Raw genomic sequence first — 286544 nt, 5'->3', positions numbered from 1 at the left:
ATAATACCTCTCTAGAGATTTTCCAAACTTTTCTTTCTTTTCTCTCTTTCTCCCCCTCTCTCCCCCCCCCTCTCTCTCTCTCTCTCTCTCTCTCTCTCTCTCTCTCTCTCTCTTTCTCTTTTTAAAGCAAAAATAAGATAAAAAATCTCCATCACTACTATTAACATTAAGGACAAAAATCAAGGTGTTTTGAAGGGCCAGAATGTCAGCAGTCCCCTAGGGACAAGGTAATTGATAAAAACGTCAGGGAAATACATGAAAACTTCAGTCTGACCCTTAGCCTCCATTGGACTATAATACTGTATACTCAAGCCCCTAAAAAAGAAAGAAAGAAAGGAAAGAAACAAAAATTCAACAGGGCAGGACATCCACAGCATTCAATCTCAATGGTTAGTAGTCTCCATTATCTGAAAAATTACTCTCTCGTTTAAACTCACGTCTCACCTGGCCTGTGCTAGGCCCATTCTGCTGCTCAGAGGACTTTGGAGTTCCGCTGAAAAGTCAGAAGGATTCTCTCTTTGTTCCTCTTTCTCTCTCCTGCTTCAGGGAAGGGCCCTAGCCCCAGCCCCCACATGGATGAAGCTCGGTGCCCCCACCCCCACTGTGGCATAAGCTTGTCCCTCTGTGGCTGCCATCACAATCTACCTCCCCCCCCCACCCCTTGCCCCCCAACCCCCGTTTAGTTTGTTCTTCCTAACGGTCCTAGGACACTTATCTGCTTCGCCAAGGTCATGCGTACTTAGAAGAAGCCCTCAGTGGATCTTAAATTGGATCCTCGTCCTAATTCTACTAATAGATGGGTCTCTGTAGGAGCTACTGATGAGAGAGAAAAGCAAAAGGAGTGAGAGGCATTTTAGCAGTTGCTTTTCCTTAGGAAAGGCTTACGATCAGCTGACTCCATTCACAGTCTTTACTGGAGCAAGTAGACTCTGTGATGTTTAAGTAGATCAGTGACTACCGGCGGGAGGGAGGCATCACACTCAGCAGACTGCGCTTGAGCGGAAATGAAAGGGGGGTGGAAGGGGCTGATGGAGGGGAGTGTGGGCAGAGTGAGAGGGGAGAGAAGGAAGGAGCATCTGGTCAGCCCCTCCCAACCGCCTCCTCCGAATGGGTGACTTAGAGAGACCGCCCGCCTGAGGCTCTCAGCCTCAGCACGGCTTCTTTGCGGGGGGAGGTGGCTTGGTCAGTGTGGTGGGCGCAGCAGTGTCCTGGCCCCTGTCCAGTAGATGCCAGGAGCACCCCTCTCCCAGGTGGCAACACATTGCCAACAACAAATGCCCCTCGGGGGAGAGGAGAACTCAGATTGCCCCTGGTTGTGAACCATTTGGGACAGTGATAGCAGAAGGGCTTAATGAGATTAGACAGTCTTACTAGCATTTCCCATTGCAGATGTGGCTTGTAGAATATTGTGCTGAAATAAATTCAGGAGTAATTTGGGGTCGGGGTGGGAGGTGGGGTAGGGTGTGTGCGTGTGTCTTTAAATCTCAGATGCAAAGAAGTAGGCTAATTATGCTCCTTGATTTTTAGTATAGCATCATCAGTGCATGCAAGACCCTAATTTATTTTTCCCCCCTTAAATCCTATTCCCCCCGCCCCCCCTTTTCCTCTCCTCCATAAGATAATCACCGCAATATGTTAAATTTATATAGTTGATCTTTAAACAGCAAGGTTTGAACTGCTTGGGTCCACTTCTATGTGGATTTTTTTTTTTTTTCTCAATACATATACAGTCAGCCCTCAGTATCCCCGGGTTTAGTATTTAAAGAGTCAACCAGCAGCAGAATGAAAATAGTATTTTTTGCTTCACGGTTGGGTGTCTGCAAATGCGAAGGGTCAACTGCACGCATCGATCTGCACCATTTTACCCAGGGAACTTGAACTCCTGCAGATTTGGGTGTCTGTAGGGTTCCTGGAAACACCCTCCCAAGAATGGTAAGAGAGGTATCCTCTTGGTATCCTGCTTTGCAGAACTAATGGGCTCGTTCACAGTCCCTGCAACAGACTCTGATAGCTTTTGTCATTCCTACGCTCTCTGCAACACTGGGTCTTATCCAGTGTTCTGGTTTTTGCAATTCTAACAGACAACGTGGAATACTGATGTTTAAACTTACAGTATTTTTGTTGCTAATGGTGTTGAGCTTTTCTCCTTATTCTTGTTTTGATATCTGGCCTTTTACTGAGATTTACTTGTTCATATCCTTTGCTCATTTTCCTATTGGGTACTGCATTATTTTCTTGTTGATTTACATATTTTTTATTTTGTTTTGATTTTTTTGAGGGGGAGAATAGTCTAGATATTAATCTCCTTTGTCTTTATGTTACAGATATCTTCCCTAGTCTGTCTGTTCACTTTTTTCTGGGGTATCCGTTATGAACCCTGAGAAATAAAGAACCTACTAAGAAGGTGTGAAAGAAAAAAGCCATCTGCTAACCTGACAAGCTCAGGGAAGGCCTGCGTGGCAGTCTTGCAAACCCAGAGACCTAAGATAACCACAAAAGATGGTTTGAAAATTAAATATCTAACAGGTTATAGTAGGTAGTCATGTCCCAGATATTTTCCCAGACAAAGACCAACTTTGATCTTTTTACTGAGCCCATTTGCCTTTTTGCCTCTAAGATAACATATCTGTGAGATGTCTGGGTAACTTGTAACTTCCCTTTTTCCGGAGCCCCTGGGGAACAACCAAATGTGGTGGACACCAGGATAGATGCCTCAAATTCCTTCTTTATCATGTTAATTGTTCCTGCACTCACTTGAGTATACATCCATCATTTTACTTTTTATCCAGTCCCAGGAGTTTCCCACCGCTTTGCTTTCTCCCGCCTCCTTACTCCATCACCAATGAATTTCATGTAACTCACCTATGTCCCTCCTTTGATTTCAGTGTATAAACAGAGAAATGTAACCCGCCATTCTTGGGAGCATTATCTCAATCCATTGAGGTTTTGCTTCCCGGCAATTGTCGACAGTTTTGGCTCAAATAAACTCATTAAAAAATTCTTTACAGGTTTCAATGGTTTTTTTTTTTCGTTAACAAAGGGCTCTGGTTACCAACTGATCTCAAATTAAAAATTAAACAAAACAGCCGAAACCGGTGTGGCTCAGTGGATAGAGCACCAGCCTGCGGACTGAAAGGTCCCAGATTCGATTCCGGTCAGGGGCATGTACCCTGGTTGAGGGCACATCCTCAATGGGGGGCGTGCAAGAGGCAGCTGATTGATGACTCTCTCATCGATGTTTCTAACTCTCTATCTCTCTCCCTTCCTCTCTTTTAAAATATATTTTAAAAAAATGAAACAAAACAGACAGACCTAGCAGCTATGTCTACATCGGGGTTCCCAGGCAAAGTGCACTTCAGGGAAAAGCCTGCACCGAACTATTTGCGTTTGCACCGAAAGGCCGGCTTCAACCTGTTTCTGCCATCTGAGCCATTCCTTGTGAAGGAGTTCCTGGAATCCTATGTCAACCAGCAGGACTGAGGTTTTCCCAGTCCAATGGGAGCTGGGCAGCTCTGACCCATTAGATAGCGCCTTTTGGACCCATCCAACCTTGAGGATTTAGAGTCCTCATTTACATGAAGATGGACCAATCAAGGACCAAGGATGGGGACTCCTGTCTCTGTAAGCCAGCTCCCCCTGGCTCAGGGGAGCACACTGTCCTTTTCCCAAAGCCTAAGGGCTGAATTGTTTCCCCAGAAACACCAGCACATGGTGGAACCACACGTCTTCAATTTTGACATAGCGATTTCAAGATTTAGCTTCATGTTCAAAAGCCTGTATCCTCTCATAGGCTGAAAAACTGACTTCCTTCTACATTTTGCTTTATTAGCCTTTTACTTTTTACAGTTAGGTCGTTATGGTGAGTTCCCTTTTGAATATAACGTAAGGCACAGATCCAAACTTATTTTGGGTAAGGTTTAGAATTTTTTTTTGAAAGTTCAGATCTAATCCAAGTGTGAACAAATTCCTGCTTTATTCTGGTTATTCACAGACTTGAATAACTGGAAATCATCTGGGACTGATTTGTTTTGCTTTGTTGGAGAACCATACCGAAGAATTCCTCCTTGGTCTGGCTTCAGAGACAAATGCCTGACAGTTAGCACCTGCATTAGTCTTCTAAGGCGGCCATGGCACAGTAGCACAGTCTGTGCGGCTGCAACAACAGAAATTCATTGTTCCAGAGTTCTGAAGGCAGGAAGTAAGATCAATTTTGTTGGCAAGGCTGGTTTCTTCTGAAGCCTCTCTCCTTATCACACACACAGCTATCTTTTCCTGTGCCTTCTCTGTGTGTCTATGTTCTAATATTCTCTTCTTCTGAGAACACCGGTTATATTGGATTAGGGCTCACCTAGTTGTTATAGGTACCTCTCACAGACATCTTAAAGGAATTACTACCGTGTTTCCCCGAAAACAAGACATCCTCCGAAAATAAGACCTGCTTACAGGTTTCTTCCTGAGTGAAATACAAGGCATCCCCCCCAAAATAGCCCCCCTCCCCCCAGGCTAAACATGAGAGATTTGGTCCACTGATTCTGAAAGAAATGGAGTCACAAGAAATTCACCAGGAAATTCAGGAATTGGATTGTTATGATGTTCCAGAAGATGATGACACGATTGTCATTGAATAAATGAGTAAATTCTTTTTTTAAAAAAAAATATATTTTATTGATTTTTAACAGAGAGAAAGGGAGAGAGATAGAGAGCTAGAAACGTTGATGAGAGAGAAACATCGACCAGCTGCCTCTTGCACACCCCCTACCAGGGATGTGCCCGCAACCAAGGTACATGCCCTTGACCGGAATCGAACCTGGGACCTTTCAGTCTGCAGACCGATGCTCTACCACTGAGCCAAACCAGCTTCGGCTAAATTCTTGATACTGTAGGATTCACAGTTTGTCTGGTTTGTGTTGACAACTACCGTACTACCGTACCATATACAGGTAATAAATTTCCTTTATTTTCATTTAACAATAAATGTGTACCGTATTCTTCTTCATGGAAAAATAAGATATCCCCTGAAAATAAGACCTAGTGCATCTTTGGGAGCAAAAGTTAATATAAGACACTGTCTTATTTTCAGGGAAGGAGGGTAGAGAGCCTCCTGAGTCAGAGGGGGGAGGGCTGTCCGTACCTGGGTTCTTACCTTCTCGTATAAATGGATTTATATGAGAGGTCCTGATTATGTTGTGATTAAAGCCAATTTACTAAAGCCAAGCACATTTATTAAAGAAGCAAGGAGGAAAATATAATGTTCCTCCTTTTAATTTGTGAACCTGTCTTGTATAAACTCTCAGGAAACAATCATTTTATTACTGCCCCTACTACAGAATACCTCCTCTAGAAATCAGGGAAGATTTATATTAAACAGATTCATAGAAAACAGGTATCATTTGAGGGCACCTTAGTTCCATGCCAATACCTTAATTTCAGATGTTATAACGTGTTGTAGTGAAAGCTAAGGCTACAGTTACAAAGAGGCTCAAAAACACAATGGTTGAAATGAATAGACATTTATTTTCCTCTTGCTCCACGTGGACCCTCGGGATCACAGATTCCTTTCATGCTGTTGGGTTATCTCATCTGTGAGCCCCATGCCTGTCAAAGGCATGTCTGTATTCCAGCTTGTAGGAAGGCCAGGAGAACAGAGGACTGCATATCAATGCCGTTAGCCCCACACCAGGAATCCATCACATCCCACTGGTGAGGATGTAGTCCTGGCCACATCTGGGAGGTTGAAGTCTTCTGCTGAGCTGTTGTGCACTCAACTACAATGAAAAAGGGGGAGGACTGGCCTTAGCGGACAGTTAGTGGTCTCCAATGCATAACGGAAGTTCTAGTAACTGATATTGTATGTCTCCTTCCAAAGTGGCAACATGCTTAAGCTTTTGTGGTGTTCCCTTGCCCCTGACCTCCTAGCAACCATGCCTTCCTGTTTCATCTTGGTAACTGGGTCATTGACTGGTGGTAAAAGATAGATCGTAAGACTCCATATTCTTTTTTTTTTTTTTTTTTAAAGAAAATTCTCCCCATCTTGAAAACAAAAACAAAACAAAATGCACACACACTCAGAATAAAGCAGAGGCCGGACAGCCCCCTGGGTCAGGAGGCTCTGTTTACTTCTCTCCTAAATGTCACGTCCTTTGAGGAGAATACTGTTTTGCTTTCAGATCAAAGAAGTATAAAGCTAAGCCTGAGTTCAAGCTTAGCATGCAGCCGGTTTAACATCCAGGTGCAACTGGGTAATCCTGTAGCAGTTTCCAGTTTCATTCGTAGGAGAGCGTTCATGAGTTGACACAAGCTATTGGCAATGGAGGGGGCAAGGACATGCACAGAGGAGCACCACGCATGGCACAGCACACGTTTAATTTCCTGGGGGTGGTGTTTCCTATGGCACTGTAGCATTTCCCCCCCACCCCACCCTTCCTTCCTCAACAGGCCTGCTCTTACCGGGCTGACAGATTCCTTCCTTCCAGGCACCTGCTGGTGAGCGCCGCCGGGCTGTGAGGCGCAGGTGCGCTGGGGTTTCCTTGGGAGATCACAGACTGTGAGGACAGACAGTGGGGAAAAGTGCACAAACATTTGAAAAGACATTGGAGAAGGGATCTTGATCAACAGTGTGAGTCCATGTCCTCATAAGCAAAATGGAGAAGAGGCTTTCCTCTTTTTGGTTGGGAATATGTACCAATATTAGGTTGTGAAAATTGTGCAGGCCCCAGTTCTCTGTCGGCTTCCAATGAGGAGCGGAGGGAGAGGGTACCAGCCTTCTGGCAGCAGTGAGTCCTCACTCAGGAGGATCGCGTTTGCGTCCACGCCCCACTCACCCATACAAAACTCACCCATAGAATGAGATGTTTTATCAAGTCCCGTACAGCGCTGTCCGGTTTCCAGGGGTTCTTTTGGCATATTAGGCAGCCCACTCCCTGGCAGGGGTAAGTAATCAGCAGACTCTCTGGCCCGTACAGTTCCTTTTAAGCTTCAGAATTGTCTGCCAGCAGGTGCTTTTCTTTCTTTTTCCTTTCTTTCTTTCTTTTTTTTATATATATTTTATTGATTTTTTTACAGAGAGGAAGGGAGAGAGATAGAGAGCTAGAAATGTCGATGAGAGAGAAACATCGACCAGCTGCCTCTTGCACACACTCTACCAGGGATGTGCCCGCAACCAATGTACATGCCCTTGACCAGAATCAAACCTGGGACCTTTCAGTCCGCAGACCGACGCTCTATCCACTGAGCCAAACTGGCATTGGCAGCAGGTGCTTTTCAATCACTTGAAAGAGAAGCTTCAAAATTTTCCAACTTGCCTGGTAGCCACATTATCTGTATTTCCTTTTTTATTTCTATCTCCCCAAAGAGGCAAGAGTTTAAATGTACAGGTGAGTAACTATGGAACTAGATCATAGTTTATAAAAGAGGCGGGAGACGATGCTACTTCAGGGCAATGTGACGTAACAGTGTCACTTACAGGTGTAGAAGGGAATGAGAATTCAGCTGGTTCACCCTGCTATTGCCATGTAGGATCGTATGGAACTGAGCATGTTACTGGTTGGCCAGTGTCTGTGGTGCAGAGAAAAGGGGCTGCAAGAACCAGGGCTGTCCCAGCAGAGTGGATCTGGCTCTAGCCATCATCAGAACTCTTGGGCTGAGCCCCAAAGCCTGGGTCCGGAGCAGACGATCAAATTTTTCCTGCTTCCGGAGGGACAGGACTTGAAGTCCAAGGAGTTATACAAAACCTTTTCCCTGGGTAACTTCAAGTTCTAGAGCAGTAATTCTCATACTGCTCTAAACTGTGTTATCCCAAGAGTTTATTGAGGAGGTTGATTCTCAGATTTTACTGCTAGAAATTTTGATTCAGTAGGGCTGGATTGGACCTGCATTTTTAGAAACAAGTTCTTCCTAAGATCCTCTTGCAGAGTAAAGTTTCAGAAATACTGGAGGAAGAGAGAGGAAGAGAGACAGAGAGGAGAGAGAGACACACAGAGGATCACTGATGCTACAATAAATGGTAATAAGTAGACAGAAAGTATGTGAATTCTATATCCTGTCCTTCAATTTATATTTGATACATTGCAGGCCCTAAAGCACTTCCCGGGCTACTGTATCCAGTAGTTTGCTTTCTTCCATTTCTTTTATATATGGTATTAATGTGTTTATTTGTCTCTGCATTTCGGCTGCTTCCCTGTGCTTGTTTCAATGTATTGGGTAGAGCTGCTATGTCTCCTTGAGTTGGTAGAGTGGCCTTGTGAAGGAGGTATCTTTTGGGGCCAGTGGCTCAGCCTTCCCAGTCACCGGAGCTGGGAACTCTAGGTGCACACCTGTGCGGGCTGTGAGCACAGTCTTGTTGTAGTTGAGCCTTGATTGCTGTTGGTGTCACTGGGAGGATTGACCTCCAGGCCAATTGGCTGTGGGGGCCAGCTGAGACTACAGTGTGAGAGCTGCTGTGCAGGAGACACCCCTATGGAGCAGGACTTGCTTCAGTGGGGCATTGGTGCTCACTGAGGCTCTTCCTTGAGTGTTGAATTAATGGAGGTGTAGAGTTGTAATCTGGTGTGGTCTGGCACTGACCACAGGGTACACTGGCTCTTGGGTCTCCAAGGAGGAACAAAGTTAGCCACTGAAAGGGCAGGGCGGGGCGAGGATGAGCTCCCAACTCCGCCCCGTAGGGTGGAGTTATCCCTAGCCCTCAAAACTCCTGGACGGGGAGAAATTCGCTCTCTTCCGCCATGCTGCCGGCATGAGTGGGAGGAGCCCATTGCTAGCATGGTACAGGCTCTTTTGTTTATTGCATCGGACTCGGCTCCCTGGTGGTCCTTGGGGATCACGAAGTCTGGGCATAACAGCCACTGCCTGGGGCCACTGAGCAGGAGCTACAGAGAGATCTGCAGATTCCTCCTCTTTGTATGGGGTTTGGAAGTGCCCAGATGAGGCCCAGCTGGGAAGCAAGGCAGGCTGGTGCTGGTGCTGGGACTTGGGCCTTTTATTGATAGGTTTGTGGCTCCCTGACCCGGTTGTAGCTTGTTTGAGATTTTAGTCTGAGCAAGGACAGGCCATTGATATGCAAAAGTTGCTGCACACAGCTTGGGTGTGGTTGTAAATTGGATGAGGTGGGTCGGCCTATTTGAGCCCTTTCCTGCCCTCTGACCTTATTCATTTACATATTCAGTAGGGGATTTACAACTAGCTGGTACAAATGGCAGATGGACTCTGATATGAAACAGGTACAATTTGAGTCCTATGAATTTGTGGCAGCTCCAAAATTTATACAGGGAGTGGCTCAGGCAGCTGTCTCATGGGGTGGAGCACAGAACGGAGCTGTCTGAACCTGCATTTGCAAAACACTTTACATAAGACAGACAAAGCATCGGTTGTACATAGTATTAAAGAATAAGGGATGGGAGGTGATGGGAATTACACTAATGTCTCTCAAGCAACCTGTTGGCACTGGCATAATCTCAACGTTATGTTTCAAGATGGAGTTGTTGTTTAGTACATTGATGCCCCCTCCTTTTTTTAAAAGCAAAGTCTGATCTCTCTTTGTAGTGTCCCCATCCCCATAGATCGCCTTTCCTCATTCAAGTGTTTGGATAGTGAAGTTCCCTTTACTCATGTTTGTGCTCCCAGCTATACATATCAATTTGTAAAAAGCCAAATGGAGAACAGCTTAGCATCACTGAAATGTCAGGAAAATGCCCAGAAGGCACCAATTCAATACTAGAGTTTCAAATTTTGAGAATAGAATTAGGCCACTAAATCAGTTTTCCTGCCTGTGTCACAGACTATAGGGATATGGCCTAGTTCTTTTTTTTTTTTCTTTTTTTTTTTTTTAAAGGTGCATTTGAACCTCACTCAATATAACTCACAGATCTGTGCTGGGGACCTGTGGGAAACCTTTGGACTTGAAACTAATTGAAATCTGCATCGAAATGGCCTTTTCCTTTCTTTATTTAAATATCTGATTTGCCGTACAACCTTTTTTTCTTGGCTTGCTTGCATTTATTTATTTATTTATTTATTTATTTATTTATTTATTTTTATTTAGCTGCACAAATTGTCTATCCTCCAAGGTTGATAGAGAAGAAAAAACAGGGACTGAATCATGCTGTTTGCTAGATCACAGGTACAACTTTTCCTTTTGTGTTGGAGGAAAGAACACATTTCCTTTGGTCAGGGAGAGAGGAGCTAGTTGTAAACAGAGAGGATTATGATCATGTCGCCAATGCCACAGTGGAAGCAAAAATACCCTTTCTATTTGAAAAGTGAGGAAAGATGAAAACATATGTCTGGGCCCCTCATTGTCATTCATCTCCACCGCATAGATGCTGCCTCTGATTGCGCCTAAATTTGCTCTGGACCTCATTTCTTTTCCAGAGCTTGACGGAGTGTGGCTTTCCAACCGGCTCCTGATTAGCATGCTGCCTGTTCTCTCTGTGTCCTCCGCTGCTCCTGCTGCGGGAGTGATTGTTCTGTGAACATAGGTGGCTTCAGAGATGAAGGGAGCATTGTGAGCAGGAATAAGCCAATGGACTTATCAGGGCCTGCACAAATCATACCCACCTTTTGGAAAAGTATTGTTTTCCTCTGGAAATGTGGTGAAAAATGTGTTTACAAACTATGCCTATGTCCCCTTCACCTCTCCCTCATTTTTTATACTTTTAAAATTTATTATTGCAGCCTGGCAAGTATGGCTCAGTGGTTGGGCATCAACATAGGAACCAGGAGGTCATAGTTTGATTCCTGGTCAGGGCACATTCCCAGGTTGCCAGCTCTATCCCCAGTGGGAGGCGTGCAGAAGGCAGCCAAGCAATGATTCTCTCTCATCATTGATGTATCTACTCTCTTTCCCTTTCCCTTCCTCCCTGAAGTCAATAAAAATAGATTAGAAAACAAACAAACAAACAAAAACAATCCTCTTAAAAATGTATAATTGTATTTTACAGCTGGAAAATGGTAGAGAGGTTAATTTTTAATGTCCTATAGAAAAAAAAAGAAAGAAAAATTTTTGCCATGTAAATTTACTGAGATTACTCTAGCAAATCTAAGAGAAGTCTTAGAGGCCTGCAGATTCATATCTTTCATGGCTATCCCTCTAATTCTTACTTTCATACAAATCTGGGAAACTAATTATGCAACAGGCTTAAGGATTGCAGTTTGTTCAGTGGGGAGCGTTGTAAGAAAAGCATACTACTTAAAAAAATCACTGGTCTCACCGAAACCGGTTTGGCTTAGTGGATAGAGCGTCGGTCTGCGGACTGAAAGGTCCCAGGTTCGATCCCGGTCAAGGGCATGTACAGTGGTTGCGGGCACATCCCCGGTAGCGGGTGTGCAGGAGGCAGCTGGTCGCTGTTTCTTTCTCATCGATGTTTCTAGCTCTCTACCCCCTGCCTTCTTCTCTGTAAGAAATCAATAAAATATATTTTAAAAAAAGAGAAAACAACTTAATCTTATATATATATATATAAAAAAAAAAAATCACTGGTCTACACTGTGCATTTCCATATGATGGGAATGCTGACCTCTAAGGTCCGGATCAGTGTAAGCAGCTCAGCTGAAGAAAATCAGAAAATCTTTCCTTTGATTTACCCTGTAGGACCGAGACACCTGTGAGCCAGGGCTCAAAGGGAAAGGGGCTCTCCCCTCTCTCTCCTGCATGATGCTCTTGGCACCTGGGGTGCAGGGACTCCGCTGCTGCTGACTTTTGATGGGGTTTCTGACCACAGACCTTTGCAGAGGACAGACCACATCTCTGGTGGGCTGCAGTGCAGGTGCCTGTGTGCTGATAGCGGCTTGCTTCCTGACGTGTCTCAGGAATGGGTGTTTCCTCCTGCACCTTGGCTTTACCTGCAGTGGTGCGGCCCAGCAATAGGGCTGTTCCACTCTCATGTGTGAGCAGGAGAGAAACTTCCTTCCCGGGAACAGTTATCTACCAGCACTTTGACATCTCCAACTTGGAACAAGCAAGTAAATATTTATTAGGTAAGGAGCAATCGCAGGTACAGTAATCTGGTGTAGGCCAAACACCATAAAATGGGGAGACAGAGCCATAAACCAGTCACAGGACCTCAGTCATACTTGATTTCCCCATTATTATCATCAGACTGAAAGAAAGGAGGGAAGGAAAGAAAGGAGGGAGGGAGGGAGAGAGGGAGGAAGGCAAGGAGGAATGGAGAGAAGGGAGGGAAGGAAGAAGGGACAGTGGGAGGAAGAAAAGAAAGGAGGGAGGCAGGCTCTTACCTTGAAGTCACTTCAAACTTTGGTCTCTGGATTCTGCTTCTATAAGATGAAGAATGCTGTAGGGGCAAAACTGAAATCCCCCTGAGGTCTGATGCTCCAGACAGAACACTTTGTAATGTTTCCGGGGAGCTAGTTTCTGAAGGCAATTCGTTGGTTTATCAACAAATTCTTTTGACGTGAAGGTTTGAATTGTGTCTTGGCAGGAATTGCTTAAATAATTGACATGAATGAGTTTGGTTGGTTAGAAGAGAGTGCTTTATTTTGGATGATGGAATTACTGCTTGTGTCGATTTCCTGTGGGAATGACTTAAATGTTGGATGTATTTGAATTGCAGTGGTTGAACAAGTGTGCATTTGATATCTGTGAATTTGTTCAGTCTTCCTGATGTTGGAAGTGTCCTGTGTCAATGGGCTGTCATTATCGCACCATCATGATCAGGGCATCCAGTTCGTCCTTATAAAGGTCGCCTGGAGCAGCTGTCGGCCCTGGGGAGCTGTGGGTGCGGGCCTCCTAAGGAATCTTCTGGTGGGAGGCCCTCCGCTATTTGGAAGACCAGCCTTCCCTCAAGCTTGTTAGCCTCAGGAATAATCATATCATTCCACTCTCCCAATTTTCTCCTCCTCAATGTGGCAGGGGCTTCAGTGGAGATGTAAGGGTGGTGGTACAACTAAGCCACTGGCAGCAACCAACACGATGGTATGAGGTATGGCTGGTCACCAAGAACCTGGCAGCAGGGCCAAAGCCAACAGTTGACTCCCACAGATGTAGGTTGGGGCCAACCCACTATACCAATCCACCAGGGTTAAGCTTCACCCTTTCTAGAATTCTTTTCCTGGGCTATGCCATTTTACAATCATCCTACGTAATAAACGGAATATGCTAATTGACCCTTGTGCCATCACAAAGGTGGTGCCACCCACAGTCAATAAAGAGGGAATACTGCCAAAACCGGTTTGGCTCAGTGGATAGAGCATCGGCCTGCGGACTGAAAGGTCCCAGGTTCGATTCTGGTCAAGGGCATGTACCTTGGTTGCGGGCACATCCCCAGTGGGGGGTGTGCAAAAGGCAGCTGGTCGATCTATCTCTCTCACCGATGTTTCTAACTCTCTATCCCTTTCAATTCCTCTCTGTCTAAAATCAATAAAATATATTAAAAAATAAATAAATAAAGAGGGAATATGCTAATAGACTGCTACACCTTCAAAGATAGCTGCAGCCACAGCCACAGTCACAAGAATGTGGTGCATGGTCCCCTTAGTTGTGCCAGGGCAGCAGGCGTGCAGCCAGGCCAGGCCCACCCCACCCCACACACCTGTCTCCACAGTCCCCCAACCCCCTCAGTTCCCCAGCCACCCAGGGCCAGCCTGAGACACAGGCAAGCCTCGGATGGCGGCTGCTCAGCTACCCAGGGCCCCCAAGGCTCAGATGACCAGGGCCAGCCGAGGCTTGCACTGCTGGCAGTGGCAGCAGCAGAGGTGTGTGGGGGCATCCCCTTCCTTTGATCACTGGGTTGCCTCCCACCCCTGAGGGCTCCCAGACTGTGAGAGGGGGTAGACCAGACTGAGGGCCGCCCCCTCCAGTGCATGAATTTTCATGTACCGGGCCTCTAGCATATAATAGCAGCATTTGATGGCTAGAGAACCTTTAGACCAGCGTTTTTCAACCGCTGTTCCGCGGCACACTAGGGTGCCGCGAGATGTTGCCTGGTGTGCCGTAGGTGCAGACAAGACAAGAATTTTATAATTTTTCACTATTTTGTTTACTTAATATTTCATAATAAAGTAATTATAAAATACTTTCTTTGTGTTTATTTGATTCCTATTCAAGAGAATTACTTTATATATAGTCAATATAGGCACAGAGTTAAATTTTTTAACATTTTCTAATGGTGGTGTGCCTCGTGATTTTTTTCATGAAACAAGTGTGCCTTTGCCCAAAAAAGGTTGAAAAACACTGCTTTAGACATACTGGTAGTTATATAATTTAATGATCCACAGCTTTATGCTTTTTTTACGTATAGAAAAGTAGAAGGTTCAAAAGGTTTAAGTTAATTGCTATAGTCCTCTAGCAAGTCACTATAGAAGTCAGAATAGGCTAGCTGGTGTGAAGGTGTAGCGAGTGGAAGCATTTCCTATTGTTGAAGTTTGACCATCTGTGGAAAATAACTTTTAGTGCATAATTTGGAAGGAAGCATAGAGGATCTCTGCTTTCTTTAACCCACTATGAAGGATCCACTGGCAGCAAATAACCCAGCAGAGGGTATTTTGTTTCTTGCTTGCCTTGCTGATAAGAATTTTTTAAGATTATAGACTTGGGATACGCAATAAATGTACACAAAACTCTAATCATCCATAAATGCGGGAGGAGAAGCTTCTCTGTTTCAGGGGTTCTTAAACTTTGTGTCGTGGCAGCTTTGGCTGTCTGTTGAAGCTTGTTACTTGTCCTCAGAATAAAGTTTTTACATGTACAGTATAAAATAGAAAGCATGCAAAGAAAACACAGAGCATCAAATTCAAGTTATCAAAATAATTTAAAAATTGTGATGTAGTAATATGTGTGCACCTTACTTGGACATTAAACGACAGAATCTAATGGCTGGCTGAATAATCACCATCAATCCAAAGTAATGCCATTCAGTGTTTTAGTACATCTGCAAACACTGCAATGAGAACTCAAAGTGTCAGTACATTCTACTGTGAAATAGTTACAGGTATTGCTGATACAACTGTGGTCTGGTACGCACCTGTATATTTGAACGCAAGACGGAATTTCAGTTAGATGGTAGTGAAAATAAATTATGTAATTCTTTTTTCAATTTCAAGTTTATGGATCCTTTGAATTCTATCTCTGCGAGTTCAAGATGAAGAACTCCTCCTTCTCCAAGTCATCTTTTATCACTTGCTTCCCTGAGAGGGTGTTCAAATAAGTTTTCAAAGAGGAGCGAACTGGCGACTTCATTAGAAAAATGAGTGGAGTCAGCAGAAGATTGCAGTGAGAACACAGGCTGGGGGAATTCTAGATCAAATTGTGAAGTGATAACTCTTTTTTCCCCCCTGTCCCATGCATAATTTTTCTCCAAGTCAAGTGTTCAGTGCTTCTGCATGATACGAACAATTGAATTAGATGTAATTGTTAGCGACAATGCATTAACCTTTACATGGATATATGAAAAGCATATTTTTATACACAACCTACAGGGAGATGGCACTATTTAAGCCAAAGGAATTCAGTACCGATGATGGATTTCTGGATTCTTTGACCCTCAGCTGGTGGATAGAGGAGTGTTTTGGGTCCTTCCTGGTACCTTTCAAGCACCTTTAAGTGACTGTGTCTCTTGCAAGTCATAAGCCAATTATAGGTTTTACTTTAGCAAACGGGGGAAGTAGCTCTTTTTCACTTTGCTCTTGGTTCTACTTATCCTGGCAGGAACATTTCCCCAGGGGCAGGAAAATACTCCTTCAAGTTGAACATCTCATTTGCAGCGCTGTCATGTGAGGTGATAGTCATTTGTAGTTTGTACAGGAATGATTTCATTCATATGAGTGAACAGATGGGTTAATAAAGCTGTCTGAAATTGTAACCCGGACCACTGGCTGTTTCAGGGATATCCATCATGGTGTCATGGAGCTGAATGCTGACTATCAATAGACTATTAGATTATAAGCACCTTGAAAACCAGGGTTAAAGCTCCTCTAAGCCAGATCCTTATCAACACAGAGTAGAGAAAGTTTTATTTCAAGGCTTTAAAAGGTAGAGGTGGTGCAGTGTATGTTGCTATCATGTAGCATAGGGTAAACATTTATGCTATGACAAATCTATAATAATAAAAGCATAATATGATCATTAGATTGGGCAGCCGAATGACCTTCTGATGTCATTCCAGACAGCCTTCCAGACGAAGCCGCCATGGCAGGGGCTGGGGCAGAGGCAGTTAGGGGCAATGAAGCAGGCAGGCAAGTGGTTAGGGGTGATGAGGTGTTGCTGGTAACCAAGAACCAACTTTCCTTTTTCCTTCCTTCTTTCCTTCCTTTTTTTTTTTTTTTTTTTTTTTTTTTTTTAAACATTGATGGGGAACACAAAACATTGCTTTTATTTCTTACAAACACAGATTCTTGTTTTCACCAAAAGTCTCTGCTTCTATACTAAGTATTTCTTGGAGTGTGCCTTATATAGGTTACTCACAAAACATTCAACCCAGCAGGGTTCTGCCAAAGCATTAGAAATGTCTATAGCATTTGCTGACCCCTTAGGTGCTGTGAGTTACACACACAAAGAAATGCTCAACGTTTTGCTATTTGAGGAATAAAAAACCCCTGTATACATCTCTGTCTCCAGGGTCCTTTGTGGAAACAAGCCTGCCATCCATCTCTCAGAAGAATTTTGTAGCCTAAGAAGAGCTGCCATCTTGTTATCAATAATTTTCTGCTTCTGTTACCTGCGTGTTAAAAACCTTCCTCTTACTTTGCCCAGAAAGGAGAGCCACATAGGAATTAACTCAGGCAAATTGAGCTCTCAAGCTGCCCTTGTGCGGGAATGTCTGAACATTAGTAGTTCATCTGTATTGCATTTAAGATGGACTCCTCTGCCCAACCAACATGGCTCAGTGGTTGAGCTTCAACCTATGAACCAAGAGGTCACAGTTAGATTCCTGGTCAGGGTACATGCCAAGGTTGCAGGCTAGATCCCTAGTAGGGATCATGCAGGAGGCAGGTGAGCGATGATTCTCTCTCATCATTGTTGTTTCCATCGCTCTCTCCCTCTTCCTTCCTCCCTGAAATCAATGGTATATATATATAAAGATGGATTCTCTTCATTCCCTCACAGTCAATATCCAATTTCTCAGTAAACTCTGCCGACTCTCACTCAGAATATATCCAGGATTTTTTCATCATGCTGGTCCCAATCAGCATGTTCTTCCCTGGGGTTAACTGCGGTCACCTCCTGATGGCTTGTGGGCAGGAACTGCTGATGCTCATTTCTATGCACACTCTTCCCTTCTTTGGCACACCATGCGTCTGTATTTCCAAGGCCGTGCATCTCCGTGGAGCTGTGTGCCGGGTTCTCATCGGGGTGAGAGGGATGATGCTTGTCTCCTCAGTGCAGGAGTGTGCTCCTTTTCTCACTCTTTCTCTTTCCACATTATCCAGTTCAATAGAGAGAGGAATCCGGAGGACCAGGAGAAGAGCCAGTTCACAAGATGGAAGAGGCCTGGTGCCCTGAGTTACCATATGGATCAGAGTCATCACCTTGACCTGTACTGGACTTCACCTGAGTAGGAAATAATCTTGTTGTACAGATAGCCCCATGGCTCAGTGCCTCACCTTCTAGCAACAGCTTTCCTGGCTATGCCATTTAATACTTAACTCTTACCCTTCTTCTCATTTCCCCCCCTAGCATTAATTATCATCTACTATATCTATTGATTAATTTTTTTCCATAAGACCCTCACTCTTATTCTAAACAACTGGTATTTTTTTGTTTTAAATCAAACAGGCAATGGGAATATTATAACTGAACCCTTATTTTTTATTAGCTCTAATAAACTCAAGAGTATTTGTGTATGATCTAATTAAGGAATTGCATATTTTCTCTTCCTGATTTTGTCTTACTATTTGGCTTCATTATCTTTCACTCTAATTTGTTTAAAAATTACTGTTTTATATTTTATTTTTGTTCCACAATTTTTTGATGTGAGGCAAATTATAAAGAATTTATCTTTATATCTCCTAATGCCAGCAAACTTTGGGCACATAGATGTCGTTAAAAAGAAGTTTAAAAAGTCCATTTTTAAAAATTCTACTTTCCATTTATTTTGGAAAATTTACTTTTTTTTACTGTAAAAAGGATTTTTTCAAATGAGTACATGTTCAGTTATGTCAGCATTTGTCAATTTAGTTTGAACATATTTGGAACCTATGCCAGGACAAGGGATGGAGAATTTTAAAGCAAATGCACTCTACAAGGAAGTCATTGTTCTGGGTTCTGGTGTGGGTGATGCTTCTGGCTTCTCGTTAGCCTTGACCCTTCACAGTCTTGTGACTTTCACCTTGGTCTAACAAGACCTCACAGTTTGAGTGCTTCAGTTCCCATCTCTGCAGCTGCAGCATCTGAATGACAGAAAGAACCCATTCCTCCTTTTCACTCCTTAAAACAAGGAGGGGTGGATTAACTCAAGGCTAGATGCAATTTAAGTGATCTGAAGAACTCCTAAATAAAAGTATCAATTCCATGGGCCCGAGTCCTAGGAATTCTTATTCATTATATTTGAACAAACTGTCGTACTTTTTAAAATTATTTTTTATGGCAATAAGTATTTGGGCATGAGACCCAAGTGCTAATTATTATTATTATTATTATTATTATTATTATTATTTTTTTTTACAATAGCTCTCCCTATGATTCTCTTGTGCAGCCCGAGTCGAGATCATTGTCTCACTAAGGTCTCTCCCGGTACTGACATCTGTGACTGGGAAGACAATTTAGGTCTTTCTGACTCTACAGAAAATAAAATCAGAAGCTCTTGTGATTCTATTGATAACCTCTTGGAGGTTATGTTCCATGCTGCCGCTAGATGGCGGAGGTAATTCTTGGGATGAAGGAGGTTCTGGTTCTTTGGGATTTTTGTTTTCCCCGAGCAATATCCTTGAGACAGCCAGGGTAGGAAGCTTTGTGGGGACATGACTCTTAGTTCCTTTCCCTGAGCTGGAGGCGCAGAAGGTGCAGCTGTTTTGCCTGACAAGTTGATAGAGAGAGACTCATTAAAGAAACGTGCTGTTGTCTGCAGGGAGAGAGTGAACCTTTGCATAAATATTAGCTCGCCTTTTTTTCTTTTCTTATTATTTCCAGCAGGTGTGTGTTCCTTCCCTCTTCTCTGTATTTTCCTCTCTCTTTTTCTCAGTCGGTGGCCTCTTTTTTTCTTTCTTTCACCCCTTTTCTTGGTTTCTGCCTCCAATCACAATGTATTATTATCTGGTCATAATAACTAATGCTGGAATACATTTTACTTGCTTCCTTGGTGGTTGATAAGAATTGTAGAAATATAAAAATTACTCAGACACAGCATTCTTAGGAGGATGGACATATTCAGGTTACAATGGTAAATTCTTATTCTGGGGGGTTCTGCGACAGCTGTGGCAGCACCAGTCAAACCCAGTAAGAAGAAAATAATTTTATTGCCATGTCAGGGAAAAACAGTCCAAATGCTCTCCTTTTCACAGTACAATTCGGGTGATGGCCAAAGCTCTGGGTGTACATATACATAAGGGCTTTGCACAATAATCCGGGATGCTTCTCTGCTGCTTTTCATTGGAAGACCTCAAAATGTACTTGTGCTTTATTCTCTACAGCTGCCTTTCCCCCCATAGCCTGTCAAAATGGAGGATGTGTTGTGATTTTTTTTTTTTTTTAAGACGTTGCATTTCTTCCCTGGCTTTGTTCTGTCTCAGCTGCTTGTCATTCAGGGGGATGCCCTGCTCCCGATGCAAGGATATACTACTGTGCTTTCTTCTTCCTGAGTGACATGTACTGAAGGGTCACTGCCTGGAACAGTGGAGCAAAGCCTGGTGTGTGTCGATCCATGAAGATCTCTTGTTGTTTACTCTACTCTGGTTTCCATCTGGCAGCATTAGAACCAATATTTATTTTAAAAAAACACACAAAACAACCAACAGAAAACAATGCAAAAAACAACAACAACAACAACCAAGACAAAGTCTTTCTTTAAATTAATAGTTGTTATTGATTGCTTACTGTATGCCAGGTATGCTTCACACACTTGACCTATATTATATCATTTTGTCCTCATCTCAACATCACAATGTAGGTTCTATTATTATCCCCATTTTACAGACAAGAAAGCCGAGTAAAGGCAGGGTTAAGTAAATTTCTTAGTGGAACACAGGTGATAAATAGCTGAGCAGAGCTCTGAGCTCGGGCAGTCTGACCTCAGAGACCATGCTCTCACAACCCTACATTCAGGTTCTAGAGGACAGACCCTCCAATTGGATACTCTTTAGGAAAGAGTGTCTTCCTTATTTATTATATATGAAAGGCTATATTTCCTTTCACATATGATTGGACAGATGCTCCAAATTCACTTTTTCCTCAATGTGGAGGACTAAGTGCATTCTGGTATACCCATTTCCCATAGGTGAGGCCATTAAGAGGAGAGAAACCTTCTTGATTGTGATTGGCATTGTGCAGTGTGTCTATACAAACCTAATTACATTTATAATGGGAAATGAGCAATTGGGAGGATGATCCTTGTTTGTTTCTTGCTGACTCACTTCTGAATGACCTGAGTGGAGGCAGAAGACAGGGACCCCTACACATAAAACTTTAACAGGTGGATCTGGAGCTCTTCCTCATTAGCCATACACTACCTTCTTTAGGCCAGCGAAGTCTAGAGGAAAGACAGATGCACTCAGCCCGGAGGTGTGTGATAGTGTAATTTATGTCATTTGGGGCATGAAGAGAGCAGATGGTAGTATTCTGAACTAGTTACTTTCATGGGTATATAATAGTTTTGTGAATAGAAGGAAGAAACTCACATAATCATTAGGGCTTTAAAATCTTCTTAATTGACATATGGAGAAAGTGTAGTCACTAAAAAGAGAAAAGGAACACAAACTTTGCTATTGAAGAATGACGATCTTAATAGAAGAATCTGAGTCAGCATCGCTGTGCAGACATCCATGAGAGTGGAGAAAGAGAGACTCAGTATTCCAAGGCTTTCATGATTCCATAAGCAAGGCTTAGAAATAAGCTCACAGCACAGTGTTAGAGAGTTTCCCAACAGGAACCGTCAAACAACGCAGGAGGAGAGTTTGGAGAGACTCACTTTATTCATCGCGCGATGGGCTTAGAGAAAATGAATTCAAATTCTAAGCAAAGTACAAGCAGAGCTTCCCTTTTTATTAAGGAGCCAGCTCTCTGTGCAATTAGTGGTTATCTAGCTGCTGTCCTTGAAAACAAACACAGCAAATTTATGGACATACCTAGTCTTGACCTACAAAGTCAGACAGCTAATTTTATGATCCTCATTTTACAAGCAGGCTAAAGCAAGCTAGAAAGCAAATATTTTAGAATAAGAGGCTATCTAAGAAAACAGCAGAAAATTCCAAACAGCAGGGTTCTTTTTTTTTTTTAACAAAATAAGGGTTTTCCTTCTCAACAGTGTGGGTCAAACTTAACGGGATAAGGATAATATGGTGCACGTATAGAACAATATCAAAAGGCTTTTAGAAGTTATCCTCAGCCACACAGGGTGAGGGCCAACATAAATTCTTTAGTGAGGAAGAAGTGTAGAAAACTCAAGCCTGACTAATGCTTATTTTTGATAATTCTCAACAAATTTATTTACATCAGTATAATTCTTCAGTTAAAGAATTTCTTTAGGTTTCGCTTTCTGTGAAACCTTGAGAAATTGCACCATGAGTTATGCTGTTTCAGATTCACAATCATTTGCCTCCTCACATCTCCTGATGATCTTGGTAGGCAGCTCACATTGAATGTTATCAAAACTGAACTTACCATCTTTCCCCTACATCTTGCATTCCCTCGTAAATCATATTTGAGAGAATGACAAAACCAGCTGCCTAGTTGCAAACAAACCTGAAGTATGAATTGTACCATTTTACACTATTCTCTTTCCACCTCCAATCTACAAGACCCTTTAGTTCCTGTCTCCAAATACTTCTTGAACCTATCTCTCTTTCTTCTTTCACAGTGTTTGTAAATTTAAGATCTTGTCATTTCTCATCTCTATAATTGTCTTTTCATCCCCATTTTGACCACACCCCTGTGTGTCCTCTTTGGTTTAGTAATTTTTCTAAAATGTGTATCTGATCATGTTACTTTTCATTTGCTTAGATTCTTTCAGGAGTTCCATGGAGCTTTCAGGATAAAGAAAACTCTGCCTCAGTACACAAAACCCTTGGGGATTTGAACCACGGCTCTCTCGCTACCTTTGTACCCCCTTCACCCATGGTGTACAGTTCCTTAGATGGATTGCTAAGTCACATCTTTCTATCTTCATACTTGCTGTTTTTATCTAATGATTTCTACTTGTCCCTTGAAACTCAGCTCATGACATCTCTAGAAAGCCTTCCAATGAAACTCTTTAACTTTATAGTTAAGATTTCAGTTTTTCTTTATTTCTCATTTTCGCAATTCCCTCCTTCACCATTTTTTTTTTTTTTTTTTTTTTGGTGTTAGGCTTTTCTTCTTCTATCAGTTGTTTATTAAAATGTCAATTTTATTTCTTCTGTTCTTTTAATCTCTCTCTTTTTTACCGTTAGGCATGTCCATTGACACCACATTTTGGCTTACTCTTTTCTATGCTTCTACTTTATTTCTCTACATATAATATTTTATAGAAGAGGAGATATTTCATTAAGGAATTTTTAGTCTCGCTTTGTTAATGACACTAACCTAAGAAAAAACCTCCTGGTTTGATATTTCACATGCATTGATATTTTCTAATTCCTTTGACTTAGCCTTTTTACTGTAATAATACTATTCCCAGCAGTTAAAGGTTCGGCGGTATCAAAGATAAATATTGTTTATTGGCGCATAATCTTCAAAGAGAGTCTTAAGGTTTCTGAACCAAAGAGCCAGCATAGAAATGGGTCAGAAGTCCAGGGTGTGCTCATGTGTATGACTGATGGTAAGGTAAAGGTTTCTATTTGTCAGTGATAAGACAGGTGGGTGAAGAGAAGCCCCATTCATAAATCTGGTCTGGGTCAGATCCAATTAATAGATATTCAACCCATAGACGTGTGAATTGCAATTGTTAGTGGCCTTGAACTGCCCCACCTTGGGTCCTGGGAAATCAATGTGGCTTTGTTCAGCAGTGTCTGCCAGAAGGGACCATAAATCAGGAGCTTCCATACAAACCTTTTATTGTCAAGGCAGTGGCAAAGAAAAATGATAGCAGTTATTCCACTTACACAGTTTAGTCTTTTTTCTTTCTCATTGATGTTTCTTCCAATTTTCTTTCCTTTTTTTTTTGTACCTCACTAATAGGAGTGTTTTTGTTTGTTTGTTTGTTTGTTTGTTTTTTAATAGAGAAATATGTGGTACAAAACAGCATTTAGTTCTTAGATAAAAATGTTTTAATAATTTTATTTGCAAAAACTCATTCTGGCTCTCCTGTATTTTGAACTGGTCAACCAAGATGTTATTCAAAATGAGAGTTTTGGATTTTGATCATGGAAACTACCTTTTATAATTTCATATCATGATTATATCTCAGACCTGCGACATTATACATGTTACCCATGTTACTGGGTTTGTTCATTTGCCCCTATAAAAAGTGATTAGTGATTGGTAACCTCAGATGGTCATACTATGACAGTTTAATTGCCATTGATGTGACTCTGTGCACTCAGGATGCTCTGACACTTTGATTTGTTGTGATCTGTTGTGGCTTACAAGTGATTGGTCACTAATAATTGTTAAGGTCCCAAAGACTGAGTGATTTTCTGTTTTACAAATTAGGCTGAGTTCACAGTGATTCCTGTGATGTGCTATTAGTGCTATTTACTTTCTGTGGTGGGAGAAATGGAAGTGCTATCGACATTTGTCCTTTTTTTTTTGTTTGTTTGTGTGTTTTTTTAATATATGCATTTTAATTGATTTCAGAGAGGAAGGGAGAGGAATGGAGAGATAGAAACATCAATGATGAGAGAGAATCATTGATTGGCTTCCTCCTGCACACCCTCCTCTGGGGATGGAGCCTGCAACAGGGTCTTGTGCCCTGACTGGGAATTGAACCATGACTTCCCAGTTCATGGGCCCATGTTCAACCACTGAGCCACAGCAACTGGGCTGTCTTGGGTTTTTATGCTAACTGTTAATTAATTACTCACTTTTCTTCCCTTTTCTTAGTAAAATAAACCATAATTTTTAGCTTGGTACATGTGTAGTTAGAATAAAGACACTATTTTTGAGCTGCTCTTGTTGATAGGTGTGGCCATTGAATTCAATTCTGGCCACTGGTATGAAGGAGGAAGTGATACCTGTAATTGATAGGAAAAGAAGAGGATGTACCCTTTTTACTTTTCCCCTTCTTCTGATTGGATTGGGATATGATGGCTTAAGCTCCAGCCACTCTCTCGCACTATGAGACACTCTGGGGAAAGAAGCCACATGGCAGGAGGTGGATCCCTTATTCTGTGGAGCCACCTATAAAACTAACTTTTTGACTTAATGACTGGGAAAGAGAACCATGTTTGTGCCTTGTTTAAACTTCAGCTGTTTCCCCCCCCCCTGAACTTAATTCTACTTTTTAAGTTATGAACTGAAAGTAATTATTCCATTGTTTCAAAATTCTAGACCAAATTTCTGGTTTCTGAACTTTTCTAGGTGGATGACTCATGGGCCCTTCAACTCTAACTTTTGCCAAATATAATTAATAGTTTTTCCTCCAAATTTTCTCCTATTGTATTCTAAACTAAAACCTTGAGAATGCCTTCAATTTCTTTCCTCTCTTACTGTTTATGAGAGAATTCACCACAGTCAAGATTTTCTCCCTGAAGTGGTCTTCAAAATCAGAATACATTCTTGATTGAGTTTCTTGAGCAGTTTCTGTAGAAAATTCAATGTATTAATCAAGTTGTGCCAGGTTGTTTCTTGTGCTTTATATATCTGTCCCAATTTTTTGCACCATTAATTGTTAACTCTGCCTCATCAGGCAGAGTTGCTCTTCAATACTTTAATTCAGTTTGTGGAAACCTGATTGCATTTTGTCCAAGATGTGACCACTGCTTTTGAAATTACAAATAAATTATGGGGAAAGCCCTAAAAAATGTAAATGGTACATGAGTTAAATTATTCCTAATATATTTTATATTATGTCATATCTACATTTAAATCATTGAAGTCTACAAAATTTTCTTTTGTATAAAGTGATGGTTGAATAAATGCTAGTGGTTTTGTTTGGGTCTAATTATGAGTAATCATTTTAGTGGACATTCATCACTATTTGTAATTGCCCAGTATCTTCTAAATGACCTTTCTGTTTATGGAAAAACAAATACATCATAAGTTTTCCCTGCTTTTCATGGATTTTGAACTCAAATTTTTAGCCTTGTTTGCAGCTAGATACAGTATATATCTAGATACAAGTTCTTTATTAATAATATTATTTGTAAGTATTTTCTCCCAGTTTTTGTTCTATCTTTTCCCTTTTTTATCCTTACCTGAGGATATGCTTATTAATTTTAGAGAGGCAAAGGGAAAGATAGGTAGATAAATAGACAGATAGATAGATAGATAGAGAATCACTCTTGTCAGAAAAGATATTGATCAGTTGCTTTCTGTAAGTGTCCCTGACTGAGATCAAATCCAAAACTTGGGTATGTGCCCTGGCTTGTAATCAAACCCACAACCTTTGTGTACCAGACATTGCTTCAATCAACTGCACCACACTGACCAGGACTATCTTTTCACTTTCTTAATGGTACTTCTTTAGTATAAATACTTTTAATTCTTATTACGTCCAACTTATTTAAAAGTTTCATGGATGATGTTTTGGTGTAGCCATGTCTGTTATCATTTTAAGAAATTATTTTTTCTATTTAAACTAGCCAGAGTGGATTTGTTGTTTATAAAAAGGAAATTTGATGGATGTGAAAATAAAGGAAGGAGATCAAAAGAATTATATTTCCATTCCAGACATTTTGAATCCAAAATGGAGGCAAGCTACTCTGGAATCACAAAGTTTTATTTTGGACAGTTATAATTTTTGTTGCTTGCCTTTGCTGCTGTCAACCAGAGGGTGCTATTGGCTCAGTTAACAAGGGACTTTCTTATCTGATGCTTGAAGCATTTTGGTCAAAAACACTCCAGACATTTTAAGTCGCAAACCCATGATTTTGGTCTCTATGGGTCTTATGAGAAGTTAGTGCTCTGTTCCATTGGACATCATTTGGACTGAGAAAAACAATTCTGAGAAATCCAAGTGAATAATTAAATCTCATGAAAAATTAAGGTATTTAAATCACTATTTCTTATGTAAACAACTTAAAGCCACATGGAATCTCAACATCTGAGCAAACGATGGCTATATACAAAGAGAACTGCATTAGAAGATGGGAGACCCAGGTTTCAGTCCTTGTCCTAGGAATACCTAGCTCCGAGATATTAAGCAGCTCACTCTTGTTATCTGAGCCTTTGATTGTCATCTGTAAATTAAGCATGGAACAGATATTGCAGAGTTCCTTAGGCCTTCCTTAGATCTGTCAGCATAGATAACTGTCTGGAAACATTTCTTTCCTACCTCAAATCACCTCTCTTTATTTTAGGACAGAATGAGCTGGATTCTCTCTACTTAATGGGCCAGAGGAGAAGAAAGTTTCTAAAAACCTGAGCTGACTGAGTTCCATTTTTAATTTGACCCAGTGATCCCACTTCTAGGAATATAGCCTAAGAAACATCAATAAGAAAGAATATGTGAAGAGATAGAAACAGCTCAAGTGTCCATCAGTAGATGAGTGGATAAAAAAACAAAACTGTGGTATATTTACCCCATGTAATACTATGCAGCTGTAAAAAATAAGGATCTCTTACCCTTTGAGACGGCATGGAAGGGCCTGGAGAGCATTATGCTAAGTGAAATAAGCCAGTCTGAGAAAGATAAGCATCACATGATCTCACTTATATGTGGAATTTACTGAATAAACTGAGGAACAAAATAGATCCAGAGACATGAAAGCATGGGACAGAATGACAAATCTCAGAGGGAAGGGCAGGAAGGGGACTGGGAAGAGATTAACCAAAGAACTTATATTCATATCTGCATAACCCATGGACACAGACAATAGTGTGATCAAGGCCTGGGGAGGGAAGTGGGGTAGAGAGGTGCAATGAGGGTAAAAAAGAGACATCTGAAATACTTTCAACAATAAAGAAATATATATATATTTCTGAGCTGACTATTGAGTCTCCACATGTTTAAGGAAAGAATGCTCATGTAGGCACATGTGAAGTGCTTGGCATTATTTCCTGCCATGGGTGTGCTTGATTGTGGAGCAGAGGTGGGCAAAGATTGTTGTTCCCTTACCACTGATGTTGACCCTTTGCTCTTTGTCAGAGACATGGACCTCATTGTGCAAAACAAATGTGTGCTCAGTGGAGGGTACCTCAGGCCAAGCGCAAGCGTACACACAACAATGAAGTAAATGAAACTGAATTCTGCAGTGGTCATTACTTTTCGTGAATTCTCTTAAGTTTTGGTACTTGTATTTGGTGAGACACTATAAGCAAAAGTGCCTGTCCCAGCAACTGCCAGAAAGTAGGCACTTCCCCACCACCCTATGCCTCGCCCCTTAATGCACTAGGTATTTACCTTTCAGGAGCCTTTGGAACCTCCATTTGGTTCTCTGTTCACCCAGGGTTCCCATTAAAGTTCGCCTAAGACTTTGATTCTTCTTACACACTTCTGCTTTGACTCAAAATTTACCTACTCTGTATACTTTTTCTTTTTGGACCCGCTAGATAACGAACAAGTAGAACCAAAGGGCAATTTATTTAGAGATGAGGTATTCAATTAATTTAACTCATTTTTTATTGAATGCTTTCCGTCTGATAGGCAATAACTCTAGAGATGAGGATACCTTAGGGAAAATAAAAACGTTTCTGTCTTCAAGGAGCTTACATTCTAAACAGTGAAAAGTAGGGATATGAATCGGTAATGGATATGTTGTTTTTGCTGTCCCCAAATCCATTGAACTATTTCCTTATTTCCTGGTAACTGTGCGCCAATATTTCTATGGGAAACTTGTTATCCTCCTTTGATTGGAGTCCTGGTGAAACTGTCCCTCAAGTAATTCCAATTTTCCTTAGCCAATTGGTGGGCTCATGACCATGCTGGGCCAATCAGATGCATTATTAGATTGAGTAACAAAAGGATTGAACACGATTGGAGTGTATTTGGTACAAAGATGGCACTCTGACAGAGGCCATGGATTCCTGTAAACCTCAAGCTTCACTAAAGAGTAAACCTCAGAACTTCACTAATGCTGCTTGGTTCCTAAGGCCTTATTCTTTGACTGTTCCCTCTGGGCAAAATCTCCTTCATAGCTTCTTAAGTTACTGAGTTCTGTGTTACTTGGAACCCAGAAATCCCAGAAATAACTATATTAAACTGGTTAAGTAGGATGCATCACATTTATAAAAATCTATATTTGGTAGCTTAAACCCAACTCTACATCTCATCCACTGGGTTGGCAGAAAATTTAATATAATTTTATTGGGGCTTTCCTTCTCTGAAGGGATAAAACTAAGGAAACACCTGTTGTCCTTAGTCACTTGTCCACATGGGTCATTGTTGAAATGGCCACTATCCCGCATTTATACTATCCCATACACAAGTGAATCTTTGATATGGCCCCTGAGTTCAGTTTCAGTTACTACAGCTGCACCTGTAAAACTTTGTTCATTTAAGTATATATCATTTCTCTGAAACTTTGTACTCTCTAGCTAATTATTCTGATGCAAAACCTCCCCCAGACAGGTCATTTATCTGAGAGTTTTTGCTATCTTCTAAGAACACGGGGCAAACTATCATGTTCATTCTGCTTTGTCATTCACCTGCCTTCTTTAAATGACCCTGATTTGTGTACTGAACTCTAGGAAATAATTCATTTATTTACCCATTCATTAAGAATGTATTTATTAAGTTATGCCCAGGTCCTATGTCCTATATAAGGCTATGGAATTACAAAGAAGAACTGATTACAGTTTCTATACAGCAATGATTCATAGTCAGGGTGAGAAAGGTTAGTTAGTGAGGTGGTGGCTAAGTAATCAAATAATTCTGGCAATGATGAGTGCCACAAGAGAGGTGTAAAAATTGGCACAATGAAAGCACAGTGGAAGCTCTTGAGTGTTTAAAGATGTCATGTCATGGATGGTTTGCAGGAGGAAAGGATGACTGAGTTAAGTTTGGAGCAAATAGGCATTTGCTTGACGTATTAGGTCTAGTAATAATAATAATTAATGTCGTTTTCTAATACTTTTTAAAATCGAATTTATTTAAACAATACAACAAAATTTAATCAACAATATAGTTGCCGTTGTTTTCTACTACTTGTGCCCAACGCTCAGGAAGCATTTTAATCCCTCTGTTGTAAAATTCTTGTGATTTTGATGCAAAAAATTCGGTCAATGCATTTTTGAGGCATTCTTCATTATTAAATTTTTTTCCAAGAAGAAAGTTTTGCAAAGAATGAAACAGATGATAATTGGAAGGGGCAATATCAGGAGAATATGCAGGTTGAGGGAGAACTTCCCATTCCAACTGGCGCAGTTTTTCAGCAGTGATTCTTGCAGTATGCGGTCGTGCGTTATCGTGGTGAAGAATTACGCCCTTCCGATTAATCAGCGCGGGTTCTTTTTCTCTTAAAGCTTGGGCTAACCTTTCCAATTGGGCACTATACACTGCACTTGTAATGGTTTGGTTAGATGGTAAAAGTTCATAATGAAGAATTCCTTTAAAATTCCACCAAACACACAACATCACTTTTTTTGCATGCAAGTCAGGTTTTGGCGTGGGCTGCGGAGCCTCATTTTTGTCCAACCATTGAGGCCGCCTTTTCAAATTAACATACAGCACCCATTGTTCATCTTCGGTAACAATTTGCTCTAAAAACGGCAAACTGCAAATTGTGACTCTTTGATTACAGTTGTTGTCGGTCAACTCATGAGGAACCCATTTTCCAAACTTTTGGACTTTGCCAAGTGCACGCAATTGATTGGAAATTGTTTTTTGTGAACAATTTAAAGTTGTCGCAAGCTCTTGTTGGGTAATTTGAGGATTTTGCACCAAAAGAGCTTGAAGAGCTTCTTGATCAAAATTGGACACACGGCCTCGACCACTCTTGTCATCTAATGAAAAATTTCCCTCGCGAAATTTCTCAAACCAACGCTGGCATTTTCTGGCGCTAACTGCATCTTGACCAAGAGCACTACAGATGTTTTTTGCAGCCTCACTTGCTTTTCTTCCTAATTGGAACTCGTAAAGCATGCAGTGCCGAATATGCTCTTCATCCGCCACCTTCTTAGCCCTAGTTTTGCAACAAAAACCAAACCAAACACAAACTTTTTCAAGCAAAACTTGTTAATTGCACTTCACACGTTCTGTAGATACCACGTGTTTGAAGGTTATACAATACAAGTCAACACCAAGCAAGATTTTAAACGAATGTTTAAAAACGACATTAATTATTACTAGACCCGATACATACTACACCAAGTAAAATGGAGAGGGGGAGGGAGGGAGGTTGAGATGATTGAGAAAGAGAGAGGGAGATGGAGGAGAATAAGGAGGAGGAGGAGAAAGAAAAAGTGAATGGGTGAGAGAAAGAGTGACTTGCGCTAAAATATTAAAGCAGTTTGATATGATAGATGGGACTGGAGTAAAAAGTTCCTTGGAGCCTGATGGGAAATGAGCAGGGAGCGGCAGGCAGAGGACAAAGCATAGTGGGTAGAGGATGAGTTTTATAATGGGGCTGTTCTATGTGAAAACTCAAGTTCTGCCCCTTTGGTGCTGTCAACTCGGGGATGTTACTTAACCTAGTCTTTTTATCGGTAAAAGGGAGAGGTAGCCATATCTTCATTTGAACGTTATTGTAAAGATTTAATGGATTCATGAATGTAATGTACAGCAGGTCCTCAAATAATGTCTGTTTCATTCAACGCTGCTGGAGTTTGCACATATTACCCATGTCTGCATGGGTTGTCTCAGGGTCCTTCAATTTCCTCCCACATCTCAAAAGTGTGCACTGAGGTGACTGGCATGTCTTAGTCGTACCGTTGTGAGTGAGTCTGGGTGGGTGTGCGTGTCCCCTGCGATAGCAGGGTGTCCTGTCCAGGGTGGGTTCTCTCCTTGTGCCCCGAGCTGCGAGGAGAGGCTCAGGCGACCTGCGACCCTGAACTGGAATAAGCAGGTTGGAAAATAATAACCTTGTTTTTGCTAATCTTCCTAAATATATGTATAGCTCACATTTATTTTGATGTTTAACGTTCAAATTACAAGTATTTTGAGTATTTATTTAGAAGTTTGGTGATGTTTTTGTGACCAGAAATATAACATAGGCACCCAACTCTTGTTTTTTTATCACGTGGCCTGTGGTGAAATTGGTTTAGTTATACATGGTTTCGCTTCAAGGAACAATTTCCAAGAACCTGTCGGTTTCATTGAGTTAGGACTTACCGTACCTAGCACCGGTGTCTGCCAGACAGCAGAATTCAAGAATTTCTCCCTCTTTCCCTACCCCACACACCCTGACATTTATCACAAAAGCCATAAAGCTGAAGGTTACTGATAAAAAGTGCTTGGTGAATGCATGTGGGAAGGAGTGGGAAATTGATTGAAGGCAGAGGATGAAGCTGGATTAAAGAGAGCCTTTGAAGCTGGGGAGAAGCTTTTGTGAGTTAATATCACAAGCTTAAACGTTACTCAATTACAAGCATAGTGTTAAAATGAAAACAGAAACCTATGATACAAATGGCCATAATCCTGTCAGCTAATCAACCAATACTGTGATTTATCTCTGACACCTTTGTTGGGTAAAGAGCAAAATCTTTATCATTTTCAATTTTTACAGATTTGTAGGACTAGTATAGCTGGGATATTTGTATTTAAATTTTTACTTAAAAATAAGCCATGGTATTTCCTTTTAGTTATTTGACAGCCATTTTTAGTTCTTTAGTTCTTATCTTCTTTCTTCCTCTTAGGAAATCATTGCTAATAACTGGATGTGTTTCCCTCCACACCTTTCCTTATGCCCATAAAATATATACCAACAAAAACATGTATACTAAGTATTGTCCGTTTTCCTAAAAACGAAAGAACTTACTTTCTTACATAAAAACGTGTCAGGGAAATCCAGCTAATTGCAGGACTCCCATAAATATGGAACACTATGCACATACTGAAAAACAATCCTATCATTGTGAGATCGCTGAGGGACTTTTGAGATTACCACTAGTGATCCCAAAAGTAGGTTTCCCCAGTGTACTTATCTTCCTAGTGGGCAGAGATTTTGAACAAAGGAGAAGTGTTGAAAACTCTTTTAAAGATTAGTCTGGCAGTAGTGGGAGAAAAGGTCTAGAGGGAGGTCTCTCAGACATCTTCCAGTTCTCAATTTTAATGTTATTTTCTTGGGGAAATGTTCTCTGATAATCCTGACTAGGATAAGTCACCCTCTTATAGTTCTGATAGAATTTTCTATTTTTTTTTAAATATTTACTGGCATAATATTTATAAAGTATTATTTATTAGTAAACCATTATTATTCCTATTTTGTGCTCCTCATGTCTTCATTACCTAATGTAGTGCTTGATAGATATAAAAAGACTAAAAAAAAAAAAATGAATGAATGAGCAGGGGATTGTGGGATTGGAGCGCAGGGCAGTTGTGCAGATATTGAAATTTGATGCAGTGGAGTGGGAGTGAGGGTGACAGTCAGTGCACGGAAGTTGCACTGAGGGCCCAGAGACTGAATCTTTCCTTGTGAATTCATGGCAGTTAAGGTTATATTCCCTAACGCGTTAGGACCGTAAACTGGCCTTCATTGGCCCTTTTGGGAATAATTTGACTCTTGGTAACAGACTCATGGTAACCAAATGTGTCATTTATTGGAAATATGCCAAGATAGCTCAGAGAAGAGAAGGATGAGGCAAACAGTAGTGCCTCGTGAACTTAAGCGGTGGACCTTCCAAAGCCATTTCAGCTGTGTCTACTACATTCCTCTTCCTTTAGTTCCACGTTCATGGGAGTGAGAGAGGCAGATCTCTGTCATTGTATTTATTGTTGATTATAATAGGTCAAGGGAATCTAAAATAAGGTGGTTTGTAGTAGCAATTGAGGGGAAAATGTTGTTATGGGGCAAAGTCCATAGAAACACTGGACAGAATATAGTGGCTAAATCAATATGGACAAGGAGAGCCCTGGCCGGAATGGTTTAGTTGATGGTGTATCATCGCAGGCGGTAAGAGGCCACCTGTTCAATTCCCAGTTAGAGTACATCCCCAGTAAGGGGTGTGCAGGAGGCAGCCAACTGGTGTTTTTTCTCTCTCTCCCCTGTCTCCCTTCCCTTCTCTCTAAAATCAATAAAAACATATTTTAAATCCATAAATATGGGACAGGAGAAAAAAAGGATTAATGAAAGAAAAATGTTAACTTTTACAGCCTGGGATGATGGAGGAAATAATAATACTAAGATAAATTTTGAAATGTATAATGATTTTTTTGTGTGGGGTGAGTGAAAGAGCAGGAATTATTATTTGCTTAGCTTTATACATATTTGAGTTTATTGTGATGGTGAGAAGTCCAAGTTAAGAATTTTAAAGGGATAGTGAATATAGTAGGGGACATATAAAGTTAGGTGCTGGCAGAATAACTCGCCTTGCTTAATTCTGTATATCTCCAACTTTTTAATTTCCTTTAAGCATTGGAACCGTGCCTTAATCATCTTTCATTCTCCCAAGTCTTGCTTAGCACGCGGTAGGTGCCAAAGAAGCCACTGTGACATTCAATTGAAATCTAGAGAGAAAAGAGCAAAGTACTAAGAAATTTCCACTTTCTCCTAGAAAAAGTTCAAAATATTACCTTCATTTTTTTTAAGGCTCTGCTAGAAGTGACCTATTTTAGAGACTCCCTCTTCTGCTAACCAGAGAGTCCATCTGCATCATTCGTGTCCTCCAGTCAAATTTAGGAGATGATTCTTTACGTTCATTCATCCTCTCTTGGATGTTGGGTTTATTGCATTACAGATGTTTATGCCTTAAACATTAGCTTCTTCAGAGAAAACAATGAGACAATTTAGAATTGTTTTTTCTTTGATTCTGACAACAAAGAAAAAAATCTGGAAAAAATAGCGTTCCAGAATATTTTTGCTTATTCTTCACTGCTCAATCAATACTTCCACCGGGCGCAAGGGACAGAATGTCTTCCTTCACTTGGAAGTAGAAATGAGGTTAGACACCCAGTTAATAGGTGACAGATGGTATTGTGGAGACAGATGGGAATGGATAAAATATAGATCTTATTTGATTTCATCTTAACTGCATTTATTCTATCTCTATTTTATTGCCCATTCATTGTTCCATGTCAGTTCAATTCTATTCTATTTCAACTTGAGATATACACACAATATAATGCTAGACATGTTCACTCAAAAGCATTTTTAGATCTTGTCACCAGCTAAATCTTCTCTTTTTATGGATTTCAAGTTTCCTATAATGAATTTTAGTGACTTTAAGTTTCTAACGTTTTAAAACTTGTAGACTGTAAACTTTTTATTGAAATTGTAATTTATTATATTTTGATAAGGGCTACCAATTTATAATAATTTGCATGATAAAAAGGTTGATACTTAAAGCATATTAGTGACTTACATAAAGGCAGAAAGTCACTGATCTAAAAATTGGGCAAAATTGTTAAGTTCTTGTACAAAATAGGTTGTTATATTATTAGTAAAATGCAATTTTTGATGAATGAAGTTATTAACTCTCTAAATGAGTTAGTCTCTTCTGATTTGGAATTATGTCTGTGGCAAATACCAAAAAATTGCTCTTCTAGATGTCATTGATACTTAATAAAGTAATTTACATACTTTTTCTATGCTCAACTATAAAGTAAAATTATCCACCCTTCTCCATCAGATCCTCTTTCATATTTTGCAATAATATCAAAATGATTGAGCAATGGCTACAACTCTGATAACTATTTTGCCTGAGATAGGTACTCATGCTGATTTTACAGAGGAGAAAATCAAGGGGCATAAATGCTAGTTAATTTGAAATTCTAATAAATGGTGGAATTAAGAGTTAAATTCAGATGATTTCACTTCAGAATCTGCATGTTTTGACCACTACTGCCACCCATTTCAGACATAATTGTCTTTGGTACACACCTGAGATATGTAAGGATAAATATGACATTTCCTGAAGCAAATATTTTTTGTTCTGGCCTGCTGTGAGAGGTGTTTAACCACAGGGCAGTCTATTTGTGGCAGCTATCTTTTATTGAGTGATTTGGGTAATGTAAACCCATATTTATAATAACAGTGCTGGGAAGTAGGTACTATATTAGCATTTTCATTCTCCCCATGAGGAAACTGCGGCTGAAGAAGAGGATATAGCTTAACCTAAGGTAGTGGTTGTGAATGTTAATGGTAAAGTCGGAGGTTGGATCAAATTCCAGAATCGTCCTGCACTATCTGCCTACCCCAATCTCCATTAATGATCTAGTTCTGGTGTGAATGTGGCTGAAAGCTACTTCAGAATGAGCTGAGGTGCTTATTACAAAAGGTAGCTCTGCACACCTTCTTCCCCCACCTTCATTCCAAGTGTAATAATTCAGATTCAGTAGAACATGGCCCAAGAATCTGCATTTTAACAATAATTTCTTGCACAATAAGCTTGGAGCACAACTGTTTTATTTACTAACAAGAAAGTGTTTCTGAGCAAGATAATGTTTTTCTAATCTTTAGTTTTAAGGCTTACATATGAGTTTTGAAAAGTAACTTAATATTGTCCTAAAAACTCTTGACATGTCACCAGTTGAATAAAACTACAAGGCTTGAAAACTATTTAGGTCATGACTTAAACTTTCTGGTTTCTAATACAGGAAAAATGATGACAGAAGGAGCAACTCGCATGTAAGTTGGAAGACCATGGCCTAGGGCTTTCATGGTCGGCAAACTGCGGCTCTCGAGCCACATGCAGCTCTTTGGCCCCTTGAGTGTGACTCTTCCACAAAATACCACGGCCTAGGAGAGTCTATTTTGAAGAAGTGGTGTTAGAAGAAGTTTAAGTTTAAAAAATTTGGCTCTCTAAAGAAAATTCAATCATTGTATTGTTGATATTTGGCTCTGTTGACTAATGCATTTGCCGACCACTGCCCTAGGCAATTAATTTTAGCCGCAGTGGGCAAAGATGGGGAAAAAAAGTTGGAGCTCTGCAGAAAAGATAACTCTATGTTCGGTGTGTAATTTTGGACAGAATTCTTGGGCCAGCCCTTAGCTCCAGTGGTTTCTATTTAGCATTGTGTAATGGCCTCTCAATTGTCTAGTGATTTACCAGTTATTTTAGGCTTTCTATTTCTTTGCTACTTATCATTCCATGACTACCGAAAAAGTGAACAATAAAAGTAATCAACTGGGAACATTTTAATGAGGCAATCCAATCCAAAGCTTTGCATTTAAATATTTGTTCAAATTTGAGGAGATTATGCTTCCAAACTCTGTTTTACTTGGCCTAATGCATGAGAAAAGACAAAAAAGATTAGAGAATTTCTGGTAACTTCGAGCTACAGAAAAAAAAGAAAAAGGTTGTTTATGGGAAAGAGTTTATAGCAGAATGCTCTTTGAACAGATGGTTTGCTTAAATTGTTTACACTCCACTACCAAAAAGATTTGAGAGCAAGATTCTAATTTGGCCTTGATAAGAGGTGAAACTCTAGCCATGTTGTACTATGCCCTAAATGTTAAAATTTAAGCACAAATGAATCATTATAACCCTTTTTTTTTTGTTCCTCTGTGCAGTACATGGCTTTCTAGACTGCATTGCTCTTGTGAGATGGAGACCCCGAATATAATTTCCCCCATTTAATGACTGGAAAAATGTACACTCACACATTAATTAGTAGGTCAAGGTCTTTAATCAGTGAGGAGAATGAGGATTCCTAACTGGTTCACTTGATGTTCTCTTCCAAAGATACAAGGGTTTGTTAATTTTGAAAATCCACATTTTCTTGGTAATCTTATTTAGTGAGGTCTCTGGTTAGCACTATAGTTCCATATCACAGTTTTCATTTTGGGTCTCTTAGGTGAAAGGTTAAGCATTTCATTAGTCTCAACTAGATCTCAAAGAACTAGGAGGCATTCTGGAGAATGTGTAATTAATTTTGGAGGGTTATAAGACTGCTCCAAACTTTAAACAAGGCATCAAGGTCTGTATCATTGCCAGACCTAAAGAGAAAAAGGTTAATTGGTGTTTAACCTTAGAGTTATTTGAAAGGGGAATATGTTACTTGGAAAGTGTTAGATGAAAAATTACTCCAAAGAATGTAGAGAGAACCTGGTTAAAAGAACCCCAAATGAATGGCTATCTACCTAGCAGCCCCGAATTCCGAATTACTCTCTTGTTTTGAAATCATCCTACATAAGCCTGAAGTGCTAGCAGATGCAGGTTTTTCTGTCTTTCTACTGTTTCCTATTAGGAATAGGGTGGCTATTAGAAAGGGTGACTTGTGCAGGATCAATAGCTAATAGTTACATCTGGCTTTTTAAAGTGAAGTTTGCTAGGTCAAAAAAGATGAACAGATGCTTTAGGTTTTTATTGAGTGGTATATATTCTGATGCTCAGAATTCTGAATTATTCTATTAAATTAAATTAAGTTTAGTTTGAAATTATTTATTTAGATTTTTTTTTGTTTAAGAGATAGATATTTCTTAAGAAAAACCTGTGTTTATCAGTGAACTTAGTACTAATTAACTGGTTCCTATACATGCTGCCTTATATCTGGTAAACAATTCTACCAACTTGACTATAGGTCTGACTCACAGTTCAAATGGGATTTTTTTTTTTTAGAATATAGTATAGAGCAATAAATATCACACTCTTTGACTAGTTGACTGAATTTTCCAGATTAATAAGGTCTTCAAGAAGATGATCCTGCAAAAACTGATCTGTTATTATCAATGACCAATGAAGATAAGAAAGGTTGGGAGGAGCAGTGCTGAGGAGGAAAGAAAGAAACTTTCAAGTGTGGGATTTTACTGGAGAGTGGCATGGCAACGAGGGACAGAGAACCAGCAGCATTGCCCTGCACTATTCCCAAATCATTGGAATCTTATGGACTTAGAGAATACCCTAATGATTGAAAGGATTTCTGGTTTCCAAAGGCTTAAATTTAGGTAAGAGGATGGAAAACTGAAAACTTCTTATGATCAGAGTGTCTTGAGACTGCAAAAATAACAATAATGGTAAGTAGTGGTTAACACTTCTGTGGTACTTTTTATAGGATAGATATTGTAGATAATATCTAAAAATCAATCATTTAATTCTCACTACATCCCTGTGAGATAGGCAATACCGTTATTCCAGTTATACAGATGGGAAACAAAAGCACAGGGAAAGTAAGTAGGCAATTTTCCCAAATGCACAGATTTAGTAAGTAGCAGAACCAGGTTCTGAACCAGGCAGTCAAGCTCCCGAGTCTGTGTTCTCACTTACAATCCATACAAAGAATGACATTCCTAAGGTACATATCCATTAATGGAAACTGTGCATGTGTACATTCATGGGAACAGCGGTAACAGGCTATCTATCTGGCTTTCCAAAACAATGCAAATTAATCTGTTTTCTTTAAAGGAATCACTTTGTATATTTCCTAGATTTGCAAGCTACGGGCTTCTTGGATGCTCTCCCTGTTTCTGGAAGGCATCTGACAGTGGCCTAGCAAGGGTGATCAATCAAATGATCATTAATAACCCCCATGGGAGCAAGTCCTTTTCAGAGTCATCAAAAATGATCTTTTGTTCCTCCTCCTCTTCAAAGGAAAGCCGTTGGGGAGCAGAGAAGCCGACTGCCACAACTCCCACTGCCGGGCTGGATCAGATGGTTGATCTGTTGAATCAAGCCACTGTCCTCAGCTGTCCTTTGTTGGCTGCCCTTTGATGAGTCCGAGTGTAGTGATAAAGCCATGTTGGATGTTTTGATGAGTTAGCACTTGGCTCCTGCTATCACACAGCTTCTTAAAAGAAGCATTAGAACACCCTGTGGGGACATGAGCAATGTTTCAATGGCAAAAGCGCTGCTTGTGGAGGAGCTGCCTGCAGAGGCGCATGTTGCTTAGGCAACCAGCTAGCCCTGCAGTGACTGATGGATACCCCATTCATTTCAGGTGTTTTCTTTCACTCGTGCTATGAGAGGGATGAAGGGCACCTTTGGAGGAGGAGGGACCTTGCATAATCACTCCATCTTTCTTCTGCTTAATGCAGACTCATTCTGGAAGACAAACGACTGTTCACACTTGCATAAGCTACCAAACCCCATTAATATCTGCTGCTGTGGGTTGGATTTCTACATTTCTAGGATTGTTCCTCTGTGGCTGTTATTGACCTCTGTACAGAGCATTGAGTGCATGCTTTTGTTAGCTTGAAAGTATCTTAGAAAAAATATAGGCAGTAAGTTTCCAAGAAGTCTTATCAGTGGATCTACTTTAAATGGAAGTATATCATTGCTAAGACAATATAGTGGGTTTAAAACTTTATAACTCAGGTGTATAGAAATGATCGTTTATTTTTCTATTACTGAGTCCAACTCAGCAGCTCAAGCTCCTATTTGCTCGGTTGGCTCAGAAATGTTTCTGTTGCCTCTTCAAGTTAGTTTAGTTACTTGTTATTTATTCAGTGAAATTATGAGATTATTGTTCTGGTCCCTTCTTTGATTCTCTCTAGAGATGATGTAAGTTCTTGTGTGACTTAGATTTTTCCTGGCACTGGGAGAGGAATGTCTTGTGTCTTGGGTCTTCTATGGTTCTTGTTGGCTTCCAGTGAGGCCTAGCAGTAAGGCCTACCTCTTGGACCTCATGCGCAGCATCTGCGGTTGATATAGTTGAACCTGGCTAAGCGTCTGGTCTGGAGGTTCAGGCTCTATACCCCATGTTTTCATTCTGCTGCTCTTCAGACCACAGCCCTCTATGCACTTCTCTGGTTTTCCTTAGAAGATGCTCAAGAATGCATGGCTACTTTCTGTGTAGAAAGTGGACTCTGAGGCAATCTAGGAAGATTCCCATGGTTCATCTGTCTAGAGCCTTCCCCAGCCATGGTGGTAGCTCATGTGCCATGTTGCTTTGAGGCCACGCCGAATAAGGATTTCCTAAGAGTTTCTGTGGCTCCCTGGCTATGCTTTGAGAAACAAAGCATTTGTATTCTGCTCTGGGTGTGTTACATGCTTTTCTATTTTGGAGTTTTAATCATAGCGTGGTGGGTGGGTAGGTAGAGAGCAGTTAGGCATCCACCCATGTCAGCATGCTAAGACATGCTCGGCCTCTTAAGACTCTCACCTGGCTCATCTCCTTTCCCCCCTCCCTTTTCCCCTCTCCCACCTCCCATTAAAGGTTCTATCAACTTTTACTGTCGGAAAAACCTTATGTTTTATCTCTGCTCTGAGTTTTATGCTAAAAATATAGTGCTGAGTCATTTAAGCTTTGGCTCATTGAAACTTACTAGTCCATTTCCTCATAATCATACCTGAAAGCCTTGCTTTCCAGAATGTTATCTCAGCTATTGGCTTTAAAAAGTCAGATTCGAATATCAAAGCTGAAGGAAGGCATTTTGGTTCTATGCTGTATATATCCTCTCCTGGAAGGGAGGGATGGGTTGTTTGATCCAGTAGCAGAGTGGGAAATACAGACTCTTGGGAAAGAAAATGCATCAGTTAATAATTCAAAAATATTATCCCAGCCACAACATTTTTCCCTTTTAACTGCACATCCTTGTAAAAAATTCAGGTTCTCCTCTCCTTTTTCTTCTCCATAGCATTGGAAGTTTTTCATTATTGGGTAAGGTCAGATGTAACCGAGCTTAACCCTTGGGCCCCTAAATAAGATTGTTGCCCATAGAGGGGAAGAACTATTGTGATCTTCACTTCTGAGATGAGAAGACTGAATTGAGGAGGTTGTGACTAGGTCCACTCACCTAGAAAGTGACAATGCTGGGGTTCAAACTCAGTTCTGTAACTTCTTATCTAAAATTTCCAAGGTTGACATTACACTGATAATTCCAATGTGAGTTTACTTCAGACTTCTTACACACACATGAAGCTAAATCATCCTGAAAACCCCACATGAAAATTAAGTTCCTACAAAAGGATTTTATGTGAGTGAAATTACAAGTAATTATATATAACCTTTAAATTTGAAAGAAAATCAGTTCACAAGTTTCTAATAATCTCAACATTCTTTTTTCTGAGTAGTTTAAAAAATGCATTCTAACTAAATAGTGCTTAAATATAGTAGTTTTTTTTTTTTACTTTTTTATTTATTATTTTTTAAAAATATAAGCCCAGTGGGTTGGTAATGCAAAATGACTCAACAAGTCTTCACTGGAACCTTAAATACCAATTGCAATATCTATTGTCATAATAACTTTGTGGGGAATAATTTAGTTTTCCTGATAGGTCTCATATCTACTTAGCCATGAAATATTGCGATTTTGCAACAACAAGAATGGATCTTGAGAATATCATGCTAAGCGAAATAAGTCAGGCAGAAAAAGTCAAGAACTATATGATGTCACTCATTTGTGGGATGTAAAACTGAAAGTAACAAATGAACAAACAAGACAAATGAAGACTCATAGACACAGTATGGTGGTTACCAGAGGGAAACAGGGTGGGAAGTGTAGTAGAGGGTAAAGGGGGACAAATACATGGTGAGGCAAGAAGATCTGAATTTGGGTGGGCACATAATATAATATACAGAAGATGTGCCATAGAATTGTACACTTGGAACTTATATAATTAACCAATGCCAACCCCTATAAATCTAATTTTAAGAGTGAATAGTTGAATATAAACTGTGAATAATTTTTTATTACTTCTTAAATTAAAGTTAAATATTACGAGAAAAATAAACACGAAGAGCAAAAAGCTCATGTATTATTAATGGCCTATTTCAGTGTGTGTTTCAAGTGGTAGAAATGTCAGCAGTTGAAAGTCTGTGATAAATTTATGTCATATTCATGAACACACCAGAAACTCAGAAAGATATGAAGCTCACTATTCCCTTCCTTAATGATACTAGATGCATTTTAATAGGAATTTCTTAAACTTGTGTACTTTGAAATGCTGATAAGCTCTGGCGGTGTCTCATATATTATCTGATGATGAATTATCGGTTTTGAATTTCTGTTTCCTCAAAGCATGACCAGGTTCAGTTACAGTGTATTATTACTAAAGGGTTAATTTTCAAGCCAATGAGTGATGAGAATGGCCAGTGATAAGGGAAGGGGGAAAAAAGCAAATATAGTTGATATAATTCTTTCCATGTGAATACTTTTTTCTGTATTTTTCTTTCTTTCTTTCTTGCATTTGCTGTGTATTGTGGAAGGAATGACAATTGCCTAATTTAGTCTGGTCAGAGGAATAGGCATGGGGTTAGTAAAGATTTTATGTGCAGGATGGGGAGCTCACGCTAGCACGGAGCTGTCATCCGCCTCCAGTGGTGGGCCTGCCACATAAATAACATAAACAACACCTGCCAAAGCAGCCCTCTGAAGTATTCAGTAGTGACATGCCCGAGTGTTGAGTGGGTGTTCTGCAGTTACATTCAACTGCTGTTCAATTATAGTCTTAATCAAATATGATGCCCTGATTCCAAGGTGGATATTTTATACCATCAATTTGAAGCAAACCTCCAAATTTCCCTGAAGAGTGTGTCACTTTATATGAAAATTGTGAGACAGCAGTGATTCTTTGAGGATCAGTGGTAATATGATTCATCGGGTCCTGTTGACAGGTTACGTGCTGTGCTTAGTCTGACCTCGCTCAGAGGCTGACACAGTCTGCTCTCCAACAAAACGTGACATTTCCTCTTTCATGCCATCCCCAGTATCACTAATCTTTTCAGGCTGAAGTAGCAGTACCGTGTTAGCGCTATAGACAATGACTCTCACACACACACACACACACACACACACACACACACACACATCTTCTTTGCTCTACACACAAAGAAGATGTGTGTAAACTTAAGTGTTTAACTCTTTCTTAAGTGTATTTCTCTGATAATGAGCAGTGAGTTCTCTTCCTGTAGACTATGACTTTTTTTGATCCTCCTGCCCTGGAGACAGCAGCATTAGTATTATTTTCTCTGCAGTAGCCATTTTTGTTTGTTTGTGGTAGAATTTGAAATAAGAATAGAGATTGTAAAATTATATAATGAAATTATCTTCCAAATTCACAAGGTGCCATTTTACCAATTTGATAATATCCTTTCAGATCCTCCCCCCCCCCCCCCCCCCCCGGTCATTCACAGATAAACGTTTTATGATGTTGGTTTTGTATGTGTGACTTTTATGAATGTTGTACCATATGTATAGTTCTATAAATTGCCTTTCTCAGCAGTATGCCTTAGAGATCTTTCTTAGCTAGGCTTCATCACTATTGAGTAGGGGAATCTTGAGAAGACGAACTTAACTTTTGTGCCTCAGTTTCCTCATGTGTAAAACCAGAACACCAATAGAACCTGCTCAGAGGGTTGTCGGGAGATTCATTATGTGAAAATATGTGAAACGCAGAGCCAATGCCAGAGGGAACTCTGTATCAGTTGTTTGCTTCCTCTTTGTATGTAGATATGTAGTGTAACCCGCTGCGAAATGTTCCACAGAATTGGCAGACCATGTTTTATTTAATTATAGCCACTGATTCCTTCGAAGCAAGGTTTGGAATAACCCTCAGAAAGCTCAGATGTGCAAAGAAAATGTAGCTTATTATTGTTTTAAATAACTGATATGATCTATTTCACCTGCTAAAAAAAAAGTAAACTTTAGTTCAATCTGGTAAACTTTGCCTTGAGTCCAATGCTGCAATCCAAATATCCTTTTTAATAACTCTGCCCTTGCTTGGTTGACTGAGAGAAATGCTCAGTTTTGTTCAAGCTCCATTTATTCAACCTGGCCCTCATCAAGATGGCATGTGGCTGCTTGGCTTACTGATTTGGGGGTGGAGAGGGAAAGGGTGCCAGATTGATGGAGTGTCCTCTGAGCCCTCACTGATGTCTGCAGGGGCCTGAGCTTTGCTCTCTCTGCTGGACCCTGCTGTGGAGTTATGTTCCATCTGTTCTTTGGGGTGATACTGGGTAAGCTACTCATTCCTCGTCTGAAATGATCGGCTTGCAATAGTCCTTTTATCTCCATCCCAGACCTCATAACCCCTCTGGTACTCTCAGAACCTCTGGGTTGCCACAATGAGGACTTGGTCGGTTCTGGGTCTCCAGTTTCTAGACCAGGAATGCCATGATCTCTGTCTCAGGGATGCTGGCCTGCTGCTGTCATTTCCACTCCGGGACTTCTTCACTTCCTTGAAGAGCTGTCCTGGACGGGGGCCCCAGGGGTGGGAATGGGAAAAGGAGATCCGTATTGGTCCCCCTCGTTCCTTTCTTCCTCCCTCCCTCGCAGCCTAGACGTGGCGGGCTTCAGACTATCCACTTCCTCTGTGCCATATCCTCCTGCTACCTTCCACCTCAGTGACTATCAAAGAAAGGGTTGGCCTCTTTGCGATATGAAATAATGCTCTCTAATCTGAGTCCTCTAGGCTAGGATTGATAAATTAATAAGAGCTTACAGATTTTAAAATATCTTTTTCTCCATCGACAAATCTTATTTTACAGTACTATTGTCTTTGCAAAAATACAATTAGAATCCCGTAAAAGAAATATTAACATTTTTCTTTTTCTTTGTATCGCTGCTGGAATCATCTTAAACCACCCCAAAGCAAATGGGATGTGTATGTGGTAAAGAAGGTCGGTAAAGAAATTTCTAAAGAGAAAAGAACATTAATATGTTTCAATATTATTCCCACCGGTTCATTTCTGCTGCAATGAATTATCTATCCAGGTATCTATTCCATTTCGTGCCTGTGTTAGTATTTCTCTAAGTTACACACAGAGAAATGTAATTGCCAGAGGCTATGCACATTTTACATTCTGTATTTCACTCTATAATGACAGACTGTGCTACAAAGTGATGAGACTGATTGGCGCTTACACTGGGAGTGACTGAGAGTAGCCTTTACCCACCAGTGCGAGGCATTTTATATAACCCGCCCTACTGAAGTCTTCTCAAGGATCCTCCACTACAGGGAATCTCACTCTCATTTTATAGAGGAAGGGATGGCGGTTCAAAGAGTTAAAGCAACTCGCTCAAGGCCGCATGGGTAATAAGTGGCTATTTGGGAACCCCTCAAGCAAAGCACAGACACCTATTGTTTTATCCCTTGATTCCAGAAATCTGTCTCTAGTTTGGGTTAATCTTTCTAATCTGGCTACTGTTGTTTTCCTCTTCTCCGAGTAAGTAATCTAGGGGGGAAAAATGGAATAGTGCATCACAACTAATGGACAAATGATGCTATTTCATTAATGAACACAGGTTAAACACCTATTCACCGGTCAAGGGCAAAGAGTTGACCTTCCATCTCTTTGACTCCCAGTCATTAGTCACACAGGCAGAGAACAGAACTCAGCTGGATGAGGGGTGCATCTCCAGGGAGCTTCTTCACTGGGGATGGTGAGGCCCAAGGCACAGCCCCAAGACTCTAATCACCGGGAGAGCGAGCGCTGTGACCAGAGGGACACACACACACACCTTCTGAGTCTGAATCCCCTACTATTAAAAGCATTTTTTATTGAGCCTGACAGAAGTGAATTCCTCAGGTCAGAAAACAGAACTCTTTCAGCTGAGTCGTGATATTTAAAAACTCTCTCTTTTTGAGTCTCTCGCCTGGCCAATCAAACTGTCTCTGCAGAACAAATTGTTGGATAATGAAACGCGTACACTTAGTGGGAGAGGGCTGTCCTATTTACAGCACCCGCTCAGCCGGAGGCACAGCTCGGGCTGTTCCACTTCCCTCTGTAAGTTAAAGCAGTGGCCTCGGCAGGCAGTACACTCTGTACAGCAGCTGCAACTCGTTATCGGCTTTGTCCAGAATTACAAATAGAACAAACAACGTTTTGCAAGGGCTTTCCCCCCTTTAATGTAGAAAAAGGAGGAATGAAGCAATCAGTGAAATGCTGATTGATCAGTTATGCTGACTTGGTGAAGTCCAAGGCCACATTAGTACTATTAACCCCTGGAAAACAACAGCAGAGAGTTCTTGGAACTGTACGGAAAGCAATATTTCTGAGAGGGGCAGTTGTAGATGCTCCCACGGGGGGAAATGGGAAAATAATCTGTGTGTCACTCAGTACAATTTCTCATCCAGATCGCTCTGGAACATTATGACGGTTAATTACTTTTGTAAAGAGGATTCATTCATTTGGCAGATGTCGGTTGACCCGAGTTACCGCAGTTATGTGAAACCCAATGATATGACGCAAATCAATTTTAGTGAATCATCCACTCCTGTGCCTTGACTTTGACTTCACCTACCAATCCTGGGGTGACATTCAGGCCTCTCATTGCCAGGAATTGTGCCACCTCCAAAGTTCAAATATCCTTCTTCCCAGGTACCTCTTTTCTTATTCTTTGACCTTATTTACTCATCTAATCCCACTGTTAACAGTTTTTGAGAATCCTCTCCTATCCAGCTTACAGTCTAGTGTCAACAGTGATAACCATTTCTTTGTGAATACCCTCAACTTCCACACCCCTGTTTCTCTCTAACTTGCCTGGCAAAACTTGAATCTTTGGTAAATGATCCTCCATCTCTATGCCTGCAGCCATGTAGTGAAATGGAGGGAGAAAACCACATACAGGGACATCCTGGTGCCGTTCTTCATGATCGGTGTCCAATGGGAATTGGATAGTACTGGATCACCTGCTATGGTTCTCTAATGAGAACATGTCTTGCTCTTCACAGAAATTATTTTAAACTTCCCTATTCTCAGTCAAAAGCTATATATCCTACTCCCTTATAGAATAGACATCATGCTCTCATCTTCACCATCACCAAATCAACCAACCTTCAGCTCGAGAAGGGATATTTTATGCATCTACACCTACTTGCCTTCTGTTACGATGATGGAAATTTCCCTCCTCCTACCATAAGCCAATCCTCTCCATGTTCTCTAGACTCCATGTTGACCCTCTTTCTCAAAGTCTTCACTTTTTGCTAGACTTTTTGTACTATGTATTACTCCTCTCTTTCAGATAGAATAGTCTCATTGACTGCAAATACTGCATTGGTCACCATCTGTTTTAAAAACAAACAAACAAACAAATAAACGAACAGCAAATAAAACCCTTCCTTGCTTCACAATCCCATCCAGCTTCTATTATTTTACTTACCTGTTTTTCTTCTCATGTTGCCTACACTTTACACCCATTCACTCTTCCTCCACTCCAATCTGACTTGTCCCTTCACCACTTAAATAATATTCAATATATCATCTTCTGTGACTTCTAGTCTTGGCCTGATCCATAAGGGAAGACTTTGGAGCACAAATCATGTGGCAGATTCTTGAAGAAAAGGAGTTTGGTCTTTCATGATCTATGATGGAGCAAGATAGCACGTGTCAACCAGTTTTTGGAAAAGATGTCAGATGTGATTGAATAATAGCCAGCAGTAGATGGGAGATGAGTATGCTGGCCCGGTGAAGGGGATCTGGGCAGGGTACCCCCCAAAAGGTCTAACAGTTAGCTTTTCCATGAATTCCCCACACATTCAATGGATTCTCTCTACAACCATCAGATTGAGTTTTTATAACCTAAGTAAAATGATTTCATTTTCTATGTGCTGGAGACTGAATGTTTATGCCACCCACATGCACGAATTCATCTCTTGAAACTCTAATCTCCAACATGATGGTATTTGGAGAAGAGTTCCTAGAGAGCTAACTAGTTTATGAGGGTGAAACTCTCATGAGAAGATTAGTGCCCTTCTGAGAAGATGCAGAATGGGAGAGAGCTTGCTTACTCTCTTTACAATATGAGGAAACTGGGAAGAGGGCTCTTACCGGAACCCAAGCATGCTGGCACTCTGGTCTCAGAATTTCCAGCCTCCAGAATGTGAGAAATAAACATTTGTTGTTTAAGCCACTCAGCTCACAGTATTTATTTTAGCAGCCCGAGCAGGCTGACATCAGGTTAACATTCTTTGGTGGCTTCCTATTGTAAGATGAATGACAATCTATATCTTAACAATCCCTATAGGGTCTGGATTCTGACTCTCTCACATCTCTCCTGGTCATAATCCTCCCTTGTTCACCATCCTCTTAACACACCCATCAGTCCCCAGAGGGTAACGTTAATTCCCAAATCAAGGCCTTCATGAGTGGTGCTTTCTCTGGCTAGCATGTTCTTTCTCCACATCACCTATTTAATTAATATGTATTATTCATATTTCATTTAAATGCCACTTCTCAGAGAAAAGGTGCTAAGACATTCAATATAATGTTTATTCCTTGTTATTTTCTAGTTAAATACCCAGCCTTTTTCTTCAGAGTTGTAATTATTCATGTAATATAATTTGTAATCATAAGTGGTATAATCATGTAAGCTATCTTAATGCACCAAAAGCCTTGATTCATTTATATTTGTTAAACATCTCCTATGAGGTATCATGAGATTTGGGACATGCCTGTTAGTTTCACCTTGCCTAATGGAATACCTGATGTCTAACAAAAGATATTCAACCTATTGAATGAATAAATAAATGAATAGATATATGATGAAGAAATTAGAGATACAATTCAGGTGGTTAGGAAACCCTTCCCCCCTCCCCCAGTTATCCCTTAATTCTACTAAGGTTATTAATACAGGACTATTTGATGTCTAATCAAATTGGTGTTCTTTGGTGCTGTCTTCTGAGATCATAGCACCTGATAGATGTTATCTCATCAACTCTTATACATCCTGTCATTTATGTGGCAATGACTTGCCCAGTGTTTAGTGAGATTGTGATATAGAAAGGTTAATTGGCTTGGCTAAAGGATAGAACATGTTTATGACAGAGCCAGGGGTAGAATTTACCTCTACTTCTTGACTATTTTAGTATGCTGCACACTTGTTAATAAATAAAATATATCGGGAATAAGTTCACATCAGTAGGCTTGTAAAACTGGAAACTTCCTTCTGTAATTTATTACTGTAAATATTTATCCCCTTTATAGAACACATTTGATGAGATACACCTTTAGGCCAAGTACTCTTTTTCATGATCATTGACCTTTCTCAATTTCCTTATGAGAAAATGATGCAGACAAAGGTGAAACATCTCAGTCACTGTAATAAAATGAATTAATGACAAAGCTTTGTTTTGGGGTTTTGAGTTGAGTTCTATAAACACGCAGTTATGGTTTTTTTTATCCTCATTTGAAGAATGGGTTATACCTTTAATATTAAAAATCCTAACTCTTCTGATTGTTGAGACTTAAACATATGGAAGAAAGATTAATAGGAACCAGGATGCATTGAGTTCTAGAGAGATGTTTTGTAAAATATGTTACTTAACTCTTTATCATTCATACATATTAATATATAAAATATTTTAAAGCCGTAAATTATTTTCAACTGGCTTCAATTAGAGTTTTTCTCAAGCTAGTCTGAGTGTATAAATATTCTTTGAAGTATGAAAATTACATCAGGCTTGAAATATAATTGTAATTCAAATTTGGAGCTTATTTCTGCTGGTTGGTTTGAAGTGTGGGGTGCCACTTTGAAGTGTGATACCTAAGTGTGTCACATTTCACCTTGACATTTATTAAGATATTTAGGACATGTGTTTAGTGAGAAAATAAATTAACTTAGAGTTTTTTTTTAATTGAACTGAAGTGTCTAGTATATTTTCCCCCCACAACGAAGACAGGTGACCTGACGAGGCCTGTAAGCCTATCAGCATGAGACTGTTACCTGTCTCCTGGACTTTGGAGCCATGCATTTTCTTGGCAAAAGATAAGGAAAGTGCCTCACCTTAGGTCTGTAGAAACACGGAGCCCAGGTTCAAGGTAGTGGGGTAGTTATTTTCCCAGACTTAGTGCAGGGTTTGCAAGCCTGAAGAAAAAGATTAACCTCCTTAAAAAAGGACTTTGCTAACTGGGGCCTGGACATGGCAATCCTGTCTCCAGCCATTCTCTGTATAAGCTTTAAAAATCAAAAGTTTGCTTTCTTTGAGTTTGATGTGGCTCATCTTTCCTTAGCTTCTCGCATTCAAGATTTGGAAAAGAAGGAACAGTGGTGAGCTGAGTAATTCACTGGATTCTGATGAGAAATTCTTGAGAAATTTTATTATTCCTGAGTTTGAAGCCCTCATAACTTTAATATAATTTTGGTATGAGCCTCTACTTTTCTCTCTGTAGCTTAATAATTGTATTTGGGTATTCCTATGGGTATGATAGTAGATATAGATTTATAAATTCATGGATGTTTAAGGTTTTATTTCTGTTAAAGCTTGTTGTTTTTTAGATATATGTCATGTGTTTATAGCATTCAATATTAATTTAAATTCATTTAAAAATATTTTAGCATGAATTTTCTTCTGATTTCTATGTGTTTTTCAGAAAATATTTATGTATTTTAAAACAAATTGATGTGAGATTTCATGGTTTATACATTGTCTTTAGAGTAATGCATGCAGTAGACAATTACAATTTTACTCTAGCTAATTTGACCAGTGTTGATCTTGAGACCCATTGGCCAAAATTGGCTGGTGAAAAAGTGTGCTTATTTCTGTAGGTTTGAGAAGTTGTTGAATCTGAAGTGGCTCCTAGGGTGAGGATCCACTCCTTTGGGAGATGAGAGATGCCATGAGGGTGATTTACTTTGCATTAACAGGTGCTCACATTTTATCCTGTGAAAGCTGCCGCAAAGGAATATTGACTTGGCCTATTACGCGTGGGTCTGATGAATCTTGAGTTTCTTAGACCTTCAGTTCTTTATGTTATTATTGAATGGTGAGGGTAGAAAATGTATGCCATTTTTTTTTTAAGACTAAATTTGGAAGATTTTTCAAAAGTGATTTTTTTTGGGGCAAGTCTGTGTTTGAAACTTGTTTCTATTCTAGGATTTAGCTCCATGCGTGGCACGCAAAAGGCCTTCAATAATAACTGAACGAAGGAATTGGACAATTAATTATCAATGAGACATCACAGGTGCTACTATTTCCAACCTGTTGATAGAAAATAGAGACAAAGAAGAAACTAATTTAGGATCATACAACATGAATGAGACATAAAAAGAGTAGCTGTGCAAAAGTGTTTATATTATATTTTTAACTTTGCACTGTAGTCCATATGCAAAATGGAACTATTTAATGATTTTATTCAGTGTATGAAATAAGAATATGCGATCCAACTTAACGGTATGGTGCAAATAAGATGTTCAAAAAGTTCATAAAGATAGTATATTTCACATCGATGGCTGTGAAGAATTAACCGGCTATAGACATTGAGACAATTAACAAATGTTCAGAGTCAAATTTCTTCATAAGGTAAAATAGTGCAGCATTGTACATCAGTTATTTCTCATAGTTTATTTTATCAACTCCATTTTATAAAGACAAACCTTCAGTAGACAGTTGTGTGACCTTTGATCCTGTTGGCAATGTGTCAAGTCATGTGAGATTCATTTGTATGTCTTAAATGTATTGTTTTATAGTTGCACATTACTCATTTGACTTCTTTCTTTTCTTGTTCCGTGTATCTTACCCTAAGTATTTTCTCTGATGAAATAGTGTGGCAGGGTGAGGAAGAGAAGAGAAAAAAAGTAATCAGAATGGAGAGCGCTGATATTTGATTTTAGACAGAGAAAGCTGACGTGTAGTAGAACATTCCAGGAGAGCTAGACTCCATTGTCTGCGAGGAGTCTGGCTTGACCTTTGGTGTTAATTGTTTTTAGATTTTATAGGTCTGTGCCTTGATTTATTATTGTATCATTGTGAAATGACTGTATGTCTTCCCTTCAGGCTTTATGGACTATCTTGAGCTATTATATTCCCTGACCCATGTCCTACATGCTGAACAGAAGATTACTTATAAACCCCCAAAAGTGAAAATAACAGTTAAAAAATGACGGGGCTCAATGGGCAGATATGCTGATTTTTTTTTTTTTTAGTTATGTTTTATTTAAATGTAAACTTTTTTTCTTCTTTTTTTAAAGCACTCCCTCTTTGTTCATTGAAATTTATTTTAGACTCTAAACAGAGTTAGCTGGAAAGACAGTTTACAAAAAGTGCATACAGCCGAAACCAGTTTGGCTCAGTGGATAGAGTGTCGGCCTGCGAACTGAAGGGTCCCAGGCTTGATTCTGGTCAAGGGCATGTACCTTGGTTGAGGGCACATCCCCAGAGGGAGGGTGTGCAGGAGGCAGCTGATCGATGTTTCTCTCTCATCGATGTTTCTAGCTCTCTATCTCCCTTCCTCTCTGTAAAAAAACAATAAAACAATATTAAAAAAGTGCATACGATGCAGGAAATTTAATTTGAAGTTATTAAAAATTTTTATTCTCAGAATTGAGTTCTGTTTTCTCAGATATTTCAATTTATTTTTCAGTATTATCAAGATAAGTATTGTTATACCTTCATAATAATGAAATTTCTTAGTTTTCTTACCCCATGTATTAAAAATAAAAGTAAAATGAGAGCTATATGGTCTAGTGGCTAGCAGCTCTTTTTTTTATTTTAAAATATATTTTATTGATATTTTACAGAGAAGAAGGGAGAGGGATAGAGAGTTAGAAACATCGATGAGAGAGAGTCATTGATCAGCTGCCTCTTGCACACCCCCTACTGGGGATATGCCCGCAACCAAGGTACATGCCCTTGACGGGAATCGAACCCAGGACCTTTCAGTCCCCAAGCCGAAGTTTCAGTCCCCTAGCCAAACCGGTTTCAGCTAGCAGTTCTTTTTGTATACTTTTCACAGATGATCATTAATTACCTCTTATTTGCATGTGAATGGAGAAATTAAACTATACGCCTGAAAGGCCTTAGTTGAAGGTTTTAGTAACTTTCATTAGGTTTTAAGTCTTCAGAACTTATATAAATAGAAAAATAAGAAAAAATGTTCTTAATAAAAGACCTGTGTTTTATTTAAAGGTTTATCACATAATTTATCTAGAGGTCATACAATTTTAATTATTTGTGAATATAGAGAAGTGGATATATTTTTAAGAAAAATCCTTGGTTTGGATTGAAAGAAGCAATATTTTATAACTAACCAGTGTCCCTGAAAACCCTGTAGCTTTCTTTGTATTGTTATAATAGAGAACTATCGATTAATTAATTAAATACTAATTAATCTTGTTAAGTAATGATAGAAAAATGACATGCATGACATTTTAAGTCATGGTCTTTAATAACTTGAAGAATGTGGTCACCATTTTTAGTACAACTATTATTCTAACCTGATAAGTTTTCCATTTTCCAAGTTTCATATTGGTGCACCATTCTGAGTAACATTGTGCTAATAATTCTCCCATTACACAACTTTATTTATTTCATTTGTATTAATTTTTATAATATGTCTGCTCATTCTTTTTTATAAGAGCTTTATTATTACTGTTTAACCTTAACTTTAATCCCAGTTGGTTAACTTTTAAAAGCAAATTTTCAAAAACTTAACACAGTTCTCAACTTTCTAGTATTTAATTCTTTGCTTTTTCAGTTCACAGAGTTTTCAAAAATATTCTCTGAAAATAATCAACTCCCTAGTCCAAGTTGAATTAGCAAAGCATATTACATATTTTCCTCCTCTTATGAGCTGAGGATGATCTTGATGAGGTCAAGAATAGGCTAAAAATAAGTGTCATGAAATAAACAATACCAGAATAAAACATGGAATTCTTTGACACCAAGAGAGTGTCAGGAGTTGAAATCCAAGTTGGCATTTTTGACTGTTTGTTACAAGTTTGTAAAATTCAAAAACCAGGATGTTTTATTTTTTGTGTTCCCTCCCCCCCCTCTTTTTCTTTCTCCCTACCTTGGTCTCCTTTTTTTTCTCTCTAGAGCATTTTGTTTCAAAATTTAAACTCAGTAAAATTTAAAAAGGCACCCTGCCTTTCAGTAACTCAACTCAGAACCCCCCAAATCTGGACAAAGAAAGAGCAATATGGTTCATTCATAGAAACTTGTACTAATGTTTTCGTAAGGATGAAACCTAACACTTTGTGAGGGTAGTGGTCTAATTGCGAGGAGGACTGAATACAGCCTCCTGGACCACGTTCCTCTGAAAAGAGGAGACCACAGAAGAAATCAAATGTAATATAACAAATGTGATATAAAAAGGGGTGGGGTAGGAATGTGCGTGGGTGACTTGTTTTTAATTAAAAAAAAAAAAAAAGTCTACGTCATTCGAATGTAATCTGCTGTCCCTGACTTCATGGAGTCGGTAACTTTAAAACATATTGCACAAGTTGCTTCTCTGTGATCATCAAATATGTTTAATTTAATGAGGGTCCAATATTCTTCTACCACATGACCTGATTATAATAGATAAACCCTCCTCGTGGCCAGAGTTGCTCTTTAGAGTCTTGCAAAATCATCTGTGTTATCTCTTTGCAAAAGTTAAAAAAACAAGCCCTTCAGAGCTGCCTGTTCTGTTGAGCACATCAGAAGGTGGTTTTGTTGCAGTGATGATCATTGGGCAAAAGGCTGATGAATTAAATTCCGAAAGCTTTTCCTTAGAAGTATTTTACTACTTCGAGTGACAAGGGCCTAATGACTTAGTCAGTTCATTTATGAAGCTTATGTTGTGGGTATGGTAAGCCAAAGTTTAAGAAGATTTTTAGGTCAACACTAAGTGGAGAGTAAGATTTATGTAATTGGTAGTTCTTTCGCCAATTGTTCCATCATTTAAAATGTATTTTTATTTGAAATTTAATTATTCAGAGCTTACATTCCTATAGCTGTTTCTACTAAAGGCTCTAGATCTATTATTAAATTATTCAAGAACAATGAGATCACTTTGCCTCATTTAGATGTTTTTTATATCTAGAAAACAAAGGAATTAGAAAAGATCGTTTTAAAGGTTCCTTTCAGCTATCTATATTTTTTTATATTCTTTGTTTGTCTGATGAGAATTTAAGTAGAAAAATTAAAAGTTTCCCAATTTTCTATGAAGCATCTTTTCAGCACAAAACAATTCTGTTTCCTGATTTACATAGACTGACACATAGAAAGTACTCAAAATGAATACTTCCTTAAATGGTTATTATTATTGTTATTTTTAGTAATTATAGATTTTATATATGACCAGCCATGACCATTCCATGGCATTTAATTATTCAGATTCCAGAATAAGTAGCTATAAGCCATATTATATAAGATAGAAAAATATAGAATATCTTTTGTTATTTGGAGTAAATCCAGCTGTCAGTTAGCCAGCTGGAAGTATGGCTCCCAGGCCAATCAGCTCTACCAGGTAGATTAGTAAAAATAATTTATAGCTTTATTCTATGTTATTCTTCATTTCTTATGTTATCTGAATTTAAACATAATAAATCAGAGAAGTTATGGATTCCTTCTTCTCATTATTTGATTTTACTGGTTAAATTTTTCTTATTGCCAGATGATATAATATTTTTTTAGTATTACTACCTCTAGAGTCACATGTTCTTCCTATCAAATGTGATCTTAACCAGCCTTTGACATGCTGGAAAGAACATAGATGTTGGCTAAGAGTTGAGCTCTGATCTTGACTTTGTAAATTATTAGTTGTGTGATCTGGGTCTGGAATTTACCATCGTTATCTGTGCAATAGGGATAGTATTAGTTAGATTCAGTTGAGGGATTCCTTTTAAGATTAGCAGATAAGTCATGCCAAGTGCATAAATCAGTAGGTGGCACTCTGTGGGTGAGCAACATATGTCAAACACCCCAGCTCTTAGGAGGAATCGTATTTATCATCATTGGAGCCATTAACATTTATTTATTTAAATGCCTATTTGCACTAACTGGCATAATAGCAAGTGATGTATTTATTTCTCCACATAGATATATGTTAACATGTTATGGTTTATAAATTTAAAAACTTTTAGCTTCTATTGTAGGGTTTTTCTTAGTTATTACACAAAGATTTCCTCTTTTTCCCAATCCTTTCAGGAAGATTGATTTTAAATTTTAGTCATCTCAGGGTCAAAATTTCCTTTTTAGTATTTTAAGTTATCTAATGTTTCAAATTCTAGTAAAGTTTGTGTTTCTTTTCTTAATTTTCATTCTTAATTTTTTTTTATGTATGGCTACAATGACTATAACTTACTCTGAGTAACTTTGGGCAGCTTGCTACACTGTATGACTACTGCCTATGGGTTTTGGCCTATTTCCATATAGTCCTCCACAACTTGCATTTGAAGCTTGTTTTTTTGTCCTTTTTGGGCTAACTTCCACTTGACCTCACTTTGCTTGCACTTTGTGTTTGACTAGGACTTCAGTTTGCCAAGGTCACTGAATTCTGAACCAACTCTTTAAGGCACTGTCCACTCTGATCTCATCCTAGCCAACAAGCTTGTTTTACTCTCCGGCTACTAGGTCCTCTTGCATTTATATATTCTTTAGCAAAGATGTATGCACCTAGTCATGATCTAGGAAATAAATTCAATGCTCTTGAATAAAGGTCAATTGCATCTAACATTTCCACTTAGTTTAGTAAATGTCTATTTATTAAGGAATAAATTAGTACAAGATTTATTCTTTATAAACACACGTCTTTCTTTAAGGTTTTCAAGTGGCAATCTTATATGTTATAGCTTTTTTTATTTTCCTAGATATAAATTACATGTGCCTTGGATTTTTATGTTTGAAACCATTTTTACTAGGTCTCTTTTCAGTTTTATTTTTCAACTACCTTTGTTTCACTTCAACCACTCTGTACGTCATCAAATGTTAGATTGACAAGCACATTCATGAAAATTGGTTCCTCAATTTCTACCCCTCAAAATATGAGTTGGATCTTAATGAATATGTCTCACTTGATTGGATTTCCAAAGACTTCAGATTATTTTAAAACCACATCATCTAACAGCTTGCTATCTGTCTATTATCATTATTGATGAATCTTCTCCTTGATCAAATTTTATATAAGGAAATTTTCACCAGATTCTCCTAGTTTTTGTGATGGGAGAAAGTATATGCTTTTTATGTGCATACAAATCTACATCCCTTTCCCTTAAAGAGTAGCCTTTTTTTGGGGGGTCCATATCTCATTTAAGACAGTGCTCCTTGTTATATTAAGCTAACACAACTCAGAATTAACCACAATAATCACTTCTACCTTTTATATTCCATTTTCATGCATCTATGCTCAAACACAAAAATAGCTTTCTTTTTTTGAAGGGTTGTTTCACCTTCTTTTACTCAGAATTTATTTGCTTTCCAGATATGCCTTGCTTCTTGCTTTAAATTTCCGTCTTTAATATTTAGCTGGCAGGGTAGACAAAGTGATAACAAAGATGGTTTTCTCAGGATGAGACTTATTCATTGCACTCCAATGTACTGACCCCTGCCCCTTCCCCAAATGTGGGGAACCTGACTGCATAATTTGTGGTAATGTGTGTGGGGGCACCGCTTTAAAATAGTCTTTCATAGAATTATTAATTGACTCTTCTCTTTTCCTATTCCTAAGTATTTTTATTCCATCTTACATTCACCCGGGATAGTTTTATTTCCTTCACTGAAATAAACATCATTGATCAGGCGGGAAGTCCATACAGAGGAATTCATCCACCCCTTCCATCAGAAGCATCTCTTGCACGTTTGCTGTATTGAAGACTTTTTGATAGATGCATCACTAAGAATTGTCTCTGATTTGTCACCTCGCAAGACACACTTCAAGAGGGCAAGTTGGCAGTTTCTGTACCTTTCAAGAAGGAGTAGCTAACACCGTTATTTTCACTTTATTCCAAAACATGAGGCTTTTATTTTCCAGGATGAGCAATTTTTTCCCAATTGGTAGCAGGCCTCTTTTTGCTTATGTCAAAGGATTGTCCAAATGAAGAGGAACAAATACAGGCTGTCAAGCAGGTTGCTTTATGTTTCCTTTTTAGAGGATTATTAACATAAATAGATTAATGGGAACAATATTATGGAAAAAAAAGGAAGAAATAGCATATTAAAAGCTTATGAAAGTATGTGACTTCAATAATAATTTAAAATTTAAATGAAAACAAATTATTGTGTTTTTTTTTGTGTGTGTGTGTTCAAAGAAGCAAATAAAAGATAATACCTAATGGTGAGAATGTATCAGACACTCATATATTATGATTGATATCTACACAAGCCCACTTTTTTGGGAAAGAAATTTGGTAATATTTATCAAATATTGATATGCATCGTACAACAATAGAAACAATGAAATTGAAATATGTTGCAGCCATTTCAATTAAAGTTTTAAAAGAACATGTAATGCCAGGCCAGCATGGCTCTGTGGTTGAGCATTGATCTATGAGGTCACAGTTTGATTCCCAGTCAGGGGACATGCCCAGGTTGTAGGCTCCATCCCAAGTGTGGGGCACGCAGGAGACAGCCAAAGAATGGTTCTGTCTCATCTCCCTCTCCCTTTCTCTCTGAAATAAATAAAAATATATTTAAAAAACAAAAGAACATGTAATAACATTGAACATACTTATAATAGTATTTTAAGAAAGGACAATGAAAGTTAATCACACTTTTCAAAAGTATGACCCATGCATACAAATAAATGCTAAAGAAAAATATACTAACTTAATAGCAAAGGTTATGTTTGAAGGGTGGGCTATTATCTATTTTTATGTATTTTCCAAATTTCTTTAATATCAAATGAAAATTAACACTACTTTGTACTTGATATAGTACCATTTTGAATACTAGATATCACAATAATAAAGTAATCAAATTAATTGCTCTTAGGGCTTTGAAAGGCTGAATGCTTTCAATCCTCTAAAGAAATGATAAATTATGAAGTTAGTAAAGGATAATTCTCTCTCTGCCCCTCCTCTATATATGTATACATATACATATATATGTATAATCTTTCAATGATATACACATAAATACTACATGTATTTATCTCTATATATATTCAAGGAATTTTCCAATTTATGAAAGAAATAGAATATTTTTTAGCATTAAATTAAAAAACTACCAGTATACTATTTGCTCCATCAAAATTGAGAAAAATGATGTTTAGCTTTAATTTAGTTTTAGTTTTCTACATGGGATTGTGTAGAGAAAAGTTGCAATCCTGCAACTATGATAAATGTTAATAGAAAAAAGGGCCTAATTTATATGTACTATTTTGCTTTTTTGAGTGAGAGATTTATAAGATTAGAGAACCTTTAATGGCCTGGCTCTTACAAAATGCATTTCGAATGCCCGGATTTCCTCAGCCCCTGTGTGTGTGTGTGTGGGTGTACAGGCATCACCCTGCCTGATTGTGAGGAGAGGACCATGTAAATACAACCAGAGGGAATAAAACCAATTCAAATTAAAAACACTTTTTAAAGAATGCTTTGAAAAAGTGTCTTTAAACAAAGTGAAATATTTTCACTAGATTTTTCATGTCAGACTTAAATGTCACTACTAATTAACTCCTATCATCTCATCCTTTTGGTCTATCCTAATGCATACTTCCTCACTAATATAAGCATTTGTTTTCCAGTTTGGTTGTAGATTTCAGTCTGTTCCCAACTGTCATATTTAATAAAAGCTCAGACAATAAAAGGAGGAAATATTTTTCTAATTTGGGAAAGGCACATCTCTCTCTCTCTCTCTCTCTATATATATATATTTATATATGATGAGACCAAGGCTTAACCTAGAATTGCACTGAGCCAGTAAATACTGTTTCTAAGTCTTTAATTGTCTAAGTTGTGAGTTTTCTTTCTGACAGTTCCTCCAATTCTTTTTTTTATCATCTCTCTTTCATATAAATAAATTTCACCTTTGTTCAAAGCCCTTCTCTAAGTACCACACTCACTATTTATGGTTTAAGGGCAACCATTTCAAAGCATGCAAAGTCTTCCATGTTGTGATTTCTACTCACTTCCTCACCCCATACCATGCATTTAGGCTTTATTGGACTGTTCCAGAGCTTTTTTAAAATATATGCCATAGGATTTCATGTGTGTATGCTGCTGCTCATGCCATCTCTTCTGTTATTCTTCCCTCTGTCTACTTGGTATACTCTTTCGCATTCTTCAGGACAGCATGATTCAACACAACCCCACACTTAAATTTTACGGCACATGAACAAGGGAGTTTATTTATTTATTTTTTTCATTGTATCTGGACACCCTACCATCACATTACCTATTTTACTCATTACTTATGTACACTAGATTAGACTGTTTTTAGTTTTCTATCACCAGGAGCTGTGATAGAAAGTGCTTTGGATTCAGAGGGTGTTTATTCATGAATGCAACAAGTAAGACAGATGATTGAACTTCAACTTAGTTCTTTTTTTAAAAAAACCCTCCTCCTCCTCTACCCCCTAGTTCTGGCACTCATCCTATGTCAGTAAAAGTTATAATCTCTATATCATTTTATGTTCGTGTTGGGAGGCCCTAGAGGGAGCCTTTATTTCTTGGCCTCCTTTGCAAGGGGTATCAAAGGAGAATGCTGCAGTGTTTCCTGATTTACATAGACACATGACAAGTGAGAGCTTCCCCCCAGCCAATGAGAACCTTTGCCTGCTGGATCAACCATGGGATTGAAGGGCTAAATTATGAATTTCAAAACTCAGTTGAAGCATGAATGTTCAAGTTTTGAGAAATTTATATGTAACATTTTAATAATTAAAAATCCTTTTTTTAAATTAAAATCAGTGTTTGCCATTGTTTCCTACACTTACATATCTGATACTAGAGAGGGATTTAAAGAGGCTGCTTTGCTGCAGTGTTTTACTTACTATTACCCATTGCTTTAAAATTTGGAGCACAGAACTTTATTAACCCAAAAGATCAAAATGAAGCGAAAACAATATATTTTACTCTCTATTTGTGGAGAAAAGTCTATTCTGACATCCTTCTTGGCTTTATGTGATTTCACTGTCTTTTTCCAAGCAGAAAATGGCAAGTCTTCAGGTTTCTTTAGAAATCCAACATTTTTTGAGAGAAATTAGGCATCACATCTAATACAAGTAAAAAGCCTTTGATCCTTGGCATTATTAGAAAGTTGCTACTCTTTAGGGTGAGATGCCTAAGGTTGTCTAGGTCATTCTATTCAGCTGCATAAGCAATTCCTTTGATGGGTGACTGGTTTTCTACAACACTAGCATTATTTCAGCAGGAGAAGGTAGTGTTTGATGTTTTGCAATTCGTATTACATGTCCATAGAACATCTCCGGGCATTACCTTGGGAGGAGGGGTTAAGAGAAGGAGGAGCTGTGGCTGAAGACATTTAATAACAGAATGAATGGAAATTCAAAGATCCCTGTGCAGTCAGCCCTCAGCACCTGACTGTACTCCCCTCTCCCCAGCTTTCTTTCGCATTAATCATAAAATATATGTAATTTCATTTAATTTTAGTCACAAATCAACATCTTCAAAATGACGAGGATTTTGACAGCTTGCAAAGTAGTGAAGACCCTGAAGACTGGTTTTGGCTTTACCAATGTGACTGCAAAACATCAATGGAAATTTTCAAGACCTGGCGTTAGGCTCCTCTCTGTCAAGGTAATATTCTCATATTCATGGCTTCTGATAAAACTCTATGGCATGTAGTTTAGTGTTGAAGCAAATATTTGAATATAGTTCTGAAATGTTAACTTATTAACATTTACTTTACCATAGAACCTACTGATTTACCTGATGCTTATTTTTATCTGCTCTGAGTCAAAATACTGCAATATTCATACACTACAAAAGGAGGGTCACAATTCCTGTTAACATGTAAACTGCCAGTGTTCTGTTTAGAAGGCAAATATTTTAAAAGGTTAGCACTACTGCTCACAGTTTGGGTTCAAACATGGGGTTGCTTTTATTCATGAGCCACATGATGCTGTGTTGAGCCCCTGTTCTATATTGTCTCACTGTAAACTTTTATCTTTCCAAATGTCTTCTTTTCTCTGAAAATGTTTGAAAGGAAAATATCTGATACTTGCAGATCTTCATGTAGACAATGATTTTTCCTTTTTCCTATTAGCCCTTGTTTAGAAGGCCAAATTTATGAGTTTTAGTTTGCAGAGTAAGACAGAGACAATTAGGAGCTGATAATTCTGTTCCTCTGAGTGTATGTATAACTGAAGAGCAGGTCCAGGAAGGGAACATTAAGTGCTCTTCCTTGCCCCAACCCCTGAATTATGAGAGTTCATCAGACTTCTGTTCCTTTCTGTACCTTTGTGAAGACATTCATTACTGGAGAAGTCTGAAGCTACTCCATGGGAACTTTGACAATGCAAATCACCTGTTGTGAATATGAAGCTGGAGTGATCTCAGTAGTTCTTTAGTAGTAAGAGCTATGAAAAGTGAATTAGAAAAAAAACCCGGACAATTTATCTCAGTGAATATAAAATTAGGTTGTAATAGTTTTAAGTATTCTGCTTATACTTTATACATCCACTGGGTTGACTAAAAGTCCTTCAAAAGGTTCTACAGATTCTACTGCTTAGGTTGCTCCAGTCAGGGTTCAATATGGTTGTAACTGAGTGACATCGGTAGGGTTTGGCAATGCCCCTAGATTCTTATGGCCTTCACTGACAGGAATGGGGAAGGGACAGGAGTAAAAGGAAAGGAAAAGAGACAGACAGACAGACAGAAAGAGACAGGCAGTAAGGAGTGAGAGATGGGAGGTGAGAGTGGGAGAAGGCAGACACACACACACACACACACAAACACAGATAAAGTGAGAAAAATAAGTCAAGATCTCAGGATAAAGTAATAAAAAAACTATCATTTTAAATTAAGAAACCCAGGAACAACCATTTTTTAATCCAGATTAATTATAATAAGAGAGCAATAAGGAGAAATGTTCTAAAACATCACCAAAGATACAGTGAGGAGCTATAAACTATGAGAGTATCTGGTTTCAGTTCAGTGTGAGTGATATGTGAAACGTACTCATATATAACTTCAAAGAGAATAAATAGTAATGAGAACAATATTGCCTAGAGTTAGATTGTGGAAGGTATGCTGCTCTCAGATCAATAAACACTGGCCGCTACTGGTTGCCTTTCAATGTCTTTAGAGGTCACTCTCTCCTTGGCAACAGAGAGGGTGGGTTTGATAACAGCAGCGACACATTTGTACTTTTATGTGGCCTTCCCTCTCCCTTGCATAATTGTTTGTGGCTAATATTTATATAACATACCTGCTAATAGACAGATATATTTCACTTATGGGAAGAACAACAAATTTCAAGGTGCCCTACAATTAAAAAGAATTTGATATGGCCCTGGCCAATGTTGCTCAATGATTACAGCATCAGCCTGCTCACTGAATGGCTATGGATTTGATCCCAGTCAAGGGCATGTACCTAGGTTGCAGATTTGATCCCTGACCCCAGATAGGGTGTGTGCAGGAGGCAACCAATTAAAGTGTCTCTTTCACATCAATGTTTCCCTCTCTCTTCCCCCTCTCTCCCTGCCTTCCACTCTAAAAATCAATGGGAAAAAAATATCCTTAGGTGAGATTAAACAAACAAAAAAGAATTTGATATTAAAGATATATATGATCACCACTGTAAAATATTAAAATATGAAGGTTTTAGAAACCATAATCTCTTTCTATAAGTAGTGTAAGATGTTCGGTGCTCATTATTACATTCAGCCAATTGTAGTTGATTTGGATTCTAATCCCTCCTCTGCATTTATCAATGCTCTAAACTTGGTCAAGTTATATATTCTTTTCAAACCTAAATTTTGTCATCAGTGTGTGGAAATGATTCTTTATTCAAAAGATTGTGTGACCTTCACACAAGATCAGTACTTAAAAATATATAAAATACTTTAAAAGCAAAACTGGATAATTGAAAAAATAAATTCTGTTCTATGCCTTTCAGTAGGATTTAGTAGGGAGTTAGATCAGAGTTTTTTTTTTTTTTATGTTATTCATGGGCTATACATCCACAAATGACAAGATATATGTCAATTTCTCAAATACTTATAGTGGTGATTTTTTCACCTTTGCCTTATATTAAACCTATCTTTAGAAAGATATCCTATCTCATAAAAGAGTAATATGCAAATTGACTATCTTTCCAACACACAAGATGGCTGCCCTCATGTGGTCAAAGATGGCTGCCTCCAAGGGGACACAGATGACTGCCACAAGATAGCCAGCAGAAAGGGCAGTTGGGAGGAACAAGGCTGCAGAGGAGAGCAGTTAGGGGTAACGAGGTCGGCAGAGGAGGGAAGTTGGGGGCGACTGGGCCTGCAGGGAAGGGAAGTTTGGTGGGACCCAGGCCTGCAGGGGAGAGCAGTTGGAGGAGAAACATACCTGCAGGGGAGGGCAGTTAGGGGTGACCAGGCCTGCAGGGGAGGGGAGTTAGGAGCAATCAGGCTGGCAGGGGAGTAGTTAGGCATCAATCAGGTTGTTAGGGAAGTGATTAGGGGGTGATCAGACTGGCAGGCAGAAGCAGTTAGGGGCAATCAGGAATGCAAGCAGGCAAGCAGTTGGGAGCCAACAGTCCTGGATTGTGGAAGGGATGTCCGACTGCCCCTTTAGGCTTGATCCTACTGAGATCAGGCCCAAACTGGCAGTTGGACATCCCTGGAGGGATCCCAGATTGGAGAAGGTGCAGACTGGGCTGAGGGACACTCCCCCACCATGCACGAATTTCATGCACTGGGCTTCTAGTTACTTATAATGAATTAGACTCAAAGATTATGAAGCAAATATTTCTTCCAATATGGTGAATTCATTTCCAAAAGACAGGAGGTACGATCTAATATCCTATTTTATTCGCTCATTAATTCATTATTTCACAAGTAAACATGAAACTTTTATCCTGATAGTATATAGATAGAAAAATAAGTGGAAATAAATAGTTAATATAGATAGTCTCTGATTTCATGAAACCTACAAATTTAAAACTCTGAGTTCACAAGTCTTAGAAAGTAGCCAAGAATAAATGGTTTTGTTTTTACTTGCAAATGAATCTGGGAATTTAAGTTATTAAATTAAAAAGATTAAGCTCCATATAAATAGAAAAAGGTCCAATAAATACTGGTTTTAACATTAGTCCACTTATTTTTAAGAATTGTGACTTATGTTACAATTAAGGCAGGAACCTCGTTAGGTCTAAGTATCCTTGTCTCTGGCACTTCAGATACAAATCAGTCACAGGAACCATTTATTTTCTTTGAAAGCTTTTCCTTTTGTAAGATATTATATTCTGATTCTAACACAGAAGTATCTATTTAGCTCAGCCTTGAGAAGCTATTGTAATTTGATTAGAATTGGCAACTACAAAAACTCCTACAATTAGAACCATTTAGTTTTATTGTAGTAGCTTCAAAGACATTCACAGAAAATAGATTTTATTGTTATATTGGAGCTTCTGTACATAGCAGAGGTGGGATACAGGTATGAATATGACACACTTTAAAAAAAATAACTATTATACTTTTACTAAAGATAGGTTTATGACTGGATTTCATCCATGATAACCCAAATTATTGAAATAATAAATTAATGCTCCAATCCCAAGTGAGCTGTTGCAGAATTAATTGGAAGAGATGAGCAACTTTACATATTTTTATTGGACAATATTTCTTTAAATTGGAGGTGGCATCTCTTTTGAATATTTTATTTTATATACTCCACTTTTCATAGCCCTCTTTCTAAAGTATAGACTCATTTGTTTGTCATCAACAGATGTTTTGAACTTCTTGTCACGAAATCTTTGAAAAAGCAATAGCTGACAGAGCTTAGACTAGGGTGCGGGTGTGAGATAGCTACCCTGATTCCCTGAAAATAAGACAGTGTCTTATATTAATTTTTGCTACCAAAGATGCGCTAGGTCTTATTTTCAGGGGATGTCCTTTTTTTCCATGAAGAAGAATACGGTACACATTTATTGTTGAATGAAAATTAAGGAAATTTATTACCTGTATACCGTACGGTAGTACGGTAGTTGTCAACACAAACCAGACAAACCGTGAATCCTACAGTAACAAGAATTTACTCATTTATTCAATGACAATCATGTCATCATCTTCTGGAACATCATCATAACAATCCAATTCCTGAATTTCCTGGTGAATTTCTTGTGACTCCATTTCTTTCAGAATCAGTGGACCAAATCTCTCATGTTTAGACTGAGGGGGGGGGCCTTATTTTCGGGGGGATGCCTTATATTTCACTCAGAAGGAAACCTGTAAGTAGGTCTTATTTTCAGAGGATGTCTTATTTTTGGGGAAACACGGTAGGAGACTCTTGCTACAGGACCAAGGATACCTTTCTTCCATGTTGCATCCGAGGCACCTCACTCACCTCACCCTAGTTCCAGCTGTGGCTCAGAAACTAAGGATTCAGGTGAGGGAAATGCCCAAAGAACTGGCACTAGTCTTGGCCTCATGCTTCCCTCTCTAGCTGATGATGCCTGGAGTTTCTATCTAATCAGGCTTAGCCAGACTTTCTGCTCTTTTAAAGGATAATTTAGAACCCACTTCTGTGGAAATAGAGAACATTCCTCTGCCCTCACATCCTCTTTAGAAGTTCTTAATAGTTCTGGTTTGTGCTAAAGGTGGGAATATAGTAGATATCTCTTAAGCAGTGATCATACCAGCGGTCACTTCAAGGTTGCAGGTGTTTTCTGTTAGGCTGAGCGTGCTCCATGTGACCAGTATTCCTCAGGGTTTCTGCAATGACAGAGGATTGAAGACTGCTACATGGACCAGGGTCACACTTGGTGTTGGACTCTTCAGCCCTGGTGATCTCAAGTTCACACTTGACTTTCTTCATCTGGCCTAAGGAGTTCAACTCATGAAAGTATTTTTGAGTCCCCTCTATTCTTTTTCTTTTATTCCCAATTTGATAAATGCTACACAGTGGTCTTTAAAATTCCATAGAGAGCTTATTGGTTAATGTGAAGCTCTTTCAAATGAATCAATAGGGTTGCTGTATCACTAAGAATTTTACTGAACAAGTTTTTTTATGATGAGGATTAATAGAAGATCATGCACATGTGTCAAACACAAGGCCGGCGGGCCAAATCCGTCCCGCCAGGCCTTGCAATGTGGCCCGCACAGCGCTGTCATCACTGCACTCCGCTGCGTTTCCATCACAATGACAGTTTATGACTGTTCAGTAAAACATTCGGCCCGCGATTTAGGCTGGATTTTAGATTTTGGCCCCTTCTCTGATTGAGTTCGACACCCCTATTTAAAAGTAAAAATTACTAGGTAGCATTGGAGATACCTCTCAGATTCAGAACATTGTACCACATAGCAGATGTTAATAAACCTACAATTTTAAAACATATTTTATAATGGAATTTTCTAAGTGCAATATTTTATTTATAATGGGAAGCATAATTGGAATAAAAATCACTTATAAATCTAACTCATTTGTTTATAAATGCCCAGAACATAGAAGTATTCAAGGAAATCAACCTTGTGTTCTTTTCCCCCAACACTGGCTGAAGTTTAACCAAAGACAGATGACTGAATATTAACTTGGGATGTTGTAAGGCTTAATTGATTACTGCTGTTACAGTATTTTGAAATCCTAAAATGTTGACATTATAACTACAGCCAAGTCTCATTAAATATTCTAGACAGCAAATTGTGCTGCAATTCTGAATTATGAGGATCCATATTTTGAAAGTATAACTTAAAGAATAAAATATAAGCTTTCATGTATCAATCCAGAACATTCCAAGATTTTAGCTTTTTACCATATTACCTATGCAATAAGAAACTGAAATAAATTCTGGCTTTAAGCTTCCTCCTTGCAAATCTTGGCTCAGATTTATTTGATTCTTAAGAGGATGAGTACTGACTTGAATTACTGAGCTCAGAATCATGAGATAAGCCAGAAATCAAACATGTTATACAGCTTTAGGCCTTGGTGAAAATGAAATAAACACATGGGGCTTCTACTTTTTCTGATATGCAGATAATTTACATATGCAAATAATTTACATGACAATCTGACAGTCATAGCATCAGATTCCCAGAGTAGACCATTTTTATTTTCACTCCTAACTGAAGAGGCTTACTGAAGCTATAATGTTTTATATTCAGATCTTTTAATTTTTTATTTTATTATTATTTTTTTTATATTCAGATCTTTTATGAAACTTGCTGCTAAATTAGCCCCAGGCTCAGTCAGAGAGAGACAAGTGTTGTATGCCATATGATTTCACTCCCATGTGGGATCTAATGAAAAAAAAAGAACTAACAAGCGAAATAGTGATAGACTCAGATAGAAAGCAGGCTGACAGCTGTGGTTAGGTGGGGAGGGTTGAAGGGAAGGTAGAGGGATTGAGCAAAAAAGAAAAAGAAAGAAAGAAAGAAAAAACAACTCTCATGGACACTGCAAACAGTGTGGTGATTGCAGGGGGGTAGGAGGTAAGGTGAGGAGAGGGGGGAGTAGAGGAGAGTAAAAGGGGGATAAATGGTGATAGACCATAGACGTGACTTGGGTGGTGGACACATGGTATAGTGCAGAGGCTGAGCTGTGGAATTGTGCAACTGAAACCTGTATGATTCTGTTAACCAGTGTCACCCCAACGAATTCAATGAAAAGAAAATAAATAAATAGATTAGCTCGAGAGGCTTTTTATCCAGAACATTTTACTGGTGAATCTCACACCTGGGAGAAGAAACTATGCTGTACTTCCCATTTCAGAGATGTGTAAGCACCGCAGTCAGCACAGGGACACAAGCAAGTCTGTTTTGTGCAACGACACATGTAGCAAATCTGGTTAGAATTATAATTGGGCCTCCAACATCACATGGATCATTTTAATTTGGCATTTTTGTTACTGTGCTTATAAATCTGAAGCCATAGTTTAACCTGGCTTCAGATTGCTCTAAATCATTTCTCCTGTTGTAATTTTATTGCTTACTCAAAAGCCCATTTATATACTGCACTTTATCTTAATACAAAGTACATTATATTTTTTCCTTTCCCTTTATTGGCTGCATTTTGAGAACACATTGTTTAAATCAAAGAATCAGAAAGAATTCTTGTTTTATATGGCCGTTAGTAATGCTTTAGGTAGGATATTTTAGGGCCATGCCACTTAGAGTTGACACATTTCTTCCACTTCAACCAAAATATTGTCATGTGTTTGGAACAGAATATGCTGTTTTTCAATTTGTTTCTTTCTCACATATTTCTGCAAGTTCCACGTATGCAAAAGCCTAACGTGATAGGTGTTCACCATAAGCAATCTTAGACTGCAAGGAAAATATATTTTTGATTTGTCTCCAGGGTTTTGAACTAAAAGATCCAAAGAAAACTGATTCAAAGTAAAGAATCAATATTCTTGAAGCCAGCTCAGAATGATGCAGGCATGTGGAATGATAAATGAACAAGTGGATGATTCTTAATAACAATACTGAATGCAAAGGATAAGCCTAAGACAATAATAAACACAGGCTGTTTCAGAAACACTTATAGGTTAAATTATAAATTGTGTTTTAATGTTGACTATTACTTCCTAAGACGAAGCCCTCTAAATCAGCTAAGCACAGCACCATGGGCACGTTTTCAAAGCTTTTTGAAAGGGAATTTGGTTGTGTGATCCCTACCAATAGTTGTTGCATTTTCTTTATTCTGGAAAATGCTTTGAAACATCTGCACTTTTAAACCTGATCTCAAACAGAGCATCTATGTAATAAAAGCCTAAGCGACTGTTAACGCTGAATGACCTGAACTGGTTGCTATGATGTGTATTGACCACCAGGGGGCAGGTGCCCAATCTGCCCCCGTGGTGATCAGTGAGCTCCCATAGAGGGAGCACTGCTTAACCAGAAGCTGGGCTTTCAGATCCCCAATATCTGTGTGCTTCAGGCTAAAAGAAATCAAACTATAAGTATAAACTAGTTTTAATGCATTTTCCTTGCTATCCATATTAGTTATAAATCCCTGGGCTTTTTTTTTTTTTTTTTTTTTTTTTTTTTTTTTGTGGGCCGTAGGTATGGAAAGGGCTTGTTTGTATGTTTTGCAATTTAAACATATGGGTGAGAAAAATATAATTCTGAAGAGTTGTAGATGTTAATTGCAGATACAATTTAAACATTGGTTGAAATTTTCAAGGTCAATCAAGAGATTTTCAGAAGGCATAGAGAAATTGTGTGTGTGTGTGTGTGTGTGTGTGTGTGTGTTATTTAATTTGAGATACTTGCATGCTGACTTTGTGGTTCTTAGGCCCCCAGAAGTGAATGTCCACTCTTGAAGACTGACCAACATGAGGGCACCTAAGGACCTTGGGCTATGACTGATGTTTAGGGGCTGTCAAAGTCACCTGAAGTCTGGGATAACTCTTTTTATTTTTATTTTTATTGATTTCAAAGAGAAAGGGAGAGGAAGAGAGAGATAGAAACATCAATGATGAGAGAAAATCATTGATGGTTGCCTCCTGCACCCCTCCGCACCCTCCCTCACCCCTCACCACCACCACCACCACCCCCCACCCCCCCACTGAGACCAAACTCACAACCCAGGCTGACACTCTATCCACGGAGCCCAGCTAGGGCTGGGCTAATTTTCATGTTTTGGGGCTATACAAAGAAAGAAAGCACTCAGGTGTCTGCAGTGCTCTGCATTAGAATCCCCATTAATAGCAGAACTTTATTTCTTGAGACTCTCGAAAGCCTTTGGATTCTTATCCTAAATTTGGATTCTTAGAACCACATGAGATTTAAAAGTTATTTCCAACAGATATTAGGAAAAGTTAGAGAGAGAGAGACTTAATATGTTTGGATTTGAAAAATTTGTAAGATTCACCATTCCTAGAAAAAACATTGAATAAGAAACCTATGTTTCAGAAAATAGTTCAACCAAAAACTAAGACAAGTGAATTAAGAATTTCAAATGTGATTAAAAGTAAAAAAAAATATCAAATATAAAATGAAAAATAAATATTTAATGGCATTAGTATTAAAATAAATAATGGGGAAGGTAGGTATGGAAGAGAGTGTACTTATCTTTCTTTTATAAATTTCCTCTTTCACTGAATTCATTATTTAGTCATTTAGCAGTATTTTGCTAAACAGTTAGTAGATTATTTGACTAAAGTAATTTTACTAAAGTGCAAATAAAGCTCAATTATGATATAATGGCTTTATAAAAAGAAATTGGTGTATCCACTTACATCTCTACTTGGTGAAATATGGAGGAGAAAATACTGTTGAAACAGGTGTTCTTTATTCCTTTACCTAGTCTCCAGGAAATAGATCATGTGGAATTAAATACAGCTATAAATTGCCCATCTCTTCTCATTTTTTTGTGAGCAGAGCCTAAATACAACTGGGAGCAAAGCAGGAGTGTTATTTGCAAGCCAGTCTGAATCTCCCAGAGAAACAAAAGTAGAATTATGTACCATCTTTGCCACCTGACAGCCATTCATTCGTTCAACCAATTAGTATTTGCTAGGTATTTAATACCAATAGGATTTTAGGGGTGATAATCACACCTTCCCTTTAACCTCTAAGTTTAGAATCTATTGAGAAATAAGACATAACATTCAAACAGATAGGAATCAGGTAATCAGATTTATTATTGTTTAAGTTGTTTGGAAAACAAGGCTTTTTAATACGGAATATTAGAAACAGCAACAAAGAAAAAAGCCAGGGTAGCCAGGTGAAAAGAATGGTTCTATAAGTACGTACACACACACACACACACACACACACACACACACACACACATACACACACATATACATACACACACATACACACACATACACACAGATATACACACACACACACACACATACACACACACACATATTTAAATATATTTTATTGATTTTTTACAGAGCGAAGGGAGAGAGATAGAAATATCGATTAGAGAGAAATATTGACCAGCTGCCTCCTGCACACCCCCTACTGGGGATGTGCCCGCAACCAAGGTACATGCTCTTGACCGTGATTGAACCTGGGACCTTTCAGTCCGCAGGCGGACACTCCACACTCCATCCACTGAGCCAAACTGGTTTCTGCAGACTCATATTTTGAAAGGAGCAAAGCTGTTCTTCACATTTAGTGAGAGCAAACCAAAGTGAAATCCTTCTCAATTCTACCAAGATTAAACACCTCTTAGAATCTGTTGCTTGCTTGTATTGCTCAATAATGATGGATTCACAGAAGCAAGCTATACTCAAATTTCTTAATGAGCAAGGTAAATAATACATGTTTATTGAATTAATTTTGGTGATGAAAAAGTTCATAGTTTTTAGTGTACAAAATAACTTTTGATCTCTTTTGAATTAGATTTAGACTTTTCATGTGAATCTATTATGGCAAATACATATGAGAATAATATGAGAAATGTAAAATATTTTTTCTGCAAGATCCATTTGTTTAAATTATTCTAAAACTAAATTGAATAGTACAGGATTTTCTTCCTTTACTCCTATATTTTAGAATGAAATGGTTATGTATTTCAGGCACCGCATAACTCTTTCATAAATAATCCTTTTGTTTTGAATAAGACATCAGGGGATGTATTCGGAGGCAAGGAGTGCTATGAGAAAAGGGTAGACTAGGGCATATTGTCATTTTGAAAAGGGAGGGTCAAGGTAGGTCTCACCAAGAAGATGGATGACATTTGAGCAGGGACTTGAAAGAATCTTTAAATGTAGGACTTCAAACTCAAAATTCGACATGAGTTTTTTCTTAAAATTTTTAATTTTATTACTTAAATCATGGATGGAAAAGAAAGTGTGATTTTTTTTTTAAATTAAAGAGTCATCTCCTGGGGGAGTGATGAAACTTTCTGTGTCTTTGAACATCCGGAGCTTCAGTGTTGTTCTTCCTGAGGTTCCCTCTCTCTTATCACCCAGGTGCATATCCAGCCCTTTTACTACATGGGTGGACTGGGGACATTTATCCGTGTATTTCCAGAGCTTAGCATAGTACGTGGCACATGTTGTGACTTGTATGTCTAAACTGTCTTGTTGGAATATTCATTTAATTAAGCACTCATCATAGAGGTTCTTTATTTTGTAGACCTCATATGTATATAACTTTGTGGTTATTTCTCCTGACATTCCACACGTGTACATACTTCTCTTTATCAGAGTTTCATTTGCATTTTCAGCATTTACAGTACCACAGTGCTCTAGCAGTAGGCACTTAAATTATAATTTAATATTATAGTTTAATTCCTAGGATATGGATCTTTTTTTTTTTTTAAACTAGGACCGAGGCTTCTAAAATACCTTGCGATAATAACAAGGTGATTTCTTTTGGATTTGTTGGAATGAAATAGCATTTGGGGAACTCTTAGCCAACAGAGGGGATTCCAAATAATGGCTCTTTGTTCAGAGTTCCTCATAGCTAAGTCAGTTGGCACTCATCATTTTAACCTCATTGGAGGACAATGGAGTTAAGTGGGATATAAAGGGTACTGTGGGCAATACACAGAAGCCTTGTAACAATATAGTGTGTAGTTGCAAAGGGGATTGGAAGGTCTATAAAAGCTGCCAGAAAGAACAAAAAATATAATTAAAGGAGTAAAAAGACCTATTGAGCACAATCTCAGGGACTATTCCAGGCAACAGTAAATGTCTCCTCAAATATATCTTTAAAAGGTGGAAAGCCAAGTGGAAAACCCATCCCATGGAGAGAGGAAGGAAAATACCAAATTAAATTGTAGGAACAGGTAACGGGAGTTGGATTTGCTTATGTTAATTTTCATCTTTCTTTAAAACAGTTAGGTGGTGGCAAACACATAGGTCAGACAATGTGAAATTCTTAGATGAGAAGAGGATAGAGTAGAAGAAAATATTAAGGAGGTAATATTTTTAGGCAGACGTGGCTCAGAATAGGATGTTTAAACTGGTATATAGAAAACAGCTGGAATTTACACATTTTGTGAACTGAGAGCAGTTCTTTTAGGTTCTATCCAAGTTGTTATTTAAGAAAAGATTTTCCTTTTCCCTTTCATTTTATAAAAGCATGTAGGCTATCCATGATTTCCCTGAGAAGAGGAGAGAATACTTTCAGTAGGAAATATTTTCTGACAGTGAATTTTCATCACTTGGACCAGAGTTTCACCTGGTGAAACTGTTAAAGTTACCTGGGGAATTTTCCCATTAAACATACCCTATTGAGAGCCATCACCATAGACATTTGAAGAGCTTATAATAGTCTTTGGAAATACACTAAGCATTACACTCTTACTTTCTAAAATTATCAACCTCTGTCTTGAATTACAAATAAACAAATAATAGTTGAAACATTAAAATTCTATATAATATAAGGCCCCTTATATTATATAATATTATAATATGCGAATTGGCCAAACTGTAGAATGACGGTTTGCTATGACATGTACTGACCACCAGGGGGCGGATGTTCAATGAAAGAGCTGCTCCTGGTGGTCAGTGCACTCCCCCTGTGGAAGTGCCACTCAGCCAGAAGCTAGGCTCACGGCTGGCGAGCACAGCAGCGGTGGTGGGAGCCTCTCCTGCTTCTGCAGCAGCAACACAGGACCCCTTAGGGTTCCGGACTGCGAGAGGGTGCAGTTCAGGCTGAGGGGGCCTCCCCTCAGTGCACAAATGTCATGCACCAGGCCTCTGGTATGAAATAAGAATATTAGATTAGTAGAAGTGATGCGCAACAGTGATTTCTTGGATTCGGGAGCAGAGATCAGAACTCGTGCCTTAAGCTGATCTCTGCCAGCCAAGTCTTATCGTCATTTATATTACATTAATTATCATGGTTTCCTTTGTGCTAATTCCAAAAGCATTTTTAGTTTAGTGGCTGAGAGGACAAGCCACAACGATTGAAAATAAACTGTCAAGCTTGAAATGTCAAACACTGGCTTTCAGGCTAAAGATAAAACAGAACTCAACTTCAAAGGTAATTTGATATGCTAAGAAAAGGGGAAAAGTTTTTGATGAACTCTATCCATGTCCATACATGCACACATGCACACACACATGCATGTATAAAATGTGCAGCATAGCACTTTTTCAATCTCTCTCAGAAATATAACCTTGAAATGCATGCATTGCATTGAACCTCAGTCTAAATATATACACTGACATGTTGAAAGAAGTATCTTATACATAAAAACTACTAAAATAGTCTTGTGTGTATATAAGTTAACTAGAGGCCCAATGCACAAAATTTGTGCGAGGGGCTTGGCCTTCGCAGTCACAGTGGCTTGCCTCAGCCCTTGCAGCTGTGGCTTTGTCTGGAAGGACATTCGGAAGGTCGGTTGGCTGTCCAGTCTAATTAGCATATTATGCTTTTATTATTATAGATATATATGCACACACACACACACACACACACGAACAATATTTAGACCCTTGATGTATTAGTTTAAAGATGCACACTACTTTACATTGAGGAGCAATCATTCCAATGTTGAAACTTGTGTATTTTGCACATAAAACAGGCATTGTATTTCTACAGAGAAAGTCATTATAGAAAAATAATGTTATTTTTCTTTTTAACACTGAAAAGCAGAGTGCATGTTCTAAAGCTAGAAGATCTTAGAAACAGAAATCTAGAAATAATTTATTGACTTTCTGCTGCATACCATTCTGTGTGTGTGTGTGTGTGTGTGTGTGGTGGGAATGGAGGTTGGTAGCAGGACACAAAAGGATTAGATACTATGGGTCCATTCCTAAGAATATGAGAAAAGAAAAGCAGAGAATGTTTTTATCTTTAATGATCACATTTAATTGTTGCAGGGAGAACAGAACAATAATCTCCTTTACTTCAACTATCTCAACTCATGGCCAGACTTGTTTCATCCATAACCCTGCTTATTCTCCCAATCCCCTTTTAAGCAAATCTCAGATCTCATATTATTTTGTCCTTAATCATGTCTGTACTTCAGTGTATATCTGTAAAACAACAAGGACTCTTAAAAATAACCATAATATCATCATCAATCTTTAAATAAAATACTGAAAATTATTATGCAAATGTTCTCAATTATTAGAGTTTTTTTTTAAATAGTTTATTTCTTTAACCGTGTTCCAATTATTGCGTGCCAAGGAGGTTTTTACAGAGTCTAGATTTTGCATACCGATGTGTGGTTAACATATTTCTCTTTCTTCTGAACTTTATGGGCATTGAGAGTTAGGTTGAAATTGTTTCAACAATAGAATTTAAAGTATGTATGAGGAGTGGATACAGCCTGCTTTTCAGATAAGTTCCTCTAATGGTCCCTCTTGTAAGCCAAGAATTTTATAGAAGCTGTCTCAAAGATTAGTATGGTGAAGTAATCAAATTCAGAATGCCTTGTAACTTAAAGGGAGAATCAGACATGGATAAAATTTAACTCTACTAAAAAGCAAAAGACATATAATTTCAGATGTTCCATGGTGCTTGCTTTTGTATCAGTATTAACAGAGCGTAAAGTTTCAGCTTCTTTATGACCGTAAAGCTGGTGGAGGAGGCAGCCCTTGGGACAACTCCATCAAACACGAGAACTCCTTGGAACACAATTGGGTAGATAACCTTACAGATCCCTTCCAGCTCCAAACCTCAGAATGAGGATGAGCTGTATGGCACAATTTACAATGTTGATGCGAACCTGTGAACTTTCCTTTCAGCAGTACTTGAGCAAAGCGAGGGAATGTTAAGGGGGAAAGGATAGACGCACAGCATTTCAGCTCCGTGGAAGTATTTCTGGATTGACAAACTCTACAAGTAGACTTAGAACAGACAATGCGTTGACACGCCTCAGTTCCTCTTTGAAGCAAAACAAAATAAAACAGCTGCCGGTGACAAGGGCCATGTCTTTGAAGGAAAGTGACAAGTAACAGTAGAGTGACTCTGAATTGAGGTAGTAAGTTTTCATCAAATATATACTGTGCATTTATTTAATCAGTTGGGGTGTATTTTACCTTTGGGTTTTTTTTTGACTAGCTGTGCTTTACATTGTGTGGTCTGCTAAGGATCATGAATCTGTTTCTGCAGGCACAAACAGCACACATTGTCCTGGAAGATGGAACTAAGATGAAGGGATATTCCTTTGGCCATCCGTCCTCTGTCGCTGGTGAAGTGGTCTTTAATACTGGCCTGGGAGGGTGAGTAATGCTTCCACTCCAAGGCTTTATTCTTCCTCTGTATGGAGGAGTAACGGGATGATCTGACTCACGGTGGGGAGTGGAAACCACTACATCATAGAAAGACTTCCTATTGCCCTGTGCCTGTGCGCTACCTACTGCGCCATCCCTGAAAAGAGGCAGCAACGCAGACTCCCCTCTGCTGCTTACATGAAACAGAACTCAGACACTGGTGCTTCCCCGGGGTAGAAAACAGGACAAGATTATTTCCGGAAACAGGGTGCAAGGGCACAGTTTATGTGAGATTGCTCCGTGGCTTCTGCCATGCGAGGGATGGAAACTGGAAGAAAGGTGGAGCAGGACAAAGGATGGAAGCACACTCTAGTGCCGTTCTATTAGCCAAGCTGGGAATCAATGCACATCCAATATGAACGACCCTAAGGAGCTAAGACAGTCCTTGGGTTTTTATACAGTTTTGCACTCTAATAAAAAAGGTGACATAACAGATACATTTATAGCTTTGAAGAGCAGAGGCATAGAGCTGATATTTTCAAAATTTATCAACTGAGACCCAACTTAGCTGTTAAGATCTAAGAGATCGACTGCGAGTTGCTACAGAAATCCTACATCTTTGTTCATCTGAGAGCCACGAGACTGAAGTTATGGCCCCAGTCCTAATGATAACTGATTATGTGATATCGAGAAAATCACTTATCCTCACATATAAGCAGTGAGGAGGCGTATTATACGGTCATTTACAGCTGGGAATTTAAAAAAGTATGAGCTTTTTAAAAAATGACTGGATGGTTTCAGGAGGTTTTCATTAGAGATTCCAAAGACCAAACTATAAAATACTTGATGAATTCCTTAGTGAAATTCAAGTTAGCCTTATCCAAGACAGGGAGACACTGGGTTAACTGATATTGAAGATATTGATTGGCCAAACCTCCATGATGTTATTAACGTACATTTTCTCTAACCTCTTGGCTCTGTGTTTGAAATGAGGAATATTAGATGGTTTTTTAAGTAGTTCCACTGGTGAGAACATTAAATTACAGTGTATAAAACCTGCTTGAAACGTTTTCCTTCACCAGGCAATTATTTAAGCGTTTCGACAGCACTAATTACTAGCCGTGTTAATATACCTGCCAACAAACAACTGTTTAATATAGATCAGCATGATGGAGGGCACCGGAGTTTTCTTCTGTGTGATAGATTATGGGCAATAAATCTTGTCACATCACAGAAGTCAAACAGGACCTGATGGATTAATTTGCTCCCAACACGGCTGTTCGCTAGGACACGCTGTATTTAATTCATTTACTGGAAAATATTGTAAGCACACGCTTAAAGAAAACGGACAGTTCTTTTATGGGAAAAAAAAAAGGGAAGTAAAATTTAATTAAGGATTTCTTTTTATGGAGAATAAGGCATTTGTTAATAAGCTTAATCTATTTGTCATTGAGAAAGGCTGCTTTCATTCACTGAGTGGCTCCCTCGGTGAGGTGGTTGATAATGAAGGGAGTTATTTTGTTTTTCATCTTCGAGAGATGCATTTATGTTGTGTGTAAGCTTTGGTTAAAAAACGATCAAGTGAGAGGCATCTGAGAAGTTAGCTGATGGAGGTGTGGATTAGTGTCACAGCACTCCAGTCTCGTTAGGGATGCTGAGGGGGAAGACTGAGCACTCTGTCCACAGAGGTAGCTCTTGGGGTTAGTCTGGATGGGGGTTGAAGAATTCATGTTGACTCCTGCCCGAGCTGAGCTTTATTGGTTTCAAGGTTGTGGATTCAGTCCCCCTCAGATCCTAAATTCATTTTCAGCAGTAATCTAAGAAAGACTTGGTTTATTTAACTCTTTCTGCAGAAAGTGAAATGTAAGGGGACAAAAACGTTATTGCAACACATTCCAATGCATGGGGTAGCTATTATGCTACTGTAGATAGTTCCTGGCCTTTGTGGGGGTAAGATTTCTCAAATATCTTATATTTTCCTTCTCAAAACTAAAAAAAGGCCCTTTTTTGCCTTCCTTCCTAATTCCACAGTAGTACTTTAAAATAGTTATTTGGATATTTTAATTCAGAAGTCAGAAATGCTTCGGGTCAAATTTTGTGGGATTGATTTTTTTGTTTCTAAGTTAATAATAATTCTCAAACATATACCTTTTCCTTAAACTAAGCTATTTTGAAAATCAACTATGTCAAATCTATATTTCATAGAAATTAACTCTGTGTTTTAAATTCTCAACAAGTGTTCATAAATGTATGCACTCATGCAACCACCACTGACATACTCAGTGTACTCTTCAGTATCCTACAAAGTATTAAAAAAAAATAAAAACCTTTTACTTTTTCACAGTTAATATTTTGATGCAATTTTTAGCCTTCAATAACAAATATCATTTTGGGCTCACTTATGCCTGGTAGAATAAAGACATTTTCAGGATATCTGCAAACTTTAAAGCAGTATGTTTTAAAGTTAAAATGAAGACCCTTGTAGAACTTTAAAAAATTGAGAAATTGAGGGAATGGAAATTATATGAGAGTATGCCTGAGGACTTAAAAGTCACTTTTTATTTTCCTTTCAGTCATATCATGAAATGAATTTCCATATTCTATCATGACATTTCCTTAGGTTTGTTAAAATCTAGAGATAGGTTTGTAGGATTTTGAGTTCTGTAATTTTGAAGGGTTCGGTAATTAAGGCATTGTGGTTCTATACATTTTTTTTTGTTGGCAATTTTTGGCATCTTTACCCAGGTACCCGGAGGCTATTACTGACCCTGCCTACAAGGGACAGATTCTGACCATGGTCAATCCTATTATTGGGAATGGAGGAGCCCCAGACACTGCTGCATTGGATGAAATGGGACTTAACAAATACATGGAGTCTGATGGAATTAAGGTAATACCAGTGATGACTATTTAAAAAAATCACAACGTTAGGTTACTACTGTAAGACACTAGGGAAAATTTCTTCTTCAATACCGCAGTATAGACTGTTAAATTTATATTCTCACCCTCATCCTAGATACATGAGAATAATCTTTAATATATTACTTTGAGTTTTATTTCCCAGGGCACTTCAGATTTGTTCTTTAATGCCTTGGATGCAACTTGACTTCATTTGGAAAAAGTATTGTTATAAGTCCAAATAATAATAATGCTGCAAGAATTGGTGATGAACCACCTTTTAATTGATAAGTCTGTATTAATTATTTGCCTCTTTATCTTGTTCTCTTTAGGAGATGAATAAAGGATAGCTTATATATGCTAGTCTGAAAGTAAACACATTAAAATTTTCTATTAATGGTACATTTTCATCATATCTTACAAATGTGGACCATACAAACAACTAAAAAATTTACTTTCACTCTATTTCTCACAATTATACCCAAAATTCTCATTCACCTTTAAATATAGATTTAAAAATATTTTATCTTTCATGCCCATTAAGTAAGTAATTACTTATTAGATTATTACAAATGCCATTGAGGAAAAATATATATAACATGCCAAGAAGGGAGATCTAGCTTAGTCTCAGGATTTGGCAAAAACAGGTAAAACTGTTCCCTCAAATGATAGATAATTAAGGTAACAATCATATATTTTAAGAAGCAAAGTGTTGGTCATATTTTTTTCTTCATCTTCAAAAATTTAAGTCTCATATCAGTGGATGTAATAAAGCTTAAAAAGATAGCAGACTGACTCTTAAGACATGTCACAAGAGTTGGATCATATTTTTGTGATTATCCAATACTTTGTGATCACCCCCTTTAAATGGCCGCTTGTGTTTCTAGGTCTCAGGTTTGCTGGTGCTGAATTACAGCAATGACTACAACCACTGGCTGGCTACCAAGAGTCTGGGGCAATGGCTACAGGAAGAAAAGGTGAGAAATAGGATAGGGCATCCAACATCACCTATAGATGATTGGTGGGGTCTGTGGTAAGTTGGGACCATGTATCTAATTTAAAAGGGACAAACAGATGAGGCAGATAATGCAGTTTGGAATATTTTTATTTTTATTTCAGAAGCAATTTCTCTTACTACCCAGGCTGAGCTATCTGAACTCATTTTCTTCTAAAGCTGTTCGACCACATATTTTCATTTTACCCACTAGGTGGCAGTCATACACGCTTGGTTGAATTTCTAATCCTGAAAAGGGTTTAGAGAAAATTTTAAAATTTTCTGTTCTCTCAAGCAACCTCTCCCTTCCCTTTTATTCAAGAATCAGATATGCAACTTTTGTCTTGGGTGATAGTACCGGCTCTATCATTAACTAGCTGTCTGGATTTGTACAGGTTATATTATCACACCTTACTATTTTTATTTTTAATTCGTAATGAATATAAACAGATTATCATCGATTCTCTTTGGGTTTATACATTATAATTGTATGGATACAATATAATCTCATTTGAAGTTATAAATAAAAGTTTTATAAACCGTAATTTATATTTTCTTATTTTAATTATTTTCTAATCAACTAAGAGGATTGTCCTGATTTGAATGTCAGACAAAGTTAATGGGCCTGCTATATATTTAGCTTCATATTCAATGTTGCTGTAGCTGCTTTTGGTTGACTTGATGCTGGCCCTGTGATTGACAGAAGATTATCCTACTAAGCTCCACCTCTCCAATAAGTGTCTGCCTCTTGGAGCCAAATGTTGCCTCTGTTTGACAAATACAAAGATCTCCATCCTGGCTTCCTTGTTCTCATTCTTTCTAACTATTAGAAGAGATAAGAAGGTGATATCTCCCAGGTCATTACTATGTTCTTCTCCACCATCTGAACATCATCTCCCAGGTCATTACCATGTTCTTCTCAACACCATCTGAACATCATCTCCCAGGTCATTACTAAATTCTCCTCAACCATCTGAATTCATCTTTGTAATGGTCTTTCAGGAGACCCCCCACCTCCACCTCCACCCAACCTTTAATGTTTCCTTTGTGCTATTTAGGGCACCTGGGATTATAGCTGCTCTGTGTCAGAACTTCTAATTGAAATATAAGCTGCCATCCATGGCTTGTTAGCTTGTTGTATAAATGTGCTTTGACTCTCCTTCCATGATCACAGACAAGTAGAATAACGGAACTATAAGATAAAAACCAATTTATCTCTTTGAGGTAGAGGTGAGAAAATCAAACATCACTAAGATAATTGGTGGGAAAGAAAGACATTACAACTGGTCTTCCTGATTCCTGACTCATTGCTCCTTCGTTATACCACATCTGTTTCTATCCAGCTTAGTCAAAGAATATAAAACAAATGGTGATATTGCCTGATTTATTAAATAGATGGGCAAATTTTACTTGACAAGAATCTTCAGAAAAACGTGTAGAGTGCCCACTATGTGACAGGGACATTTCACTCAAAACATGGATTTGTATATTATTTACAAGTTACTGCTTATGAAGTTCATAAATGTCATTACCTTAATGTGTGTGTGTGTGTGTGTGTGTGTGTGTGAGTGTGTGTGTGTGAGTGTGTGTGTAATATTATTTAAGACCCTGTGCTAGGAGCAACAAAACTGTAGCAGAAGATTGATGTTCAGAATTTCTCATTTTTTATTCTGAGGACATGCCAGGGTATTAAGAATACTGTGCCCAACTAGAATAGCAATTTACCGTGTTCTGACAACACAGTTACCTGGGTCAGAAAAAAAAGGAGTAAGGAAATTATTTACTGCTCAAAAAGATAGATGATGCTAAGTTTGTAACTTGAAAACAATATGCTGGATCTAATTCCCTCCAATTTCATTGTCACTACAATTTCTTTTATAGATCCCTGCAATCTATGGAGTGGATACAAGAATGCTGACTAAAATAATTCGGGATAAGGTATGGTCATCACCTTTAGCCAAATCTTTCTCTCTCTCTCTCTCTCTCTCTCTCTCTCTCTCTCTCTCTCTCTCTCTCTCTCTCTCTTTCTCTCTCTCTCTCTCATATATATATTATACACTTTTTCTCAGTACCTGAGGAACCCTTTTGTATGTAAAAAAAAATCTGGCCTATTTCTGCCATTTGGGTTTCTGTCCTTTTGTTTCCCTACCTCTGATGTAGTTTTTGAGACTGAATACCTGATTGGGAAATTTGTTACTGAAGATTAATTCACTCAACAGCATTTTATTGAGTGCCCCGACAAGTCACGGCCTTTATAATTCATCTCAGGACCAGTGAAACAAATGGAGGTTATGAGGTACACAACAGTCTACCTAAATTAAACACCTCCATGCTGCAAATGCAAACCCAGATTTGTATGGCATCGGTGTTATTTGTTTAGTTCTCTTGGAGAAGTTGTCTGTGAAATCAGTGATTTATATTTCATGAGTGTGTCAGATGAGCCCTGCCTGTGTTAACTTGATTGCATAGTCTTTCTGGAGACTGTACCAATGCCTTAGATGATATAACATGTAGGTTTATCTTTTGCTTTTATGTCTCATTGCTGAAAATCTGACCCCTCCTCTTAGAATATCTCCTCACCCTCAGCTTGCTTCTTCTTGTTATAAGGTGGACACTTTTCTCCCCTGCATGAAACTTTACCTGAAGTTAACTGTGTCCCCCAAATGCCACTAAAGTGGTCTCATTGAATTGTGTTACATAAAAAAAAAACACAAGAAAAATAAAATTGACAATTTAGAAGTGAAAGATTCTTCAAGAAAATCTGTTGCAGATTTCTTGTTAAAATATTATATATTGACACGGGATCTCTGTGAACAGAAAGAATAGCTTTGAAAATAAGAACATGGATACATACTCAGGACCAGAAGGATGAGAGTGGAATTTATGTGACCCTTCTACTCCATCTTTGATTTTTTTTCCCCCTCTACCTTGATTTTCCTGAGAATAGATGTTAGTGTGATTAAATATATCAGTATATTCTTGTGGGTTTTTTGTTTGTTTTTGTTTTAACCCAGCGATATTATGGGCGCAGTAACCAATGATGAGACTACCAGAATGAAAAGGGAAATAAAATTGGGAAATTCAATTTGGGCTATAGAATTCCTATGTTGAATAAAATATAGTGAGCCCCATTAATTTGGAAAACAATTCACAAGACCATACTGTGTCCTGTGTGTTAGTTTAGGATGAACCCTTCTTTTATCAAAGGCAGTTAGGTTTTCAAAATTTGGCTGAAAAGGCTAGCTCAAAAAAAAATTGTAGTATTGCCTACTATATTTAATTTTGAGTTGTGCTGGCACATATTAAAAATGTATACTGTAGCTTTTGGTCTTTTAGGTTGGGAAGTAAGATTGAATTTCATTCAGCATGTTTTAAGAAGGAAGTGATAACTGAAAACCAGATTTCAGTTTTTAAATTAAAGTTTCATAAATATGGCCAAGAGATTCTGTGATTTGGATTCTAAAAGTAAATAAAGTCCATTATGAAAATTAATCACACAATGTGGGAGTGAAAGGTTATTTTTAGTTATTTCCGCTCCCAGCCCCCAGAATTTGAGATAGCACTCTGATTTTAATATTTACACAAATAACTATTATGTCTGAATGGTGTGCTGATACTTTCTACCCTCACACTCCCCAGTGACTTATTCCTTTAAGGAATAAATTTCGAGGGGGAAAATACTTTCCTTTATTTTTTTCAATGCAGTAATTTCTTGGAGAAAGGCAAATCAATGAATTATTTTGACATCCCCCCAATAAAATCTTACTTACTAAACATAATATGCCATTTTTCTTAATAGATCAAATTAGACTTACCAACAAATAAATAAATTTCATGACATAATATTAATGAGAAGAAAACATTTGTCATGTTCAAGCTAGCAAGGCTAATTCATGAAAGCTTCACAGAAGGCTAAACATTTTTTTTTTTTTAGTTCAGGCTCTTTGGAGCACCTAGACATCAGTATGTCTAAAGTAGTGACAATTTTCAATGCTACTTCTCAAAGTTTATGACTTAGATAGCATTTCACATTTTTGTGAATTAATTTTACCTCACAATGTTTTAAATTCCCAATCGTGTCAATTTTCTAAAAATCTTTAGGTTTCTTACTCCCCCCCCCCCCAAAAAAAAAAAAGATTGTTTTGTCCACGTCTTCCATGAAACACCGTTAGGTGCCCTAAATACTGGAAGCTGGAGACCCAAATTCTGATGCCTTTGACTTTGTTTACCCCGGATCATTGTCTCAGCCTAAAATAACTGATTGGACTTCTCAGAGTGGCTTCCAAATGTACTGTGAAAATTGCTTCCTCTCTCCAGGTTGAGATGAAGGTCTGCTGCTTTTGGTTGGGAGTAGTTATAAAGGCATCAAACTCTCAGAGCAGCTGTTTAAGTCCCCGTGAATAGATCCTGTCAGCACCTGCATCACCGCTCCCTCCTAACTGTCTAACTTTTTAATTTGATAGGGCACCACGCTTGGGAAGATTGAATTTGAAGGTCAGTCTGTGAATTTTTCGGACCCAAATAAACAGAATTTGATTGCTGAGGTTTCAACCAAGGTGAGCAATTTTCTTTCAGATTTTGTAGGTCTGTTTTATTTGTTTTAGTTCTTCCTTTCTTATAATATCAAAATTTTCATTTAGCTCAAAATCATCTTTTAGAAGCACTAGAGTTGAGGGAGAAATAGGTCTTAAAGTAATTAATATATATATATATATTCTAAAAACAGTGAGTTTAACGTTAGAAATTGTTTACTATTATTTTTAACTTTCTTTTTTTTTAGTTCCCCAGTTCAAAACTTTAACAATGTCAAATAAAGGAACTGTTGACTTGTCAGAGACAGGCATAGTGCCAACCAGAAGTCAGAGTAATATCCTGACAGAGAGTTGAGAGCGCTTTAAAGAAATCAGATACAATAAACAGAGTCTGGGGTCATTTTGGGTAGGGGAAAGTATTCCTTGAGTCACTGAAGATTTATTGTATTTTAGCTCAATTAAAAAACTAGTGTTCATAGTAATCACTGTGCCACTCTAAAGTCAGATATGTTTAGCGTATATCTATAAGAAGGTATAGAATACACTTTAGAAAGATGTCTGTTGAATGTGATGGAATATTTATTAATGTAGGTATAGGTCTCTTGGGCTATAGGTTCTGTCCTTAGGACAGAGCTAGTAGGACAGGCAAATAGTAATCACCAGGACAGAATTCTGTGGTAAATGCTGTCCTTAGAATGCACACAGTTTGCCACAGGAGCAGGGGCATGCATGGGGCAGCATTGAACTAGATAGCTGGATTAAGGAAGGCTCTGCATAGGAGTTGGATTTGTTCTGAGACATAAAGAGCAGGGAGTTAAATGCATGAACTAGGAGAACTGAGTTTCAGGCTCAGAAAATGGCATGCATTTGAGAGGCATAGAGGTATGCAACAACATGGTACCTTTGAAGAGTTATATGTTGTTTGGTATGGTAAAACCAAAGGGTTCATGTATTTGATTATAGATGAGTGGAGATGGTTAGGTCTAGAGGGTTTCTTGTCATTGATTAAGTCAACAAAACTGGAAACAATTGAGAACTCATTCTCAATGACTAGATAAAAGAGCAATTAACTAGGTTATTGTAGCTAACCAGGACAAAATCCTCAAGAGCCTGGGCTGAGCAATAACAGCAGAAAAAGAGACATTGAGGTGAATTAGACAAATGGGAGAAGGAGGCACTGGGTGTGACTAGATAAAAGATCAGCCTCTTTTAACAGCAATTTCTACTAGTTTGAGCACAGTGATGTTTTCAATAGGAGTTTGAGATATCTGTGGCACTTGCTATGAAATTAAAAAAAAAGTACTTAAAATGCAAAGGGTTGATTGCTACTTTCTGTTTTTACTACATAAAATAGGAGACAAGGCAGAGTTTTCTTTCCTAGGAGTATGAATTTGGTTACCATTGAACTTTAAATGTGGAGATTTTGTACTACTTGAAACCCTTTTGAAGTCATTACTATTGGCTGCTCTACATTGGAAATTATATTCATTATCATAGAGATGGCTCTAAATGTCTCTTCCTTCATCACTGGGACAGCAAAGTGTCTCCCTTTTAAATTTTATTTTAAATAGAATTATTCACCGCAACAATTTATTCCTCTATACATCAAACATACAGTTTCTTGCATAAGATAGCTCATGGTTATCGTGGTCCATTTAAAGAGGCAGTTTTTGTTTTAGAAAAAATACATCCCACATTTTTTTGAATAGTTAATTCTTATCATACAACAAGAACAAATCACAACTCTGTTTGGCTGGTGTGGCTCAGTGGTTGAGCATTGACCTATGAACCAGAAGGTCATGGTATCATTCTTGGTCAGGTTACATGCCTTAGTTGCTGGTTCCATCCCCACCATTGATCTCTCTCTCTCTCTCTCTCTCTCTCTCTCTCTCTCTCTCTCTCTCTCTCTTCTCTTTCTTTTCTTTCCTTTCTGAAATCAATAAAAATATATATTTAAAAAAAACCCATCCAACTCTGTTTCATGGCTGAGGAAACTGAAGGTATCAAGTAAATGAAATTTGCCAAGGTCTTTTTAGAGCTGGCCTAACTTGAACTCCAGTGACTCCTCATGCTTACCTCCTGCTATTTCTGCCTCTCATGTTGGTGTGCTTTGACTGAGATGTTTCCAGAAAGCACCATTTCCAGGATCCTATTACATGAATATAAGAAGCTCTCTCAAGGCTCTTGATGACTTTTGGTTCTTCTTGACCCAAATCTGGCAGGGTCAGGATATGTTTGCATATTCTGCTCTTCTGCCTAGGAACAATCTCTCTCTCTCTCTCTCTCTCTCTCTCTCTCTCTCTCTCTCTCTCTCTCGTCACTGCTTGCCTTCAAGAAGTCAGTTCCTCTGTGAGGCTCCCATGATTTATTCCACCTTTGTATTCCATGTCATTTTATAAATAGCTTTATTTAAAAAACTCACACCACCAGCATCACTCTAATACCAAAACCTGATAAAGACAACTCAATGAAAGAGAATTACAGGCCAATATCCCTCATGAACATAGATGCCAAAATCCTCAACAAAATTCTAGCAAATTGGCTCCAGCAGAGCATCACAAAGATCATACACCATGACCAAGTAGGATTTATTCCAGGAATGCAAGGTTGGTACAATATCCGCAAATCAATAAACGTGATACATCACATAAACAAATTGAAAGATAAAAATTATATAGTCATATCAATTGATGCAGAAAAAGCATTTGATAAAATCCAACACCCTTTCCTGATAAAAACTCTCAACAAGATGGGAGTACAAGGATCATACCTCAACATAATAAAAGCTATATATGATAAACCCACAGCCAACATCATACTCAATGGGCAAAAACTAAAACCATTCCCTCTAAGAACAGGAACAAGACAGGGATGCCCACTCTCACCACTCCTGTTTGACATAGTACTGGAAGTACTAGCCATTGCAATCAGACAAGAGGAGGAAATAAAAGGCATCCAAATTGGAAAAGAAGAAGTAAAGTTATCCTTATTTGCAGACGACATGATATTGTATATAAAAAACCCCAAAAGACTCCATTAAAAAACTAATTGACTTAATAAATGAATTTGGCAATGTAGCAGGATACAAAATTAACGCCAAGAAATCTATGGCATTTCTATACACCAACAGCGAATTTATAGAAACAGAGACTAAAAAAGCAATTTCATTTACCATCGCACCAAAAAAATTAAGATACCTAGGAATAAACTTAACTAAGGAAGTAAAGGACCTATACGCGGAAAACTACATGACACTGAAAAAAGAGATAGAGGAAGATGTAAACAGATGGAAGAACATACCATGTTCATGGATTGGTAGAATCAACATCATTAAAAAATCCATTCTTCCTAAAGCAATCTATAGGTTTAATGCACTCCCTATTAAAATACCAATGGCATATTTCACTGACCTAGAAAGAACTCTCCAAAAGTTCATTTGGAACAATAAAAGACCCCGAATAGCCACAGCAATCCTGAGAAAGAAGAGTAAAGTAGGAGGGATCTCAATACCAGACTTCAAACTGTATTACAAAGCCACTGTTCTCAAAACAGCCTGGTACTGGCACAAAAACAGACATATAGATCATTGGAATCGAATCAAGAACCCAGATATCAATCCAAATCACTATGCTCAATTAATATTTGACAAAGGAGGCACGAATATACAATGGAATCAAGACAGTCTCTTCAATAAATGGTGTTGGGAAAATTGGTCAGATACATGCAAAAGAATGAAACTAGATCACCAACTTACACCATGCACAAAAATAAACTCAAAATGAATACAGGACTTAAACATCAGACGGGAAACCATAAAAATACTAGAAGCATCCACAGGCAACAAAATCTCAAACGTATGCCAAAAGAACTTCTTCACTGATACTGCCCCTAGGGCAATGGAAGCTAAAGAGAAAATAAACAAATGGGACTACATCAAAATAAAAAGCTTTTTTATAGCAAAAGAAACCATCAGCAAAACAACAAGAAAGCCCACTGTGTGGGAGAACATATTTGCAAATGTTACCACTGATAAAGGTTTAATCTCCAATATCTACAAACAGCTTATACAACTAAATAAAGGGAAGATGAATGATCCAATTAAAAAATGGGCAATGGACCTAAATAGAATATTTTCAAAAGAAGACAGAAGACAGAAGACAAAAGGCACATGAAAACATGCTCAAAGTCACTAATTGTTCGAGAGATGCAAATCAAAACAACAATGCGGTACCATCTCACACCTGTCAGAATGGCCAACATCAACAAATCAACAAATGACAAGTGTTGGTGAGGTTGCGGAGAAAAAGGAACCCTCGTGCACTGCTGGTGGGAATGCAGACTGGTGCAACCACTGTGGAGAACAGTGTGGAGTTTCCTCAAAAAACTGAAAATGGAACTCCCATTTGACCCAGTAATCCCACTCCTAGGAATATATCCCAAGAAACTAAAAACACCAATCAGAAAGGATATATGCACCCCTATGTTCATAGCAGCACAATCTACAATAGCTAGAATCTGGAAACAGCCTAGGTGCCCGTCAGCAGATGATTGGATCCAAAAACTATGGTACATCTACACAATGGAATACTATGCTGCCATAAAAAAGAAGGAATTCTCATCATTTGCAGCAACCTGGATAGAACTAGAGAACATTATGCTGAGTGAAATAAGCCAGTCAATAAAAGAGAAATACCACATGGCCTCACTCATTTATGGACATTAAAAAACATTATAAACTGACAAACCAAAAGATAGATAGATATAAAGACAGTAAAGCAACAAGCAGACTGTAAAATTACACCAGGGAGAGTAGGGAGATCTGGGGGAGATAAGAGATCAACCGAAGGACTTGTATACATGCATATAAGTACAACTAATGGACACAAAACTCTGGGGAGGGAGGGTATGTGGGGGGGCAATGTTAAAATATGTACACAGATAATAATTTAATAAATAAAAAAATTAGAAAAATAAAAAAATAAAAAATATTAAAAAATAAAAAAATAAAATAAAAAACACTCACACCACATTGCATTTAGACCCTTACAAGAATTGTCTCTTTCACTTTTCTATGCTTAGCTGTGGGTTTTTAAATTAGATATATACTTGTTTATATCTCTGGAATGTGATCATGCCAGATGAGATATTCACTTATTTTAATTTTAAAATTTGTCCATTCAAATGGGAAGAGGCTATGTTCCTTGTATTTGTGTCTATGCATTTCCATGGGAGTTGATTTAGTTTGAGGTACAGCATGAGAAAGAGCTATTTTTCATTTTAGAATTTTAGAATTGAGAACTATGTTGGACATGTAGTCTATCATTTTTCAAACGTGAGGGATATTGGGCCTGGAGACATTCACCTTAAAAAATTTCTATGGTCAAACAAGGTTGAAAAACGCTGCATAATATATTTCTCCTGGCACATCCTAATGCAAATCCATATAATCACATGTGAAGTCCTGGGTAACTTCTACCATTCTGCAGGGAGAGTATGTGACGTGTTGTGTAGAGACCAGTTAAAAGGAGCCTATGTGTATCTTCATATTAAACAAGGGAGAGAGTGCCATGGTGAAAGCTGGTTCTGCTTAACGCCAGAACCATTAAATGATTTCACTTTACCTGTGGTAAATGTATTTCTGTATCAAATCATATCTGTTCTGTGATTTTTGCCTCGGTGTGGCTGATAACTTCATTCATCATCTTGTACTTGCAATGTGATGTTGCTACAACTAGACGTTAATGCTGTTTTGCTTTTTAGCAGAAGCCTAAGGTTAAGAATAAACCTATACTTTTTCAAATGATCTGATGAGAGAGATTATCTGAACATTTATGGAGCAGTTCAGCAATAATTCCTCCAGATCATAGATGGGCTGGGGTATTTTCTTCTCTAGAATAGTCAACAAGCCCCCCAAAATATAAACTTTTTCTCAAATGTAGTCTAAGAATTATGATTTCACATTCAATAGACTTCATGGAGAGAGACACATTTCAGTGAAAGGAAAAATGCTTTTTCAAATATCCAGATTGTAATTTTAATCTAAGACCTTTTGCAAACTTTGAATTATCCTACATTCAGAATGTGCCAGCGACCTCTCAAAGCTGGTATCACTGTGGACACCCCACCCTCTAGGCTTCTCTCCCTATTTCTATTGTTTTTCCTTTTATGACTGTGGGGCACTACTTCTCTGTTAAAAGCCTGGGAAAATGGATCTGACTCCATGAAGTGCTTAAGACATAGGTAATGATTATGTTATGCTTGGATCCTTTTCTGAAGTCTACCATTTACAGGCAAACGATTGCACAGTAACCCAGCGGGACCTGTGGTCTCCACTAGCCCAGCAATTCTTCAGACTCTCACGTATTGGTCCCACTGCATAAGCCTAGTGCTGTGCCCTTTCCTATCGCCACTTTACTGCAAGTTGAGGATCAAGTGGTATTTAAAGCATGATATGCCTATTACCACACCTGTCTAGTGCTGAATTGGGCAACAATACTTGAAAATTCCATTGCTTCTGTTTGTTAGTGAGGTAAAACATGGGAAAGATGATTGTTAACTATGGAAGCAACCAGTTTCTTAGGGATCATTGTTATTACTGTAATCAAAATTTTATATAACATAGCAAAGTACTTTTTTCTTTATCATAAAAAGGATACACACTGTAGCACTTGCTGTGTCTTTCTTACAAATTGATTAATTGCCAGTCATTCCCAAATACTTAGCAATCAATCTGCCGCCAATCTAAGTGTGAAGCATCCTCAGATATGCTTACGATATTGATGTGTTGCTCATATCTGGAACTTCCCTCTCACTCTTTGGTTTTTAAAATGGCAGGATGTCAAGGTGTTTGGCAAAGGAAACCCCACGAAAGTGGTTGCTGTAGACTGTGGGATAAAGAACAATGTAATCCGCCTCCTTGTAAAGGTAAGTAAATCATTCCATCTCAAGGGTAAGGATTTGTAATATTGATCCTTTAGTGTTAAGCTGATTTCCTCTATCTGTCTCAGAGAAAGCTTGTGCATTTTTTTTCTAGAATGTCAGAAAACTGCGCCTTCTTGTTGCCTTTGATCTACAAAATGATACACTTATCCCTGTTAAAATGAGAGAAGTGGACTATGTTTAAAAAAAAAATCTCAAAGGACACAAAAACAGAGAAGAAAAGGATTACTGCTTTTATCACTTATTAACTGACATTCTGAGACATACCATGTTCACATTCTTAGAGATAAAAACAGCAACAAAAAACTAGACTCAGTTGGAGAACTTCTCTATTGGGCTGTCTTTATTATGCACCACATGTATGCAGAGGTCATGCCCTGATACAGTGCAAACTTCCATGCTGTGTTATATCAACTCTTGGACAACCATTAATGTTGTACCTTAACAATCCTTTAGGAGACTTTAACTGTAATTACAGTGTTTTCTTACGGACTTGTTTTTTGTTGGGATTTCTCCTTCTCCACCTTCTTTTCCTAGTCTCTGTTTCTGCCTCTCTGGGTAAGTCTCTGTCTCTGTTGTGCACACACACACACACGCACACACACACACACACACACACACACACACACACACACACACGCATGCACAGATATAGTTGCATAATATCAAATTAGCTTGAATATAGCAGAATTCTTCAATTCTTTGTTAGAGAATATCAAAGGTGTCCAAATCATGATTTCAAATCCTGGTCAAGTTTAGTAACAAAAATGTGCGTGGACTCTTCAGCAGCAGATGCTGTGGATGGTCTGTCCATAGCTCCCTCTCCTTTCAGCATTTTGCCTGCCTTCCAATTGCAAGTGTCTGCATCTCATTGACCGAGGGCTCTCTTTGGTTGGCCGGAGACCGCTGGCATGCTGAGTGCCATAGAACTAATGACCTTGCTGCAGCCCCAACCAATGGCTAGAGAGGGCCATTGTGTAAACATCCCAGCTTCTTTGCTCCATAGCGGGGCTGTCTTCAAGATGGATAGTCTACCCTGGCGCTCAGAGTCCCTTGGTGGGTCGCAGCTCTGGTTGTCCATATGGTAACTGCTTGAGAATGCATACTTGATTGGAATGCCTCCCGGCGTCATTTTCTAATGGTATTTCTTGGAAACATTTCAAAATAACCTTTTTTTTTTTTTCTTTTCAAATCCTTGCCTCAGGAAATGTGTCTAGGAAACCTTCAAAGATATCTTCTTATTTATATTTATGTAGGAAAGTTCTAACTTTTCAATCAGAATATAAACACAGGTAATAGGAGAAAACCCATGAAAGAAGGCTGATTAAAATTTGATCAGACAAAAAAATACAACATTGAAAAAGGTGGAAGGTGAGCCATCTTAAGTTTTGCAGAAAATCAATTGACCATTTTTTTTTGAACTCTTTATCCCATAATTCTTGGTAGAATAACCTGTATTCCTGTGTGCCCAAACATGAAGCTTTTAGGCTCTATTTTTTCAGGATCACATTTTTAATAGTGTTTTATTCTCCACATTTACATCACACAAAAAACACTGATGTTTTTGTCCGTCTCTGTTAAGCTTTATTTATTTGAATCACATGCTATTTTTTTCTTTCCTTTTAAGGAATGCTTAGTCAAGAGAAGGTCTAGTGAAATCACATTTTGGGGAAAAAAGTTATTAAATTCTGATCATTCTTGTTTTCCCTTTCTAGCGAGGAGCCGAAGTGCATTTAGTTCCCTGGAATCATGATTTCACCAAGATGGAGTACGATGGGCTTTTAATTGCCGGAGGACCTGGAAACCCAGCTCTCGCACAACCACTAATTCAGAATGTGAAAAAGGTGCAGTAAGCCTGGGGGGTAGTGTGTATCTGTGTGCAAAGTGGAGGGAGTCTGGTCTACGACGGCTCTCAGCTGCAATATATCTTATTTATTCAGAAATTTTGTATTACTCCTACTTGTGACCTCAGAGATAATGCAGCACAGATCTGTATTAGGGCAAACCAATGAGGAAAAAGAGCCTTTTTTTAGATAAAGTCATTGGGATTGTGTCCTTGAGTTCAGAGAACTGGAGCCCAATCTCCAAATGTGTCAATCCTTACCAACGTGAAATGACAATTTATGTTCCTCACCATGACCTAGGGAACTATATAACACACTCAAGTTTCTAAAGAAAGACTAAATTAGATTTATTTTAATCTGTAGGTTAAGTACATTTTATTGTGTTCTAATGCTATAAATTTGTCCATCATGTTGATTTATAATCTAACTTTTTATTCAATGATCATTCTCTTTACCTTGTTAATTAAGAGAAAAAAAAGGATGCTTCCTTTTTATTCCTTGAGAGGCACTTTTTGGGGGAACTGTACTTTTGGGTTAATAAAAATTCTTCCTGATTTAGATTTTGGAGAGTGACCGCAAGGAGCCATTGTTTGGAATCAGCACAGGAAATTTAATCATCGGATTAGCTGCTGGTGCCAAGTCCTACAAGATGCCCATGGCTAACCGGTAAGGCAGTTACCCGTTGTGTACCGTTGTGTACCGTTAGACTAGCTGTATATTAGTAGCTAAATCCAAAAGACTTAGAGACCTTCCATGCTACTTTCTTCAGAATAGATAGCTGTATATGGTTCACAGTTGTCCGACTACCTGATACCACTTTCATTGCATGTGTGAAAGTTCCCCCATACTCAATCAAATGGCATTCTAAGGAAACTGTTCTGATTTCAAACTTGATTTCAGAGCACTGATAACATGGTAAGGCTGGGTGACTTAAGAACCAAGAAATCTTCAAGTTCTCTAGGTTTTACTTTCTTACCCCAATAATGTTAACCCATTGAACGTGGAGCTGTCCCTCATGGACCACCTTCCAGAGGAAGTATAATTCAAATTGATTCCAGACTGAATAGTTTCTTTTTATTATCTCCTGTGAACTCTCATCTGCTTTGACAGTTACTGTGGCTCCTTAAAATAAGTCGCTTACATTTGTCAGTCTCTGTTAAGCTGGTAGGCAACTCTTAACTTCATTGTATGAATGCAGTTCTCCCTTTCCTCAAACTGATTACAGAAGTTTAATATATATGATATTTAACACACAACGAAGCTTCTTGAATTAATTTTTGTTGCTAGAATTATTGGGACTAACAATCTGTGATCTTTTCTTAGATCATTGAATCTTTCGAATTTTAATGGTCTTTTCTTGTTTGCTATTTTACAATGAATGTGTTTGTAGTCTCCTCACTTTTCCTTCTCCTTCTTCCTTTCTTTCTCCAGAGGGCAGAATCAGCCTGTTTTGAACGTGACAAATAGACAAGCTTTCATTACCGCTCAGAATCATGGCTATGCCTTGGAAAACACCCTTCCTGCTGGCTGGAAGCCACTTTTTACAAATGTCAATGATCAAACCAATGAGGTAAGTTGGGCATGAGACATGCAGAGCTTTTAATACTCTGTTATACAGATACCTTTCTCTTGTTTATGTGAGTTTTTTGGGGGGAGGGCGGGGGGAGTGTGGGGTGGAACTCTACTTATAGGAGTTCATAGCCCTCTGCTTTTCCAGAAATAATTTTTCTGTCTTATTTTCTCATCAGTTGACTCATTAAGACCCATTCTTTGAGTGGTTAATCAATGACTGTCTTGAACATTCATTGCTAATGGGGCTTTGGTAGAGATCTGTTGAAACCACTCTGGGTGTCTCTGGGATTGAGCACATGAAGTAGCCTTTGAGAAGACCCTGGAGAAGCATTTAGGAGCTGAAGATCAGAAGTGGATTTGGGTGTATTCTGAACAGAGGGGTCTAGAAGGCTATAAACCAAATCTATTGTTTTCATTAAGGGGATCTACATTTGGTTGAATCTTTGTTGGATTATTTTTATTAGCACTGTTAGTTTTTTCTAATGTCTTTAAGCATTTACCTCAGTTTTTTTATTTGGATAATACATAGCCTTGGTTGGCATCCATTGTTTCAGAAGACATTTCTCCCATTTCTCGTTCCTTAGGGGATTATGCATGAAAGCAAACCCTTTTTTGGTGTGCAGTTCCACCCTGAGGTCAGCCCAGGGCCAACGGACACTGAGGTATGTTAGAAAGATGAGGCCTGTTGTAGAATCAAGTCTTAAACTTAGAAATGTATTTATGTGAAAAATAGAGCAACCAAAATAATACCTCAGATGATGTTGTTACAGAACATTCTCAAGAAGGGTGTTGTAATAATATGCTCAATGTATCAAAATTTCCCCATAAAGGAAGTGTCTGTCTTTTTTTTTTTAATTTAAAGTGAGGTATCCCTTAAGAAACCTGATGCAATCCTATTTTTATTTAAATTATCATCATTCTGATATATTTAGTTCTAAAATTTACAATTGTTATTCTATGCAAATGAATTTCCCCTTGCTCTCTTATTCTCATAACTGAAATGAAATTTTAATCCCCCATCTGTGACTTCACAAAATCTCTATGGCAACTGGTTGTGTAGCCATATAGGGAGAATAACCAGCAGCAGGAGAAGGAAGGAGGGCAGGAGTGTAGGGAGAGAAGAGGGCATATACCAACATGCATATGAGTTGGATGGCTTAAGAAAAGAACCATGAAGAATTCTTAGAGATGTTTTGTTTGTAATGCAAACATCTCTACTTTGATTGTGTGAGCTTTTGGTTCAATGTTCAAGGACATCTTTGCAAAACAAGAGCTTGCAGTGATACTCAGAAAAGTCTGGGAAGTGTGGTGTGACTGCATCTCTAACATCCCAAGCCCTCCAATAGTAACGCTGAGGATTCTTCCCTTGTTAGCAGATACTCTCAGAAAAGACATCTAGGCAAAATGAGGGAGAGAATAAAAGTTTTCTGTCTGTAAACTCTACTACCTTATCTAGTCTACTACTGAATTGTGTTTTCAGATTTGTGTCTTTCCCCCACTTGTTTTATTATAGTTAATAAATAATGGCTCTTGATAGCCAAAGTCAATATAGCATTACTTACCCACAATAAAACTCATAAATTAAAGTGACTTAATATGCACACATATTGTCTAATGCATAATACTTATTTAAGAATTTAAAATATAAATATTGCTTATGCTAGTACTTCAAATTAGGAACATTGAAATCAAGATATGTAATATCCAGTGTCACTTAATCCTTATTTTTATCCTGCTAAATAGTTGCAAAATGAATATTTTTGTTGAAATTTCTTATGTCTGTTGCAAAAAGTAAATTTATTGGTAAAGTTTAAGAATAATCTTTAGAGATATTTTTAGAGCTGATAGAAATTTTAAAAATCCAGTTATTTCTTACGTTAGGGAGCATAAGGAATATAGCATAAGTAATTATAGCCAGAATTTTACTTAGAGGAAGAAACTGATTCATCATTAAAAGTTTGCAAACTTGATATTCTCTGAAGGCATTATCTGAAATGTTCATTGTCTGCTGAAAAATTTTTAAATAGGATGTCACGCAAGCAGTTAGAAGTGTTTATTTGATCTAATTTCTATAGTAATAAACATTTAGTTTTGCCAGAATTGGCAAGCAAACAAACAAAAACAAATATTGCATAGAAATACATACCCTAAAACTTATTTATCTAAAGTTCATTTTAAGTTAGAATACTGTTTTTTATCTGCCAACCCTGCGAGTTTTGAAGCTTCTAACTGGTTGGTTACATTTTTTTTTTCTAGTATCTGTTTGATTCATTTTTCTCACTGATAAAGAAGGGGAAAGGAACCACTGTTACATCGGTTCTACCAAAGCCAGCCCTGGTTGCATCTCGGATTGAGGTCAGTATGTGTGGGCTTCTTTTTGGTTTATGTATTTTGGATTTTCTCTACCATGAAATGATATATTTAGGTTAATATGTAAACTTTTCCAATGTTTATGAAAGATGATTTATTTTATTGTAATCTCCCATCATTTTAAGCATTTAACTATTTGGTCTGTTGTTGATTATGTTCTTTGGCATTTTCATGTTTAGAATTAAAGTCACATCTTTTAAAGTTTAATTCTTCTAGGATGTTTGTAATAAAATAACGTAGTAAACAATAGGAGTTAATTTATTTAGAATTGGATACATTTTTCATTACTCAATAAACCTTAGCTTTACATATGCTTGAGACACATAGGTTAGACTACAGAATTGTTATAGGTGATATAATTTTTTCTGTTTTTAAAAGGATTATTACTCAATATCATGACTTGAATATTATTTACCTTTAGAAAGCAAATGGATAAGAATTAATATATTATAAGACTTGAACTCTTATCTGTTCGAACATGTACATTAATATAAGATCACATTAAGATCACACATATTATTTTGCAAAATTTAGAGAGATATATATGTATTTAGATTACAAACAAAAATAATTGATTTATATGTTTACATGAAATAAGTTAAGTTAGATAGTTTAATGATTTCCATGACAAATTTTTATATTTTGAGATGAAAGGATTGGCCATAATCTAGCCTCTCAATGTGGAGTCAAAGTGTGGGTTCTCGGTAGTGAAAGAAGCCACACACCAATAGCATTTTTCTCAGACTATCAACTTGTCCTCAGATGCTTTTCTTTTTTTTAAATGGTGAAAGAAATGTATAATTTGGTATTTCAATAACTTGCATATAGTAGGTGCCCAATAAATATTTGTTGAAGCAACTCAAGTTCCCGAAGCCAATGTCTCCTACAGTAACCAAGAACATCGTTCTCCTCTGAAGGGCTTGGCAGTTGAGGAAGATCCAGAGGCCTTCTTGTTTTTGTGTCAATCCTTTGTTCAGAACAAACCTGTGAAATATTGAATGTAATCCACTTAATTAAATTTGGGGAGATTTTTAACCTAAAAATATACATATATGTATACATATGAGTGCCTATTTCCTAATATTAATAATAAAAAACAATGTTTTGTTTTGTTTTTAAATTGCTTGCAGGTTTCCAAAGTCCTTATCCTAGGATCCGGAGGTCTGTCCATTGGTCAGGCAGGTGAATTTGATTACTCAGGATCGCAAGCTGTAAAAGCCATGAAGGTGAGAGAATATGATCTTTGCAGAATTTATATACACCCTTTAATGAGTCTAATTAGTATTGCATAATTTAGATATATGACACTACCTCTTTTCAAGGTCACTATAATTAATCTCCTTACCTATTCCTTAAACATCTTTTATTAAAGGAAGTTTGATCACAGACAAGATATTTACTTTCTCCAATGTGCACACCTAAACAGTAATTTAGATTGGTCTTTAAAATTATCTACATTATCTCCTATTTACAATTAAAACATAGAAAGCCACACTTATAGATGTTTCTCATTTCTTTTGAGGTAGTGAGCTTTTTGCCTTTTGTGTGAATTTAGACATCCTTGGTAATCTAGAAGTCCTTCAGTGTTCTTTGGATGCCTCAGGCATTTCTGTGGTTGAAATGGGAAGATCCAGTTGGAGAAGCAATGCCTTTTGTTCAACCTCTAGAAGCTACCATCTGTCATTAGGGAACCCAGTTGTCCCACCTGTGTGACTTGGAATGGATGTCCTACCAGGATGGTCTGGTTGCATTTTCAAGTGGAAAAGAGGATTTGATACCCAAGTTGGGAAGAACATCCTCCCTATTTCCTCAAAGTCTCTTGAGATCTTCCCAATTCTTACCTAGTAAATAAAACTAGAAAAATTACACTGTACATGAAAGGTATTTCTATGAAAGAGCTAACTAGGCTTCTTTTTGGTGTCCTTATTTCCCTGGATAGTCCCCATTTGGGTGCTCACCAGGCCATGGGGAGGCACTGTGAGCTCTCTGTGACCCTGCCTTAGGCTTTGCAGTGTGAAGCCATTGGCCAGAGACCTGGCTAGGAGAGAAGGACACAGGAAAGGCAGCAGGAGACTCAGCAACAAGCACAGAGAATAGTTGGATTTTTTTAAATTTACTTTTTATTTTATTTAATATTCTATATACAGAGATTTTCACTTGACAGATGCCTGATAAAAAACATAGCCCCCAATTACCTCAATCTTCTTCCCATTTGTTCTCAATACTCTCCTCCATACACACATGGGTGTTCATACATATGCACACATGTTTTCTATAACTTAAAAATACTTTATTGTATTATGATTCAATTGCTCTTTAGATAGATAGTGGATGTCCAATGGTTTAGATTGATTAGAACACAATCCAAGTGTGTTCTGGATTTAGAACACATTTTACTAGCAAACTTTTTTTTTTAAAGCCTATTTGGTAGTTTTATGAATAATTAATATTTTCATGGCTTATATTTTTTATGTGCTTTAACATCCATAATGTGAAGATATTTAAATAATAGGAATTTTATATATATTGTATTATGATTAATTAGGAAGTTAATAGAGATAAATTTATAAAGCAAATATTTAAAAATAATTAAATTGCTCATGTATTATAGCCAGAACTATATTAGAAAATGATGTAAAATCTATTAAAATTGTTTGAAATTATTCTTAAGTTTTAAAATGAATACCCATCACATGCACATATGGGACTTTTACCATATAATTTTATTTATAAAAATACCTATATTCATCATATTGTCCATTCAGGAAAGTACAAATGTATTTAGGCCTGTTGGTATTTTTCTAAGGTAGCAAGACCTTGTACAACTTCTTTTAATAATCTAATCTCAGTTTAGACCCAGTTACTCATACTCTCACTCATATTTTTAAATGAAATTGCTTATCTGTATGTATCTATTTAATACTTTGCTAATACACCCAATAATCTTTTTAGAGTAATTCCTTAAAATCTTGAGAGATGACTGGTATTGCAGTAGGGCTTAAGACTTGAATCATGAGTTGAATCAAGTTTGAATTCTGGATCTTTCCAGCGATATGATCTTTGGCAAGTTATTTATTGAATCTCATTGTTTTTATCTGGAAGGTGGAAATTTCTCTTGTAGTATTGGTTTAAAAATCAAGTAAGTTAGTAAAAAATACAAGTTTTAAGGCACTATTTGAATTTAAAATAGCATGAGGTATATTTAATTTTTTATTCAGATTTCCCCTCTAGGAAGTGTAGGCCTTTGAAAGATGATTTCTATACTTTCAGCTGAATATTTTGTTGACTTTTTAGAAGCGTTCAAAATTGATATGCTAATAGGTAAAATAAGAACCATCTGGCCATATTTTATAATCATTATTTTTGCTAAGTTTCACACTCATCCTGCTTTATGAAGTTATTATTCTTAGTAGCCTACATGAACAATTATTTTGGTGGTCTCTCCAGATGTCAAGAATGAGATATGCTATGAATACCTTCAGACACACACATACACACACATATATTTTTATTTTATTTTGCCATATGGTCATTTTCTTTTTATATAATATGTATAAACAGTTGTATAATGCTCTTTGTTAAAGCACTACAGAAAGCAAGAAAATATAAAGAAAATAGAAGCCAACAGAAGGCCCTTAGTGCTTCTAGCAAGAAGAAAACACATTACCGTGCATTTTAAATGTGCACCAATGTTCTCTGACAAACATTAGAAAGGGAAGCAGCTTTGATGTTGCCTCCAGTTCCATTTTACAGCTTACTCATTAAAATTTTTGGAATATTATGTTCTTTTAAGGCGATTGAACTGTAAAGTTCAGTAGTACTCAATGTTGATGATAGGGTCTTGGAAGCTGTGGCTTTAAGCAAAACAATGTATAATGGAACCAATTTTGCCATAGGCTAAACTATATAAACAAGAGTTAAGTTCCTATGGAATTTTTCTGGCCACCAAAATGATCACCAAACTTATAAAATATAAGATCCTGAATATTTCTCATATTAAACATTGAAATAAATGTGAGAAATTTAAGAAGATGAATGAAAACAAACAAGAGGACTATTTTCCAATCCTCTGTTCTGTTCAGGGTCTTGGGTGGCTAGAACCTCTCTCAGCAGCTCAGGGTACAGACCGGACCCTCCCCAGAGAGGAGGCCCTTCCATTGAAGGGTGAAGTCACATCCACACACACTCAAACTGGAATCACTTAGACCTGCCAGTTCATCTCACCGCACATGTTTGGGATGTGGGAGGAATCCGGAGCACCTGGAAAAAAACCATGCAGACATGGCAAAACATGCAAAATCTGCAAAGACAGTGGCCCATCCAGGAACTGACCCTCCCTTAATGTTATAACAAAATGATTTGAAAAAAACCAGCTATATTTGTGGATGTCTGGTCAAACTCTATAGAAATAATTTTCAGCTTTGCTTGATAGCTTCAGTGGCAAGAAATGCAGGATGATCTTTATGAGGAGGCAATTCTTTTTGGATAGTTTTTATTTTCACTCAGTTTCTTCCTTCCTTTCACCAAATGTTTGTTTCTCTCTAATTTCCATTCACTCACTCATTCATTCATTCATTTATTCATTCATTCCCTAATCCATTACCTAATCTATTCATTACCTAATAATGCCCTTCATTGAAATATGGCCATTCTCTTCTTTAGACTGTGTATTCAGTAGATTCTGGATCCTTTTATTTCAGGAAGAAAATGTCAGAACTGTCCTGATGAACCCAAACATCGCATCCGTACAGACCAACGAAGTGGGCTTAAAACAAGCAGATAGCGTCTACTTTCTCCCCATCACCCCCCAGTTTGTCACAGAGGTCATCAAGGCGGAACGGCCAGATGGGTTAATTCTGGGCATGGGTGGCCAGACAGCTCTGAACTGTGGTGAGTTCTTTTAAGTTTACTTGCAGAATTTGGGTACATGCACTTATGTGTAATTTTTTTTTCTTGATTTGACCTACCAATTTATAAAGATTTCCTCTAATGTGTGAGGAAGCAGCACATAGCCACCTGAGAATGTCATAGGATGAACAGGACATCAGAGGAACACAAAGAAACCTTTTGCTTTAATGCTCCAGAGTGGCCAAGTAGGTTTCTTGGGTCTCCATCCTCTATCCCAAGATATTGCTGCTCTCTGATACTAGTGATATTCCGAGAACTATTATGAAGGAAAAGTGAGAATTAACATTGATAAGTTCCTTGTATCCTATGTCAGCGAATTCAGGTGTATCTTTATGATAATCTAGATCAGTCTCTCTACCTTCCCTTCATTTATCTGCCGAGTTTAATGCTATGTCCTCTTTAAAATGCTTCAAACGTTTGGAACTAGATTGTGAATGAGGATATCATTAGCTAGTTGGGGTAAGGAGTTGGTGATGTATGACAAATATAAAACACTTAGCTAAGGTTAGCTAGCGAGTTAGTGAAAACAAACAATTTTGGTAATTTTTAATCCATATCCCTGGGCTTATTTAAATCTCATTATAAGGATGGACCTTAGAAGGGAAGGAACTATACTAAAGTCTCAAGGCTCACTATGATTCTGTGATTTTTGTCAATGACAATAATAAAAACCATTTGAAGAAAGTGGTAATATAAGGAACAGTTACATCAGCAAAATATTTTGTTAGAATGTCTTTAGAATTATCAATTCAAATTGTTTTTACCTTAAATACAATTCTATTTTGTATTGTGGTGGCTTCTTTTTTTATTTTATATATATATATATATATATATATATATATATATATATATATATATAAATTGATTTTTTACATAGAGGAAGGGAGAGGGATAGAGAGCTAGAAATATCGATGAGAGAGAAATATCAATCTGCTGCCTCCTGCACACCCCCCACTGGAGATGTGCCCACACCAAGGTACATGCCCTTGACCGGAATTGAACCCGGGACCTTCCAGTCCGCAGGCTGATGCTCTATCCACTGAGCCAAACCGGTTTCAGCTGTGGTGGCTTCTTGAAGTTAATGTCAAGATTTTAAAAAATGGTATTGAAGAAGACAAGAGTTTAAGATGAAATAATAACAGATTGTATTTTATTCTTCTGCAGGAGTGGAACTATTTAAGAGAGGTGTGCTCAAGGAGTATGGCGTGAAGGTCCTGGGGACCTCAGTGGAATCCATCATGGCCACAGAAGATAGACAGCTGTTCTCAGATAAATTAAATGAGATTAATGAAAAGATTGCTCCGAGCTTTGCTGTGGAGTCGGTAAGAAACCTTTGTTCTGGAGTGAATAGACCAATGTCTGTTTTGGTTGTAGGGAGAATGTTTATCATTTCTAGAAAGAAAAGTTACAATTATTATACTTGCATATATGTTCTTCCAGAAATGTATTAGTACCTCAGTGGTATTGTTTAGTTAAAAATATATATTTTTAATTGATTTTAGAGAGACAAGGAGAGGGAGAGAGAGATAGAAACATCAATGATAAAAGAGAATCATTGATTGGCTGTCTCCTGCATACTTACCACCGGGAATTGAGCCTGTGATTCAGGCATGTGCCCTGATGGAAATTGAACCATGACCTTCTGGGTCATAGGTTGATACTCAACCGCTGAGCCATGCAGGTCCAGCAAGATATTGTGCATTAATTGCAACATTCAATGCTCAAATTTTAGAGTTAAGTATTACTATTTTATGAAAAGAGAAGCATAAATCAAGAAAAGTGATTTTATCAATGCCACTGAATCTCAAATCTCCTGAATTAAAACTAAGCACCATACTAACTTGCATTGGCAAAGTAATTTTTACCTTCTTCCCACGATCAGTGACACATCTTGTACTTGCAGATGACCTGCAAATGGAAAATCATTAAATTTAAAATTTCTTATTACAATGGAATAAACATTTTAAAATGAGATTATTAAGATAAAAAAGCCATTGGATCTTATTAGTAAGATTTATGACTGAGAAATCCATGGCTTAGGCGTTGAAAGAGGATAGACTATATTGCATTTCTATGAACCATTTTCCATCAGATCCTGTGTTATATAATGGGCATGGAGAAAAAATCAGCTTTCTATACACCTGTTTTTGCCCCTGACTTTAGCCTAATTTCCACATATAGTCAGTGGAGTGGTGGTGCTGGGTGCAGTTTTTGATACAACTTCCCCATTGAAGAAATAGGCAAGTCCTTAGGGACAAGAGGAGTACAGCTGGACCGACTAAATATGGGTCGTGCATGTTTCAGAGAAGAATGCTGTCAAGTACGTGCTATGTTACAATGCTGTCAATCAGGAATAATCCCAGGACAGCTCTGCTGAGCATTTGGAAAGCTGCTGCCATCCATTCATTCTTTCTTTGCCAGATTTAATTATGTCCTTGCTTCCTCAGGATGAGCAGCAGGCATATGGGAAAGGTGTAATTACATTCCCATTGGTAGTGTAATAATATTCCATGACAGAAAAATATAGCCGTCATGTGTTGTATTTTGTAAGTTATAAAAAAGAATTCCAAGCATTTGGGACTGCTCTCTGACTGAACTTGAAAAATAAAAAAATTTCTCTATATAACATTCCTAATGGCTTATTGCAGTAATATCAAGTTAGTTTCATTAAAAGATGGAGACTTTTAAGCTGAATAAAAAATTCAATATAGTTTCCATTCTCAAATGAATGCTGGATATTTTAGTTTGGGCCATGCTTTATGCTTTTCTTTTATTATTTAACATGCAAAAATAAAACTCACCACAAAGAAATTAAAAAAGGGTCTTTACTGTATACTGAAATAATCCTAGAATTTTACTTAAAAATTGTAAAACACTTGCTTTTTAGAAGGAGATGAGAGAATAATAGAACATTTCCATAGTCATTCCCCTCAAATAAACTGATCTACTGGAATCGCCAGACTCTCTTGAAATGTTTGTTTCTGCTAGTGTGGTCAGCTTTTACACTCTGAGTTCTTGTTCTTGTTGACAGATTGAGGATGCGCTGAAGGCAGCAGACTCCATTGGCTACCCAGTGATGATCCGCTCTGCCTACGCCCTGGGTGGGCTAGGCTCAGGCATCTGTCCTAATAAGGAGACCTTGGTGGACCTCAGCACAAAGGTATGTGTCTTCACTGACCATCTTCACAATCAAGACACTGATGGGACATGCCCTTTCCATTAGAGAAAGTTATGTAGACAAAAATAACCTTTTTCCCCCCTATTAAGTAAATCACTGTTGTGTTCTCTAAAAGTGTCCAAAATACAACTCCCTCAAAAAGGAAATGCAGTATAATTATTTATATTGGAACAGGGTGTTAAGCTAGATAGTCCTAGGTAAACCGGTGATGACTCTACATAAAGGTCAATCTTTATTTTCCTATCTATGGATTTCAGTGTTATCAAGTCAATCCAATTCTACCTTCCTCTGCTTCACAGTCTGTTCCAAAACATCCATAATGCTAAAATATATTTCAGTAGTTAAAAAAAAAACCTACCCTGTTTCTCCGAAAATAAGACAGTATCTTATATTAATTTTTTCTCCCAAAGTTGCGCTAGGTATTATTTTCAGTGGATGTCTTATCTTTCCATGCGCTAGGTCTTATTTTCAGAGGATGTCTTATTTTCGGGGAAACACGGTAGAATATAATGTTCCATTATTTTTTGAAATAATATCACATGAATGACATCCACTAAGTGAAACAACACACATTGACTAGTTTAACTTGACCAAAAACTCTGCTTTTTAATGTATATATAGCATAAACACAAGTCAGCTCTCTGCCAACAAACATAGACATATGGGCATAAGTAAAAGTGAGATTTGAGTGTTTATAATTTATTACTATCAAAATGACTTTAACATATTACTGAATACTTATTTTCTTAAGTATTGGAAGGCAAATCTGGAGAAAATTAATATGTGTCCAAAAAATAAAGTAGAGACGAACAAGAAAACATGCTTTATGAAAGCAGAGTTTTGCCCACATTCTATTCCCAGCAGTTCCTGACAGTCCCAGGGGCTTGTTGAATGCATGTGTGAGCAGCCAAAGGGCCATGTAACTTACATAACAGTCATGCAAGAGAGTCTTTGTGAAGAGAGTTTTGAGGAGAGCTGAGTAAAGAGCCCAAGCACAGCTTTTAGCTTTATCGTTACTTACTTTTAGAGTGAAACAAAATGAGGCCCTTCAATTGTTGATGAAGGGCTCTGAGGAAAAAAGTAAGTAAAATTAAATATACTCAAATAACTATAATGACAAACTTACTTGTCAACAACTTGGATTTAGATTTTCTAAAGTTGCCAAGATGAACCAATAAAAGGGAAACATATCTAATATAAATATTTCTTGTTTCCATTCTGGAGTTCTGAATCATTATTTAAAGAAAAAACATGTTTATGAATATAAATCATATTTTCCTCTCTAGCATATTAGATATCTCCAATGTTCTTAATATTAAAAATCTTATTATTAATGCCAATAGTTAAAATATTTATTTATGCTCTGTTAAAAATATATACTTTTTACAGTACAAAAACCTCTTGAATACTGAATTGTCTAATAATGTTTACTAACGAAGACAATTTTGGACTGGATACTTTTTATTCATATTCATATTACTCTAAAATAATCAGTAGGCTATTGAATGATTTTCTTTGATAAAAACCTTGCTTTTCTCTTGAGAATAACTACTGTTATCATTATATCTTAAAGTACCCCTATTCTCTTGAGGTGATAATTAGCACCATAAGAAACTGCATTAACTCATCTGAGTCGTTAAGTCAAGATTTTGTATAAAATCTGACATTTGAAAGGGGGGGGTGGGGAAAGGGTCGAGGCAACAGGTGAATATGATGTAAATGGTCCGTGTGCCCAAATATTTAGTCTACTTCATTAGCATGCAGAAAGCTTTCCCAATTTCACACGCTTTCCTTCCCAGATTTCTTCTTTTAGCAGGCAATTCTAACAACAAATTAATCATTATTAAATTGTTAGCGCTGGCTACAGAAATTCCTAACCACTTTGAAAACCTCATCATGGGCATCTGTGGGGACAGGGTGTTCCAGCTTCAATTGCACATTCTGGAGCCAATGGTGTTGACTGAGGTCAAAATAATAGTGTGGAGACCCATTATGGACAAACTTACACTGAGTTATTTCATTTTACTGCCTGCTAATAACTTGAAAACAATTTACTTTCCCCCGGTTGCTTTCTCTTCTTTTCATTGCCATCACAAATCAACTGTATTAAGAGACAGAGGACATCTCTGTCTTGGATTTCAGCTACTAAATGTCCTGAGGTCAGAGACAGCCTCTTTTATAATTTGAGTTCAGTTCTACCTACCGCTGGGTACTCAGTAAATATGAAATGATGATTATACTAATTCATTTCTGTTTAATCAGGCATTCATGATATATGACTCAGAGTACTTAAGCACTTAGGCAGTGATTAACCATAATAAGAGTTGCATATGATTCTTCTAATTCCAGAGTTTCACATGCCATCTTGGCTCACTGTTTACAACCATCATCATCGTCTTTCTTCTCTTCATCAACACCAACTAACTTTCATTGTGTATGTCGCTGTACACAGCACCCTGAGCTATTTTGGAAAAAGCCAGAGTCTTTAGATTTATGTTTCTATATTTATTCACACTTATCACATTTTCTGGTTTCACAGAAGCCTAGCTGCCGAAATAATTTCATTTCCCTCTGCCTGATTGCTCAATTATTTTCCCAAATTAGTTTGATTTAATGTCATATCAGCACTTTGACTGGCAAGACTCAATAATGTAAATCAAGCATATTCACTGCAGGATGCTATTCCTAGTACCTCACTGATTTTTTGACACATTATGCCTTCTGGAGAGCAGAGGAGAATGGAGGCTGGGCTAGACACTTTGATGCTGACCAGCATTTAGGCCAGGTCATTGAAAATATTCATGTTTAAACCAGTGCCTTTTCTTACTCTTTGGTACCTTTTGTTACCCATTTGTAGGCCTTTGCTATGACCAACCAGATCCTGGTGGAGAGGTCAGTGACGGGGTGGAAAGAAATAGAATATGAAGTAGTCCGAGACGCTGATGACAATTGTGTCACCGTGTGTAACATGGAGAATGTTGATGCCATGGGCGTTCATACAGGTAGGCAAAGAATCTTTAAAAATTATAGTAGTGCCTTCAGCTCATGTGTTTGATAGCCCATAACAGTCTTTATTAACTTCTTTTTCCCTTGAAATGACCATTTTTAGCTGACAGTCTAGTGATACAAATTTTTATACATATAGTAAAATTGAAAATACTCTCACATTTATTTGATCATCACAAAAATCCTATGAAGTAAGGCAGGAATTATTATCCTGATTTCAATTGAGGAAGGCATCAAATCTAAGCAATATAATGTGAAGGTGGGATCTATAAGACTTGATGTTGAGAAGTAAGTAGTGAATTTAAGAAGACTTAAAGCAGACTGAGGTGTTTGTCCCTAGTGAATGAGAAAATAGCCACAAGTAATAGAAATAGGTTTTCTCAGGAAGTTAACTAGTTAGACTAGAGGGCACAGATATTGACTTAGGATTTAGAAATGCTAAATTTAATGTATGGATGAACATCACAAGAAGAGGGTTAAGAGTATAGGATTAGAGCTCAAGAATGTGATAGAGGTAGAGAATTTGATATCAAGTCATTGAAAGTCTTTGGTATAAAGGTAATAATCAAAGCTGGACGCATTTATTAAGTATTCAAGGATAGAGGTATAAAAAAAGAGAGAATAGGTTCCAGGATGTAACATTTAGATTTTATAGGGCAGAAGGAAGAGGAATGGTTAGTGTGGAATAAAAAGAATAGAGTGAGAGGAAAAAGCAGGGAAGTACAGTATCAAGTAAGCCAACCTAAGAAAATATTTCATAAAAGAGCTTTGGTTTGGGCTGTATAAAATGCTATGAAAGGTTAAAAATGAGCTTTTAAATAGGGCTTTGGATGTTCAAGAGAATAGTTTTGATACAAAATTGGTTATGTGAACCATATTGAATGGAGTTCTATCGCAATGAATGATAAGCAGAACTGGTAAACTTTCAAGGAGTTTAGTCATGTAAAGAATGAGAGATGGTTCTTGTGGTTATCTAGCAATGTTGAGGAAGCCGCTTCCTGTGCTCCTGGAGATCTGGCATGTTTGCAGGCAGAAGGGATGGTGACTACAGGCTAAGAGATTAAAGAAACAAAGGACTCTGATTCAAGAGGAGTGAGAACATGGGAAGGAATGAGACATAGAAACAGGTGGAGTGCCCATCTGAGTGAAGGGGAGTTGATATTTTAGGGAAGGAAGAACTTGAGATAGAGATAATCTGAGATGAAGAGAAGGAACATTGAAAAATTAATGTCAGTTCAGTAAGTAGATGACTGAAGACTTGACAGCTAGATGAGTTTGGGAAAGACGAGGAGGGTTTCTATAATATAAATGTCAGAATAATACAGGCAAAACAAGAATCAGAGAAAATAATGCCTGCTGTGCCTTACATAGAAGATAACTCTTTTCCCAACAAACCCTTAGACTGTTCTGTGCCTTGCATCACACACACAAACTAATGAGTGCTGCTTGGATGTACAGGTGATTCAGTTGTTGTGGCCCCGGCCCAGACACTCTCGAATGCGGAGTTTCAGATGTTGAGACGCACTTCAGTCAATGTCGTTCGCCACTTGGGCATTGTGGGTGAATGCAACATCCAATTTGCCCTTCATCCTACCTCAATGGAGTACTGCATCATTGAAGTGAACGCCAGACTGTCCCGAAGCTCTGCTCTGGCCTCCAAGGCGACTGGGTAAGACCCGAGTGCTGGACTGGGGGTTAGCGGGTGCTTCACAGAGAGAACTGGGAGACTGGCAGCGCCTGAAGTCTGCGCTCTGTTTACAAACTACAGTCCCTATTTCTGCATGCCGGCTCCGAATCACTTAGGACCCTCAGGACACAGTTATTAATGAGCTCGCTGCCAGATTGAGGCAAATGGTACTGCTAGCTGGCTTTGTTTGCTGGCTAATCACAAACTAATCAAAATCTGGGTGGTCAAAACAGGCTGGGGAAAAATCTGCTTCTTAATTACACTTTGCAGATGTTGTTAAAAAGTGCAAATTAATCCTTAATTTTAGTTCTCAATTGGCTTTTTCACATGTAGCAAATGGTGCACAAAAAATACATAGTTCACTTGACTCAAGCATTCAATATATATTATTTTATTTTAGCAAAAATTCCACAGACCAAACAATATATGATTTTTCTATAGGTAAAGGTTGCCACCAAATAAATTTGCCATCCACATAACAATTGCTGACAAGCATTACTGGGGGGGGGGGGGATTAATTAATACCGTTTATTACTATTCATGTTATGCCTTTGGCATTTAAATTATATGGCATGTGATGAATAAAATATTTACCTCTGAATAGAAGGCATGCTGCCCTAGGCCAGAGACAGGACACCCGAGTTCTCATTCTGATTCTTCTACAGACTGTGAGACTTGGAACACATTACTTATTATCTCTCTTAGTCTCCTCATCACAGATGGTGGAATTGTACTAAAGAATTCATAAGTAGTTCCATAGTTCTATGAATTATTTTCTGAAGTATCATTACCACACTGACGCTCCAGACAAAGCTAATCCGGTTTCCAGAGTGATAGTTCTGTTGGAAGCCCAAAGTTCAAAGATAATTTGGAGATAGAGCAAGGACCTAAACTTGCAATGCCTACCTTTTCTGACTATTACATAACCAACAGTATCAACTAACTCTACTGTGTTCTCAGGTGCAGACATGCATATATTTTGGAGATTTTACACAAGTGAGCACCTTATCAAGGCAACTATTTGTTTTAGGTTGAAAAAATGTAGGTTGGGAGTTATAGCACCGCATGTCAGACATAGGGAATGAATTTTTTTGGGACTTCTGCCTCTATATTTTATTGTGACTCACATCCTAAATAATAAAAGGCTTATATGCAAATTGACCAAATGGTGGAATAACCGGTTGCTATGATGTACACTGACTACCAGGGGGCAGATAGTCAATGCACTCCCACAGGGGGAACACTGCTCAACCAGAAGCCAGGCTCACAGCTGGCGAGAGCAGCAGCCTTGGTGGGAGCCTCTCTTACCTTCGCTGCAGCGCTAAGGATGTCTGACTGCAGGCTTAGTCCTAGTCCCTGAGGGCTCCCAGACTGTGAGAGAGTGCAGGCCAGGCTGAGGGACCACACCCCTCAAGTGCACAAATTCCATGCACCAGGCCTTTAGTTATTTTATAAGTGGCTATTCAATGTTCATCCCAAATGGAGAATCATGTGTGCTTTAGATCCTGATGTGGCATAATACCAGAATTTCTAAGAAAGACCAATTTTTGTTTTAGGCTCTTTTTAATACTTATTGCTGAAATAAATAAACAATTGTTTCTTCCTTTATAGATACCCATTGGCATTTATTGCTGCAAAGATTGCCTTAGGAATCCCACTTCCAGAAATCAAGAACGTTGTGTCAGGGAAGACATCAGCCTGCTTTGAACCCAGCCTGGATTACATGGTTACTAAGATTCCTCGCTGGGATCTCGATCGTTTCCATGGAACATCCAGCCGAATTGGTAGCTCCATGAAGAGTGTAGGAGAGGTGAGTCCTTGGTTTATTTCTTTATTTCATCCTTGTTCCCAGTTATTTTGTCTAATTTTTAATAGCATTGAAAGTTCTAAGGTTGCCTGGATTCTGGGTTCATAAATGAAGGATATAGAGGAATTTTATTTCCTCCCAAGTATTTCTCTACCTCTCTATTAAACTGTTAACATTAGGCATTTATTACATGATTATTTAATGGCTTCTAAGAGCATCTAAGCATTCTAGTATTCTAAGAGCATTCAGAAGAAGAGGCCATATGTGTAAGCATAATACATACACATGCATTAAAACATATATTTATACTTATATAACTGAATTTAATGTAATTTATAACTAAATCAACACAGTACTAATATATAAAATATAACATGGTATACAAAAAGACCAATGAATTGTGATTAAGAGTTCAACCTTAGTCCCTGAAAATTGTGGCTATCATCTCTGGATTTTACTTTTTATCTAGAAAAGAATGAAACGAGAGTGGAAGACCTCTCATGATCCTTCTAGCTCTAAAATTCTAAATTGAGATGAGCACAGTAGAGTATTAAGCCCCTTTTATTAAACCAAAATGTTCCAAGCTTTTAGCACCCTTCAATTTTACATAATGTTCTATTTTAAATTCTAACTTAAAGTTAGCTTTTGATTCTTCCTTCTTCAGAGAAGCAGTGCTCCTTGTGCAGGAAGAAACAAAGGAATTCAGATCCCCACCTCTGAGATTCACTCTCCTGCTACTCCCACCAAGGGTTTCTTTCTTTTTGCTTCCAGGAGGCTTGCGATAGTAGAGAGACCATGAGCGTTCGAATCAGACGGACTTGGGTTTTACTCTTGGTGTTGCCACTTACTAGCTAGAGACACTCATGGGAAACACTGAGCCTCAGGTCCCCCATCTGAAAAATGGAAGATGATAATACTTTGTGGGGCTCTTATAAGGTTTTGGCTTAATACACATAGTGTTTAGTAATAATTTTTAAAATAGATTTACAGCACATTTCCAATAAATGTATTGCATCAGTGTTATGGTCATTGTTTATGAGTCGATTTTTTCTTTTTAATACAAGCAGTATGTACAAATCTCAAAATCTATCTCTACCAGCCTGTCTGTTTTACTTTAACTCATCGCTATCTCTGTGTGGTCAATATAGGAGCTCTTAATGTAAGTCTAGATAGCCAAGCCGGTTAGATTACACAGCAAAAAACTACCTGTGAACTAATGTTCTATTTGGCCTTCATTTTCCCATAATACAGGTTATACCATAAACTCAGACGAGTCATTTTAAAAACTCAGACTAGTCATGCCATGAATTACAGGAAATATAGCTTAAACCTATAACTATTATAATGCGGAGGAAAAGAAAGAAAATGACATTTTACTGATCAGTCATATTCACATAAGGAAGGCAGACCTCTTACTATCTTGGGTTCTTACTACATGCAGACACTGGGAGGATAAAGCAGTGAGTTTCCAAGATATTAATGGAAGGTTTTAAAGTAATGACAGATAAGGAGCAACTTGCCCTTTTAAATGAAAATATCTTACTAGTTGTAAAAGACAAGTAGCAGTGTTTCTTCCTTATTGTTGTTTTAAATCTTATTTTTTCTATAATGCTTCAAGCTACACAATAGAATTAGAACTAAATGCCATGATAAGTTCTGTTGGTAGTTTGTTCTGCCAAAAAACACTGTTATTTAGTTTACATTTTGTGTGAAGTGTCCCTTTTCTTAATGTTTAGAGTAAAATTTGTAGGGCAAAGAATATGAGATGATATAATGTTTTTACTTAGGGCTTATTATCTGACCTATTGTCAGTTAATTTTAACCTTTAGTTCATGTAGTTCAACTCAAGTTAGTGTATACTTCCTGAGGTCTTACTACATGCAGACACTGGGAGGATAAAGCTGAGTAAGATAATTACTGTGGCACATTAGAACTAGGTTCTTTATAGGGCCAACACTTAAATTTGTAATACTTAAAAATGTTATTTAATATTTCAAACATATTTTCTCGATTTGATAATACTATGAAACATCTTATATCTGGCAGCCTCTCCCAGGTCTAGCTGAGAAAAATCTGTGAACATATTGTCTAACTCTTCAAATACCACTATGCCTTGCAAATTGCATATTTGAATCACACTAAGCTTTTATCTATTCCCACTCCTGAGAATCTTCCCTTATTTCTAATTAAATTTGAAGCAGTGTGGAAAGGTTATCTGATATGCTTTAGTGATCTTTGAATATGTATCTTGTCACACAATTGACAGGAAGATTTACCAAACTGATAGTCATTGGAATTCAGGTCCATTTGAAGAATCATGGGCATTTACTGAAGGCAGCATTAACACTATTATTATTTTAAATTGGTGACCAAAAATGCATATCAATTTATTATTCTATGGAATGATTCAAAGACAGTGTTTATCCACTGAAAATAACTAGGCAGCCTTCAAAGTCAATTTAAGTTTAGTTCTGACTTGTAACTTGTTCAAACTAAATCACCACATTGTTTTTCTAATTGATTAGTGTACAATCAGCTGTAAAGATTGTGGGAAGACACATTGAATTTGTCATGGGGAATTTAATTCCCACCTACTCTTAAAATCTGAATCTGTCAGTATTTGTTATGACTCTCAAGGTTCTATTAATATTAATGCTTAGCTGTAAGGAAGCCAACCTGTCTTGGATGCTGATTGAAATCTGTTTAGAACAGTTCTATTTATGTATGTCCAAGGAAGGGTCTATATTTTCTGGCCACAGATTCCTTATTTTAATGCTATGGTGAGGAGCAGGTACAGGTGATGTCCTCCTCAAGCTCAGCAAATACAGTGACATTCTCTAAGTGGTAAAAGACTGGCCTAACATTGAAGACTTTGTATCAAAATCATGAAGACAAGGAGAGAAAAAAAAAAAAAATTAAACCTAAAATTGAGTAGTAGTGTTCTGATACTTGTTTTATTCCTAAGTCTTTTCCGAAAAAAGTTCCTTTTCTAGTTCAGTTACAAATTAGGAACAAATACACTCTTTCTTTAAATAAGAGCTCTTAAATGTGTGTTACAGGTCATGGCTATTGGGCGCACCTTTGAGGAGAGTTTCCAGAAGGCTTTACGGATGTGCCACCCCTCCATCGATGGTTTCACCTCCAGGCTCCCGATGAACAAAGACTGGCCATCGAACCTGGATCTCAAAAGAGAGCTGTCCGACCCATCCAGTACCCGCATCTATGCCATTGCCAAGGTAACATATGACAAACGGTCCAGATGCACTATTTTTTTCAGAATATAGGCAGCCTGGATATTAAAGTAAAATCTTAAATTCAGGGACTCAGGGAAAGATTTTAATTGTCTTAAAACTGGAGATTTCATTGGATTTCATCAGATTATTGTATGTTAATTAAAAAATTGTCCTTTTTTATTAGACTTTTTGCCTAGGGTTAAGGACACATTACAGTTTTAAGGGATGATCAGACAGATGAAATGTTTCTCCTTTTTAGTGTATATAATACCAATACTCTTAAGTATTATAGTTTTGATAATATTGGCTTGTCATTTCCTATCACTCTCATAACTTGTTCCTTGAAAATATGTAAAATTATATTTTAGAAAATAAGGTGTATAAAATAGTATCACTTAGTAGGGGTTACTTAAGACTCTAGGATACTATTTCTTTGCTTCTTTTTCTGGGTTTAAAAAACAACAACAGACTGTAAAGAACTTTCATGATTATAAGCTTTTCTCTATGTAATTATTTTATTGGTTTTACTTTTAGGATAAAAAAAGACCCACATTTCTCACTTCCACTCCGTAGTTCCCTTTTATGCAAATTAAATGCCACGTTAATCTCCTTTCATGTTTACTATGCTTAGAGTTTTGAGGTTTGAGCTTATCTGATTTTATAAAAGGTGACTTGGCCAGCTGGGATCTGTCTGGTCAGAAATCCCTACATGGCTTTTTGACATTTAAGGAAGCTTAGGCATTAATCCTCCAATAGTATCAAACCACACTGGAGTTACAAAGCCCCGCTGACCATTTTATGCCTGCATGTGTGCTTGTGGGATGAGTTGATGAAAAATATGAATTTTGTCTTTAAAAAGGGAATGTGTTTTTGTAATTTGTCTCCTTGCAACAGCAAACGCTGTTAGGTGATTCTGAACTCACTGCAACTTTCATGTCTAGATATTGAGAGTCCTGGCATATCATGTATACTCTTCTCACCTTTATGATTTCTGAAGGCAGACTATTTCATTCCCATTCAAATTCTGGGGGATACTAGTATCTTTTGATGAACATTTCTCTATGTTGAATTTCAAGGTAATAGGGAATTAATATCTTTCAGTGGTGGAGGGGTGATAGTAACGATGAGATGTTAACTCTAGAAAGCCATCTCACCTTCTTTATTGGTTTTATTTCAGTCTTTTGTTTAACATGTAATGTATTTATTCATATGTACATGTGTATGTCTCTATACATGGATTTCCCCCTTAAGTCTAGTTATCACGCTTCTGCCATTTTGAGGCAAATGATAAGAAGGAAGTATTTCCAAGTTCCCAGTGAGGCTGTAAAACTCAAGCAAACCTTTTCTTCTTCTTCTAACAGATTTATAAAGGATGAGAATTCAGGGGGAAACGTGCAGAGATTCTTTCTTGCACAGACTGTCCTACGTTTGAGCAAAAAGTGCGGGGTCTGGGGTATAAATTACTGTCTCCCAGAGCGCTGGGAGAAGGAATTGATTTCTATTTGTTAGAGGTCATCATTACTGTTCATTTCCACAGCAACCACGCACTTGGTGATTTTGACAAAGAGTGTAAGGACGGCGGAGGGCTGAAGGGGAGAGAGAATGAAGGGAGTGTGTAAATCTTTGCTGGGTTTCATGATTCTTAGAAAAGGGCAACTTGCTCTGAGGTCTGCCTTTTGCAGCAGTCTTATTTCAGGATGACTGGATCATCACCTATTTTGATTTGGGGAGAACACAGGGCATTATGTTTGGCCTGAGGAGCATTAGTGTCCCCTCAAACTTGTTTGGGGTCATTATGAACTTCATTATGGCCATGCTACACAGCAAAGGCTTGAAGATGAAGTCCTAAGACAGGCGGTATCTTACCCTCTGTTCTAAGCTGCAGGTGTGACTGCGGTTGTCCTTCCTCATGGTGACATGATTACAGCATCCTAGGGCCTCTGTCACACGCAGGGCGATCACTGTTATGTGACTGTATGCAAACTTCCTCTGGTCTGTCAGAGGGGCTCCAACCTCAGGCTCTATCCTCCTTACGGTGTTGATAGCCGACAGCTAATTGTGCTTTAATCGCTTGGAAAATAAGACAGAATAGCAGCTTCTTGGGAGTCTGGCTGTAATTACAGGGAGAATTATACTTATGAAGGGAACATGCCTTTGAGTACTCCCATTAGATGTCATTTTATTCCAATCAACAGAATTATGAACTGTGCTATCTCTTCACACTTAAAATTATGGTTTCTCTGATACTAGAGATAAGTAAAAGTTTTAAGAAATTTAAGTTCCCTGGATTGGAATATTTAACACCAGAGTGCTAGTTACATATATTTGTTAATGGGGTTTAAAAATATAGTGTGTCATTCTAAAGTATTTTGTTTTGAAATACTATCTGATTGTGTTTTATTTGGTATAAGTATATATCTAAAAATAGTGAAAAATAAGAATAGACATCTTTTGAATATGTAACTTCTGGTTTTGAGAATTTATCTTCTCTTCATTTAGTCGCCTTTTCTACTTAACCTAATGACTCATAATTATAATTTTACTTTTGAGAAATTGCTAAAATAAGCTTCAGAGAAAGGCTGAGCTGCCTTTCAGAACCGAAGCTATTGCTGCACTGTTTTTGGAATATATTAAGATTTTGAAAAATGCCTTTCTTAGTGCAAAGTCAAAGTAACTGATTCAAAATAATTTCTTGTTTGAAGTCCTCTGTGAGGGTATAGTCTAGAGAAAAAAAGACCAAGACAGATTTGACCCATATATTTTCACTGACTAGTTTGCATGCATATGGAATGAGGTGATAAAAAGATGCTATTTGCTAAAGGGTAAGCATCCAAAATACAAGTCAAATGATCATTATAACAATTCGAGGTTTTCTTACCAATTTGGCTTAACTGTAGTTTCAAGAGATTTCCTTTAATTCCAAAAAGATGTCCCAAATTTAGGATATAATTGGTAATATAGTCATATTAAGAGCAGGAGGCAGAGCCTGTTAGGGTTTTTTTTCTGAGCACATACCACTCTGATTAACTCAGCACACTCCTTCGATGTCACTGTGAAAATAGTTGGCAGTATCTGTAGGTGTATTGAGAGCAACATCAGTGATATTGTACCAGTTTCATGTTTTATGCCTCAGACTATAGCTTCAGGCTATGACTAACAAGGAGAGGGATGCTGCTCAATGTTTTCAACCAAATAAGACATTTATAAACTGCTTTCCAAAAAACGTATCTCTTCTCCTTTTGGCAGGCTTTGGAAGGCAATATGCCCATTGATGAGGTTGTGAAGCTCACATCCATTGACAAATGGTTTTTGTTCAAGATGCGTGACATTCTAAACATGGAAAAGACGCTAAAAGGGCTCAACAGGTAAGGCAGTGTGGCTCTGGTCACTCCAGATGTCTCCTGGGTAATTTTCAAATGGTCTTCCTCTTACCCTTAAGCATTTGGCCAAGATGGTGGTTCAACACGGTAAATAGTGCCAAGATTGAAAGTCAGTGGCCATAGCCAAAAGAAATGGCAGTTTTAAGATGTTTACTATTAGAAGGTTCCTATTAATATTTGAACCATCTCCTCTTTTCCATGCATGCCATCAAACATAATGATGTTTTTATTAGGTCTTTTGAATTTATGAAAAGCAATGTACACTTATGGTATTATGTGCTATTTAACTACTAAACATTACCTAGTTTAAATTTGAATGATCAATAGAATAATATTCATATTTTCTATACATTTTCTGAATTCCAAGTTTTTCTTTCTTTCTTTTTTTTTTAAAAAGTACGTTTTAATTGGTATTTTTTTAGAGAGAGAGGAAGGAAGAGAGAGAGAGAGAGAAAAACGGATGAAAGATACATCATCAATTGGCTGCCTCTTGCATGCTCCCTTCTGGAGATTGAGCCCACAACCTGGGTGGGTATGAACCCTAGCCAGGAATTGAACTGCAATCTCTTGGTTCCCGAGTCAATGCTCAATATCTGAGCCACACCAGCCAAGCCTATCTCTCTCTTTTAACATCAGCCTACACATTGCTGTAATTGATGAGTAAATGTATTCTGCTTGCATTTTACTGACATTTTTAACAGTGGGACTTCCAGTTCAGTCTGCAAATAAGCCACATTCCAGTCACTGATAACGGACTCTTTACCTCTCACTAATTTACAGTTTTTACCTCCTCCATGGCCAATTACTTTTAAAATTTAATGTTCACAATGTTCAGATAATGTGAGTGCTTTAAAATGTTTTTATTTTATGAGTTAGGCCATTTGTTGGGGCACCTCAAGTTTATAAAATCATGGATAGGTCTTAAAAATGTATTTTTAATGCCTTATTTATTTATTGTTGCTGATTTGTTATTATTTTTTTAAATTTACCTTTATTGATGCAAGTATCACAGATGTTCCATTTTTGGTAAGAGAAGTACTTTTATCAATTTAAGGGACATCATATAATCCTGTTCAGCACTCCCCTTTAAGAGAGCTCTGAACTACCTTGCTATCGGAAAGATGCCTCACCTGCAAGCATATGTTTAGAGAGGGAAACATTTTTCCTGTACAAATTATCCTCCAACGATTAGAGAAAATGTAGGAAAATTCATTGGTAAAAATATGGTTGAGGACAGTGGAGGATCTCAGAGCCTTAATTTTTTCAACTATTTAGCAACCACAACATATACTAGGGTTGTTGTGTTTACTTAAACAAGATGCATACACGCTGAGCACTGAAAACACTTGCTTTTCTTTTTGAGCAAAATGAGGTTCCTTTTCATCTATTCAACAGTTGCCCACAACAAATGCTTGATTTTGGGAACTGGCAATTCCGATCTTGGTTAGAAGTCATTCTTCCCAAATAATAAAATGAACAGTAGAGAGCAAAGAAGTTAAGAACTGAGACTGTACATTCATTTTAGAATTTTGCTGACTTGAAGTTTCCTCTCTGGGTTTATGATGGCAGCAGAACTTCCATGTTGAATTATAGTCAGGTCCACTGTTTTCAGTTTTAAACAACGGATTTCAAATGCCTACAAAACTGTCCCAGTGAAACCACTAGAGGGGGCTAGAAACTTACACTATGCCAGTTGTAGCAGTGGAAGAGACTTGGGTGAAAAATAGCAGATGTTATTGTGATTTAAATTTCCACTTGATAAACATTCTGATTTTTAGACAAATTCAGTGTTTTGATTGAATAGTTTTTGTTACAACCAGAAGGCAGCTTGAGATTCTGGCTAAGCAGAAGTAAGTCTATATTGAGAGTGATTAAGTTCCTTGGAGGATTAGAACAAGTCAAGGTTACAGGTCACTTATAACAGCTTTCTTCTACATCCTGTTACATTTATTTGCTGATAATTTGACATTTTCAGTCATCATTTTCTTGCATAGGCCTATTTGTAAATAAGGGTATTTTCTATTAGTCATAATTTCTTACATTAAGCCCTCTTATATAAAGCTTTCGATAATTTAAAAGATTCCAAAAAGTTATACTTACAATGATCTCAACAGATGATTCATGGTGTCAGTAAACTGAAACCCTGAATTCATTATTATCTGAGAAATACTTCACTGTTTAATTCATTTCTTTCTGGTGTGTCATAGATGCACAAATAGCTTTTTGATAATAATAGCTATTTAGAGGTGTTAGTGAAATAAAAATAGATGGCCGCTGACGCCATCTGTCTTGGTCTTACTGTGGGGGTCTGAAGGTGAAAGCACATTGCAGCTGATGTCATGTGTGTAGAACTTCAGCTTTCTTGCCCTGTTTTGATGAGCTTTGCCATCAGTATCTTCTGCGTATCTGGATTATGACTTCTGCTTTTTCTCAGCAATTATATATCCAGGGAGCCTTAGTCATTAGGCATCTATAGCTCCATCAGTAATAGCTCCCTAGTAAGAGTTGGTGCTCTATGGCTGAATTACATATTGCCAGCTCAGAGAAAAGGTAAGAAGATCACTGTTCTTTTTCATTTGCATTTATTTGAGGTTCACTTTTTTTTAAATTAAATTTTCTTTTTATTTTATTGATCTCAAACAGGAAGAGAGAGGAAGAGAGAGATGAAAACATCAATGATGAGAGAGAATCATAGATCAGCTGCCTACTGGGGACCAAGCCCACAACCTGGGCACATGCCCTGACCTGGAATCGAACTGTGATCTCCTGGTTCATAGGTTGGTGCTCAACCACTGAGCCACCCTAGCCAGGCTGTGGTTCGCTTATTTTTAAGATCTCAACTTCTTCAGTGTTGAAAAGTCTGGCGTTAGGCTTAGGCCTAAAGGGGTAGCTATTATATTTGTATGGTATGCTTTGAGAGATCCCCCAAATTCACTTGCTTCAACTTATCGCTGGTACCAATGTGCCAGGTCTCTTTTGCACTTTTCTTATAGGTTCCTGGAAAAATAGGCCTTGAGGATCTCAACTGGGGGAAAAGGAGAAACTTGAAGAGAGGACACAGTATAGATGCTAGACATGGGGGAAGGTTCACTGGTTCCTTCCCTTTGTGCTGGAAGGAGCCCAGGCTGTGGAGCCAGTCAGCCAGACGGCTGTGCAGTCTTTCCCACAGCGGAATCTCCGGCATGTTAACCTCCCTCACTTCTTCGGCCTCACAGCCTCCCTGCTCCACTTTATAGTTTATGGAGCTTAAACGATATACGTGTAAAGGAAACCTGGCACATAATGAATATCCAAAGAGGTTTTCCCTCTTTCCCCTTGAAAGTGAAAATATACTTATTCTAGTGAAGACTATTTTGTGATTTTGGATATAGGCATTTAAAGATGTTTTTCAGTCACAATTTGCATTTGCTTATCTATATTGCAGTATATCATCCCTTAATTTTCTTTATGATGTGCTGTCACTTATTTTACTACAAGATTATACTTTTTTTTTTTAAAGGAAGCAATGATATCTAGTGATAAAAATGTTATCCTTATAAAAATATCAATAACACTTCATATGCTAATAAACAAAAATTCCCACTCATAGCAGTTAATCATGCTATAATTCCTCTAACATTGAATAAATAGGATGAGGCTATCATTCAATTGATGGCCAGTCTACACTTATATTTACAGACAGTCAGCTGAAATGAGGTCTAGAACTTAACTCCCAAATTTAATATGCCCACATATTTAGTATACAAATGTCCACTGACTAGAATGGGGAAGACAAAACTGATCATAGCAAGGTCAGCATTTTTCCAATGTCTCAAATACAGTTTTCCATGTATTTGAGACATTGGAAAATTACGATCAGAAATCCCTTGCCTTGAAGGGTGTAGGTAAGCATGAATTACAGTGAGGATGAGGAATGAAATACCAGCCTTCTGGGTAATGAGAACTATTAGATGGGTGTTAGGATAATCCACTCAGCCTCCCGGCTCCTAGCGTTTGCTTTCATCAGAACTCCATTTGTCGTCTCTAATCCATGAGCATAGCAATGGCGACCTCAGGAGACTTCCAGAGCAACATCCATTCCTACCGACCTAGTCTGAGATAATCATTATTCAGACAGCTTCAGCAAAACACTTTCTCTTCCCACCCGAGTTCACTGACTTTCTCCTTTTCCTCTTAAATTGTTTATGACTGCCCAGGGGCATGCTAGGAACGTTGACTGTTCCAGGCTATTCCCCAAATTTATAAGCTGGTGTAGTAGCATCAATCGACCTGGAGTGATAATATATTGTATAGCAGATTTCTTTAGGCTTTGAAAAGTTTCTCTTTACTCAGTGTGATGTGAATTGTATCCTGTAGGATTCCAAGGCCTATTACATATATACATTGGGGTTTGGATGTTTCATCTAGTAAGTTAACATTACCAGATCACTTTGACAGGAGTTTAAGAAAAGTTAAGTCTGCAGGCATTTTTAATGGAGTGGCATTTGTATAAAGCTTATCCATTGGCCTTCACTGCTGAGATAGCCAACCTTTAGTATGTCTACTGTCACCATACTTACCCTAAACATAAATGTTTCTCCCACAGAACATTTTCACAGATATTCACTAGAAGGAAAATATGCTTATTTTCCTCTGTGAAAAACTATAAAAACTCACCGATAGTCCTTTCTTCCATTAGGACATTGACAGATTCCACTTTGGTTATGCAGATAAATTTGGTGTGGAGGGAAGAATTGCAAGTACCATAAAACAGATACATATATCAAGTGTCTTCATTTTTTGAGGTTCTCCTGATATAGCTGATTCTCTAAAGTAACAAAATAATGTAATTAGAACTCTGTTAACATACATACTTGAATTTTGATTCACTCAAACAATTCTGAGTGCCTTCCTAGAGTAAAATAATAATCACCAAATTTATTGACTACACATTAGGCACTATTCTAGGCTTATTATTTTATTTAATGCTTACTATTACTTAAGGAATGTAGTAATTATCCTGATTTTATATACAGTAAACTGAGACCCTGAGATATTTAGCAACTTCTTTGATATCACATGCAAATAAATGACTGATATGAGATGAACCCTGAACAGAACTACAGAGCCTAGGATATTGGATATTTAACCCCTATGTGATCTATGCGTATGCATGTGTATGTACACTGAGTGGCCAGATTCTTATGATCTCTGAACACATAATAACCTGGCCACTCAGTGTACTTCTCTTGAGCACCTCATTTATTTGATAGGAAAGATACTATAAATCGTGCACCTGATCAGTTTTTCCCTTTGCACTGGCTGATAGAAAGCTCAGGGCAAATAGGTGGTTGATCTCCAGCAAAAGTCTAGAATACTCTTGGTACCCATTTGAGATACAAATACACTGAGTGGCCAGATTATGTTGATCTCTGAACTAGGCGTTCAGAGATCATCATAATCTGGCCACTCAGTGCATATTCACACATACCTATGTAGGTTTAGTTGTATGGAAAGGCAAATTACAGATACCATCAGAAGAAAATAAGACTACATATAATGGAAACTTTCAGTAGAGTAACAGTAGTAAATGAAGGGATGATAGTCCTATCTCCATGGAACCAGCACATATGACAAGGTTTCAGCTATATTAACAGACAAGCACAGGAACAAGGATCACACAGCTGAACCCCTTTCGTTAGAAGGAAGAAAATAAACTCTAGTAAGGCTTGTTTGTGAGCAGGAGCTATTTCAGGATATTAGATCCCAAACATTTTATGTATAGCAATTTTTGATGGAAAGGCAACCATGATACTTTAAAAAATCAAAACATGAACAGGTGAGAAAAAAAGTGAGAGTGTTCCAATTGCCAGCTTTGAGCATCCATTTATCTTCCGTCTGAAACTCTTTTTTCAGTTTTTTAAAAAAATTTTATTTTGATTTTTGAGGTTATTTAGCTATTTTTGACTGCCATATCCAACTCGAGGATTTTATTATACTCGCTTAAATTATATAATTTTTCTCTTACTGGATCAAACTACCTTGAATTAAGTTTCAAATTCTTCCCAAGTTTAAGTGATTGCTTAAAGAGGATGGCCAGCCTCTGCCCATGCGGTACCGTGTTAAATTACCCGAGGATGGTTTCCGTCATTTGTCACAATCGCCTCTTCCTTTACATGGGCTTCATTTTGGGCAATTTTCTTGGAACGGTCCATTTTGCTTTCTGTATTTTTTGTACAATGCTGCTGTTTCTGTTAGCAACATTGTGGGTTACTCTATTTTATTTTTAAATCTGTTTCATGCATTTTCAATATTTGAAATTAGGGGATGTGATCATTGTGACACAGTTCATCCCATACAAGTATAGGAGGCTGAGCTTTGGATCTATTTCTCTATTTTTGATATTAACTTAATTTACTATGGATAATTGAGCAAATGATCCCAAATTGTTTTTACTCCACTGTTCTGTAGGTTTCATGCGCTTTTTAAAACTACTTTCATTCTGATTGTTAACATCCCTCCCCCTTCGTGGCCACTTACTGCTATATTCACTATAACATAAAAGAGAAGGTGTCCTTTTGAAGGACCTGATTTTCATACGACAGTAACTATGTTCAATGTGATAAACTACGTGCATTGGATAAGTGCTGAGACATCCTAGGTGCGCCTATGGCTCAGAGCAGCTTAGAGCAAGCCTGGAAAGTTCCACTTGGGCATTCAAGTGCTAAATTGAGCTCAGTAAAGTTGGCCATTTCCCTGCAGCCACAGACTTTGGGCAGATGTAATAATGCAAGTGTCACCTTAACTGGAACACTCCCTTTGAATGTCCTCTCCTACACACGTTAGTTTCTATTGACTTTTTATTTAACTTGCTCACGAAGCATGAAAAAAAACAGACAAGAACGTTTTGTACTGATATTTGATTGAAGTTTCGAGAGAAAAAAATGTCACCTAAAAGATGTGAAAACTTAGATATAAGACAGAGAAGAGAAGGCACTTCTTTCTAATGATAATTTATATTTTTTTTGTAGAAAAAAAAAAGAAAAAGAAACAATAGTTTTGAAGTATACTAAATATAGAAGAAATTAAGGAAAGAAATATGTATGTTTTATATATAACATATGATTGCATGTTATAATTTTTAATGATACTTTGCTATGACATGTCACTGTTTTCCCCAATCCAGTTTGTGGACATTCAAATATATACTACACTAGAGGCCTGATGCACAAAGATTTGTGCAAGAATGGGCCTTTCTTCCCCTGACTGCTGGCACCACCTTCACTCCACCAAAGCTGCCTTTCCCCTTCCCACACTCTCCAGAGGCCCTGAGCAGCTAGGGTTGTGTGGATCTCCTGCATCATCACACAAGCGTCCCACCCCCAGCTTCTTTGTGCCTGCATATGCAAATTAGCCCACCATCTTTGTTGGGTTAATTTGCATACGCGCTCCTGATTGGCTGTTGGTTGTTGTGAAGATATGGCCAATTTGCATACTTCTCTTTTATTTGTGTAGATTTGTGGGTATAAGTCATACATATTTCTTTCCTCAATTTCTTCTATATTCAGTACACTTTAAAGCTAAAGTTGTTTATTTTTCAGAGGTAGTGCATGTTTGAATGAGGATTTGTGTGTTCAGGACTGTTGAAATCCAAGGACAGTGTTTTCCCTTCAATATATCCCAATGTCATGGGAGCCAAGGGAAGAGAGACTTTAAAACAAAACAAGTGAAACAGGAAGACACTTTCAACAATATTGCATTGTTTAGGGAGAATAGAAAGGGAGTCGAACCAGTCCTCCAAAGTTGATGATATGGGGTAGGAGTAGTAGCTGGACTATAAGGACCAAATGTGCAACAAGAAAGAGATAAGTAAATGAAAAAAATTCTACTTAGAAAGTGACAAATTGTGTTTGCTCTTCTTTTGTTATATTTCTGCTATGTTTCATAAAAATGAGAATCTTTCCATAAAGAAATGAAGTCTATGAACAGAATCGGGTGGATATTATCTACCTCCTAGAAGCCTGATGCACAAAATTCATGCAAGAGTAGGCCTTCCTTTCCCCGTGGCTGCCGGCACACCGGCTTCCCTCTGGCACCTGGGACTTGGGCTTCCCTTGCAGCTTTGTCCGGAAGGTCATCCAGAAAGATGTCCAGTCTAATTAGCATACAACTTTTATTATAATAGATTTGCTCAATATACATAGCTGGAGCCACACTGTTTCACTTCATTGTTCTGTAATTATTATATGCATGCTAGTGACAGTCTCCAATTAAATTGTAAATTCCATTATGACAAATTCCAATATACTATTATAAGCTTTCCTTAAGAGCTTTTGCTGATATGTGTGTATGCAGAATAGAATTCACCATCCTAAAGTATAGTGTGAGTTCTGAAACAGAGAGGACTGGCTTCCAATTCTTTATTTACCATATATTTTCTTGGAAATTGGCCTTGCATAGAGTAAACACTCAGTAATAATAGTATGATAGCATGCCCATTAAATAAATGAAGAACTATTCCTGGTAGAAATTGAAAATCAGAATTTCTTTGTCATGCCAAAGAAGAAAAATTGAAGTGGAAGAAAATGCATTAAAATCTCTGGTTGATCAAAGGGACTCATAAATTTATTGATTGAAAAATATATAATCCAATATATAAACTCACTCTGTGTTAGAAAAGTTAAAAATTAGCATCTCTAGTTTTTCATTTTTCTAAGTGACTATATACCTAATTATTAGTTGGGAAGGTTCTGAGTAACCTGTTTTCTAATGAAAATGGACTCATTTAATTGTTTTATATTGACAAATAGAGATTACATACACTGTAAGCACTATCATACTTATATGGACATAAAATCTCTATTGCCCTTTGAGAACAACCATCTGTATTATTTTTGATAAAAAATTATCCAAGTTTTCAAAATTGTAACTTTTAGAAAAGTATTTCTGAGAGATAGTCATCAATATTTATAGTTGCAGTGAAGGCTCTGAATTAGCCAGCAATGCCAAAATCTTTATATAGTTATAGTATTTATAACACAGAGATATCTATTTCTCTGGTGACTTTAAGGTAGATTTTTCTGTTATATTAATAACACAGGTAGAACATGATCAATATTCTATTTCTGCGGATGGTAAACCTGAGTCACACTGACGTGTGTGCCATGCCTCATGCCACGCTAGTCAGAGGAAAGCCAGAGATGTAGACGAGGGCTCCTGCCTTTGGTTCTAGTCACTAATTTTCCAAAGCTGCTTTTCAGAGAGATGACTTTTAAATCAGACAGCTGGAGATCACTTCCTCCTTAGCTGTCAAGTGGTGAGCTGTGTGTTTTCCTGCTTGAATTGCTGACCCCATTTAGAGCAGAAGCGTTGTAAGAGATGTGCCCTTCTCTAGAACTCTTGTGGGGAAACACGGGGGCCAGGCAGAGAGGAAGCCCCCGCGGGTCACCTTTGAAAGACTTCAACAGCGTTTCCAAGGGCACGGGGAGCTGGGATAAGGATTCCTTTTGTAAAATTACCATGCTTCTAGTAAAAAGACTCTTCGTACACATGCGTGCATGCACACACATCTATTTTCTCTCCTTTCAATAAAATGCAGATGCCTGACCTCCCATGTTAATGCAGGCGTGTGTAAAAAGCTTCTGAAGCATAGACTAGAAATTAAGTTTAGGCAAAAGAGACTCCAGGAGCTATAACGACAGAAGCTAGATCATCACCAACGGACTCCCAGAATGTGTTCCCTGGCTTGTTCATACCTGTGATGCCCTTATGGGGCATGGAGCCTTCTCACCTGCCCCTGGCAATGCCGTGCGTGGTGTCTGTCCTGAGGAGCATGGGGCAGTGGCTGTGCCTCCCAGCAGAGTAAAGGCTGCTGCACATCCTCTCGGGATCACTTGTGATCGGCAGGGAGTCCAGAGAGGTGGCCCTCACCACCGCAAGGTGTGGAGGCAGGCATGGTTCAGAGCAGAGGGAGGGGACTGAGAGGAGCTGTGGTGCAGGGGCCACGTGTAGGTGACCTACTGGTTCTGTTCTGCTTCGTTCCTGCTATTTCTTCTCTTCTTCCTCCTTCTCCTGTCCTGTGAGGACTGCTCCCCGTCCTCCTCCTCTTCTGGCAGCAAGTACTTATTACCTGCTCGGCGTTGTGCTAAGTAAACTCTCTAAACTTTTATTGTTTCATCCGATGGATTTTTTCTTTCTCAGCATAGATGGAGCCTGACTCTAGAATTGGCCACTGGTATTTGCCTAGCCATGGTTGGAACAGGCAGTTAGGCATTATTTGCTGATGTGAATGTAAAGATGATGGAATATCGGCGTCAAATCGGCCATGTTGACATTGCACATACTGCCTCGTCTCCTACCCTACCTCGTACTCTTTAGCTGATGGACTGATTTAATTGGCCATCCTTTGCTATAGGCAGCTTGGAGAGTGAGCTCCTCAATTTGGTCTTGAATATATATATAATATATATATATATATAGTGATTAGTGTGAAGAACATAAGAATTGTCCCTATCATGGCTATTCATGTGTATTTATATGTCTTCTTCTACAGAAAAACTCTCAGGGGTAAAGAGTTTTGATATCCATGTAGGTAGTAACCCTCATACTAACATAGATCTAATGTGATATGTGCCAGGAATTTAAGTCTGGGAATGTTCCCACATTCTCTTAGAAATGCCTTCTTTCTCCCTCCACTATTTTAGAAAAGGTGTGATATTTCTCATTCAAAGACTAAAACTAATTGATCAAAAATTAATTTTATATGCATGTTATATTTAATCATACATATAACCATCTTGTCATCAATAATATATAAATGGCCTTATCAGGTTGAAAGCAACATCACAATATTTCTGAATTATTGGGATCACTAAAATTGTTTTTTAAAAATTGAAGTTATGTACTTAAAAATATCTACAGTATCTATTTCTCATAAGGCTTTCTTCTTTGTTTTGATTTAGTTGTTGTTAATAGACTTTAAAGTGAAATATAGTTTTAAGTGTGCTGTCCTTGAAAATCAATACTTATAGCATCATTGTGATAGTGCTAAGTGGACCCAGATCCGAACAGATAATTTTCCTGGTGGCAGCCTTCCACATGGACATTGGACACAGATGTTGTTTGTCCTGCACGTGAGAAAAAGAGAGAGGTTTTCTTAATTCCCCCAAAGGCCTTATTGCTTTATAGAATCAGGGCACGGCGCTCTGAAAAAAGTTGAAAGAAAAGAGTAGTATTTATCCAATTGTCTGGCTTTCTAAATGCCATGCTGCTTTGGAAAAAAATATATATATTCTTTGCATTTTTTTTTTAAAGAGGTAACAAGCTGTTTCCTTGAAAGAAAAGACAAGAGACATAACTTCTGCAATGGTTGCATGAGTGTGACTGTGGCATGGTCTTGGACTGTGAGATACCACACGATAATCAGTGAAACCCTGTAAAACTCTGGGGAGAGGCTGGCGGGGGTTCTCAGGGCAGAAAACGTGTGTCTACCTCGGTTCTCTTTCCTTTATCTAGCAGGTGCCATTCCTGAGCATCGGGCCCAGTGTTTGCTCAGCTTCTGCCTTTGGGGGGATTTTTTTTTTTTTAAAGATAATAAAATTGCAAGCCCATCCCGTAATGGCAGGCCAAGTGAAGTGCCCATTTTCACATCGGAGCTGGTGCGCTCTGGAAGGGTGTTTGTTCAGCGTTACTTGTGAGTTGGGGGATCAGATAAAAGCCAGCCAAGTGTGAGAGAGGTCTCTGTGCAGTGTGCCGGCTCCCAGGGTCATTGCGTGCCTCCAGTCTGCTAATGGATTTCCCCAGCTCCTCCACGCCAGGTGAAAATTTCCTCATTAAGCGGAATTTATTCCATTTCCTTTTATCATGTATTATTGAAGACTAAGCGTGAGTGGAGGAAGTTTCAGAGATGACGGGGTAGAATTTTAAACAACAACAACAAAAATCTACATTGGAACTCAGAGAGAGAGAGAGCGAGAGAGCAGAGAAGCTCCTATTGTTTATAAAACCAGAGAACACACTGGAGACTTCCCCCTGTGGAAGCTGAGCTGAGCTGTCGAACCGTTCAAAGATTATGGCCGAATGTGTAAAAGCCTTGATTGTCTGTTTTTAAAATGTTTTTTCTTTCCCCTCTCAAATTTCAGACTGTCATTTGGTGCTGCTGTGTAGAGAGAAACTGGAGATTATGAAAAAGCTAGCATCACAGTTACTTGGTGTTTCTTTGTTTTATTGTTTAGCATGATCAAAGGGTAACCTTTGAGGAGTTTGCCCTTGAACTCTGAAAGCAAGGAAAGCTGGTAGGGGAAAGGAAATTTCGATGTATAGAGGACACAGCTCTGAAATATGGATTTAATGTCTTCATGTTCCAAGAAGCAAAGATAAACAAACACATTTAGTACACACAAATCCCTGTTAAATAACGGAAGGATAATTTATTTGTTACATATATTTTAAAACTGCGCTTTAGTACAATATACTCCCTTCAGCTGATCACATTTCTCACTGGGTATAATGCTCCTTTGATTTACAATGCAATATAAATGGAGCATTCCCTACTGAGGTTTCAGAGTGAGTAACAAATTTAGTGTTTATATTCCGCTTAGTAATTATTCTGTTTCGAGTTTGTTCCAAATTAAGGTTTTCATTTTCCTTTAGAAAAATAGATATATTATAGCCCTGTCCGTAAGTATGCTTCTTCTTAGCTTGCTTTAAACAAATCTTACTCTGATGAAAGTTCTTTTTAGCAGGCAAAATAGAAGGCAGCCCAATCCGGGCAGATAAAGATGAGGATCATGTATCTGAATCTACACATTGTTAAATGAGCTTTTATGTTCACTTAAGATTATTCATCTTGTATTTGACTCTGAAGAGGTTTAACCTTATCTGAATCACTGGCCCACAGCTAATGAATTGTGTCTTCAAACTGTCTCTTCTTTTATTTTATTATAATGGGGCTCAAAATAAAATTTTGTATCCGAACAAGTAGGGAATAAAGCCAATTTTCTTCTGGGTGTAATGATATGCCAGCCAGCCTTGTATTATGCAGAAGCAGCAGAGAGAGCAAATGAGGGACATAGAGAGAGGGGGGTGGGCAACCAGCTCTCTGTCTTGGAGTTAGGGGTGCCCTGCAGAATTAGGTGGGCAGGATCTAACTTGTCTCTGTCCTTGTAATTACCAGAGTAGGTCATAATCAACATCTTTTTTCTCAGTAAGGGGCATTGTAAAGTGCTTTTTGCTATTTCATGGACATGTCTAAAGCATAGACATGAATAACCAGCAAGACCATGAATGAAATACTATAGAACATACGTCACTTTGAACTGCATATGAACATACCTACCCAATATTTGCATTCAGTTTGAGATAGATGAACATGCATATATTCACATGCCATTCCAGTTAATACATGCTCATTTTCAAGATGTTTAAACATGTATCATGCTATTGATCTAATTATTTGAATATTGGACAAAAGTTAAAGCAGTTTCTGGCTCACCAAAAAAATATTTTGAGATTCAGTTTGTGAGCTTAAAACATGCACTTTGCAGGCCTAGCTTGATGCATCTGTTTCTTTTCTTTTCTTTCTTTCTTTTTTTTAAAATATATTTTATTGATTTTTCACAGAGAGGAAGAGAGAGATAGAGAGTTAGAAACATCAATGAGAGAGAATCTTCTATCAGCTGCCTCTTGCACACCCCCTATTGGGATGTGCCCGCAACCAAGGTACATGCCCTTGACCGGAATCGAACCTGGGACCTTTCAGTCTGCAGGCTGACACTCTATCCACTGAGCCAAACCGGTCCTGGCTTGATGCATCTGTTTCAGACTCTCACCTGGTATGATCTGAGGGGGCACCAATGGAGGAGAATTTTCACTCCCATTCTGAAATTCTATTATTCACGATTCATTATTTTGTGTTGCTGTTGCTCTTCTCAGGCATCCTGCTAAATAATTAAAACTCTCTGGGGTGGCTATGCTATGGGGAACAGTAACAACTGAGTTACTCCTAGTGACATATTTTTTTTGTCACCAGAGCTGAGCACAAAATTAATTCACTGTATTTTTATACATCAATCAGCCTTTCTTTTTCTTTAAAAATTTTGTTTTGTTAGTAAGAGTTCAATATTATTTGGTGGGTGGAGAAACACTTTGTATATTTGCTGGAAATATCTTTACATACTCTATTGAACTTGCTTTTAGTGGACAAGAATAAGAGGAATTGTGCATATTTCATCAAAGGAAAACATTACATAGCTGAATGTGGACAGAACAAATGCAAATGTATTGCACTCCTAATAGAAGTGGGAGGAATTTGAATGGTTTCTTGTTTGTTTGATGGTTTAACATAATTATTTATAACTTTCATTTAAAGCAATATAATTATTTTCTTATATGATAGTCCATGAAGGAAAAACAAAAATCACTCAAGGCAAAAAACAAAATAATAACAAAAAAACAACAACACCCAAATCATGACCCAAAGATTAAAGATTAATAAATAATTCTGGTCATCTTTGGACTTGAAAAAGTTGCTTTTAAGCTTGTCCACAGTCAAATTATAGGCTTGATGGTACTTTTTATGTCATGTTTCTTATGTATGTGGTACACTGTTGTTTTGGGGTTAGGCTTAGTTATTTAGGTTAGTGTGGTGGTCAGTATAGTAATATAGTATGGGTTTTGCCTCAGATAGTGTTTGTAATAAAAGAAATGTCTTACTGAAGATCTACTTATTCTTTGTTCAGCTGTTCTTTTACTGCTATCCCACAATGATGGGAAAATGCTCTAGCAAATAGCTAGAAAAAAATCTATAGGTAAGAACTGATGCAATGCTACATGTACTGTGTTTCTCCACTTAACTCAACCTTCATACCTACCGTATTTTTCGGACCATAAGACATTTTCCCCCCCCCAGAAGTGGGGGGGAAAAGTCCCTGCATCTTATGGTCCAAATATAGCCTACACATATACTTTAAAAAAAAAGTTTTTTTACTTGCCCGGCTCTGTGTGGTCTCTGTGTGCTTGCCCGGCTCTAAAATGGTTCTAAATGCTGCTGTTTACTTTACAGGGTTGATTACATGTGTTTATGACTGTGATGTTGGGTTTTAATGCACATAAAATATTTTAGGACACTATTTGTTTCAGAATCTTTTTTTCTTCACTTCCCTTCTTTAAAAACTGGTGCGTGTTATGGTCCGGAGCGTCTTATGGTCCGAAAAATACGGTATGCTTTTCATGTAATTGCAGACAGATCACAGAGAAAATGTGTAGCTTTTCCTCATGCAGGCAAACATTAACAAAAGTTATCATTGAAGATATTTATTGGAAAATAACATTATCCAAATTTCTAATTTAGAAAAGGAGCTTATTTTTCAAGCACTTCCACTTTGAGGCTGAATGCTCACTTGCACATAAACAAATGAGCAATTGGTTTAGGAACATAGTCTTAGCACAGAAAGTGGAAATATACCCTTCTAAAGCAAATATCAACAACAACAAATCCCTTCCTTTGCTTCTGTCTCAACAACATTTTTTGGGGGCAACCCTAAAGCTAACCTCCATAAAGTTGTATGTTTCAAAGACTCTCAGATGCTCAGAAGCCTTTCCAGACTTTGCCAGCAGAATCCGGGCACACTTCCCCTGAGCGCCTCCTATTGTATGTGTTTCTCTCATAGCACCTCTCACAGTACAGCTACATCCGTAGGTATTTGCTTGCCTCCTAATATACTCTGACTTCCTTGAATATAGAGATTCTATACTTTATCTCTCTGCCATTAAAATAGGTAGCACAGAGCCCGACACACAGTACATGTTTACTAAGTGTTAAAGAATGACAGGGAATGTGGCTCTACCTCCATCATCCACAATTTCTTACTTTTTCCAACTGCAAATCTTCCATTTTTTCCTATGCCTATGATCTCTATTGCTGCCTCAAATGATTGCAATGGAGTTGCCCTTGCTTATAGCACATCTGTCAACTCCTTCATCTACAATATATATATAACACTACATTTTCTTTATGGGTCTGCTCTCATCCCTCTACTGCCACAGTCTTTCTCAGCTACAACCACTCACGTTGTTATCTCTTTTTTTCTCACCTCACATTTCATCACATAGCTTATCTCCCCATAAAATGTGTTGAATCAGTCTCGGTCATTCCATTGTGGCAGTTGGGCACCTTGAACTGTGGCTAGGGTGACTGTGGATCTAAATTTCTAATTAAAAAATAATTTAATTAATTGACACAAATTTAAATTTGTATGTGTGACTAGTGGCTACCATATTGGACAGCACAGTTCTACAGCATCTAGCACAGTGCTTGGCACACATAGTAAGTGACTAATAATACTTAAGAAATCAGATTGTGTTCAAGAATTTGGCAGGTAAATATGTTGCTCTGAGAGAATGCTTGTCAGATACCTGTGAAGGTTAAAAATCTAAATGGGAATAGAAAAAGAAGAAAATAAATTCATTGGGAAGGATAAATTGATTTGAGAGACAGAAAGGAATTTAGATGTTATAGAAAAAGTGTATTGAATAGGAAGAGCTGTAGCTGGAAAAGTGTAAACTAATATTGATATCAAACCCCCAAAGAAATAGCTATTAAATATACCAGCTCAATTCTCTTTTCTCCAAACTCAGAATGTGAATTAATTAAAGGGGATTGAAGAATAGAATGAACAAAATACAGTGGGTTTCATTGAACTACATTCTAATAGCAGAATTTCAGTGAACATATTTTATTTATTATTAGATCATCTGATGATACACTATTACATTTTAATTTTAATTAAATGGCTATCAAGCTATCATAACAGAATTTTATTGTACTGACTATTGCTGGTCACAGCTACTTGGTTAAAGATGCTTTTACAGTAGTATTCTATATTTCTGAACATTGGGTCTATGTAAATTATTTTTGTGTACGTTTTGAATTCTAATTACAAGCTGATTTCAATAGCTTATTAGTCTTTTGTATAAAATAAAAAGCCATAGAATCATAGTTATCTTCATTTATTTAACAAGTACTTAGTAAATGTTTGAGGGCCAGACAGCGTGCTAGTCTTTGGAATAATTTGGTAAATAAGTCAAATGTATTTTCTGTCCTTGTGGAACTTGAATCTAGCAGGAAAAAAGTCTGGTTGCTAACAATAAAATAAATAAAGGTAATAGACATTTAAAATACCAGGTGGTGATGACATGTTAAGCAGTGTGCTTCCAAATTCCAACTTGATTCAAAACGTAAGCATCTATTAGGAGCCTAAGAAGGTCATTGTAGATAAGAACAGACTGAGAAGTCTTTGTATTTGAAGCCTGACTTTTGTAGACCTAAAAAAGGTGCTTGGGAGGTGGAGAGAAGTTGGGTAGGTAACAGGAATATCCAAGGCTTTGCAGAAGAGAAACAGCATGGATCCAGTCCACCTCATTGGAAGGGGGTGGGGGGGAGGAGTAAGGAGATAAATCTGGCTTGAGTGGAAAATAATCATAAGGCAAAAAAACCCCAAAAAACCAATAACTTTAACAGAAGAAGATATGTGATATTAGGAAATAAAGGCAGTTTATGGAGTAAATTTCTAGTCAGATACAACGTTGGGATGCCCAGGTAAAGGTGATTCTCAAAGTTCGTACATAGAGACCTGGACCACAGGTCAGACACTGGAGAAGGGGCTGCAGGTTTGGGTGTCATTGACGACTTGTGCTACATGGAGCCATGGCACAGGATACAGTTAGAGGGAGAAAAAGGAGCCAGACTAATGCTGGAGGATAGAGCCTTGGAAATAAATAGTAAATGGTTGTTGGAAATAATAAAGTAGGGTGAGAAGCAACTTACCAGAAGCCAGAGGAAGATACTTTGAGTGGCACATCAAACATGCTGATAGGATAGGAGATGAAAATTGAGGAAGAATTCCTTAATTCAGTAAGGGGGAGGGGGTTCCTGATTATTTTTAAAGAGGAAATTCATTAGGACAGTAAGTGCAGAAACCATTTTTCAGGAAATAAGAAGGTACATATGGTGTGAAAGTAGAAATCCACATATTGAGATCAGCGTTGCAGATAGTAGACTTCATAAAGGCCATAAGTGTTAGTGGGTTATTTGTGTATTTTTAAAAGATAGATTTAAACAAGGTGAATCTAGAAAATAAAGACCTTGAATGCTTTTGAAATGGAATAGTTAACTGCTTCTTACTGTGGTTGTTTGAAACACGAGTCTCTTTCTCATTAAATCCTAGTGAGTCCCTCCCAGCGGAAACCTTGCAAAGGGCAAAGGAGATTGGGTTCTCAGACAAGCAGATCTCCAAATGCCTCAAGCTGACGGAGGCCCAGACCAGGGAGCTGAGGTTAAAGAAAAACATCCACCCTTGGGTTAAACAGGTAAAGTAGTTTCCTTTCTTCTCAGGATTCCCCACGTGAAATGTGGGTACCAACTCAAAGGGACATTGTCAGTAAAAAATGTGGTGGAACTTGAATGTGACTCTGCTTGTCCAATGGCAGCCCAATTTTATCCCGCACAGGATTTAGGTATGCTTAAAAAGGGGAGGGTTAAGGGGTAACTGGGATATAAAGGTAAGAGTGAGCACATGATTTTCTTGGCCTAAATGAGAGGGGAAAAAAAATCAAAATGTCCTCTCCTCTGCTTTTTGACTGAGTGCAAATATATCTGTAGAAAGAGAAATCCGTAATGTAACAGACGGACTTGTAATACCCTAGCATGTTGGCTGAGGCTCTTGAAAAGAATACTTATCTCTCTTGGCACTAACTTTTTACAAGGTAATACTTAATTTTAAGTGCTCCATCATTATGGATCATTTAGTATTCATTGTGATAGGGCTGGGCATAATGAGCTCATCTAGTATTCATGACAATCACATAAGAACTTTCATAGGTGCACCATTGTGATTTTTTTTTTTTTTGGCCTTTACTACACTCTAAGCCATCTCTGGCTTAAAGTACCACCAGCTGGTTTTTGTCCTTTAAAATCACTGACCTTTCCTGTGTGCTCAGGGGGCACATGCATACTCTTAGGTCTCAGGCTTGATGCTGAATATTTTCTACTCAGCAATTATTATCATTTTTCCTTATCACCTGCTTGACACTAGCTTGCCCTCTAAGCTGAGCTTCTGGCCCTTGAGAGCTGAATTACCTCCATTGATTTACTTTTTTTTGTTCAATGAAAACTTGTCTCCTTCCCCCCTCCTTTATAAAATTTGTGTCATCCAGTTGCTCATTGCCATAGGTACCTTGAATCAGATGCATTAATTTGTGAACCAAAGACATCCTTATATATAGGTCATTTTGCTCTGATCTTAGATTTTATTTGCAGCTGCTATAGATCAGTTGGCTGAGTAAGCCTTGGTAACCTGTTGATTATTTGAGCACATTGCTGTGTTCATGAGAAGTACTACCATAATGACTCAGTGATACTCAGGGATATGTATTATTATTATTGCTCAGGTGATAGCTAAATTCTTTCATTGTTTCCCCCTTCCTTACTTTCAGAATTAGAAAACAATTGAATTGTACATCATTTTTCTTGTCTTTATTTTTGGTAGTAAAAGGCATTTAAGGAATATGAATGAAGCACCAAGAAAAAACCACCAGAATATTCTTTTAAAAAAAATTAAATAATCATTTTTTATTGATTTCAGAGAGGAAGGGAGAGGAAGAGAGAGATAGAAACATGAATGATGAGAGGGAATAATTAATCAGCTGTCTCCTGCCTGCCCCCTACTGGGGATGGAGCCCACAACCGGGCATGTGCCCTTGCCTGGAATCAAACCTGGGACCCTCAGTCCTCAGGCTGACACTCTATCCACTGAACCAAACTGGAGAGGGCCCACAATCATTTTTAAAGGAGAAATTATAACAAAGGAAGAGGAAAACTTTATTTATTTATTTACTTATCTGTGTGTTTTCTTTTTCAGATTGATACACTGGCTGCAGAATACCCATCAGTAACAAACTACCTCTATGTTACCTACAATGGTCAGGTATAAACTGCCACACTGCAATATCAGAAAGCTCTAGATTTAGTAAATGGTACACATGGGGGAATACATGTCTTTTGTCTTTGGTTATCTAGTGATAATAAAGACATCATGGGGATCAGATGTGATGATGTCTTTCTGTACTTATCTTTGAGGAACTGTGTTAAGATCATGAGATCAAATAACTTTAAAGATAAGGACAATCGTTACATGAGCCATACAGCTATGCCACGTTCTAATGACTATTTAATTAAAAAATATCAAACTTATTCTTTTTACAAACAAGTAGAGCTTCTTATAGCTTTCTACTTAGAAGTTCCCAGACTCATAGAGGATGCATGTCAGCAAGAGTAAGAATGAGAAAGACGCATTCAAAGGCAGGACACATAGTTTAATTAGAGGGAAAAATAACAATGATTTAAACATCTTCTTTTTTGTCCTTTCAGGAGCATGATATCAAATTTGATGAACATGGACTGATGGTGCTGGGCTGTGGGCCATATCACATTGGTAAAGTGATAACTTATGTTTACATAGGGCTTTACAGGTTATGTAGTACTTTTCACATTTTTTTCCCCTAAAAAGTATGTAAAATAGATGCTATCATAATAAATATTTTGTAAATTAGGAAATTGAGGTTCAGAGAGATGAAGCCCAAATATATCCAACTTTTAAGTGGTACAAGTGGGACTCAAATATGGCATCTACCCAAACTCCTTCTCCTTTCATTTCATCATCATCCCTTTATCACTTTCATCATCATGAACTAAATTGAGTCACTGGGGTTGAAGAACAAATTTCACTTTGAATTTTTCTCTTCTAGCATAATATTTCACAAAGATCTATGCACATTAGCCAGAATTATGTTTGTAGATGCAGTTTCTGACATAACATAATTTCTGTTGACATCAAATGCAAAGAGCTTTTCTTATTGGTGCATAGAGCATTATATGATTTAATTAATACATTCTAACTAGAAATTGTTATATATTCCTCCCAGACACTCATAAGTAAATATTTAATAATGAATCAAGATCTATTACAGTTGCAAAGTATGTATTTAAATAGACAATGATATTTCCTAATAAGTGTATTTAACATTTAGTTTCTGTAAGACATTCTAAAATGGAAATGATAAAATAGATTACTTAAATTTATATAGTCTTAATTTGTTACTTTCAGCATAGTCTATTTTAGCTTTTTCAATTAACTAAGTGCTTTAAATGTTCCAGTTTATCAATTTTTGGCTAAATCATGGAGGACAAGTGTTTATACTTTTACTACTGTAGTTTCTTATGGCCCAAACTCTGTCACCAGGACCCACCCTTTTATTTTTCTAGACCTATCTTCCTTCCTCTTCAAATCTTACCTGATTTATGCAAAAAATTCTGCATTACTCTATGGCCCAGGGAAGACTAGCTGAGATGACAATCAAATCTACATTTAATTGATAGTGAGAATCAACTTGCTACTACATTTGCATAACTTATTCTGACAACAATTTTTAGGAGACAAAGTCTGAATGCCAAGAATGAGTACAAATCCTAGAACTTTCAGTTCTATGGCATCCCAATAGAGGTGATATTTTGAGCCATTTAAGGCCATTATTATACTTCAAATTACTTCTTAGAAGGTCACTCACTCTGCATGGGGTGGCCTTGCCAACCTCAAAAGGATATGCTTGCAAAGGACAGGACTTCTAATCGATTAAGATATGTCAGAGCTACAAGGCACCTCAGGGGGATCCTTGGGTTTAGCCTTCAGCCAGCAGGGCAGGTGGAAGGACTGAAACAAAAACTCAAGTATTCTGATCGCTGACTGAACTACCTTTGTGTACTGAGGACAATACGTTTCCTCTGAGTTTCTTTTCAGTAAATGAGGGCTGTTTTTTGTTATCATTACAATGATCTCCCATTAACTTTGAGGTTCTGTATGCTGCATGTATAGATATGCCCTATTGCAGGACTTAGCATATAAAACAAGCCGACATGTCATTGTTGTTTAACTAGTCGCTGTTTTTCCTGCGATTAAGATAGTACACATAATGGATCTGAAATTTATATTTTGGAGTTTTAAAAAATTGAATTGAAAAAGAGGGAAGGAAGGGGCAAATAAATGAAATGTAGCCAGAAAAAAAAATAATGGAAAGGGCATTAGCTTCCTTAGCTTGAACTGACTGGCAATATAGTATTTGTGCTACTCTTTGTGTTGTAACTTCAAGCGTCTCCTACCTCTTTTCCCAATCTCACCGTCTCTGCAGGCAGCAGTGTGGAATTTGATTGGTGTGCCGTCTCCAGTATCCGCACGCTGCGTCAACTTGGCAAGAAGACTGTGGTGGTGAATTGCAACCCTGAGACCGTGAGCACAGACTTTGATGAGTGTGACAAACTGTACTTTGAAGAGTTGTCTTTGGAGAGAATCCTAGACATCTACCACCAGGAGGTAAAAAAAAGGAAAGAAAAATATATGCAGTGCACACTTTATATATGTGCTCCTGTATATAGATTTATACTGTAATTCCTCTCGGGATTAAAAAGCTGTCAGTGTCTTCTATTGTCTAATTCTGTAGTGAAACTCTAAAAAGAACCACCCCAGCATTAGATTCTCGAGGCCTTCCTTGGCTCAGAATGATTATCTTTCATACAAAACTCACTCCTTCTTTCTAAGCATTCCAGCTATATTAAAAACTCCTCTTGGTAACAAGTGCCAGGCACATATTCACTAGTACAAAGCAACCCCGGTAGATAATTTGCAGAATGATTGAATGGTCATCCAGACATACAACAAGCAACCTCTCTCTAGTTCATGAACTTCATAAGGAAGCACAGTTCCCAGAGGAGAGAAGTTGCTTGTTAACAAAGGACCAGCTAATTCTTTGTGCTGTCAGATGAAGCCATTAGTTTTCCATTTTAGATTGACGAGACCATTCCAAGTGATTTTTTGGGAGCATTTTCCTACAGTTGCTCCTCCACTCCCACTCTAATATTATTGAGTGTATCTTCCCTGTGGGTGCAGATGATCAGTACTTACGTTCTTCTTTTGTCAATGAATGATATGAGTGTAAAGATGTGCTACATGCAGGTACTGTGAAGGTAACACGAGGCTTATGGTTGAAATCCCATTGTAAAGTATAAAGTATAGCGCTGGAACAATGTGATGGTCTTATTAGTGTAAAGAAAAATGGACAGAAAAAATGAACAAATTTAGGATGGATGTACCATCATAGTTGTCTAGTTAGATCTGGTTTACTAACCTTTTAATATAACAAATTTGAACCATTAGGTAGAATATGCACAATGTTTACTTTTCTCTCTGCCACGGTTTTCCTAACGATTCCATAATATTCATTTCAGATGCATAGGTGGGGATCAAAATAACTGCCGTCTACAAATGTTTCTTGAGCACCTTTTAAATGCCAGGTTTAGCAAGACAGAGAGCAATACAGCCTTCCCTTCAAGGCATTAAAATAAAACTGGATTCATGACATAAATATGTGAAAAATTACATAATTATTTAAAAATATTAAGCATTGCAGGCAGTAGCAGCAGGCATTTTACACACATAATTAGTCATTTCCCCAGGAATTCTTTAAGAAAAGATTAGAAGCGTCTGTGACTGCCTTTGGATATAGTTGCATATGGATATTAATGAGTTCCTTTCGCTATAACTGTATTCAGTGTGATAGAAGTAAATAAATTGCCCTTTTTGAAGCTAATTGGCAATTAAAGTGCTACTATATATTATAATGTTATTTTAAATGTTATTTTGGAGAACTTAAGAACAATATTCAATTAATGTATTCTTCAGACTATCCTACGAAATTACACAAATCACACATACGTGTACAAATATGTGTATGTATTTTTCTTTTCATGAGCTGGTTGTGTCTCTCCTCATAGCAGGCTGCACAGTCTCTCATCACAAGTATTTCTCAACCTTCATGAGACTGTCCTTATCTGACCTTGGATGCCCCTAGTGAGGCTGAGGGCATTGAGGCATTCCGTAGTAAATTTGCTGAAAATTGGAAGCACATCTAAACTTATTGAAAAGCACACAGTTGAGTCACTTAGAAGGGCAATGGGCTTTCCCAATGATGTCTAGCTCCCTGAGATGAGAGAAAATATGACGGCTCTCTTGACCCAGGTCTGTTGGTCTAGTTCAGGATCAAAACAGTTTCCATGGCATCAAGGGAGTGCTTCTAAAGAAACACGAAGGAGAAATAAAAAAGGTGACATGCCCTGTGAGTACAGCTGGTTGCTTTGAAGGGAGTCTTGATCAGAGGCTGAGTGAGAAGGGATGCTGGGGATGCTGAAATCGCCTTCCTACTTGCTCTTATTTTTTTAAAAATAGAAAATGTTATAATGATATATTCCTTTGGCGGCAGACATTAGCTTAGTGATAATGGTTTTTCAAAAGTAGGAAGCTAAACCAGGTTAAAAAGATACAAGCACATGTTGGTGAGAGCGATGGGCCTTTGGGAGTCAATGGAATTTGTTTAGGCCAAAGGTTTTGTTATATTTGAATGTTGCCAGTGTAGAGTATGTGAAACAATATCTAAATTGTAGAATATTTTATTTCAGTAACTTACTTGAAACTATTTAGATGTTAAGTGATTATGATGATGATGATCTACTTGTGTGAGATACCGGGCTCTCTAAGCCCCTGAAAGTTCTATACTTGGAGTTGGGGCTATTTTCAAATAGAATTCTTCCAGAAAACTGTCCTATATTAACTTTGTCCTATGAGCATGTTCTTTTCTACTGAATTCCTTCTGCTATGTGACCAAAACTTCACTACACCATCTCACCATTACTCTCAGCCATTCCTGTGGGGAAGATTTGTCTGCCCAGTGATGAGCTGTGTTTCTGGAGGTCAATAATGGGCATAGGGCTTTGCCAGTGAAAGTTTTTCTATCTACCACTTTTCAAAAAGAATGTTTTAGCAGAAGCCGGTTTGGCTCAGTAGTAGAGCGTCGGTCTGTGGACTGAAAGGTCCCAGGTTCGATTCCGGTCAGGGGCATGTGTACATTGGTTGCAGGCACATCCCTGGCAGGGGGTGTGCAAGAGGCAGCTGGTCGATGTTTCTCTCTCATCGACGTTTCTGGCTCTCTATTCCTCTCTCCTCTTCTCTGTAAAAAATATCAATAAAATATATATATATATTTTTAAAAAGAATGTTTTAGAATAGCTCTTCTTATATTCTGTAATATTAACCACCTCTGAAACCAGCTAGAAAAATCATTAGCTTAAAATTCAAAGATTAAACACAGCTGCTTTACAAAGTTTAGAATTGAGTTCAACTAAGAAAGATGGGCAAGTCATGTACCTTTACCAAGCCTCAGTTTCTTTAGACATAAAAGAGTAATGACTGCCTCAGAGAGACACAGTGAAGGTCATACAGAGAGTCTACCGTATGCAGTAACAAGTAGCAGTTTATGTTATTATTGTTTTTGCAACTTGTTAATCTCTTAAAAAATAAAAATCTATTTCATACAGCTATTTTGGAAAAAATGTTGATATATTTATTAAAGAAAGATTTATTTAATCTTTGAATCTTTTAACTCAACTTTAAGCTCCCATTTAGTTCAGTTAACTCCAAATTTTGCTCCCCTAATTTTAGAGATTATTTTGAAGTCATTCACATATGAGACTTTGTATACATTTATTTGAGAAGAATTTATTTTTAAGCTTTTAAAATATTAACACCATTCATAAGCTAAAAATGAGCAAATACAAATATTATTACAAAAAGAATTCTTAACATTTTTGAAAAACTGCATATTGAATATAAAAATGATGATAAAAGTAGCTAAAATACATTTGTAAATATGCAGAACTTTAGATTATGATTTTCAATACAATTTACAATGCGTTTAAGCATTCAATTGTTTGTGTAGGCAGAACTATAATTTCTGAAATTAGCTTCTTTTTTTTAATAGAGTATTTCATAATGATTTCAAATAACGATGAAATGCATTTGGTACATATCTATTACTTCACCAATTCTAATATTTAATTAGTAGGTCATTAAAGTAAACACACATTATGTCAAAATCAATGGCCTGAATATTAATATTATATTTTCTAATATGAATACTAATGTCATTTATACACTTGTATAAAACTTTTTAATGTTTATTTTTATTTAATCTTCCTAGTGACCTTGTGAGGTAGGTAGGTACTATTGTGCTAATTTCACAGATAAAAATTCTGCACCTTCAGGTGAGTTTCACAGAGGTGGGATCCAAGAAGGGAAGTGTCTTCCAACTTCAAATCCAGTTCCCAACAGCCCACACGAGCTCCCCCTCACCACTGGAACACCAGTCTTGAGAAACTCTGAGATTTTGTGTGTGCTTTCTTCTTTTTCAACGTTGAAGTTTTGACTCGTAATAGAGGATTAAGGTTAAAGATTCGGGACTGATTGTAAGGCAAACAGTAAGGAAATAGGATCTAAAAAAATCAGTTAGAGTCCTGCAGACAGGCTCCAAGGTAGCAGGAAAGCAGAGAAGATGCTAAAATAGGAGGTAGGATTTAGACTGCACTTTGGCTTAAGGAGAGTGGGAGTTTAGATAAGAAGAGGAGAAAAAGAGGAAGGAAACAAGAGCAGGGGAAAGTAAGAAGTGCAGGAAGCTATGGCTGGGGGGAGTGAGCCCAGGCTTCTGCCTGGGGCCAGGTGAAGTGATGATCGGTAGTTTGGAAAGTTTTAATTGCTCTGTTGGTAATGAGTTTCCACTTTATCCTTCAGACGATGAGCACCCTTAGAGAACTCTGAGTATAGGAGTAACTTGTAGGATAATTAATCTCAGTGTGAATGGGTGGGCCGGGAGAGAACAGAAGAGGCCAATGTTAGAAAGATGGATCTGAATCCACTTAGGAAGTTACAGCAGCAGCCCAAGAATAAATTGATTTCAGTGTAGAGTATGCGATAAAAATATTTATGCGTTCGATTTTCTTTTTCTAACCGTCACACTTGCAGGTGTAATTGTAAGGAACTCATCTATGGTAGTGATGTGGAGTTGTATGGGACCTTACATGAAAGCGCCTGGCAAGTCAGAATTAAGTCCATCTATCTCTCTGTGGCACAACCTAATATGATCCATTGACAGGAGAAGTGAAACCATCACCGTCATGCCAATCATTTTCCATAAGGAAATGGAGGCAGTTGTTCAGGATGGTGAAGCTGCCTCAGTGGCTGATGTTGCACACGTCTCTTCCAGGCCTGCAGTGGCTGCATCATCTCCGTGGGAGGTCAGATCCCAAACAACCTGGCAGTGCCTCTGTACAAGAACGGCGTGAAGATCATGGGCACCAGCCCGCTGCAGATCGACAGGGCCGAGGACCGCTCCATCTTCTCTGCCGTCCTGGATGAGCTGAAGGTGGCGCAGGCACCCTGGAAAGCTGTGAACACTTTGGTGAGGAGAGAATCCCCTGCCTGTGTTCCATGTTCTCCTTTGAAGAGTCACAACTTGCGTATTAACTACTGTAGGTGTTAACAGTGAATTTAAAGTTGTTGTATTTCCATGATTGCAGTGAAATGTTGGTTATAAATTGGTAGGAGTCTTCTCATAAAGATTCAGACAATGAAGAAAAGTTCAAACTCGTTTTGAATTAGGTGTGTTATGTAGAATTAGGAACTAGGCATTTTATGTATCCTGATGTCCAATTTACATTTTAATGGTGTCTTTTGAGAATGAAAAAAGTTGGGTTGCTACTTACAAAGGATCTGTTCTGCATTTTCATGGACTATTTTAAACTACTTATACATTTTTGTTGTTGTTTTCCTTCCTTAGAATGAGGCACTGGACTTCGCGAAGTCTGTGGGCTACCCCTGCTTGTTGAGACCTTCCTATGTTTTGAGGTAATATATTGTTTTCCAAACAATGATTTAAAAATGAAGGGATAAGCATGCGGTGTGCTAATAGCAATAGGCTCTGATGTCTAGTAATTTGTAAGTCCATCATCAGTCCCAAAACCAGCACAGCTAAATTGAGGACCAATGTCACAGTCCTCCAGTTTGATGCTTTTCCTTCAGGGAGTGGCAACTGGAAGACACTACAGTTCTGTATCTTAGAAGCATGGTTTCCAGCATCTTCTGGCCAAATTATGGGGGGATAATTTTACATTAGAGAAGAGGACAATTAAAGAAAAAACAAACCAAAATAAATTTGAGCTATCTCTCCTCAGCCTCTGTTTTCTATTACCTGGAAATGACAGCTTCTTTTTTATTGTTGTCAGCACCTTCTGATGGTGCCCCTGGTTTGAATTTTTGAGTTTTTGAGCTCACATTTTTTTTAAATAGATGAATTACAATGGTGAGGGAATGGGCAGCGAGGATCTTTTATATTAAAACTTGAAACTAAGACCTATCATCAAAGGAGAAGTTGTGAATTATCACTTCCTCTCTTCAGATGTTACCACATGTAAGGAGCTACTTCAGTGAACAGGGGATAATAAGAGAAACACAATTTGCTGTGCACAATTTGAAAGTGTAAATGGAATTTGAGATGGGATCCTTTAAAATAATGAAAAATTTCAAATGAGGTAGAAAACTTTCTTCTTTATTCAAATGACATTTTGTATAAACCACAGTCCAGTAATACTACTCGTTTGAGATATTACTGTTAGTTTAGTTTAAACACACAAATATTGAAGGGAGGATTCCAGAAAGCAGCTTTGATTATGGTATTTTCTTTCTCATCTTCATATCTTTGTTTTAGTTTCCTATACTGTGAATTATCAGTGTTATAGCCTTAGCATTCCTGTCTTAAATAGATAAAGAAATTGAAAACTCTTTATATAAAATTTTGTAATAGAGTAGAAAAGGTAAAAAAAAATAATAATACTTTTAAACATGGAAGTAGAAAGTAACATTTGTTCCTTATTCCCTCCCCCCCTTAGTCTTCCTTCTTTCCTCGCCTTCCATTCCACTTTGAAAACATCAATATTCAGAGGAAATAGATTTCAGATAGCGTTCTTTCTGAAGTATTTAAAAAGAAGGACACAGTTGAATACCTTTCAGTCACATACTGTACATTATGTTTGCAAATGTTACTAAAAAATAGATTCTTGTGTATCCTGGTTGAGATGGTAGTCTGACCTGTTTAGGCTGGGTAATGAACTCTGAAGAAACAGAGTTAGAGAAACAAGATCCTGAGAGGAATCTGTTAAGGTTCAAGCATTACCTGGAACCAATAGAGTGAAAACAAGTAAATCAGAAAGGACAAACGTTGGAGATGTGTCATCCTAAAGCTGCCATGGTTTTCTTTGGGCAGTATCATAAGTCTAACACCCACTTGTCACACTTCAGTGACTTTTTACTTTGGTCACTTATTCTGTTGATTAAATTGGAGTCAAGTCTCAATTTAGAAAAAGGTATCTTTTTACTTACTCTGGTTTCCTGGACCCTTTCTGAGAAACAATCAAGTCTAGGATGCTCTACTTCCAAACTGGTAAAGAAACTGACCTGTTTCCCCCCACCTCTTTTCCCAGCGGGTCTGCCATGAATGTGGTCTTCACTGAGGATGAGATGAAAAGATTCCTGGAGGAAGCCACTAGAGTCTCTCAGGTAGGGTGCAATTTCCCTCTGTGGATATTTACCTCTTCTGTTAATTGCTACTTTACTTCATGTGTTGTTTTTCTTTGCATACCATGTTGTTAGGACGGTTTTCATTTTTCTTTTACCCACTAGTCTTCTACAGGTAAGGGAATAAAAAAATCAAGTGAATTTACTTTTAGATTTTTAGGGCGAGTTGAAGAAGAGGATACCCAGTGCATAGTTGATCACAATAGAGTTTTGTATGACTTTAGACTCCGGGAGCTGGTTGGATAAACATCCAGTCTGATCATGGGTGAGATGCTGGTTAAGTTCTCCATGGACTCCCCAGCTTAAGGGCTGCCCTAGATGCTCATGAACCCTGATTTTTAATTCTCATCTCTGGAGAGACTTTGCCTTAGTCAGTCTCGAAACTTTAATGGTAAATGCTTTCCCTCACCTGTTGCTTTTTTTTTTCCACGTTGGTATATTCCATTTTAGTTAATAAAAATGTTTGTAGTTTTGTGGTGATTCTACCATCTTCCTACACTAACGCAGCTTTTATTTCTCCTTTGGTGTTACCTCAGTGCAACCCATTTAAGATTTGCCCAGTGGGATTATTGATCTGCAGATCTTGTAATGTAGTGGATGAAAGTGATGTTTCCTTTTAAAAGCTAGTTGTGGATATATATATATACATACATATATATATATATGTATATATATATATATGAGATATATATGTATATATATATATATGAGAGGAGAGAGAGAGAGAGAGAGAGAGAGAGAGAGAGAGAGCGAGCGCACAACTTATAGAAAGGAGTTTGATGCGAGGTGAGTGGAATTTGGAGGGAGCTGAAATCAGAAGCCTTTCAAAGGGGAATAAAGAACATATGTTCCTGCATATATGAAGCTTGACCTTTCTTCTGTGTGAGGGTTTCCGCCCGCCCACCACCACCTTTGGGCAGTGAAGAGAGTGGATAAACATGAAGAGTGATAAGATACAAGAAGCGTAAAGAAAGAAAACCAAGTGGGTTTAAAATTCACTTTTGTGTGACAGTCAGACAACACGAAGGACGGACTCTCCCCGATGGGCCAGTTTTCACTAATGTGCTCAGGAGTGAGACACCGCCCGCTGTTGGATTCTCTGCCAACAGTCCTGTTGTACTCCCCTTTGGAGAAACCAGCAGCTAGGTCAGCCGGTCTCATGTGAGTGAGGAGGCAGGGATCCCCCCCCCCTTTTTTTTTTTGCCTGAACATTGGATCTCATAGGGCTTCTATTTGTTAGACTGTTTAAAAAGTCTAACATATATATTCCTGCTAGCGTATAAATAGAATGCTTACAGGACCAATATGTTAAATAGAAATAACCTGACTGAGTACTTTCCGTTGCAAGTCTCCTGATCAAACTATAGCAGAATCTTGTACACTCAATACTCAATGCAGGGACTTTAGAGTAAACTACCCCCCCCCCTCCAATCAGTCACTCATCTATTTATGAATGTATTCATATTTAGCACCTGCTATGTAATGGTATTGTTCTCAGTAACAGGGGTTATACTCATCAAAAGATAGGTCAGCCTCTGTTCACATGGAGGTCTCTCTTTGCTAGAGACATCAGAAAATTATAATTAAACACAAATATGATGAGCATTACAGTAGAAAAAGATACATGATGCTGAGGTATAGTATATAAGTATTGGGTTCCAGTTCCCGAAGAAGAGATTTTTAGATGGATTTAAACTGGTTGATTCGTAATTAAAAGATTTACATCGTGGGTGTAAGAAGGAAGAAAGAACAGCATTGTAAAGACCTGAAATCTGAGGAAAAGCATGAAGTTTCTAGAAACTGATCAAACGTTTACTCTATGGCTAAGATGCCGAGCATGGCGAAAAAGATAAGTGTAGGAAGACAGAAAGAACCTGAAACAACAATGACATATCATTATTAATAAAATACAGATTTTATTTCATAAGTTACCTGCAACTCTGGAAACAGAAAAGGAACCCCATGATGCCCTCTCTTTAGTGCCCTCTTTTTCCTAACTCACCTAGAAGTCTATATTTGAAATTTCAAACCTCATGTTCGGTTCACTGAGTCCTTAAACTTGGGAAGCAGCCTCTGTCTCGCTGTAAACAGAGAATTGCCTGTTCTTACAAAACAAGTTGGCTCATGTGCTTGTGTAGTGTGCTAGCAGTAAGTTTTTTGCAAGTATTGCCCTGGTATTTGCTGAAGGTACACCGCTTACCTGACAATACACAGATAATTTCAGCTAACAGTTCTGCCCTCCCGTTCTCCCTGGTGACAGGAACACCCAGTGGTGCTGACGAAATTTATTGAGGGGGCCCGGGAAGTTGAAATGGATGCTGTTGGCAAAGAAGGAAGAGTAAGTACTTGATCCCTGTCTCCCCATCCCTGTTTTCCCATCAAATAATATTTTTCTTGGCAGTTTTGAAACATAACACAGATCAGAATTTATGATTTATACAAAACAGGTCTTTAATAATAATGGACAAGCTTCTCAGTCGCAATAATTTTCAAATTCACTGACAGCTCTGTTGGTGTTCATGGGTATCACATTTCCTATGTCTCATACTGTTAGAATTTCTCTTTGATGATATTCAAAATTAATTATCATCTGGTACTCAACATTCTTTTTGAATAGATTTTTTCGCTCTCATTTTCTTTTGTTTGAGTTTCCTTTTATGTTCCAGTGGATATTATAAAAACATCCAATGCTTTTCTTTCAGAAGTTCCTAATTGAATCCTTAGTTTTTCTTCTCTCTGGATTTTCCATCTACCCCCTTTTTAATGAGTTGATAAAGGCAAAACCAAACAGTAGTGTGGATAATGATAATAACATAAAATTGGCTTACATATCACGTCTCATATTGCTAATGCAATGAAAGCATCCAACTTCAGGGAGAAACAAAAATGTGAAGAATGTGTTCCTTCAGTTTGCTAGTTGTGTAGTCAGGAACTTATGATTTATCTGGCAATATAGAAAGTTATGTAATTTAAGAAGTCCATGTCCTTTTATTTCCTTTAAGGAAATATTAAAGATCAGCCTTTGTCTTCTACTGTGCAGAGGCCACAAAACACTATTGAGGATGTCAAATTATTTTTGTCTTCTAAGTTAACAGTTCAAAATGAGGTGTTTTTGTGATTTTTTTTGGAAAAAAAAATCTATACAATAATGATGACTTCTTACCACAGAATCATATAATTTAAATGGAAGCATCCTTAGGAATATTTATTTTAACCCCACAATCTCCAAAGATGAACTTTTTTTTTTTTTTTTTTTTTTTTTACCGCATTCAGGTTATAATGTTTTGTTTTGAGGTCTTTTTTTCTATATCTCACATATTCCTTCTTCAAACTAAGATGTACTTTCCTATAATTTTTCTCCCTGACTTCCTGACCTTCAGAATTATAGAGCATATGTTTAAAAAAAGTCTTTCTACTTTTCTAATAGTTTAAATTTTCTAATAGTTTTAATAATAGTTAACTATTATACTTTTCTAATAGTTTAAATATTTGAGAATGAGTTATGAAATAAGAGGAATGTAGTCGTACCAGTGCAGAAGTGGGGGATATAAGACTGGCTTAGAAAAATTCATATTCTTGTTCAATTTTGTGCTGGTAAAGTTGTTCTGTTGTTCTGATTCGGCTCCAAGTTGCAAGATAAGCTCTTGCCCTAAGCTTTTCTCAGACATGGACCAATCCTCATCATCCTGGCCCACCTCTTTTGGAAAGTTTCCAAGTTATTCAGATTATTTTAACGAGTCACATTCAGAAATGGACGCAGTGCTTAGGATATATAATATTTATAAAGTTCATTTGGTCTATTGCCTCCTCATTTCTGGACACTGTAAAAAATTAAGTGCTTGCTATGCACTAAATATCATGCCAGACACTGAATATGTCTTCTCTTTCATCCTCACAAACATTCTTTGAGACAGACACTGCTGCTATTCCCATCTTATCAGATCTTGCCCAGGTCACAGAACTGTAAATGATAGCAGGACTGAGACTCAGATGTCACTGTGCTTTAAGTCATCTATAAATATGATAAGCAAATTGTAGCTATAGCTTAAGTCTTTTACAGTCACCCAATTATTCTCCGGGAATCTAAGCTTTATCGTTTGCCAAAGACACATATTATTAACATTCCGGTTACAGTGATTGGGGCCATAAATATTAGACTCCGACAGATTAAAGTTCAGAGTCCTGACTTGGCCCCATAGTAGTCACATGTACTTGAAGTATTTTATTCTTATATTACCTTAGTTTACTCACCTATAAAGGGGACAATAATATTGTCCTTTAACTTCCTTCCTCTCTCAAATTTCAGTTTAGAGATCTCTTGATCTTTATACCTGAAGTGTTCTCTCTGGTTCACCTGTTATGACATTTACCTAGCTGGATATTGATCTCTCCCATCTCCTTTTCATTTTCAGTGTCTAAAACCTAACCTGGAAGGAAGAGATAAAGATATCTCTTGTGCCTCCCAAATGCTTTCGTTTCCTATCTGTTCTTAAAACATCAATATGAGCTGGTTTAGTTGTCCTCTTTCCCTATTATTTATACCCATTCCAATCAACGGGAGAGGGAGGTAAGCTCTCCACTACGCTCAGCCTCCCCAGAAGCTATTTGTCATTGCACGGGGAGGCTTGACAAGTCTATGTACGCAGCTCCTTCTCCTCTGCTCGCCAGGGACTTGGCAAAGACACCCGTCAATGCTCCAGGCATCTTTCAGAACCACAGGGGTGGGCAAGGCAGAAGCTTCATTGAAGTAGGTGCCTGACAACTCTTACCAAACTCTTCTCCTGGCCAGGTCATCTCCCATGCCATGTCTGAACACGTGGAGGATGCTGGTGTCCACTCAGGAGACGCGACTCTGATGCTGCCCACGCAAACCATCAGCCAAGGAGCCATTGAAAAGGTCTGGTGTGAATATTTAGCACATATTATTATTTTGTCAAAAGAAGCCTAATGGTGGCTACTACTGTATTATTGTTGTTATTGTTATTATTATTGTTGTTGTTGTTGTTGGAAATGTAGCTGTCTATAAAGAGAAATTAAAGAAATGCAAATTTAAGGATCTGTAACTTTCTTTTTGGGAATTTATCTAAGATCTCTTAACACTTCATTATTGTCCTTTTGATTTAGGTGAAGGATGCTACCCGAAAGATTGCAAAGGCTTTTGCCATCTCTGGCCCATTCAACGTCCAGTTTCTTGTCAAAGGAAATGATGTCTTGGTAAGAAATGCCAAAGCATTTGAGAGGGGAGTACAGCTGTGATAGATGTTCTTGGTTTGTGTCCTTCTAGCAATCTTCCCTGTGGACACAACCACAGAGCAAGAGAGACCACCTGCCACTGTTAGTAACCGGATATAGGATGTTCACAGTGTATAATGCCCGCCTAGTTTGAAAGCACAGGCTCTTGGTGGCATTGATGTGTCAGTCACAGCTTTGGAAAGCACTCTGATCCATTGGAAAGATCACCTACAGTATAGTATATATCAGTGGTCGGCAAACGGCAGCTTGAGAGCCACATGTGGCTCTTTGGCCCCTTGAGTTTTTAGCAAAGGCAAGCTTAGGATTACCCTAATTAAGTTAATAACAATGTACCTACCTATATAGTTTAAGTTTAAAAAATTTGGCTCTCAAAAGAAATTTCAATCGTTGTACTGTTGATATTTGGCTCTGTTGACTAATGAATTTGCCAACCACTGGCATAGATGGATACAGTGACTACCATAAAGTAATTTGAGTATGTATAACAGTCATAAATTACATGCCCTGAAGTGTTGCTTTACTCTTTTCCAAAAAAAAGGAAGCTGTTTTTTATACCATTTACCAAAATATCAAAAATGTTAAATCAACTAGGTTAGTTTTAATCAATGTTGTCTATTTCATTTTATCAAACTGTAACCAATACTGATTCAGCATCTGCTATGCAAAGTCCTATGGTGGTTACAAAAATTTATAAAACACAGTCTCTGCTCCCAAATATCTTTAACTTAAGGAGGGCTAGGAAGAAGATGAATTTGTAGAAAACCAGCCTGGCTGACAAGGCTCAGTGTTTGAGCTGGGAGCTCACGATTTGATTCCTGGTCAGGGCACATGGCCAGGTTGTGGGCTTGATCCTCAGTATAGGGTGAGTAGAAGGCAGCCGGTCAATGATTCTCTCTCATTGTTGATATTTCTCTCTCTCTCTTTCTTCCTCTCTGAAGTCAATAAAAAATATATGTTTTAAAAAAGGAAACCATAATATAAGTTAGAGTACAATTGCTGCTAGAAGGGTGTGCAAAAAGAAAGAACAAATGAAATGGTACTGGCATCATAGAACAGAGAGAGCATATCTACTGGTATGCATGTGTTTGCATGTGCACAAGTGTGCACACACACGTATGAGCATGAACATGTATTTGAGTGTCATTTGTCTTGTTTGGTTTGAAGTGGATTATAAAATATTTCAAGGAAGATTTTGTATTTTGAGTTCTATCTTAAAGAATGGCCAGAAGGAAGTTAGAACATCTAGAAGGAAGTTAGAACATTACCCATAGAACATCTAGGAGAAAATTTGGCACATTTTAGGAGATACTGACTAGTTCAGTGCAGCAAGACCATTTTTTTCTAGGGAAATAGTGCAAGGTAAACTGGAAAGTAAGATTGGGGCCATGAAAGTGGTACAAGCTAAGTCAGAGGGGCATACTGAGACAGGAGGGTAAAAGGCCTTCAAGGACTCCACCTTAATCTGATGGCCAGTGAAAATCCAGACAGCTTTCAGTAGGGATGTGGGATTATCTAAGCTTGCATTGACATCAATCTGTCAGCAATGCAGGGCAATGGAACTTTGGAAAAGGGAAAGAAAGTCAGAGTTAAAGTGATTAATTGAAAGAAAACCAATTAGGAAAGTGAAAGCAGCAGGAGTAAAGGAAGAAGTTGGCAAAACCAGGGCTGGTCCCCAGTCAGGAAGAGTTGGAACCCAATTGGTGGGGAGACTATTACTGTTGTTGCTATTAGCTCTCACTATCCTTTGTCTTCTTTTGAATTTTGTTATCTCTGCAGGTGATTGAGTGTAACCTGAGAGCTTCTCGATCCTTCCCATTTGTTTCCAAGACCCTTGGGGTAGACTTCATTGATGTGGCCACCAAAGTGATGATTGGAGAGAGCATTGATGAAACACCTCTTCCAACATTGGAGCATCCCATCATTCCTTCTGACTATGTTGGAATTAAGGTAACAGTTGAAAAAATGTATTAGTCATTTTTGTAAGTACCAAGGAAATTTAAGGAACAAGTTTTCATCCAAAGAAACAAGTTTTCATCCAAAGTTTTCATGATATTTTATGAACCTTCTCACTAACATGCTGGACCGGAAAGTTAATGATACTTCCTTTGAATATGTAAGGAAGATGCACTATAGCCAACTTTATGTAAACCGCTGTGCATTTCAAAATAATTTAAAAACCATTTAGAACTGAGTCAAAACTGACCAGGTGAGTGAATTATAGACTGTATTTAAGAAGTGATGCATGATAGTGCCAGTTTAGTTGGTAAACAGAAATCATGGATATATAGTGTTAGGATGAGGCTTGAACTGAGCCACATTTGAATTGTGCCAAGATTTCAAGAAGGCAGGAATCTAGTAACATTCTTTCTCCTATAGTGTTGGTTAAATTCTCACCACCTTGGTCACTGTTGCTTAGTTTCTCCTTTCTTTAATGGTACAGTTTTCCCACTTGGAAAGTTGAGATAGTGGTTACTGGTAACAGTGGCACTGTGAGAGTGACGAAGTTGCTAGCACTTTTATGAAGAGTGACCAAGAAAATTTAAGGGTTGTTCACTAATTTCATATATAAGTATGTCTCATGTTTTAAAAATATTTTTTTTATTGATTTCAGAGGGGAAGAGAGAGAATCTTTGATTGGCTACCTCCTGCATTATAGGTAACTCCTGGTTCATAGGTCACTGAGCCACACCCGCTGGGCTAAATGTATATTTCTAGTGATAACTCGTAAGGAAGACATTGTGCTTTGCTAGCTGCCTCCCGGTATCCATGCCCAGAGCATTTATAATTGTGATTTTAACTACTTTAATGAATAGGCATGAGGATTAGTGAGATATTATATAAACATATGTGAATTTTTTTGTGAAGCGCACATTAAATTAATTTTTATTGTGACATATTTATGTGACATGTTTTAGGTGTCTTCCAAAAACTTCTATTTCTACATGTACTAGTGAACTCAACCACTGTGTTACAGTGGAGACTCTGACTTCTGACTTTCACAGTGGAAGCCTTACATTGAAGCTATAAATAACAAATATTTATTAATGTTACTTAACTTAATAATTTAGGATGCCTTGGATTTTATAGTGCACTGAAATAGAATGTCACTTTTTAAGTTGGGGAATGGTAGCATTTTAAACCTGGAGACTATGATAAAACATAAATCATTAAATCATAAAAGCTTTCAAGGCTACACACACACACACACACCGTGTGTTTAAATTATGTTGAGACCAACAAGGTCCTGAAAAATATTTCCCACTGAAGATTCTATATAAATTTTAAATTCATGTTTCTTTATTCATAAACATAGGAATATGTATACACATGAATACATGTATATGAAATAATTTCCCATTAAAATAATACTGATGTGTAGATAAGCATTTTCAAAACGGACTGTACCTTTTAGTTTACTTCTTTCCTAGTTATTATTGTATATGAATCTACTTTTTTCAAAAAATTTATTTATAGTCAATCTTAATATAGCCCTGGATAGGTAGGTAGACATCAGTAGATGAGGGTATTGAAAAGCTGGAGGGCAGGAATGTATGATACATTGACTAAGATGACTCAGTAAAATGACTCCAAGCTAGAATTCCCATGACAACTCAAAGGGTGCCCGAATCTAAGGAGAAATAGTCTAGACTAGATAAATGGATATATGCAAGAAGTAAGAATTCAGTTCTTTGTGAGTTGCGCTGATAAAAATGAATGAAAAGGCAGCACTCCCGTCTATGTTCTAGTTCATATGAAAGTTCTGAGCGAAAGTGTTTCCAGGCAGAATGTTTTTCAAAGCTTTTTAAGAGGTGTCAACAACAGTTTAATATCTCAGAAGTCAGCTTACAGACAGACATTTCTGGCAAGGTGGCTTGTTGCAAGTTCAAATGATCAAAACAAGAAGAAGAATGTTTCAAAAGCCAACCAAGAAAAAAAATGTGTTTGAACTCTGTATTTGGGTAGACCAATGCCCAATAGACTTTGTTTGAAATCACTCCAGTAAGACTCTGTGTAGGCCAGATTAGAGACACTGGCTTAGACTGGTCACAGGGGCCCTATTTACAGAAATAATTTGTGACTATTTAACCCAAGTTTTTGGCTAAGAGCTCAGGAAATTCTTGGAACAGAGTTTTAAAGCCATTTTTCAAGTCAGATGCTTGGACCAAAGAGATTCTTTTTACATGTCTACCATAGCCTAAGAGAATTGTGTGAGAGATGATTCACTGAATATATTTTTTCTCTCTTAGTCCTTTTAAGCATTTCTCACGTGCCTTTTCCTCCCTGTTATTTCTGACAGGCTCCAATGTTTTCCTGGCCCCGGCTGAGGGACGCTGACCCCATTTTGAGATGTGAGATGGCTTCCACTGGAGAGGTAACCAGTAATGATTAACAAACGCTTTCATTAAGTCTGCTTTGAAATATATGGCTTTCTGGTCTGAATATGGTAAAGTAAGTTAATAAACCGTAATAGGGACACAAACTTCTGCTATTAGAATATGTCTGAAAGGGGCTTAAGAATTTTGAGCTAAAGAAAAATCTTTTACTTTTGGGGACCAGATTCTAAAATCAACATGTGAATATAATACATGTATTTCTAATCGGTTTCCACATTACACATTGAGAATAGCTTCCAAACATCTTCTACTTCTTTTCATTTTAAGATTTTCAGGTCTCTCTGAACCCCTACACCGCCTCCCCCCACATTAGATCAGTGGATTTTTACTAACAAAATGTAAAATATTGATAGATATGCATCATCTGAAAGATCATGGTCCTAAATATTGTGCAACATGCAAATATATGCAAAACTTCAGAATGACTTTCAAAGCCACTTTAACCTCTTGGGTCTTACCTAAAAACTATAATGGGAGTGGCCACTGGATGTCCCTCTTCACTTGTGTTGGGACTCTGTCAGCTGAAGGTTTCTTCAAGAATGTGAAATGTGTTTCTTGTAGAGAGCTGTCAGATTCTAGAAAGTTCCCTACATGTCAGTGTCAGGACGTTTTATGAATCACCTAGCCCTTGACAGACTCACCAGATACAACCTTCACATTCTCATCCATGCACATAGGACTGTCAACAGCAGAGTGTGAGGCATCACTGTTTCCTCTTGGTATTGAGGAAAACCTGAAAGGGGAAACGTTTAATTGCAACAAATACGGGATGTTTTATATGGTTGCCTGGTTTTGAGCGAGGTCTGCAATGAGGAGCCATGTGAGACTGGAAGGCAGGCAGTGAGGAATAAATGGCTATCTTGTTTGTATGTAGATTGATGACTGCATTCTCTTAGCTCCTTGGCTGCTTCTTCTAATTTAATAGGTGAGACAACCTAACATTAAAGGAAGGGGCCTCCATTCCATTTCCGGTCACTGAAGGAGGCTCTCTTTGGGTTTATCTTGATCCCATGGTCACTCAGTAGAGGGGCTATTTTCAGCTGGCCCAGAGTTCAGATCAGGGAGAGAATGTTTTCCTTCATGCCATTTGCTCTAGTGTGGCAAACCCATTTTCAGTGCCAAAGTCCGTTCTGCCTCCAGACGTACATTATTGGTGTTGCTGAATTATGGAAATATGAAAAAATTAGAAATTAGGCTCTCCGTTTGTAATATCTGTTTCAAAAATATAAAAAGACAATTCTTCTTCCATTATTAGAGTCATATTTCCAAGTGTCACTAAGTCTGATGTTACAAGATCTATTATATAAGCAAAATTAGAATAATAATTCTAGCTTAGTGCAATGTCAATTATGTTTCAAAAAGACATTTTCAATGTTCAAATGGCTTTATGAGGGGTGGAAGGAACCTTTAGCTCCTGATCTAGGTAAGGTGTTTTATTTTCCTTGTGGTGAGGTAAGGCTATCAGTCCTAATCTTTACTTGAATATCTGACCATTTCATATGTTTTTCTGTAGAAAACTGCTGAAACCTCCTGTGTGCTGTTGTCCTTATATGCACTTATGAGGGGATGGCCCAGATTCTTGCATTAGAATTTGGGTACCATTAACTTAGGTCCCATTTGGCCAGAACTTGACCAAAGAAAATGTTCACTGGGGAGTACTATACAGAGTGGGGCAAAAGTAGGCTTACAGTTGTTCATATGGAAAATAATACAATGGTTAATAAATAATAACGCAAGAATAAGCTCTGTGTTTCATGTACCTGCAACTGTAAATCTACTTCTGTCCCACCCTGCATATTGGTGGTCAACAGAAGGTCAACGTGATTTGAGAACTTTCTTTCATAGCAAAGGAGTCATTTGCTTAAAGAATGAATTTAGCCATCAGTGTTATTTACTATAATGGTGTTTCTGTACCTGTGCCAAATGATGATGTGCATGGCAGAGTCTGCACCCATCCACAAACAAACAAGATGGCCATTTATTCCACATAGACCACTTGTTCTATAGTTATGCTGGCCGGGTGACATAGTTATATTGTGGCACAATTATGGTAGATGAAGCCTCTCTATATCGTAACATTATCTGTTAGTTTGGAATTGTTTTTTTACTTATGGCTGCAGGATTCAGGGCTAGCAGTATGGTATGTATATTCATTTTATGGAAATTATATAAAAAAAAAAAACTCCTTTGAGGTTTTCATGGACTTATTGAATGGCTCAGAAGGCTTTCTCATATGCTGTGTGAAAGGATCCCTGAAGGATTGATCAGCAGTTATACATTTGTGCTACTGACCTGTGAATTCACGCACTGTTGCATAGCATACACAACATACACTGTTATTTAAACATTATGTCAACTTAACATTTGGTAACTCACCGCATTATGGACCAGAAGCTGTGATTTGTATCCAAATAATTCTCAGTAGAATCCAGTTAGGCTGTTCCATGGAGTGCTGTTGGATAGAGAAAGAATTGCTTATTCATTCATTATGCTTAATTAAAAACATAAGATACATCTGCCCTGGCCAGCTTTTTCATCCCTGAATTTAAATTGCACGGGCAATTTAATAAAACCTGGCAAAGGTGTCTGTGAGGAAAGTGCTTTCCATTTGTGGCTGTTTTTCGGTAAAGGTGGTTGACTATTTGCTTCCTTTTATTTTATCTTTTTCATTTATTCTAAACAGGTTGCTTGCTTCGGTGAAGGTATCCACACAGCTTTCCTGAAGGCCATGCTTTCCACAGGGTTTAAGATACCGCAGAAAGGCATCTTGATTGGAATCCAGGTAGGCGGTGTGCGGTTGTGTGCATGCCAGTGGGCACCTGCTGGGAATGTCTGGGGGAGGGGTCCTTAATTATGATATCGAAGAGGGGGGTGAGTTTGAATTCCCTCTAAAGAAAACAGTAACTTATAGAGAGAATGGTCTTTTTTTTTCCTCTATATGTTCCCTGATTTTTTTCCTTTTACGCTGCAGTGGCCAGTACAAATAAGTGGGTAAATAAAAAAAGACAGAGGAAAAAGTCTCCAGGGAAAGGGTGATTGTTCTGAAAGGAATTTAGGGTGTCTTTGAAAGGTATCTCCTTCATTCTTTGGTTATATCTTCTCTGTATGTTTTATTCTTAGTTGTCCTCCTCAACATGGGTGTTCTGAAAGGTTGGGTCTTACCTCTTCTTTCTCTTTCTATGTCTGTGTCTTTGGTCTCTTAACTTTCTTCTTTTCCAGCTCATCTACATCTACAATATCCATTCTCCTATCTAAAGCAATTACTTTTAATCATAATCCTCAGCCACCTAATATTTGCCACAGTCTGGTAGATACCTCTCTCTGGTCTCTCATCCTCGTCTTGACCTCTATTCCCTCCTTTCTTACACTCATTCATTCACATTTCAATTTCCACTAAATGTCAAAAATGCAAAGTTGAAGAAGATGGGAATTTTTTTGAGAAAAAATTTCAGCCCAGCTCTCCATGATTGATTGTAAGTTTTTAAAGGGCAGCAACTTAATGGGCTTAAGAAAATCAGCATTTCACACAGAATACCATGGCAGTTCTTCAAATATTATTATTTGGTAAGCCTTGTAAGTCAAAGCAGGGTGCCATCATTATAAGTGAATAGCTTCATATAATGAAAAGGGCCTTATTGGTTTATTATTCTAGGCCAAGTATCAATCTTAGTGCAAAATGGTAGTCAGGAAACTTCTGTTACCACTGCTTGGAATAATTATTGCAAGAAGGTAAAACCTGTTCTGTTTATAAATTTCCTGAAAGATACTAGATGCTTCCAAAGGGTCATTCACTTTCTTTGGAGAGTAGTAATTCTTGGATCCTTTGCAAACAATAGCTGGTCTTATATATCACCCCTGCTGGACTTTTAATAATCTCAAACCATGCATGGTTACATAAAAATCATTAAAATATAATTAGAACAGGACCAGGTATCCTCAAGCCAGTGGGTGATTATTATACATGCCATCTCGTTAGGGTGTCTTAATATATGCAAATTAGACCCTGGAGACTGGATGGGCAGTGGTGTTGGAGAAGTTTCTGCAAAAAGTAACGGGATTTTTGCTTTATAAAGGTGCCACCAGGGTGAAGGTGAACAGTCAGAGCAGAGACTAACAAGATGACTTGCTATTGCAAATCTTAATGACAGTTTAGAGACACATCACCCCGTAAGAGAGAATCATTCCATTATAAAGGGGTATTAAGTATTATTAAGTTGCAAGCTGAGAGTTTTTGCCCAACTTCCAGTTACGGCTTAAAGTTTAATGTGAGACCTGGGGGCAGTCAGAGGAAGACCATGCCCTTAATCCCCATCTCCTCAACTAATCATCTAGTGGTAACATTTTAAAATACCAGTTTAAAAAGGCAGTGATGTGTAAAATTGTGCCTTGTTTGGTTCCAGGGCTGCAGGGAAATGTGAAGCAAAAATTAATTTGATCCCTATGAAGTATTTGTGTAATGTTGGCATCAGTGACTAGAACTTCTGCTTTTGAGGAGAAAAAAAGCGGCGGGGGCGGGGAGACGGTTGGAGAAAAAGAGTTTCCTTCAACAAGGGATTCTGTCTATTGAGCTTCTACCTTTTCATGTACTCTTTATTTTTTATTTTTTAAATGAAATAAATGTTTCAGTAGCTACATGAGTTATTGCAAAGAACTTTCTCCCTGTGCATGAGTACATACTGTTAGAGATTTAAATATATACGTATTTTAATTACAAAGACACAAAGGAAATATTTGAAGAAATATATAATAAAATATTCGCAGCTGTGCTAAATTTGATCAGCATGACTATAAGCCTTCAGAGATATATAAGAATCCTGACCTGCTTTATATGGGAGGCAAGGAAAACTACCATCACCATCAATTAATGCATAGACTCACCATTATCATGTGACAGACTTTCACTTACAGTGATTTAAAAAATATGGAGTCATAAATTTAACACAACAATATGACAGGATATTTTAGCTAGAGAGTTACTATCCATAAAAGTCACCGGGCATTTCTTGGCTAGAACGGAACCAAATCTAATCAAACTTTTTACCCAAACTTCATAGCAACTGTGCTATATAATCAAAACTTAAAAGGATCTGAAATATAGAAATGAGGGTTAGGGCCAGTAAAAACAAGGGAAGGAATTTAGGTGAGTCACACATGAAGCTCTAAGAAAGAGAGTCCACAACTGCATTTGGGTTTCTTAAGACAATCATTGATTTAGCATGGATGTGGACATCACTCACAGTTAATTCGCTCCATCATTCCTTCATGTATAAATGGGGAGGATGGTCAATATCTACCCTGTTTATCTGAGACAAAGGTCTTCTTTTCTCTTCATCTCCTCACCTGGACCCACCTGTCTGTTATGAGTAGAACAGTTTAATTGAAGATACTTTAATGTATTATCAACATTTTATAATAGGCTATCAGATAAAATCAGGGGGAAAGAGAACTATGGAGAAGAGGTAAGAGGGACTCTGAGCCGGGAAGCATTTTTCTTATTGTTGGTGGTTTAGTATAGATTTTAAATAGTAATTATTACTCGTGAATATCAGCCGCTTCAAAACACTTAGTAAATAGTTTGGGGAGGAGGACATGCATACACTCATTGGAGTTACTGCAGTCTTCTTAACATTTTCTTTTAAATTTTCCTTCTTTCCCCTCTCCCCCCCAACAATCCTTTATACACACAGGCTCTCTGTATCTCTGTGTGTCCAAGGTTAAATCCTCTGAGTCAAATGACCTAGGAAGTTTGAAATATTTATAACATCAACCTGGTGTGACTAGGGCTTTGGAAAATATCAGGATTTAGATTTTGTCAAGGGATCCTTGTCAACTTAACTACTACACACACTGTCTACCGAGAGGCTTTCTATAGGCATGGAAACGCACAACGCAGATTTATATGGGAACAGAATCATCTTGGATTCCCTTGTAGGGTTTCCAGCTTCCTTTCATCCCATCAGGGCTTATTTCTAGTTGCTACGAGCAGGCCATCTGCCTGGTTTTGAAGTTTTCTGGAACACCCTTTAACGAAAAAACGATTCACTCTAGAGGAGATCAAGAGCTCCCGTTGTTTGTTCCCCTCTGATTGGGCCATTCAGCGATGCTTGCCGAGAGGCGAGTGCCATCTGGACAGCTGCACTTCGGCATTGCGCACAAAGCAAGCGTTTTATTTGAAAGAGACGACTCAGAGCGACTTGAATAACCTTTTATCTTCAATACAGAATCATTAGGAGCAGCCGTAGAGTTGTCAGCCCAGACACCCCCGTAGAGTCCACAGGCATCGCACAGTATTAGCTTGGCTTTTCTGTTCCGAGGGCAGAAGTTGGAGTAATAGGGAAATGATAATTAGGGGAAATAGATATAAATGGATAAAGGCTTTTTTTAAATTTTATTTTATAAACATGTTCCAGGCAATAAATCAGCCTGCACTTCTCACCTCTGGTTACAAATGGTTTCTTACCCAGATATTTCCTATCAGCTATTAACTCTGGGGCTGCTCAGATGCAAGCTGACAGCTGTAATTTCTTCTTGTAGAGAGGCTGTTTTATGTGTCACAAGTGTTCAATACACACTGGATAGAACTGTGTAATGTGGCTATGAAAGCCAACACCCCGGACTGGGAGGCAGAGTGGTTTCCTGGCTGGGAGCTGCCAATACTACCATGTAGAGCATTTATCTTTTCCGGGTTCTGACTGGTGTCTGCAGGCCTGAGAGGAACAGCTGACTTATTTGACTTTAAAATGGAGAAGAAACATATTACATCCTAGCTCTCCTCCCTCAGCATTTTTTACTGTGTCTTTGGCCAAGGTTAGAGCACCTTCACCTCAAATGATAAAATGAGAGGAAGATGGCCCTCCTGTCTCCTATTCCCTCCTACTTCTAGACTCCAGTGTGTCTCGGAATCACCAGGAGGGCTCACTGAAATGCAGATTACTGGGATCCATCTATAGATCTGGGGTGGGGCAGAAAGTTTCAGGTTTTAAACAAATTCTCAGGTCAAGCTGATTTCCCAGGGGCCATAGTTTTGGAACCACTGTACTTAAGAAATGGTATTTTAGGAAACTATTTCAACATTATATTAGCACATTGACCACATATTATCAGTGACTTTTTGCTAGAGGAAAATTGGAGAGATTGAGAAGAGTTTGTTTCAGTTCATGGTTAATCTATTAATTAGCAATAGGTGTTTGATGGATGCCTTTATGGTGTGCCTTTCAAAGTACTTTGGTGCTTACTTAAGTCTGTTCTGTGTTACACACATGTGATGTTCCAAAATTCAGAATATTTAGAATATTTCATGTATATGTGCTGTATTTCAAGGAACTTTGAACACGAAGAAAACCTAAAATGCCATCTAATTCAGTCCCTTGCTTTCCGAGCAGAATCAAATGTGAACAAATGAGTCCTATTTTTCGGCTAACCTGTTCTTAAAGTGACTGCCACATAGCTCATTGAATTGCCCTAACACCGAGTTACTCTCTGATTTTATACTTTTTTATTTTATTTTTTATGTCTAGCGATGAGCTTCTTACAGCTAAGCCCGTTTCTTGTTCTTTGGTCCTAAGCAGAAGTGGAAAGCTACTTTTCTGGGCATGGTTACAATTTGTGTTCTAGGCTATCATGAATAACCCTGCGCCTGCCTTAGCTGAGATTCATCCAGTTGCATTTATCTTTTCTATTTGCTGATACTTTCCTGTCATAAAACTGCCTTTCTGGGAGTAAGAGGGCCGGAATCTGAAAGAATTCTGTTTTTGAACACAGTCTTTGGGGTCTTTTCTCAGGATTTAGATCTGTTCTCAGAAAGCCTCTGCCAGTAAATAGGAGGTTTTTGGGCTGGACGTTATCCAAGTTGCGCAAGAATTTTGCCATGTTTTGTTATTATAATTTGTAGTTTCTCTAAAATTCTGAAGTAAAATTATATCCATGATCTTTTCAACCATTACTAATGTAACATAACAATTACTAATATAATAAATAGATTATAAACATTTACCAAAGGAACCAAATTATGCCATCTATGTATAAACTTTTTACAAAGAAAAACAGCCAAAATGCTATCACTTACAGCAGAATAGGAGTTTTAAACTACATATACTGTTGCATGCTTGTTACTGTATACTCATGTTAATGAACTCAAGGTCATGGGCTGATCTTTGGGTAGGCCACTTAGCTTTGCTTTCTTTCCCCTGACCACTGTCTTATAAACACTGGCTTTTGGCCACAGGAATGAGGTATGTTGTGACTGGGCAACTCTGATGCATGAGCGGAAACCCAGGGAAGGCAGGACCTGGAAACTAGTTGGGTCCAGCTGGGGCTCTGAGGTCAATATTTGTATTGATTTCAGAGAAGAAGGGAAAGGGATAGAGAGATGGAAATATCAATGTTGAGAGCGAATCATTGATCGGCTGCCCCCTGCATACCTCCTACTAGGGATCAGGCCCACAACCCAGGCATGTGCCCTTGGCTAGAATCAAACCTGGGACCCTTCAGGCCGTAGGCCAATGCTCTATCCATTGAGCAAAACTGGCTAGGGCAAGTCTTGTTTCTTACTAACTAGATTAAAATCAATATCCAAAAGGCACAGCTTTTTTTGGGAGAGGGCTGTTAAAGTTTGGTTCCCTTTAGAGGACTTACAAGGCCCCCAGGACGTAGGTAGTGTTGCTCTATCTATTTAATAGGTGGGGAGAGGGCATTCTGGGGCGGTTGAGTAAGTTGCTCAGGGTCACAGCGTTTGTCATGGAACTCCAAGAAGTAGGTACAGTACTATTCTCATTACTGTCTTAAAAGTGAAGAAATGAAAGCTCAAAGACTCGAGTTTTCCTAAGCAACGATGAACGGTAAAGCCAGGATTTCAAATGTAGCTTGTGAGTCCAGAGTCCATTCTTTTACTCTTTGCCTTAGAGCGGTGGTTGGCAAACTCATTAGTCAACAGAGCCAAGTATCAACAGTACAACGATTGAAATTTCTTTTGAGAACCCCATGTTTTAAACTTAAACTTCTAACACCACTTCTTCAAAATAAACTCACCCAGGCCGTGGTGTTTTGTGGAAGAGCCACACTTGAAGGGCCAAAGAGCCGCATGTGGCTCGAGAGCCACAGTTTGCCGACCACGGCCTTAGAGTAAATGTAAAAGTGAGTTCCCAATGATTGACTTATTGCAGGGTGCTGTGAATGATGCTAGGACAGGACCTCCATACTGAAGGGCAGGACAAAGTTCGAATTCAAATTCAGCAATTAGAACAGGCAAAACATCCAGCAAAGCAGACTTGGACTTGGCAGTGAGCTCCTAATCCAGGCGTCTTTAAGTCCTCCTTGATCAGAAATAGGATCCATGCAGAACTGGGCTCTATCTGCATCTATAGACAGAGATTACATGGATTAAATAGGGAATATAGGGATTTGAGGGCAAGGTAAAAAGCAAAAAAGCAGAGAATAAGACAATGTGGATAGAATTTTATCCATATTAGAAAAGAGGTAAGCACTGGCACTCGCTATAGGAGGATAAGGGATAAAACTTGTCGTCTTTAAATAGAAAACACCTGGCAACACATGGCATTATCTCTCATGGTAGCATGAGAGAATGCCACATTACATATGACTAAATAAGGAACATGTATATTTAGAAGGTGAATTGTATTAAATTCCTTTAATTTCAGCAATCATTCCGTCCAAGATTCCTTGGTGTGGCTGAACAATTGCACAATGAAGGTTTCAAGGTATGTACCTTTTTTACAAGTTGTTTTCTGTCAGCATTGAACTCTCTCCACAAAAGAAATATTGAAACATCTTAGAGAATCCACATATATTCTAACTTAATAGTTTCATATCTTCAATGGAATCAAATAATTAGAAAGACTAATTTTAACATTTTTAAAAAAATGTATTTTTATTGATTTCAGAGAGGGAGATAGAGAAATATCAATGCTGAGAATGAGTAATTGATTGGCTGTCTCCTATTATATATGCCCCCTACTGGGGATCGAGCCCACAACCCAGGCATATGCCCTGACTGGGAATCAAATCATGACCTCCTGGTTCATAGTTTTAAGTACATTTATCACAAATTTAGAAAGTTTAGCTTACACAGAATTGGGACACAGTTCCAAAACATTTCCATATATTTTCTCTTTTTCATTTATCTGTTCTTATATGTAGTCAGGATTTCCAGCTGCTACGCTTATAGGCAAAACTTCTTGCTATAGTAGTGTCAACAATAAAAATAAAGAAAAAATCCTTCTTTGCTATGAATACACTGACACAAAGCCTGGCTTAGTTATTAAATGTTTTATCATGGCAAATAATGCAGAAATATTTAAAGTGCCCATGACTCTGCATAGCGAGTCTAAATCTGTAGTCATGGCATCGCATTGCTTCTCATATTTGTCAGTTTCTTCTCCTTTATGTTTTAAGTGTCACATGTATCCCAGCAGGCTTCTTTGCTTCCCTTTTGAAAGCCTTCCTTGTGATCCAGTAACTGACTTTTCCATTTCAACCACAGCTCTTTGCCACAGAAGCCACGTCAGACTGGCTCAATGCCAACAATGTCCCTGCCACCCCAGTGGCCTGGCCGTCTCAGGAAGGACAGAATCCCAGCCTCTCTTCCATCAGAAAGTAAGAACTGGGCACAGACAGAGGGTCAACTTTGGGAACCAGTGTGATAGGAATATATCATCTTACCCCCTTGCAAGTCTTCTATAAGTCCTCTTGGGCAACCAATTTCAGATGAGTGAATTTGTGAATGATGGTAAAGTCTCTTCTTGTGAACTCTGCTGATCACTATGAACACATAATGCCATATGTGCACATAGTGATATGAAGCATCTTCAAAATAATTCCCAGTCAGGGTACTTTCCTTGACAGACACTGATGTCTCAGTGATGAGAATCATGGGCATGAAGACTGCAATACAGAACTTTATCTTTGAGGTCAAAACTTATATGATTTATATATGTGTATGTCAAGTACAAGTTTGACCAGCTGTCTTTCACCGAGGTTATGCTTCAATGACTCAGTCAACTACTTGAGCACTTGCCACAGGTAGAAGACTCTGATGAGAGCTATGATAATGTCAATCATTGGATTACTTAGTTTGCTATTCTTTGATCATGTGGGTTACTATGCCTTAGGCTAGATTTCTAAGACATACTATTTTGGCACGCTGTGCGAGCCTTCCAGAACACCATTACATAAACACAGAACTCTGTGGCATAGGGACATATGAGATAATTCTCAGGGATATTACACCTCATTGAATGGCTAAATCATGCCAAATCTAAGCACTATAATATTTGTTAGAGCTCCTAAGAAGGTAGCTATAAATCATCATCAAATTAATAAAAAGGCAATTTTTCAGATCTTAGTAGACTTCCAGTGTTATAAGCCCTCGCTTAGAGCTTTGTAAAACAATAATTAGCATTACTTCATGCCTTTGACATTTAAATGTCTCCTTTGCGTGTAGCAGCCCAGCAAGAGAATGTGAAATGGTTTAACTCAGAATCAGGTGACCTGCATTCTCATACCATCACCTGAGAGGGGGGAGGAAGGGATGCAGGCAGGGAAGTCAAGTTAATCTGGGCGTGGGAATATGGGGTAGGCTGGACTTCAACGCTGGGGAATCATCTTCTTGTAAAATAACTGTCTATCAAATTACCAATTCTTACTATGGATAGATAGCATTTTATTTTTTTATTTAAAAAAATATATTTTATTGATTTTACAGAGAGGAAGGGAAAGAGATAGAGAGCTAGAAACGTCGATGAGAGAGAAACATTGACCAGCTGCCTCTTGCACACCCCCTACCGGGGATGTGGCCGCAACCAACGTACATGCCCCTGCCCTGACCGGAATCGAACCTGGGACCTTTCAGTCTGCAGACCGATGCTCTACCACTGAGCCAAACCGGTTTCGGCATAGATAGCATTTTAAAGAGAAAACCAACCTTTCCATTCATTTTGTTAGACTTTAACCAGAATTCTTTCAAGAGTACAGTAATAAAATTATAACTCCTCAAATAGTGTAATGTGAACATTTACTCTGAGGAGGACAAATGGCAATCAGCTCAGTATGGCGTTGATTCAAATGGCTAAGAGGGTAATTTATGTTAGTATTTTAGAATTAATTATAAAATATATACATGATCACCTGCAAGCTTTTGTTTGTTTTGTTTATCCTTCCAGACTGATTAGAGACGGCAGCATTGACCTGGTGATTAACCTCCCCAACAACAACACTAAGTTTATCCATGATAATTATGTGATTCGGAGGACAGCTGTTGACAGTGGGATCGCTCTCCTCACTAATTTCCAGGTACAGCCTTTTTCTCAACTGGAGGCTGCATGAGGATTTTTATTTTTGTGTCTCCCGTAAGAGTGCTCATCGATCTATGCACATCTCTCTCCCTTACCCTTCTTATAACATTCGCAATGGAGAAGGATTTCTAAATAGAATCTAAAATAATGATGCAATTATGGTAGGTGGCGGCCTCACTGAGACAGCTGGTGATCAAGCAATTGAGATAATCAAAAGCCACGGAGAGCCATGGCCCGCTCATTACCCATACAATTATCCTTTAAACAAAAAGTGTGGTGTGGCCTGGAGTCAAGAGACAAACTTTTATTCCATTGTGTCTAAGTGAAAGGCAGCCCATCAAAGCAACAGGTTAATGATTGAAGATCCAAGATACATGGGAGCACTTGTTCCATTCACAGAAAATGATCGCAGGAGGCATGCTCAGCTCTGTGTGGATGTGACTCCTCAAGTTCTTTATCACAGGGAAAGACTATTCTTCAAGACTCATTATCTTTCTGCCCATCATATCCTCCCCCCCCCCCAGGGTCAGTTTCAATTCCTACTCAGGAGGTGAGGAATGGGGATACATTAGCTCAGGGTGATGTCTGAAATATAGCAGAAAGTCCCCATGACATAAAAGAGAAAAAAAAAATTCTTTATTTCATTTCATGTCCCTTTGAAAATTGAGAGCAGACACTGACTTTCACTTCTGCTTCATTAAACATTCACTTTCATAACTTGTGGGTTGCTAAGACTCCTACGCTTATATTTCCAGGTGACCAAACTGTTCGCCGAAGCCATCCAGAAATCTCGCACTGTGGACTCCAAGAGTCTTTTCCACTACAGGCAGTCCGGTGCTGGCAAAGGGGCATAGAGAGGTGGACACCAGCTCCATCCCCAAGCCAACCGCAGCCACGTGTTATCCTGAGGACCTGATTCCCCACTTCCTTCCCAAACATGAATGTTGATACCAAACCTTATGCCTTAATGTTCTTTCCTGTCACCATTAAATTGTCGTCAGTCACTTTCCAAATGCCTTGCATAGAGTCCTGTCTCAGTAACTTGTTCTCCTAGAGAATGCATCTCTCTGCTGGTGCCTTATTTTCGGCAGCCAAGCTTTCCCTGCGTGCTTCCCTGCAGCTAACATTTTATGGTGCTGATTAATGGTAATCAAGGTAGAAGAAGTGGCTGCTCTGTCTTCTGAACCCTTTCCATGTAAACCTCACAGACACTATTGTCATTCATACACAGCAGCTGCCACCTCAGGACTCTTTCACAAGGCACAGTACTCTGAAGCTTTGTGGAAATAAAGCCCGGATCTAATTTATGAAGCCCTTCATCGTGGTGTTTGTTTATGGCTCCTTTTTAATAATCACTCTATCTGGTTCGCCCAGGAATATCATCCTTCCTCCCCACGGAACCGGATGTGAGAAGTGTGACAGAGGTCTTTAAGCCATAAATTTCTTTAAAAGACACTAGTTTGCAGTTTTGGGTTTTGGAGGATGTCAGCAAAGGGTAGATACCGCTGAGGTGGTTTTATTCCTGTTGTTCTTTGGAATTTTAACCTGAGCCAACTGAAATCTTCAGATTTATGCCATCTCCCTGCCCTCCCCACTTCCTGCCAATTTTGGATACACTTCGTGTTACGTTCATTCCCTTCAGATTATGGATTCTAATGATCTACGGAGGCGCACACGGCCCTGTGAGTCCCACCCATTTTAGGCACAAGGCCCCTTTCCCATCTGCACATGAGAAAAGTCCTCCCTTAAGGCAGCCTTTGTATCTGTAACCTTTTTGTGTTATTACAATGCTTTAATTGTGAACTTTTAAATAAAGTACTGTTAAGAGACAATGACATTGTGCTCTTGCATTTATTTATTTATTTTATGTTGATGTATCTGATGAATCAGGGTTTGAGGCCAAATAATATAACTTTTTCTTTTTTCTGTACAAAGAAATACAGGGTATGAGCAAATTAATATCTATACTAATAAAAGGGTAATATGCTAATTAGACCAGATAAACCAGACATTTTCTAGACAAAGCCACAGTGGCAGGAGCCAACGCAGAGGGGTAGGAGTGATCAGGCAGGCAGGGACGATCAGGCCAGCAGGGGAGAGCAGTTAGCGACAATCAGGCAGACAGGCAGAGTGGTTAGGGGTGATTAGGCAGGCAGGCAGGTGAGCGGTTAGGAGCTAGCAGTTCTGGATTGTGAGACAGATGTGTGATTGCCAGTTTAGGCCCAATAAACCAGCAGTGGGACATCCCCCAAGGGGTCTCGGATTGGAGAGGGTGCAGGCCAGGCTGAGGGACCTCCCCACTTCCTCATACATGCATTTTGTGCACCAGGCCTCTAGTTAAAAATAATGAAGCCTAAGCTGTTGCATTGTTTTTCTTGTTTCCCTCTGGTTTATAAGTCTCATTAAAAATTTTAAAAGGAAGTCTTTTGAGACAGCATGGATAGACCAGGAGAGCATTATGCTAAGGGAAGGAAGCCAGTCAGAGCAAGACAAGTAGCATATGCTCTCACTTAGATGTGGAACCTAATGAGCAAAACAAGCGGACAAACAAAATAGAAACAGAGGCATGGGTGCATGGAACAGACTGACAGATGTCAGAGTGAGGGGCAGGGGGGACTAGATGAAAGAAGGTGAAGGGATCAGCCAAAGAGCATGTATGTATAACCCACAGACTCAGACAACAGTGTGGTGATGACTAGAGGGAAGGAGGACCAGGAGCTGGGTAGAGGCAGGCAAAGAGGATGGAAAATGGGGACAACTATAACAGTGTCAACAATAAAAACAAAGAAAAAATTTTATTATGTGGTTATATACCACCTTTGATCCAGATCCTTTCAGATATGTAGTTACAACCACATGCTGACTAGAGGTTGCTACACATATAATAAACTGTTAAATAACTAGCCTGTCATGGAGAAAAGTACTTGGATCCAAACAGAGGGTGATCCATATTGCCTGGTGGAGACAATACCAATTACCACGGTGATACCACATCCTAGAAATACCACCTACAACGTGACTTTATGCGGGTCCTAAGATAACGATGACATAATAGCTTATATCCCTTCTGTCTCCATCTGAAATCAAGGTTTTACTATGTATTTAATAGAGGCCTACGTGAAGGCTTTTCAAATTCGATTTCTCCTTCTCTCCCCCTTGGTATCACTCTGAGATCTTCATTACTTCTTCCCTGCAATGCCAGAATAATGTATTCCCCGATCACCCATTCCTTTACCTGAAAAAAATATTTAATGCATTTCTGCAATGTTTATTGTGGGCTATACCACAATCCCTCCTACTCCTATTATTCTCAGGCTTTTCTGATAGTATATTACTTGTCACCGTCATAGCACGGCACTACCATAGCATGAGGAAGACCTGCTATTTACCAGGTATGTCTAGCTTAGCATGAAGGAACCCATTTAATCCTCAAACATCCCTCTGAGTAGGTGCTGCCATATTCCATATTATAAATTAAGAAACTGAGGCATACATGACCAAGTCACACAAAATGCAGTCTCACTTTGTATGTCTTATATGCCAATAAAGATAAACATGTAAAAAAATCACTTCTCACAATGAAGAATACTTAACCGGCATGAAAAGACCAGGGGAAGGATTTGTGAAAGGGACTCCTGTGCTGTCTTGAACAGTGTGTCATAGCTCCCTGGGCAGACTAGAGGATAAGGGCAATCAGCTGAGGAAATGAGTAGTTCGGCATGGCTGGATCTCAAGGTATGTGTGGAGAGAAAGTGCTTGGGGCAGGCGTTGAGACGGATCCTTAATTGTGCATGTTTAAACCACATGGAAGTTTTAAGACATCTTTATTTGAAAATAATTTTGGACTTAAAAATGAAAAAATAGCCCTGACTGGTTTGACTCAGAAGATAGAGCATTGAACCTTCGGACTGAAGGTTCGATTCCAGTCAAGGGCATGTATCTTGGTTGCGGGCACATCCCCAGTGGGGGTGGGCAGGAGTTAGCTGATCAATGTTTCTCTCTCATTAATGTTTCTAACTTTCTATCCCTTTCCCTTCCTCTCTGTAAAAAAATCAATAAAATATACATTAAAAAAAATGCAAATATATATAGTACAGCCTTTATATGCAGGCTTACCTATTGGTAACATTTTACTCCATTTATTATTGCTTGTTCTATCTATCATCTATCTCTGCATCTAAACACGCAGAGGAGGAGGAAAAGTAAACTTTGACAAAAAGCAAACAGGCTGCAGGTGAGCAAAGTAGAAGTGCCTCTCATGCTGTGAAACCAACAACTGCTTCCTGGAAAATCCCAAAAGTTTGAAGCAAGACTTAATTTTTGCATTGTGGGGATTTAACAAACGTTTTCAGTTTTTATGTTCATCTGAACAGGCTATTTGCAAAATATAGGAAATAAAATAAGCAGAGTAACAATAATTAATCAAGCAGCATCACACACACACACACACACACACACACACACACACACCCCCAATAAATGAATCCTATATTTTTTTGCTAGAAAAATAAAGGGTGTTTGGAAAACCAAGGACAGTTTTTACTATCTCCATGGTTCTGAACATGGAATTACATTCATGTTTGCTTTTGCTACCTTCCTGTTTTCTAATGCTCAAAACCTTCAGAAGACTTCAACAAGTTGAATGACTTTGCTTGGGTGAGGGAAACGCAGGAAAGTGGAGGCAGGCTTGTATTCCGACTTGGCGGGGCTTTGTCCTCTCAGAACATTTTTATTCTTCCAGATAAACAGGTTAACACGTTTTTAAACGTCTGGATCTGTTATATATCACCAGTGCAGACAACCTCAGGTCTGTGTCTGCAGAGCGGAGGAGAAAATCGAAGTGGCTTTTTCCACGCTGAGAATTTAATAGCAGGCCAGGGGGACCGGCCCCGCCAGGAGGGGGAACAGGAGCCGGGCCAGCCTGTGAACTGGAGAGGAATAAAGAATGATCCATATATAGATCTAGGATTTTACGGCTTCGGGAAGGTAAGTAGACTGTGTTAACTGCACTTCTGTCAAACTTTCCTCTTAAATAGTATTCCCCCTGGAAACTTTTGCAAACAGTACAACTGGAAACTTTGAGAAACAGCTACCACGTTCATTTATCTCAGCAGCTGCAGGTCTTGGAACCTGAGCTTCTATACAGTGTCCACAGCTTGAATAAGGAAAAGGAAAAGGATCTGAGAAACAAAGGGGCTGACTCCAGGGAAGTGCTCTGTAATTGTACCCGGGTATTATTACCATTTGGCTGCGGGGCGGCCCCCTGCAGGCGCAGGTGCCATCAATGCTCACACACCCCCAATCAAACCAACAAAGGCCTGTCGTTACCTATCGCTGGGGCACCCTGAGCTTGGCAAAGACTAGCTGAACGTTATTTCTCCCCTTCTTTCTCTCACGGATCCTTTCACCATCGTTATATAAAAAAAGTTCTATTTTTCTTAATGATATCATCATGCTGTTTTCTAAGAAGATGCTGTGATCCCTGAGTGGGAAGGTCTGGTGGCAGAGGAAGAATGTCTATCCTCCTGCAGAGTGGCTCCCTGGGCTCCGTGAAAAATGGGTGGTAATTGTCCCTACTTCTCCTGCGCATAATGCAGGGTGCGAGGGTTCCAGAAAGAGAGTTTAAGTACCTACAGCTGCTGAGATCCATGTAGTAATGAGAAAAACACACACAAAACCTTCAGCAAGTTAAAATCAGCACCATTTGTGCATGCTTCTTGATGCTCAAAGATCATTTTTGTATCTTTACAACTTTCATTTTTAGAAAGGACTTGTGTCCACAAGAATACTAGTGATGGTTGACCAAGACAAAAATGGGCTTTTCTTATTTCCTCTCCGGAATCTGCGAGCCTCGCTAATTATTTCTCTCAGGTGTGGCCTAGAAGAAACACAAACCACAGGAAGCGCTTTGTTCCTCAGAGGAAAAAGCACCAACCGTCTCACAAAACAGTGTGAGATGTTCGGTCCCCAAATAACAGTTTCCCACGCAAAGCTCAGTGAGGTTTGCATCCATAATGAAGACAAGCAAACAGCAATATGGAGAAAGAAGAAATAAGTAAAAAAAACAAAACAAAACAAAACACAAAACTCAACATGGCTTATTAAAGGAGAGAAATAACTTGAAACATGTATTTTATTGATAAAGATTCATTTGAATATCCAGTGTCCAAATGACTATATATATATATATATTTTTTTTTTTCTTTCTTCTTCTTCTTCTTCTTCTTCTTCTTCTTCTTCTTCTTCTTCTTTTTCTTCTTCTAAATTTTAAGGGCATTGTGAAATGTCTTTTATGGCCTCTCTACCACCTGCTGTCAGGAGACCTAGAAGGATAAAATATGGCAGGATTTTGGGCATGTTAGCATAAGAGAAACATTCTACTAAATGTTTTCCATAATCTTTACACATTTTCACAAAGGATGCTGCAAATGAAATTTATATGGAATAACTTAATTTGACTGTAACGTTTATTTTAATCTCTCCATTCAAGAGGATTTACATATAAATTCTTTTTAAAAATGTTCTCTAATTAAATTGAACACGTAGTGTCGTATCCTTTGCCAGGTCTGACATACTTCCTGTCCCTCTCATAATTAAAATATATAGGGAGCTGCAGGGGAAAATAGGGTGGTTGCAGTTAAAATGTGAGTAGCAGTTTTTAGAGATTTTTAAAACCATGAGGCATAAGTGTTTAATGTAAATGAGGCTCATACTTTATTCATCGTATCAGAATAAGATGAAGCATAGCTGACTTGACTTTCCCAACATTGGGGCCTACAGAGCAAAAAATCACCTTGTGCTAAATCTATCATTCCGTGCCTTGTGGTCCTGTGTGGAGTCCTGTTTGCCTCAGAAGTAATCCACTAACTCCAGTGCCTGGTTCTGTTGAAATCTGTGGGTATGTAGGGCCTTGGGGACTTCTGAATGCAAACAGATGGCACTTTGTAGACGGACTCAGCAGGGAATGGTCCCTGCCGTACCTTGCATGTGTTTTGCTATGCTATCCCCTGCAGAAGACTGGTTTCTAACAGATTTTCTCAGCGATTCATGAAACAACAGGTTCTTGGGTTACTGCAATCATACTAACAATGTCCATATGATGAAGTTTGTTTTAATTGATGATGCTTGTTGTGTTGACCCATGGTGGTTACCCCACTCTATATACTTTAAGATTATTCAACATCTCTTTTTCTCAAACCTAGTGCTGAGAGCCAATCATGAGTTCTGGCACTCATACTGGCATATGAAAGGTTCAGCCATATTTGTTATTGATTTTTGCATTCCTGGAACATCATTAATAGTAGACTAGAGGACCTGTGGTGAAATTCGTGAACTGGAAGGGGTTGTCCCTCAGCCCAGCCTGCAGCCCCTCCAATCTGGGATTCCTCTCACAATTAAGGACTGCTGGCTCCTAACCACTGGCCTACCTGCCTGCCTGATTGCCCCTAACCACTTCTGCCTGCCAGCCTGATCACCCCCTAACTGCTCCCCTGACGGCCTGATTGACCCTTAACTGATCCCCTGCTGGCCTGATCACCCCCCAGCTACCCTCCCCTTCTGACTTGATTTCACCCCCAATTGCCCTGTCCTGCCAGCCAGATGGCCCCCAACTGCCTCCCCTGCCAGCCATCTTGTGACAACATGGAAGATAGCCATCTTGTGACCACATGTGGGTGGCCATCTTGTGATGATGTGAGGGCATGAGAGCGCAAGGGCCACCTAGGCTATTATTAGTAAAGATGTTCAAAACCAATGAATGCACACATTTTTGATTCTAAGAACTGATGGTGGTGAGAAGGGTTTAATCAGAAAGTCTATGTCTCTTTTTTTAGTTACAGGTTTCTATTTCCTCTCTTCATTATCGGGATCTTGATATGGTTTGCACTGGGCCTCCAGTTTCAACTTTGCTTCTCATGTATTCAGGAGGCTGGGATACTGAGACTATTATAAGTCAGTAGAACTATATCTTGGTTATTGTTTCAGTAATCTTATGAATGCTTGTGTATATCTCCTTGTCCATGATATTAAATAAGCATGTATTTATCAACCTCTGAAAGTTATATTTTATCTATTTCTTCATTTATTCTTTCTCTGTTATCCATTATAGTTTCTTCATGGCTACCATTTCTTTTGCTTCTTTTTAATTTCTTATTATAGAATATTTCACACTAAATATGGGAATGCATTTTTGACAGAAAATAGGCAATTTGAGAGAATGCAGTTTTTTGAATACAGTATCTCTGGATCACTTTTTTTTTACTTTTTTTTTTTTTTTACTTTTTTGTGCTTTAAAATATTCACTAATTTCACAAACACTTATTGGATAACTCCTTTAAGTACTAAAATAAGTCAGTTTTGTACTCATGAAACTGACATTTTAGTGAGGAATGCAGATAGTTCTTTAAAATTATGATAATAGAGCTTGATTGATGCTGCAGCAAAGGAAGTTTAGGAGTTACATGAAGACATGCCAGGGCAGATTAGGGCAGGCTTCCATCGGAAGCAAAATCTAAGCTGAAACCCTAGGGATGAATAGAATTTTTTCAGGTGAAGAAGTGGTGTTCTCTGTAATGTGCACACACAGTAGAACAGGGATGCATGAAGACCCCGAGGCAAGGAAAACAAACTATTTGAAGAGTTGAAGGAAGCTGAATGTGACTGGAGCATCAAGCCCGTGGGGTGGATGGCGAGATTAGGGAGATGGCACCCTAAATCATAAGAGCTGTAAGCCATGCTAAGGTGTGTGAACACTTTTTTAAGGATACAAGGAAGCTGTTGAAGTGCTTTAAGGTAGGAGGTGATATAACTAGATTTGCATTTGGGAAAAATTTACTTTGCAGAATGGAGCATGGATTGAATAAACTGGGATTAGAGGCAAAAATAAACTAGTTAGGAGATATTGCAATATTACAATGGTCATGGGGAGGTGGGAAGCGAAGAGGAAGGGAATTAGATCATTAAAGAGAGAATTAGAGAGAATTGTATGATGTTTCTTGGTGCTAGATAACCAAGAAATTAGAGAAGATTTATGATTGAAAATGATAAGTTTTGTTTTAAGCACATGAGTTGCAGGTGCCCATGAGAGGCAGAAAGAAAATGGTATATAGTTAGTGGAGCCAGTCTTCTTGAGTTTGAATCAGGCTCTGACACTCAGTAGCTGTGAGCTTCTAAGTAGATTATTTAAGTTTTTCATGCCTCTGTTTTCTCTGTAAAATGAGAACAAGAATGCCTACTTTTGGGTTGTTGTGAAGGTTAGACAGAGAAAATGTAAATTAGGCTCCTGGAATAGTGCTGGGTACAGAGAGTTAAGCATTAGCTGTTATTGTTGTATTGTTATGATACACCAAATAGAGCTGTCCATAAAGCAGTTGTATATCCATTTTCAAAGACTGGAAAGAGTTCAGTTATCATTAAGTACATGTCTTACTGAATATCTATTCTATTTGGGGGGGAGGGGAAGATGAGCCCTAAAAAAGGACATTCTAACAGTCATCATTGATCTAGTCACAATGTTAAAGTGAAAAATGATACAGTGTTAAAATGTTTAAAGATTTCTTAATAACATATATTTTAGGAAGACAAAATTGCAAATTGTTATTTCTCTTAGTTGATATGTAAAAAATATATTTTACCCACGTTATACTATTTGGGACTAAGATAGCATTATGTTCTGTAACATTGGGTTAACCCAATTTAAAATAACTGATATGTCTATCAGAGATGAAATAAGTAACTGGAAAAAAAACACCTATAAAATTATAATGAGTAATTCAGTTGCAGGAATTTGAATTTCTAGAGTGGACTCAGAGACAGTTTGGCAGACAGTTCTCTGTATGATGGGACTAAACATTTTATTTCTTCATACCATGACATGCTATGATTTTCTGGGCAGTGTTGTCACTTTGATTTGAAGGGTTAGATTATGGTAGGGGTGGTTCCAAATGAGCCCAAATGTAATTTAGATTATTATAGGAAGAAGTGATGGCACATTGTAGTTGGTAGTCAGACAGATATTTATTGGCCCAGGGTTAACTGGCAGGGCCACTATTGTTTTAGGCTGACAAATAATAGTAATGTTATCAATAACGGTGAAGCTATTTTGAGCAGTTACTCTGTATCCTGTGCTATGCTCGCAGTTGAATTATGTGATCTTATGTGAATGCTCACATCATTCTTAACTCACAGATGTGGAGGGAGGTCAGGTGACTGCAGGGTCATACAGAGGTAAAGGGAGGACAACATAAAGAGAAGCAGGAGATTTCAGAGAAGGTGGAGCTTCCGAGGAGACCATAAATAAGAGCAAGGTGGAGATCAAAGGAGTTGAGAGAGGAGGGCAGGAGGAATGGAAGATAAAGGAACAGATAAAGGAAGAGTTGGATGTGGTCTGAATACCTATTTGGTTACAAGAACTGATTTTGGATCCTTGATGAAAACCTGAGCTATAGTCACAAGCTCAAGGAGCTGGTGGCTTTCAGTCCACCCAGACAATGCAGACGTCTGCCAGAATGGCCTCATTCCTGAGTGTGTTGGAGATGCACTCTGAGGGGCCAGTTATAGGGGAGAGTCAGTGCTTATTTAGCTGGATCCCTATGGGGAAGGCAAATTTGCTTATAATTGTGAAATAGCCTTTTTAGGGCCTGGGGACTTTAAGATTCTGTGATGATAGAATCAGAATGACAGCTTTGATTCCCCTGTGACAGAGCCAGATGTCATACCCTGTGTGGTTATCCACTGCTGCATAAAAAACCACCCCAAAGCTTAAAACAGCGATTGTATTATATCCCATAATTATGTTAAACATTTGAGCCAGACTTTGCTGTATAATTCTTCTGTCTTTGTGATACTGGTTGAAGTCCTTTTTTTGTACTTAACTGGTGGATGGGATGGTTTTGAAGGTCCTAGATGACATCACTCCTATGTGTAATGCCTTGGGAAGGATGAGTGGAAGAATGGACTCAGTGGATACTGTTGGCCAGAGTGCCTACATTTGGCCTCCCCAACATGGTGGTGTCAGGGCAGTTAAACATCATAAACAGTAGTTGGCTTTCTCCAGAGTAGCATTTTGAAAGACCTAAGTGGAATTTGCAAATCTTCTTATGACCTATTCTTGGGATTCCCAAGATGTCATTTCCATTTGCATGAAAATTGGTCAAAAAACATCATTAAAGCCAGCTCAGATATGAGGGAAGAACTAAACTCCACCTCTCAATCAGAGGAGTAGCAAAGAATTGGTAGCCCTATCTAAGTAATAATGCTCCCTAACTTTAACTAGGTAACTTGCAAATCATTTCAATCAACCCAGAAGTCTGAGGACCTCTGTGCAGTCACCATCACAGCAGAAAATATGCCATTTACAGTGCAAATCTCATCAGCTCTGTATGAACAACATTTTCTTATTTGAAATAGATCTCCCACAGCACAAAATAATATTTGCTGTTGAATGCTAGGTGGTACTTCAAAGTCAACTGGGGTGAAGATCTGCAATAATAGTAATTTTAACTGATTCAAGAGCAAATAGAAATATTTGCTGGAAACCTATTTGGATGAGGTTTAGGAAAGAGATAGGAAGTTGTGAAGCAGTTGCATAGCTAGAACTACCCTGTTTCCCTGAAAATAAGACAGTGTCTTATATTAATTTTTTGCTCCTAAAGATGCGCTAGGTCTTATTTTCAGGAGATGTCTTATTTTTCATGAAGAAAAATACGGTACACATTTATTGTTAAATGAAAATAAAGGAAATTTATTACCTGTATACAGTATGGTAGTATGGTAGTTGTCAACACAAACCAGACAAACTGTGAATCCTACAGTATCAAGAATTTACTCATTTATTCAATGACAATCATGTCATCATCTTCTGGAACATCATCATAACAATTCAATTCCTGAATTTCCTGGTGAATTTCTTGTGACTCCATTTCTTTCAGAATCAGTGGACCAAATCTCTCATGTTTAGCAACAGCATTCTGAGACAGAGCCTAGGGGGGCCTTATTTTCAGGGGGATGCCTTATATTTCACTCAGAAGGAAACCTGTAAGTAGGTCTTATTTTCGGAGGATGTCTTATTTTTGGGGAAACACGGTAGTGGCAAAAAATACTACTTTGGACATGATCTATCAAAGAGGCCCCTACATATGATATATGCACACATATAAAAATCTTATGATATTGACTGTGGTGCTTTACAAGAGTAAGCACATGCAAAGTTTAAGGAAACAAGAGCACATGTATGTGTGCATCCTTTTCTACCTTCTAGTCAAGTGAGAATACTGGACTAAAGGATTAAAACTGAGTTTCTTGAGTTTAAAGTCTGACTTCATCACTGACATGCTGCATGACTTTGGACAAGTTGTCTAAACTCCTTCAGCTTCTTAATTGGTAAAGAGCAGGCAGTAATATAATAGTACCTAATTTATGAACAGTGGTACAGGTAAGTAAGCTAACCCATGTAGACTGCTATAGAAACGTACCTGGCACATAACAAAAATCAATAAATGTTTGTTCTTATAATTTATTTTTAAGAATAACTGCTGGTTTCTGGGGACCAGGCGTCTTCAAACTACGGCCCGCGGGCCACATGCGGCCCGCAGAGGAGTCTGATCCGGCCCGCCAGGTTTTTTGGGCAGTGAGCGAAGCCGAGGTGTTACAGTAGGAATTAGTAGTTCATATAGTCCGGCCCTCCAGCTCTCTGAGGGACCGTGATCTGGCCCCCACTTTAAAAAGTTTGAGGACGCCTGGTTTAATCCTTTGTGGGTAGAAAGGTCATCAAGTTAATAATGTCCTTGTTAATACGCTTTCAAGGGATGAGGTTCTCGTTCACAAACAACAATTGACCCACTGTTGAATCTGATAAAATCAGAATGAATTTTGAAATCTTTTGCCCTGGTTGCACTCTCAAGTTCAGAGATGCAAAAAACAACAAAAAATAACATCAATAATAACAAAAAGATCAATGTAAAGACAAATATTCAGCTGTTCAGAGATAGAGGAAAATACTTTTAACAGATAATAAAGCTAAAAGGTCTCTAAGGTAATGCCAATTACATAAAGACATCCAAGAGTTTACTTCTCAACTAATATTTTCCAAAATACAGGGAATAAAGTGAAGTCAATGGATGTATTTGATATACCACCACAAAGCAATGTTATACCAAGTCTACTTAACTAAAAATAAAATGACATTTAAAAAAAATCAACTGTTGGAAAAATAGCCTCAACAAATTTAACTCACCAGCTACAATCAAGAAAAAGCCTATTAAGCCTAATTGGTGGGTTCTTCACGTTTAAGAATCCATAATTAAGTTTTATTGTCTTGTAAGTGATTTGGATTAATTACGTCCATAATAGACTGATGCTCATTCCCCACTTTAAGGGACGAGATGGCAGCTTCATGGAACCGAGTCATTTATTGCCATCCTCAAACATTTTGTTTCCTGCCAAGGCAAATCTGCTATAAAGCTCCGGCTCCTCTTAGGATTTCCTGAAAAGTGACAGGTGTTGATACACTGGTATCTTTCTCAACAGATCCGAATGAGCTAAACAAAATGACTTCTCCACCCATTTAGGCAGGAAAATAAATGGGGACACCAGCTAATGAGGGAATGTGGAGTTAGCTGGACGGAAAGCCTTCCAAGCTGTTGGCAGCTGGAATCAAAAAAGGAATCATGCAGACAGTTGCTCATGTTTATTGCTGAACATGAGATTAGAAAGATGCTTCGTCTTCCCCACAGGTGCAAGAACACATAGTTATTAATTACAGAAAAACACATTTATTGACAACCCCAAGCCTACAAAATCTCACACTCAGCAAATGGCTTTCAAAGTTCATCCAAAAAGCACTTTAGAATCAATACAAAAGCATTGCAAAGTTGATGAATTGGTGTCTAGTAAAATTCTGTATCCTGAAAGCATGGCGTAGGCTGTCTCTTAATATTTACGGAGCTGAACATCATCAATACTTTCTTTGTTCTTGTAGTAAACCTATTGTATTAGACAACACATTTCCTAAATTCCCATTGGTGTCATAGGTATGATTCCAGAATATTAGGAACTGGTTTATTTTTTAGAAGTTTTAGAAACAATATTACCCCTTCAGTTTGTTCATTCATTAATTTAATAAAGGTCTATGGAATATTTATTATGTGCCAGGTACTGTTCTAGGTGCTTTGGAGAATGTATATACATATATAGGGATTTAAAGAAATTTATGATATGTATACTATGAAACAGTTAGAGCATACTATAAGACAGCATTTGATTGAATGCTGAATCGTAACCAGCGGAAATTAAGAGCCACTTTAGTTAAAGGATTTGCAGGGGAGAGGAGCCTGGGGTAGGCTTTCTACAGTCATTGAATGGACATACATATTTTATATATTTGTTCTCTTTTATCTGACTTGTCTCATTCTAGAAAGGATTTGAGAAAACGTACAGAAATTCACACAAGGCAACTTGTTAAGATAAAATAAAGAGATGGGTAAAAAATGATACTAGGCAATAATTATAAGAATGTGTTCAGGACTCCAGATGTGCACCTTAAATTTCTGTTTAATTTTTGGAGGTGGATCTTAGATTTGGTTCTATGTTTGTCAGCCTGGGATAGAAGTAAGATAGGATCCAAGTGATATATGATCCCAAATCAAAGCACACAAGTTATTAATTGAAGTTGTATATAAGTATGCAAGATAAATATCCCCTATAAATCCTTTAGAGGAATACTGAGGGATATAGTAAATTAAATCCTCCAAATTTTATTACAATATAAAAGCAAGTTTTTGTGGCTGCTTGTCCCTCAATGTAGGCCACTACTTTGATTATCTATTTATTTAAGAAATATTTAAAATATTTATGGAGCACTTAGTCTATATGGGACACTGTTCTAGATACTGAGATAGATGATGAACGAGGTGGAAAAGGTCTCACAAATGACATACACCACTTGGAATATAAGTGAAACAGACAAATCGCTAAACTAATTTTAAATAGTTATAATATTATGAAAATGATACAACATGTTTAAGTAATGGAGAGTAACTAAGAGACTAAAAAAGGCTTCTTTGAAAAATGATAATTGAGGCACACTTAAGTGATGAGAAGGCCCCCATCATGACACATTGAGGAGAAAGCTATTACAGGCATAGACAACAGTTGCAAGGCCCCAGAGGAAAAACCAGTCTTGGTGAACTGGAGAGTTAACAAAAAATGTGGTCTTGGTGAACCACAGTGAATGAGAGAAGGAGGCATACTAATTTACAGAAAGACATGCAGATTTTATCCTACGGACAATGGGAAATGGGTTATATGATTTGGAATATCTAGAAAAATATATAATTGAAATCATCTTTGACTTTTATTTATCATCAAACAACTGTAAAGAATTGAATATCATATGATTTGAAAATATCTTCTCTGGCAAACATTGTAAGTCAGAAATTCAGTTAAGGTCAGGGTTGTTTCTCATTTTTAATGGCTAACTGAATTTAGGTAGAGTATTTGACAAGCCATATGATTTGAAAACAATTTAGTGTCAGGCCCATTCCAACAAATGAATAAAGGGGCACTCAAGTTTCCAAAATTGTATGTCAGAGAACTCAATACCATGGTTATAATAATTTGAGTCTGAAAAAAATATCAAAGCAGATGCTCCCAATTGTTCTTGGTAGTCATAAATATATCAATAAGGCAACAACAGAATGCCTAATATTAATCAAAGGCAGCTCCTGGTACACCTCCAAGATAAACTGGTTACAAAAATATACCCCTAGGTAACTGAATGAATTGACCTATGATATAAAGTTGTTAACTATAAGCCAATTACATTTTGGAAGTCTGCCAAATGATTATTAAAGCTTTTGAGTAGGTGTTACTAAGCCACACTTTTTGACAGTAATTAGGTGACAGGTTCAGTTATCCACTGAGGCCACTCTTAGTTGATGACAATAAAACCCATGGTCAGCATATACAGACGTTCTTCCTTTCACTCCCCCCCCCCCCACCACCACCACCATCACCACCACCTTTTTGGTCTTAGGATTGTGAAATTTCTCATCGATCAAGTCAACCAATAAGCAAAAATTGCTTCCCATAACCTGGGTTGTCTGGTCTTCTTGATAGAAAGAACTGCCTTGGGAATAAGAGTTAGATAATTATTCCAGGCTAGCTAAAGGTTTTCAGTAAATAAGAAGATTTAAGCAATTGACAGTGTCACCAAACTAGGAGGGAGAAAGTTCAGGACAGGCAACAATACAATTTTATATTATATCCTAAGAACAATGGGAAGTTATCAATCAATAAGGTTGTAGTCAGCTAATGGAAGTTGGTGGGCCAGTGGAAGTGATGGAGCCATGAGCCTCTATCAACTATCAGGCTTGCCTGTGTTTTTTCACATGATGACTGGGCTCCAAAAGCCCCCCAAAAGCAGAAGCCCCAATGTTCATTGGGATTTTAAGCCTCTGCATGTATCATGCTTGCCAGCACCCCATTGGACGTGCCATACTAAGTGATTTCCAAGAGGATAAAGAGGAAGAGATGATTATCTTTATCATTCTGGCTGCAGGATGACACTGGTTTGTACGAATACAAGACTGGACATGATAGTGCCCTTTGGGAGGCCACTGCAGTATTCCAGGTGATAGATAATGTGCTCATTATTGGACTACAGGGAAGCTAGTTCAGTTACTGTACAACAAACCTCATGTATTATTACTCAACTGAGAAAATTTTTGTGGTAGTTACACCATCTAATCTAATTCTATTTTCTTAAAAATCTCTCCTTTTTAGGCCAACTGGTGGATTTTTATTTTGACAAATAAAAACTTCAACTAAGGCAAATGTTAAATCTGTCTTCCATTGATTATGGTCTCATTTGCCTCAGTTTTCCACTTCAGATTCAATTTCAGTGCTTTCTATACATTAGCATGTGCCTAGCTGTGTAGCAAGCACAAGAGATAAAGCCATATAAAAGTTAGACCTTCCTTTGAGAATTCATGATGTTCTAAGCATAGATTTAAAAGGCTATTTTCTTAATATTCACATAAAAAACTTAAAAAATGTGTTAATGCCTCAAATATTAAAAGTTACATCTATAAATCCATAATTAGACTAGAATAAGTCATGTATAGGTCAATAAGTTTCATAAAACACAGTTTGTATAACAAATTAAACTTAGAAATATCTGGTTTTGCTGATATCCTGGTAACATTTTTCCTTAAAAGGGGCAACAAACTACTTTGTAGAGTATACTTAAAGGGTTTAGGGATACTTAAAAAAATAAATTAAAAGAAAAGATCCAGTTTTCCAAAATTCTCCTGTTTATTATCTGTATCAGAATTTGCACTAATTTCTTTTTCTCCTCTCAAACAATGCTGAGGAATGTCATAAGGGTTAAAAAAAATTAGGGTAATATTTTCATGAGGTTGTAGTCTGTGAGCCACACTTCAGCAAGGAAGCATAGGCAGTAATATTAGCAGACAATGTTTTCCAGAAGGTAAGAAAGTTAATTTCCTTATTGCAGCATAAGTACTGGTAGGCATGAAAACTTTTACTGTGTATATCCACCCCCACTCCACACACACACAGAGTGAAATGAAACTTGTGATTTTTAGCTGCATTTGGTAACTTATTCAAAATTACTAAGAATGAAAGATATAGTAAATCTTTTTATGCAAGAACTATTTTTGTAAAAAGCATGTGTGGGTAGCTCTCACTTAAGAGTAAAATATTTTGATAAATGAAAAGTTCAACTAGGACCACTGTGACTAAATTTAAGTCTATATGTTGAGATATAATATGGCACTAATCACATACCTCAGCTGTCAGAATCCTAGGCAGAGCATATTAGTGAAAAAAGAAGTCATAAAAAGAACAAGGAAAAATATTGACAGAGAAAAGATGGTTATAAATGCAACACATTTTCTCTGTAGATTCTAGTGTTCTCACTAAACAAGTCAAGAAAAATTAATTTAAAACCCCTGTAGGAATTTAGAAAGTAAAAAACAAAACACAAAAAACAAACAAACATGAAAAAGACTGACTATACAAATGACAGTTGAGAGAGAGGAGAAATTCCCAATAATTTGTATCTAAGGTCTTTTAATTTTATTGAATTGGAATGCATTCCTAACTTGGAGATGTTAGGAAATCTAAGATCAGATTTGTTTTTCCTATTGATATTCAGCTGGAAGGGTAAGTCATACATTATTTAAATAAAGAATAATAAATGCACTTGAAGGGACTAGATCAAACTCATAGAGATATGTATTATTCTCCCAGAATTTCAGACTCCAAAGGCAAGAAGAAGACCTCAGAGGTCTTGTAGTTCATTTTCCTGTACTCAGAGCACTCCAGAAATATAGCTTTGTTTCTTCTTATTACTCTTGCAGACAGGTAGTCCCTATACTGCTGGTCCAATTTCACCCATTACATTTGGGTTTAATGATTTCTTTACTGTCTTCAACATTCCATGCATTCATAAGTAAATACCAAGTATATGTCAGAAACTATACTGATCACTGAAGAAACCAAGATAAATAAGACGTCTTCTCTCCTCAGGAAAATACAGAGTGCTAATGGAATTAAGTGGGTGCCCAGAGAGTTTGGGCAAGGGCATCTAAACCAGATGTAGAGGGGCTAAAAAGGTGCCCTGGAGCTTAGCCTTGAAGATGAGGTATAAATTAGCTAGGAGAAAGAATAAAAACTGAACATTTCTGAAAGAGGAAGAATCACATGCAACAATGAGAGGATGTCAAGAGCATGATGGGTTTTAGGAGTTCTGTATGCATTGGATAAAGACTATTGCAAGTAGGGAGATGTAGGAATTAAAGCTAGAGCAACACTCCTTAAAATCTCTGTTGAGAAGTATTAGTCCTGCTAGAAGTACAGCAAAAATGTTTCCAAGCTCTGTTCCATTTAAAATAATGAAAAGATCATCCATCCTTATACAAACTATTAATAAAAAAGGTCTTATATAAAAGATCAATAAGAAAACAGAGGACTTGGACAACACCATGGGCCAAATCTATCTAACAGACATTTACAGAACATTCCACTCTACAGCAGCTATATACACATTCTTCTCAAGCATACATGGACTTTCAAGATAGATAACATGCTCGGTCACAAAATAAGACTTAACAAATTTACAAAGATGGAAGTCAGACCAAGTATCTTTTCTGACCAATATGAAATCAAATTAGAAATCAACAGGTTGGCTGGCATTGCTTAGCGGTTGAATGTGGACCTATGAACAAGGAGGTCATGGTCCTTTTTTTCGGTCAGGGCATATGCTGGCATTGCAGACTTGATCCCCAGTCAGGGACTTGGGGAGTCAGCCAATCAATAGTTCTCTCTCATCAATGATGTTTCTCTCTCTCTCTCCCCCTTTCTCTCTGAAATCAATACAAATATTTACAAAAAGGAAGGAAGAAGAGGAGGAGGAGGGGAGGAGGAAGAAAAGGAGGAAGAGGAGAAGAAAAAGGAGAAATCAACAAAAGAAGCAAAACTGGAAAATTCACAAATATGTGGAATTTAAACAAGATGCTTTTGAAGGACTATTGGTTCCAAGCTTTTCTTGGTGAATAGTGTGTTGGCCTGTGGACTGATAGGCACATACCCTGGTTGCAGGCTCAATCCCCAGAAGGGGGTGTGCAGGAGGCAGCCAATCAGTGATTCTCTCTCAACACTGATATTTCTCTCTCTCTCTCTCTCTCTCTCTCTCTCTCCCTCTCTCTCTCTCTCTCTCTCTCTCTCTCCCTCTCTCTCTCTCTCTCTCTCTCTCTCTCTCTCTCTCTCTCTCTCTCTCTCTCTCTCTCTCCTTCTCTGAAATCAATAAAAATATGGATTTTTGAAAAAAAAAAAGAAATAAGAAGGGAAACTAGGAAACACCTTGAGTTGAATGATTTTAAACCAAGGAACAGACATGACCAAATTTTTATTTTGGAACTTTCTCTGGCAGTTCTGGATGCTGCCAGCTTTGCCAGCTTTGGAGACACATTTTATTCTAATGGAGGCAGAGAGACTTGAGGCTACCATAGGGTTTACAGACAGCCGTGCAAGCATGGACTAAAACAGCAGCAATGGAATGGAGAGGAGAGGGTGACAATAAACAAGAGCAATCTTTATATGTATATATAATTGTCTTTTCACAGAGAGGAAGAGAGAGGGATAGAGAGTTAGAAACATCAATGAGAGAGAATCATCGATCAGCTGCCTCTTGCACACCCCCTACTGGGGATGTGCCCACAATCAAGATACATGCCCTTGACCGAAATCGAACCCGGGACCTTTCAGTCTGCAGGCCGACGCTCTATCCACTGAGCCAAACCGGTTTCAGCAACAAGAGCAATCTTGATGTATCATAGTTGGAATCTGATGGGAGTTCCCAATAAAAATAGAGGGTTCTGGAGGCTATTGGACGGTTTGGGTGGGAAGGCCGGTGTGGGAAGAAACACCAGATGCAGAAAGCTTGGAGGAATATTGAGATAACAGTCCAGGCAAGGAATTAAAAACAGAGGAGCTTAACATTTAAAACTGCCTCAGGACCAAGGGTAAAATCTGGAGCTTTAGTTCCTTTCACTACTAGATATTGGTACGATGGAGATATCAAGACTATATGATGCTTCAAGCATGTGGTCTAAGTCAAGCTTTGTCCACAGAAAATGCTCTAAGCTCTGGCTCTCCCCCAAGTGACATAATTGTCTACACACTTGTTTGGCTTCCTACATACCTTCTGCCTCCGTTGGCTATCTATAGGAAGGTCACTAACACTCTGTAAAGGGTCCCCCAAGGACAGCTTACAGTTCCAGGGAATCTCCAATGGCTCTGACAGCTGCTTCCTCAGCTGTTCGCTCTGACACGTCCTGTCTTTAACCCAATTCTTGGTTCCCTTGCCAACCCTTTTAGAATCCTGTCCTTCTCACACTCACGAAGAGTGATGATAATTTTGCTCTCCCTTTGGGCACTCTGTGAAACTATAGTTTCACACTGTGGTCAAGTCCTTGCCGGCATCTAGATATAGCTAGTGTAGAGGGCCACCTGAGAAGGCACATGGGCATCCTTTCAATTGTCAGCTGGGCCCGAGGCACTGGGCTTACACCCCCCCCCACAAGGGGGTTGGGGTGTTTCAGTTTCTGACTCACCTTTGTCCAGGTGTCAGCAGGGGTGGGTCTAGATATGTAAATCCAGTAATGCTAAGGCCTAGTTAAGAATGCAAACAAGCTCCTTTGACCCTATAAATTAGGGGTGTCGAACTCAATCAGAGAAGGGGCCAAAATCTAAAATCCAGCCTAAATCGCGGGCCAAATGGTTTACTGAACAGTCATAACCTGTCATTGTGATGGAAACGCAGCGGAGTGCAGTGATGACAGCGCGGGTGTGGGCCACATTGCAAGGCCTGGCGGGATGGATTTGGCCCACGGGCCTTGTGTTTGACACATGTGCTATAAATAAACCTGCTGCATGGCCAGGTGCTTGCTGCCTCTCCATCAGAGAGGATGCACCCATCTATCACCCAGCTTGACTAATCTATTTCTGCCTCTTGGTCTCTTCTTTTTTCTTTAATTTCTTAATCCTCAGCTCCTCCACTCAGGAACCTATCGTTTTCCATGATGGAGATGGAAAACAGACAAACAACCCCCTGCAAGTTAGGCTGTTCATTAGGTTGATGCTCTGGTAGGATACCCAAAAGTCCTGATTTGCTAGTGTCTTAAGAGTTTCTGAAATGCAGGACTTTCTTTGCTAAGACAAGGAAAGTTCTGGACAAACTATGAAAGAAAAGTTCTGGCCGAAACTGGTTTGGCTCAGTGGATAGAGCGTCAGCCTGCAGACTGAGAAGTCCCAGGTTTGATTCCGGTCAAGGGCATGTACCTTGGTTGCGGGCACATCCCCGGTAGGGGGTGTGCAAGAGGCAGCTGATCGATGATTCTCTCTCATGGATGTTTCTAACTCTCTATCCCTCTCTCTTCCTCTCTGTAAAAAAAATCAATAAAATATATTTAAAAAAAAGAAAGAAAGAAAAGTTCTGGACAAACTATGACAGTTGGTCGCCGTAAGTAGCTTATTCACCACTGTCTTCTGTCAGAACGTCTGCCTGCCACATGGTAGGCCTTAAATAGTTCAAATAAATACTACCTGTACTTAATTGAAAGTCTGTGAACACCAGATATCTATATGCATTATATCACTTTATTTTTATTTGAACCCACCCCTGATTTTAAACTTGTGTTATTTCCAGAATGTCACAATGGCTGTATAATTTCTCCTCACCCACCTGTTTAAGCTTTTGCGTCACTGTTGAGCTTTGGAGCTGTCAGAGAAGGCATCCAGGGGATGGGAAATGTTAATAGAGAACATCACTTTGTAAACTCCCAGTAATAGATACTACCCCTTTTTCTCTAGGGCTCCTTTCCCCAGGGTAGCTTGTTATCTCTAAGAAACATGAATTCATGAGAAAGAGAAAATTCCAAGTTATCAGCATGAGTTAGAAGTCAGACATGTGTAGTTACTTTAATCTCTATGCACATATCATAAAACATATTGCTTAAAAAATCCTGTCTTTATATATTTTTAAAATAATAGTTTTTATAACTGAAATTAAGAGGCTATAAGAATAAAAAAAAATTCTTATACCTTATACCTTATGTATTTTTATTGACCATTTCATGACAATAGTTGACATGACACTTTCAATTCTGGAACAAAAGAACTCTCTAATCACTCCGAATTCTCTTTGTAGTTAATATTTATAATGCACTGTTGAATCATCTTAATAGAATATTAATATCAGATTAGTTACTCATATGGCAGCTATTATTTTAATAATAAACAAATGTAGCTCATAACGGTAAACTGTATTGTGATTAATGAATATGTCACCCTTGCATAGCAGTAACATATTTGCTCTTTTTAAAATCAAATTTGGAAGATGAAAGAAGAAATTATGACAATCATTAGAGATGAAACTGATAATGTAGCTGCTTCTCTTTACTGTTATGAACAGTTTCCTTGATATTAATTATATTTGTAGCCAGAGTTCACAGTGCCCTAAAATATTCACAGGGTCACACATGCATCATTAATTAAATAAGTCAGTGTGAAAAGTTCTCTCTCTTTAAAAAAAGGGGGAGGAGGAGAGGGACAATAAAAATGAAAATAACCAATGCTATACCTGATTTAAAAAAAAAAAAAGCAAAAACACCCACACATTCTTTCAAATTGTCACTCTTTGGTTTCCCTGCTGTATGAAGTATGGGCAACTTTAAAATTCTAGATTAATTGCGTTAGCAGGTAAAACTTTTCAAAAATGTGTCTAATAACATAGTCATATTATCCTGTTCACTAATAAAAAAAATAACCCAATGCAGAAAGTAATAATTGGTTACCAAAATGCATTAAGAAATGGTAAGATATGTACACAGATAAGTTAATAAAAATATATTAAAAAAATAGTTTCATGATTAGTTTTAAAAGAGAGTATTTTATAATACCATGTCAAAACAAAAATGGCTTTGTCACTAGAAATTGAGGTCTTTTGTAGCTTTTGTTTTTGAAGGAAATGAGAAAATCCTTATTTCTATAACTAAGCGTAAGGAAGGATTTGGGCACTATGAGTAATCAACCCAGTGAGTGATAATCGCAAGGGCAACGTGGTGGTTATTGTCCAAAGGAGATGCAAGCCACTCATTTAGCATTCTTATTATCTCTTTCTCTCTCTGCTTTGAAAAAAATAAATCTTTCATTTATTTAGTTTCTAATTATCTGTGACAAAAGAGATTTTATCTTAACTTGTATGCCCCATAAAGTTCAGCATAATAACTCAGACCTTTTTGACACTTATAAATACATATTGATTGCTGGATCTATAATTTTGAAATAACTGTATTAAGAACACTAAAGAATTACTATTGAGACAAGCAAAAGAAATTGATGTGACATATCTCAAAGTAAAAAGATGAATCAATTATGCCTCCAATTTGATAGAAGGAATAATATCCCACTAATTACCAGGATTTAATGATCCATCCTTACCATCAATTTATTGTTGCTGCTGTGAGCAAGGAGCGGGTCTGGTCCCTGATTTGGATGTGGTTGGCTAAACAAAGGCTGTTTACTAGTGCCCAATATGGTTCTGCCTGTTACCTTACTCTACAAGTGTTATTTCTATGTGAAAATCTTTAAGTTGGTCTCACCATATTATGATCATTTAGAAATTATCGGTGATAGTTTATATGAATTTTTTGATGGGGGCTACCACTAAGATGTAAACATTTACTTATGTTACTTAACTTCCACCTGGCTCTAGTTTTAGAATCAAATCATTGCCAGAGGAAGAGTTAGACTCTAACTCTTAGACTCAACCCATAGGTTGAGAACCACTGCTGTAGAGCCCTAAGACCATTTGAAAACATAGATGTTTACATTATGATTTGTTAACAGTAGCGAAATTACAGTTATGAAGTGGCAAGGAAAATAATTTTATGGTGGTGGGGGGGGTGGTCACCACAACACGAGGAACTATATTAAAGGGTCACGGCATTAGAAGGGTTGAGAACCACTGGTGTAGATAAAGGCCTAAGCGACCATTCTACTAGCTATAATGTGCACTGACCACCAGGGGGCAGATGCTGAACACACAGGCATGGAAACATGGAATAGACTGATGGATCTCAGAGGGAAGGGGGAAGGGAAAAGGGTGGGAAGAGATTAACCAAAGATCTAATATGCATACCCTGTTTCCCTGAAAACAAGACAGTGTCTTATATTAATTTTTGCTCCTAAAGATGCACTAGGTCTTATTTTCAGGAGATGTCTTATTATTTCCATGAAGAAGAATACGGTACACATTTATTGTTAAATGAAAATAAAGGAAATTTATTACCTGAATATGGTACGGTAGTACGGTAGTTGTCAACACAAACCAGACAAACTGTGAATCCTACAGTATCAAGAATTTATACTCATTTATTCAATGACAATCATGTCATCATCTTCTGGAACATCATCATAACAATCCAATTCCTGAATTTCCTGGTGAATTTCTTGTGACTCCATTTCTTTCAGAATCAGTGGACCAAATCTCTCATGTTTAGCCTAGGGGGCCCTTATTTTCAGGGGGATGCCTTATATTTCACTCAGAAGGAAATCTGTAAGTAGGTCTTATTTTCGGGGGATGTCTTATTTTTGGGGAAACATGGTAGTACAGGCTCTGTGGGGCCCTGGTGGGATCCTTCAGCCTGGACTGTAGGGATCAGGCTACAACCAGTCTGGTGTAGAGATTCGCGCACTTGCGGGGTCCCTCAGCCTGACCTGTGGGGATTGGGCCAAAGATGGCTCTCTGACATCCCTCTCGCAGGCATCCTCAAACTTTTTAAAGTGGGGGCCAGATCACGGTCCCTCAGAGAGCTGGAGGGCCGGACTATATGAACTACTAATTCCTACTGTAACACCTCGGCTGCACTCACTGCCCAAAAAACCTGGCGGGCCGGATCAGACTCCTCTGCGGGCCGCATGTGGCCCGCGGACCATAGTTTGAAGACCCCTGTAAGGGTCCCGGATTGCAAGAGGGTGCAAGCCAGGCCAAGGGACTCCACCAGTGCACGAATCTGTGCACGGGGCCTCTATTGTTACTTATATTTATTTGCTTTAACCAAGAGTTATGTTTAGGCATCAAAGGATACATTTGAATCTCTTTCCTTAAATATAAATGACTAAACTCTGACTTCTTAAAAAGCACAGATGTGGTGTGGTGAGCTCAAATTACAGGCCCAGTGTTTTCTAGTGGCGAATAAGCCTAATTTTACAGATTGGCTCTCTTCAACTCAAAACACAGCATAGAAGCACATGGTACACCTGAATAGAATCACTAATAATGAAGTAAGCAACCCACTGATTTGAGAGCAGAAGGAACAATATGGATTCTATTTACTAAGCCTCAGAATCTTTTGAGGCAAATCCATATCACTGAGCAATATTGAACCTCTCCATTCCTGCCTGTGTGCTTCTTTATAGAACCATATACTTTATTATTGAAAAAAATATACCTGCAAGGAGACCAAGTAATTAAAGTTCTTTCTCCGTCACACAACTAAAAGGAATGCTCTAGAAATTTTGGGCAAACACAATTTTAGATAAAACCCTACTAGCATTAATATATTAATTCAGTTAGAAAGGTAACTGGTTGCATGGCCAGTTTTTAATGAACAGTTTTATTGAGATATAATTTACTTACCATGCACTCCACTCATTTAAGTGGTATACAATTTAATTGCTTTTAGAATAGTCACAGATTTTTTTTTTTTTTTGCAATCATTGCCACAAAAATTTTTAGAATAGTTTAAAAGCACCAGAGAGAAACCCTGTAACTATTAGCAGTCACTTCCCATTTCTTCCAACCACCCAGGTTTAGGCATCCACCTCACTTTCCATATCTATGGACAAAATGTGCTCTTTTGTGACTAGTTTATTCGTTAGCATAATGTTGTCAAGGTTCATTTATGTGATAGCATGTATCAGTATTTCATTCTCTTCTTATTGCCAAGTAGTATTTCATTATATGAATATACCACATCTCACTCATTTTCTGGTTTATGGACATTTTGGTTGTTTCCACATTTCTGGCTATTATGAATAATGAGCATTTGTGTATATATTTATGTGGAAATATGTTTGCTTGGGAGGAGGGGTATATACTTAGGAGGTGGGCTGTTGGGTCTTATGGTAGCTGTATGCTGAACCCTTTGAGGGATCTCCAGACTCCTTTCCAAAGTAGCTACAACATCTTGCATTTCCACAGACTTTCTATGTGGCTTCCAATGGGTACTTATATGATAGACTCCTCTAGGCTCAATGTGGTGGTTGATAATATTGTTTATATTTTCAGTTGCTTGGTAGGACTGTTTCAGTGAAATCTGTTTCCCCCGCTGTGTACTGCCTCCGAGGATGCAGCCCTCAGCATCACACACTCCCTGGGGTATCAGTGGCTTAGAAGGGCTGTCTTCCTCTTTTCCCAGTCTCTCATGGTATCACACCCAGCTGCCAGCCTCCCCTCTTTGCTGGCTGATTGTTCTATGGCAGTGTTTCCCAAACATCTCTCATGATGAGAATCACCTGGTGGAGTTGTTAAAATACAGATTCCAGAATCCCAACTAAGAAGTGCTAAACTAGAATTTTTGGGATCATATAGGTAAAATTGTATACTTAACTAGTGATCTGTTGTAACTAGTTTACGTATTGAGATATCTGTCTTAAAGCACTAAGTTAAGTATACAATTTTACCTATATGTTCCCAAAAATTCTAGTTTAGCACTTTTTAGTTGGGATTCAGGAATCTGTAGTTTAACAACTCCACCAGGTGATTCTCATCAGGAGAGACGTTTGGGAAACACTGTATGGTTTCACCAATGTCTCACAGCCTAAATCAATTAAACCCCAGTCCCTTCTGGGATAGATTTGAAGCCAGCCTTTGAGGGGTCTTCTCAGCTGTCCTTTTCCCTCATCCTTTCTGTTAAACATTTACCTCGTCTGTGGCTTAGTTTGTTTCACCCATGGAGCTGCCAGCCTCTTTTTAACTGCTCACCACCAAAACTCCCCGCACCACTGCTCCAGAACTGCGAAGGACAGCAACCCACTTCCTTGGAAGTGAGGTTCCCTCTTTACAAGTGGGATATTGTATAAGGCCATTCACTTTTTGGTCTTCTGGGCTTGCCTCTTCAGACTTAGAAACCGCCCAACCTGCAAGCAGGCAGAGACAAGGCAGTTGGGAACCAGTTTTCTTGGTCTGATGCACCAACTGGCGTGAGGACCATGTGGAGGAAGGGAGCAACCCGAGGCCCCTCAGCCACTCTTGCCTGGAATAGAGCTTCTGCAACAGGGAGCGGGTCTAAGCAGTCAGCAGGACATCCCAGGAGGCACCTGGACCATGAAAAGTTGTAGGGAGCTGGAAGGTGAGAAGGACTGTTGGCCTGCCCTACCAGGGGGCGTAGTTAATGCTGGACTGGGAGCTGGAGGCGAGACCCCTGTGTTCTGAGCTGCATCTTCCTGGAATAAAACTATGGTCACTTGGAGCTGGTGGACAGCCAGGTAAAGAGGCTCAATTTCTATTCTTACCGAGATTGCGTGCATTTTTTTTAAAATAAGTATTTTTTCATTAGGTGTATGCTCTTATGACAATATGCTCTTTGTTTTTGTAAATTTTCACCAGTTATGGTTTTTTTTTTTTTTTTTTTTTTTTTACCAGTGATAGGGTCAACAGAACTCTTCATGTTGCCTTTCTAAAAGCATTGCTGGCCATTCCATTCAGAAAAAATGTGTAATCTGTTGAAATGTCTACTTGGTTCAGTAAAGAAAATCCCAACAGCTACGAAAGAATAAGAGCAGATCACCTAGGAAGGAGAAAACACATCAATTGCATGTCACACTTTTGGCAACAGAAACCTGATTGTGAGAAGATAATGGAATATTATAAAAGTATTAAAGGAAAATAAACCAGATTTTTATTGTCTCACAATTTTGGGGGCAGGAGGGCAGATGCACCTTAGCTGGGGTTTCTGCTCAGGCTCTCGCTATCTGCAATCAGGTACTGGCCAAAGTTGCATTTTCGTCAGAGCCTCGACTGAGGACAGTTCTGCTTCTTAACTCCCTCTGGTTGTTAACAGAATTCTTCTTCATGCAGCTGCAGAACCCAGGTCCCTGTTTTGTTGCTCCCTGTGGGCTGGGGGCTGCTCTCAGCTACGAGAGGCTGCCATCCACCTTTCCTTGCTGTGAGCTACCTCCTAGGCTCACAACATGGCAGCTGACTACAAGGCCAGCAGGAGAATTTCTTCCTCCAGTCTTCTAAGTCAGAATCTTATCTACGGTGACACAATCACCAGAGTGGTGTTGTATCACCTTTGCCATCCAAGCCAAGTAACCTAATCAAAGGCACAGAATCCTGTCTGCTTTGCCATATCTCTTTTAGCAGCATTTGTGGGTTCCACTCACACTCAAGGGAAGGGCATGACTCATCTGGGTCACTGTAGGGTTTGTCCACCAAATCTTTCTATACCAAGAAAATTTTATTTAATTTATTTATTTAAAAAATACATTTTATTGATATTTTACAGAGAGGAGGAAGGGAGAGAGATAGAGAGCTAGAAACGTCGAAGAGAGAGAAACATCAACCAGCTGCCTCTTGCACACCCCCTACCGGGGATGTGCCCGCAACCAATGTACATGCCCTTGACCAGAATCGAACCTGGGACCTTTCAGTCTGCAGACTGACGCTCTACCACTGAGCCAAACTGGTTTCGGCTATACCAAGAAATTTTTAAAGGAATATTTAATGAATACCGGTATACAAACTTCTTGTTTAGTTTCAGAATAGCCAAAGGAGGTTTACTAGTTGAACAATCAGTTCACATTGACAAACCAGCCAAACATCCTCCTTCTAAACCTCCCTGGTGCAGAACCTCTTCTCTCAGGACAAAACCCTGACCTTCATGTATTTGCTCGGAAGGTGCTGATGGAAATCACAACATCAAATTACAATGTGCATTATTTATTCCTCATTTCTACTTTACATTCTGTGGCTTCAGCTTCCAAGAAGTAGGTAGGGTACATATTTGCAATCTTGTTGCTCTAAATTAGGGGTGTCGAACTCAATCAGAGAAGGGGCCAAAATCTAAAATCCAGCCTAAATCGCGGGCCGAATGGTTTACTGAACAGTCATAAACTGTCATTGTGATGGAAACGCAGCAGAGTGCAGTGATGACAGCGCGGTGCGGGCCACATTGCAAGGCCTGGCGGGACGGATTTGGCCCGCGGGCCTTGTGTTTGACACATGTGCTCTAAATTGTTCTTTAAAGAGTAAAGGAGGAATTTTGGGAGAGGGATGGTGTAAAAAGGCAGGCCTCGGCTAACCACGAGAAAGAATTGAGGAGTCAGATGCACACATGAGATAAAGAAAAAGAGGAATAACAAGGGATCAAAAGGCAAACTTTGTAATCTTGTTTATAGCTCAGTAGCAAGTCAGAAGAGAAATAAAATCAGCTCAATTGTTTACTCACACACCTTTCTAAAAAAATTTCCAGCAAATCTATCTAATAGGGTAACATGCAAATTGGTTGTGACACGGTCACAGTGAAGACTGATCAGCAGGCTATGTGCTCAGCAGATGCAGGTGGGCAGGGACTTGCTGTGTCGGGGATGTGGGTGGGGACTTGCAGCATTGGGAACCGGATGGCAGCTACCCAGTTGCCCAGGGTGGGCCCCGGGCTCAGGCAAGCCACCTATGGCCACTGCTGCTGCCAGGGTCTGAGTCTCAGGCAATGATGGCTGGGTGAGGCTCAGGAAAGCTGCAGTGACTGTGAAGGTTGAGGCTCAGCCAGCTTTGAAGTTGGCAGTGGCAGCAGCAGAGGCATGATGGGGGTGTTGCCTTCCCCAGATCAGCTGGTCCCCTCCTGGTGCGGGCCTAAGCCTTCAGTAGGACATCCTCTGAGGGCTCCCGGACTGTAAATAGGGGCAGGCTGGGCTGAGGGACCCCCACACCTCCAGTGCATGATTCCAGCTAAACTATTCAGGCAGCCAGTGACTTATTAATGCAACACACACAAAAACACTATTTCTCTGAACAGATTTGTGTGTGTGTGTGTGTGTGTGTGTGTATGTGTGTGTAATTGTTGCCTTTCCATATGGTTTTAATACTTGGTGGACTGCAAGACTATGTAAGCAAGGAGGCTGTAGTTGGCTTTGATTTCCAGGAGCTGATTAATGATGTCTTTCTAAGTGAGCAGAAGTTACCAATAAAATTGACTCTAATGGGTGCTCGGGGTGTTGTTAGTACACAGATGCCGACAATAAGCCAAGAGAGAAACAGCTGATGTACATCTTGAGATCAAGATAAGAGGTGGTGCTTGGAGCTATAGTTTAATAGAAATTACAGACTATTTATAGCACTTACTGTATTTGTGGTGCATTAGTGGAACTGGCAAGAGTGTAGTATGAAGAGAGCCATACATCTAATGCATAAAAGCATGCTGAATACGGGGTGGACAACTGCTAAATCGAGCCAGACTTCTAATGGGTCCATGCAGTCACTGATGTGGGTGAGCCTTACAAAAGCCAAAAATCTGCTCATACCTTTCATCTGTTTAATGTCTTTGCTTATTTATTTATTTTTTTCTTTTAGGATGAATTCCGCAAACTACATGACCTATAAAACTTCCCATTATTTCACTTTCAGCCCATTTCTAAGCCTTTGCTTCAGGTGCCCCAGCCTTCCCCAGGATATTGTTCTTTTCTTTCGAAGTATCTGACGCATTCTGGCTTCCAATTTTTCATACATGCTGCTCCTTCCATCCCACCATTCTCCCTTTCATTTTCCCTTATCGATCCCACTCATTTATCTCTCAGGTTAAATGTTTCTTACTGGAGGATGCTTCCCTTTATCTCCACAGGAAAATCAGCCACCCTGCTATTCACTTAGAACCCTTTAGGCCTCCTGTGGATCATAACACTTATAGACTGTTTGGGATGCATTCATTTTCCACCACCTCTGCTGGATTGAAAGCTCCATGAGGCCATGCGACTGCTGCGTCCTTAGCCTCTAGTTCCGCTTTCAGCACCCAGCAGGCTCCTTTGTATCTGTTACCCAGGTGAAGTGACTAAGAGCAGCCTTTGGAGCCAGAAACAACCAGCCACCGGTTGAAGGTGGAGCATCACCATGGGCAAACTAGCTAATCTCACTCACCCATTTTCCTTCCACGTGAAAAGGAATAATATCTTCCCTGCACAGTTTTCTGAGAATGAAATTAAGTGAAATCATGCATCTCTGTCTGCAGGAGCAGTATAAAAACTATAGTAGACGAAAGACATCATTTGGATGGGACCTTCACATGATATGAAACTCATTATCTCCCTTTATGTTTATTTCTTTTCTTACTGAAAACATTTACATATACCAGAGCAATGAGAAACATAACATATTTCACAATATGCATGCATAATTTAATTCATTTGTGGCAGTTGTGTGTGGTGTCTGGGAGTTTCTTTTTCCCCTCTCTGGGTCCTCGGCCTTTATGTTGGGTAATTGAGGGTCATAAGATCTAAACTATTTTTTTCTACAGTCATTTGTGGATGTTCCTGCCACACATAGTTAGGTCTTTTGTGTTGTTCTTATGTTTTTGTGCCATAGAAACATTCCTTGTCTGCTTGTTTATTCTCTGCCTCTCTTTTAGGAGAGTGACAGTGTTAGACACACAATTTAAAAAGCAAAAGGAAGGTTCAAGAAATTGTAAAAAAAAATACTCTTCAATGAGGAATGTCTAGCATGTTGGGTTGCCACATGGATTTCATTGAGAGTCCACGTGTTTTGCTGACTTAAAATTTTTATCTAAATAATGTTATAGTTAATGAGAGCCAGGATTTATTTAGCCAGGGACTGTTAGTATTTTTATATGTTAATATTTGTAATAATATTTGGGGGCAGGGACTCTTAATATCTTCATTTTAGGAACAAGATACAAAGGAAGTAAAATGACTTGCCGTACTATCATATGGCATGATGGAGCGGGCACACAAATTCTCAACTACTATGCCACTAAGCAAGACACTGAAAGTAAATTTCACATTTCTATCGTAGTTAAAAACAACCTGATAAACATTGTTTTAAAATACAATTTTCCTAAGTCCACTACAAAAGACTGATTTTGTAACCTGGATTGGGGCTTAGAACTCTGTATTTTTAACCCATGATTATAATGAATTAAATACAAGTGTTTTACAGGTCACTTTGAGAAACAGGTCTATATATCCTTAAAGAAAATGCAATTGCACTAACTGGTTTCGATTATGGTCAAGGGCATATGCCAAGGCTGCAGGCTCAGTCCCCTGGGGGGAGGGTGTGTGTGCAGAAGACAGCCAACCGATCAATGATTATCTCTCACCATTGATGTTTCTATCTCTCTCTCTCCCCCTCCCTTTTTCTCTGAAATCAATAAAAATGTATTTAAAAAGGAAAATGTAATTAATCCTTTGAGTTTTATAAGGTAAAATAGAGGATCAAAATGTCACCAAAACCCAGGTTTGGCTGCCTGCCACAACAAAAGCCAACCTTGTGAGACAAGTGCTGGTTAGAAGAAAAGACTTCTATGCAAGCATCATCTGCTGAGAAGATGGGAACTTCTTAACATCTCAGTGCATCAGGGATGTTAACATCTCAGCAGCCGATCTTAACATCTCAGTAGCCAATCTTAACATCTCAGTGCAGGCAGGGGTTTTATAGGGAGGGAGAGGGAAAACACAACAAAACATCAAGGGAAGAGGGTTGAAAAGTTCTCTCAGACAGACTTGCACAGTCCATTCTATTGACCTCAAAACTGGTCTAGCCATAGTCTGGTGTGCATCATCCTACTTTTCATCATCCTGGTTTTGTAGGTGAAGGTCAGCAAATCTCCCAGAGCTGGGATGACTGAAGGTCAGAGTCTGTATCTTCTGAAGTTAGTCCCTAGAATTCTTATATAAACGTACTGTTTATCTACAAGGTACATCTTATTCAGAGTCAGCATTTACAGAAACATTGAAGAATGGTGGGGTGGGTTATAATTTCCCACTGTTACAAAAATTCTATAAATTTTTTTTCTTCTAGGTGCAAAAATCATGTCAGTGTGTAAAACCATTTTTATCTTTATACAATAGAAACCAATATTAACCAGATTAACTGCTACTACTTTCAAAACCTAAGTTTCCAAAATAAATAATATATGTGTGTATGCTGGTGGAAAAAGACTGTCTTCAGATTCTAGGAATCAACACTCTATCTGTAGTAGATTGTGATTTGGGTTCCTCAGGCAAACTTGACCACGTCCATGTGCCCAGTTCACTCCACATAGCTCTCTTTTAGTTTTTCTTCTGTGTTGCAAGCAAGAGAGAACTTGCAAAGAAAATCTAATTAAGTGTATTTGGTTAATTCAGGTGCAGGAAATCCAGGATCTCCTATAAAATAAGCCAATTATCTTGTAATAATTCCTCCTGCTCTGCTTCAGCCTGAGAAAACAGGATGGGTCTCCGGTGACTTGATTATGGTTGACTATGCTGCACCCAGCACATTGTTTCTTGTTTTACCTTTTTTCATACTTCTCAGTAAAAATTCCATCTCCGTCATACAGATATATAGCACCTGCCTTGACTTCAGGCTTTTATTTGCCAGGTTGCCCTTGGTGAATCCATGATCAAATTCTCCAGAGGCCAATCAAACAGGGTAATCAGCCTGCCCAGCCTGAACCAATTAAGTTTAATTAGTTGTGTTTTTTTTTTAATCTCTAAATTTTCTAGCCAGGTAGATTTTATGGTTTTTATTAAACAGTGAATAAGAGTTGAATCTTTGGAATTAGTTGGTCTCTCAGGTGCTTTCTGTTGGCAATAAAACTCCAGGAAATCTTTAAGTCTCCTCAAGGAAGTCAAATTATACTTAAAAAAAAAACAACAGGTTGACTTCTGTTTGGCTCTTTCTTTTAAAGGGAAGTTATTCCTACCTCAGTTTCAACACATATCCATCATATTATTATTATTATTATTATTATTATTATTTTGTTTAAGTCTCAACACTACCCCCATGGGAACTTCTATAAGATTTTCTATTAGTTGGAAGGTCAACTGGATAAGTTTGAATATAGACAGTAAAGTGAGTTTCAAGGAAGTAATGAAGGATCTAGAATTAAAGCAGAGTTAAAGTAAGGCATGAGGTGAATTACATGAAGAATAGGACTCCTCGGAGGTATTTGCTTTGGAGACAATTAAAGAAAATAATTGTTAATAATGGAGGAATATAAGGATTATGAAAGTATATGTTGAGCTACTTTCACATTGGCTATTTTGTGACCCAAAATTTTTATACAGATATTACAAATATTAGGTGCCAGGGCACCTGATGTTTTACTTTCATTTTGTTAATTCAGAGTACAATACTCTGGGGCATTTATTACCTACTTCTAATTGGCAGACAATCATTTAATACCATCAAAGGATACTTTTGATTATCTCTTTCTTTGCCATTCCTCTTTCTTCTCACTTTTCCTATCTTTTGTCCCCTCCTTGTTCCCCCAACTTCTCTTTCTCTTCTCTCTTTTGCTCCCTTCCCTCCTGTCCTTCTTCTTCCCACCCCTTTCTTCCTCACCTACTCTGTATTCTTTGTCCTGCCCTCTTTCCATCCTTCCACTCTTTGCAAGCTTTTCCTGCATTGTAATCACCTGGAGAGTTTGTTCAAACACCAGTGGCTGGCCTGTATCCTGAATGTCTGATTGAGTAGGTCTGGGTAGAGGCCTGGTAATTTGCATTTCTAACAGTTTCTCAGGTGATGCTATTGGGAGCATATAGTGAGAACCACTTCTTTAACTGACACTGACAACCTGGTCTGTTTCCAAAGTTAAACTGGCAAAACTTTAGATCAGTCTTAGGATTTGCTTGTAAAATTGCCTGTAGTGTTCTAGGTAATCTTTATTGTCATTGTGTGTAATGAAAATGGATGTTATAAATACTTACAAATAAATGTGTGATAGCTCTTCTGATGCAATATAATAATATTAATACTATCAATCAGAATTACTTTCAAAGTGGGAAGCACTCAAGCTCCCAAATGGGGTAGTCCCTGAGCTGTGTGTAATGCTGCCGCAGTGAGTTGTAGAGACAAGAAAATTAGAAAAGCATAAAGGATTGCAAAATTTTTCACCTGACTTAAACAACTTCTAATTTTATGTCCAAGGTAATTGCTTTTGGAGTCTGTTTTTCTTTGCCTCTGCTATCTCTTGCACTATTAAACCGTTGCCCCCTGATACATATTAAATGTGATTTAGTTTCCCTATCTTTGGGAAGAGATGCTCAAACTAAAAAGGGCTATTTTTCCGGTTGCTAGGGAAGAACCAGCTGTTGTCAGGTAGCAGGATCACACTGCAGAAGAGGAAGTCAGGGTTAAGGCCAGGGGGACACAGAACGAGGATAGAATGAAATTCCTGAAAACATTTTTCAACCCGAAATTTAAAAATAAAGTACTCAGTGACATATAAATTATTCTTTCATCCTAAAAAGATACTCTCACAAATTCTTTTCTGATGTTCCTTAGATCTCACTGTCAGCTCTTTCCTCCCCACTTCTTCCCCTTCAATCTCTAAATGTTGCAATGAGGTTGCATCCTGAGACCTTTTTCTTAAAACTCATTTTATAGTAAGTGACCTTACAATCTTGTATTTTGAAATAATGTTTATGCTAGTGCATTCCAAATGTATAACTTAAATCCTGACCGATTCTATTAATCCAGAATTTTATATCCAACTGCCGGCATGATATTTGTATTTAAATATTTAATATTTATCTCTAGCATACCACTTTTAAAAGCAATGCCTATCCCCTCCCTCAAAAAACAGTTTCATTCCCAATCTTTTTAATCATTATAAATTGTATTTCCAGAGTTGCTCAGCCAAAAATGTAGGTGCCATTCGAGTTTCATCTCCATTATAGCTCTGACCTATTAACCAATCCTGTTAGCTTCAAAATACTTCTCACTATACTTGTCCAAGCAATACTGCATACTGTAATTGCCAGCTCTGCTACCATTTGTGAAGATAACAGACAACTATTAAAAAAATGCCTTCCAGATAAGGCTGAAGAAAGCTAGAAATTTCCCTCCAGTGATTTATGTTATATTATTAATAATAACCTTCAACTTTATAGTCCCACAGTTAATCTTGTCATCTTTCTATTAAATATCTATGTACCTACCACCTAACCCACGGTGGTCTACTTGTTCTACCTAACATGTTCTCCCAGTTCTTCTTGACTTTCTTCCCATCACTTCCTAAAATTATTCACTCTGATATAAAATTAATTAAGAATTGTGTGATTATTAGTACTAATAGTACAGGGTGGGGAAAAAGTAGCTTCACAGTTGTGAGTATGCAAAAGTTTATTCTTGTGGTATTACTTATTAATTATTGTATTATTTTCTATACAAACAACTGTTATCCTACTTTTGCCCAACCCTCTTGTTTTTATTAAGATGTCTGACTCTGCCTCACTTTTTATTTTCTCCAGCAAACACACACCACTACTTCTCTGTCTCTTCTCTCTTCTCTCTTCTCTCTTCTCTCTTCTCTCTTCTCTCTTCTCCCTTCTCTCTTCTCTCTTCTCTCTCTCTCTCTCTTTCTCTCTCTCTCTCTCTCTCTCTCTCTCTCTCTCTCTCTCTCTCTCACACACACACACACACACACACACACACACACACACACATAATTTCTATAAAACAAGCCCTCTTCCAGGGTAGCTAACTAAATAGATGGCCACTGCTTTTTCTTCCCTTTAACACTGTTCTACCTCCTACTGGCCTTATGGGTAGAATATTAAATTGGTGGTTATTAACCCTTTGAGGACCACTTGAGAATTTTATGGAACCTTTAAGATTCCTATCAATGCACACAGGTTATTAGTATAATATGTGTGTGGCAGGGAGGAGGGGCTAGATTTTTGGACTTCCTGAATCATGTTTGTGGTCCCCAAATTAAGCTCTCTTATCTTAAAGTGCCAATCCAAGTTTGTGTGGGAGCTATTGTCCACTCTCCTGAGACAGAAGGACACACACATTGTGTGCTGAGGGTTTTTGCACACTCTTGGCTTTCTTGGCAGAACAACAGCCTTCACTGCCAATCATGGTGAGCAGGACCAATAACTGGTTAATAATGACTGGTGTGTTTTAGTCTTCTTCCTTGTCCTAAAAATTGTTAGTACACCTATACATGTAAAACAGAGATGCCTGCGAGGGAGGAGAAGAAGCTATGTTCAATAGAGGATCTGATAATTTGATTCTATGACTTTCTTATGATCAACTTTGAGTATTTGATAAAGAAAGATGAAGATTTTCTGCTCAGGTATTTCCCTTCACTTTATGGTGGTTCATATTCTGTCCTTTCTTTTTCAGTTTCTAGGATTCCTCCCGCTCCCTCTTCTCTCCTCTTTCCCTAAGTTCTTTTTGTGCAGCCCAAGGTCTGTTCATCTGCTCCAATCAGATAGAGCAGAGAGAACACATTCCCGAGTCACTTCCTCATCCCTTCTAATAGGATCAGCGAGCACACAGGACAGGTGCCTTCGTGTGCATCCAGTAGGAAAGCAGGCAGATCCCTCCCCGGAGGTCAGGCCAAGCGCTTCCATCCTCTGTATTTGTAGTCACAGTACTTTGTGATCTTCCCTGAGCAAATCCTCCATGAGCATCACAACAAATTGCCTCTGTGCTCTGCCTTTTGACATCTGAACCACTTGACCCTGTGTTGACTTACTCCCCATCCTGTTGATTCATTAATCATTTGCAGTTGGCATTCACAGGACCTGGATGTTGCCTCCTTTCCTTCAGCAGACCCTTGGTTTTGTGTGTGAGAGATCTTTTGTAGTTAGTGTCAAACTGGACATTGAATGATTTATTTTGGTTTGGGGAAAAGATAAAGCTTTGTTTCTCAGCTTTAGCATGATAAAGAAACACTTCCCAGCCTGGTCAGTTAGAGTGGAGGGAGGAGGTACATTCTCTCACTGAGTTTGAAACTTTGCTCTAGGGACCTATTTAAAGGAATGGAACACAGTTACTAGTAACCACTCTTATCAGACATAGTGGATAAGGTAGGAGGCTTTGAAAACAACTGCTGACTTTTTATTTTTAATTTTTAAAGCAGTTGAATCCGTTTCGTGAGCTCGTAAGACATCAATTAGAGAATGGTCAAGGTTTACATTTACTATTCTAATATTTTTGTATGTGGAGCGTGATAGTAAAAGTCCCAGAAAGACTGATTGGAGTACTATGTGATATTTGAAACTGGAAAATTCTTTAATATTTGGAAAATAACAGTTTTTCAAATATTTATCTTTCTTTATTGATTGTCTTTCTAAAGATGACTTTAGCCAAGTAGAATGTGGGATTTGAGATAGTGATGAGATTTTCACTTGAATAGAAAATTCTTCTCACTTTTAAAATGCCTATTGGATTATTTTATTTTATTTCTGGGCTTCTTGGTTTCAAGCATCCATAGCTTGATGTATCAAATGTGAAAAGTAAATTGCTGAGAAAGAAATTACAATTGATTATAAATAAGGTTTTGTAGGATCAGAATGTGTTTTTCCTTACTGATTTTAGTAAATGCAAAATTCAGTTACACTGAATTACTGTTGTAATTATTAATAATAATTGTCAGCATAATTATAAAACCTTTCACCCAGACAATCAAAGCCTTCTTCTCATTTCTCCAATTAATTGGATACAGGGGGAGTTAAATAATTAGTGTAAATCCAGAGAAACAGAGCAGCAAATAAACATGTGGTTATTTATTGACCTTTTGTTTAAAAACATGGTTTTCTGAAGACTCTTTAAACCAATAACATCCAGAAAATTATTTGGGCGTGTGTTTCTTGGAAAAGATAAAGTTGACACAGTGCTTGGATTATATTAATAGCATTAATAGCAACAAATTAGGACATAGCTTTTTATGAAAGGCTGATTTTACATGAGTGAACTTTGAGATACAGCAGTTCTAGTGAATCTGAGTGGATGATGGCATTTTTCTTCTTTCTCCTCTGCCTCCTCTTCTCTTTCCTCCTTTTTAAAAATAAAATCCTCTTTATGCCTATGTTCCTTTGCATATTGATAATCTGGGAAGAGCTGAAGCAAAACTACTGAATGGCCTAACAAAACTATCACAGATCTCTTAATGAGGCTACCTTCTGGGTAAGTAGCCCCAATTTATAGTCCAACCAGATCTGTTTTGTCTACAAAAGTGCAAGAGTTCATAGCTGACTTAACCGCGCTTAATGTGCGTGATATGCTCATTTGGCTTTTGGAATCAGATAAGAGAGTTTTGATGAAAATTTTCTCAGATCCGGCAATCAATCAGTTCACAATACACAAAGAATCCTCTGCATGCCCAGCTCCATCAGTAGCTTTCAAATAAAGATTCATGCTTTCTTGCCTACCATTCTGAAATCCCTTCTCAAAAAATGAAAATCTTTCTTTTAAGTCAGTTTTCTGCCCAGTCTGACCCCAACTCAGTGTCGGTGAATTATAATCTCTTAAAAGCTATATTCAATTTGCCCATTCACACATTTCACTGCAGAATATAAATGTGTTTACTGTAACCAGGGTGCTGCCTCAGACCTCCCTGGAGGTATGAAATAGAGATAGAAGAACTCCCTACCAGACTTTTCGGTGTATTATCTTTCCAAGATCTGAATAATTCTGAATTCTAAGATTTGGCCCAAGAGTTTTAGTTAAGGGACTATGGACCTCTGCTACTACTATTGTAAATCATTTGACAAAAAGTTTTATATTTTTAAAATTTATTTATTTATTTTTTCTTTATTGATTAAGGTATTACATATGTGTCCTTATCCCCCGATTGCCCCTCCCACCCTCCCACTCATGCCCTAACTGCCCCCCCCCCCCATGTCTGTGTCCATTGGTTAGGCTTATATGCATACATACAAGTCCTTTGGTTGATCTTTCCCCTTTACCCCCACCCTCCCCTACCTTCCCTCTGAGGTTTGATGGTCTGAATGATGCTTTTCTGTCTCTGGATCTGCTTTTGTGCATCAGTTTATGTTGTTCATTATATTCCACAAATGAGTGAGATCACGTGATATTTATCTTTCTTTGACTGGTTTATTTTATTTAGCATAATGCTCTCCAGTTCCATCCATGCTGTTGCAAATGGTAAGAATTTCTTCTTTTTTACAGCAGTGTAGTATTCCATTGTGTAGATGTACCATAGTTTTTTAATCCACTCATCTTATGATGGGCACTTAAGCTGTTTCCAAATCTTAGCTATGGTAAATTGTGCTGCTATGAACATAGGGCTGCATATATTCTTTCTGATTGGTGTTTCTGATTTCTTAGAATATATATTTAGAAGTGGGATCACTGGGTCAAATGAGAGTTCCATTTTTAAGTTTTTGAGGAAATATCACACATAAAAATAAACTCAAAATGGAAAAAAGAATTAAATGTAAGCCATGAAACCATAAAAACCATAGAAGAAACCATAGACAGCAAAATCTGACATCTCTTGTAGCAATGTGTTTACTAATACATCTCCTAGGTCAGTTGAAACTAAGGAGAGAAAAATAAATGGGACTACATCAAAATAAAAAGCTTCTTCACAGCAAAAGAAACCAATAAAAAATAACAAGAGAGCCCACTGCATGGGAAAACATATTTGTCAATGATACATCCAATAAGATTAAACAATTTCCAAAATTTATAGGAACTCATTAACGAAAGGAAGAGAATCCAATTTAAAAAATGGGCAAAGGATCTAAATAGACACTTCTCCAAAGTGGACATACAGAAGCCCAAAAGGCATATGAAAGTATGTTCAAAGTCACCGATCATCTGAGAGATGCAAATCAAAACACCAATAAGGTACCACCTCACACCTGTCAGGATGGCTATCATTGACAAATCAACAAATGACAACTGCTGGTGCGGAAGTGGAGAGAAAGACACTTTTCTTCACTGCTGGTGGGAATACAGACTGGTGCAGTCTTTTTCATTTTATACCCTCACCTACTTTCTGTCTTTTCTATATTGTTTTAATGCAAATCCCAGGAACCTTATTATTGGAAAATTAAGGACAAAATGTTCTGCTATCCATTAGTTTTAATAATGATTCTTTGATAGCTGACTCATTATATTGGGTGCTAATGTTAATTTTGTAGCTTTAGCATTGTTTCTACACTTGTTAGTTGGATTCTACTATAAGGAAAAGGTTTGCCTCACCTCACTATGTGAGTTCATTTGTATCAGCAGAGATTCATAGATGCATGTATTAAATAAATCAAATGGAGGTACAATTTACATATATAAATGTATTCATTGTATGGGTGCCATTTAATGAGTTTTGGAAAACATAAATACCCCTGCAAACACCACTGCCATTAAATTATGAAACAGGGCCATCAATCACTCCAAAAAAGTGCCTGTGCCAATGCAATAGGTCCTCCCACCCAACTCCAAGCCTAGGCAAACACTGAACACCTACCTGTAGGTAGAGACGAGAGTTTTGTTTTGTGTCATGCATCTTTCAGGCAGCCTGTTGATTTTTATTTCCACCCATTTTGTTGACTCTTTTGTTACTTTTTATTGCATTTCATATGAACAGACATTCGAATATTCTATTGAAGAACTGTGCTACATTTTACCCATTCATTTGTGCTATTTATTATTTCCTTCCTTGTGGTTTCCCTAGGTTTACTTTATGATTTCTTAGCTTTTAAGTGAGGATGTAATTCATTTAACTAATTTTTCTATTTTAATTATGAGTTTTGGTTTATGAATTTTCATCTGATTGCTGCCTTCAGTGGAGCCCAGAGGTTATGTTACATAGAATTTCTCAAGAGTAATGATAAGAAAGTGTTTATCATTTTGGTTTGTGCTTTGCTTTTTTATATAAGAGTTGTTGAATATGCTTTCTTAAATTTCTATATAGAAAGACCTTTACAATTTTTGTTATTCTTTTCCAGTTTTATTTTGTTTTTAGCAGAGTATTATTTGTAATATTTATACTTTATTTTTTGTGCACTTAATTTGTTCTTTTATTGAAAGCAGTACATTAAAACCTTTAATGATTAATGTATGTTTCATTGTGGCTCCCATAGTTTTAATTATTAACCATGGCTACTATGGTATTTGACTTACAGTCCCAACTGTTTCAACTTTATTGTGAATTGTGATTTTTTGCATTGCACATTGTCTTTTTTATTCAGATAATCTGAAGCTGGTTAAGTTCTCTATTGTCTAGTTTTACTGAAAACATGGCATTTGTGTTATTTTACTTGTTCATTTTATTAGTTGTATAATTTTGGAGGATGCTTGGAAAGATTTAGATTTGGGCAGCCACCATTATCGTGTCTACCTGGAAGTACCTTTACTATATATTGTATTGGATATGATTATGAGGGTGGTGGTGTCATTTTTATTCAAATTTATTTCTAATTGATTGCTACTATATTAACAATCAATATTGAGTATATATTTAATGTCAAATTCTGTATGGTGCTTAGTGTTGAAAGTGTGAAGAGACTGTAACCTGATTAGCATTTGAAAGAATTTGTATTCTAGTGAAGATATACAAAGTAACTTTCATATAATTTCACAATTGCTCTTCTATTATCATTTTTCCACGCTCTATTTAAAGGGGAATGTATGTATCAATATATGACTCATCACCATATTCTTAAGAAATATCCTCTGTTGTCGAATGGGAAACTCAAAAGCTCTTCCGTGTACACCATCTTATAAAATTGTTGGGTAGCAGAGTGTTCAACCACAAAACAAACAAAAAGTACCAGGGAAGGAAGGAGTGCTTACTTTTGTACCTATAATAGGTTGATCATCTATAGACAAGTAATGAGGTAAATGAGATTGAATCACTACTTTTCAAGTACAAATCAATGGAGAAAAACACATACACAAGTCATTGAAAAGCAAGGCAGATTTGTGATAGGTACTGTAATAATGCTATTTTTGAGGCATGGGCAAAAAGACACAGGCAGTGAAATGGTAGGTGTTGGGAGCCATCTGGAGTTTAGAAGCAGGGGAATTTTCAGAAGCCTTGGGCAATTTGTACTTGGGGAAATGTTCATTTCTTTGCATATTGAAACTTCGATTTAGGTAAAGTTAACAGTCATGCCAGTTTCCCTGTGAGGGCAGATTTTCATTTCCAGAGTGAAATGGTAAATTCGGGGAGAGATATAAGCAGGATACAAGAAAGGGCCAGTCAAGCTGACTTCACTAGCCATCCTCTCAGTATTTCTGAGCTAGGAAGTTGGCAGGACTTTGGGCTAGACTGCATCCTGTAATTATTGCACTTGTGAAGTAGCTAAATGAGCTTTTCTTTGCCTTTGTAAAAGGGATGAGGGTCTGTAGAAACCTACAAGCTATAACTTATGTATATGTCAACTCAAGATTTATTTCTAAGTAAAAAAATAGCTGGTTTGCCAGCAATACTTTTAACTATTGAATCTGTTATGATTCTGGATTTAATTAGTTATTCATTGCTTATTTAAAACAGATTGATGATGTTGATTTGAAAACAGTTTGTGATCATAACGGAATTGCTTATATAGGCTGTTTTCTGATATTTTTCTTCTTACACTATGTTCTGCCTGTCAGAGCACTCTGTGTTTGCCTAATTCAAATAAGCCCACCCCAATCTTGTATAAGGTAATCTCGCTCAATTAGTTTGCATAATTTTACAACAGGATTCATATTTATTTTCTGTATTAGTTTTCATAAACTGAATCAGAGTTCACAGTTTTACGTCTAAGCATCTGAGAGGTGTAGCACTCTGTTCCCATTAGTTAAGGAAGGCAGTGCGAGATGAAATGAATTTTAAGGATTGTTTGATCAAGAAATTGCAAGCTAGTGGTGAGAGTAATTATATCCACGTTCCCATCACCTACCCATCTCACTATTGCACACAGCTTTGAATGTTAAATAAATTGTTATTCACATTTTAAAATAATGCAAAATTTGGACTTCAGGCTTTCTTAAAAATCCAAGGTGTCTGGCAATGCTTGGAGTGGTTACCATATGGCAAATCTCAACTATTGATAAAATGCAGAACTCTGTCCCCTTCACGTGGACCACCTTCTCTAGCGCAACAGTCTCTACCTTCTGTGTTTTTTATACTTGTCCACCTCACTGCCAGATTATTGTGGGATTTGAGCTTAAATGAAAGCATATCTGACCCTTGTTTCCATCCAGGTCAGGAATAGTTTTAAGAAGTCATGCCGGTGTTGCTTAGTGGTTTGAGCATTAGGCTGTATATCAAAGGATTGTGGGTTCAATTCCAGATCAAGGGCATTTGTTTGGATTGCTAGTTTGATCCCACATGTGGGAGGCAACAATTGGTGTGTGTGTCTCTCTCACCTTGATGTTCTCTCTCTCTGTCTCTCTCCCAACCCCTCTCTCCCTTGATCCCTCCCTCCTACTCTCTGTAAAAATCAATGAAAAAAATATCATTGGGTGAGGACTAATAAAAAAGAAATAAATTTAAGTGTAGCCATATGTGTTCAAATCTGGGAAATACTAGAAAGCAATGAAAAAATGAGACCCAAAAACCATGCATCTAACACTAGTCACTGTCCTGAAAATTACTCTTTAATATATGAGAAAGATTCTTCATTTTATTTCATAAATATTTAGTATATGTATACAGGTAGGACAAAAGAAGGTTTATAGTGATTCATATAGAAAAGAATAGAATAATAATAATACTCGTGTACTCACAGCTGTAAAACTACTTTTGCTCCACTCTTTATATATGTGTATACACATATATACAGTAAACACTAGAGAAATAATAGAATTTCAAAATGGGTGGAAAACAATCATTAATTTCTTTATGTTTATTTTGAATTTAGATATATATATTCGGATACACTGTAGTTTACATCTTTATCTCATAAACTGGCAATTATGTGTTTGCCAATATATAATTACTTTTGTAGTCAGGAAGCTATGGATGGCATACCTATTAATCTTCACTTGGTGGAGGTAAAGGTCTTACTAGCAACTTAACATGCTCACTTATTTTTCATTGTCACTGTTGTTGGAATTTAATTATGTAATATCTTGATGGAATTCTGGTCAAGAACAGGTACTGACTACAATGTAGTTTCCCGGAGATTTAAGACAGAGTCAAAGGTCCGTGATGGGTTTCCCCCCACAAATTTATAAGTGTAGTAAGGGAAGAAGATTTATGAGCTTAAACTTTCAAGTGAGGACATTTTCCTTTCTATTCTTCTTCCAAGTTTAATGTACAGATCAAAGGTGAAGAAAGCAGGTTGGGAGGAAAACTGTACCACAAGAACCTGATCTTTTAAAAAATTATAACATTCCTCTACTATTTTTCACAAGAGCAAAAAGTAATGTAAACCAAGTTCTGCTCTTCAACTGTGCTGCGTGGAACATAATCTTCAAATTCTCCTGTGGTCCTTATGCCACTCCCCTCTCGCTTCTGCCTCCACCTGCCTCTCACATCAGGTGTACTAGTGACTTGAAAGACTATGTTTTTGTTAGTTTCTTCTTACTAGGATATTATCAGTAAATTTAATTTTTGTAATTATTGCAATGTTAAAAAAAATCCAATATTTTAGACTCTACTTTTGTATTCTTCTTGGACATTTTTCAACAAAGATTTATTGAGTATTTACAGGTATTCTGCTTGGAGCTAGAGTTCAGAGATTATGAGTCTAGATTTTTTTTTCTTCTGGATCATGGTTAAAATCCCAGGGCTACAGAATTCCTTAATATAAGAACTAACTTAAATTATTTGAACCTGTTGGATTTATCTTTACAATAAAGAGAATAGAAAGCATCACAAAGCAAGAAAGCCCTACCCTCTAGTATGCAGGTTTCTCTTGAGAATTGATGGAGAATTGACTCAGTTTTTAGGATTCAAGTTGCATCTCTGTTGAGTTGATCTGCAACTTCCACATATACAGATAAAGTAAGAATTTGCCCATCTGCCTTACTTTCAGCATTGGATATCTGTGAGTCTGACTATTCTGATTACTGCTTTGACTTTGTCCATTATGGTAACTATGCCCATCTTGCCCCTTGCCAACACAGGATCCAAAGATTCCTGATTCGGTGGCGGCAATTCCCACTGTAATTTCTGACCTACAGAAAACAGCAAGCACAGAGCTCTTTGCGGGCGCGGGAGCTCCCCCCTGGAAAATTTACTGCTTAGAATCCTGGTGAAAAATGTGTCCTCGAGACCCTACCGGGATGGGTGACCAGGACGTAAGTGATAAATGCACTCTAACAGTCAAATCTCCCGGAGCATCTGGATCCCTTCCTAGTGTGTTCAAGGCAGTGTTGACATTTTGTCTTATTTATGATAGGCTGCCTTTTGGTTCATGCTTCAGCCAATCAATCAAATGGCAACATTAAATCCGGAATATCTGCATAGTAGGGCCCTGTCAATAAATTTCACACTGTTAATATCCATTTGCACCATTCCCACCCCTGATTTCTGTCTGTATAAATTGGAAAAAGTACGTAGTTTTTTTTTTTAGAGTCGAGCTCACCGCTCCATGAGTCACAATTTGCATATAACCTTTTAAGACCTGCTGGGACATGAGTCTATTTTAGGTTTAGAAGCAAAGTAGGGGAGGGCCCTGGGGTGAACTTGAGTGTCTTTCAAGGCAGTGTCTCAGGGGAGACCATCTCAGTTTCCTCAGGCAAATAAGGGTTCGAGACCTCAGATGGCTGTGAGTGGCTGCTTCTACTAGCAAAGAAGTCTCAACAGAATGTAGGGTTTCCGTGTCCTCGGGGTCTTCCTTTATGTCCCAGTTCTAATTTTCAGGGCCTCATTTCTTCCCATCTATGCCCTCATGTAAACAGCAGAAACCCTGTGAGATGGGGGCTGGAATTCGTGTTGCAATTCCTCCACTCAAAGAATGAGATTTGGGTTCAGTCATCAGGATCTCAGTCCTGCAGCTGCAGGAGCTAAGGGTTTCTTTCAGGATGGACAGAGCAATACAGGTCATTCCTGAAGTGCTTCAGCTGAGAATGGGGATACCTGAGTTGAGTCTTTCCTCTTCTCCATTTGCCCAGCACAATTAGGCAACTGGCCAATCTAATTATGTTAATTAGTTTGGCTAAAAACTCTCTAAGGTATCAAATACATGGTCACCAAGAACCTTGTACCTTATAAGTATTTGATTAACAGTGGTGATAGCTTCTGTATCTCTATTGTCATATCATACTATGAACTATCAGTGCTCTCTTTGCAACTAGGAATAAAGCCAGTAGTGCCTTTAACTCTAATCAGAGCAGAAAACCAATTCCAGAAACCCCAGAACCAATTCAGAAAACTCACCATTCAGATTCTGTTTCTGTAGAATTACTCTCAGTACCAAAATCTGTGTTAGACAGGGTTCTCCAGAGAAACAGAAGCAATAGGAGGTATATATATATAAAAATATCTATCTATATTCTATCATGTATCTATCTACTATCTATCATCTATCTATCTATCTATCTATCTATCTATCTATCTATCTATCTATCTATCTAATCTACTGAGAGATTTTATGGAATTGGTTAACAGAGTTGTGGGGGCTAGTAAGTCTGAGATTTATTGGTCAGGCCACCAGGCTGGAAATTTTGACAAGAGTTGAGATTGTAGCCTTGTGTCCAAAAATAATACAGGGGCACCATTCTCTTCCCTGGACCTCAGTCTTTTAAAGCATCTAACTGACTGGCTGAGATTTGCCCACATTCTGAAGGGAAATCTACTTTATTCAAAATCTATTCATTTAAATGGTAATCACATCTTAAAAAACACATCTAGATTGGTGTTTTAACCAAATAACTTTGCATGATAGTCTAGTCAAATTAACACATAAATCTTGCCATCTCAGCATTATTGTGACAATATTGTGAACATAATATAATCCATCAAAAGGCTTGGGTTAGCCCATAGTAAGCACTCATCCAAAGTTACTATTAATAATTACTCTTCATTTAATACATATTAAGTGCTATGTTCATTTTTTTTGCCTGCATTTTCTCACTTAATACCACACACTGTGAAGTATGTACCACTGTTCCTATTTTACCGATTAGCTCAGAAACTGGCACAAGGGAGTTATAACCATTGATACAAAACTGCTCAACTTGCCTTGAGGTAGTGAATGCAGGCAATATGTTTTATTTTTGCACCCAAATTCTCCATTTTTCTCCAACAATCAAAGCACTGTTACTTTTATTGTTCGACTGCTGTGAACTCACTTCCAGTTCCAAGGTTGGATGTTTTCATTGACTTACCTAGTTATGCACATTCCTGGCTTCAGGATTGGTTTAGGGTGGGCAGAGGATTCAGTCAGAGTTAGAGTGACAGGAAGAAAAAACGTAATACTCCTTTTGCTGGGCCTGCTCAGAGAGGAAGAAGAGGCTGAGGGATATTGGCTGAGGCCTTTGCACCTGGAGAGGCCAGGCTGCTTGAGAGTGAGCACCACCAGGGAAGAGATAGAACTGAGAGGTCGAATGTGAAGAGATCCTGGCAATATTTCCTAACCTTTCATGACAGCACAGTTCTCAGGGACCTCAATAATGTCGTAAGCCATTAAGTCAATAATCTTCTTACTTTTTTAACTTGGCTGTGGTGTTTATGTCTTAAATAATGCTGGCATTCAAGTCTCCTTTCCCTTCACTGCCAGGGCCCTTGCTCTCTGGCATCACAAACCAAGACAGGGCGGTGGGCACAGGAGGAGCAGTGTGCCTGGGAGTGCTGTCTATAGAGAATGCCAACAATGATGTCACAGGTGGCAGCTCAGTCTACTTACTTTTCATTATCGCCATGATTCGGCAATTCTTAATAATGTCAGTGATAAAATACTCCTTCCTAAAAAATCTTTTGGTGGTCTACATTTGAAATAATTGCTCTAATTACTTTTGAGTTTTAATAATATGTATGTAACTACAGTTAACTCAAGAAGTGCAGTCTCAGATACACATTTTCATTGTAAGAATAAACCGAAGAGGTTCCAATAGATTCAGAATCAACTGGGCCTGATTTCTAACGGTTCTCTCCAGTCACGCTCCTGTTTTAATGTGAAAAGCAAATCTCCAGAATGACAGAATGACAGATTTGAAGCAACGCAAATTCTTTTTCCCCCCCCAATCACAGGGCTGTCAAAATTTATTTCAAATCTCCTATTTAAATGGAGGAATAGGTGATATCACGTGGGGTGAAGACAAGAACAGTGCTCGATGCAAATGGAAACATTTCTGACCCATTACAAATATACCAGGAATTCTCCAAATAACTTCCATTGAAACATGGCAATTATTAAAGATTTTATTACTACAAAACAGCTAATGTGAATCTTATTACTGGATAGAATTTTGTCATATAGAGAAGGGATGCCAATTATTCTAGATATAGCACTGTATGGATTACCAGTTGGGCATTGCCACATGCTATTTTATATCTTGAAGTAGATTTTTTAGCCCTAAGGACAGGAAGAAGGCTTGCATTTATCTTATCCCTTTGGCAGTCTTTTACAACACGTCCCATGAGTACTTGTTTTGGGTGAATGTGTGTATGAGTCTGATGATGGGGTGTATGGTGGCAGCACTAATATTTAGTGAGTCCCAATGATATCATAGGTGTTTTATAAGTTAAGGATAAAACTTATCCCTGATTGATTTGAGCACTATGCCATAGACTGCTGAGATAGACAGGTGGGTTTGGCTGCCAGCTTCTACTTATGTAACCATTTGCAGGTATGCTTACTTGCCCTTACTGTAGGAGGGGCCTAGGTAGTCAGGCTTATATCAGATGGATTCAGAATCCAAGCTGAGAATGACAGGTTAACTTTCTCTAAAGAACTGACATTCTCTTTCTTTCTTTAAAAAAAAAAATTTTATTGATTTTTTTTACAGAGTGGAAGAGGGGGGGATAGAGATTCAGAAACATCGATGAGAGAGAATCATTGGACAGCCGCCTCCCGCACACCCCCTACTGGGGATGTGCCCACAACCAAGGTACATGCCCTTGATAGGAATCGAACCCCAGACCTTTCAGTCTGCAGGCTGACTCTCTATCCACTGAGCCAAACCGGTTTCAGCAAGAACTGACATTTTCTTAAGAGAAACAGAGGCTGAATAAGCCTGGAGGCTTAAATGTTTGGTGAAGTGAGAATTCAACATTAGCATCATGGAAATGCAAAACCAATCATTACCAAATGTTTGCAGGAGCAAAAATTATTCTCTGCTAGAGATAGTTGGAAGACTAAAGAATGGATCAGGGTTATTGCAGAGTTAAAGAGAAACAGAGGAGAACAGAATAGGACATTTCCGTTCCTATGCCAGCTGTATAGCTCCTGGCAGGTGGGATAATGCAATTCTCCCTATTCCTTAGAAAAAATTCCTTTTTACTTAATTTGGTGTGATTGGGTTTCAGACCTTTATTCAGGTAACTTCCTTGCCTTTCCCCTGAACTGTTTCATGTAGATTTTATTTATCTCTTAAAAAAGAGCATATGTTTTAGGAGCCTTAGATCCTTGCCTTTGTGATAACTACAGAACTTTGCATGCAGATGAACCTAAAAAAGATTTCAGAATAAATTACTAAATATTTGCTTAAACTCTTATTTTTCCTGTGACTATAATCATTTCTTCATACTGACTATATCATAGTTCTTAAATATTTTATGTAAAGATTGTCTTTGAGACTCTTGAAATCTATGACCACTCTTTTCAGAAAAATTCATATACACACACATACATGTACCAACACACAAAACTCTGCATATAATTTCAGGGGTCTTAGAAAGTCTAGGAAACCTAATAAACCATAGTAGGCCAGGTTAGAAATCTCAATTTTTAAAGTATAACTACATTTCTGTAAATATGTTGACATTAATAATTCATTATGAGAGCTTTCTATTAAATATTTTGTGGAATAAAGAAACCTTCCTTAAACATAAAGATGTTTATAAGTTTTTCATTTATAATTCTGAATTTTAAGGCAAATAACTTTTTCAATACCAATATTATAGAACTCTAAGCATATGTGAGATTTATATTGCTTATATTAACCTGATTATGAGTCTGCCTCACCATATGTCTGGTCCAGAGAATGTTGTTACATCAACCTTTCATATGAGAGAAGAAATCCACTTCTTGAGGAGGGTTTTTAAATTTAATATTAAATAATTAAAATCCATCCTCACATAGACATCTTAAATTAAGATTGTTTACATGCTCTTTAATTAGATGCAATTAAGAAGCTCTCTCAAAGCATTTCTGCCCAGAGGGAGCCTTGCGTGCTTTGACAGAATGACTCTTAACTTAGGAAGTTGCCTTGGTTTGTTGTTTCCTTTTGGAAGACACGATGGGTGCACTTCTGTTTTTGCCGCAGGAGGAAACAGATGCTGAGAATTTTCATTAGGCAAAGACAGGTGAAATGGTCTGTCTGACAGACCTGGACAGTAAGAGGTCTTCTCTGCTCTGCTATTCTTTCAAAACTCCTTTCTCATAGTGGTACCCAGGCCAGGTCTTGTCATTCCTTTGCTCAAACCTCTTCAATGTCTTCCCACCTCATCAAGTGTAAACCCATAGTGCCTACCGTTATCACTACACAGGAACTTCATTTTTTTAATATGACTTATTCCTTAATTCAAGCTATCTTTGTCCAGTCCAATTATTATATTACAAATACCAAGGCATACTGCACATCTTCACTGTTAATCATGAAGTCCTTAATATCAGGTTGACATCAGGTTTTGATCAACATCAAACTGTCTTAAGACTAAAGCCTCAGTTTCCTGAAACTAAAGATAAGATCTGGACCTCAGCTGTGTTTCTTCACAAGCCTGTGAAAGCAGAATGACTCACTGAATACACCTGCATGAAACCAGACAGAAAGACACCATGGCTGACACCAGGGCCTGACACAATGACCAGCTACTCCCTATCTGGGCCCCAGTCAACCAACCAACTAACCAACCAACCAACCAACCAACCAACAGAGCCCACAACCCCAATTGCATTCCTCACCATGATCAATAATTTTCCTGTACATAACCTCCCTCTGTCATCAGAGAGCCAGGTTTTAGGTGCTAGCTCACCTTTTTCTCCAGGCTTAGTGCCGTTTTCTTAAATTAGCCTTTCCTTTCTTTGCTGCAAACAAACACATTTTAATGGGCTTTGATGCATGCAGGCAAACCAACCAACCTCCTTCCGTTAAGTTACGCCGTGCTGGCCAGACCCTAGTCCTGTGTGGGGTCATGCTCCTCCATCCCCAGCTTGCACTACTTTTTGTTGCTCTGCCTCCTAATCCTTTTCTCTGGTTCTGGCTTACTTGGTTCAAGACTCATGTCAGTCTGAAATGGTCCCTGAATATTCACCTGGGTTCCTTCACTTCTGTTCAATATTTGCTCATGGGTCAGCGTTCAGTGGGTCTCTTCCCTGTTACCTTCTTTATCCTTCTAGATCTCCTCTTTAAGCCTGCATTCTGTGTGCCACTTCCCTACTTTTTATTTATTTTTTTTTTTGCCATGACAATGATTACCATTTGACATATTTCACATTTTGTGTAGTCAGTTTATCTTGTTGTTTTTTTGTTGTTTTGTTTATTTTCTTACTGGTAAAGTTTAAATTCTAAGGCAGCAAAGGTTGTGACTAGTTTTCCCCACTGTCCTCATCTCCTAAAAGATTATCCAAAGTAGATGCTCAGTAGATTTGATGAGTGAATGAATTCGTGCATGGATGCATGAATAGAAAGGGCTTAATGGGATTGTGTGATTAAATTAATTACAGTTTTTAGTTCGTTAAATTTTTATTTTTTAAATAATATATTTTACTTTTTGGGAGCTTGATCTGGTCTGTGACTATTAACTGCAAAGGAAACTACTTTGCTCAAATACACTGGTCAATTTCCTAGTATCATTGTTTTATTTCATTGTGGCTGAACTGCCTTGGGCTAAAGTAGGAACTTCAGGATTTTGTTAATAGTTTCTATAAACAATTATTTACATTAAAACAATAGGATCATTCACTAGGGCTCCACTGTTTACAACAGTGTAGACTAAACTCTGGAGAAAACGAATACATTTGAAGAAGAGATTAGGAATCATAAGACAAAAATATTGATTTTGAGAATGATCTTGGCAAAGAAAATGGTTCTTAGACCAGTCTTACTCCTTTTTAGATCTGATTAGTAATCATGAAAAGCTCAAACTGAAAGTGGATGAACTAGAAAATACAAGTAAGTAAACTTTTATTCATGGTTAGCAAAATCTCAAGAGACTTGGTTATGGAAGAGCTGCAATGTGTTCTGATTTCTGGATGATGAGTTCTTACATCAGAGAGGAGAGAGGCTCTGCCTTGTGAGGAATTGTTCTGTGTTGGAACAATGTAAGAGGCAAAGGATACACAAGGTTTCAAAAACAGATCTTTTTGCTATAAAAATTACTCTCGGGCTAATCCTTTTCTAACTACAGCGTGCAATGAATGCTGGGAGAAACTCCAGAGGGATTCAGAGCTCTAACTTTGAACCATAGTTTGTTGTGTATGAAACAACTACATCTCTTGTTCAGGGTCCAAATTACCAGGCACCTAGAATTGGATCATATTCATTGAGAATCTTTGGGATATGATAATTCTGTTTTTATAACCAAAAACTTAGAACATGAGGTCTGAAAAATACATTAGAAGTACAGTTGTATGTTCTTAGATATATGAGACATAAGCCACGCTTCTGGCAGGTACTATCAGTGGGTCGGATTGGGTCATTCTGCAGTTTTGTAAAGAGACTCAGTTAACCGCTAGTCGAATGTATGAGTGGCAATTTCAGCAATGCATTTTCCTTGAAAAGGTAGGGAATTGAGTAGTCACTACCTGGCCAACTCTGGCAGCTTCAGGGAAAGTTAAATGGCTTTGTGGAATTCAATGTGAAATCAAATGAGAAGAGAGACTTGCTTAGTTTGACTTTGTGATATAGTTAATTTCTCCGTTCAGTTTTACACTCCAGGGATTTGTGAAGCTATATCACCATAGTAATCTGTTTGTGATTATTCACATAAATGAGTTTCTAGATTCTGCAAGGGCAAGCTTTATATTTGTTTTCTATGAGCAAATATTATCGAAATTACTGGCATATAAACGAATTGAGATCAGTGGTTAAACTGGCAAAACATTAAAATAAATTCTCTTTCCACATTGCAAAATACAAATGACAGATTATTAGGTCATTTAAATAAAGGGGATGTTCTGATTTGTCAACACGTCTCATGATTCAGAATACTTAGGGATAAACACATGATGTTCCAAATTTTAAATGAATGTGAAAGCAAATAATTATTTCAATAATGTCAGTTTTTTTTGTTTGTTTATGTGCTTTTGGTGGAAGTTGGAATATTTAGTCTGTTTGAATCTATTTTTTTAAAAATAGTGGTGTGTTTCATTTGAATACCTAGCTTGTGTTTTTAGCCATTCATTCAAGCTTATATCAAACTAGCTGCCCTCTTGTCACTGTAGATAATCATTACTTATTGTTAAAGAAAGCAACCCCTGTTGATATTCATTTTGGAATATACAGTTGCTCAGGTGAGAAGCAACTAGATAGAAAATTAGCACCTGCAGTTTCAAACATCTGTGCTGGAAGGTTTAGTCTTGAAGCTTTTTTTCTTTCTTTCTTTCTTTCTTTCTTTCTTTCTTTCTTTCTTTCTTTCTTTCTTTCTTTCTTTCTTTCTTTCTTTCTTTCTTCTTTCTTTCTTTCTTTCTTTTCTTTTCTGGAGCCACTTCTTTCTTCTTTCTGTGGGAAGGCAGAAAGACAGCTCTGGGCTGGAGTGAAGGCCCAAAGGGGGCTCTGGGCCGGAGCAAAGGTGGTGCCGGCAGCCAGGGGCAGGAATCTTTGTGCATTGGGCCTCCAGTAGTTTTATAAAATTAATTTTTTTCTTAAAATAATTTTATTACTGAATCCATAAATACTCAATATTCCCATGTGGGCCAGGTGAAGTTTAGAACGTGAGGATAACCCACATGTGATTATGTGAGGGATATCCTGAAGAGAAAGGGTTCTTTATGCTAAGTCCTAGATATAAGGTATATGGGCAATAAGAACAGGGATCATTTTGCAGTGAAGATTCAAGGGCCCATTCATCTTTTCTGAAAATCATTTGTTGCCCTAACTGGTTTGGCTCAGTGGATAGAGCGGCAGCCTGAGAACTGAAAGGTACCAGGTTCGTTTCTGGTCAAGGGCATATACCTTGGTTGCTGGCACATCCCCAGTAGGAGGTATGCAGGAGGCCGCTGATCTATGTTTCTCTCTTATCGATGTTTCTAACTCTCTATCCTTCTCCCTTCCTCTCTGTAAAAAGTCAATAAAATATATTAAAATAAAAATAAAAAATCATTTGTTTTTCCCTACAAGGCCTACATTTTTCCTATTAAGCCTCTTCTCTTCCCTAGTAAAGTAAGATGGTATTTAAGACAAATCCTAAAGCCACATCGTCCGGAAACTTATGTTTCCCCCTGAATATTGACCGTGAGTTCAGGATGTATGTATGTTAACAAACTTCCGTTTTTTCTCTTGTTAATCTGTATTTTACTACAGAGAGCTTAGCCAAGAACTGAGAAGGATAGATAAAAATTATTTCCCCGCCCAGCAGAACTAACCAAAGGCCCAGTTAGGAAACATGCAAATAGTAAACAATAAGATATGATCAGAACTCTAATAAAAGGAAACTGTGAGAGGCTTTTGATTCCCACTGTGTTTGTGGGGGTTAGGGAAAGATGGGACCAAGACGGTGCCTCTGAAATTACATAGGAAGGATGAGGTTCATTACCCATGTGATTCAAACAGGGTAAGATTAAGGGCACAGCAGCATTAGAGAAATGGTATAGCAGGGAAACAAAACGGTTTTGATATGATTTATTGTGAATGGGAAAATACAATCATAATTTAAAAGAAATAATCTTCCAAGAAGACAAATCTGATCATAAGGAAAAGAAACATGAATAGCTTGAAGATAAATGCAGACATTTTTTCACTGCTCCCCTATAGTGCAGAAAGATGAAACTTATTGATGTCTTCATATCAGTAAGCTGGAAACTGAAATGAGTTATTGCCAGAAAAGAGCAGTGCATCCCTTGAAAAGAAGGAGAGGGTGGAGAAGCAATTTGAAAAGAGCATCTTAAAGAAGCAGGAGACAGAACAGGGGAAAGGATTATCTGGCTCTGATTAGGAAAGTAAATTGGGAAGAAAAAGGCATCCTATTTAAGTACAATAAATCTGAGGTAGCGGAAATTAACATTAGAAAAAGGGAATATATGGCCTTTGCTTCTTACTAATGAATTGATATTAGTAACACGATAGTTTATTAATACTTCTCAGTTTACTTTTTAAAAATACCCAAGTATTTCTCAAATGTGCGTCTTAAGCATATGTAAAAGATATCACATCTGCTATTGTTTCTGGTGGCAATGAAAAGAGCTGGCAGCTGGGTCCTTCTAGCTAAGATTCAGCTGCCTTTTCTTCTCAATAAGTGTAGAACCAAATATAGGGATTACTTTTATAAATATGTAATTATGAATTTTTTTCTGATTCTGATTAATAATTCATCCCCAACTTCTGTAACAGTATGTTATGAATGTTAAACAACTGGATGAGTCAAAATTTGATATTTAAGGAGATTAAGGGGAATATTGTGCAGATATTTCAGTTTCCATGGCTGCCTGGTAGAATATTAGCAAAGTATAGTTTGAAATAAATTTGTTTCTCTTAGTGAGCCCACATATTCATATATTTCGGTCAAGAAAGGTCATTCTCTATGGATTTTAATACTCATTTGGGACACATGATATGGTTCTGATCCGAAACGATGATGCTTATTTGTACCAGAAAGGAGTACCAGGTCAAGCATATTTCTCCCTCTCTCCATTTTTAACATAGAGTCTACTTAAAAACATTTCTGGAGTATAACTTAGCAGTTAAAAGGTAGAGTTTGTTAATTCAAATTTTAGTCTAGTTTCTTGAAATAATTTACTTAAGCTCTTCTGGCCTCTCCTGTAAATAGGAATAATAAATTTCTTTTCTCCACAGCATTGTTATAAAAATTAAATAAGCCAACGAGTGAAGTGTGGGGTTCAGTGGATAAAGAATTACTAGGAGAAGACACTAAGGGCAGGGAGATTCTTGCTAAAAGGTAGGTAAAGGACTTAGACATTAAAGGTGGGAGATGAAGAACATGGCAGTAATCAAAGATGGAGGATTCTCTTTAAACTCCCTCAGCATGGAAATAGGAGAAGCAAAGGATCACCCATCTCACCTCCAGAGACAGTAATGCAGAGTGTGCCACTACCGCTTAGAGGCGGTGTCTTCATTTTTTTATTTAAAAATATGTTTTATTGATTTCAGAGAGGGAGAGAGAGAGAGAGAGAGAGAGAGAGAGAGAGAGAGAGAGAGAGAGAGAGAGAGATTAATGATGAGAGAATCATTGATTGGCCGTTATAGGTAGTGTCTTTCAGGCAAAGCCAGATTTCAGGTAGAGCAGTGGTTCTCAACCTTTCTAATGCTGAGACCCTTTAATACAGGTCCTCCTCATGTTGTGGTGACCCCCCAACCACAAAATTATTTTCATTGCTACTTCATAACTATAATTTTGCTACTGTTATGAATCATAACAATCAAATATCTGTGTTTTCGGATGGTCTTAGGCTCCGATGGTCTTGGCCCACAGACTGAGAACCGCTGCTGCAGAGCCTGAGCCCACTGGAAAACACAGATATTTACGTTACGATTCATTAACAGAAAAATTACAGTGATGAAGTAGCAACGAAAATAATTTTATGGTTGGGGGTCACCACAACATGAGGAGCTGTATTAAAGGGTCTCGGCATTAGAAAGGTTGAGAACCACTGCTCCATAAGGTAATGTTTTATTCATTGTAGTTGCACATTTAATTAAAAGTATATAAAAACCCTTTTCACCCAAAAGGAGCAGTTCTCCCTGCCTGTCTTCCCCGTGTTTTGAATCACTCAGATTTTACTGCTTCCGTTTCTCTCTTGGTTCATTTATTGTCTGTGAATAGGTACTTTTACTACCATAGAGGCTCCCTGACATTTTTATGCATAAATGGGCTGAATAATTTGTATATAAAAACAGGGAAAGAAAACTGGAGCTTCCTAATTCTTTGTCTGCTTCTGACTTCCTGGTTAACTTCAAGCCAATCAAGTGGTTACTCAGTGCTTACCCTACGTGTGCCACCCCCTCCTCTTCCTTCCCCCTTTATCAGCAAAGGCCAAGGTTAATAAGACCATCTCTAGAGTGAATTTCAGCTCCATTGTCTTGATGATCTGGATGTTTGCCTTATATGTTTTTTCCTCAAAATGTTTATAAACCCCCAGTTTGTAAAGTTAATTTATTGCTGATAGAAAACCATAGGGTTCATTAAACATAAATAGGCAAACAATACGCTTTTGCTTGCTTTGTTTTGTGCCCTTTTCCCCCTTTCCTTTTTAATTTTGGGCAGAGGGTGACTTCCTCACTCCTTTCCCCTCTCCTATGGAAAACAGCTGCGCAGGCATTCAGTGAATATTTGTGAATCGCACCATGATCACTCCCTGTGCTGTGAGATGAGGAAAAAGGCAAAGGGGACGTTTTTCCCAGGGGGCCCTGAGAGAGGTGCTGGGGGGGCGGGGGGAGGTGCCCTTTCCCAGCCAGGCCTGATGCCTCCCCGCTGCTCCCCATGCTGGGCCCTGAGCATAGCCTGCCACCTGTTCTTAGGAGACGCATTCCCAGCAGGACTGGGAAATGCCAGCCTGCTGAGGTTAATAGACTGGCCTGACTTCTGAAACGGCCCTGCCCCCTCCCCAAGTCTGTGGGGGAGGACGGGTGCCCGGCAGAGCGTGCCTCTCTCCCAGGGGCTCCAAATGGGGCCCTCAGACCAGGTGGGACCCAGAGGCAAGGCAGACTGACAAGGCGGGGATCCGCCAGGGGACAGGAATGACTGTCACTCTGCATGTGAAGGGATGAAGGGATGGCATCTTGCCTTTGCCACAGGGTTTTCTGTAATGAGATGCAAATGACAGGAACACTCTGATTCCCTCCAGGTTCCTGGGAGTCCGCATTAAGGACTCCCATTCCGGTGGCCGTTAGACGTGGTAGAAAAATGACTAGGCAGGCGGCTGCCTTCCCCTGGGAGCAGTCCCAGAAGACGGTGCGGATCCTTCAGGGAAGCCCAGAGTCAGGATTCCCCGGGAGGGAGAGAGCGTGGGATCCCTGGATGTGCCAGAGCAGCTTTTGGGGCTCCGGCTGAACCCTCTGGCTGCTCCTGCCAGCATCTCTGAGCCACCGGGATGGCAGGGACCGGGTGGCAGGCCTACAGGGTGTCAGCGACCACTGTGCCCTGTGGCCCTGCTGAGGGGGATGGGGGTGATCGCTTTTTGTGGGGGAGGATGCGGGGGGTACGTGGGAGGAAGAGCGGGAGGGTGTTTTACCAAGAGGTATGAGGCAGGCAGGGAGGAATCATATATTCATCTCCTGTGTGGGATGGCACTGCTTAAAATAGCAGCCTCAGTTCCCAGAAGCATTCAACCACGAAGCTTCAAGGAGTTGTAATGAGTTTCCTTTCTTCTCCTTTGCTTTTGGGGGTGGTCGTGGAGGGTTTCTCCCCAGTAAGAGCTCCAGCCACGGCCCATCCCTGATCCGACAGGATGCTGACTGGCCCCGCATCTAGCTCTTTGTCCAGCCTCCCTACCCGACACCGTTGGCTTTGCAATCTGTTTGAGCACAGACGTGGAATGAGTGTGACAGTGGGATTTGTGTCCCTGGCGAATTCCTGTCTCTGTCAGGAGGACACATCATGCCCACCAAGCACACATTTAGCTTGTGATCCTGTCAGCAGTCTCTGTGCAGCCCCGCATTGGAGAGGCAGAGAGGAAGCTGAGGGCTGTTGGCGTGGAAATTTGTTAGTGCTGGATGGCGGGCAGGGCATGAGTGTGTGTCTCCTCTCTGTTCTAGAACTGTGAGATCCGCCTCCAGGTGGGGTAAATGGAGGCACAGGGGTTTCTCCTAACCCTGTGCTTCCCTCTTGCCCTGGAATGGATAAGGCCACAGCAGCCATTTCTCTTTGTTCTCCTTCTCTGCTTCCCTGATTGCTGATGCAAGCCCTGGCAGGTCCAATTTGTTTATTCATTTTTCATCCTTAACGGCGTGTTTGAAACCTTTTCTTGAATTATGGGAAATGAGCCGTACTTTCTGAGCACAGTCCCTTCAGGACCAAGCTCCAGTCTGAGGTCCTGAGAGGCGTGACATGTGGATGGATACCCAGGCTGCACTTCTCAGTGGCTAAAGTCACTTTAACCACATAGCACTGGGAATTGCCTAAAAACCCACTAAAATCACGACTTGGTCAAACATTTAGAAATATCAATTTGACACATTTGAAAATGTGTCTACTGCTTGTTTCATTTCTGCTGGCAGCTGCACATACACCTTAGAAAGCTAACTTCACAAAATATATACTGAGCTAACATCGAAATTTGGTAGTTATCTAACCATCTATTTTACACCCATTCTCTGAATCTTTATATTAAACTCCAGCAAATATCCTTAAGTTTTTGAACTGATTTTAATATAATAATTCTATCACTTGTCAAAGCCTTCATAACTTAAATAATAATAAAGTCTTGCGGGGAAGCAGTGGCAATGATATGAGTAATTAAGCTGCTGCTTTAGGACATAAAATTCTACACACCGCATCTCTGAGGCATTTCCCAGGACACCTGACTGCACACACCTGCCAGGTGATGGAGAGATTAAGTTGGGATGTGCTGATGTGGGATAGGAGAATGTCCAGAGACTGCTTTCAGATCGCTGTAAACATTTCTTTAAATTTAGACTTTAGGTTGATGAGGAAAGAGAAATTATGTCTGAGGTACCATCTTAGCCCCATCTGAATGCCACATGCCTGTTCTGCCCCGTGACACTGGTTATCTTCATTCTCTTCATCATTTCCATTGGGAACCAATGTATTTTGAGTCAACTTCCTACTGTAAATCTATTTTCCAAGGAGTTGCTATAAAGCGAGTAACATTAAAGGCATATATGTTATATTTCTTTTTGCAAGTCCATTTTAGACCTTCTTGGGTGGCAAAGATTTAGAGTTTTGAAAGCTAGAAACCAAGAAACTTTTCCCGTTTAATTCTAGCCATTTGTTTAACTCCATGAATACCATCTATCCTAGAATTCTAGAAAAAAAAGTTGTATATACAACTTCTTTTTATTTACTAATATGTGTAACTTGATGTTGACTATATGCTACATAGATGTCACTTATGAAGCATAATAAAATAAAAGTTAATATTTGAGAATGAAAGATTGAAGGTGTTCAAGATATGGAATATTTGAAGGGGAAGGCAGTCAAAGAAAGGGGAGGCATTGAAGTCATGGATACTTCCCTCTCAATTTCCCATCCAGCCTACAGCAGATTCAAGCAAAACTCTTTATTGACCGACTGGCTTTTGGGAAATTCCACTCATTCTTTGCTATATAATATGAATATCCTACCAGAGGAATAGTTTTAAAAAATAACAGCATATGTTTATTACTTTATAATTGTTTTCCATGGTTATGTCTTTCTTAAAAAATTGCGAATTAAAAGAAAAGAAACTTAGGTAAAAATACGCTACATGTATATGTTTACATTAAGTGAGGATTTTATTATTTTAAAATATTTTAAGTGCAAATATGATCTGCTTTGCTTTGTTTATAGAGCATACTACCAATATGCAAACAACAGGGCAAATTCTATAAGGTGATCCTTTAGTACAGTGGTCAGCAAACTCATTAGTCAACAGAGCGGCAAACTGCAGCTTGCATGTGGCTCGAGAGCCACAGTTTGCTGACCACTGCTTGAGTATGAATTGTCTGTGCTTTCACTTTGAATTCTAGATCAACCATTTTATTCCGGTACAGCAGGGCTGGTACCTAGTAAATGTACTTGGTGCATAGAGGAAGTCATTTAACATCGTTGGCCTCCTTCACAGCCATTAAGTGCTTTGGATCAAGGTCTCAACTAGTCAAGTTGCTGTAGTTTCTTCTTGTTAAAACTTTAAAGATGAAAAATATGTTTTGCCTTCAGTCTTCATTGGTTAGACCTGAGCTACAGCCCTTGAAATCAGTATTTCCTACTTCAAGACTGACTATTCAGTCTCACTTTAAGCAACAAGTGGACTGAACAGAAATGCCATGAATGTATGTGGATTTGTAGGCAAGACCAAGTACAGTCTCTTTTACACAGACTGAGGGCCCTTTAAATAAAGAGACAGACCCATGGGTTTTCTCCAATCAGAATGAAAAATAAATACAGGTAGGCCTGCTTCTATTGTTGTTCAATTCCATTCTTGCTAACAAAAGCCATGTCTATTAGTTTATTTTTTTTTAAATAAGTTCTGGTATTTTACAAAGAAATGCATCCTTTGGCTTGGGTTATAAAAGCACATTGTAAGTGTCCGTATCACACCACACTTGTCACCATCTGCCTCCATTCACAGTTGTTAATGTGCATTTTTAGATTATGAGTTCCTGAAGGGAGGAACCATGCCTTTTTCATGTATATGTCCCCTCATGTTATTTGCAGTGACTTACATTTAGTTGGTGCTAAATAAATATTTATGAAATTGACTGAGTAGGTGGCATATTCTTAGAAATAGAATGCTATTCTTTGAAATAACTATCTTATTTAAAAGTCTTGGTTGCCAGGAACATTAAAGAACAATAAACAGGCTTTCGTGTTATGGGCGACTTTTGTGGAGCAAATGCACTTGCTTGGACAGTTTTCGTTGCTGTTGCATTTTCATAGGCATTAACCTATGCTGTTTACATGGTGTATTAGTCAGGGTTGTCCAGAGAAACACAACCAACAGAATATATAGAGATTTTTTTCATGAGGAATTGGTTCATGTAAATATGGAGGTGAAGTTTCTCAAATCCGCCATCTACAAGCTGGAGGCCCAGGAAAGCTAGAGGTGCAGTTCCGGTTCAGATCTCAAGGCTTTAGAACTAGAAAAGCCAACCGTAGAAGTTCCAGTCTGCAGTTCAAGGACAGGAGAAGAAGGAAGGCTCAGCATAGGCAAGAGAGCAATTTTCCTTTACCGTTTTCTTCCGTTCAGGCCCCCCGGGGATTAGACTATGACCACTCCAAGAAGACAATCTATTTTATAGTCTACTGATTCAAATGCTGGTGTTTTCTGGAGACACCTTCACAGACACACCAGGCACTAATCAAGGCATCCCTTAGCCAGGTCAAGTTGACACATAAAATTAACCATCACATAGGTATTACTGCGTTAAGACAGACTTTGGAGTCAGCCAACCCTGAAATCCAATCCTCTTGACTCTCTTCCAAGGTATCTGACCCCATATGATTTGCCTAACCTCTGAGAGCCACAATTTCCCAATTGTGAAGTGGGAATACTAGTATTAGTGTCAGAGAGTTCTTGTGAGGCTCAAATAGATTATGTATGGGCATCAGCTAACACACTGTCAGAATAAAATAAAACATCACCTATTATTCTCTTTTCTCTTTCCCATTTTTAAATTTATTTTTATTGTATTTTTTATTTATTTTTTAAAAATATATATATATATTTTATTGATTTTTCACAGAGAGGAAGGGAGAGAGATATAGAGCTAGAAACATCGATGAGAGAGAAACATCGACCAGCTACCTCTTGCACATCCCCTACTGGGGATGTGCCCACAACCCAGGTACATGCCCTTGACTGGAATTGAACCTGGGACCTTTCAGTCCGCAGACCGACACTCTACCACTGAGCCAAATTTCGGTTCTTTCCCATTTTTTGATAAATTATGATATTTATATGTTGGAGAGTTTATTTTTTTTCAATAATGATTTATAGAATCCTATGTTGGCAGCAACGCAAAGCACTGGAAGCACAAAGCGAACTCAGACATGCCTAGCAACGCTCCTATCGATAGTTGGATGTGGAATAGTCATGGAGAGGATGATGTCAATGTAATGCTGTGTTACAACAGAGATGCATTTGCAATGCTACATGAGTGGAGGGTATGACCTCTGATCCCCTCCTCCCCCACCACATCCTGTGGTCTCATCAAAGGCCCTTTGAGATGGTAATCCCTGAGCTTATTTTAGACACATACTAGAAAGTGAAGTTATTTAGGCAGAAGAAGTGAGAGGAACATTGCAGGCAAAGGAAATAACAGTGAGAACCAAGACAAAATGAGCATAAACTGTGCTCTAGGTTATAAACTACTAGAATGCACCAGTAAAGCTAGAGAGGAGATGGAAGAAGACATAAGTAAGGAATATTCTTGGGGATCCTGACTCGCTCTACTAAGGAGTTTGAGACTATACTGTAGGCCAGTGCTTTTCGGTTTACCTTAGACCATTTTACCTGAATGTTAAAAACATGGAAATGAGCAAGAAACCAAATGCTTTTCCACTTAGGTCTTACAGGACATGAGTTGTTTATCACTGAATAGTTACAGAATGAAATCTGCTATCGATATGTTGATAATGATCGACCTGTTGGCAGGTGCGCAGTCTCTCAATCAGAATAGAAGTCTATTGTGCTGATGGTTCTACAAGCCTGGAGGTGTTTGATTCGATCCCTACAGAAAGCACATCACCTTAGAAGTTTGCTTGCTATATTGCTTTGCACAGTTCCCATGTAAAGAACCACTTATAAACATCATACAACCAAATTCTTCGCTCATACATAGTATCTTATGGAAGAGCCACTCCTATCCCATTACAGCCTATTCAGGGGATGCTTCTTTTGTCATATTGAAAACAGATCAATATTTTTTCTTGAAATAGATGCACTCTTGGCTCTATTGAGGCATGCATAGGTTTTAGCCGACTTGGTATTTTCTGGGATAGCATTTGACCTGGTATTTTGCAAACAGATTTGGGCTCCTATAATTATCCCGGGGGTTAATCCAGAAACCCAGGGATGGAGAAAATAGCAAAGAATATGTCTGAGAAGCCACTTCTAATAAATTAGCTTTTTCCTTAAGGGCCTAAATAGGACTTCTTAACCTTCTTCAGGCTGCTCAGTAAATAGCTTCCTCTGTGGGAGTGTGTTCTCCTTCACCTGAATCGTACATGTAATGTGGATGTTTGGCCAGACGTTCGTTAATTGAAACTAATTATGTTTCCGGAGTAATCCTAGCATCTGGAGTGAGTCAGTGTGCACAGTAAAGCTGAACTGAGACTCGGCATTGCCCCTGCCCTTCTGCAGCTGCTGCTGAGGAGGGAGATTAGCCACGTAAGCACTTCTAAGGCAAAGAATCCAATTCAGCTTATTATTTATTTTCTTTCAATCCTCTTGGAGCAAGTAACATCCTGCCTGCTATTCTTACGCAGGGTTACCATTTTAGGCTAAAGAGAAAAGTCTTAAAGACATAGGAATGAAAAGCCACATGGAGATACTATGTTACTTTCTTACCACATTGGATATTGTGCTTAGACATTATTACAACATGGATGTTGTCTCATGTGCTTGTAGATCTAAGCTCTAGCCTCCAGTTCGCATTCCAAAAAAGGAAGTTGAGGATTTTGTAGGATTTTGCTTATCAATATCTTCATAAAGAGCTGAAACCGGTTTGGCTCAGTGGTAGAGCGTCGGTCTGCAGACTGAAGGGTCCTGGGTTCGATTCTGGTCAGGGGCATGTATGTTGGTTGCAGGCACATCCCAGAAGGGGGTGTGCAAGAGGCAGCTGGTCGATGTTTCTCTCTCATCGACGTTTCTAGCTCTCTATCCCTCTCCCTTCCTCTCTGTAAAAAATCAATAAAATATATTTAAAAAAATATTTTCATAAAGAGACTCAGGAAAGTTTTCTTTTAATTAACTGATTTTTAGGTCTTAGGTTGTTTTCATTAACTTCCAAGAGGCCGAGGAGACTTTTCAGTGCTCTTAATGATTAATAATTTTCATGAGTTCATCATGTAGCAAAAGAGCCTTTCAGAGATACAGAATGGGTTTTGCCACCTTGGCCACAGAATGACAAGTGCTAGAAAATAGTTGCCCTCCTGGTGGGACTGCGTTCATTCATTCTAAGACTAGCTGATATGGTGTATTGGGCTTCAAACCACTCTGAACACCTCATGTACAAGATAGCTATTTCCCAATACTAAATAAGTGAGTGAGTAAAGTGACTATTAGGTCACTCTATGATGTATCTGAATATGTGAATGCTGAGAAACTTTTGAGAAATACAATGACTCCTGGTAAGTTTTCTCCATCCACTCATCCCTATCAGTGATTGTCATTACCCAAGTCACCTCTGACCTGCTTCCTACTTCAGCTTAGGCCTACTTTTGCTCTTTTTTTCTAACCAGTCTTTCTGGCTCCATTGCTCTTAGTATTTGTCAGTTCTTGGTATTCTTAGAATTTTAAATCTTTGCCCATCTAGTGGTTTCAAAGGTATCCCACTCTAGCTTTCCTTTGAATTTCTAAGATTACATAAAGTTTGACTTTCTTAAGTAATCGTCTTTTGTGTTTGCTCATCTGTGACACTCCTGTTCAGGAATTTGCTTTTTTCCTTATAGTTTTTGTCATTTTATTGTTGGTATTTTGAATTTAGTTAAATTTTGGATACACATTCTTTGTCAGTTATATGCTTTGCTTCCTGGTTTGTGACTTCTTATATCACATTCATTATGTTATATTTTAGTAAACAAAGCCCTCAATTTGAATGAAATCTGCTATTAGTTATGAATGCTTGAATACTGTATATCTTAACAAAGTGACATCCTAACCAGTGCAACAGAATGAATAGTCTTTTGAGAAGCTTTTCAAGGATAATGGCATTGTGGTTCTAGTGTAAGTTATTATGGATATTAACTATTACTTTGGGAGGGAGAACAAGAGTCTGGAAAAATATATATGTGTATATACATTTACACATACACACATGTACACACACATACATATATGTATGGAAGTCTTCACAATTTTGAGAAAAATCGTGATGTGATTACTAATAGTGAAATGCTGCAATGTCTGGGTGCTAATATGTGAAACACATTCTCTGGGATAATGCAATATCCAAATTAATTTAGCCATTTATTATCTAAAGTTCTATAATTTTTTGGCTGCAAGCATATCTAACATGGCTAAGCTGTTTTTGGTAATTAGTGGCAGTCATTAGAAGTTAGCAGGGAACCTTACCTTTGTTAACTATGGATATGAACCTCCTTTAGTTTTATTCCTAGTAATCTTAAAAATTATTGATTTTTAAAAGATTCTATATTGAGCTTATTGAGGTGAAACCTGAAGGGTTTCTGAGGTGGAATTTTGAGTTTCATTCATTTGCTTCTCTACCTACAGTTTTCTCTGAAATAGCGAACTTCTCAAAACACCTTTCTATTGGTATACTTACTTAAAACAACAAAACAAAATGCCTCTGCTCTCCTTCCAGAGGCACATGAGGGTTAGGAAACATAATTTAAATTTAAATGTATTCATCCATTTGCTAGACATGACTTGAATTCCTCCCGTGTGGGAGGTACTCTGCCAGGGACCCCTTCCATCCTGCTGGAGGCTCCCGTGGATCAGTGGAGACTCCCAGCTGAAGACCTGTACGCACCAGCATCTCCCACAGCTTTGCTCAGTGCTCATCGTCGTCAGCTCTCAACATTATTGTTCTTTTGTGTGTGTGTGTGTGTGTGTGTGTGTGTGAAGGTTTTTACACCACCTCTGTATTCTTCTGATATAAAAGTTGTAGATAATAAAACTCATCTATTTACCTAACTCCTGAGAACTCAATATAATATCCTCAGAGCACTATAAAAGAGAGTAATTTAAAGTGAAATAGTATGTATGTCAATATTTAAAAATTCTAATGAAGCCTGTGGTATAGACCTTACCAAGGGGACATAACATTCATGAATGCCTACAACTAAAACTCTCAAGGCTTTCTAGAGAGCCATAAATAACTGAAATGGTCTTTTCTCATATCCTAGTTGTCCTGTTCAAAGCCAGAATGCTTCCTTTAGTGTTACTTTCCAGCCAATAGGCTTAGCCAAAAGTTTGTTCACAGGAGGCACTATCTTCAGACTACAGCCTCTCTCCTTCCATATAACTTCCGTTTGCCTTTGTTACTTGCCTCAACCTGCCAGCTTACTCTCCTGCAATGGAGAAGCCATTTTTCTGTGGACAAAATAACCATGTGGACATCTCCCAGCTGTTCTTGAACAAATAGGAGCATGTGCAGGAACCACTACAATAGAATAAATAATGATGGAGTAAGGGCTTGCACTTACTCAGAGTGGATGGGTTTTAAGACTTTAAATAACCTATTTATTATAAAGACAATTTGAAGTTAGTGAAAGGTAAGTGCATTTTTGTGTGTATTTACAGTTGTTATAAATACAATAACTGCAAATACAGGATGGTTTAGGTATAGAGATGGAAATAACACATGCTGTTTTGCCAAGAGGGCCATGATATTTGGAAGAAATGAGCAAGCCTCGGGGAAGTTACAAATATGGTGTAAAATTCTATTTTTGTTAAAACCATACAAATTTACTTTGTGTTTATATTAAGAAGCTCAAATAACTATAAATAGGGCGATCACCCTTTCTGCATCAACATTTTGATAGGGGCAGAAATAGAATGTTGGGGACTAGCTATAATTGGAAGAAATATTAATCATGTTCTGTTAACCATGAATGTTTTATTTTGATAAAGGAAGGCACATTCTAACCTGGTTGGGGATTGCATGTGGGACCTGGGAGCTCACCTGGAAATGCAGCCCACCTCCCATCTGGGAGTTGCTGATTATCATGCAAAGACTAACAAACTTTTTGCAGAAACCAGCGCCACCGGCTTTTTGCATACCTGCAGGCCTTTGCAAAATTTAACAGCACATAGCAACTGTACACTGTCCATTTGCATACCCCTTTGCTTACTTCCTTCAACCCAATATAAGCAGCTGACTTCTGGTGGGGGGAGAGCAGATTTTTGTGGATGACCTGTATTCTCCCAGTACTGCCAGCATTATTGGAATAAATGGTCATATATGATTAAATCCTGTCTCTGCTTGATTGGCTCAAGTAGTGACAGGCAGTGTGGACCCACTGACGGTCTGGTTACAATTGGAAACTAGTGCTGAGTGTAGAATGGTCCTTTCTTAGACATGCCTGGTCTGCACATAGAAGACCATCGAGGAACCTGTCCCTGCTCAGTAGAGCCGGCAGTGTTCCACAATCATTGCAATAATCCAAAATATCTCTGCAAATTCCAGAACATCCCTTATGAATGACATGGCTCCCACTGAGAATTGCTACTCCGTGCACTGGTTCTCACCCTGCCCTTAGCATCCTGTAAGTCAGTAGCTCCAATAGAATGTTTGGCACCTATTTCACCAGTGACTTGTCAAAAAGGGCTTCAGATATCCCACTTCCAGCAGTTCTTCTTGCTAACACACTGAGACACCCCTGGGCGCTTACCCAACCTTTCTAGAGAATGAACACCACTGAAATGCAAGTCCACTGAGAGCAGCTTTCCTAAGAATTTTTCTGTATATTGTGAGATTGCCTAAGAAACAAATTAAAAAACATCACAGTGTCACATTCCTGACACCCCAGGGCTTTCTTTGCTGAATCCTGAAGTAAGAGATACATATCTAGGGTTGGGGAAAAATAAGTTTACAGTTCATATGGAAAATAATACACTAATTAATAAATAGTAATACGAGTGTTAGGTCCGCACTGAAAGATGATGTGAGAGTTTAAGAAATATTATTACATTCTCTCACAGCGGGCTGAGACAGTGTGCTACGTGTCAGCCCTGAGGGGATGGCTAGGTTCTCTTAGAGAAGGTAGAAGTATGCAATACAGGGTCAGGTTTGGGGTGCATGAGTCAAAGTGAAGGGGAGGGCAGGAGTGGTAAGAAAGGAGAGTGAGGAAGGCGGTCAAGTGAAGGGGGATTAATTTTATCTTGCTTCTGCAGGCATCAGCTGTCTACTCCAAGCTATGGGAAATGGCTTGTAACAATATATATTTCAGAAAACATGTCCAAGCAGGAGAGATTCAGGGTAGTTCATCCTAACGAGAATAAGCTGTTTTGTGTATTCACAACAGCAAACCTACTTCTGCCCCACCCTGTATATCCATTCCTTTAGCTCCAAGCGAGTTTCTTTCTTTCATTCTTTTTTTTTTTAAAAAAATATATATTTCATTGATTTTTACAGAGAGGAAGGGAGAGAGATAGAGAGCTAGAAACGTCGATGAGAGAGAAACATCGACCAGCTGCCTCTTGCACACCCCCTACTGGAGATGTGCCTGCAACTCGGGTACATGCCCTTGACCGGAATCGAACCTGGGACCTTTCAGTCGCAGACCGACACTCTACCACTGAGCCAAAGTGGTTTCGGCTCCAAGCAAAGTTCATCTTCTGTAGATGCCAGGGTCTTGGCATACCTTGTGCTTTCTTCTACCCCCCCCCCCCCTCCTTCCAACAAAACCAAATCAGGTCTCATGGAGCCCGAAAGCTTATAAATCTGAGAGTCTTCTTTAAGAAAAAAAAATATGAAAAATCCAAAATAAAATAAATATGTATGTAGAAAGAAAAAAAGAAGACACGATAAAGTACCAATGCTGAAAGGTGACAAAAACTTAAAAACTCACAAAACCTGGGAAAATAGCACACATTTTAAATTAATCAAATGTTTGACACACTAATACATTATACCAACATTTGGCTGCATGATTTTTGATAACAATTTTGCAATATCGTTTTCTACAGAGAAAAGAGAAAATAATTAAGTCTTTTCTTTACCAGTATTGACTGAAAATATTGTTTGATTATTGGCAACTTATCAAAGTATTTTTGTTTGTTTTTATAGCTATTGGTGTTGTGATGTAAATTGTTAGATTTTTTAAATTTAGGAAAAATATGTTTTATTTGAGCAGTAAGATTTTACTGCATAACAAATTTATATATATATATATATATATATATATATATATATATATATATATATACCATGAGTGTTCTTAAATACTGTTGGATTTGACAACTCTTTTTAGGTAATTGCCATTGGCATCATCATAGTGTTAGCATATTATGAATATAGACTTGTTTTCAGTGTCAGTACTTCATGTTAAATCAACAAGAACTTAAGAATTTGTAGGAAAGTTAGCTCAGACTATTTCAGGCCAAGAAAAGAGAGTGTGCAAAAAGACCTATATGGAAAGCATAGAGGGAACTGTAACTTGTTTAATCTGTGTACAAAGAGGAACCAATCAGCAATGAAACTAGATGAGAGTGTCTGGCCGGGGAAAGAAATGTGATCTGGTGACAATGTTGGTGAGTGACTGAGACTCTCTTCTCCTGCCTTTAGGTTTAGGAATCAAATGCCTTTTGATGGGTCACTAAGCTTATAAAGGGCCACCGAGTGTAGTGTTAAGTTCATTATCATTGGGGTCAGACAGAGGTCAACCGGAGTACCACCTCTTAAATTTAGTAGCTAGGTAATAATTTTAGCATAACATAACTGTACGGAGAAGTGACTGTAAGCTGCACAGATATATCCTACAAACCTCATCATGTATCTCAGATTCAATCCCCCACAGTGCCAGGAACTACTGGTATGTCAGTGCCACCAGACACCAGGGAAAATACAGTGGAGGGGAAGGATGTTAGGTTAGAAATATAGATAGCAGGCTTATAAATTTTACAACATATATGACCATGTGCAGATATTATGAAGACCCTTCCCCAGGACCTTGGAAGATGCGCATGAGAGTGAGGGGCCGGACAGTTTAAGCTTTTAAAGTTCAGGTTGAATCTGTCTCCCTTAAAGGATACAGGAACATACCCGCAGATTGAATTCCCAGGCCAGCCCAGGTATCCCCGAGCTCCCCTGGACAATGCAGAGCAGCTTTAATTACCACCCTAGACTGCTTATAAATACCGCCACTCTCCGTGCACAGTGCCAGGCCGACCTAGAAAGCCACAAATAGACCATCTCCGATGGATGTGCCAACCGGATGTCAAGGATGATTAGTGAGAACGGAAAGAAGCCCTCCTTCCCCTACTGACTCAGGGGCATGCAGAGCAGAGTGCTACAGAGGTCCACAAAGCAGCTGCCACATGGTCTGGGGGGTGCGCATCCCTGAAGAATCACAATGATCTCCTTCACTTTGAAAGGTTGTCCACTTTGCAGACTTTTCTGTCCTCTGCAGAATTTTCCGATTTTTACTTGCAATAGATTTGTGCCATAGTGGGGGACTCATTCCTAAGAAATGAAGGCTTGTTATTGACTCTGCCATTTTACTCCTCAGTGAAAGGTTTTGCACAGCAGTTGGGGATTACAAATAAGGACACACATATCCTTGTTTGTTGGTTTGTTTGCAACTTGCTACGTGTATAACTCTGTGGAATGCATTTGGACCTGAAGTGCTAGGTGGAAAGCAGATTGCCAAAGGGAAGGGTTGGTGCAGGGTCACACTTGCATTACCTGTGTGTTCCTCAAGCAAAGCTGTCTTCTCTTGGCTTCTTGCTGAATGTTAAGGAAATAAGATCTTCCTGACTCTACAGAGCAGTTCATGAAGATTACATTAGATGGCATATATAAAAGCGATTTCCAAAGTGGAATCACAGAAGTGGGTAGGTATTACTTCACCCTCTTGCTTTGTGTTCTTTCTGTTTTCTCACTCAGTGTGAGAGTCAAAATATACATTTCAGTTTTATAAATTTTACAAAATATCTGACCGCGTGCAGATATTATTAGGACTCTTCCCCAGGGCCTTGGAAGAAGCCCATGATGCCCATTGCGGTGTGTCACCGTTGCGTACACAGAGGAAGACAGTCTCAGTAAGAGTACAGTTAATGACAAATGTCACCACTGTATTGCTAATAGTGTCCTCTTGTTCAAATGGATTTTGAATAAGGGAAACATAATTTGGGAAATAAGCTATTAAATCAGGAATACGTGTAAGCAGAGAAGCACATGGAAGAATGAAGCATCAAAGGCTATGCGTTCGGCAGGTAAATGAAGCATGAAAATATGAGACAAATATCTAGTGTGTATTGTATGGTAGACACTGTTCTTGGAGCTTGGAATGAACCATTGAACCAAACGGCCAAAGACCCCTGTCCTTGGGAAGCTTTCGTTCTAATAATTTAGAGCGAGCATGTCAAACTCCAAGGCTAATGCAGGCCAAGTAAACAAGGTTTAAGTTTCTATGGGCCATAAAAAACAAACAAACCAAAAGCTTCAATTTTCATAGAAACGTAGTTTTATTTCAATAGAGACACGCTGAATACAAAGGGCTAAAATAAAGGAGTCATCATTAACATAAACTAATAGAACATTTTAATAAAAATTAATATTTGTTTTCTTGAACATTAACTTACCAGACACTGAATAATTGCACAAGTTAATAAGCATAATGCACAGAAACCTATTTTGATTGTTCTCCAAAAGTGAAATATTTCCTGTGGTACACACCAAACAGGTCAGTCTAAGACTAATGTCCTGGCAATCAGCTGCTAAAATATTTGCTGCTAATATTAGTGGAAAGAAATGGTGCCCATGTGCATAAGGTACGTAAGGGAAATGAATGCAACATGATTATAGAAATCAGTCATTAGTGAAAGTTGTAGTTTATTATTAATAACTCGAGGCCCAGTGCACGAAGATTTGTGCACTGAGGAGGGGGGTGTCCGTCATCCCGGCCTGCACCCTTTTACAGTCCAGGTCCCTCAGGAGTTCGGGCCTAAGCTGGCAGTCAGACATCCTTAGCACTGCTGAGGAAGCGGGAGAGGCTCCTGCCACCACTGCTGAGCTTGTGGTTATCAGCCCAGCTTGTGGCTGAGCGCAAGCTCCTCCTGTGGGAGCACACTGACCACCAGGAGGCAGCTCCTGCATTGAGCATCTGCCCCATGGTGGTCAGTGCACATCATAGTGAATGGTTGATCCCAGTCATCCACCATTAGGGTCAATTTGCATATTACCCTTTTATTATATAGGTTTATGTATAACAGGATATTGTAAAAATTAATTTATTAAAATTTTATTAAAACGTTTCTTGCATACTATTATATTGGTTGGGTCGCAAAAATATGCATGAGGCCTGTGGGCTATGAGTTTGACATGCTCGATGTAGAGTAATCAAAAAAGGCTATGCTATGGCAGACTTGTACAGAATTTTTGAAATTTTAACAAAATAAAATTGGGAGGAAAGTGAGAATAGGTAAATTATGGATTTTCTTTGTTGCTTATTTAATTGCAATACTACAATCTCATTGTGAAACAAGCTTGGACTGGGGCAGTCTTCTTGGAAGGATGCGTCATGGACTGTGCTTGAACTAAAGGTTACAGGAAGAGCTAGAAGACTGTTTAACCGAGATTTCATATTTGTCTGAAATGACTTTGACAGAGAGGTGATTGGGGATATGGGTTCTAAAGTCTCATCTCCCCTATCCCATCATTGAGCTAATTATTTCAGGCTAAAAGTGGGTTTGTTGAGTCAGTAAATTGCTCATATGATTTACTTATTTACTCATTCATTACTTCATTCATTCATAAACTAACAAACAGCTACCATATGCTGGTTATTATGCCATACCGCGAAGATGCGTAAAACAGCCAGCACTGAGAAAATTCACAGGTAGCCAAGGCCTGAGTGACGCCTGAGAGGCAGTGGGGTCGTCTGCACATGTAAAAGTGTTTTCTAATCCTCCACATGCTAGGCTGCGGGCTCCACACAAGGACAGCACCCCCTAAAACAGACTCTGGGTGTGCTCTGCCCTTGCCAAGGGTCATTTAATTAGAGGGGTTTTGCTGAGTTACTCTACGGTTCAGAATCCTTTCTGTCTTGGCTGGTCAAGACATTGCTGGGATGAGCTAAAAGGCAAAGTGACACTAATTGGAAACAAAACGTCTTTGTTCCCTTTCCCTCTGAGCTGCAGACTTCACCTTATAAGCACCATATTGGCGGAGGCGGCCTCTGTATTGAGCCTGCTGACAGGCACACGGCATATTTATAACAGCTGAGGATAGCATGCCCTGACGAGTGAACTTCATTTCTAGACTGCCACAGAGGCTCCTGTGACTGACAGTGATTTGTCCCCTGGGATTCTTTCTCTTTCTTCCTGACTATTCATAAAGCAGCATGTGACAGCCTAGCTTTATATTGCTAATAATACGAATGAGCAGTGTGATTTTCAAATGTCTCTTAGACTTTTCCATGTTAAACTATTTTCAATAAACACTTCTTCCCTCTCCCATCTTCTATGGCTTACCAAGGTTTGATGACAGTGTTTAGGCTTCTTGCTAAATAATTTCTCAGAGATGTAAGCTAAGGATCATGCACACTCTATTTGTTTAGCATTAATTCAAGCATAGGTTTGAGGGTATTAGAGAAAATTTTTATGGAATTCAGAGGTTCAATTAAAGGAATAATTTATTTTATATTCAATAAATTATATATATATATTGATTTCATATATATTGATTTCATATATATATATTTCATATATATATATATATATATATAATTTCAGAGAGAGGAAGGGGAAGGAAGAGAGAAATAGAAATGTTAATGATGGGAGAGAATCATTGATCGGCACCCCCTCAAATGTAGACATGTGTCCTGACTGGGAATCGAACCATGATCTTCTGGTTTATGGGTTTAACACCGAAGCATACCAGCCGGGCATATTCAATAAATATTTTAATGCCTATTATGCATTAGACACCTTATTAGGACTTGGGTATGTAAAGATGAATACATTTACCATAACTGTGAGCCCTGGAAGAACTCACAGCTAAGAAAGGGAAAACCATTGTTCTTCATCATGTGACCATGACATAGGTACCAATGCTATCTCTGTTTTACAGCTAAGGAAGCCCTGGCTGAGGGAAGTTAAATGACTTGCCAAAGCCACACTATTAACACACGATGAAGCTAGGATTCAGTCCTAGATGGTTTGATACTAGTACGTAGGCTCTTAAGCACAATGATAGATTTCCTTTTTTAGTGTCTAAGAACACATTGAATGGATATCCATCTTTATTCTCATTTTGTACATAACTATCCATGTTCTCCCAGTTATGCCTCTCTGTTGGGTTTCTGTTCACTGATATCGGTGATATTTACACTGAGCCAGTGAGAACAGAAATGCGGGAGAGAAAGCCATCGGCTGCTCTTTGTCTCCCCAGCTAATAATGGTGTGCTTCCTTAGACTGAAGCTATGCCCAGAGCGCACAGGTCACCATTTCTCTCCCTCAGCTGTAATTTACTTTATGTGCTGCTGGACTCCCATAGGCGCCCTTGAAGGAATTTGTTTCCATTACAGGACAGACTTTGCCACTCAAAGGTCAGGCTTCCGTGCTGGATAAATAAGTTTACATCGTCATCCTGATTTCCTCCAGAATCTCATTTTTGGTTTCACATGGCTTTGTTTTTAGTCACATCCTCCCTTCCATTCATTCAGACAGTGCTGGCACTGCTGAGTGAAAAGCATCGTCTTCACTGTGGAAACACCCCTGGAGGCCTGGACTCCTCCAGAGATCTGCTGACTCCGGAGGCTGTGCGCCATGTTCAGGATAGAGTCTTCGGTGGTTAACCCTTCGGTGGCAGGCAGTCATGCGTCCTCCAGAACATCCAGAGAAATAGCATTGCCTTCTTTTCCTTGGTGACCTCGGTTGGAAGAGAAATGCTTTCAGATGAGTGGGCTGGGTCATCTCACAGCAGGGCTGGCCTGTGAGCAGCAGCATTGCTCTGTCCTGGATGCGCAGTGTGGCTCTGTGTCTTGTATTGTGAATATCAACCATTCCAGATCAAGTTACCTTGACATTCAGAGCTCAAGAGTGTTTGCGATGCACAATCTCTGTAATGTAGATATGGGATTATTTTTTGTTCTTTCATGAGTTTCAAGAATCGATCTTGAAGAAATCTGGCTTGGGTTGCATACCCTTTGGCAGCCGACATATATTTGTCACCTGTGAAACTTCCGGCATCATTCCAGTGGAACATACTCTTGAGACAAATTTTTGTGGCACCACCTTTTGCATTTTATAATCATACAATCTCCAGATACTTTTAAGAGAGAATACCTGTTAGAATTTTCCTCTTTTATGTCACTCTAGTAGAATATCATAGTAATGATACCAGTGATAAAGATATCTGTCACCAATTAAGTATTTATACTATGTGGCAGGAATGATGCCAAGATTTTGCACACTTTATATCATGCACCAGGGAGGAAGATTCCAATTTTATTTCATCAGATGATACACTGGGGCATAAAGAGGATAAATAACTTGCTTAAGGTCATAGAACACAGACAATCTGATTCCAGACCCTATAGTCCAGTCCTGTATATACTTCAGTGTTTGAAGAATTTCCTGCTTCCTATGCTGTTTTTCTAAACATGTTCTGTTGCCACTCAATTTCTCCAGCCAGAATGGTTTTGAAATTGTACTCACAGATCTATTTTCTTCTTTTACACAGTATTTATAGTAGCTGATTTTGACAGCTGAGACTAGTACCATATAAATAATGATGTAAGACCTCAGGCAAATCACTTAACCCCTTTGAACTCCAGTTTCCTCATTTGTAAGATGATGAAATAATAATACTTGCCTCACAGGCTTGTTCGAAGATCAAATGTAATAATACAAGCAAAGTACTCTCAATGAATGAATGTGAACTCAGTTCCCTTCCTTTCCCTGTAAGTCCCAGGATAAGGAAATTTAGCTAGGCTCATGACAAATTTGAATAATATAAGGATTTCTGAGTGATTAAATAGTTTCTCATCTGAGTCCCAAAAGGATTGAAGTAGCTTAATGAGTATAAAAGTAATATAATTATTATAAATATGTTATCCTTCCCTCCTTTCATCCTACCTGTTACACTATTCTCCCCATTAATTTTATTAGTTTATTCTGATAGACATTCGGTCATGTAGATCTTCAGTCCGCAGACCAATATTCTATCCACTGAGCCAAACTGGTCAGGACTGTCATCCCTTCTTAACTAGAGTAGTTCTACTTTTATCTTTCCGTAGATTGTAGTCCTGCATGGCATTTCATTTGGGGCAAAATAATGGAGGAGGTGGAAGGAAGGGAATTGACAGTCTTTATGAATTTTGAAAGCCACCAGCCTGCATGCTATTCAAGATCAACAGCCCTCTGCATAGCCTAGCCTCTGACCTCACCGGCTTCATCTCTTAAAATTCTCTTGCCTTTTAATTTATGCGCTGTCACATTCATGTAACCACTTACTTAATAAAGGAAAGATGGAATTTTACTGTGCTACTGCCCTCAGAAGAATATTCAGTTTGAATTAGGCCAGTTCTAATTTTGTTTCTTCTTGGATACATGAATATGCTTTACATTGCACAGTTGTTTTATAGAATCGAGATCCTGAATACTAATCTTTTCAGCTTCTCATGCTTATCTCTAGGAGGTTGGCTTTTCCCCCTCGCTATTCAGTGATCCCGTCCGTTTCATCAGTATGACAGGTGGCCCCATAAAACAGCATCTGTGAGTCTCTCTAAGAGGCCCTCTAGGGATGAGTTGAGAGGCACATTTGACCTGTTGATGTTTTGGGGAATTGTTTTATGTTATCTTTTAATTCTCTTTCTAGATTACTTTAAATTGAACCACACAACACCATCCATTCAATAGGCCAGTATTTCCTAGTCAGGAAACTCAGGTGAGTGGGAAGCTGAACCTAAAGTGAAGGTGGCTTCCATTTGCCTAAGTGCCATTCTCTGTGTGATACACTTTGTCAAAAACATTCATTAATATGCATTTTGAGACTTAATTTAGAAGCAGAGCCTGTCATTGATTGCCTCTCTGTTTACACCTTAGTGGCCTGCTGAGAGTGTGCTGCTAGTCTCTCTTATAAGCTTTTCCCTTCACCTTTCCCCTTTATTAGCCCCAGACCATCCTCTGGGTTCTTTATTAAAAAGATCAAGAGAGGTTTTAGATGTCATAAATATTGCAGTAGCTCCATGCTCTTTGGAGAGTGGCTTCTTTAGATCGAAATGGCTTCCTCTGGGGGTAGAGAAGTTTGAAAGCCAACAAACCAGAAAGAGGAAAACAAAAAGCTGTCTTCAACACACACAGAGGCACCTCAGTACATGGGCCAAATAAGTATGTACCTTCATGTAAAAGATACTTAGTTCTTTTCAAAACCTAGGGATTTGTCTGCAAAAGTACGACGCTGGCATGCAGGAGTCCCTGGGATAAGTTCCTTAAAAAGCTAAAGGGAGTGCTGTTAACCTTTCAAAAAATTGATCACCACCATTGTAAAAAGCCTCTGGTGAGAAAAGAAGCCATTCTGCCGGGGGCTGTATATTTTGGAAAAGCTGATTGGCATTCACTTTTGTTTTTGAGTTAACGCAGACTCCACCTCCAGGACAGGAAATGGGTAGGTCGTCAATAAGCTGTTATGTTTATGATTTGTTGGGGAATTTTCCATACCTGGGTCTCAGGTTCTGCCCGTTTGTGTCAGAGGTTTTAGGTACAGGGAAGGCAAGGGTGAGGTGTCAAGAGCAGAGGATGAGAGAGTTAACAAAAAGGCACAAAAAGCTCACTTGTGTGTGGTGATCCTTCATAATGCTGTGGCAGCTTTTGGAAGGTCTTGGAATGTAATTGATATCCCAGGAGCCCTTAGAGTTAGTTGGTGACAGAATACTAGTGAAGCGAACAGAGGAATTGTTCTCCAGGCCTGAGAAACCCCAGCAGCTACGCTGGTGCCCAGCGGCCGGATCCTCTGAAGCTCCTCAGAACGTGCCTGGTAGTTGGTTATGGAGGGTTTGCTTCTGTTTGCTGCCATTCACCTGAAAGATCAACACGCAGAGCAAGCAGAGTCAGACAGGCACTGATTTGGTGGCCTGCAACCTTCCCCACGCTCATGATGTGGCTGGGGCAAAGCAGTTGAGGGGTTTCTGGTTTCTTCCCCACATCCCCAGATTCATTCTCATGGTGGCTACCGTGGAGGCAAATTACTATCAAATAGATTATCTGGAGCAATGCCCTTGCTCACAGCAGCCGGCAACCATAACTAAGCGAGGCAGCTTACCATAATGGGAAGGACATGGGTCTTAAAACACCCAGACAACCTGGGCTTGAATCCAGGCTTCTCTATGGTTTAACTGTGTGAGTTTGTGGAATTTAGCTAAGCTCTTTGAATCACATTATTATTATTTTTCATGAAATCAGATAATAATATCTATTTTATAACAATTACTAGAGGACTAGAGAAAATAAATGGAAAGCACCTAACTTAGTTTTTGGTTTATAGAAGAATTAGCAAATAAAATGGCTTTCACACATGGAGTGGTTTTAAAATGAGTGCAAACGGGCAAGCAGTGGATGAGAGGTTTAACCCCCCTTTGAATCAATAGTTTCAGGCTTCAAAATAATTTCCCTCCTTCACTTGCCAAGTAGCAATCATTAAATCTATGTTGAGATTAATAGTACAAGGAACCACGAGTAAATATAACATGATCTATCAAGGCTAACATGAAATTTTCAGCGAGTTGTTTGGGGTTGCAAGTCTCTATAAAACTATGTCAGCATTATCTTTTGATCCTCAGACACCTATTTTGTGTGTTTCTATATGTGTGTATGTCCGTATATATTTTTTAAAAATATGCTTTTATTGATTTTTAGAGAGAGAGAAAGATAGACAGAAGTTTGATGAGACATCGATAGGCTGCCTCCTGCATGCACCCTACTGGGAATTAAGCCCGCAATTTGGGCATGTGCCCTGACCAGGAATTGAACCATGACCTCTTGGTTCATGGCTTATGCTTAACCACTGAGCTACAGCAGGTGGGTGGCATGTTCTTTATATATAGTTTATTGATTTCATGGAAAGTAAGGGAGAGAAGGATAGAAACATCAATGATGAGAATCATTGACTGGCTGCCTCCTGCATGCCTGCTACTGGGGATTGAGCCTACAACCCAGGCATGTGTCCTGACTAGGAATCAAACCACTGTGACCTCCTGGTTCATGGGTCCATGCTCAACCACTGAACCACACTGGCTGGGTAGTATTAGCATATTTTTTTTTAACACAATGGCCACTATGACTGAAGGGGATATAGCAGACATTGGAAAGTAGCAGGTGATTATAAAAGTAAGCTGAACAAGGTGATGGCAAGTGATGTAGTGCTTAGTGTGATTTTGCAAGCTATTTACCCCATCTATTTATTGAAAAAGAAGGTGGATTACAAATAATTAAGATGTGAAAATATGATAACAATGAAACCCATAAGGAGAACAGCACATCTCAAAAAATGAAATAATAAAGAAGTCAGGCTGTAGTAGTTTAGTCTTAGAGGGAAATTAACATGAGAGGGTAAATCCTCCTTGGTAAGGACTCTACTGGCCATCAAGTATTTAAACATTAGGCTTGATCTCTATTCTAAACTATGACACTTCTCTTGAGAATGGAAACTTCACAGCTCTTATAATTACACTTTCAAATGTTAATAATTGCTCTTCACTTTCAAAAGGATTTCCTAAAACATTTTTGCTGCTATTTTTTAAAATTCTGCTGCGTTTTAAAATATATTTCCTTATAGTCAGTACTCAGTGGAAATGAACAGCTGGTCAACATCTTGCATATCATAATCTATCATGTATATAATAATTATTATTAATGTGCCTGGAGAATGGCCTCTTTTCCCAGATAACATATACTCTTCCTTTAATCTACCTTCATAAATCCTCTTTCATATCATTTTAATTCTTTGGAATTATAATTACTAACTAAATTTAATATTTTCTACCTGATTAGTACTTAATTTTTTTCTAATTTACACCAAATCAGATTAAAAATTATTCTCATAAAGAATGATCTGATAAATTATCTGTATAACTCATGCTAAAATTACCTGGCTATTGGGGAAAGACATTTTTTAATGTGTTTTTAATATTGCCAAAGTGTTTCACTAAATGGGTTAATTCCTACGCTTTATCTCATTGTATTAAGATAGTCAAAGACACCTGGAATGTGTTGGTTATTCTTTGCTGGGCAATTAGCCAACAGCTTGCAAAAATCACAAATGTAACATAACCTAAAAGAGCCGTATTATCCCCAAGGCAAACCATACATTTGTTGGCCTCTCATCCAATTTCTGGGGCAAAGAAGGGGTTATAAATTTATAGAGAAGAAATGGGATTTCTTAGGTCTCTGCTTAGGGTACAGGAGGTTGGGGGAAGAGCCACAAGAGTATCTTTCTCAAATCTTTACTGTGAGAACTTTGTGAGGCCCTGGAAGGTAAGAAGCCATGGAAGTGTGGAACTCCTAAGACTGTGAGTCCCCAGGAGCTTCTCACTTTGTTTTGTTTTTAATATATTTTATTGATTTTGTACAGAGAGGAAGGGAGAGAGATAGAGAGTTAGAAACATCGATGAGAGAGAGTCACCGATCAGCTGCCTCTTGCACACCCCCTACTAGGGACATGCCCGCAATCAAGGTACATGCCCTTGACCTGAATCGAACCCTTCAGTCCCCAAGCTGACGCTCTATCCATTGAGCCAAACTAGTTTCGGCGAGTTTCTCACTTTGAAGTAGTCCACACTCAGCCTTCATCCATTTGTCAGTCACGACCTATGTTTTCTACAGTCTGTGGCTCCAGTAGCTTTTCCTTTAGGTAGGCAGGTATTTTCTGTCTCCAGATATCAGGTTTTCTGAGACCTCAGCTTTTACCCAGGACCAAGGAAAATCACTCATTTTCAGTTTGTTCTTTCTTTTCTCCCCCTCCTCTCTTTCTTCCCCTTCATCCCCCTCCTTTCCTCCTTCTTCTCCTCCTCCTCCTCCCACCCTACTTCCCTTCCTCCCCTCTTCCTCCTCCTCCTTTTCCCTTCTCCTCTTCCTCTTTTTTTTTTTTTTTTTTTTTTTTTTTTTTTTTTTTTTGTAAGAAGGAGAATGACAACTTCTAACCTTTTTATGAGGGATCTGAAACTGGAAGTTCTGACTGAGATTTAAGTCTTGAAAGTTTAGGTTTTTCTTTTATGTAGTACTAATTTAAAATAAAAATAAATCCATTGTTAATGACTTGTTTTTTTTCCAATTAATTTTTAACATGGCATTTCCTCATATTTCCAATATTTTTCTTTTTGTTCATCCATAGTCGCATGCAATGGGGACTTAGGTGTAACTAAACTGAAATGGACAAATAGTGACTGATCTTAGCATCAGGGACAAGGTTCTTTTACTGGCAAACCTGAGCATTCTAGAATTTATTTTGCTTCGGTTTCAAGTTGCTTCAGTAAACACTTCAGACAGGCTCGTGGTCATGTGCTTACAGGGAAAGGTGAATGGTATAAACAGACAAACAAGCAAAAAAAAAAAAAAAAAAAAAGAGCAGGGAGGACAGGGCTGGCCATTTAAATGGGTCATAAAAGGAGATACACTTTGACTATATCTTCCTGGAGAGGTCCTTGGGGTGGGTTTATGAACACTGGGAGAAAGGCCAAGTTAAAGGCAGTTTAACACTGCAATTTAAATGCCTAATCATTTTTTAGTCCTTTTTTTCCTTCCTTTCCCTTTCCATTTTTACTATGTTTTTAAGTTTTGATTTGAGCTAAGCTTTATACTTTGACCTTTCTACTATATTTCCTAAATGCTTTAATTAGCCACAACTTCCCTATTTTTTCCTGAAAAATTAAGGATGAGAATCTATAATATTTACCTGTAGGCATTGAAAGATAGATATATTCATAATATAATAAAAACATGTTGCAACAAATACAAGTCCACTGTTACTCCTGCTTATTTTAGGGGATTGATTTCTCTTGAAATACAATCCAGAAAAAATTTTCGAAGAGTATAATTTAGGCTCTGAATTTATTGAGGGAAAGGTTCTTTTTTTGTGTGTTTTTTTTTTCCTATGACTACTTAGAGTATTTCTCCTCTTTTTCTTTCTTCTCTCTCCTCTTCCAAATGCTTATTTTTCCATGTTATTTCTTAAGATGGCGAGAAGCTCTTTGCTTTTCATTGTGGATTTTGAAATGGCACACAGATGCTTTCTTGGTATAATACTATAGTTTCGTAGTTCTTAAATTTTTTGGGAGGGTCACAGATTCCTCTGAAAAATTATGAAAGCTGAAGAATCTTCCTACAGAGTGACAATGTTCTTTATCTGTGGACTTTAGAAGGAAGGCAAGAGGTTGTGTTGGGAATGACTGGACTATATCTTCCCTGGAGAGTTCCTTGGTGTGCACAAGGACAATATTGTATTTACTGAGTGTAATTATTTCTATAGTACATTATAAATGGTACTCAAGTAGTCTTCTGTTCCCCTTTTCAAGGGAGCTAAAACATAATGTTGACCAATGTGACTAAGGGAATGGCCTTGCTGTGACTGGGTTCCTTTGCTCCCTTTGATGTCATCTTATTTCACTGGGAGGCCGGCTTTTTGCTTCATAGAGTTATTGGCTGTCTTAGATTTTGCTTATGAATTTGAACAAAATACAGATTTTGACAACTGAGATTGATCTCTTACAGAAGACTGCTTTGCTCTGACATGCTCTACAGTATTTTGACTTTAGCAGGGCGAAGCTTCTAAGTCTTTTGAACTTGAGCTCATGGAGTCACTCTCCGTGCCCTTTAAATAATCATTTAGGTATGGAGCAAGGCATTCAGCAAAGCATTGCTGCCAGGGGCAGTGGGGAGAAGTAGGCCTCTAACCGCCTGTGTGAAAATGGTTAAGAAAAAAATCAGTTCCCTCACAATAGACAAACACCAACAGAATGCTACAGGGCCTAGCAGGCTTAGATGGACCTTGCTAAATTTTCATGGTTTGTATTCTCAAAATATGTGTATCAGCAATTGTAATTTTCTAGTATATTATGCATATGCATATACATTTATAGTTTGTATGTGTGAATGTAATCACCGTTCCAGTTAGTTCTCTAAAATCTATGCTAAATGTGCTGTGATTTTTAAAAAATGACTTGCTACTATTTGTAAGGGGAATGATCACATTCATGTCATTGACATGAGCTAATTAAACTGAAATGTCCCAGGCTATTGTTTGCCAGGCAGCGATTAAATGGTGGAAGGGAAATGTCAGGATGCCGTTTTCACAAGGGATAGTCTTTCATGAACAAAAATAAGGTGTTAAAGGTGTGTTTGGGTTTATATTGTAGCATCACGCTTGTTGTATAACTCCTCTGTATCGAGATCTGATAGCGACTACATAGTGCTAAGAATACGGGATTTGGAATTAAAAAATAAATACTGAAAAACTAGAAAATGAAAGTCCCAGTGTACCACTCACTTGCGGTGAGAGCTTTATTACCCCCAGGGTAGAAGTTTGGGAGGAAGGATAACAAAGGGACTCTGCTCACTAGGTTGCTGGGAATTACCGGACATAATTCATATGAAGAGCTTTGTGGAGTGCCTGGCACATAACACACGCTCAATAAAGAATAGCTATTATCATTGCTCCTGCATTGCCTCCTCAGGGGAAATTCTCACCGAGGACTATTACCAAGGGGGGGTGGGGGTGGGGCTGGAACTCTTGGGTGTGAGGGACAGTTAACCCTCCTGGGCTAATCCTACCTCTGTATAAGGTTCAGAGTCAACATTGTCATTTTCTTGTCTATTGCTGTGAACAGACTGAGAACTGCTACTTCTGTTTCCTGTGAAGTCTCATTTACCGGAGCACTCTCATCAACTGTAGAATAGTGTCTACAATTTTAGTATCTGCCTTCTCTGCTCAGCTTGTTAATTAAAGCAGTTTATTGCTTAGCAAGGCATATTTTACCTTTGAGCTTTAATCCCTTCTGCTGTTCTCTCTGAAATGGATCCTATTCACAGAGATGTTTGTCAGACTAGGTTGCTGATGCACCATAAGATGACCAGATGACTCCATGGTTGTGTTCTTGTTATTCTTACAACCATGAGTTAGAGCTGGCATATATTTTTCTCCTCCTTTTTAGTTAACTCTCTATTACCCAATATATTGACACCTTTATCAAACCCCTCCAAAGAGATACCTCTAGGAAGAAACGATGTTAATTTTCAATTACATTCAAGTTATCTGGCTAATTTTTCTAAGTATTTTTGTTTCAAAGATGGTACCAAGGTTAAGCCTACTTTTGAAGCACAAGTATTAACATCCTCCATAGGATGTGCTTATGCAAGCTTAGTGAAGTGTCCAGTAAAGACCCGAACATTTCTGGTACAGTTTATTTTTAATGTCAGATCATCCTATTAACTGTTCTATTAGGGCAGTGGTCGGCAAACTCATTAGTCAATAGAGCCAAATATCAACAGTACAATGATTAGAATTTCTTTTGAGAGCCGAATTTTTTAAACTTAAACTCTTCTAATGCCACTTCTTCAAAAATAGATTTGCCTAGGCCGTGGTATTTTGTGGAAGAGCCACACTCAAAGGCCCAAAAAACTGCATGTGTCTCGCGAGCCGCAGTTTGCCGACCACGGTAATAGGGCATGAGTTTCTGTGTTTATTTCTTAGGATTTCTACCCTTTGCTCTGTTGTTTCCCATACACAATTCAGTGATTTTCCAAATTCAAGAGACCAAGTATTATTTGTTTCTCCTTTTCTTTGTATGATGGAATATAAACCTCTTTTTTCTTATTATATGATTGGGGTATATTTTTCAATTACAATTTTATTTTAATTTCTCTCTAAAGGAAATTTTAACGTTGTTTTAAGAAATACAACAGTTCATACTTCTCTAGAAATGACACCATCCTGGGATTTTATGCAACGCTCTACTCAATATCTGCATCTTTTATGGGTCAGGCTTGGTTAAATATTATCCAGTTAATTCTCTTAAATTTTAAAGGGAATACTCTTCCTTCTTATTTCATGTATGAAGAAATTGAGGAACAGAGAATTATAGTAATTTCCCGTGGTCTTAGATTGAGTAATTATTTAAAACAGAGATTCACACTCAGCACTACACATTTGAAAGCCTTTGCTCATTTCTCTAGATAACACCAAATTCATAAAAGTGACATTTATGTTGCTGGAACTAAAGTCTACAGAGTCTCAAAGGAAATGCTCGACTTTGAACATGCGCTTCCATTATCATCTGCCTTTCCTATCACTGACATTGAGTCCTGGGAGAATGCCTTTTATGTGCCCAGCAACATCACAATATGGGTTTCTAAATGAGAGTAATGTTAAAATACTTTCCGCAGTGTCATTTCAGGAACTAATCTATGGTATAATAACAGCCTCTTCAGTGTGATGCTTTCTCTGCTGTGAACAGAAAGCACAGGCTTTAATATATCGTGATGTCTCTTTATTTGTGTCTTTCAAGTTTTGGTTTAGTGCTTACAAAATTACTTAAAACAGATTTGTGAGTGATTCCTTATTTAGTCATCAAATTTGTGCCATGATCACACTTGCTGAATGACTTTATGCAAGTTTTATATGCTGAAGTGTCCTGGTTTTGGATATCTTTATGTATACAAAAGTCTTATAACCTGGCACCCTTAGGACATTACATTTCAGAGTTAGGGCTAATTTTTACTTTGTGGGCCATCTGTGTTACCAAGGTTCTATTTTATATAGCTATAATTTTGGCTGCCATAAATTTAACTATTTTTGAAGAGATCTGATGCAATAATTGACATACTAGTCAAAGATCTCCAGATAAACAAAACCCATTTATGCACATGTGTGGACACACACTTACAAGCACACAGTATTTATAGATAGAACCAAATATCTATCCATCTATCTATCTATTAGTCATCATCTATTAATTGATCTATCCATTTACCTATGATATTTTAAGGACTTGGCTAATCAAGTATCATCTATCTAACCTATCTATTCAGCTATGAGATTAAAAAAAAGCCACCTGCTGTAGAGATTGGCTGACAGGTCCAAAGTCTGTAGAGCAAGACTACAGGTTAAAGACCCAGGAAATAGTTGATGTTGCTTTCTCCAGTTCAAGAGCAGGGAGGCAGAATACCTCCTTATTCTCATTCTTTTCCTCCTCAGGCCCTCCTTAGGCCCCCAACCACATTATATAGAGAATCATTTGTTTTACTCAATTTACAGATTTAAATGTTAATCACATATAAACATTTTTCACATCCACATCTAGACTAATGTTTGACTAAACATCAGGGCTTCCTAGCCTTGAAAGTAGACATAAATAACCATCACAGCAACTCAGTTCCAATTTCTTATGTTGATTTTCTCTAAAAAATGGTATCATTTAATTCTAAAGATATTGGGTTATAAAACTTTCAAAGGCTTCTGTAATATAGACAAAATTAATGCAATTTAATATAAATTAGCCTGTCATCTTACAGTGGTAAAAATCTATAGCTAAATTCTTTGGGGGTAGTGATCACTATGACATAATTAAGATGTGTTATGCAACTTTGCTAGCACTATTACTAATTAAATCAAGGGTCAAGACTTGATTAGCATCTTTTCACAATGACAAGAAAAAGAGTATTTATTAAGAATGAATATTTTATAACATTCTCCAAAATTAACCTGCATTTTTATTTAAAATGTTCTTGCTTAGAGATATATTTTAATAAAAGTACCATCATTATTTTGTGTTTGGAACAATATTCATGTCCTTGAATCTTCAATTTATATTTTATTATCTTCTGTCAGGTAGACATTTAATAATATTGCCTTCCTACTTTCCTTAGAGTGAGAATTGAAATGCTACCTTGCACAAGAATGTTCTATTGAATAATTTTTAAAACTGTTCTTATTGATTCTGTTTTCCTTCTATTCCTGGAGTCATGGATTTTTGTCCTATGTTGGTCACCTTGTGGTTTCCATGTTCCTAATATTTAAAATGTTTTAAAAATGAGTGCAGCTAATCCTGAGAAAGGAAGCCTGGGCCATCACCTCATGGCCACTGATTTTCTGTTACATCAGGGTGGGCAGAGAGAGGGGGGCTAAGTTATACACACCTGTAACAACTACACAATCTCAGATGCTTTTTAAACCAAGGGCTTGTTTCTTGCTTATCTCCATTTCCAGCAATGGCCATTACAGAAGCTCTGTGCTTCATATTTATTCAGTAATGGAGGCTAATCGAGACTCAGTTTATACACATCACACAAAGGACACTTAAAATGAGCTTGTACATGCTGCTTCTTAAAGATTTCACCCTGAGGTGACCACACCACTTCTGCTCACATTTTGTTAGCCAAGGCAAGTACATGGCCTTGTGCCCTTCTGCAAAGCAGGTGAGAAAGTGGGATTCTTCTGTGAACCTGGAAGGAGAGGGGCTGAAATATTTGTGAAAAGTCAGATGCTGTTGCAGTTGTGATTCTGTATCTAGAAGGATTTCAGCGTGAATGCATGGCTACAAGTGGCTCATGGAGACATTCGATTGTTTTACATAAGAGTCAGTAGGTAGACAGTCTCTGAGTTGGTGTGGGAGCTAAAGTACTTTATAAAGGATCAGGCCCTTTTGTATTTTTCTTCTATTCTTGGGATCATGGATTTTTGTCCTTAGGCTGGTCATCTTGTGGTGTTAGGAAGGTATTTACAGATATAACAATTACATTTTCATACCTGCTCCCAAATGAGAAAGGAAGGAACAGATTTTCATCCGTGATCTCCCTCTCTCTCTTTAGCTAGTAGGAAAATACTTCCTAGAAGAAACTTGTCTGCTTTCTTGACAGACTTTTCCTTATTTTTCATTAGTCAGAATCATATTACCTGGCAACTCTGCTACTGGGAAAGTGAGGACCTGAGAAGGGTAAAGGATAACTGGTTTAGAAGGTTCTCTGCTTTACCATCTTTCTTCCTCTGGTGCTGGTCATGTTGACCATTGAACAAATTTATAGTCTGTTATATGTATGTGTGTATGTATGTATATATATATATATATATATATATATATATATATATATATATATATACATACACACATACACACACACACACACACACACACACACACACACACATATATATATAGACAGTGTCCGTGATGACCAGGATGACCAAATGATCGGTCACCATGAGGTGCATTGAGCACCTATTGGTCCCTACCAACAGTCTCCAATCACAGCATGGTGAATGGGGAACCACGGCAAATAAAGCAGCAGGGTGGGACTGGAGAGTGAGTGAAAGGCGACCTCTTGGCCCCTCCCCCTGGCCACAGTTTCAAGGGAACCAGAGCCATGCTGCCATCCGGGAACCATGGCAAACTGAGGTGAGTGGCAATGGGGTGAAGTGGGACTGTGGAGTGGGCAGAACTGCAACCTCTTAGTCCCTCCCCCTGACCCACAAGCTCCGGGGAACTGGAGCCATGCTGCCATCAGGGAACCATGGCGAACCAGCAGGGGCCTAAGGACCCTAACTGTGAACAATTTGGTGCATATTTGCCTCTAGTTAAAACTAAAGGGAAATGGCTGTGGAGAGAACACACGTTACCTTTCACAAAAAGAAAAAGAACAAAAACTTTATTATTGAATGGGGAAATGATGATAGTTGGAGGTAAACTATTAGCAAGACAGATTATCATGTAGTCTAAGAAAGCTGCAAAGCAGGCTAGGACATGGTGGGATTCTTGCAGACAGGGGGTCCGATCTATGAATGAGACAGTAACAGGTGAGCAGATGCTGGAGCAGCTGAGAATATTTTAAGGACAGAAAGGGCATTCCAGATGGAAAACACTGAAGGAAAAAAGCCAGAAAAGGCTAATGCTGGGAGACTGTGATTAGAGCTTTGACTCTTTTGGGGTGCTTGCAACATTTGGGCATTGTGATGTTGTGGTTGAAAACATTTGCTCTCCAAGTAGATGGTTTCAACTCAATCTTAGTTATATCACCTATTATGAACAGTTGAGCAAATTCTCCAACTTAAGTCTCATTTTTCTTTTCTTTTCTGTAATAAAGGAGTTAGGAGTTGCTCAAGTCGCTGTAATGATTGGATGCAAAACATGAAATAGTTGAAATAAAACAGTCTGTTTCTTGTGGATATAACAAGGTAATGGGTAGGCTCTACTTTGTGTAATCATTTGGGGACTCAGGTTAAAAGCAGCTTTGCCATCTTCAACAAATGCATTTCAAATCTCTCTGTGATAGTTCTCCAGAAAAACTCATTGGGCTCTAGGGAGCACTGAATGGTATAATGCATATTAAGCACTCAGCATAGTACCTGACAGGGAGTAAGCAATCAATAATGTTAATGGTTATTAATGTTAGCCTAATTTTGGCTTAAAAACCAAAGGCTTAAAGTAGAATTGAAAGAAACATAAGTCTTATTAAACCACAAAAGAATATTTTATGTGTTAATTTATTTTGAGCAGAAAAATGAGGCAATTAGAACTGAAATAAAAATTATTCTGGCAAATGTGTAGGATGATTCTACGAGGGACGTGATGATGGTAGGCAGACAAATCAATTAGAAGTTAGTTGTAATGAATGGTGTAGGCAAGAAGTAATGAGATCAGAGGGAGGACAGGAATGAAGAAGAGGGACAGAGCCAATACATTTTATTATCTGAAGGCCTTGAGAGTCTCAGATACATAATTCTAGATGTTCCAAACTCAAACACGCATTTGGCATCTACATTCATAACTGGCAAAATAAAAGTGTTTCTTTTATAATCCAAAATTATTTTTATAGTAACATTGGAATTTGATGGCAGAAACATAGAATGGGAAATTATTATGAGAGATCCCTTAGACCAGTGGTCGGCAAACTCATCAGTCATCAGAGCCCAATATGAACAGTACAACAATTGAAATTTCTTTCAAGAGCCAAATTTTTTAAACTTAAACTTCTAATGCCACTTCTTCAAAATAGACTAGTCCAGGCCATGGTATTTTTTGGAAGAGCCACACACATGTGGCTCACATTTGAAGTGTGTATGTTTTCACCCATTGACACTGTGTGCTGGTGAGTTTATGTCTCATGCTGATGCTCCACTTCAGTGACTCAGACCTTGTCTTGGGCTATTTCTGTGGAAAGATGGTTTTCCAATGCACTTAGAGAAGGGGCTGAATTGAGCTTCTCAAACTAAATTGAACCCTCAGATAGTTAGGGTGTGTGGTATCTAAAGCATACACTCCTTTATGTAGGGCAAGCTCATGTCACTATTTTGACAATTGCTTCTCAGACTTTAATGTGTGTTGGAGTAGGGGTGCCAAGGAGTAGTAGGGCTGATATTCCGCATGATGATATAACTGGTCCATGGATTACAGTTAGAGTAGCATGTAGCCCTACTGTGTTGACCCCTGGGTTACAAAATTGACTTATGTTTTTCCTATGAAAGCTGTATTGAGGATTCTGAAATGCTAAGTGTCTTAACCAGAACTCTTTTTTTTTTTTTTTTTTTTTTTTTAATGAAATGTTATTTTAGAAGCAATTTAGTCCTAGAGGACCGGTGCATGAAATTCATTCATGGGTAATGTCCCTAGGTCTGGCTGGCCATCAGGGCCCATTGGGGCCTTCTAGCTGCCAGGGATCCCTTCCCTGGCTGCTGACCACCAGCCATGGCCTTTCTTCGTTTTGCACCACCCTCTGGTGGTCAGCGCATGTCATAGTGAGCGATCTGTCTCTTAGTCGAACTCCCATGGGGACAATTTGCATATTAGGCTTTTATATATATATAAAATATATATATTTGATGTTTCCTGATGCTATTATATATTGTATCATTTATCCAACTTAATTTTTTTCTGGTGTATATAAATAAAATTGATATTGTTTTATATTGGATTCATATGTAACAATTGAGCAAATTGACTCATTAATTGTAACAGTTTTCTGTTCAGGGATGATTGTATGATTGCACTTTATTATTCAATTTTATAACATTCATTGATTGATTTTTATACTGATCAACCAACCTTGAATTTGTGAAATATTTTGTGACATAGACTCATTTTTATATATCAATCTATTTTGTTTGCTAAAATTTTGTTTAGGAATGTTATATCTATACTAGAGGCCCAGTGCATGAAATTTTTGCACTGGGCGGGGGGTTGTCCCTCAGCCAAGCCTGCACCCTCTCCAATCTGGAACCCCTCGTGGATCAGGCCTAAACAGACAGTTGAACATCCCTCTCACAATCTGGGACTGCTGGCTCCTAACCATTCACCTGTCTGCCTACCTGATTGCCCCAACTGCTTCTGCCTGCCAGCCTGATCACCCCCTAACCACTCCCCTTCCCTCCTGATCAACGCTTAACTGCTCCCCTGCTGGCCTGGTAACCCCCACTGCCCTTCCCTGCCAGCCTGGTTGCCCCTAACTGCTCTCCCCTGCAGGCCTGGTCACCCCTAACTGTCCTCCCCTTTTGGCCTGATCACCCACAACTACCCTCCCATGCCAGCCATCTTGAGGTGGCCATCTTTGACTACATGTGGGCAGCCATCTTGTGTGAGGTTGTGAGGGTCAATTTGCATATTACTTTTTTATTATATAGGATTCGTGAAAGAAATTGGGCTATGGTTTTCTTATCTTGTAATATTTTCTTGTTTGGTTTTGAGGATAAGTGTTATACTGACTTCATTAAATGAATTGCAAAATAGTCCCTCTTTTTATGCCTCTGGAAGTGTTTGTGTAAGCCTTGAGTTATGTTGACCTATAATTTTATTTTTGAAAGTATTTCTAATTATGGATTGTGTTTCCTTAGCAGTTATTAGACTATTTAAATTTTTTATTCCTTGATTGATTGATTGGGTAATTTATTATTTATTTTTAGTGCACACTTGATTTATTAATTTATGCAATTTATCATTGTCTTTTTTCAACTTTCTTTGAGCTTAACTTGCCCTATTTCAAACATTTTGAGGTGGTTAAGTATATTGCTTCTCAAGATTTTATTTCTAATATACTTATTTAGGGAAATCCATTACCCACTAAGCATTCCTTTAGTTTAATCACAGAAGTTTAATTTGTTGTATATCAAAACACTTTATTATTACCAATGTAATTTCTTGTTTTATTTATAGTTTTGTAGAAGTTTATTGCTTACTTTCCAAAGAATTGAAGATTTTCTGTTTGAATTTTTTCTATATATTTTTATCTTAGTTTTACAACTGTCAGAGAACATATTCTATTTTAATGTATATTAAGGCCCAACATGTGGTGCTTTTTTTTTTTTTTTTTTTTATGTCCAAAATCCTTTGGAAAAAAATGTGTATTCTGGAACTGGTGCAGTCAACATTTCTGCTGTTAGATTCATCTACCAAATTCTTAATTTCTCTTATATATATTTTCAGCTGTCAAATTTGTATTTGGTACCTTTCATAAATTCCTATTTTCTGGTAAGATTCTTTTTATTTTATTGAAACTATTAATCAAAGTTATTTTAAAGTATAACTCTGACAATTACAATATCCAACTCACTAATTCTGTTTTTACAGGCAATGCAAAGACCCAATTTATGCTCTCTTCCTCTCAGGGTTTGAACTCAAAGTCTCCAAAGTGTTTCAGGATGCTCTTCCTTTATGAGATCTGGACTTCATTTTTCTCCCCGCCATGCTCTGTGAAATCTTGGAAATCCATTTCCGTCTTCCCAGTGCTTAGCTATCACTGCTCAGTTCTTAGCTCCTCATTATGTGCTGTTTGTAAATTGTCAAATGCCACCAGGGAAAAATAGCCGCCGAATGTAGGGCTTACCTTATTGTACTTTCCTTCTGCACAGTGGGTTGGCTTCTAATCCGGGCTGTTTTGAGTGTTCCAAACTCAGTGTTTGTCTCTCTATCCCTTTACGACTGCAGACAAGTTGGCTCAGGTTTCCAGGCTTCCAGCCACTAATCTCTGCTCTACTTTTTAGCCTCTTGGTCCTATGCCACCTACCAATTAGCAAATGATATGGAGCAAACACACCACCAAACACTGGACTCATCTCAATGTCCTTCCCTTTCCTCAGAGACCCTCAAGTCCTGGCTGCTTTAGTAGCTTTTTGATGCCTTCAAATATTTTTTTTCCTTTAAATTAAATTTGGACCAATTCTCAAATTATTTGCATGGAAATATTGCCAGAAAGAGAAGATACTCAATACATTTAAATTACTTTCTCTTATTTGTCTTTGGTAAAATAATAACACCTGCTTGTTTTAGCTCAAATGAAGCCCACTGAACTCACACCATTTTCTTTTAAGACCTGAGAATAGACTCTTTGAACCCTAAAAACAGAAATTTCCTCACTATTTTCCAGACCTCAATGTTTGAACAAAAACGCTTGCTCAGAAGCTGGCATGTTACCTTATTTTATGCCTTTCATGACATTGATGCTTCCCTGCTCTATTTCCCAGGTCACCCCGTCTGATAACAGACTTCTCTGACAGGTCTCTTGTATGCTATCTTTTCTGTAAATTATTGGAAATATTCACTTAATCATGTTTTGATAAGCAGTGATCTACATTTATAAGCATATTGTGTACAAATAATCAATCAGAGATTCCATTGTCAGCAAGAGCTAACGTTGAGCGTCTTTCAGCTGTGTGACACGGTGTGCGTCAGGTACTTCGGGAGCCTTCTGACCCCCACCCAGGTGTAGGTCATAGCACTGGATTTTGTGATTCAAATTGTGAAAATAAGGACCATATTTTCAATGGGTAATCCAGAGAGAGAAAGAGAGAGAGAAAGAGAGAGAGAGAGAGAGAGAGAGAGAGAGAGAGACAGACAGACAGACAGACAGTCAGTCATCCCTGTTACTTAATTTTTGTGCTTTCTTTTTAAGCCATGCCCCCCTTTTCATGCCTCATCCTGGTTAATTCTTTCATAGAACTCTATTATTAAATATTATTATTAATTGTAGTAAATTGTTACAAGGTCCCGTCTTTAAATGTGAGTGCCCTTGATAATCAGAATAGTGTCTGCTCATTTTATGTATCCTCTACACACTTAATGGACATTTGCTAAATTGAATTAAATAGATTAAAAGAAGGACGTAAATGGGGATGCTTATTAATCTAACCATGGGCCCTTGGTAAAGTGCTTTAGAAAATAAGCATAACACTAGGTGGGGAAAATTTGTCCCTTTCCTCTTGATTCATTTTCAGGACTCATCTTAGATGGATGCATCAGGAATTGAGCAGATCCTTTCAATTCTGAGTATTTAATAAGACTACTCAACTTTGTAGGATGTTGAAAACCTACATCATTTTGGGCTAATATTAATAAAGTCATTTTACCTTTCTGTATAAACATTCACAAATGAAATGAAAGGCAATAGGTAAAGTTGATGATGCACATACTTTGCATGTTCTTGAATAGTTTTATTCCAAATTACTTTTTTCTTTATTGTTGAAAGCATTACAGATGTGTCCCCCCTTTTTAACTCCCTTTCCCTACCACTGCACTATCATTGTTGATTTATTGATAGTAGCCATTCTTTAATTGAATCTTCTTGACCCATTTTTAGAGTTTCTTTGTTCTTCATATAGACTGTAGTGAGAAAAGATATTTGGTCTTCTTTCTCTTTTAATCACAGGATTTTTTCAGCTGTGTGATACCAATGATATTTTTGATTCATTAGAACATTTATGGCCGTATTGTGACCCTGATCCAATCTGGTTCTGGTGAATGTTTGATGAATCTGGTGGATGAATGCCAGAGACATTCATAAGTGTTAATGTTCCAAGGTCATCCCATTGTTAGTTTATTTACTTGTTATTTGTGTTCGTGTATTTTTTTTTTTCTTCTGGAGAGCAGATGGACCTCACATTATGGGATATTTTGTGTTTATCAATTTTCTAGGTCTGAGCTTATGTTATAATTCTTATTGCTATTTTTCCTTTTATTTAATCTCTGACTCAAGATGAAATCTAAAATATGCATAGGTAGATAATAATTGTTGTATTAAATAGTAAAGTTTGATTGTGGTTAATCTATAAGATAAGAGGATTTAAACACAATTATACACATCATAAAAAAATCATGGTGTCTGTAAATGATATTTGAATAATAGTATGATTTCAAAATATATAACTGGGGAGTATATACATTTTAGTTTTGGATATTATACTTTGGTTATTTTTCATATCAATGGAAATAATAGTCTTATTGAGACTAAGATTATTGAAATTATTTTTCCCAATAATCACAAATGGGAAAAACACTTATATAAATTTTTTTAAAAATCACTACTTTTAGTCTTAACACTTATTAAATAAATGGCCTTGTGAAAATAATTTATTTGAGCTTCTCAATCCTAAACTGTTCAACAGAACTAAAGATAATATTCAAGGATTTGTTAAACTAAAAGTAAGGATTGATACTTATATCTTCATAGATAATGAAGTAACTCTCATATAATCTCATTTTTTTAAATTTTGTTCCTTCTCACTTTTCTATTGACATGCAAATTTATCACTTCTGTTAAAATGAGCTAGTTAGGATGAGAATATTAATAACAGCTCCAGTAATTGGGTATTATATATAATGCAATAAAATACAGTTGACCCTTGAACAACATGAGTTTGAACTGTGTGGGTGTACTTACATGAGGATTAAAAAAAATACATACAGCACTATAAATGTATTTTTCTTTCTTATAGTTTTCTTAACATTTTTTTTTGCTAATTTACTTTGTTGTAAGAATACAGTGTATAATACACATAACATAAGGAATATGTGTTAATCAAATGTTGATGTTGTTATGCCCAGATTTTGTGATTCCCAAGGACCACCAGGCAGCCAAGTCCGATGCAATGGCAGAAAGCCTGTTCCATGCTGGCATGGGCTCTGTCCCACTCACACTGACAGTGGTGTGGCAGAAGAGAGCGAGCTTCAATAGATCAAGGGGTTTTATAGGGGTGGTGATGTCACTGCTTTGGCTGACCCTGATTGGTTGGGTGAGGTCTAGGATCCAGTTACAAAATGAAGGATAGCTCTGCCCTGCCCCATAGTACAAAATGGAGTCAGGAGTTAGCCCCGCCCCGCCCTGCCCTCTCAATGTTATCTATAAGGCTTCTGATCAATAGTAGGCTATTAATTGTTAAGTTTTGGAAGAGTCAAAGTTATACATGGGTCTGCACTCCTAAAAACCGCATTGTTCAAGTATCACCTGTATAACTTTAGCTCTCATACAAGCTCTTCAAATAGTAGTTAAGTTTTTATTGAGAAACAATAACTGCCCTGGTTGGTGTGACTCTGTTGTTTGGGCATCATACAATGCACTCATAGGTTGCTGGTTCATTTCCCAGTCAGGGTACTTGCCCAGGTTGTGGGATTTGTGCAACAGGTAGCTAATCAACATTCTGTTCTCATAATGATGTTTTTTTTTCTTTCCCTCTCCTTTCTATTCTCTCTGAAAATCAATAAAATATATTTTTAAAAAAGGGTATTATTTACATCCTACCATTTTGCTAAGCACTAAACCAATTAAGAAACAGACATATGTGTTTGAAGGGATTAAAAGTAGAAAGTAGGACTGGATAATGCTACTATGAATAGGCCTCTGGGTATAGCACTGTTCCCCTGAACTTAGGCCGTCACCCACCTTCAGGTAAACAAAGCATTCAGAAAAGACACATGGCCAGCTGCATGAGAGAATCTTGGTATCTCCTGCAACTTTGAACTGAGAACCTCCAGATTCTAAACTTTGACTGATTTTGGCCTCCAGACTTATTTCTAGAAGAAAATCGTCAGATCTAATCGGGAGTCTTAATGTATGAATACAGGAGAATGATATGGTTCTACACGTGAGATATCATTGGCAATATGTCAGAATCACTTCACCCTTCCCAATAGTAGGAGGGTGAAGTGATTCTGACATATTGAGTCAGAATCTCTACCTTAGATTAGGCAACAATCTCACCCTCCTGCAGTGTGGTGTGCATAGCAAAAGGGGTGTAGAGACAGATAATTCCAAGGTGTGGCTTCAAAACTGTTTATACCTAGGAAGTAGAGTGGATATCACCTTCTTTGAAACCCGAGGAGAGAGAAATTTGTTTTCTTCTAATGGAAGTTATTATTTCTTGCAATTTATAGATAAGATCATGTAGCCTCAGAGTAATTAATTTAGACCTGCACAAGATCTGACAAGGAGTTAACGATAGAGCAAGGATTCAAATCCAGGTTTTAAGATTTCCATAGTCTATATTCTTTAAAAGTATCCAAGGAGACTTATACAATAAAACTGGTTTTGAAAAAAATGTTTGGGACCCTGCAGCTGCATTTGACCAATCACCACGTGCAAGTGCTTATCTGGATCATTATGCAAATCAAATTAGTTAATGCCTATTAAAGTAATTTATAAACTTAAAGCTATGAACATATTACTGATTATTATCACAGTTAATGTGTCTCTACATCAACTTCCTCTCTCTATAATATAAGGTTAATGATTCTTACCTCGGCAACATCTTAGATTGCCTTGAGGGTTAAATGCAATAATGTACTTGCAAGTTCCTTGTAAGCTGTAAAGCACTATACAAATGAAGGTTATCAGTATTGATTTGGACATTAATTGTTAGTCCTCAAACATGAGTTAGTTAATGCTTTACTGAGGAAAATTTGAACTACAGAATCTGTTGGAGAATGTTTTTATAGAGTAAATAGAGGTTGAGACCATAATTCCAGGGGGACAAAATGTGGCCCAGGAATTGATTAGACTAATTTAACATTGCATCTTATTGATTTTGTGGTTTCTCTCTACTTTCCGTCTCAGAATGCAGAGAAACTAAAAGATGTGGACATTGGAAAACATCCATGTAAAACCAATTCATCAACTTGATGGCTCACTTGCTATTCAGAATGTGGTCCCTGGACCAGTAGCTTAGGAATCACCTGGAAGCTTGTTAAAATGACAGGCTCTCAAATCCATCCCAGAACTACTGAATCAGAATCTTCAGAAACAATGCTCTGTTGGAAGTAATAAAAAAGTGAGTCATTATACCACTAAAATTATACATGGTTATTGGATTTCTGTAATACAGCCAGGAACCTTTTTCCTCCATGGTGTTTATTATATAATTAATATCCTTAGTACTATAATTTCCATGTTCTACAATAATCATTTAGAAAAAAAATAATGCTAGAAATTTGATTTTTTAAAATTTTATTTCATGTGTGCACTTTCTCTTAGTTAATAGTTTCTAATTCATATTTAAGTCCTCTCTGGATTCATACATTCATTCTTTTATTCTATAATTAGAAACCCAGTGCATGGATTTGTGCACTGGTTGGGGTCCCTCAGCCTGGACTGTGCGCTCTCACAATCCGGGACCCCTTGGGGGATATAGCAGTGTGCCAAGCAGTAGGCGGTGGGGAAGAGCCCAAATCAGGCTTGGTGCTTGGCGCTTGGCGCTGGCTCCTAACTGCTCACTCTTTACTGCTTGTTGCTCCCTCCTTAGCTCCTCAGCTCCTTAGCACTGCTGCACAGGTTGGAGAGGCTCCTGGCACTGCTGTTGCCCTTGCCAGCCAGGAGCTCAGCTTCTGGCTGAGTGGGGCTCCCTCTGTAGGAGTGCACTGACCACTAGGAGGCAGCTCCTGCATTGAGCATCTGCCCCGTGGTGGGTAGTGTGCGTCATAGCAACTGGTCATTCTGGTCATTGCAGTCATTCCAACTTAAAGGTCTCTTAGGCTTTTATAAATGTAGGTCATTTTTAAAAAATATATATTTTATTGTTTGTTTTTTTTTTTTACAGAGAGAAAGGGAGAGGAATAGAGAGCTAGAAACATCGATGAGAGAGAAACATCGACCAGCTGTCTCCTGCACACTCCCCACCGGGAATGTGCCCACAACCAATGTACATGCCCTTGACTGGAATCGAACCTGGGACCTTTCAGTCTGCAGGCCGACGCTTTATCTACCGGTTTTGGCTGTAGATCATTTTTAATGAAACAAATACTCTGCTATATTCTGTATGTGTGTATATATATATATATATATATATATATATATATATATATATATATATATATATTAGAAATATAATTAGTATGGATCCTTTATCTCATGGGGCCTATAATTGAGTGGCGGAAGGCAGGTACAAATGAAGAAATACAGAAATGTAAACTGAGAAAAACCCAGAAAAGTAACTGGGTAGCAGGATAGGTGCTATTTGAATGCAGGTGTCTGAGCAGGCCAAGGTGGTGACGTTGTATCTGCTTTAGAAGTTGAGAAGAAGGCAGCTACTTGATAACTGAATAGTGGCAAGACTTCTAGGACTCTAAGTTTGGAGTGTTCCAGAAGCTAAAAAGGAGGCTAGTATCTCTGGAATGGATTAGATGAAGTGGATAGTAGTTGGTGAGTTTGGAGAGATTAGCACGGCCTAAATTAAGTAGTCTTATAGCCTTAAAGTTAAGTGTTTGTAACTTGAGTGTAATAGGATGCCACTGATGTGCTTTAAGTAAATGGGTAAGAGTGACTGTAGGCAATTAAATTGGAAATAGGTCCAATTTATACTTGAAAAAAGGAATTACCAGCTGGATAGAAACACGTGAGAAGCCTGCAGGTGTAATACTGGTGACTTGGATGAAGGTGGTAGATAGATTTTCGGAAAACTTGTATTGCTGGTTGTGTCCTTAGATCCATTGTTCATCCTCACCCTTTTGATTTCTGCGTTTCAAACTTCTGTATGTGGCTTCCACTTCCAGTTAGAGGTTGGAAGGAAAGTCATTTCTGCAGGTAAATCCCTTTATCTATGGCTTCATCTCATGCCGGATTGACTAGCTTTGGTTCCAGTTTCTGCCAGATGCTCCTAGCCTCTGTTCTCTAGTAACAACACATCCTCCCATGGTCCCACGGTTAATCTTTGCATCATCAATTCCTGTTTAGCTTCTCAGCTCTCTCACCCATCTAAACAATTCTTTCATTGGATGTCCTTTGCTTTAAACACATACGTGGCTTTCCTTTACTGTTTAGACTCTGAAGGATATAGAGCAATGAGGGAAAAGATTCAAGAATGTCACAGGTATTGTAACTTCGATGGAGTGAGCATGGAGATTGGGGTAAGGACACTTTTGGAAGAAAGAGGTCAGCATTCACTTTTGGACATGCTGGTCTTGATACATTCAGTTGCAAGCATCTGAGAGGTCTAGAATTCATACCAGATTCCTAGTTATAAATGTGATGATGCATGTAGGCATGGGAATGGATAGCTTATCCAGGGAAAAATGTAGAAACATAAGATAAAAGAGATTTGGACTGAATCCTGAAGGTTTTGATGTTGGCTGGTGGAGAAAGAACCTAAAAAAGTTTTTATTATCATGCATGTTAATAAAATAACTAAAATGTAGAGTATCTCTAACAATAGAATATCACATACAAATGATACTGCAAATGAAAAACTAACACAAAACCAGTAAAACTAGCTGTAGTCTGGGGGGGAAAAAGAGAAAGAGAATGAGATAAGAATCTTTGCACATGATTCTATCTTAATTGTAAAATAATATGGCACTCCTGGTTCTGATGTGAATTTTTATTTTGATTTATGTGTGTTGGGATAATGGCAAAACTGTAGCCTGCATTTGGATTGCTTCTGTTGTAAGGCCAACCAAATCTGAAGGGTTAATGTGGCTGAAATTCAGTTTCTTGTCCCACAGCCAAACCATTCATCTTGGTTCAGAGATATGCCCTGCTAGAGGACAGGAGCCTTTATGGAAACTCCTGTCCACACACACACAAAGGTATTTGTGCAATGGGACAGGGCAGGGCCAAGTTTGCTGTGCTACCAATCACAAGTTTAAGCTAAACTACGTGGTGTCAAGCCTTAGGTAAAGTCCAGGTCATGTTGCTGAGGGGAAGAGATTTTAAGAATAGAGTTTCTTGCCAAAACAGGTTTGGCTCAGTGGATAGAGCATTGGCCTGTGGACTGAAAGGTCCCAGGTTCAATTCTGGTTAAGGGCACATCCCCAATAGGGGGTGTGCAAGAGGCAGCTGATCAATGATTCTCTCTCATCGATGTTTCTAACTCTCTATCCCTCTCTCCTCCTCTCTTTAAAAAATCAATAAAAATATATTTTAAAAAAAGAATAGAGTTCCTCAAAGTATGATCCTTAGACTATGTGCATCAGAATTACCCAAGAAGGCAAATTTGAGGACTCCACACTAAAATTCAAGAATCCAAATATTTAGGAGTAGGATTCAAGACTTCAAACTTTTATAGGCTTATCAGGACATTCTTATGAATATAGCAAATATAAAACAACTGTTCTAGGGCCATCAGCATGTCCCAATGACATACACCAGATTTTTATAATATCTAATTGACCTTGGTTTTAAAGAACTGGTAACCTTCGTTTTGAAGGAAGACACATATCACATTGGTTCTAGTTCTATTTTTCTGGAGATGGATTCAAATCTTGAAAGTCTAAATTAATCCTTCATATGCCGATTATCCTGTAAGATCTCTCCTATGGACCACTAAGGCCTTCCCCTTACAGCAGCCGTGAGTGACCAGCTGTGTGCCTCTTGCTTTTTCTCCATCCCAGCCATGACATCCTATTCATGCTCTCCAGGGCCACAACTTCAGTCTGCACTTGCCTTTGTCATTTGTTTACTTTTGTTTATTTATCCTATTGGAATGTACTCACACTAGGATATAATCTCCTTTGTTAACCATGGGAGGGCGATCCAGTGCCTAGAGTAGTCAATCTGTATATTTCTTGTGTGAATAAACACAGAGAAATGGGCCTCTATTTAATCTGGGAGATTTACCTGTCCACTTTCACCTTTGTTTTTGAAATGATGATTCTTAGAGAGATGCTATCAGTTAAGCTTGCCTTCAGTATTAGGGGAATGTCTTGGATATTTTCAAAAGTCACTCTTAGGTCAGTAGTCTTCAAGAATCTCCCCAAAGTGATTTCAGTTAAAGAATTTAGAGCATAGATCGCTCAGATGAGAGCCCTTTCCAGTCCTTTAATTTCTAATTTATAATGAGGACCCATGAAAGCGACCCTGATGATTGCTCAGTTTCTCTGAAGTCCTTAGTTAACATATAGCTCCTACCTTCTTAGAGAAGATGCATGTGTGGAGGGAGGTGAAACAGCCATTAATCCTGGAAGGTGTTTATCCTCCTTTCTTTTGACATTTTATTGCCCTTTAGCTCATTTGTGAAAGATATCAGAGCAGAATCAGAGTAGGGGAGGAAAGGCTTTTTCATGAAGTGGCTGATCTGTGTAGCTCTCTTCATTCTTCCCTGTAGAAGAAGGTCTTTGATCAGTACATGAGAGGAAAATTTATAAAGAAACAAAGTTAGAACATTTTACATCAACAGATAAAGTACCAGAGCAAAATCACACAAGATTTCACTCAGGAAGATAAAGTTAGTTTCTAGCCGACATTATAAGATTATTTCTAGCCAAAGGTATTAGCAAAGTTAGAAAAGCAATGTGTCCATCAGTGGTGTGGTTATTTTGAAACCAGGGAAAAACAAAGGCATATATTTTTCAATAGCCATCCAGTTGCTGTCTGGAGGTGGGTGGGTGGGTGGGGGAAATGCAGCATTTGTAGGGGCTTAGACCTCAGCTAGGACACCTTTGACCACTGATTGTTTTTAACTTCCATTCAGCAGGGAAAATTCTAGTAATAGATGTTCTTTTCCCTTATCACTGTTTAAATCCCTGCCTTTTCCAGTGCTGCTTTCCCATCTGGGACTTGGTAGTCATACACATAAAAGACCTATGTTTATGAAACATGGGTTAGGGGTTTAAGATATAGAGCAATTTTAAACACACAATATTTGTTATTATAATCTGCTATATATTAAATATCTTTATTTAATTCATATCACTGGGACATTTCTATAGATTTTGAATTACATTTCTTTGGACAGCATTGTTTTGTTAATTCTAATTAGGTAAGCAATTTACAAACATAGAAATATATGAAGGAGGAAAAAGTCATGACGTGTAATAACTTGAACCAGGTATAAACACAGTCAATATTTTTTCAAATTTCCTTGTAATATATTTTTAGAGATGTGTATAGTGCATATACAGGCAGTCCTCAGGTTACATCGGACTCGACGTACATCGTTTCATGGCTATGTCGCCATCTTCCATCTATGTATATAAAAAAAAGAGTTCCGCCGAAACTGGTTTGGCTCAGTGGATAGAGCATCTGCCTGCGGAATGAAAGGTCCCAGGTTTGATTCCAGTCAAGGGCATGTAACTCGGTTGCGGGCACATCCCCGGGGGGGGGGGGGGGGGAGGGTGTGTGCAAGAGATGGCTGATCGATGATTCTCTCTCATTGATGTTTCTAACTCTCTATCCTTCTCTCTTCCTCTCTGTAAAAAATCAATAAACTATATTTTTAAAAAAAAAAAAGAGTTCCGTCATTTCAAAGTAGGTATATATGTGCTTTAAGTATTTTATTATTTATTTACCACAAATAAAGGTCAGAAATTGGAATCTTTAAAATTTTTTTTAACTTCATTAATGCTGTGTATGTGTCCATGTGTGTGATGTAGGTGCTTATGTAGGTAGGTTCCAAGAACCTACTGTATTTGTAGGTATGTATATGAGGATGGGGCAAAAGTAGGTTTACAGCTGTTTGTGTGGCAAACTATTACATGATCAATATAATAAAAACCCAGTGGTTGTAATGCTGTAACAAGATTATGGTCACCAGGAGTCTGCAAGCACAGAGAGGCGCATGTGGGTGGGCGGGGCTGTGAGTGGGTGGGCAGGGCTGCGTGATTTCATGCACTGGGCTTCTAGCTAATGAATAATAATACAAAAGTAATCTTTGTGTTTTGTGTACTCACACTGTAAAACTACTTTCCTCCCACCCTGTATTCACTTACATATTAAGCCCTAATGTCTAGACTTCTTGCACACTGGTGTAAGCTGAAGTCACTGCCACAGATTCTATAAAGAATAATGCCTAGTATGTAAGAAGCACTGTTCTAGTCACTAGGGATCTAACAGTGAACAGAAACTAAAAAAATCTCTGCCTCAAGGGGTTGATCTGGGAAGAAAGATGGTAACTTTCAATGCCAGTAATTACAGTGGTGTAGGCCCTACTTCTAGTTTTTCTTCGAAGACCCCACAACCTTTCCCAAAAGTCTGTCCTGCGCTCAGGAGCATGACTGCTACACGTCCTCAGCTTCAGCCTCCTCTTCATCCCACCACACCCCTGCGAATTCAGCCTTTGGCTTTGGGGATGGTCTCTGTGCTGGGCCCACCATCCTTAGGGCAACCCGTGACTCCCCAGAGTCAGACTCAGTACTGACTGGGGACCATCCTGGGCTTGGACACAACTCTGGGAAGGCTTGTGGTTTGGTGCCCAGTGCTCGATTCTCAATGTCTTTCATTCCGTAGGAAAGAGGCTGAGCACTGCACCGGAAAGGGGGAAGAGGGGTGCCGAGGGGGTGACATGTTATAATCCAAATGATTACGCAGAATTGCATTCCTTCCTCTGCACTTCAAAGTCTTGAAATTAACTGAGCATCTCTTTCAAAGGTAGTTTAGCATCCCACTGTTGCACATGTGTGTTTCTTGCATGTTTTAAACTCAACATTAGTGACTTGTCAGTATATTCCTTTCAAGCATTGATGGTACTCAGAAAGTGTTCTTGGAAAGTAATTACATTTTCTCTATCTCATTACATTTTCTGTGAGATTGGAACTCTGAACAACTGCCTAAAAATCCCATTCCCAAAACTGGTCTCCTGCTGTCATTACTGACCTTTGAGATGGGGGATAATATTTATTCTTTGCCTCTCCAGTCCAAAGGTGGGGCAGACCCTATTCTTAGTTCCCTGTGGCACTGTATGGATTTGACACACAGCTGAACACTATCAGGTTCAGGAATACATGCCAGGAGAGTAATTTTTAAAGTTCTATTGGGTTTGGGTACTCTTTGTGGTCTATAGACTTAAGATCAAGAGAATGCAGGTCAGATGCCTGTCTGCTGAGTTCCTGCTTGCCATTTTATGCAAAAGTGCAATTCTTCTTTTAGTAATAGTGGATTGTCCCCATGTGTGTCTGTCCAAAGTCTGGAAAACCTCTCAAAAAGCAAAGGAAATCCCTTTCTCATTGCTTAAGGTTTACCTTCAAAACTTTCCTAAACCAGGATTTGCCATATCCTAAGGTGATAAATAGTGTAAATAAGAACTCTCTTTAAGAGAAACTCCTCTTGTAGACATATTGGGTCCCAATTCTCTGACCAGACAGAACAATTAAGGCATTCCATCAGTACCAGTATATATATTGAGATGTCCAGTCTTAGATAAAAAACTTAATATTTACAGAATCCAGCATGCTAGTGCAATTCCTTCAGTCTCATCTCCTCTGTGAGGTGACCATCCCTGTATCTCTTTATGTCCTTCCTCTGGTTTTCAAAAATCTCAGTTTGGATTTTCTCTGAGCAACTATTTGAACAAAGATACTATTATGCACACATATATGTGCTCACGTGAGTTTGCAAACATTTATCTTCAGAAGAATAAATAGAATAACCAGGCATTAAATATTCTAAGTCTTTAAACAGCAAAGAATACTTTTACCAAGGAAGCAGAAAAGCATTTACAGTCAAAACTGCTAAAAAATGTGCATAATTTGCATTACATTCTCAGCCTAAATATTGCTATCCACAGTCAGGTAAATGTTGTCTTCACACATTTCTCCAAGGTAATGACTGGGGCCTTGTTTTACATTCATGAAACTAAAGAGCTCACTCAAGTGGGTGTCCTAGAAAAAGAAAAAAAAAATCACCTTCTCAAAAACTATTAAGGTTTTTAATACATATACATTACATTTTATTACATATTGATATCATTGCAAAATTAATGTTATATCTTTTAATGAGTCTTATTTAATGAATTTTTCACTTACTCTTGTGAGTGTTTCTCCATATCATTAACTACTTTAGAAAACCTCATTTTAGTGGCTGCATTCATAATGTGCAATAACTTATTTTATCACATTGATTTTGTTTAGCAGAAATCTATTTTCTTTTTTTTTTTTTGGTACTATAAACAACATTGGAATGGTCATCATATATACTCACTTGCTTCATTATTTCCTTAAGATGTATTCCTATGGGTGAAATTGTTGTGTCCCAGGATATATGGTTAAATCAAGACCCTATTCCCTGATACATAATAATGTGTCCTTTTCATCAAAACCAAATGAGGCTAATAACTTACAATTGCTGTTATTAAACAATGTTTGTCAAGGCTACTATATCTTCTTCATAGTTCCACTAAGGGCAACTTAGTAATATCCTCAATTATCTGTATGAGGAGTTATCTATTTTATTTTATTTTATTTATTTATTTTTATTTATTTATTTTATTTTTTATTTTATTTTTTAATATTTTTATTGATTTTATACAGAGAGGAAGGGAGAGAGATAGTTAGAAACATCGATGAGAGAGAGTCATCGATCAGCTGCCTCTTGCACACCCCCTACTGGGGACATGCCCGCAACCAAGGTACATGCCCTTGACCGGAATCGAACCTGGGACCCTTCAGTCCCCAAGCCGACGCTCTATCCATTGAGCCAAACTGGTCCCGGTGGAGTTATCTATTTTAAACAAGTGGTATTTACTCATAACATTAATTAACTTAAACACACATATACATTTACTTAATGTAATCACAATGAAAATTCTCATTATTTTAGGCATAATGAAAAGTGAGGCTAATCCTCAAACTTAAAAAGGGTAGCATATAATAGTGACAAAATGCAGGTCTCAAGAAGTATAAGTAGACTGCGCTAGATGTCTTGCCCACTACTTAAGGATAGTTATTGGAAGAACAGGCCTCCAAACACCATCTTCTTCTGACTCTGAAAGGAGTGTCAGCATCACATGAACTGAGGCCTGTGGTCTGTGACAGGAGACTTCAGCCCCACTGTGTTGGCAGTCTGAGCACATTTCCTATGCAATGTCAGTCCGTGCTGATTACGGGGTGTTGATTACTCACATCTGGGACTCCGATTTGATTAGGCTCACTGAGTTCTCTTTTTCCTGTTTCCAATCATTCTCTTTCCCCAATCTTCTCTGTCTCTGTTGTCACTGAATTTCATTTTTGTCGTAGTTAAATTGATGGCTTCTCGAAAGTTTCATTAAAATTTTGATTTGAGTTCTTTTCCCAAGGTTCTGCTATCTTTGCCCTTTCCAACATGTTTGGACCTTTATGGAGTGAGTACAAATTCAGAAATGCATATAATTCTATAGTCACTCAGTGGCACCAGTTTATTGTTTGTAGATCCATAAGTATGATTTTCATTTCATTGCAATGCTTCCTTCTTCATTAGATTAGCTAAAGTGGTCAAAGGAAAACTGATTAGAGCTTTGGAAAACACTTTACTGTAGTCTCTGTCTGTGTCTCTGTCAGCCTCTCTCTATTTTATATGTATATATATGTATATGTATATGAATATGTATATGTATATGTACACACACATGTAAATAAGTATCTTAGTTATAGTGTGTCATAAATATATATACATGAGTTCCTTTTGGATTCCAAATTTTTTATATTTTAATTATTGCTTAGCTAAGATATGTAAATTAAAGGGCCTGAAACTGCATTATATCTGAAATGGTTTATAGGTTACAAAACCCCATGTAAGTCAATAGTATTTTCATTTTACGTATCTAAGCACTAACAATCTAGGTCAAATTTCATAGTACATTAACACATTTTCTGTGTTTGCCGTTGGCGAAGCGATTATGTATATACAGTTTGAAATATGCCCTCCCTTTACGAGGAGCCCCAATGGATGCTAATAATGAAGAATTCTTACCAATGTGCTAAACTAAGCAGCTCTAGTTCATGCTGAACAGGAGGTCGGAGAGGGCATTGCTTTCTTGTATAGCAATTGATACTACAGTCTCACCCTCACAACAAAAATATGATACATTTTCATAGTGTTAGGCTCACGTAGGCTATGCTGTTATGTTAGTGTTTAATGGAGTTTTAGAAAGATTTAATGTATTTAAAAAATTATTTTTGAAAATATTACATATGCCCCCGGAATGTAATTTTGAGATACCATTTAAACACATTTGATAATATAGCCTTCAAGAGATGCTTGTGAATTTGAGAAAAGTAAGAACTTAGTAGCAGTGACTATTCCAACTGTCTTCCATTCATCCAATGGTTATCTTTTGATCATATACTACTTGCCAGTCATTATTTTAAGTTTTTGGAACACATTAGTAAAAACACACACACACAAACATTCTTATGCTCATGGAACTATAATATTAAAAATCAATTTTACTAGATGCTAACTAATCAAAGGAATAGTTCATCTGTTACTCCCATTTGTATGCATGATGCTGGGACCTGCAGTAAAGTGAATGACTTACAGGGAAAGAAAAAGTTAGGAATGAAAAAGGACAGCATATCACATAATCTACCATATTACACGTATCTCATGAAAAATAAAAATTGCAAAATATTACTACCGTTATAATTTCATGCAGTGTTAAGCAATTATTAATATCGTGTGAATACAGAACATCATTTGACTTGCCCAGCAATATGCATAATGTCAGCTTTTTCTTAGAAACATTCCATTCTAGTTTTTCAGAGTCAACACAATTACTTTTGCTGCAAGGGAGTTGTCAGGTGATCTTCTTGATATCATATTATTTATTCTGCTATTAAGCTAAAGATCATTACTATTAATGTGAAGGTATTAATCTGCTTTGTTTAGATAATGCAATGTGATCTTTCTGGTCAATGGAAATAATCAAAATGTTCAGACACATACACAGACACTCTCCCCCCCATATATGGTTAATTAAAATGTAAGGTAATGATGAAATTTATGAACTTGATTGCTATTTTTTATTTCAAAGAATAATTTTTTTTTAGTGTAGGAAAAGAGTTATGTACGCTATGAGAACTTGTACTATTATAAAAAACAACAACTATTATTGATTGAATTCGAGCCTATCAGATGAATAGTGTCTGAGTTAAATTATAAAAGGATACCACTAAAGTAAGACATTGCATTTGTTTATGAAAATGCAGAATTTAAATGAGAACTGGAAGATTTCATTCAAATAATTGATTGGTTTAAATGATTTACACAAGATTCTAATTTAGAAATTTACTGTTTTTCTCTGCTATCACCATTCTTTGATAAGCTGACATCTAATTAGATTACACTGTAGTAGATTCTGAGAAGTAATTATTTTGTGATTTGGGTTTAAAAAGTAAGTTAAAAAAGAAGCAAAATATTTTGTTGCTTTTTAGTTATCACAAAACCCCAAGACTCAAGCAGAAATTATACTAAGTCCTCTGAGTTTGCATCTAACTTTAGTTAAAGAGTTAAGTAATATTGACTATGTTAACTTTTTTATTCATAACTAAAGACGCCTCAGGGGATGTTGGAGAGCTGGTTTTGGCCTGATCCCCATAGGCCAGGCTGAGGGACCCTACCAGTGCACAGGCCTCTAGTATGCACGTAGATCTTTGGTTAATCTCTTCCTGCCCTCCCACCTCCCCCCTTCCCTCTGAGATTCATCAGTCTGCTCCATGTTTCCATGCCTGTGGTTTCTGCTTCTGCTTTGAGTGTCTGCCCTCTCATGGTCAGTGTGCGTCATAGCTACCAGTTGGTCAGCCAGTCACTTAGGCTTTTATATCTATCTATCATCTATCTATCATCTATCTATATGCCTAGAATTGCATTTCATATTACATAGCTTTCCTTTTCATCTCTGCAGCGATATTCCTTCATTTGGTTTTAAAGTTCTTTTGAAACTTCATATTACATCTCTGTATCTCATCTGCTTTCCCATCTTTAAACCTTCCTTCATGCATGGATTGCCTTCATTATTCTTGCTTACCTCCCAGTCTCTTCAAAGAGTCTGTTAGATTCCAGTTCCACGTCTATCTGAGACATTTTGTCATCAGTTTTCTTCCTATCTAGTCCAAATCTAAAGATCACTATTCGTTCAACTATTTTCATGTCAATGGTCTCTATTACTATGTCTGTCTGTCTACCTTTCTGATTAATCTTATCCTCTTCTAACTAAAGTCACTTACATGACAGCTGGCAGCATTGGAAGATCCTTTCATGCTTACTCACCTGGGCCTCTTGACAAAACTGTCTCGTGACATGGCAGCCGGCTAACCTGAATGTGGTCTCTAAAAAAGAATGAGAGAATATTCCCAAGACAGAAGCCACGGACTTTACATATAACCTGTTCTTGAAAGTGACATACATTACTTCTGCTGTGTGCCTTTTCTTAGAAAAGAATCATGGGGACATAAATACCTAAAGTCATGAATACAGAAGGTAGGACCAACTTATTTGGGTGTGGTGGGGTCATTAAATATTTTTAAATAGAAATTCCTGGTAATTAAGGAGAAACCAAAATATTTCTCAGAATATTATTTAATATTAACAAAGTAAACATAATCTGGATGTCTGACACTTTCACATTAAGCACTCCTATGTAGCACATTCTCTAATACTTTAATAATTTGCCCTGTTTGTGTCTGTGCTCTCAGTATTATAATAGTCCTGTGTAGTGTTTGGAAACTCTAACACTTTCCCACTCTCAAAATAAAAGAGGGAGGGAAAAGAAAGACAATCTGCATTTCACACTCTGCCATGTTCTGGCTGCTCTAGGTGATTAATGATAATGGCCATTTGCCCAAAATATAGAGTCTGCTCACAAATGGGATTGGAAAACAACTTTGTGATAAATGTGGAAAATATATTATTCTTCTCCCCTGGTATATATCTTTCTTTATACATAAAATGGAAGATATTCTTAAATTCCATTTGCACATAATAATGCATGAAATTACAGCATTTACAATGCTGTGTATTGAGAGGAACTGGTTTGATTTGGTCAACCAAGGGGCACAGTCTGTTTTCTTCAAATCTGTGAGAATTATGTATATTGATATTTTACAACCGGCAAAATTCTTCTAAAAGGAATGCATACCACACATCTATGGAGACTCTGTACTGTATATGGAAGGGAGAAGTTTGGTGTTTTCATCCTGATCCCTACCTGATGGGTACCTATTTATTTACATAAAGTTGGTGATGGTGAGCTTTAGGACAGAAAGTTTAACCGCATCAAAGGAAAAATCATCAATGCAGTTCTGAGCGCCTCTGGAAATGACTCACTTCTCTTAACTCCTCTTGGCAAAAAGAAGTGGAGGAATGGCTCCCCATGACCCACTTTGTAAATGATAGAATGTTCCAGGCCTTCCCTGAGGCAACGGGGAAAGTCTGCTCACAATGTTTGTTATACATCTGATTGTTCCTCCGGCAAACTAAATGTAATTAAAAATAGAGCAGGGCCATTGCATTTTAATAGCTTGGATCTTCCCTGTGGAAGAGTCAGCAAACAGCGAAAGGATATGAAGATGCAGCTCGCCAGCACCTGCCAGGCAGCCTTTGTCAAGATGCACAGCATCACACCAGGTTATTAGAGGAAACGTAAATACTTTTGAGACTCAGTGGGTAGTTATGATATCACGTTTTATTATCTCCTCTGAAAATGGAATCACTCACTATAATTGCTTGCCAGTCACAGGCCAACCAACATGACAGAAGAAATCCTATAGACTGCTTTGCCAAGGCAGCGGACCCAGGGAATGTGTTTAAGGACATCCCAATTACATTTTTGTGGCACTTTGCAGCTTCTAGGATAGGCACATATTTGTGCCTGGCAATTAGAAGTGGGCATAGCAGTTATTTGAATTCCTATTTGAATAAGGAAATGGGGGATGTGAACATGTTGAATGATGCGCTCAAGAATCCTGCTGCCTGTGGGTGTGGCCCTGAGAACGAGCATGTCTCTTAGTTTCAATCTGTGTTCTTTCTGCCGATCAGTATGTTCAACAGCGAACATGTAAATGTACACAGTGTCCTTCTGGGCCACAGCCTTCTTTATAAAAAGGTGTCTTTGGAGCATCTAAAACTTCCTGGAAGAAATGATAGAGGATAACATATAATGGAAAGAAACTGTAGTTTAGTAAGTGGATTTCCAGAAGAAGGGAGATTTGACGTTAATTGTGGGACTTTTGAGAAAATATAGGAAGGCACTTTAGTTTTAAGCAAATTAAAACAACAAGGTACTGCTACACACTTATGCCACTCTGGAACACACTGTGACAGTTTCTTATAAAACTAAACTGCTCTTACCATGTGATCTAACAATTGTGCCCCCTAATGTTTACCCAGAGGAGTGGAAAACTTAAGCTTATACACTGAGTGGCCAGATTATTATGCTCTCTGAATGCATAATAATCTGGCCACTCAGTGTATATCCTATATATTAAAAAGCTAATATGAAAATTTCCCCCTCGACCAGGAGTTCGACCAGCAGGCAGGCCGGCCAACTGCCCATGTCCCCACTCCCTGGCCAGGATAGCTGGACTCAACCCATGCACGAATTCATGCACCCCGCCTCTAATATATACATTCTGAGTAGCCAGATTATTATGTATTAAGAGATCATAATAAGCTGGCCACTCAGTGTACAAAAACCTGCACATCAATATTGATAGCAACTGTTTTCTTTAAGAGGAGAAAAGTGATGCATTAGGAGACACTTTTTATTTTTTATTATTTGCGTTTTCATGGAATTGTTTCTAAAACCTGATTAAAGTGGGATAAGTCAAGAGAATAATAATAAGAAGACATATACAGATTGGGAGATAATATTTGTAAAATTCATTATTGGGTAATAGACTGTTCTTCAAATTATACAAAAGTACTCTTAAAACTCATCCATAAGAAAATGAACAACCCAATTACAAATGGATAAAAGGTTTAAGCAGATACATCAACAAGGAAGATATACAGATGACAAATGAGCACAAGAAAAGGTGTTCATCCTCATATGTCATTAAGGGACATTAAACTAAAACAACGTGAAGTTTTCTTATCTTTTTTCCCTAGAGTGCAGCCGTCTGTCAACATCCAAGTTTGTCTTCTTCTCTCACTATTTTCTTTCTCAAGTTACAATCTGAAAAAGTTCTTTAACAAAGACCATTTGCCCACATATTTACTATTAACCAGTATGCCACCAGTTCTTACTTCACTCTTTCAATCTTTGATGGAAAGAACTCCTTAGTCTCTTACTCTGTTATGACTGGGAGTCCTTGCACATATCTTTTTTTTGAGGATTTGTGAAGGCGTTTTCTATTGTCACAGAACCCACCATGCCCTTTCATGCTTGTTCCAACTCCTGGCTGTGGCTGACCGAGCTACTTGAGGTCTGATTACTGCCTCTACAGTTAGTGTTCTCCTAGAGTC

At 38.2% G+C, this 286544-nt stretch overlaps 1 protein-coding gene and 1 non-coding gene across 2 annotated transcripts; both read left to right on the top strand.

Annotated features, from left to right (window-relative positions):
• The first annotated feature begins 57305 nt into the window (after positions 1-57305).
• LOC118710062 lies at positions 57306-57461 on the top strand. The gene has a single exon (XR_004985281.1). It is a non-coding gene; the product is annotated as a U1 spliceosomal RNA (small nuclear RNA).
• A 3824-nt stretch (positions 57462-61285) lies between these two features.
• Positions 61286-172707, top strand: CPS1 (carbamoyl-phosphate synthase 1). Its single transcript, XM_036420742.2, has 38 exons — positions 61286-61542; positions 76932-77041; positions 79778-79922; positions 80818-80907; positions 82806-82862; positions 85388-85480; positions 92291-92380; positions 94111-94239; positions 94799-94905; positions 95671-95809; positions 96396-96473; positions 98068-98166; positions 99312-99407; positions 102882-103071; positions 104254-104411; positions 106121-106249; positions 109125-109269; positions 110732-110942; positions 112572-112770; positions 115827-116003; positions 119247-119365; positions 137584-137725; positions 139276-139341; positions 139785-139848; positions 141599-141780; positions 146555-146749; positions 147128-147195; positions 148827-148902; positions 151181-151258; positions 153710-153817; positions 154045-154134; positions 155950-156120; positions 158471-158545; positions 161251-161349; positions 168224-168283; positions 169066-169178; positions 170744-170873; positions 171631-172707. Exons 1-38 carry the CDS (start codon positions 61417-61419, stop codon positions 171727-171729), a joined length of 4503 nt encoding a protein of 1500 aa, XP_036276635.1. The 5' UTR covers positions 61286-61416; the 3' UTR covers positions 171730-172707.
• Positions 172708-286544: the final 113837 nt, after the last annotated feature.

This window comes from Pipistrellus kuhlii, unplaced genomic scaffold (genome assembly GCF_014108245.1).
Source record: "Pipistrellus kuhlii isolate mPipKuh1 unplaced genomic scaffold, mPipKuh1.p scaffold_m20_p_7, whole genome shotgun sequence".
Lineage (NCBI taxonomy): Eukaryota > Metazoa > Chordata > Mammalia > Chiroptera > Vespertilionidae > Pipistrellus > Pipistrellus kuhlii.
This window is presented reverse-complemented; position numbering and strand designations above follow the sequence as displayed.

What these genes read in the sequence shown, in the direction of transcription:
- CPS1 (XM_036420742.2), top strand. Translation starts at nt 61,417, where the DNA reads ATGACGAGGATTTTGACAGCTTGCAAAGTAGTGAAGACCCTGAAGACT. An exon ending in TTGCTGAGGTTTCAACCAAG is followed by an intron (nt 85,481 to 92,290) that starts GTGAGCAATTTT and finishes TTAAAATGGCAG; the next exon opens with GATGTCAAGGTGTTTGGCAA. An exon ending in TCAATGATCAAACCAATGAG is followed by an intron (nt 95,810 to 96,395) that starts GTAAGTTGGGCA and finishes CTCGTTCCTTAG; the next exon opens with GGGATTATGCATGAAAGCAA.